Genomic DNA, 288,358 nt, shown 5'->3' with positions numbered 1-288,358 from the left:
TAGTGTTTTATGGCAACGATCATTGTAACAAAGAAGGTGTGACATAAAAAGATCTGGTTTTCATACAGAAGTCTGAAGAGATGTTGTCTTTTAGTATATTGGGATTTTTATGTGGTTAGTTTCCTCTCAGTTCTCATGGTGTGATTCAGCAGTGTTAGTGTGGGGCATGTTGAGCAAAGTATCTGCCTAATGATTCTTTCATTTATACTGGATTTGTAGCTTTAAATATCCTATCAGTATACTCAGTCTGTTGTCCATGAGCCAATGTCATATTTTTGTCTGTCTTTTGCATTACATCCTGCACCTAGCTCCATCTCATTCATTGTCCTGAAAGAATTTTTATGATATTTGCTTATGGTTTACTTCTTTTCTCCCTTTTTTTTTTTTTTTTTATTTCTCCTAATATAACTGTATCATTTATAATGAGGAGAAAAGGTAAAATGCTAATAAAACCTTTAGAAAAATTAACAACATCCTTATTCAAATCCTTTTTCTGCCTATCTCTTTGGATCAGTCTGCATACACACTGTCTAGATAGGATACCTAGACAGGATACCACTTAAAAATATTTATAGAAAATGTACATATAGAGTAAACTCACAAATAATTCAAAGCCAGTTTCGATATTTATCCGTTCAAAAGCTAAAGAAACCCAGAAATGTAACTTTCTCTATTCACTCCCATAGTGCCTTCAAAGTGCTCTAAGAATCTCCACACGCATTCACTATTTTGCCTTTGTGTTAAATTTGCTGCCAACTCAATTCCTTTTCCTCGTAGTTTGTAAACACATCTGTCCAGCAGAAAGAGGAAACAACCAGCAGTTCATTTCACATATTTCTAACAAATGTTCAGGAAAATGTGACTTATGTTCACTATTGATCTAGCCTGGACTTGGATGAAATTCCTTTTGGCAGTGAGGAGTATCCTGTCTTTTCACTGATGAGCTTTAAGGATTTAAGGACAAAATAACCAGAGACCTGACTGCCAGATAGGAGGTATATGCTTTCCTATTACTTTTCTATTACAAGTATGAGTAAATTATTGAAAAGATATCCTAACTAGTTATCAAATAATTCTAAGACATAGACCGATTAATTACTGGTATGAACCAGCACAACTCCACTAGTTTAAACGGCATTTTATATATGGGAATTTGGCTCTTTATGTTTCATTCCTAGTCCTCAGAACAGATATCTAAATGTATAACCAATACGTCTTCCTTCTGCAGAAAAATGCAAGTGCCATTCAGGGGGCATCATTGCCCAACTATAAGATTTAGAGTCAGATTTTGTTTTCAGCTGGGCTTCCAAAAGTAGAGTCATCTCAAATATAGCCCAGTTCTGGCATCAGAAATGTTAAGCAGCATGAACTCCTGACATTTTCCAGTGTTCTAATAGAAAAAAAAACCCTTTTTATGCATTTGCCCTCTGCCTGCTAATCCAAAAAATGAAGAATGAGAATTTCAAAGTAGACATCATTGATGTTTAATAAATTCAGGTAATTGTAAAAATATAGCACAGCAAAAATTTCTAATTTTATTATTTAACAATTTTTACTGGTTTATCTATTATTAAATTTATCTATTTTATTTATTATTTATCTATTTAATCTACCATTAAATGTATTCATCTATTATTAAATCTATCTAAACCATGACAACAGCCCAAATCTACAAATTATGTGCACGTTGGATATACATGACATGTCCCTGTATCATGCTTATGTTCAAATTATGCTAATTTGTATATCAGTGGGATTACTACACTAAGATATGTGACATATTTGCCAGAAAAAGAAACCACTATAGAGAAATATCAGATTCCTTGGCTGTTTGATGGTCTTTTTCCATTACTCTTCTCTTCTTTGTTACACCAAACAATGGTGGTGAGAAAGAGAAAAGGCAATAAGGTTTTGATGAAGTTACAGGACAATACTCAAAGGCATTAGCTTTGATTAGTTTTTAAAATGAGCTTTATTTTTAAGGACACAAATTCATCAATATACTCAGATACTCTACGTAAGATTAGAAATAAATTAGACTTCCCCAATACCATCCATACAGGTTTAATTACTTTCAAGACTCCTTTTGTTCGAAGCAGTGCATTAACTTCCAAATGAATTTTAGCCTGTTGTGAGTGAGCTGAGAGAGTGAGATTTAGACATGCTATGTGGGCCTAGCAAGACAAAGACAAAACCATACAGATCTGTGAAATAAAGCCAGATTTTTCTTTTCTGGAATGTTTAAAGTAAACTAAGAAAAAGGGACATACAATCCACTTGCCTTTGCAGAAAGCCTTTAATTAAGTCTAATAAAATATTGAAATGAATTTTGCCTATCAGTTTTCAGGACTCAGTACACTGAACAGGCAAACTACTCCTCCTCATTGAAGGCACACTTTAATTAAGTAAAAATATGCATTGAGCTTATTCCTTCATAAGGCCTGGAGAAGTGAATTGAGACAGAAAGGACAATATTTAGGAAGGCTTTCAGAGACAGGTTGCTTCTGCTGCACCTTCTTGGAGTAACATAAATCACAGCTGGCTGCTAATGAACTGGAGCCTACACAAGAATGCCCCTTCCTCACAGATGCCTTAAGCATCCTTGCTCTTTTCCCATCTTTCTTTAGCTTTCCTTCTTTTGCAACCTGAAGTGCTCCCTTTACAAGCCGTCCTTTCCAGCATCAGTACTCTGAACAATTTTATCCCAGGACTTTGGCAGAACTCACGCTTCCTAAAGACTACTTTAAGACTTGCTTATAACAGCAATGAAATATCACCCAGGATGATTTTATTTCTGTCTGTGGAACAGCAGTTTTACAATTTCCCTGTGAATGCACAATATTGCAACAAATCCAAAGGAAATAATGTTTTCTGAATGTTTTCCTCATGATCACAGTTTGATTCCTGGAATTGCCAGTTGCTGAAAACTGTCAGCCACAGTTTACATGAAATATCCTGTTTCAGTAAGCAGTGGTTAATCACCAAGAAACGATCCTCCCTCTTCCTTTAAACAAAAACACTGTAACTTTAATTTGGGGCATACAGGCTTTACTAAAAAACAGAACTAGTAAAAGATCAGGAAAGGTGTATAATGCTGCTTAGCAGTCTGAGTAGATCACTGCAAATGTATCATTCTTGTAATGGTTTATGTTATAATACATTATTTATTCCCCTCCAACCCTATGTAACCATTTAAAAAAGAAGAAAATATTGCAAACAATATTAAGAAGAAAATATTGCAAACAATATATTAATACAACAACGTACTTGTACCTCTCTTCTACTTAGTAGTGGAGTAGCATACTCTGACTTGAATAAGCATTGTGAGAGTTACTTTTCCTTCTGTCAAAGGAAGAGGAGCTTTCTCAGAAGTCTCCATAGTTTTGTACCATCTAGTTTGGTATCAGGCACCTCCCGCCCTCCCATCCAACCTGAGCACTGCTGCAGAGGAGTCCAACTGATCCTGGTGAATAGGGAAAGAGCCAGGAGGGTGAATGCAGTCACCAGCGGTGGCAGGGAGTGAGGGATGGGACAAGGGAGCTAAGGAGGCTGGAGGGACACTGTGGGAGGGACGCTGTGCCCCACAAAGGGGTGACTGGATGCTGGATTCTTTCATTTCCATCCCCAGGAATATCTTGGGACTGAAAGGGAAAGAGGGAGCTGTGATGAGTAGACATAAATAATGCTGACATTTTCTGCAAAAAGGAATTGTTTTAAATCATTACTTTACAATATTTTAAAAAATAAAATCTAGTTTAGAAGTCTCACCTCCTGGATTTTAAGGGTCCCCACCGGTTCAGGGTACCAAGGGTATCACATGCAGTGCAGGGAGGCCCTGAGCACATGGGGCAGCCCATGGGGCAGTCCATGGAGCAGAATGGCACACGCCAGCTCCAGAGTCCCCACCACCAATACCGTTTTCATGGCAAGGCTGCCCAGAGCCAGCAGTTAAGCAGCTTCCAAGAAAGCTGTTACAATCCGGTACATTTTCTTGAAACGTATCCCTGTCAATGAATTGATGTTTTCTGACAAATCTTGTTTCACTGGAAATTTTTTGCTGATTTTATTTCCCAACTGACAGTATTTGCTTACAGCGGATTTGTAGGTTTTTGATCTTCAGCTTCTTAGCTACCATATCATGGGTAAATGAATGAGCTACAGGGAAAATAAAGCCTTCTGTCCCCTATGCAGATCTTCTCTTACACATTTGGAAAAATCTCTAGTTTTGTCTTCGGGGTGCCTCAATGCATATTCATCTTCCTAAAATGCAAAAGCATCTAAAGTTTGTAGTTCTGCATTGAACTGCATTGGCAGGTTACCAGGAGACTTGGGATTCTATCCAAGCAAACATTTCTGGCTTTAAATGACAGATGTAGGAGCATAGCTCAGACTCCATGTAATTCTGAATACTACCTACAGACACAGCCCAAAAATTGTGAGTCTCACTGTCACGTGCAGAGGCTCCGTGAAGAACCGGTAACAGAAATCAAGGTTTATTTGCCTGTAACCAGAGTCATATTTGCCCAATATTTGGTGAAATCTTAATGGAACATAAAATGTGGAAATAAAACCTGGTTACTTTATTTTAGTATAAAATATTTTGTACTATAGAAAAAACACACTACTGTCAAAAGACATGAAGGCTTCAATTTATCCCATTAGACTTTAGGCTTTTAATTGAGATACATTTCTATGGAGTTTATCAATCCTAAGCACTGTCAGTGGAGGAAGAGGAGAAATTCAGCCCATGTCAGATTTGAATGATAAAAAGTTTTGGATGAGTATTTGGATAACTTAGCCATTTTCGTTCTAAAAGACTAATAAATTAAAATGATGGACACTTCAAACTGACGGGGATAGAGCTGTTTTGTATCCGTGACCCTTTAAAAGAACCTGCACTTTTATGTAAAACATTTATGCAATTCACTTGCCTGGATCCCTGCTGAAGGCCATTTTTTTCTCTGAAACACTTTGTGCCCTGAGCTCACTGCATGGATGGGGCAGCAGTACCCTTCCTCCTCACCAGGAGGGCATTGGGTACTCCTCAACCCTCACGACTGCACAGCTTCTCTTTTTCTGGTGAAGGCAGCCAGTCTTGCTGGGGTGCCTGGCAGAATAACCAGGTCTGGCTTGCTTCTCCCTCTTCTTCTTCCTGCTTTGGGTGTCTGAAATACACAGGCAGCAATAGCCAGGCAGAAAAAAAGCAGAGGCAGGAAAGATACTTAAAGTACCCCAAACAATGACAAAGTTGCTTCTTGAAGCACAAAACAACAATTTATTATTCAAAATGAAAATATTTATTGCAAAAAATAAATTTATTGCAAAAAAAGCAATCCTCCATGGATATATGATCACAAAATCTTTGTTTACAGTTTTTAACAGAAAGAAAGGGGATGTTTGTTCTTTTCCAAACTACCACCAGCCCCTGCCTTCATTTCTCCAATGTCAGGTCACGGCTACTCCCACATATGCAGCTGCTATGTAACAGCCCAGGACCACATTTTTCCAAATTCCCTAGCACAGTATTTCACTTGACCTGGCATAATGTTGTCCTTGAGAAAGATGATAGCAAGTTCACATCTTTTTCCAAAGTCGAGCTTATGCTTTGCATACTGATTTCTAAAATTCACTTCCAAAGTTTATCCTTTGCTTCTATTTCTGACTTTTGTCAATACTACATCTATGAACACAACTAAGTGCAGTTCCCAATATTTGCTTTCTGAGCTTTGCAGACTTTGATGGTGTTTGATCAACTGGCTCTGGGACAAGAAAGTTCATATCATTTATAGTGGTTATCTTATCTGGGCTTACACAAGTTTATATAGACGTTATCCGTACCACCTTTGTCCTCGCCTGAATGATATGTTGTGTTCACCACCTCCATTGAGCAATTTTCTATTGGACTGAATAATCACCTTTTAGAAAAGTATACTGAGTTGTATTTACTACCTTTTAGCTACTGGTTATTTTCTAATTGTTCTACATATGCAGAAGATTTAGGTATTTCAGACTGCTTAATTTATATAGGTTGGTAAGGAGATTCCTGTTAAAAAGGTATGCAATAACAAATGGTGGTGTCTACATATGAGGATGAATGATTGCAATCACTTTCACAGGTTTCATCCTGCAAGAACCATGGATTTTTAAAATTTAAGTTGCTCTCTCTTCTCTCTATTCCTATAATTTCTAGATATATAGTATACTGTATATGAGAAATATACTGTCTACTCAAGTACAGATACGGCAAGTGAAATTAGGTTAACAACCCCAAGTTTCAGAAAGACCTTAGAAAGCTGGTCTTTTCCAGCTTGCTGACAGTCTCAAGATGCCATGGTAATCGAGTCCCTTTGTGGAAGGATTTGTTCTGAAACTACGCAGTTTGTCTGCTTAGTATTCCCAAGATGTTTTCACAGGCCTCCTTGGAGAGCCATATATTTTCTAGATTGGTAGGAATGAGTATAAAATATGGTCTTTCCCAGTTTTATCTCTCTTTTTACTATACCATTTGGATTGACTTCAAATGTTAAGGAATTAATAAGTCTGTTTATTTTTTAATGTGGGAAGGTTGTGCTTTTCTCTAATGGATGAAGAATAAAGTAGATTTCCCTTCTCCAAGTCATTTATGTCCTTGTTAATTTAAAAAAACCAATGAAGGTTCAGTTCATTTAACAAACTTGCTCCAGTACGTGCATGAAAGGATCATTTGTATTTTACAATTGAATTAAACCATTGCCTCTTACTGAATATAGAAATAATAAGCAGAATCAAGTTTTGCACAATACCTAAAACTATTTGAAAAACTAGTTTTTACAAGTCTTATGCCCCAAAGTTGGTATGAGATTTGAGTCTGTGAGAATATTTCATACTAGTAATTTTTTAATGCATCTACACCTACAAATTTGGTTATCATTGGAAGTAAGAAATAGAGGAAGAAAAGGAATGTGAAGGAAGTGGCACCTTAAAATTAAATTCCAAGTTCAAAAAAACCACAACTCCAAAGAAAGTTTACATTCAGAAGAAAACTATGAAGTTTCATGCCCTTTGTTATGAATTTCTCTCAAAAACAGACAAGTTCTGTAAGAGCTTTTAGGACATACGAGGACTTTTTCAGGTCCTTGAAGGTTATCTGCCCCCCTCCTCCCCAAACACCCCTCCAACATAGAGCTACATGAATCAGTCTGTAGTCCTGGCCTCATTACACCATAGACTTTCACAGCTACAGCTGCAGTCCTCTATCCTTGAAACTAGTTGTTTATTCATTGCTGTGATTTGGCACAATTTTTATTTAGGCAGAAATCTGCTCTATTACTTTCTCAAATATTTTTGCCTAACAGTAGAAAGAAAATCAGGATTATATTTTTAGTCATCCAGACGATGGCAGTATTTTCACAATTTAGTTATGCAGTAGGAGAATATTATTGAAAAAAAGTATTTCCTGATTAATTACATGTTATAAAAAGCTCAGGGGCTTTGTCTTTCTTTTTCTGTAATCTTCAATTATTCTTGTATTATCCCTTTCTTTCCTTGTACTACTTTACTTAACAAAAAGAGCTTTACTTAAAATCTTAGTGATATTCCCCAAGTTACTCTGAAGTGCTTACTGCTGTGTCTTTCTGCCAGTGTCACCTCACTGATGTCACTTTGCAAAACAAATATTTCAGAGCAAATAATGCCTCACCAGGCACAGATGCGCGGGAAAAGGGAAGGTGACAGAAGACTGTCCTGCTGGCCTCCAGCCATCACCCTGCCCTTGGAAAAGCTTGGCAAGTGCAGGAGAAAGGATGTCTGTGCCATGGGGAGTCCTGCTCTGCAGCACCAAAGGCAATGGGCCAGATGCAAAACCTGAGCAACAAGCTACTTGAAATAGCCTCTTTCCCCTGCTAAGAGCTTTGGCTGCCTGTGCCCAGGGCCAGCCCTGCTACTGCATGGCCATGGGACCAGCCATGGGAGGAAGAGCTGTGAGAGCCTCAGCTGGTCCCTACTCGCCTCACTCAGGAGCTCCATTTAAGGAGAGGGCTCAAGCCCTTGCTCTTGCCACATGTGTCACAGACCTATGCCCCGCATGGCCTGTGCCCCACCAGCCTTGACCTGCCCCATCACGGGACCTGGCTGGGACCCCTGGTCTCTGTCACTGTCCCTGCCCTGCTCTCCCAGTTCAGCATGGGCGGACGGTGCCCCCTTAGTGCCCTGCCAGCCTGGTTGTCACCCGCAGCCCCCAGCTCACTTCCCCTGGCGAGGCAGCCCCCTCCTGCCACCCCTGACATCTGCTGTCATGAAAAGCAAAGTTGTTTTAATAAAAATTACTGCCCTGAGGGTGAATCCCTCTCTCGACAGGATTAAGAAGCTCAGGCTGGGCTGACATCTGAGTCCAAGTGAGCTCTGGAAAGCAGGCACTCCACCCCATCTCCCCACGGGCTCGGCCCAGGGCACCTCCCCAGAGCCCACACAGCTGTGGAAAAGCAGGTGAGGTCAGGTTCTGCCCTTTATCAACCACTGCAGGAGGCAGAGCAGCTCTCAGAGAAGAACAGGGACCCAGCTCCCTCTTACTGTCACCGCCAGATAGGTGCCCTGGTTGCAAAGCACAGTGAGCCTTGAACTCCATTCTCGCCTCTGAGTGAGGATCACCTAGGAGGATGGACAGTGGCTCTCCTGTCCTCCACCCCTTACCAAATCTATCCCTCTGCTAGATGCCGAAGGAACTCACCAGAAAGGTGGAAAGAGCTACTTGCCACATGTTGAGAAGGGAAATAAATGCACATTTCTTTGAACAACTTTTGCAGGTATTGGGGAAAAGAGGGGAAAGGAGGAGATGAAAGTCTGAAACCTCGTTAGTAACTGGGCTACATGCTCGCTTGATATCAGGGCAAATTCCGTTAAAGCTAATGGAGCCATAAAATGTGTGGCCTATTCAGCTGCTGTGACAACACTAGGTATGTTCCTCTTTTTGAAATCAACACCCTTTACATGATCTGGAAACACCTGGATATTCTCATGTGTGTGAGGGAACAGGCCCTGTGCATGAAGTTCAAAACTAAATCCAGCTGTATATGGTGATCATTGTCTCTTGTCATGCTACTCCATTACTAGATTATAAATTTTAATTGAAATAATAGAAGAAAAATCCACAGAATGCAATGAATATGTATACTTTCATAATATAGTTTTACCATTGTATGATGGCAACTCATCCTCTCCAGTAGGAGAGAAGTTTTCTTTGCAGCATAGTGATGCCCTATTACAAGTTTCCTTTCCCTGGTAGTATTAGTCATTGCCAGAGGCAGAATATTTGACTAATAAATAATGGCACAGCATTTCCCCTATCCCTATGCCTCAGCTATGGCTCTCCTATGGACTAGAGCAGCTCAAGTCACTTTTCCCATCCACCTGCTACTGGTCACACGTCTCTACCTTGTTTAATGTGTTCACGGATCCAGTCCTGTGTACCAGCCCATTCCCCACCAGTTACATCAGAGCTAAACCTGCTTTTATTCCAGTACCATGACTGCAGGCTTGAAATTACTTCAATATCCTTATTAACTTGTTACTGGGGTTTGTTTTTTTTTTTTTTTTTTTCAATCCCGTACTCTTCCTTCACTGCTACCTTCTTTTTAGTGGGATGGAGATGAGTTTTGCTGGCAGCAGGCAGTGTCACACACTGCTGGAGCTTAGGACAGCCATTACAGATGCCCTATACACTCCTCTTCCCTTCAGAGAATTTCAGCTTTTTTTCTTTTAACACATACTTTCAGTCAAAGAGAAATATCTCTTTGTTCAGCTATAAAACCACTCTGGTTAGAGATTAATACCCAAATATGAAATTAATTTTCAGGTGAGGATATAATATTTATGGCTGATTTGTCACGTAAGCAATGACATATTACAAACTAATGACAGAGTTGGTCACTGAATCACAGTCCGGGCACTTTCGGAGGAATCCTAGCTACACCATGACAGGAGTGGGGAACTGCAGGTCACATTTCTCAAAAAAAAAAAAAAAAAAAAAGGGGGGTGTGTGTAGGAACCAAAAGGAAAAAACAGGAGGCAAGCAGAAGCCCTGGCTACAGGTACTTCCCAGTGGCAGCCTGACTCATCCTTTTCCCCTTTGCTTTTTTACAAGGCATGAGCCTGGGGAAAGCCCTGCCGGTGGCATCATGCCCATGGCAAGGAACAGGGCAGCCGGGCTCATGGGGCTGTCGCGTGTGGGCAGCCGGGCTGGTGGTGGTGGCGGCGGTGGCGGCGGTGGCAGCTACAGCGGAGGGCATGGAGCACCCTGGGATGGGTCTCCCTGTGCTTTGAGGCTGCTGGCGGCTGCACCAGACCAGGGGGTCCGGACATGTGGAAGCAGTAGAAACCCAGCCCTGCCAAAACCGACTGGAGTTTTTCCCTTAAGGGGGTGGATATTAAAAAAAAAAGTAAGGAATTATCTTCTTTTCCACCATCCACTTCTTTCTTTTCATTTTTCAGATTAAAAAATCCCAATGTTAAGATAACCTTTCTATATTCACAGCCATCTCTAGCACATTCTGTTTTAAAATGATGCTTAAAAACATGCATACTATACACAGACATTTATGTGACTGACGTACAAATGACCTTTGGTACCATGACTGTTGTTCAGCCGAGAATTCAGTCTGTTTTATTTTCTAGACAGGATCGTTGCCATCTAGGCAGGTAAAAGTGAGACAGAAGGGCATGACGATTTGGGGATCTGCATTTGACCTCTACCAGGATATAATCAGAGGAGCATTTTAAAGATCAGAAGAATAAGAGGAGATACTCCAAGAAAAGAAGCAAGGGCTCAGCAGCTGAGATATATGACATAGACCCAAGTTTAATGAATGTTTACAGCTGACCTTACACAATGAAGTACATGGAATTTTAATCACTTACACACCCAAACAGCCGATTGTAGGTTTTTCCATATGTGGTATTTACAATGCTCATAACTATGTTGCTGAGTAACGTTAGGTTTCTATGCCAGAATCAACAGCAGACTTCTTTTTCATCTGCTGCCAACTAAATGCTTAGCAACTGATAGTACAGTTCATCATCGATAAATAATGATGTGATGTATATAAGAATTTGTTAACTATCAGTCAGTATTTTTTTCATTTACGCATTGTGGACATGTTCTTTATCCCCTGGGTGATCTCTAGTTAATATTGCTGTTTCTTCTTTCATCTATTTCCAAAATAAAGAATACTACAAACAAGCTTACAGTACTTCTACAAGATATATGGCCATGAAAATTAATGTTGCAAGATCATCTTCTTGTCTTGTTCCTGAATTTACAGTTCTAAGTTATTTCAAATCATAAAAACGTCATTGTGGTTATATGTACTTGTCCAGAAGAATAGAAACTTCTGAGATTTGCCAGTTTTCAAGTATTCAACAAAACAGATGTCCTTATTACAAATAACTTCAATAGAAATCATCAGCAAAGAAATGAGTGGGAATAGAAAGAGAAATACATGCAGTGGTCTTTCCAGTTTTGAAATCTATCAGGGAGTATTGTGGAGAAGTGTACAATAGCATCACCAATCAGTTTATTGAGATTCTGATTCTTATCCCTACCCATGTTACTCATTTTCTTTAACTACAGTGACATTCTAGCATAAATACCTGTCAGACAAATGCTGAAGTTTGTGTATGAAACTCGCACCATGGCTGTGAGCCTTAGACACATATTATATTTTGGAAATACAAATAAGACTTGTAATAAGATCAGAACAACCAAGTTTTTCATTGTTTGGCTTCATATTTTCACAGCTGTATGTGACCCTTTTTCAAAATCAAAATGGGAACTAGCTCCTTGCTGAGTGTGGAGTTTCTCCATGCAGAGTCTGTAGTTCTTACCAAATATATAACAAAAAGTCTGAGATTGCAAGCACAAGCATATCACTTAGTTTTATACTATTTTCTGGTGCATGTTGCAGAGGGAAAAAGGTGGAGGTCCATTTGAACCCAGTAACTGGAACGGCTTCACAGAACAAGCAACACTGACAGCACAGACCTCTTGTATGCCATCTGCTGCTTCTGCATGCCGGTGTGCCAACACGAATGCTTCGTGCCATTGATGTGTGGCTGCCGAGCAGAAGGCATTGTGCCTGAAACATGGCCGTGACACCTCGTGGAGCTCTTCTGGTGGTAGGTTGTCTACAGTCGGTGGTGTAGTGACGGCTAACCCTTGTCATGAAATTCATCATGCTGCTTTTGTTAGGTACTGTGAGAAAAGTTGCTTTTCCTTAAGTATAAAGATATGTTTTTCAGCTACAAGGATATACTGGCACAAATGCGTGTCAGTTAGATGGTTTCTCTGAATGTCTGAATTTTTAGAAATTAAGAATTCATTCAATATTCTTTCATTTATTACACAATTGTCCAGATGAGCCAACAAAACAACCCCAACAATTACTCTCTATGAAATCAAAAGTAGCCAAATTCTCCTCTAAGGCCAACCGTGGAAGAAAAATTAAGTTGTTCTGATGGTAGTAAATGATTACACCTTTTACTGACATTTGCTAATCAAATGGTCCTCTCTCTTTCTTCCTTTCCTACTAGAAATTCATTCCTTTAAAAACAGCAGGAAAAAGGAAGAATGGGCCAAAATCATATCTGTAATTTAAACTAATTTCTACATCAAAACAGATGGCAAAAGAGACTATGGAAGAGCTGACTCATCAGCTGAGCTGTATTTAAAAGAGGAAAGCCAGAGCAGGGATCATCAGATTATCTCTCAAGAAAGTCTGCATCTGTCTGGAAGAATATTTGCAATATGATAAAACCTGCCTTCCAAAAACAAAAAAATGGACATTTGTTTTCCTGATGGAGATCATCCATTGCAATCTGTCAGTTTTCCATATATATTAGGGAATCCAATCTCTTTAATCCAAAGAGAGACATTCCAAAATTAAGAAATAGGTGAAATGAAAAATAAGGCCCTGATCTCCCTCCTACAACTACAGCTGTAGAAGCTGCCTGTTTCAAGAACTCAGTTAGAAGAACGTCCCATCATTTTCATGGAGAGCTTTGCCAGCCTCAGGACTTCAGTGATGAATCAATTGTTACTACATTTGGTAATAATATTTATGTTTAATATCTAATTTTACTATAGGTGTAAATGATCGCCAGAGCATATTTTGTTACAAAACACATTTAAATTATAGCAAGCTTGAGTTAGTCCTGCAGACTTGTTTTGGATGATTCAGTATAAATTGTGGCTTTTTTATGGCAACTCTTTTCTTTACAGTAATTCTTTAACTGGTATTCTCAGTTATGCTTTATATTTCAGGTGGTTTTTTTTTCTTTTTTTTTGGCTATACACATGGAAACATGCAGAGCTATGCAACAGGCTAGCTGCCAGGAGAATTTATGCCAAGTTATTACAGAGTGGTTGTAACACTGGGCTCTAGGCTTGGTTCTCCATTGGGCTCCATGTTCTAGAGTCATCACTGTCATGAAAGATGTAAGGTAGTTATTTTTTCCTAGCATAAATGAGTATGAACACTCCTGGACAGTGAAGAATTAGCCTGTGTTTTGGTAATACTCTGTTATCTATTTATTGTTTGAATACTTGGGAAATATTACATAACAGCCCCACACCAGCAAGTCTCCAATGATCTACCTGGTTGCAAGGTAAGTTTTTCATCTTTGATGAAAAGGAAAAGTTATGCTTCCCCAATCTGAAACTTCTACAGTTAAACAACTGGTCCGGTAGATGTGGATACAGCAGTGGATATTGTCTACCTAGAGTTCAGGAAGGCCTTTAACACTGGTCTCCCATAAGATCCTCATAGAGAAGATGTGGATGTATGGGTTGGATAAGCAGACAGTGAAGTGGACTGAAAACTGTCTGAATGGCTGGGCCCAGAGGATGGTGATCATTGGAACAAGGTTAGTTGGATGCCAGTAACTATTGGTGTATCCCAGAGTGTCGGTACTGGGTCCAGTCCCATTTAACATCTTCATTAATGGTCTGGATGATGGGACAGAGCACACCTTCAGCAAGTGTGCTGATGACCGAGAACTGGGAGAAGTGGCTTATATGCCAGAGGGGTTGTGCTGCCATCCAGAGGGACCTCGATAGGCTGGAGAAATAGGCTGGCAGGAACCTTACGAAGTTCAACAAGGAGAAGTGCAAAGTTCTTTATCTGGGGAGGAACAACCACTGTCACCAGTACATGCTGGGGAGCACCCAGCTGGAAAGCAGCTTGACAAAAAAGGACATGGAGGTCCTGGTTGACACAAAGTTCAGCATGAGCCAGACATGTTCACTTGCAGCAAAGAAAGGCTAATGGTATCCTGGGCTGCATTAGGCAAAGTATTGCCAGCAGCTTGAGGGAGGTGATCCTTCCCCTACACTCAGTACTAGTGAGGCCACACCTGGAGTGCTGGTTCCAGTTCTGGGCTCCCCAGTACAAGAGAGAGATGGCCATACTGGAGAGAGTCCAGTAAAGGACCATTAAGATGAGAGAGCTAGGACTTCAGCCTAGAGAAGAGAAGGCTCAGGGGGATCTTGTCAATGTGTGGAAATACCTGAAGGGAGGGTACAAAGATGACAGAGCCAGGCTCTTTTCAGTGGTGCCCAGTGACAGAACCAGAGGCAATGGGCACAAACTGAGATACAGAAGGTTCCCTCTGAACGTCAGGAAACACTTTTTTACTGTGAGAGTGGCCGAGCACTGGCACAGGTTGCCCAGAGAGGTTGTGGAGTCTCCATTCTTGGAGATATTCAAAAGCTGTCTGGACATGGTTCTGGGCAACTGGCTCTAGGCGACCCTGCTTGACCAGATGACCTCCAGAGGTCCCTTCCAACCTCAGCCGTTCTGTGATTCAAATCTCCTTTCCTTTTCTAGAATCTTTTATAGACGGGCATTCAAAATGCTGATGTGGTAAAAAAAAGTTTAAAAACTCAAAAGAAACTGCTCCCATATTGCACTAGTCTATCTACTACTACTACTTCTTGTATCAAGTTTTTTGTTATGCTTATAGTAGGGAACTGTATAATGTGTATTTCTAATTATATGCAATACAAATGCCTATTATAGTTTTTAAATGACTCCATAAATAAAATCAAGCTGGTTTGTATCATTTTTATTCTCTTTCACACATGTGCAAGGTCTGTGTACCATATTTGACCATCATAGAGCAGAGAACAATATAGACTGATTGGAAAAAAATATCCACCCATGCTACACTGATTCTGTGCCTCCAGCTGTAATTTACAGGCCTCACACAACTACCCTGTGTTTTGCATAATCCTTTATGGAGCACTACACTGAAAACCTTGGGTGAAAGATTCTGGATTATTTGGACCTTCTCTTGCATATTTAATTTCTGAGGCCATGTGGAGGTACAAAAAAATTCATATCACATCTTCAAACATAAGGCACTATTTAATTGTAGTAGTAGTAGTAGCAGCATTCCTCTTTTAGCCTTTTGTCCCACACTGCAGCCTAGTCTGATTAATCAGTACAACTAGATAGTAACCAAAACACATTTTACTTTTTCTCCCAAGCATCGCACAATCCTTCTACCTCTCTTTAGCCCTGTCCCCAGCGTGCCCATTCTGGATGACAGCCTGGCAGATGCTCTTCACCAGTCCCATGCCCTCTACACTCAACCTTCTTCTTTCTTCTGACTACTTCTGAAATTAAGCTTCTAATTTCAGTCCTCTTATTTAAACCCCTTAGTCCCAGCCCATTCAGCCTCTACTGAGCAGTCCATGTTTAGTGGCTCTCCAGAGAGCCTACACTGTTTCTCAGTAATCAATTAAACACAAAGTGCTACCTGGACCTATGGATCTGATCACACCACTCCTGACTGGAGACTTGTTTGTCGGTGTAGGTACTAGGTACATAGGTAGTACCTATGTACTTCCAGGCATATGCCTGATCTTACTGAGGGTGGTGCAAGTCTGCATTGAGCCGTGCGACAAAGCACACCTTGTTCAGTGAAGGTCTCATTCCCTGCACTGATGCTCTGGGATGACAGGCAGAAGGAAGCAGTTCTTTCAACTCAGTAGGTATTTTTAACTGTGCAAATAAAATCTTGTCATTCTTTGCAGCTGAGTATTTTCTTATAGTCCGCTTATTTATCGGTTGAGCTGCCTAATTTACCTTTTTTGCTAATTCCACCTTTCACTGCCTCTCTTCAGTTGTCCAGTTTCATTGCTCTATAAATTAAAATAAAAATTAGATGGAAATTAGTATTTACTAATGTAGCATTTAACACAAGACTATGCCTACTAGTCTTCTAAAATACAAACATAAATGGGAGTGGCTTTGTTATCTAGATAAATGTCTATTCCCCTTTGAATCCTGCTAAATTTATTACCTCAGTTCTGTCTTGAGAACAGCTGATCCTTCTTTGAGAATGGACTTTGGGACTTTTAAGGTCTTCTGCTTTCTATTCTGTATTCTTTGGCAGTGGATCACTTGGGTTTGTTTATGCACCTGGTTAATTTGTTTTTTTTCATTTTAAATATGCTACCTTTGACTTGGAAAATCGTCCCATTTCTATTGAATAGGAGGAGATTAATCAGAAGTAGCTAGTCAGCCTTCTCCACAACATTGCCTTTTCAATATATGTGCCTTTTCAATATGTAAGTATCATCTCCTTATTTGCTCTTTATACCAGTCTATCCTCTGAACATATATGTAATCTCTACATCTCCTGTTGCACTCATTAGCTGTCAAAACGTTCTGTATTGTAAGTCATATTTTACAATACAAGTTAGGAAGGAAAGATGAATGTAACTGTGTAAGCCACTACATGTAAGAAAGAGTATATGTAGAGGAGCAGGTTAGAAAGCTTTCCCACCTTTTAAAGTCATGTGAGATCAAAAACTCAGTCTGTACATGCGGCAAATGGCTAGAGGAAATTACAAGCCTCCTACTAACACAGGTCTATCAGTGTTTGTCTGAGCCTGTAGCCAACCTATGCAACAGATTCAAAAGGTATTTCACAGAATCATAGAATAGTTTGGGTTGGAAGGACCTTTAAAGCTCATCTAGTCCAACCCCCCTCCAGTGAGAAGGGACATCTTCAACCAGATCAGGTTGCTCAGAGCCCCGTCCAGTCTGACTTTGAATGTTTCCAGGGATGGGGCATCTACTACCTCTCTGGGCAACCTATTCTTGTGTTTCACCACCTTCATCGTAAAAAAAGTCTTCCTTATATCTAGTCTGAATCTACCCTCTTTTCGTTTAAAACCATTACCCCTTGTCCTATCGCTACGGGGCCTACTTACGTTTCACATTAACACCCTGTTGTATCTCAGAGATGGGCATAGCCCTGGTATGAAATGGATGCCATGGTAAGCTGGCATGAATGGGAATGCCCATGGAGTTCCAACTTGTTTTAATTTAGGCTCTGTTCTTCTTCAGAGCATATGTAATTTTATGCATTGAATGTGGGTTTTTTTACTCCCTGGAATAATATTTTGTAAAAAACTGAGTCCTGGAACATATTTGCCTGTTCCTAGCTTTAGGATTTTAAGCATGCACTCACTGTTCCATTATTTAATTCACCTGATGTACTGCTGAGAAAATAATGGGCTCTTCTGAAACAGCATAAAAAGTATTCTCTTGTATTTTACTTTTTCTCTTGAGTCAGTGCTTGGAAGGCAGCATTTGTATGGTCTCAGGACATGACAATACTGAGTCACTTATATACAGTCCAGCTAGTCCAGCCAGGACTGCTTGAGGTAATTCTCACGCTAACGGCAGAGTAAACCTGAATTTACAGAAACAAAATATTTTTTGCTAAAAGTTGCTTAGATGATACAAAATTAAATGAGTTACCCCTCCATCTGGACCACTTCATTTCATTTGCCAGCAAACAGAGCAGGATGACTTTGGGAGCTGTCTGTAGAGAGAAAACCATTTTAGGCAGTTATTAGTACCTGTTCTTAGGAAGTCATTAGGCCTTGTAAATTGGCTTCCTCATGCTGGAAGTCTCATTCTAAGAATCAAATCTAGTCAATCATCTGCCAGATATCAGAAACTACAACTGCAAACTCACTTTTCTTGTTCAAACTAAACAACAACATCAAATACCAAATAGTCACAAATAGCTATTTTCAAGCACTCTACAGATCAATGCAGTTAATTGCCAAAGGATATATTTTTTTGCATTGAATCTATTAGTGCACAATTCATGAACACAGAAATGGCTAAGCATTAAATAAAATATTACTGTATGAATTAGTTATCCAGCCTTCAGCCAATGCAAGTATTCAGCCTTTTAAAATCATCCTCGGCTATTTTATTGTATCACTAGAAAAATAACTTCTTTAGAATTAGAAGCACATAATTTTCTTTTGGTTTTCTTTATGTCGTTCTTTGTCAGACTACATATAAATAGGAAGTTTTAAGTTAGGTCTGTGTAGTGCTTACATAAAGTCTAAAGCTGGATTATACTAAGAACTTTATTTTTTCCTTTAAGTCTCATCTCTTGTAAGTTTGACTGTTCCCAGTTCCATCTGTAGCAAAATCCCAGCAGTTGTCATTGTGCTGTATTTAGGGAAAGATGGGGAAATAATGAAAGAGATGCCTTGCCATTGAATGCTATTAATATACTCCACCAGAAATTTCACTGGTGAGCTGGAAAACAGCCAACAAAATTGACAAGTAGACAAGCCTTTCTGTTGCTTTTCAAAGGGGCTTTTACAATCTGAAAATATGAATCTCCTCACCTCTGTAGTGAGTAAAACTCTTCTGTACTTAATATTATGTAAGGCAATATAAGGAAATGATGAGGATATGGTGCTTTAAGAAGCGTGGCTTGTCAACATAATGCGAATGACAGAAGATTGGAAATAAGGGTAAGATTAATTGTAAGGAACAAGTATCAGTAGAAAAACAAAAACTCCTCAAAAACATAAACGGCATCAGCATTGCTTTAACAGAATTCAGATGCTGAACAAAACATTGTGATATTTCAGAAAAATCATTGATTTAGTTACAGTGCTGGGTAACATTTATCTATAATGCTCACTTGCAAATATATTGTGCTTGGCCAAGAAAGTGAAAGCTAGAACAAATAAATGGCATTTTCTCTAACAACATCTGTTTGACAGCAGTAATTTATAATCACTGAGGCTGGAATGCAACTATTTCACTTTCCTCAAACCATTCAGTATTATCCCAAAGAAAAGCTACTACACAAGTTCTGTTTGTATTTTAAATCCACCTTTCTTAATTTTGCTTGATACAATAACTTCAGTTGTTTTGGCTTGTCAAACCCTGATGCAGTGAAATGCTTCCTTAAACCACTTGATGGCAACAAAGCAATTCAGATACTAAAGGAGTTTCAAAGACTTTTATGTGTATCAAGGTCTACCTGTTCAAACAATTTAAAAAATCTAAACTAACATACAAGTACTTTAAAAAGCCTGAATCACAGGCTTTGTTTTGTAGTTGTGTCATTAGATTTCTTTGCCTATTATTTCAACTCAGAAACAAAGACTGATAAAAAAAAAAGAATATCAAAAACGCTACTTCAAAGCCACCTCCTACAAGGCTGTGTTAGACACACAAAATGATACACCTCCCAAGCAGTGAGCTTTCTATTTAAATGGGAGAAATGCACTAGAAGCTCAGTTTGCTCCAGCAACAGCAGCCGCAACAGGAGGAGGGCGGGAATCGCTCAGTAGCTGGCAGGGCACTGCAAGTAGAATCACAGATTAACACATCCACCTTTGGTCCACTCTGAACATGACACTCCGGGTACTAAATCAGCCGCTGTTTCCCGGATTAGCTAGGACCGCCAAGGGAAGAGGCTGTGGCATGGGGATCTAATAGTAGCACTTAGCCTGGAGAAATGGAGAGGAACCTACCGATGAGAGAGTCTATCCATCTAATTTATTACCCCTCTGGGCATGAGAAACCAAATAGAAAAGTGCAGTATTCCCTGAAAAAAAAATAATCTTCCACTTGTCTCCCATTTCAAATCTATACCCAAACTGCATTAGAGCAATCTGCAAATTGGTGAAGTGACACATACATCATGAGGGAAGAAATACATCTGGTCTTGAGCCTGATATAGATACAATCCATATCAAATGCAGATTTAGCTGTGTTTATAGATGAATTTATTATGTGACTAATGACAACCAAGGTCAGCTAAAAATAGTAAGACTCAAGTGGAAGATAGGTGTCTTGCTCAATTTGGAATATGTTTCTTTTTCACAAGAAGTATTTATCCTTTTAAACTGCAGTTCTGTTACCTTACTCTGCAGGGCTGCAGGCATCATATACTCAATAACTCCTGGTAACTACATCTATGCAGACATACTTATATACCCTTTCTCCATAGTGCAGCAGTGCTCACCACATTTCTAATGTGTTTAGAAACAGCATGGTAGTTTTTATCCCATTTTTTAATCTGCTACAATCTGATACAAAAGGACTCAAAATATCCCAACATTAATACACTGGAAATCTCACTGGGGTGGAATATTCGCTTGGTTGACCAGTGGCTTTTGGTGCATATTAAAAAATCTGAGGAGGCCCTGAAGGTATAGGTCCTGTACAGCCTGCACTGTCTTCGTCCATACAGTGAACTCTTAAATATTATAACTACCCTATATTATATGAAGGGCTATGTCAGCCTGCAGACATCCCCTCCACCAGGAACGATGGGAAGCCTTTTAACAGCCCCTCACCTCCCCCTCTGCAGCTGGAATCAGCTTAAACTTGTCCTTGGGCTGAAACCTAGATAGGGTTTTTATATATGCTTTGGCAAAGAGAGCCCATGGTTTCTGTCCCAGTGTGTGCTGTCCATTTCACAGCCTGAATGATTCACTCTGAAACTCAGTTTCACTGCCTTTTACCAACCTCACTGACCTTCCTCAGTGTTGCTGCTGTCCTTTGCAGCCCTTTCTCCCCATTGTGTAAATCAACCTTGAAGCCAGAGCCTCTGCAATTTTTATATTCCTATAAAAGCCTCTTGAGATAACTCTTAGTATTATATAGATTAGTTTTAGTATTTCATTAACTAATCTAGAGGCACTAATTCAATCATCACAGCCAAAACAGGCTAAAAATAATAGAGATTCAGAAGTCATTACTGCCAATGTAATGAGATATCTGCAAATTATAGGCGCTGAATTAGAAATTATCTAGCTAACTACTGCATCCTTTTGTAAATATGAGTCTGAAGAACAAAAAACTATTGATGTATAAGCATGTGAGACAAAGATAATCTATTTCATTTCAGTAATTAAGCCACTGAGGTTGTCATTCACCACCACTGTCAAAAAAATAGTAATTTCCTGGGATCAGATGGCAGAAGAGCTGGAGTGCCAATGTTGGTATAACTAACTCCTGCGTTACCTCTGATGCTCCTGTAGGCAACTGGAATCAACTATCCAAGCGCTTACTCAAGGGCCAATTCAACTCCTTGTTATTAAATGTGTTCTGTCTTTTAAAGAGTGGCAGCTGTTAGTACCTGCCTGTCAGGTAGACATCAAGTGTGCTAACATTTTGAGTGACAGCACTTCTATAGTTGATATTTATGCTGCGACTTTGGTATACACCAAACTATCTAAGAGGGACTTGAGCATTTAGAAAGGCTCCAGTCTGTGAACTTAGATAAGTGCACGTTAAAAGGAAGAGCACTATAGAACAAAACACGATACAGCAAACAGTTCTTCCTTAGGGACCAGCTGGGAAAAAAGAAACTGCACGTGACTGGCAGTGGCTGTGCTGAATGATGCACTTCTGTTGCTCAGACATAGTGCTGATGAGGGCAGCATAAGGAATAGAATAAAATAGTATAGAGCATGTTTACCATTACAAATAACAATTTTCCCCCAAAAACTGAAAGTAGAAATAATTAAGGCAGAAGGGACTGAAACCTTGTTATCCTTCCCTGTCTAAGCTACAAAGTGATTTCCTTCCATTTTTCTTGCATGGATCTGCCACTCCTAGATACCCAACGTCTAAGATGTAACAACAATTTCATAAACCCACTGCTTTTGCCTCCACATTGTGACTGTCTGAGAACTGAAGTTTCCCATGTCCCAGTGAGTGCTCCAATGGGCAAAAGCCTGACATCACACAAAAGGCTGCTACCACTCATGTCTGACAGAGCCTAGCAAATTCACCTTAGCCATCAGACTGATTTTTACATTACCAAGAGCTTTAGAGTGCCATGGTCAGCTTAGCACCTAGCAGCTTTATGGGACTTGAACCGGTTTGGCAGGAATTTCCAGGAATATTGGAGATTCCGATTGGACACAAGAGGAAAATTTTTCACAATGAGAATAGTTAACCATTGGAATAATCTCCCCAGGGAAGTGGTTGACTCCACTACACTGGACACTTTTAAGACTCAGCTGGACAGGGTGCTGGGCCGTCTCATCTAGACTGTGCTCTTGCCTAGAAAGGTTGGACCAGATGATCCTTGAGGTCTCTTCCAACGTGGTATTCTATGATTCTAGGATTATTCCTTGAGGATACAAATTTTGACATTTTTACGATATATGGTCTTTCAAGTGTGCATGTTAGTACGTGAGGAATTTTTCTTCTCCACTCAGCACAGAGCATCTCTCTCCCTCAACAAAGTTTAAACGTATACTTCCTACCTTGAGTTTGATGGAAGTTAAGAGCTTAGATGCAGTCAGCTAGTAGAGCTGAGCTGACACATGATAGCTCTGTAAACCAATTTAAGTTGATCATGTGTTTGAGCCTGGAGGATTGTCCTACATAAAGGCAATGTTATTTTTCTGTTGTTATTTTGCTGACGTGAGGTGTATTATTGGATGATGTGAGGCCCAGTACACTGAAAATGCTGAGTCTCAATGGTTACCTCATGTGATGGGTAGAGAGATAGATAAGGAAAATGTGCAAGGTAGAAGAATCAAATACATTTCTGTTAAATCAGTTAGGCCAGTTTAGATATATTTGAATCTATCTCCACTTTGCTTCTTGCTGATATCATTCTAACTGTGCATATTTTCAAACCTCTCTGACCATAGAAGAGACTGCATTTTACAGATGTCTCCACATTTCAAGTAATTTGTTAAACAATTAGGATTTTCTCATGGTGACTTTTTTTTTTTTTAATTTACAAAACCGGCTCACATAATTTGTCTTATATTTTATCACCAAAAAAAAAAAAAAAAGAAATAAAAAAAATTGTTTTACATGTTGCTAGTTCCCAAATTAGCAAGGAACTTCAGCCCATTTCAGTAAAGTAGATAGAGCATTCTAGGCATATACCATAGCGGTCATGCTGCTATGGGTATGCACTGCACACTGGGTTTTGGATGTCTTTATTTTGGCTGTTACTGTCTTTCATCTAAGATGCCACCCACTAAGTCATGGTTCAACTTTCTTGGAGTTGCTGTGTTGATAGCAAATATAGCACTCAGACACAGTGAACAAATCTTGTATTTGTTACTGTTGTTCTTTCATTTCATTTAGATGCATTCATATTAGTGAAGAAGATGATGGTACCAAACTGAAATACCAGGTATGTAATTGCACTCTATGCTCAAAGCATTCTTAAGGCAAATATATTATTAGCAGATCAATAGTTTCCATTTTCTTTCCAAATGTAACGCCCTACCTAAATGAGTGTTTCTGTCCCTCATTTTTTTGTGTCGCAGAAATAAGAATGCGTTTTGCTCTTTCTGCAGCTCTATATTCGAACTGGATTTATTAAAATTTTAAATCCCTAATTCCCAATGTCCCTCTCTCAGAAATTCATCAAATTCTTCTCACATGGCTGTAAAACAGCGGATATTAGAACCGAAGCTAATACAAATGTGGCAGGATTGCGCAGTTAGGAGCAACCAGAGACTGCTTTGACTCCAGCAGATTAATTACAGAGAAAAGTGCATCGGATAGGATATTTATCTAGTTTCAGACATCAGCATCCTCAGACTGTAGGTAAAATAGGATCATAAGGAAATATCTCCAAAATAACCTCAGCAAAAAGATAATGTAATTTACTCTCATGACACTCATTTATATTCAGTAATAAGGCTTGTTGCTATGAATACTGCTAGGCCAAAGTTTGTAGGGCTCCGTGTTTTTCCTGCACAGTCCTCACTCTGTTTTCACAATGTAGTCGGTTGGTTACACTGACCAAAAGGTATTGCAAAGAAATGCAAAACAGAGGCAGAGGGAAAGTCAAGCCTGATCAGCAGATTTAAAAACACATCTGCAGTCACGTTATCATCCTGGTTATCAGCAGAGGTGAAGAGGCAAAAACAGAGTGAAATTGGCTGCAAATTTTAAAAGGAAAGAAATCCTGTTAGTGAATCAAGACTTGTTTGAGCTGTGCTCTGAAGAAGGCAATTGCAATTTGTGGTTTGATATGGATTTGCAACTGCAGAAATAATCTTTCAAAGTAAATTGGAAACTGAGAGTGGTACAGAGTCACCAAAGGGCTGCAAAAGCAGTTGGCACAGAGGCTGAAGGGTATCAGGGCAACCTATTCAAAGCTCCTGACAGTCTTTGTGAGTCCTATTAAAAGTTAGTATACCTGCATGTACTTTTAAAGTATGACATTAATGTTTTGTCATACAAGCTTATTGTTTAATTGAAAAAAACAGATGTATTTTCAAGATCTGTCTTCACACAGAGATAGAAGGTGAAAGTCACATAAAGGTAAACATGGATAACTGGTTAGAGCTGGCCTGACACACCGGCTAAGCAACGTATCGTAACATATGGCAAACTCACAGAAAGTATGTCTGTGCTCCAATAAACCTTTCCTAGTGTAAATCCTTCATTGGGTAGGGATAATTCTTAATCTGATAAAAGCGCCTAAACCTTTGAAGGTCAAAAATTGCTGATGGAGATGTTGGGATCACACAGAGAAGCCAGTTGCTGTGATGTGCATATGTCAGCACGTTTTTCAATTCTGCCTTACCTAATTGGAATGACACTTTATGTCTTTATGAACATAAAAATAGCCATGTTCCTGTCTTCCTTGGGCTCCACTTGGTGTTTATGCAGGGGGAACTGGGAAGGGAAGGAGGAGGCACAGTTTTAAAATTGAACGGTACTGAAGGTCCTAGAGTAAACAAAAGCAAGTTGGATGAAATCTCACAAACAGGACAAGCTTTTTTTTTCTGTGTGAGGGAGTTCTGAAGTCCCAGTCATAGCTGTTTCTTCTTGTATCTGGAAGAAAAGTCATGTACCTGCTGTTGAAGTCTGGGAGGTCTTTTCTGTTCACATTTTCATTCTATTTTCTGACTAGAAAAGCAGGTTGTAACTACTCTCAGGTTTTGAACCATGTGAGTTAAGGCTATAATGCTTTTACTAATGTAAAGCTAACACGCAGTACAATGCCATGATGTACCATATCCCAGCATCATGAATTTCCTCTCTTGTGCAGGCCAGGTTATGCTTAGACTGCAGCTACCTGGACAATGTGAACAAGAAGGGCAGGAGAGAAGCTGCAGAACAGCCACAATGTCGGTAGTATTATTGACGTAGAAGTGTAACTTTGGGGCAGTTCTTGAGAAATCACTCCTTGTTTTGTCCATATCCTTGGACCTTCTTCCAGGAACTTTTCCCGCAGATGCTTGCGGAAGGAACGGAGCTCCCTGCACTGTGTTGTTCCCCCAGTGGCTCTCCATCCTGTAGGGTCGCTTACATCGGAAGCCACTGGTAGGATCTTAATCACACCGTCTCACACTCCTTTTCTTATAGTTTTCAACGTATTGGAAAGTCAAAGCAATCCTAATTTTTTTTAAGGTTTGAAGGAAATAATACATAAATTCTCCTAACTTTTGCATTCTCCTTTTAACAAGGATTGCTAAAAAGTGGCACAAATTCAGCAGCGCTTCATGCTCAGCAGTCTCACACATTTTAATTGAGGGAAAAGGACTGCCACTAAGCAAAATGAGACTGTTTGTTTGTAAATACATGGCCCAAGCACAGGGCAGGATTCATTACGAGAAGAGGTACAATAGCAGCCAAAAACACCCTGGTGGAAGTCTGTAAAGAACCTAGTAAAAAGCACCTTGGCTGCATCTGTGGAGACAAACAGGAGGCTAAGGAGCCATTTATCCTTCCCTTTAATAAAAAACTTTGTCAGGGCACAATTAACCTTGGTTGGAAGGTGTGACTAACTAACTGTTCAGAGACTCAAAAAAATTTTGCAGAAATAAAATAGAAACTGATTCTCACGATCTCTGGAAACAGGAACTTTGCCTGTATTTTTTCCAGAAGGCTTTTCAGCTCTGACAAAACTATGATTACAAACTTTGAACCTAAAGCTTGAAAAGACAAAACCTACAAAAAAACCCCAAGATCTCATCCCAGGTTTGTAATAGAGCAGTAAAACTGTCCTGGTGTGCTCCAAAGCGATCTGTTTATATCTGCTGACCAGGGATTTACTTTTGCTTCCTAACCTCATACAGTTGCACCTCCCAAAGGCATGTTAGACATCTGACCTGAGGCTTTTGTTTCAGTGACTAAATACTTACAACGTTTCCAGTGCTAAGTAATTTCAAAGTCCTGCCAGGGATCTATCTTGGAACATATTTCTTCTGTAGTTATATGCTTTCATCCGGAAGTATTATGCATTCATTGGTATCTGATATCATCCAGAGATACCTGCTGCCAATTTCAGACCTCATGAGCTGTTATTTGCATGCTTGCATACGCCAGAAACTATGCCCTAATGGCCTTCATGGTGTCTCTGGCTCTCCTCCCTTTCTGGGGTAGAACTTGCTTTGGAGAGGGTTTGAGCTGGGATTTTTGCTGTTTCTTTGGGTTGATGTGTTGATTGGCGTTGGTGTTGCATTTTCATTTTTTAATTGGTTCCTGTTAGAGTGAGAAGGGTTTTTTTTCAAAAAAAGAATGTTTTGACAATGTTGTTTGTGGATAGTCCAGATACACTGACCCATTTGAAAATCAACTCAGAAGTTAGAAATGCCTCACTTCTGACACACACACTGCTCTGTCCGTGATTTTCTCATCTGTGTGCTGCACTGGGTGTCCTGTGCTGTCACATGGCAATAGAAATGTCTGAGGTGTTTGCAGAAGGAATTTCAGTCCTTAACATATTCATTTCATTACTAATCATTACCCCTGAAATCCAGCTAAGATTGGAGGAAGAGCATGGGGAAGAAAGAGCACACTGAGTAAGGGTGAGTGAAGTCCAGGTGAATCCAAGCGAAGCTCCAAGAGCCTCACATTACGCTCCCCCAGGCTCAGGGGCACCCCCGCAGCCTGCCAGAGCCACCATGGGGCTGTTCGGGAAGGCTCCCCTGGCAGCTCTGCCCTGCAGCTCTTTGCTGGAGCACAGCTCTATCCTTCTGACCTCTGCTCAGTAATTCCCATCAGCTGCCAGTGTTGCTAGCAGCATTGATGTATTCTTCACGGCGTTGTTTCAACTATGTTTTTTTATGCAACTCCCTTAGATGTCTTTTAGATCTTGCAGAAAAAGAGGAGCTTTCTATTTTGAAAGAGCTCTGTCTCTTCTCTGTTATTGGAACTGGTCACATTACTCACTATGACCAGTTAACTGACAGATTTAACACTCTTTTCTGTTCACAAATTGTTCCTGATCCTGCTTTATACCGATACATTCTTTACTTGGGAGGGTTAGACCAATCACATTCGTCATTCTCTCTGATCCCCGGATTATTCATAAATTGATCATAGCGACTATTCAAGTGCTTAATCAAAGCTGGATTTAATCAAAGCACTTCTGCTTTGTGGTTAGTCACTTAAAAAGTCACTTGATGTTGCCTTATCACTGGAGGTATGACTGCAAGTATTTCATCTGGCAATGCTGGAAAGTGGCTTCCCTTTTCTGGATGGATCTCACGTACCAGAATTGAAAGAAAGCGTAATGCTTCTGGCATGGGCAGAGCTTCTGCACCTGCAGCAGTAGGTACTGTTGCAAAACTTGTCGTTAAAAAACAACTTCTGCTTCAACAAAAGATGAATGACAGAATAATTCCTTGATGTTAGTAGTCATGAGTAAAAGCCTGAAATTTGTTTTCTTAAAATATTTATACACACCACATTTTCAGTTGTTGGAGCATATATAAACAATGAATAATGAGAGGGCAGATATGGGCTAATCAGATTCTTGTTCAGTGAACAGTCTCCCAAGCCATTTTTTCATTATTTGATCAGTTCTGCTAAGCATGGTCTATGCGACTCCTCATATATTGAAATCCCTGCCAGACTGAAGACTGAATACACGGGAACTAAAAGGAGGTCAGCAGCCTATTACTTAATGAACATGGATGACAACATACATGAGGATGTGCCATCAGGCTTGAAGACCCATCGCATCTCACATGCTGATCGTTGAAACTTTCTTCAGCCTCCTTCAGCACAGTACCTGCCTCTCACGCACTGCCCTGCCACCCATCCCAGGCACACGGGGCCTGGCAGAACCCCACGTGTGGGGGCACATAGACATTTCTGTCTGTGTTCTCTGTGTGGCTGGCTGTGTATATATGCATATATGTGATGTATACGTGTGCTCTCTGTCTGTGTGCCTACTGGGAATGTGTGCTCAGCCCCGCTACCGGTTGGACATGGGGCATGGAGCTGTGGCAGCTTCACCTCTGCCAGCTTGCCAGATTCAGCAACTCCCTAACATGCAACATGAGAAGCACACGGCAAGCAGTGCAATGTGCCTAAGAAACCGTTAATACTTTCCTATTAGTCATTCAAGAACAGGTCTTGAGACAAAATCCCATTTATTCAAATGACCTATCACATTAGGTAACATGCTGTGTAGTACAAGTGATGTACAGAGAAACTGATATCTCCTGCGTGTTCTCTTACAGCTACAATTGAAGCACTGAGGGAAGCAGGTATCTAGCATATCTTCATTTAAATGTGTTACAGTTAGCACCTCATTCTTCTTGTTCCTCTACTGAAGTACCTTAGGTGATCATTTCCAGTGAAGTCAGAAAAAGAAGAGTGGGAAAAGACTTTTTAAGGGAAGAGAATGACACCTTATTTCAAATACAGGGGTAGTTATTCGAGTCTTCTTCTGCCATTTAAAAATCAACATTTGCAATTCTCAGACTTCAGCTACTGAAAATATACTGAATATTTCAGAAAGCTTTCACTTGTATTCCCACTCACAACAACACTTCAGGTTTTGTAATCAGGTTGGCCTCCATATTCTTGAAGGAGTACCTAAATTACTGGCGATGGAGAGCCTGGCAAGGGAGAGAGACAAGTATTTCTGCCGGGCATTCAGATGTGAAGACCAGAGCCGCCTCCTGCAGATGATTGTTCCTCTCCACTGATCATACATGAAGCACAAAGCAATATTGCTACTGACCTTAATGTTTCAAGGACATATCTAACTTGAGATGGGATATGCCACATTTTGTTTGTGTAGATTATGCAGAAGAGTTTGCATTCATCTGATGCACAGGTGTACAGTTACATTTTCTCTGTTACCAGTGCATAAGCTAGTATCACAGATGGAGCATCCTAACGGCAGGACAAAGTGGACGTTGGTGGGACTTAAAGAAAGTAAGTGAACACAGGTCTGTCTTTCAGACTTGAGAAACAGTGCGAAATGTCATGTTGCTCTAAGTCACGGTCCCATGTAGTCATCTTGTCCTGATAGCAATACTCAGACGACATCCAGGTATTTTATAGTCACACCCACCAGTTTTGGAGCACACCCGCTACAGGAAAATATTTTTTCCCTGTAGTCTTTTCCTGTTCTCTTATAAATATGTGTCCACAGTTAACAGCCATACACTGTGAGCTAAATAGCACCCTGTGCTTTAAGGACTCAGTAATCTTAAAAAATGAATTTGCACTGGCCAGTGTTTACGTACCTTGCCAAATACCATAGAGACATTTGCAAAGCTGCACTACACCTGTGCTGAAATAAAAAAAAAACCCAAACAAACAAGCAGGCAAGCAAGCAAGCAACCAAAAAATGCCCAAAAACTTAAAAAATATTTTTAGAATTTGCACATCTGAAATGCTAGATGATGGCTTTGTGATCCAGGTGACCTTTTACATTTAATTAATTGCATAAAATGGTCCAAAACTGAGATAGAAACAATTCAGGATACCTGCAAATTAACACTGGAAGGCAACGCCCCCCCCCCCCCCCCAAATCCTAACAAAAATGGGACTTTTTCATGCAGATGACTTCACACAAAAATTACTGTCTTCAGAAGCTAAAATCCCCTCAGCATACTTTTTGCCCCTGAAATGTAGAACAAGCAGAACTGTGGAGCACCCAAGCAATGAGAGAGGAGTAACATAAGAAGAAAAGCCTTTTATTTATTCATTGTACCAAGAGTTTTCTTTCCAAACTTCCCTCCAGTTAAAGCAGTTATGAGTCACGTGCAGATGGTTCAGCAGTGATACTTTTACAGCTGCATCCATCTCACACAAAGGTGTCTCCACCTGTTTTTCCTATCCAGCCACCACCAGCAACAAGGACTGCATGTGTGAGAGGGAATCCCACATGGATGCCCAAGACAGAAATAGAGAGAGAAAAACAGACTAGTTTTTCTGGACCAATTTGTGACAGTTCAGTGCTATAGCCGGAAAAACGACTGTCGCTTCCCTCCTGCCATGACTTTGAATCACTAATGAATTTCTAAGGCACAGGTTTTACAATGCCTTGTGCATACCACCAGTACATTTGTTTAATTGATACTGTTTCAGTTTCCCATCGCCTTGGGCAAACGCGGTACTCAGATCAGCCAGGAGCACGAAGCCTCTGCTGTCATTCAGGCGGTCTTGCTCTGATGGACAGTTCCCAAGTGGAAGTCAATAAAGTAATAATGTTAGAAACATAATTCACATCCCTTTCAATCTGGTTCAGCTGGAAGTACAGAGCCTGTTCTAGTGGGCTCTGCAGACATCTAATGTGCTGGTTTGCCCCAGCAGCTATCTGGCTTGGACACGTGCAGTCCTTTAGATGCATGAGAACAGCAGGTAGGAGCTACTTAGACAATAGGTGTAGAAAATGAAAACAGTAGAAAAGACTTTCGCAGAAGAACACACACTTTTTGTATTATTTAAAACACTCCTGAGAAATGGCCACAGGTGTATGTCGATACAAAAAGAGAAAAGCTCTTCCTTATTTTAAATTTATTGCATAACATCTAAATATTTCCACTAGTAGTTGTCTCCTGGTTGACAAAATGATTCTAATTATTTGCATGCAAAAATATAAAATTTTTATATATGGCATTTCATTTACCACCTGCTAGATAGAGCTGCTTGGACCATCCGGGTTGGCACAGAGCTCCAGGCTCCAGTCACACCGAACCTCATGGGATACTTGAAGTAAGAAACTATTGACCAGAATAAAACAGGACAAAATCAAACCTATGAAATGGTCATTCAGTTTAATCAGAGAGACTAAATTTACTCATACAGGTTTTTTGCTAAGTTCATCTATATACTTTCTCTTTCCCTAAATATAGATTGGAGACAAGTTATCCATCACTCCCATTGATTCGCTTCTCCTGAAAGGGCTGCTGTAGCATCTCAGCTTCCTCCCTAAGCACCTTTCCCCAGGATAATATATAAGAGCTGTTGGGTGGTTTATTCCCCTTTTCTTGTGATGCTCTTGCTTTTCGCTTCTTGTATCTTCAGTCACACCTTGCAGAGCAGCCAGGGCTTGCTGCTCGGTGAGGGGCAGTTTTCCATGGCAAGCATAGCTCACTTCATAGTTCATTGGGAACAGGGTACTCACTGGTAGAGTCAAGTGCCTTTCTCAAAAACTGAAAGCACATTAACAGCATGAAGAAAGAACTTTAAAAACATAATTCAAAGTGTCAAACTGGATACACATCAATTATTTAAGTCAATTAAAATAATGGGAATCAAACACTAACAACGGAAAAGAAAGGATGACTTAAAATGCTTCCAAAGTGATTTCCTTCCTCCTATTTTTGTCCCATTGAACTATATTTATCTGTAATACAGGAGGTTCATTCTTTCCTTTGGTTATTTAAGAAGGACAAACAGACTTCCACCTTGATAACATATCAACTCAAACAGAGCAATACATCATCTTTTATGGAAGGTCAAATAGAATACTTGAAAATTTACCAAACCAATACTGAGGATCAAAATTCTGCTTTCAGGCAATAGAACAGAAAGCCCTTTCATAATATAAAGAGTTATACACCGTATTGCACCCTTAATTTTTGAGTGAATTTTTCATTGGCCTCATCGAGAACAGTCCCTGGCCTACAAGTGGACTGAACATCTATGCAAAAAGGCTGAATGATAGGAGGTCTAAACTGTGTGAATAAACCCAGCCTCATGTGCTAGACTTTTCTATGGCAAGAATGCATCTAATCTGTCTAGCCGTCATGCAACATCACGTATGTACTAAATACTGTGACTACATCCATTTAAATTTAGTACGTTTGGAAATAGATATGTAGTTAGCTAGACCATCAGCCCAGTTGTCATCATGAATAGGATGTTATGAATCATTTTCCCATTTGGCTTTAAGAAATACAATCCCTTTTACACAGACACTGTGTGAGGGTCAAATATATTTCAGAGAACAGTTTGAAAAACAGAGAAGGATGGACCAACTTTCTTTCTGTTTCAGACAGAATGGTATATTAATTTTGCTTTCATATTTTTTTTTTCTTTTTAAAAAGCCCAAGTAAAACCCCTCATTTGTTTTCAAAAACCATAAAAAGATTTTGGTTTGGAAGCTGAAATGTGCCTCCAAGCACTGAGGAAGTACAGAGTGAGCCTTTGTAATATAAATGATCTCTTAAGAATCTCAGTTCTGTGCCAGAGCTCAAAATAGTTATTACCCAAAGCAGGAACATTTTCTTCCCCAAACAGGAGCACTGAAAGAAAGAAAAGGACTCATACCCAACCTATGCATGTTATCATACGCTGGTTGAGTTGATAAGGTGAAAAGCCTATGTCTATAATTTTTTACTTCTACTACACTGATATCCAAAGGACTTGAGAAGACAAATATAGCAACTGAAGATGGAAAGAGGAGAACTCTCAGCACACCGCTCCTTTATATGCTTTGAGTATGGAATCTCAAAAGGACTGTTTCTTATTGAAAAGGAGCTGCTGCAGTTATCGTGTGATGTAGATTTCCCAGAAAATACAAGAGGTGAGAACAAACAGAACAATGAGAATAACACGAGTCGTAATTTCTCTCCTCAATGTGCTATCACATTAACAATTGAACTTTTCTAGAGAAGACAGGGAATAAAACCTTGAAACACTGAAAGCCTGAACTAGTGTTTTTAACTAATGGCATATAATGCATTTTAAATGTTGTTACCACATCAAGATCTGTGCTGTTTGTTATGTAAGTCTGTGAGATTTGCTATGGAGCAGTGCATAATACTGTATTAGTGAAAGGGAGGAATGAGAATCTGGTGTTTATTATCCATATTCTCTTTGCTGAAATCTGGTATTCAGGCAACTGGTGTTCTTTCCACCTTTGCCTAAGACATTTATGTGTTCCCTATATTGATCTTTCAGACTGCAAACCCACTTTAACAAAGATTTAAGTACTAACCTCATGGAAATCTTCAAAGATTCCAACATTCTGCTCAAGGAGAATACCCACTTATAGACACACGATCAAATTTGCTTCAGAAGACAAAATACTGATTTTGCGTAAGTGCAAAATATGTATTTATTTTCTACCATTAAAAGGTAAAGATATGCTGGGTGGGAAGAGCTGGGAAACAGAGGCCTTCAAAATAATATTATACTACACTAAAGTACACTACGTTGAAAAACATAACAAAAATGGGAAGAGTTGGTACCCGGAACAGAAAAAAACAGTCCAATATGTATTTTCATAGCATACCCAGTGAGATGAGATGAGTACATTTAATAGCAAAGCTGTAATCGCTCTCTTCAGTTGCAATGAAAACGTTCTGATGGTCAACTCCTATTACCCTGTTTTGGGTTTCCGATCATTAGCAGAAAATGGGCCAGGTAGTATCACATGGTGATCCTGCGAGCCAGCTGTCACTGAAGAATAGCCTGATTCCGTAGTCACCTAGCTTTTCTAAAAGAGAGAAATTAAAAAGAGAAATAGTAGATTCCTGTGGTCATTCTTCAGTGAGGTAAAAGGAAGTAACAACCTTTGGAAGACAATCCCCTCATCCTCTCCTCCATAAAGGAGACTACCTTTTGAGCTATTTCAATATTGAGTCTGTAAAAAAATGGCTGTAGGTGATTCTAGTATCTTAAGTGAAAATTATAACTCACTGGGAACATTGCTCTCTCTTCCCTGTATCTGTAGCCAACTCTCCTAACCCTAGAGGGCATTTGGCACCCTAATGCCGGCTAAGTCTTGACTGGAGATACCCTAGGGGCAGAGGATGCCCTGACGAGGGATGCTGATGAGGGATTAAATCCCCCTCCGTAGCCAGGCTGGGGTGCTGTGCCCCGCAGGCAGGGCTCAGAGCAGCCCAGCCAGCTCTGTGTGAGCACAGCCGAGCGGCACAGCCATGGCACAGGTGTTGCACTTGAGCCATTTGCAAGCTGTGCTAATGCAAGAGCTACAGATGGGCTACCCTTGCAGCAGATCAGCATCTGTGGCCCATTCCAGAAAATACATTAGGAATGTGTGTAAACTATAGTGCAAAAGTGGGCTGCAATGAGAGAGCTCCCCGGTACTGACAGCAGTGTCACCGTGACTCATGGAGCTGACAGCAGCTACAGCCCCAAGTGATAGCCACAATTCTACATGGATGTCACAACCCAAAAAATCCTGTCAAGCCATTGTTATAATCCTATTTAGTAGCATCTGGGCTAGGTGATTTACATGTTCAGCCTTATTCATCGTGTGTCTTTTAAGTTTGGTAAAAGTAAAAGCAACCAAAAGCAGAGTTATACTGGTAAACATTATCTGGAGCTAGGACAGAAGTCAGGATTCGAATCTGGCATTTGACAAGAAATATTTCTACAGGCAGCTCCTTACATTCTAACTTCATACATTTTAAAGTCTGCAAGCCTTGCTTACATACAGGAGGTAAACCATGTTTTCCAGTGCATCCAGGAAGGTAACCAACCCAGGCTGCAGCAAAGCAAGGAATTGCTACTGTTCCCCTTGGTACAGCGAGAGGAGCAGCATAGTAGTGAGAAGCTGAAAAATAGCAGAGGAATATCTTTAAAAAGCACTGAAGCCTTTCGAAGCCTGAAAGTGTTGACTAATTAGAAAGTCATGCCTTTCCAAAGCAAGGGTAATATCCCTTTCTGTGGTCTTGTCATCTGAAGTCGTTGGTTTTCATATGGTAAGGAAACTAAACTTTTAAAAACAAAATCTGTCTGCTGGCAAAATGTCATGTCAGTCAGAAACGTAGCCCTCCTGCTTCGGGCAAATATAAGACATTCAAGTCTCTACAGAAACACCCATCAATAGCTGCAAGCCTAATGCTGCTATGCACAGTGAGCAGTCTTGCATGGAAACAGTACTGACTGCCCATGTGTATCCAGGTGGATAAATCTGAAGGAACATTAGCCGGATCAAGGAGGTAGGTATTTTTCTGCTTTCATCCCAGTGGATACATAGTCCCCATGTTTTGCTCTGAGAGCAGATGCAAAATTGTGAGGAACTGCCATTTCCAGCCACAAGCTTTGAACAGCCCTTTTCCAAACATACCTGACATTTTTCGTAAATGACCAACCATAAAGCATGGTTATAAACCCCTGCGTTGTCCAGTGCCATTTTCGTATGATTCCCTTGCGTCCCTCCTGAGCAGTAGGGTCCCCAATGGCTGGCAATGGAAGGAGCTGACCCAGGCAGCTCTCTCAGAAGTCAGAAAGTTATACATATTCATCACGCTCAGGGTAAGGGTCTGGCATCTGTCAGCCCCAGATTTAAGCAGATGAAGTTCAGAAGCTACAGAAGAGGATAACCAATCTCCACTCCTCACATTTTCTCTCGAGAATCGGTCCTCCTTGGGTTTCTTTCCCTTTTTCTCTTCTGTGCACTCTTCAGTTCATTCCTCTTTTTTATTTCATTGTTCCATTAGGAATCGTTTTGTTTTTTCACTTTATGTATATCTTTCTAACTCAGACTCACCAATATGTGTATATATGTGTGTTTGTGTGCATGCACACAAGTGGGGCAGCAAGAGGGGACAGGGGGTTAGTCAGGGACTTCCAGCCTCACTCTTAAAAATTTTCCTTTGCTCACATTATGGCAGCCAAGAGGCTCTCTGATAGCCATGTCCCTCATACAAAATTAAACAGACATGCTAATGACATTTTTAAGTAACAGCAATTGACATTTTTCCCACTTCGGAATCTGACAGACAAGTCTGGACTTCATTAACCTTTTGCAGTTTAATAGTGGGTTTGTGATTTAGGAGAGCTGATAAAAAGGCAAGAACCTCCTTCTTTCCACGTAAATTCTGCATGCCAAAATAAGTTGAACAATAAATCCAGACAGACAGATTTGTATGATCAGGTATAGGTGAAGAGATGTTCTCATTAAGCTTCATTAAAGTGACCCAAAAAAAGCAGGTTAGGTCATTTATAACAGAGTACCAAAATATTTCTGTAAGGTGACCTTTGAAGAACATGAACTATGAAGAGTAAAAGTTTTGAGAAAAAATGGAATCCCTCTGTGAATTAATACATCCTAAAGCAAAAATTCAGTTTGATCAAAACAGATTTCTTCTATAAAAGTAATCTCCAAATACATTATTTACGTGAGACTTGATGACTTGCTTTCTGGGGGAAGATGTGGCAAGGTGCAGAGCATTTCCTAGGGCAGACTGGCTTTGAGTGCCCACTGGCGTCGCAGAATATGTCATTCAAGAGCAGAGCCGGGCAGGCTCTGCGGCACCTTGGGATTTGCTCTCAGCCTTATGCAGCAAGCAGGGCTGTCAAGCACCATGGCATTTGTTGGCTCACCAAAGAAGGCTGACAGGCCCTGCAACCTTCTGTCACTTCCTAGTGTATCAAGGACCGTAATTACTTTTTGCCTTTGTTTTTGTGCACAGCTGTCTTTCTGGCTAGGACATTTCGTAGGCTGAGATGAATGGGAGAGCTACCTTTGTGATTCAGAGGAATGTGTATCTCCTGTTCATGGCCTATTGACCACGCAACACACATGTACTGAGCTGCTTCCCTGCTCGAGGAGACTCCTGATGCCTAAATAATTCCCTTTTTGGCACCCAAGGCTTGGATAGAGCTCAGACATCTCATAACAATGTCCATTTCACAGAAAATCTGAAAAATTCCTAGTTTGCACACAGGCCTTCTATAAAAAAAGAATAAGTACCCATGTCTTCTGTGTGTGAATGTTGGTTCTATGATCATGTATAAAGCAACATGCACGAGTAGTTTGGGAACACACAAACCCAACAGTGGGTTTAACTCTACTGCCCCTTTGTTTAATGCACTCCATTTGTTTAGATTGTCAGAGCTCTGAACTGTCCATTAAAAAGACAGAAACATATTGACACATAGCATTTATCTATTGCTTTCTTGTCACATCTTTAGGTCTTGGGCAGTTTTCACAGTTCTCTTAAGTTTAGTTACATTGTTGATCTTATTTAAGTTATTAAATTCTTTAGGCTGTGAAACTTAGTACCTTCATTTTTAATATGCGGAAAAAAAAAAAAAAAAGAGAAATGACTGATCAGAGCCCTTGCTCTACTCTCCCCTAACTCCAAATCAAGCCTTGTGAATTAAACAAGAAAGTGCTGTCTAGTCCATTTCTTCTTGTAAGGTATTTATCATACCCGTTCAAGCCAAACACAAAACCAACTAAAAACTGGCAATGGAAGAACTCTACCTGCAGTTTCCATTTGTATAATATTAGTGTTTTTCTTTCCATCAGCTATGAAAACAGGTTTGAAAGTAGATGCTGTAATACAATCAGACAAGGATTGTGCAACCAGAACTCAGCAGGGAAAAAAACATGCAAAAAAAAGGGTTTTGTTAAATAAAGCTGCATTAATTGTTAGGGTTTGCATTGTCAAAGGGCTCTAAGGGAGGTACTTACAATGGGAGTGTGGAACTTGGCTTACTGCTTTGAAATTCCCTGACTAAATGAGTAACACACTCAGCTCTATGCAAGGGGAAGGTCTGTACCGGTTGGCTTGCAGTGCTTTTTGCACTGCAGTAATATTTCTCATTTCCTTCTGAATTCATCAGTGTTGTGCTGGGTAAATCTGGTGGTCTTGTCTGAAATCCAATACTCTATAATTTATATAAGCTTGCTAGCTATACAGCTGCTCATAGTACAGCAGGTGCCCATTTTGCTCTGTGTAATTCTTTTCTTCTCACCTGATTTGGTTCACATATACCATTCATTACAGGCTAATAAACCTGTTTTGATTTACTTGATGCTTTCAGCTGAACTCTTTCCTACCCTGAAGAGATGGCCCTCTGAAAGAGAAGTTTACTACCCACCATTTGAGGGGTTTATTTAAAACCAATGTGGAAATCATCCCCAGGGGCACGCCCCATCTGCAGATCAGTTACTGGCAGCGCCTCAGATGTAGCTCCTACCAGAGATTCCAGTCTTTTTTGGGAGTGGGACATAAAGTTCTGGTTCTTAGACACTTCCCAACGATGTGCAAATTATTTCTACTATCACTTAAGTCACATTTTGTAATGAGAAACCCAACGTGCCTTTTGTCTGGACCAGGTTGCACATTAAAAAAAAAAATCTTGTTTCTCTACCTTATTAGCAAGTTGTTGATGGATGGTCGCTGTCTCCCACATACGTATAGCTATAGCTCCTAATAGGAAGTATCCTCACACTTCTCTCTCTCCATGACTTCTTCAGCTCCTCACTTTATAGTTATTGATTACTTTCAAATAACTCCCTTCTTTGCTTTGTGCTGTCACAGCTGTAGCTTTCCCTGCTTCAGTATAGGAACTGCTTAACCTAAACCTACTCATGCCATTCCTGTTTTGCTTTTGTTCCATTCAGACAGTTCTTTAATTTTCTTACCATTTTTTATCAATTATTTTTTACATACAGATATAGATGAAGAGAAGGCATAGAGGCTCACAGGAAAAAGTATCCAGAGAAAACCTGAGGAAGGTAGAAGTAGTCTCTCCTTAAAGGAAAAGGCAGAAGTTGCACAGCCTTTGGGAGACTGTGATCATTGGCATTGAGAATTGGCTTTTCCCTTTTCTTTGGAAACATATTAATGACTTCTTCATCCCCTAGGCAGATGCCCATTTTACCCCCATAATCTGTGAACTGTGTACTGGGTGGACACTTCCAGCAGCATGACTAATGTTGGATGCACAAGTGAAACATTTCTTGTTTTCCATTAGATTGTTAACAGTCTTAGAATTAGGCTATTCAACTGTAAGGAATTACAGAAAAAAAAATCTGAGACCTGTACAGACTTGTTTAGGGACTGTTGTGGTTTAACCCCAGTTGGCAGCTAAGCAACACACAGCCGCTTCCTCACCCTCCCCACCCCTCTCCAGGTGGGATGGGGGAGAGAATTGGAAAAAAAAAATTAAAACCCATGGGTTCAGATAAAGACAGCTTAACAGGACAGCAGAGGAAGAGAAAATAATAATAATAATTAATAATAATAATAAAAGAATATACAAAACAAGTGATGCACAATGCAATTGCTCACCACCCACTGACCAATGCCCAGTCTGTCCTTGAGCAGTGATCGCTGCCCCCCAGCCAGCTCCCCCCAGTTTATATACTGAGCTTGATGTCATACGGTATGGCATAGCCCTTTGGCCAGTTTGGGTCAGCTGTCCTGGCTGTGTCCCCTCCCAGCTTCTTGTGCACCTGGTAGAGCATGGGAAACTGAAAAAGTCCTTGACCAGTGTAAGTGCTACTTAGCAACAACTAAAACATCAGTGTGTTATCAACATTATTGTCATCCTAAATCCAAACCACAGCACTATACTAGCTACTAGGAAGAAAATTAACTCTATTCCAGCTGAAACCAGGATAGAGATCTTACATTGACTGCACTTCTAGCACCCTAGCACAAGAAGCATTAATTCATCCCTAAAGGTTGGTCCATTTCTTTCCTGAATGTGTGACTTGCAGCCTGACTAACAAGGAGTTGCCATATTTTATGCTACAACTAGAAAATTATGCTGCACCCTTTAAAGAATACAAATGCTTAATGTGCTTGCCATGCTAGGCATGAAGAGGGCAAAAAGCTTTGCATATGTTTGTATTCTAAGGGGGAACAGAGAAATCTCAAGTCTTAATATACACAAAATGTATTTCTTCTTTCAGAACAACGTCCTTGGACATAGCATCCAGTTTTAAGATGTGCCTCTGGAAAAGACAAGGAAAGCAGCCCAACTCTTTTATATCTATACTTACTTTCTCTGGAGTATTTCATGCAATTCTAGCTAATCTTCTGTTCTATCAATATGAAATACTGAAAGTATATTATTTTCCACATATGTCAGCCAACTGAAATTTCTTTTATCAGCTAAGGTTCCTACAAATTACTTTAAATGATAAAATGGCTGTGATCTTCTAAGTGGTCTGTTAGTGACTTTCATACAGCATGAACCTATTCAGCAACTTGTTCATGAGTGTGATATGTTTCACTATTTGCAACGCCAATGCATTTGATATGTGAGGCAGTCAGGTAGACAGCTGTCTGCATTTCTTTGGCGGTTTTCTTGGAGATGAACTTAGAACATACTCCACTGGTTTCGAATCTAAGAATCTTTAATGCAGTGCACACTTAATCACTTTTATCACTAGAAAATTCAAAGAGCTCTCACATTTAGAGCATCACAATCACAAGATGATATAAGATATGCCACTAAACTGAAAGTTTGTACAAAGTAATCTTCTCTGTCTTCTTTACCACTACCTTAGGTACCTTTTCTTCTTCCACACATCATTTTTTTCTTTCTTGCACAAACTCTGAAGAGAAATCTCAGAAAAAAATGCAGGCAAAATATCCTAAGAGCTAAAGCAGCCTTGTAAGTGCATTTATACAGCAGTGGGTCCAAACCAAAACCTGTGGTCTACCATTCCCCTTCTAGAATTCCAGACACATCATTCCCACTGCTTTCCCTCAGATACAGTCATTTAAATCTGTGCAAAGTGGAGGTGAAACACTACCACATGGTTTTGATTGCATGTAATATTCTTTCACACCCATTTTGTTTAATTACATATCAGTTTGCAAAATTTCATTTCTCCATCTCATATTTGTTAGTCTTTTTTCCCAGACAAAGACCTGATCATAGCGATCCATGTGCTTGCTGCCTTCAGATAAACAACTGTGATATGTTATACCTGACTTTGCTCATGATGGATACCCACAGAAGCTGGACAACACTGAAGGAGGGGTTGCACTGATGGGAGCCCAGTTTAAGCTTTCTACGATGTCATATTGTGTATCAATGAGGTCTGGTGCATAGAATGGCTATGGCATAAAAAAGAGTTTTTCCTATGGCCATTATGGTTGGTTCTCCCATCTCCAGAAAGGTATAATAGCAACAGCAGACTTCAGAGAAAAGCAGAAAGAATGGTCACAGGTACAGTACATTTTCCATGTGAGGAATGACTAAATAAATAAATTTCTTCAGTCTAGAGGATATGATAGAGGTCTGTAAAATGGCAGGGAAGAGGACTCCATTGTTCAGTGTCTGCTCCAGCACAAGAGCCAGCAGCCCTCAAGTGGTGCTAGGAGGAGGGAGGTCCTTAATGAACAGAGGGAGACTGTCCTTCATCCAAAGGAACATGGGTAAGCTGTGGATCTCCTTGTTCCTAGAAACAGGTTTATGGGCAACTTCTTGGTAGAAGATTTCATTGAGGGCTCTGAATATACAAAACCCACATCTTCCATTAGGAAGTCTTCGAGCTGCTGAGACCTGGAGTCTTGGAGAGTACTTGGAGAAATGTATACTGTCCTGTTTTCTCCAGGCACCCACTTTAGTCCACTGTCAAAAGGGGTGCTGGACTTCATGACCCACAGAAACATCTAATACTTTGGCGATTTTGTCCCTTGCTAATCCGCTTATGATCGAGTGTACCTAGAACAGGTTCACAGAGGGAGAAAGATGTACATACTTTACAAACCTCAGGTAAAAAAGCTGGGAGAAGGTGAAAACGTTTGCTTCCACATCTAACTCTCTTACTTTTTTAGTCCTGCTAAGGCAAATCTCTTTGATGTTATTAGGCCAGGCTCTGTATTTGGGTGCCTTTGCTACAATGAAAGAGAAGATATTGTAACCTGAATTGATCTGTCCTGTTGCATCACAAAAAGATACTAACCACAGCACTGGAAAATATCACCCTGAGCTAATGGAAGCTACATTTTTGCCTCTTAATACAGTCTGCCCTTTCAGGAGGGAGAAACCGGACAATGCCAAGACAATGTATTCCACAAGTAAAAAGCTCTTTTGAAAATTTTCCCTGCTCTACCTGCAGTTTGGAAAGGGTTAAAAACAGAATATTAATTGTAGAAATAACAAAAAAATCATCAGTGCGTACATTTATGAATGTACTAATTATATTTTCAGCTTAGACAATCTGTATTTTATACACTATCATTTTGTTTCTAAGAAAAGAATACTCTCATATTTTCTAGCTAGGTTTTGGAAGGTTGCTCTAGAGCTTTTGTGACAGCCATGTATGAAGCTTCTGAAGGCTTTTATATTTCTGGGTTTTTTAAAATGTTTTCCTGCTCTTTTGGATTGTTGGCTGGATAACAACATAGATAATGGGGGAGGGGTGTTTTAAGGATCCACTAGGTGTTAACAATGCCACACCTTAAAAATACACGTAGTTGCAGCTATAGCCTTTTTCTGGAATAGCGTAATTGGTATTTCCCTTCACAAAAGCATCGTGAGAATTCAGAATTTTTTCTTTGTGCAGCACATGAAAGGTGAAGAATGCTAAGCAAGTGTGTTTTATTAGTATTCCTATTCATTTTGTAACATACAGCAGGAGTTTATCTTGGCACATCCTTGTTAAAAATGATAGGTAATGTCATTAACGCTCTGGTACTGCATGAATAAGCTACTGTGTAGATCACCCCGTAGAAATAAAATGCTGTAGCAATTGATCTAGTTGAATGGACCAGTAAAGGCTAATTTGCTTTGAATGTTTTATAATTCATTTCAAACCTTGTAACTGGTCGTAATGTAATTTCAACATGGAGACAACTGCCAATGAAGGCATCTTATTATAGTGTTCCTGTTTATAAATAGAACTAAGTCCTAGTTGATTTTGCCCTTTAGACTCTGCTTCCTTTCCCCCATCCCCCTTTTGCTGCAGGCAAGTGCCTGGAATCGCTATAAATCAGATTATCAAAAAGCCTTCTTCTGAGAATGGTAAAGCTGTTTTGAAGTTGAAATGCACTGAAGCAAGAACAAGCAATATTGTTGTTATTTCTGGTATTGTTAGGGAAATCTCAGCTACTGTCTGCTGTAATGAAAAGAAACACTGCTATTGGGAATACCTTTTCAAACTTCAGCTTTATGTAAAATGCAAACATTACTATATTTAAGGATAAATTCACCCTTAAGCTAAGCCACTAAACTAAGTGGAATTATAGCAGGAATAAACATGGCCCATTAGGCCAAATTCTCTTTTGGTTTACACAAATAGAAATTGGAACAATTCCAGTGACTGCAAAAAAATAGTACATTATTAAAGGTGTAAAAGAAAGGCGGAGTGTGGCCCTCTACAGGTATAAGATTTTTAATTACAGGTTTTATGACATGACATTATGACAACATAATCTCATGGTAGCAAAACATTCAAGCCTTAATAAAAAAATAGAAAATCTGCAATATTCAGTAGAATCATATACTTTCCACACATGGAGAAAAGTTTTCACAGTTTAGCAAGGTGAAATTCTTGTTGGGAAAATCTTTGAAAACTCAGAAAAACAGAGCTGAATCAAAACTAGAATAAGGAAATCAACATAAGAAAAGATTTTGTTGCAGAGATGACATTTCAATCATTAATTACTAGCTTGTTTGTTTCCTTTTCACTCAATATTTCAGTGGAAAACAGGGATTACCTATTCAAGTAGCTTTGTATCAACTGGTAGTTCTTTGATATCAAAGAGAACTAAGATACTGTGGATATGGGCATGATACCTATATTTTTTAAAGTATAAAAAAGTGCAATTTGATAAAACTTACTACTTTTCTTACTGCTTTTATCCGTGATAAGGTTATCATGTCAATTATAAAGATGAGAGGCACAATATGCAGTGCATTGCTCTCTTCACATTATATAGCAATTAAGGGAAGTCATATCTCAGAGATTATTGACTATGTTGTTCACTGTTGCAGACCAGAGTTCTCTCCTACACCTCTGCTTTCACTCCACTACCAATAAAATCTCAAAAAACCTGTTTATAACTCAAGGACAGTAGCCCATCCTCCTGGGACTGACAGCTGTGTTTGCCACAACCAGATGTTCTGTTCCCGAAGTTCCTTGTGCTCCATCAGATCCAGTGTCTGTGCACTCCTGTCTAGGTAGCAGCTGTCTCCTGTCCAGGCAAGTTGTCCCAGGACCCCTTATCTGCTTCTGTTTTTTATCTCTTGCTGGCCTTAGCCACAAATTCAAAATCAGCTGCAACCTCTGTGACAACAACTCAGAAAAGAGTGCTTTTTTGGTTTGTTTGTTTAATTTTTAGAAGTTGTCGTGGTTTGACCCCAGCCAGCAACCAAGCACCGCACAGCCTCTTGCTCACTCCCCCCCAGTGGGATGAGGGAGAGAATCGGAAGAGTAAAAGTAAGAAAACTCACTGGTTGAGATAAACACTGTTTAATAGGTAAAGCAAAAGCCGTGTGCACAAGCAAAGCAAAACAAGGAATTCATTCACTGCTTCCCATGGGCAGGCAGGTGTTCAGCTATCCTCAGGAAAGCAGGGCTCCATCACGTGTAACGGTTACTTGGGAAGACAAACACCATCACTCCGAAAGTCCCCCACTTCCTTCTTCTTCCCCCAGCTTTATATACTGAACGTGACGTCATATGGTATGGCATAGCCCTTTGGCCAGTCTGGGTCAGCTGTCCTGGCTGTGCTCCCTCCCAGCTTCTTGTGCACCTGGCAGAGCATGGGAAGCTGAAAAGCCCTTGACTGTGTAAACTCTACTGGACAAGAACCAAAACATCAGTGTGTTATCAACATTATTCTCATACTAAATCCAAACCACAGCACTATACCAGCTACTAAGAAGAAAATTAACTCTATCCCATCTGAAACCAGGACAGAAGTATTATCTCTTCAAATAGCTCTGTCAGTCAGTCTGGAATGAAAAATTAAACTGTAACCTAAAAATCCCTGAAAATAGATGACCAGTGATAGTTCACTGGTTACTTTAACCTGCCCAGAATACAGGCCAGTATCTTTGGGACTTGAAGTACAGAACATCCTGTTCTTTAGCTTGGTGGTTTCTGCATCCTGTTTCACCCCCTCCCATTTGTCTAAAATGATGGGTAGTCTTCAGTGGGGACCACAAAAAAAATCAGTAAAATCTGCCGTCTCTTCTTACAGCATTTTGCAATAACATCCCTTTGTTAGAGGACTATTCAAAAGCTATAACAAATTGCAAAGAACATTGGCATGTTGAGGCACAATAACCTTTTAATAAATGTATATTTTTCTAACATTCAATTAAAATGTCATATACTTTTGTGCACTTCTTCTTCCACTACTGGTGATGTTCACCACAGAGCTATATTAAGCTTCCCTTTGTTTAATCAACTTATTCATCTTCATCAACTATTTTAGGTATTCAAGAACCTGAAAGTGTTCAAGATATCATTATAATAATATAACACATTAGAGTTCTATAGTATTTTCTTGCCAAAATCTGAAAGGTACTTTGTAAACAGTAATGAGTTTCTGAGCCTACCAAAATCCAATGGTCTGGATGAGTTTACTCCTATTTAATACACAGATTTAAAAGGTTAAAGTCTTGTCCTAAAGTCAAATATTCACTTTCAGTGCCAGCAGTCAACACCAGCTTTCCTGATTTACAACCATCTGGAGTGTTTTAAGAATTTTCCAATGTAACATTGCAACTTATTGTTGTGCATCCAGTTGAGATTAATTATGGGAGAATCTCTGCATATTCAGAAGCTTGAAGCTCCATAAAAAAGATCCATAAGGGATCTTTTTACACCTACAGAACAATTTATACCAGGTCAGGATCTGACTCTAGTTCCATATGCAAACTGATGTGAACTTTCCAAATTTCAGACTGAGTTGGACTAAGTTTTCCAGTCCTCTAGGACTGAAGTTGGCAGAAACATCAGCAAAATAATAGATTTTTTTTTTTTTTTCAGAGTGGTAGCAGCTTTGGTCCTTTGGCAACTGAACTCTGTGTACAGAGTTTATGACAGGACAGCAATGAACAGGAGATTGTACTCATTATGGCATACCTAGGGAGTCAATCCGCAAAAGAATAAAAGACTACAATATTTGTAAATTCTCCATGAGGTAACCCTAATTTGGAGGGTACTGTGAAGACATCCTGGAATACGGGGAAGAATATTTTCTTTAGGAAAATAACGTGAGTTTTTAGCTAATATTAGGACATCAAATTTGTTTAAGAATGTGATCATGGCCACATCAAAGCCAAAGAAAGACATGACTCTTATTGAAGGACTAACCTGTAAATGAAGCTCAGTTATATTTTCATGCTAATGCAGACCTGCTGGTGTCATATAGTCCAAAAATGGTAGCTCTCACATATTGTTTGTCTGAACAGGTAGTCACCTGGGTGTATGACAACGACAGGTTCCCTGTGTGTGCACCACAGAGTTACTCTGTGTTGGCACTGCAGCCCCTTGCCTGGCACTTCCAGATGCCCAACAGGGCACTGCCCACTGCAGTACAGGGTGCATTTGCTGCTGGAAGCAATGGTTCAGTTCAGTAAGGGGGATGAATCCCTGTGTAGGTAAAGCATAGTGTTTCATGTCGCCAAAATCACGCAGTATGAATCAGCTTACCTTCACCGAAGGTAACCCAACCAGCCATTCCTTGGTAAGGTCCTGTAACCCAAAGATGGCAGCAAAATGGAAACAGAGGGTAGAGCTGTGAATGAGTAATCTTTGCAGAAATATAACAGAGTGTGTCAAAAAAATGTTTTTAGTTTTGCGGTATTCTGTAACTGGAGATAGGCTAAGTTGACTACCATTAGTCTGAATTCTACAAGATTTTCACACCTTCCAAAAAACTGCTGAAATGTTATTTTCTGTCCAACTCTTCCACTCCATCCTGCAACTTAGACTAACCAAACAACTATGTGACCATTTAGAAATGTTCTTGTCATAATATTAATTTACAAACACAACCACATGCACACACACACATATTTATTCAGAAAGGTTTGACAGTGTACCATGTGCTGAATCACAGGAATATAATCAACTCTGCCTTATGCGTTACATATACAGCAGATAAACTTCAGTTATCGGTACTGTGTAAAGGTGGTCTTAATTGTGTGTATAAAGTTATTTTTCTTACTAACAAAGCAATAAGAAATATCAAACAACAAAATATGCACATGCAGTCAGGGGCTGGTAAGTAGCAAAATCATGTCCAGAATTCCAAAACCGGAGTCTCTGAAGTCTCATCTGGAAAATTGTATGGAATTTAACTGGTCTGACTTAGAAAGATATAAGGTCTTTGTTCACTTTGCCAGCACTTGAGTCTATAGTTTTAGGGAGTTCAAACCTGTTAACATGCTAACTTACATTCCAGCATTATACTTTCACATAAAGTTATCATATCAACATAAATATGTTTTTATTTCAATACAGCTTGAATATAAAATATTTTCTCCTTTCCAAATTATCCTGTAGAGCTGTTCTGAACTATTCAAATGACCTTTTTAAGTGGATTATTTATTCATTCAGTTCCTTGTCTTATTTGTTCACATTTAATTTCGGTATTAATAATGCAGTTCACTGCACAATTTCATTTTAATGGAGATTTTTTTCATATGTCATATTTAATACTTAGTTTTAGCCTTAGGAGACAGCTCCCATTTTCCTTTATGGCATACGTAAAGGTCTGGTTTTGTTCAATATTGTCTAGACTTGCCTTTCTAATATCATTCTTAAAATAGATATTCATGTAAAATATGCAGTTTCTGGATGTTAAGAGAGGCTGGTTTATTTTCTACAAGTTGAAAGGTAACCCAAGATGGCAGCTGTAGGGATCACAGCCTGGTTTGAATCCTGTTCTCATGAATTTCAGTGAAGCTGCAGAACACACCCTAAAGAACTAGAATCTGAGTATCTGACATTGTTGCTGTGTTCCCAAAACCTAATTTTTCTGTAGTGTGACTGGAATCTGATCAGGTGAAATCAAGCAGAATCTGCTCAAAAGAACTTAACTACAAGGTGGTTATGGGATACTCACCAAAACCAACCCCCAAACCTCTGTGAACTGGCTAGTATGGATTCTCACCCACGTCTCACTATTAAACCAATAGCAATGATGAAATGTATCCTGAATATCAGGATTCCCTGAAGCCCTTTCAGAGAACAGAATAGAATAGAACAGAACAGAATGGAATAGTTCAGTTGGAAGGGACCTACAACAATGATTTTGTCCAACTGCCTGGCCGCTTCAGGGCAAAAGTTAAAGCATGTTATTAAGGGCGTTTTTCAAATACGTCTTAAACACTGACAGGCTTGGGGAATCGATCACCTCTCTAGGAAGCCTGTTCCAGTGTTTGACCACCCTCTCTGTAAAGAAACCCTTCCTAATGTCAAGTCTTGAACCTACCCTGACACAGCTTTGAAATATTAAACCATTCAGTGGCCTGAGACCTCCTAACTGCTTCCTGAAGACCCCATTTACCTCCTGGTTGCACCAAGGATCACAGACATGCACAGGAGCTCTGGCACCCCAGTAGCTATCCTAAGCACTGAACCTAAGCTGCTCACCAGCTGGCTTCTATTTGCAGGCTTTGCTTTTTGAATAGTGAAAAACAAATTGTTGAAAACAATGTTTTGATTTTACTGTAGGGGAAATTCTGGTCTAATTTAGCACCACATGATGAATGCTAACCCAGCCCAAAAATCAGCTTTGCAGCAAAACCAGAATAGACTTAGGTTCAAATGACTACTTCTAACCTTTCAGGGCTGCTGAAGCAAAATGGTTCCTCAGTGAGTGGATGTGAGATTGCTCCTATCATTTTATAGCACCGAAATTATCGTATTTATCATATCTGTCATCTATGGCATTGAACTTTATGGTACTGGATTTGAACATAAAGCAACTGCTCTTGTACAAGGATTCAGGATTCTGATGATAAGAAACTTTCAAGTCATATTTTTCCAGACTGGCTGTCATAGGACAACAGCCTTTGAATTGCTTTGCAAAATACAACTGCAACACACAATAACAAAACTGTTGCCAGAACTGGTGGGTTAACTTTGTGGCTTTTGAGATTAACCTGGTTTCAACAATTCTTCATACCTCATGTCTTTGTACATATATAAGCCAGTTGAATTTAACTTAAAAATAAAATATAATCTTTATATTTGTAGAGTGTGACTTGAACTCCATATGACTCAGACAAACACACAACATCATAAAATAATGCATAGGGAGACTTCTGGAAGAATTTCAGCCACTGGTCATATTTCTAGCAGTTCTAAAATTTCCAGCTTTATTTATCTGAGAATGAAAGAAAAATAATGAATGATTCTCATAGGAACAGTATTTGCTGAAAATTATTTCTGTCAGATCACATGGAAATAAATGGACTAGTTCATTCAGAAATCAGATATTTATACTGAAATAACACTGAATATATGACAATGCTGCTTCATAAATGTTGGAGCTAGAACTCATGAAATTGGATGAATACTATTATCAGTATTGATTTTTCAGTTCAGTCAGGAAAAAATCCCACAGAATTGTTTAAAAATAAATCATTAAAAAAGTTTCTTAACAACAAATTAGTAAGATGTGTTTGTTACTTTGAACCCTCACTATAATACACCTAATTGCATAATGTATCTAGTTATGTAAAATTTAATCTCTCCAATCCCAGTAGTATTTCTAGCAAGTTAAAATTGAAGGTAATTGTCACAATAGGTGATGTTGGATCTAATCTGAAAATTGTAGTTTCCAGCAGAAGTATTTAATATGTCATGGATGGCAGACAAGACATAATTAACTCTTTCATAGTTTCCTCTGATCATTGTTTCCAAATGTGACAGTCCAGGGATACAAACACATTTGAGCCAGCAAATGATTAATCCACCCTCAGGAGCAATGTCTGTTGAAGTGTTGGAGACTCCTTTAAAAAGACTTTAGACACTGTTAAACTGTTCTTTTTGCAATTATACGCTAATCAGTCATGACCCTTATATAAGAACATATACAAGCACAGACAGCCACGGAAATTGAAATGAAATGAATTTTAGAGGATAAGAATATGCAGTGGTTTATTCAATATGCAAAGCTGTGCTCCCCTGACCCAGTCCATGAAGCTCTGAGTTTTCCTAACAGGTTGGGTTAACTCAAAAGTTCAGGCTTGGTGACCTGAGGGGCACATTGTCACAAATTGAAAACAAGTCCAAAACAGTAGGTTTAGATACGTGTATAAATAAAAACGGGCATAATTGCTTTAGAGGGTCCCAGGCGAAGGATCAAAAAATCTGTATTGCTAACAAGAGACCAGGAAAATACTCACGCTACGGTCATTTGAATTGGGTTATCTTGGTCAGTGTCAAAGAGAGAATAACAAAGTCCTGGTACCATTGATCTCTTATAAATTACAAATCTCATGTCCTGCCACATTACCAAAGCATTTCTGGCTAAGCTACCAATGTTGGTGAAGAGAAATTCAGATTTACTTTGGAAAAATATATGTAGCAGGCTGTGTCTGTCTTTGCCAGTACCATTTTTGCATGTTTATCTCTCAGTTGTTTTATTCCTGTGTGTCAGGGACACTGAGTGTCTCTTCATCCTCCTTTCCCCCATGAAAATCTACACTTGAAATCGTCTCAGTATCCAAGCCATTAAGAGGAGTAAATATATCATTAGGAGCAAGGGATAGGCAGATGCAGAGGCAGTGGAGGATGCTGTAATCTGCTCATGGGCATGCCACAGTCAGAATTTATTCTAAGACAATGTATCAGATCATTTGATAAATACTGTTACAACTGAGCTATAAAACCTGAGGGGTTTATGCATCTAAACCACTTTATTTTTCTTAGTGTTTGCTTTTATAACTAGCTGTTCTCGCTGCCTTGTAACCATTTACTATGTTTTTTAAGCTCTCCAAGTCTTTGCCTTCAGTACTGCTTCAGTTGTTATTTAGAAATGTGGGCTGTAGAAAAAAATAAAATACGCTGGTCTTGTGCCAGAGGGCATGAAAGGAAATACTCAACTAATAAATTTCCATAAATGATTGTGTGTGTTAGCATGCTCTTGTCTTGCATCTAAGATGTCAAACCTTTAAAATCGCAGTGTCTGAGAAGTTAAAATTACAGAGATAACCCAAAGAAAACTTTACATTTAGTTTTCAGTGCTCTTAACAGCCTTCTAGAAACTATGATTAGTGGGGTAAGCATTGACCCAGGGGTAATTATTTCTCCTGTCTGTCTCATTTATCCAAAAGGCAACAGAAAGACAGAAGAGAGGTTTTTTTGGCTGTCAGATGTTCATGATTTTTTCTATTGTACACTGAGATCACAGCTAAAATGAAGAAAATCAGAGGAATACTCAGAAATTTACTACAACAGAAACTGCCCGAGAAGTTGGTAAATAATTCCTGTGCTCATACCTCCTGCCTTCTCCTCAACTGCTGCGAGCTCGATGCCATAAACATCCAGCAAGCCTCTCATTAATGCTCACGACTGGCTAGGATTTCTCATGAGCTCAACTGAAATACAGCTCATGGAGAAAGCGGCCAGCCTTCAGCTCTCACTGTGGTTTGTAATAAAGTGACTCCTTTAGGCTTTGACTTCAAAAGACTATCAGGAAGTTTTGCTACTAGTGACCTGCCATTAAACAAAAATTAGACAAGTATCTCTTTCTTTTGGCCAGATCGTTCAGATCCTTTGATTCTTACTTTTCGTCCTCATGTATATGCATATGCACATGCACTTGTACACATGCATGTAGGCATGCACCCAACTCTGCTAATGCTTGGAATTTGTTAGATTCTTTTCCCTTTATAGTTAGACATTAAATATTGTATCTTATTAACTTCTCACAGAAGATACTCAACCTTTCAGAAGGCAGGACTGTATGTATATGATAATAATGGCAAGCCCAGCTTTATTTAACTGGTAGGCATTTTAAAAATAAAATTTATATGTTGGTTTCTGCTGCTTTTTTTACTTCCTTGCTTTTCCCTCACTTTAGATCATTAAAATTAAGTAAATTATTTTAATTCTATATAGTCATTTTAACTTTCCTGCTGGCAGCTCCATAATACTTGGTTGCAACTATTGCAGAAAAGTCATTTTTCTTCATATCCACATTATATTGTAGGAATACCTTTTTGTTTCAGTATGTTAGCACCTGTATATACATAAGATAAATACACATTCACAAAATATATACACACACATGTATTTATGTATATAAATATAAAACATTTAAACACACATATATATGAACGTTTGTATGTCTGTATGTATTTCTATGTTTTCATTTATAAAATCTCAGTGTTGAGACTGTTTTCAACAGATAGTGTCCACTGGCCAAAGGAATGAGCTATTTTTCCAATGGATTAGCAAGCTTAAAAGAGTCCTCTGTCTGTAAGTGGTAGATCCATTTCAAGCTTTAGCATATTCTACTGTGTCTATAACATGAGTTGCAGTGCGAGACAGACTGAGATGAGAAAGTGAGGTAATTCACGTGCCATTTTGCAACATCATACGATATTTTCCTTTTTTGGCTTGTTTTTAAGGACAGGCAGGCATTCCCTGTCAATCTCATGCAAATAACTCCAATGCATACATAGATGAGCAATAATCTTGCTATTTTTGTCACTTGAGTAATGCCATCAATGTAACTGAGAACTGAAGTGGAGATGACACATTGCTAGAAACAAATCCCTATGGCCAAAGGCTCCAGTGGAAGTTCCGTGTTTGATGTCCTCATTAGCAAAAATATTAAGCAACTCCATTAATTTAACGTGCAATGACAAAGACACCCCCCTGTGCTAAGATCAGAGTGAATCTATAGAGGGATTCAAGAAACCATGGTGGAGCTGTAACACAGTTTCTTTAAATAACGTTTGGAACATGTTTAGAAACTGCTGTGCTGCATGCACGTAAATCTTCCCTGTACAGTTACCAGGTCAAGAGCTCTGCCTACACATTCCAGACAAAAAAGGTTTAGCAAATATTCTCTGTTTATTACTGCAAGCATTTGTAGGACTGCCATCACAGTATTAGCTGAACATATCTAGCATAAAAAACTGGTGCTGATCTTCCAAATGTTGGGTGAAAAGCAACACCTATTTTTTCATTCTGCTTGTTTTTATAATAAATACTTTTCCAGTGGCAGAGTCCCTCTTTTGGCAGGTCCGTGATTCAGACCTCCCTCCTAAATCTGAAGAACAGAGGGCATTTCATTCAGTACAGGGCTTGACATAGACACAAACTTGATTTCAGGTGCTTAAGTATTATCAAGCATGTACCTAGAAAAACATTTAGTCAATTACTTAGGTGCCTGAGGTGCCAGCCAGGCCTAAATATAAGAAAATGTGGTGATGGAACCAGTAACTCATGTGCTCAAGAGAGGACCCTTGAACACCATTGGCAGGGTGGTCTGGACAGAAGTGCTCCTAGAGTCTGGGGAGGCTGGAAGGGAAGCATGGGAGGACAGCAGCATCACAAAAGCAGTCCGGGAAAGGAAGGAGAGCGAGCCTCCAAGGCCCTCCTCCATGGATTTATTCTTTTTATCCAGTGACTATCAACGATGAAACAGGGACATGACATATCAACATGAGCAGGCCAGGGAAGGAGAAATCCTGTGTGCTGATTTGTGTAGCACAGCATCCAACGCCATGGTTGTTGCAAATTGCAGCCTTGCAGCCTCTCTCTCCCACATAGCCTCTCTGGAAATTAGCAGTTTAGCGGTATGAAACCCATTCCCAGGCTGGGGCCATAGTTCAATCAGAACAGCAGAGCCGGATGGCACGAGACCTATGTCTCTTTGGTGAATGCCTACTGCCTTCCTGAGGAAGGATGTAAGCACGTAGTTAAGTACTTTCCAGAAATTTGTGTATGATTAGATTTCAGATACTGAATAATTTATTCCTTGTCTTTGCATGTAAACATTCTTAAAAGCTTTTTGATTGGTTATTTGGGATATATTTAATAAATGGGCCAGACTGACAAATCTGGAAAATAACTGAAGAACAGATAGATACGGATCTTAACGAAGTAAGCTGCTCCAACTGTGGTTTGAACAAGCACAAACTGTGCTCCCATGGTCTTAAGAGAGAAGCAAAAAGCATCCATTGTGAAGAAGCATTTCCTTGGGGAATGGGCACTGTTTTTTCTTCCAGGCTTTGGCCTTTTTCTAATTATCACTAATTGTGCTAGTGATCCAATTTAGTGCCTTCTCTGCTAACAGCTGGACTTCATTCTTTCTTGTGAAGCCTGAAGCTTCATAGATGAAATCACAATATTGCTAAGCTGGCTATTTGCAGCATGTTCTCCAGTAACAAAGATAATTTGAAATCTACCATAGATCTTGGGAAGGGCTGGATTCTGCAGCTCCTATGAAAGTGTAGACTATGCCACTTGGTACAGACTTAAAAATGAACTATGAGAGTCCAAAACTGCATGACATTTCTGTAAAGGTACAGCAGACTGTCTGGCACTTGTCATTTTCCTTTCCTTCACCTAGGCCTTTGACACTTCTGCTGCTTAGTTAGTCTAAAATGATGCAACATAAGGCATCAGCCAAGAATAGCTTCAGAAAAACAGCCATTTTTGGAAGCTATTTTAAGATTGCTTTGCAAACCCAAACACTTCAAAGGGAGCATAAACTGTGGTTGTCCTGTATATCACTGGGAAATAAAAAACATACACCAATGCCTCCCTAAAAAGAAATATTTTTACGATGCTCCAATATTTTAGTTCCTATCTGCATCATTTTGGCTTCTACTTATTTTGTAGACTATTTTGACAATTCTTTTGAAAACATGTTAAAGCAAAAGTTTTCTTTAGAAAAATTGTTGTTTTTCCTGTTTTCACAGAAAACAATCTATTTGGATACTATGATCATGCCTCAAGCTTCTACTTTAGCTTTAGAACATGATCCCTAGTGAATCCCTGTGTGACAGAGCTCTCAGGTTGCCTCTCCAAAACCAAAAGAAAGGCCTTGTGTTTTTCAGGTGATGAATTTCCAGCAAGTCAGGTTTGCCTGTTATTTTTGAGGAAAGGCCAGGGCAAAGAAATGAATCTTTGAACCCAATGAAAGAAAATAAATCCTGATCTCTCCAAGAAATATTTCTTTGTTTTGGCAAATGAAGGAGAATGAGTGTTGCCAGTCACTCAGGAACTGTGACCTGCTTCTCCTGTGATGCTACAGTTCACTTTTCCAACCTTGTTTTCTTGGACAAATGTACATTTTCTTCCCCATTTGTGGGATATTTTCTCCCTCATAGACAGACATAAGTGACACTTCCAGAAGCTTCTGATATCAGAGACTATGAATGTCCTCTGCCTTCATAGGAGCATGTAAAAGGAAAATCCTGTTTTCTTCTCCCGTGAATTGATACTAGGTCATGATAATATTTTCTTTCAATGTGGCAAAATCCATGGTGACCACCTCTATATCTGCTAGGAGATGATCTGGCATATGTTCACTTGCTGTTGTCACTTCCCTCTCCAACATACCATCCATTTGGTTACCAGGTAACACGCATTGCTAGGCATTTGCTGTAGGCATCGATGCTTGTCATGTTTTTTAAACTGGGTTTTTAAAAATAACCAAGGTTAAAATAGGATTGTGTTATGGCTGGGAATCTTCAGATTCATTCTAGTGACTTGTCAGGATATCAGCAGTATAAAATCCATCTGTTGACAAAAATATTACTGTTTAATAAGCATCGGGCCAAATCCCTGTGGATGCAGCTGATTTTGGTGTTGATAGCTAAAACAATTTGATATAGTGCCATATGACAACATAAGGCATTATTCTCCTCTTCACTTGAAAAGAATAATGGGCCAAATTGAAGTCTGGTTTCAGCAAGTGAAAATCTGAAGTTATTGGAATGGATTTTGTGTATTTTGTGGATGCATTATGTCCATTAGCAAAAAATATCAATTGCCTCCCACAGAAGAAGTAGCATGCTTTAAGTTCTCTCCCAGAAAGTGATCCATGGTGATGTGAACGCTAGAGTCAACTGGAAATTTTCATTGACAATTTTAGGGAAAATCTTCTTTTCTGAACATCATCTTTCACAATTTTTTGTGGAAAATTATGACTTTCACACAAAACCAGAAAATCAACAAAGCAATGAAAAAAACATGAGATCTCATATGCCTGTTTTGTTGGAAAGTCGGGCAACCCAGCTCCCATGATGCACTGTGAAAGTTAATTCACTTGAGTAGTTCAGCAAGATAGGAGGTTGGAGACGTTTTATGGGAAGTGGAGTCCATCTAGCCAGACTTTTTGCTATGGCTGAGAGTATAGGTATGAATGGTGTATTCGAACCACAACTTCCACATGGCTTTTCAAAATTAGGCATTTTGTGTCCATATCAAAAGACATTGAAAGGCCAAAAAAATATTTGATATTGCCTCCAAAAAAAATGCTGTTAGATATATTTGAGTTCATAGTTTTTTTAAGGTTATCATGCAGAAAATTTGCCATGTCTTCTAATCTATGTATCATTTTTGGTATATATTTTCAAATCCTACTGATTTTGAAGGGAAACAACAATAAATAGGTGTTTTGGCTGAGCTTTAGGAGGGCCATAGATGAGCTGATTCCTGGTAATGCAAGAGAACATTGCTAAGCTCTGCTCACTAATCAAGAAACTGGGAATTAATATTATTATATGACTTATCAGTCAACGCAGAATTGCACCTCCTAAAGCCTCTAGTGTTTTCACCTTAACTTTTGAGAGCTGGCATTAAATAAAACACACTCAGAAGCATAATGCTTCATAAAACACTTCTGTGTCTTACATACATGTCATAGATTGTACCTTCAGTTTGCTATTTAAACACATTAGTTTTCAATCTTTTTTCATTTCTCTTCTGGGATTTTATTGTATATCATGACGAATTAGCCATCTTCCAGATACGTTAATCACTAGCGCTTCTATGGTTTCTTCTTCCACTGCCAGTTGGAGGCATTTTTATATAACCAAGATATGAGTTTTTCTCTTCCAAAGTAATATTTGCATATCCCAGCTGATAATTTGGAGTGTCAGTTTACTCACTCACTGTTAATAAGTATAATTGCAATGACTTCAGCACAAACCAGATAAAGTCCAGAAAAATATGAACTGCGATGAGCAGTTGATGATGTTTTTCTACCACCATGGTATCTGGTGGTGATGAAATTATTCGGTGAGAGTTCATTTTCATATGTGGTCCCTGGCCATGCCTTCAAAATTCTTCAGTACATTAAAGCATGTGTGTGTTAAAATAAGAAAACTATTTGTGGAAGTGACAATCATGAAAAGAAGAAGCAGGTGTAAAGAAATTATTCTTTAAACTCATGGTCTGCTTGAGTAACAATAGGATGGAGCTATTTGTTACTAATCACAGTGTGTATGTGTATATGTCGTGGGTAGGTGGGGAAACACTAAAGGAAACAGTTAAAATGCAGGCAGGTATTCATCTTGCGACAAATTTCTCCAAAGCTGGGAATGCCCTTTCATTGCTTGTGTGTAACCGGTACTGAGAAATTTTTCTGAATGGGAGGTGTGATGACATTTTCATTCTGTGGTTTCATTAATGGCCTCTCTCCAGTTGCATGTGGAAAACGGAGTGGTTATTCCAGTTCACAAGCCACTAAAAGGAATGTCAGAATTTGCTGGGTCTTAATTACTGTGCTGCTTCCCTCCAGATTGCTCTTGTTATTGGTTCATTTAGATTGTAGTATCTCCCATGGCACTTCTTGTACTTTGCTATCACCAAGCACCAGAGATGATGTATCAAAGGAAGGTGCCAGGAAGCTGCATTCATCTCCAGACAAATATTTCTGTGCAAACATTTGCATTTCCAGTTTGCAAGAGGAAATCAAGTATTTTGAAGAGCTCCAAGATCTTCCTTAGCAAAGTGCCCTACAGATGGTACTAATAAATAGCAATACTTATTGTTGGTGAAGTATTCAAATGAGATGAAGATGAAGAGTGACAAGACTGCAAACAAAAATATGACATTAGTTAACCACTCTCCTAGATATGGAGCATCCCTAGAAATTGCCAGTATCGCCAAAGTATTATTTATGATATCGTCAGACAAGTTTGGTGCTTGGCACTTCTACAAACATATAAGGGACAGTTACTTTTCCAAACTGCTTCATATATATAAACAAGGGAATCATATGTGTAGCTTATTTCTCCCACTGAATTTAAGGCTTATTTATCTATAACAGATTTCAATTAATAGGACATTTGGAGTCTCCGTGAAGTATTGGCAGTTGAAAAAGAAAGTTTCTACTTAGAAAAACTTTAAATTCAGTGACTGTAAGGAGATAATTTAGTGTCTTTCATGTACAAAGATTTATTATTTCCTTTGGTTTGTAATATATTTTTTCCCAAAGGATTACAAATTTCATAAAGCACAGTTGCATTTACTGGTGGTGCTCTGCCCTAAGGGAAGTAAATTGCTTCTGAAGGTTACGAGTAAAGCCTCAAAACAGTATTTATTTATTAAATGAATGAACAGTTATCAAAAGGTATGTACGTAATGGTCATCTTAGGTGTACCAAATTTGCACACCTGAATTGTGAAACCAGATATATATAAAAAGCATTGTGACTGAATTCAGCATTCAGACGTTACCATGTGCCAGTTCTAGAGTCTCTGCTTTCAGCCAGAAGTATGTGTTAGAAACACATTAAATAACACAGAAAGGTCCAATATGATTACCATGGGAGTCATGCCAAAGTTACATTTGTACCAGATGTAAAACCTGGGGGGGAGAGATCCCTTCTGGTTGGTTTGAAGGATTGTGAGAACATTATTAGAGGGTTGTTATGGATGGGATTGTGGGTTGCCAGCTTGCCAAAATGTTCCCAAGACATAAGCACAGCCAGTAGATAGATGGTGATGGCCAGATGGGGAGAAAGGCAGGGTGTCTATGCAAAGTCCTCAAATCCCAAGCTGAATTTAAGTCTGACTTTTCTTGACAAGAGTGACAAGGGAGGAAAGGTGGTGACAATACAGCCTGTCAGCCATCAGATATATCCCCCAAGGGACACAACAGGGCAGCTGGCACTTTGCTGGCATCCTCACGAAGGGAACTGGACCCTGAATATTTGGCTTCTTAATGACCCAGTCAAGAAGATTTGCCACAAGAATAAACTTTGTGTAAAGGAGTACTTAAATAAGGCTTGCAAGATCAGGGCCCTGATCACAGTCTGAATTTATGGATGCATTTTACAAATGTAGGTTCAGAAAAACTCTTACAGTTTGAGAAGTACTGAATAGTAATGTATTTATTTGTTTTTCTTGATATAATAGTTAATTGACAAAACACTCTGATGGCTCTCATGCTTAGAGCTATCAGTGGTTAGGTTTCTGCAAAGCTTTAAAAGACAATAAAAGAGCCCACAGATCAGAATTTCTCTAGATATTTTAAAGTAAACATCCGTCCAATTTCAAATCTAGTGTACTTTCTTCAATAAAAAATGGATATAGATCACCAAGAAAATTGTCCCTTTGCATCTACATCTTCCCAGAAGGCTTTGATCACTGCGTGATATCATGAGCCATTAATGTCACTGTGGCATGAGTTAAGGACAATGTTTATCTTGAGCTCAGTTGCTATTACCAGCAAGTTTTGCAATTTCAACAGTGATTCCTAGTACAGTGTCACAAGGGTATGTTTGATGTCTTGACTTAATGGGTAGCTTCAATCGATGTTATGCCATGTTTCACTAAACAGTAAGTCATTCACTTGATGTACTGAATTTTATTACAGGGACAACAGTCCAATAATGTCTCTTAGAACCTGAAAACATGGTTTCCCTGGGCATTACTTCTTTCCTTTGGAAAAGAGCAAATATTCACTGCAACTAGGAAAAAGTATAACTTATGAATCATTTGAAGTTCATCTTCCTGTTTTCAAAGGAAAAAGGGGAAATGTCCATGGCAAAATATCTCCTTTATTGCAGCCTCCCTCCTAGGAATATACACGATATAACATGCTGGGTTGTTTTTTTTTTGATCCACAGAACCTTATTTGGAAGCATGCACCAATAATTCCTCCTAATTTATGACGTGATGGGAGTAACACAATAAACACATCTTGCATTTTGATCTCCTTATGTCTTATACTGGGACAGCATTATAAGCGCTATAAAGTGAACCCAAAAGGGACTTGTCCCACACTTATGAGAAAATGAGCTGTGAGTGTAGATGTACACCACATCAGCCTCTGCAAATTCAGCTGACTGCCTGCAATCTGATTTCAGTTTTAAAATGAGAGAGAAAGAAAATGTGTGTAACTGTTCCCATGAAGCTGCAGTAAAATGGTTAAAACCACACAGCAAAGTCTAAGCTTTAGGCTCTCAACAATACAAATACAACAAGAACAGCATCAAGAAGGGCACGTGTGCAAAGGTTCTGCCTTAGGTAAAGCAGCAATACATTCCCCCACACCAATTCAAGCCAAAAAAGCGACAAAAGAAACTCCCCATCACCACATAAATGCCCAACTCCTGTTAATATATGTGAATGGGATGAGGAGACGCTTCTTCTGAGCATCAGTGAGAAAAAAGGGAATTTTGGTGATGCTTGGAGGATTTTTTTGTTTGTTTCACAGAGAGGCTAATTTCCTGCTAAACTCCAAGAAGTGGATATGAAGGATGATGGTAGAAATGATTCATTACTAACCTTGAACTCTTAGATTGTTTGACTAATGAAGTTGACATCTTTATCAGTACCTGCCATTTCACAGACTGCACCTATATTTGCATGTAGATTACACATGTAAGGGCACAGTATTGATAGTGGAATTAATCAAATTATTCTGCTTTCAGACTAGAAAGATTTGTTCCACAAATTAAACTCTCTGTAATTAAGCCTTTTTTCCATGTCGTGATATTGTCCATCCATTCTTCAGCTAATTGAGTGCAATAGTAGGGACCAAGATGCAGGTCTTGAAAGAGGTCCAGACGTCATAAATGGTGCTAACATATCTCTTCCCTGAACACAAAAGGAATTTTAAAGCACCTATAACAGTTTAGGGGACACTTTTACAAAACACTTAGAAGGATCACAGGCCTGATTCAGTTCCTTCCTGTGATACCCAAACATTTAATGTATCATAAACCATATCATACATCATAAATACATATTCATATATCTCAACTGTTTCATAGATGATAAAAAAAAAATCCAGAAAACGGGTTTCAGGTGGGCACTTTCTTCTAATCTACTATTCACAAATGTTTAATATTTGTGTAGATGCCCAGCTAAATATATCAAGCTCATTTCCGAGTTATACCCAAGGAGTGCACTACACGACTCTAGTAAAAGCACGCATGAGCATGCCAGCATGAATTTTAGCAGCTGAAACCTCCATGCTTCCAGTCTCTATTAAGTTCGAGTTGCAATGGCAGACATACATTTATGTAGCTCATCCAAAGCTTCAAGGCACCATGCAGACACGTTCTCTGTCCTTCAACGGCATGTCTAATGCCTATCACAGTGCGCTAAGAGCCAGCACGACAGCCTTCCCTCGCCGAAAGCTGTCCCTGTGCTGTGTCTACCTCTAGCACACACAGAGTGGCTTTGAGCTGGTAGTGCAGCATGATGCAACTCTGGCATGATGCAACTCTGGCATGATGCAGCTCTGGCATGATGCAGCTCTGGCATGATGCAACTCAGAGCACAGCCAATAGCTCAGGCTCCAACTAACAAATTTTTGCACTGATTTAATGTCACATTGAACCAACATACTGGTACAGTTCATTAGACTGATAATGTAATAAGGGAGCTCAAAAGAGCCATAATGTATGTAATCTAGGAGGAGAGCCAGATTGTGCAGAATTGCTTATCTAAATATAGAAAAGCATAACCCTTTTTTGTAGGTTGAAGTCCAGCAATGAGACTGGGCCAACTCAAGAAGCCTACAAAACTGAGCATACCAAAAACATATTTACTACTGCAGTATAAGGAGGCTTTTTCTGTAGGAAGGCAGATGCATATGTGTAACCATTAATCTTTAAAGAACTTGAGAAAATACATACATCCTTAATAACTGGATACTTCTAATGAACGTCTGCCAATATAACATATTCAAAACGTCTTCTTGATTTAATACATGGCTATTGGGACACTCTCAAAAGCTTAGAGAACCATTAATCATGATGGTGAACTTTAAGTACATTTAATTAAGGTATTCATTGTTTCCAGTTTATATGCTCTGTCCTGCTTGTGTAGTTCTCACTTATAGGCACATTTCTTTCTAAAAACAAAACAGATTAGCCAAGAAATAATTCAAGAAAATGACATATTTTCATCACATTTAAAACATTTAATTTGCAAAACTTGTGTTAAAAGTAAGGCAGGCAAGGAATGCTTCTTATTTAGGAGTTCATTCATGGTCTGATCAATGCTTTGTTATCTCCAATCTGACTAGAACCGGTGGCAGCCTCAGTTACCGTGTGACAGTATCTGTGGTGCATAAGCAGTAATGTATTATGCCGAAGACATTCTTGTTCACTGAAAATCAATTTAAATAAATACACCATCACTTAAACTATGATTCGGTAAGATTTTACCTTTGAGTCTCACGCTTATCTTGAAGCAGGGACATAGTGTAGCCTAGATTATAGCTGTGTCGTATATAAAACGCCAGAGCTATGCCTCGTACTGAAAGCTGTCCATCCATGCTAATGCACCTCAGCACTGTGGCTACAGTGATCCTAAGACTTTTGCTGCTCTAGGTAGATATACTCCTAGTGGAAATGAGATGGTCTGTGCAGTAAGAGAAAGAAAACCAGTGCAGCCCCATCTCAGGGGAATGCAGGTGCTGTGAGTGGTGGAGGGATGTGAAGGTTTCCTCGTGCTGGACCCAGTCCTTACAACAGCCCAGTCCCAGATGTCTCATAGCTCTCAATGCCAAATCCCTGCACACCAGCCAAATTAGATATGTAACTGCTCTTCTAGAAACTATGGAAGGCATTTCTGCTTTGTACCAGAAAGAAAATGAGTGGCATTCAGCATATTTTTACTTAGAGATAATGTAGTGAACAGCAATTCTTGGAACACCAGAACCAATGAAGCCAAATTTCCTAAAGATCTGCATCTGATAGTTAGTACTGAATCTAAATTTTAATGTTCATGAGAAGTCTTTTCTGTAACTTGGATATTTATAAGGGCTTCTCTGGGGTGAATTCACTGGTGCCTAATAGCTCACACTGCAGCTTTTTCCATAGTTACAGATTTTTTTTTCCACTACCTGATGAAAACCACAAGATTTTCTTGTAAAATTGGAACCAGCTGCTGCCTTAGGGCTTTTCACTCACTAAAGGATTATTCTGCTAAAAGGAGCTAAATAGAATAATGCACATCTGCATTACTCTGAGTGAACCTGCTTAAAATATTCAGATGATGAGAACCATTAGGCATTTGCAATAGTAATAACTGAAAGAGATAAAGTATTTTCTGGGAAGCTTTCTCCTTATAAAGAGGTTCAAATGTTGCTCCTACTCATACTAAATAACAAGGAAATTAGAGAAGAAAAGGACTGTGTACTTACTGAGGCATCCAACCCGAAGTCCAGTACTGTAGATTTTGACTTCAGCTAAGCCACCTCTGTTTTCAACAAGTGTGGACTTTAAAATTACCTCTAGAAATACATCTTATTGCTCTACTCCTTGGTCTGCTTGGGTTTATTCTTTAGTTCAGAGAAAGTCAGTCTCTTATGTGGGAGAAGAAAGAGATTAATATATTTTCCTACCTCAGAACTGACGAAAACTGTCAATTCATCTTCAATTTATAGAATGGATGGTTACATCTTTAAATGACGGCAGGAATTCCTTTGAATAATGGTCAAGTTCTCTAAATAGGTGGTTCTTTGAGAGACAGAAATGTCCATTTGAGAATTTGTGCTGGGGGCTCACCCCAAATACCCTAACTTGATTGCACAAGTTCATGACCTAATGGTTTCTTGCTTGGAGGGTCACAGCCATTCATCAGTCTGAAGATGATGTATATCCAGTTTGCAGTACCCATAGCAAAACCTATTTATTGTCAGAATCTCATGTTTGCCTGCAAAATTAAACATTTGAGTCCAAGAATGTGTTCTAATAGCTTAGCCACACTTTATGAAACACATCTGACATTAACATCTGTCTTTGAGAATAAAAGAGAGTGTATTCACTGTAACAGCCAGAAAAGCAGAGAAAAAAAGCTATATCCCCCCATGACTTGTTTCTGTCCCTTCTGTGGGTGGATGAAGCTAGCAGTGACTTGTCATAAGTTTCCTCCTTCTCCACAGTCACGGTCTCCTTCTGCCTCAAGTGGACACACAGGCTTTTAGCCTTCCCTGTCGTGATGAGCTGAATGACTGGCATAGTTTTCTCATTCAGGTCTTCAATCTAGACCAATAAAAATGTACCATTTTCTCTATCACAGGGTCTCTCTACCTTATAATTTGCTTTGGCAGCAATGGTGTGACATGTTTGGTATGCTTGTGAATCTGGTCCTCACACTCATAACCAGTGCACACAATAGCTGGAGGCAAAACGAGCTATATCCAACATGAACTGCATGCTCACTACTAATACAACACAGCATACCTAATTTAACTTTTAAAGCAAGTTCATGTGACCTCTTAGCAACAGACTTGCTAGAAACATTCAAGGAATGCTTTGAACTTGTGGTACGACTTATTTGCACGGATGCTTTCTCAGTTAAAATCACAGTGATAGTGGAGGTGGGTTCCCAATGGTGTGAATGCAGAGCAAAGGCAAGAGGATTTCTGCTTCACAGCTACATGCAGTATGCCTTGTGCATTTTTACTAGCATGTGTGACATCTAAATACTGTGATTTATTATTAAAGGGTCAAAAATATGGTACTGCAGATTACTGTATTTGCATTTGCAGCAGTTATTTTTACATAAATATTATACTGGAAGAAAACATGCATTTGCCAAAATATATGGAAAAGGCCATAAGGATGCAGATATTCACGTGTCATCCATGGATTAAAGCAGTCCCGTGATGTATGTCAACTACAGCTGACTGAGCACACTTCAATATGACAGGGAGTTTTTGACGGAAAATGGGTGGCAGAAAATTGAAGGATGGAAAAACAGGGTAATGACAACAGTTAGCAGAGCAGTCTATTGAATGAGCAACAACAGAACATTGAAATGGTGGACAGAAAAACAGCAGAAAGCAGGGTGTTACAGAGGAGGGATCATGTTGCCATCCTGAGTCTTTAGCAAGTTTGAGAATTGCCTGGTAAGGGAGCAAAATTACATCATGAGACCCAATGCACTGCCATGATCCCAGAACACTGTGCAAATAGCAAATATGAATAATGAGCATTTAAAGCAAGAACTGGGCACCAGGCAAACAATTCATAAGCTGCGATATTTGTCTAAGTCATTTGCAAGTAAATTCAATAAATAAGCAAATTAATAATAATCACATAAGTCTATTTGTGCATAAGTCACTCACAAAGTATGGGGTCTGATTTCCTGCTACTCACATCTTGAGCAGGCATTTCTATCCATGTAAAATGAATGCAATATTTTTCAAATCTGATTTTGTAGGCTTTCCCACCTTCTTCAAAGTCACTTTGCAGCTATACAAGCAAGTATTCAGATGGCAGTGAGCAAGAGGGTCTACTGAACCCTTCTCCCTGCTCAGCTCTGCATATGACAGCTCAGCCTGGCTTCCTAAGGAAAAATCTGTGCTTTTGCCTTTCAGGTCCATTTTCTCTCCACTGTCTCCTTCCCATTGCTTCTAAATCCATTAGCCCATTTCAAAACATCTTATCAACTTTCATGAAAAACAGTGACAGGAGAGGAAAGGAACCCACATTAGTGTCTCTGCTGAGGCTGCAATACACCTTTACTGTTATTTGCTTAATTTAGTGGAAACACTGGCCTTTCAGCACATAGAGTTCAGAATCACCCTCAGCATATGTCATTAGCAGCTAGGGAATGGGACACAATGGATGGAGGATACTGAGTGTACCTGTGCAAGATAAGGAGTATTTCAGGAGTGTGAAGCGGCAGAGCTTGTGGGAATAAATTTCAAGTACAATTGAAGGTAGTTAGAGATAAAGGTCACTAAAACATAAAACAAGAGCCACCTCAAAAACAACCTGTTTAACCTACAGTAAGAATATGAAGTTCTGTGACTCTGCTTCCAGTCCTAATCAGCTTCCACATTTAAGTCACCATGTTAGTTCACACTCCTCAAAACAGTGTGTTTCACTGTGGTATCTATGCAGTATTTTTTGCATTCTTCACTGATTTGCAAAGGACTTACATAAGAAATTTATGAATAAAAGTTTTAGTTTTTGTTGTTTGTTTGTTTTTTTGGTTTTTTGTTTTTTTTTAAATGGGAACAATGAGAAATGTGTTCTAGCCAATTTAGGAAAATGTGAATATGTAAAGTTACACCTCCAAGGTGGGGTTCTTAAACATAATGCCATTTATCCTACGCTACAGGAATTTAAAAACCAGCCACAGTAAGTATAAAAATGTCTAATGAAATGTTTCAGAAGAGATTATGGCATGTAACCTGGCAATTGAGATTTGATATACTTCAGGGAAGCCTGAGGACTTGACATGTAATTTTAAAAAAGTTAGATTTCCTTGACTTAAATAGCACCCCATGGTATTAATCAAACCCCACAGAGCCAGCATCTTCAGGTATGCAGAATCTAAAGCAGAGCAGCAACACATACTTGCACAATAAGAATCTCTAAAACTGTGCATAACTCAGGAAAATATTTCAGAAAGTCACTCCCTTACTGGTTGCTATTTCTGAAGCTAGTTATGAACATAGGGTTGCTTGAAAAGTTCCAGCAAAGCCAGTGTGTTAGCATCAAGATACTCATTTAAACTTACTTTGGTTTGGTGAACTTTTATCACCCCAGAGCCTAGTTCCAAACCAACTCTTCTTCCTGGCAAGTTGCCTTAGAACCAGGAACCTTGTTGTTCTTCAAGGGCCACTTCATCCAAAGATCATCTAACCTGCTCAGCAGCCTGGCTTGCCACGTCTCAAGAAATCTGCTTGGTAGGTCTCTGGAGTCCCCCATGCTAGGACTGACCCCCATATATTTGTCTACATTCACATGTCTCTGAGGCAGGACCCTGGAAACCTAGGAACTGTCCACCTAATCAGGGCTTTCCTCCAGTTTTGCAACAGTGAGGTGGAAGCCAGGGAGAGACCTCACTCTCCAGGCTTTCAAGCTCATACATCTTGGGCCTGAAGCCTGAAAAACCTCACATGGGCTCATTGTGCTGGTGTCCAGGTGGGGCTCACCCTCTACCACCGAATTTGTCTGCAGCTTGTCAGGGAAGGTGGCATTTTTATTAGTTGAGCTGCTGCCACTCTGGTTGGAAAACTCAAGAGTTCTCATGAACAGGAAACTCTGCTTTTCAGACAGCTTTAAGAAAAAATCTGGTTCTTTCCCAAAAAGAGTTTACAAATTGAAACCATTACCTGGTAACAACTTCATTACTGTCTGTCTTCAAGGAGGTTCCACTTGGGCTAAGTGCCCCATTTACACATCACGGCAGTACTCTCTTCCAGACATTACAAAGGATAAAAAGGCTGTAGGGAACTGTTGGGGGTGAAGGCTAAAGAAAAAAGCAATTAGGTTAACTTATTACTCTATCAGATTCATATACAATCCCATAGGAAAAAAAAAAAAGTCTGCATAAACCCTGAAAAATAGCTGAAAGTAATTTGTGGAGTTTTTTAGCTTGCTGGTTGTTTTGTGCCGCAGGACTGAGATTTAATCCATGGGGAACAAGTTGAAAATGAAAATAATGATGGAAATGAGAACTCCAAGGCCTACCACTTCACTTGCAAATACAGTAAGTTTTAAAAAAATTATCCACATTTAATTTATCATATTTATCAGCAGTACAAGTTTATCAGATGTGTCGACAACAGCTTCAGTCTAGTCTCTGGGAAGCTCACTCCCCGGTTCCTGTCACAACGTCAGAGCAGGACTACACTGTCTGTGCACAGCTCAGTGCCCGGGTACTTGCAGAACTGCCCTGCTCAGGGAAAGCCTCAAACTGTGTTTTGGGAAAATTAATCTCCCTGTAGTTCCCCCAAGAGCCTGTAAAGAGTGCGAGATATGGAGGAAACTCCTCCCAGATGCCGGGCCCTATCTCTCCGCTCGGAGTCTCTATCCTCTTCTACCCGGCTGCAGGGGAGGAGCATGGGGATTGCCCTTATAATTAGAAGCTTCATACCTCTCACAACTAATCACAGTCTGATCCTCCTCTCTCTGCAATTGGCTTCTTCTCATTGCAAAATCCTCTGCTCCTGGATGTTTCATTCTCCCTTGCTAATAAAGCGGTATTTAGCCAGTAATTCTGAGTGGCTGCTGAACATCACTCCTTCCAGTCCTTGCTGTTTTCCTTCAGCTTCAACCTGTGCAGAAAATGCCTTCTGCTTATGCCTAAACTATTGTGACAGATTACTTTTAATTAATCTATCATTAAATCATATTTGACATAGAGCAGAAATAATCCAAAGCGAAAAGCCTAAAAATTCTGATTCCCATTTCACCAGACTGGGGAAAGGCAGACAAATTGCTGCCTGCTACATAAACCCTGGGCAGGTACCACAAATGTTCAAAGGAGCTCGGAAATGATGTCTTCCATGACAGCCCTCCTGGGAACTGGGAACAGAGAGCCCTGTTTGTGTGGCTCTGCCTCCACTGGGACGGGGAAGAAGCCAGTGCTCTCAGCCCTACCTGCCTGCTAAGCGCTACACACTGCAGCAGCGAGTGACTGTAATAGAGGCAGTGGATGTTTCCGAAGACATGAAAACCATCTTCTCAGAGATGATATTAAAGGAAACACAGTTTTGCACTGCAGAACTTGCAGAGTTCAAAGCTAGAAGGCAGTATGCGATCACGTAGACAAGCCTCAAGCTAAGTATACCTTTGGCTATAAGCATCCCACACTTCCCCTATATAACATAATCAGGAAACGCCAGGTCTTTAGAATGACAGAATTGGGTTTTATTCAACTGCTCTTTTGTCATAAACTTGGACCAAGCTACTGCAATTTGCAGAGAGCAATAGCAGAGCAAGTTTAAACCTCGGGTATACCCTACCTGGGATTCATGATCAAAGCTGAATCATTTCTCAGGTTGTGACCTAGCATAGGGCCAAAATAAGGGATCTCAGTTTAAAGGTCTGTGAATAACACCGGATAACATTTTACTTGATAGAGAGGATTAACATTCAGCTTATGTTTAAAAAAAAAAACAACAAACAACCAAAAAACTATGAAGATCACATTACAAAACATGATTTTACTTTTTTATCAAAATAAAAGCTAGAGTAACCCATTACAGAAGGTTAAAAAAAGACTTGAGTTTGTGGAAATCATCACCATCTTATGTTACACAAAGGAGAGTCCTATATCCAAATATTGCAGGCTGGAGCTCCAGGAGCCACTCAGCAGGCATTCTGTCTGCTTGACAAAAAAGCCAGCCAGTAAATCTTATCTGTAAGACTTCTACATATGAGGAGATGCTCAAATTTGGAACAAATCAGTTTGGACAACCCTGATTCAACTGTAATCATATTGATATGCCTTTGTTTAGTTCAAGATTGTTTTCTGTTTGTGTTATGTTGTGTCTACAATCGATTTTCGCCCTGGCAGCAATTCCTATTTTCTTGTGCAGCTTTATCAGAATAAAAAAACAAAAATAAGTTTACCCAGAGAAGAACGGAACAATAAATCAATTTTCACAAACAGCCAAAAAAACCCCGCTCAAAACCTATCCAAATTGTGGCTAATTTGATAATGGCATCTTGCCTGTGATCCGTCCTTCCTGGCTATGCTCTTGCTCAGCTCCATTGCTGGTTTTGTGGTACCCGGCCCTGTAAGTTTCCACTTACTGCACTAGAGAGGAAAAAGCTGCCCTTATCGCCCCTGTATGCAGCAGCATACCATTCCTAGAGGTGCCTACAAGAAGGCCTTTATACAATAGTGAGACTGCTGTCCCATTGCATCCTATGCAAGAGCTGAAGCCCCTTCCAGGAGCCCCTCAAGAACCCAAGGCTTGGAGAAAGTGTGTTGGAGTCTGATCTGTGGCAAGAGGAATAAAAACCGTATTCTTCTGAGTTGCAGAAATCTGCTAAAGGGAAACCAAAACCTGAAAAAGAGGAAGAAAACCCATGCCAAACCACTCATTAGGAAGCATGGAAAGCTATTCCATGATTCAGGAAGTCCCTAATGCAGACCAGACTTGGTCTGAACTGTGGTGGGCTATGCTATTGCCAGATGCTATTTCCAATGTGATTTATTTTAAGCGAATATTAGACTTGGCCAAGAAACTGCCTTTGTTTGACTTGGTTTTATCTGGTGGTCTTGGGTGATAGAAAGGGCACTGGGATGGGTTTGCTCTTCTCCTAGAACAGAGCCACCTTCGTTTTGCCATTTATTGGACTCATCACTGGGAAATTAGGAGACATTTCCAGACCACCTGACATTACATTTTGGCTTTGCAGTAACTAAGATGATTACACTCAGGAAAATGATCAACTATTTATTTAGACAGACAGGCCAACTTTGGTGTTGATGACAGCAGTCTTCCTGTTGCTAGTGCTTATTGTAATAACTGCTCCTACAAGTGAGGAATAGCCATAAAGCCAGCCCGTAAGAGGATCATTCCTTTCTCCACAGGGGAGTGTCTTTAGTGTTGCTGGGGAAGGGACTGACAGTCCTGGGTTGACCTGAAATGGGGTCCTGGGCCATGGGCAGGGGTTTGGGGAGCTCCCAGGGGAGGCTGGGCAGGGCCAGCAGCTCTGGTAGTGCCTTCAGGGCCCTGACAAACACATACCCCCTCTTCTTTCTTCAAAAGGAAGCAAATGTGTGGGTCACATGAATTCATTAGTGTGGTCAACATGGTCAGCAGTGGAGAAGGCAATTATTTCTTGCACCTGTTAGATTGTGATTTTGAATGGTCCTTCTGCTGCCTCTCAAGATTTAACTATACCTTTCCAAACGTCTGCCCATCTTCCTCCATCCACATCTTCCTCTGTCCGCCCTCTCCGCTCACTCCAGGGAGGCATTTGAGAAGCACTGCCTCACAGCAACCTAGCAGGCTCGTCTATGCAAACCAGGCATGAAGTGAGAAGGAAGAGGTCCAGCATGTTTGCCAGCCTAGTCTTTGATGAAAGATGCTCTGAAGAACATCGCTGTAATGAGGGAGAAAAATCCTGCAACAGAAAGCTTGTTAGGAAAGAGATTTTCCTTTCATTCAAGCTGTGTCTTTCTTCCCCTTATCTGACCAACTGAAAAAAAACCTCCTCTGAAGTAAATCTTTCCCATATGGTCTGCAAGACACTGGTCATCAGCATGGCCATACATTTTGCACTTTTTTTCTGGTAACCACAGAGAGGAACCACAAAGGCTTCCCTTCATTATCCAAACACACTGGTGTAAGAGCAGAAGATGAGTGTTTGTGAACAGAAAAGCCCCGAGCCTAGAAAAGGAGTGATGCAAGAACAGTTAGCATTTTTTTTATAAAGGAAAATTGAATAATGTAGATCCAGTGAAGTAAACACATATCTAGGTATGGTAATATACTTTTATGTGCAAAAATTCTTTCCCAGAATAAAGTTATTTTTACAGTGGACTCACTAGCTCAATAAAGACATTTTTATTCCAGAATAATTCCTCCTTTTTGAAAGCAGATAAATTGCTTATTCTGGAGCAGTGTCTACACAGCATGCATACCAGCATAGCCGGAGAACTGTGGGAACTCGTCTATCGACTGCTCTGTCAGTTTTCCCAATAAGCAAGTCCTATTAGTGTCTGGGTGTGTGTGTACGAAAGAGAAATATGAAAGTCTCCCCTTATCAAAAATACTGAAAAATCAAATATTAACATCTCACAAAAACATAGTCTGCTTCTATAAACCACTTACAGCCTTCAAAAACACTCACTGCATCATGAAAAGCGGTAGAGGAGAACTGGAGCTCCTGTGAACCTATTAGTTCCTGAGCATCTGAATGCATAAACTCTGGTTTCCTACAGCTCTGTCTCATGGGCTTTACTGACTGCAATGGCTAAGAAGACACAAGCTCCAGCTGAACTTTTCTCACTGGTGTGACATATACATGCAGATTTTGAGGTATGTAACAAATGAACTCCTAACGCCACCTTTGCCATGCTCTGGGCACAAAGGGATACATAGCAAGCCTCTTCACCCAACTGCCTTCTTTTTCTTAAACTTGTAGGAATTTAATTGTCTTTGAGAGTTTTACCCACCTCTCACATTCAGCTGAAACTGATCAGCAGGTTCAAAAATCAGGAATGAGACACACAGACACATGCACACACAAGGGCTGGAACGTATGGAATACATAGATACCTACATTTCAATTGGAGAGCAGTTGGGGAGAGGAATGGGTAGCTACGAAGTTTCATTTATCATATATAAGATATGAAGAGAATTTCCCTGATTGACCATAAGAGGAGACTAGGCTGAGTAGCACAGGCATGGAAGTCTATGTCACAGATGTCCAGATGTCAAAGTGCATTCTGCTGGAGGTTTCAACATGAATCATTATTTCCATAGAAAACTAACCTTGAAATCAGCACTGCTTAGGACTTCCATTACTGTGGTACCCATTCAGAAAACGTCAGAAGGTAGGCCAGGAGAAGATCATAGAATCATAGAATAATAGTTTGGATTGGAAGGGACCTTTAAAGGTCATCTCGTCCAACCCCCTCTTTTTTTCAAAATCACACATCTATATGTTCCCAAACTGATGGGCAGGGAAGCAAATAAAACCAGGGAGAAATTAGCACAGTAAATGAGCATTCAAAGTTTAACCTAACTTTTAGTTGGTTGTAATTGAAATCATGATGGTAATACTGCCCAATCTGTTTCTTGGATGGCTTTCAAAAGAATTAGGAGGTCTTTGAATTAAAAAAAAAAAAAGGAAGCTGATAAACGTTGTGTTGGAAAGCCTTCATCCCAGCAGCGAAATGTGCAACACTGAAGGCAGAGTCTCAGAGCTATAGGCTGAGATGAAGCCTGAGCAACACAATGCAGAGGGCAAAGCTACAGAGGAACTGTTATGAAACCTGAGAGGAGAGCTTGAAAAGAACAGCTTTCCAGTCCAATACCTAAAATATCGAGGGGCATCACTGAATGGGGAAGAGAGTCTTCCTCCCATTATCGGGAATGATAAAGGACTTTCCATTAAAAAGCAATAAAGAAGAACTATTAAACCCTGTGGGAGGGAGGAAGAGGCAGCAGGAGTAGCAGAAGTCTTGATCTCAGCCTGCTTCCTCATCAAGACCTGATGAAAAAAGCGTGTGAGTCCCCACCCCGCGAGGGGTCCTGACTCCCTGGGCACCTCTGCCATGGGGTTCGGCCCTTGGCGGGCCCCCAGCACACCAACAGCAAGGCTGGGCCAGGGCTGCCAGGTTGTCACCCGTGTGTCCTGTGTCGTGTGCCCGTGCCCTGCCCAGGCTGGGGAAGGGGAAGGGAAAAGAGGGGAGGCATGGTGGTGTGGGTGTACCACTGACCCGGGGAGGGTGGGGGCGTGGGCGTGAGGGGGTAGTATATGGAAGTGTGTCTGTGTGTGCGTGTGTGTGTGCACATTCCCCGTCTGGGAAGAAGATCTGTGGGGAGGGAGGTGTGTGGGGAGGTGTGAGGGGGTGTGCTCATTCCCCGTATGGGAGAGTTAATGTGGGTGCATCCTTGTCGGAGAGGGGGATCCCCTGCCTGGCGGGGGATCAGTGTGGGTGGTGTGTGTGTGTGCGTGCATGTGTGTGTAGGGGGTGTGTGTGCATCCCCTCCCTGGGGGGGGTTAGTGTGGGCTGTGTGTGTGCATGCGTGTGTGTGCGCGCATCCCCTGCCTGCGGTGTTGATACACTGTCTGCGCGCGCCTGCCTACAATGTGTGTGCGTGTGTGTGTGTCCCTCCCCTGCCTGGTGTTCCTGCGGGGGGGTGTGTGTGTGTGTGTGTGCGCGCACCCCCTGCCTGGGGGTAGCGCGGGGGCTGTGCGGGTGCGCGCACCCCCTCCCCGGGCGGGGCGGCCAGGAGCGGGCGCGGGTGTGCGCGCAGCCGGGCGGGGGGCGCGGGGGGGGGGGCGGGGGTCGCCCCCGGTGCCCCGGCCGGCAGCGGCCGTGCCCCCCCGCCCCGCCGCCGCCGCCGCCGCCGCGCACAGCCGCAGACACGGGCGGCCGCGCCGGCAGCCGGCGGCTCGCATGCAGCCGGGGATTACAGCGGGGCGAGGGCAGCGCGGGCTCGGCTTTTATCCCCCCCCCCGCGTATTCCCCCCCCGCCCGCCACCCCAGCCGCTCGCCGCGCTGCCTGTTCGGCGGCTTCTCATCTCCGCGGGTAGGAGGGAGATGCCTTTGCCGCGGTTTTTCCACCCCCGGTCCTCTCCGTGCCGGGGGGGGCGGTGATGTGGAGCCGGGAATGTAGAGCAAAACCCTCCCCGGGAGGGAGCGACCAAAACAAATCTCTCTCCGTGGCTTTGGCGGCCGCGCAGTGGCCGGGGAAGCCCGAGCAGCCCCTGCCAGCGCCGGGGAATCCCTCCTCCAGCCCCCGGCAGCGCCCCGGGCGCCCGCGGAGCAAGGTAAGCGCACGGGCATCTCGCCTCCGCCGAGGGCTGCCTTTTGGGTTCATTTGTATTTTTTTTTTTTAATTTGGAGACCGAGTCATCCACGCCTCTCGCACTGGGACTTGCAAGGGAGGCGAAAACTGCCGGCTGGCCCCCGGTGGGCTCCGGGGCGCCCGGGCCGGGCGGGAGCGCGGCTCTCCGGCGGGGAGCCCCGGGGTGCCCCGGCCGCGCTCCGCCGCGGAGCGGCGGCCCCGGGGCGGGGAGCGCCCCTCGGGAGCGGGGCCGTGCTCGGCGGGGCTGGACGGACACAGGGTTTTCTCCCCGGCTGCCTGGCTCAGTTTGAGGGAGAATAACGCATGCTGGAGCGCTTGGGAAACCGTGGCTTGTATTTTTGTTCCTTCAGAGCTGCTAAAGGGAGGGGGGAAATGACATTTCGTAGTATTCTACCTCCTGCCGTGGGTGAGCTTTAAAGATAAAGGCTCGTCATTTGTTTCCGATGCTCTAATAGCGCTTGTGGGAACCTGATGATACAAAACCTCAGCGTTCTCGGTAGACAGCTGTCATTTGAATTACCCCGTGTACCCAGGGACTGAAAAATCCCTTCTATCAAAGAAGAAAAACTGTGGCATTGTGCTAGTCTTAAATATACTGGCATATATGCTTTCTGTAGATACGTAGTATGCTGTCACTCCCCTAGCTTTAAAAACCTAAGTGTCTTTATAAATGGGCATGTTCACTGCATGGTTTCTACAAACCATTCAGTATGTTTCTTATATGAGAATTTCGCTGGCTGGGTGTAGGTAGACCTTTGTTGATACCCTGTGTATGTACTGTCCATATTTATAGTAGGTCTTGGACTTCATTCAACTCAAGTTACATAATGATTAAGATATAAATAAGCGGTATATTTGCAGTTTCTTGGACATTTTAATTCATCGCAGATGAGACCATCTCTAGCATAACTGCTGAAATTGTCACTTTTTAAATGTTTGTGTAAAAAGGGAAGTGTCAATGGCATCAGGTGGAGGCAAATTCCTTAGCAAATACACAGTCATCGAGACCTTGCTATTAAAAGGGCTCCTAAGTGAAGGATTTCAGTGACCCCGTCCTATCGCTCTGAAGAGCTGCCAGTGTTGGTTTATAAGAGAAAGACCAGCAGTGAGGCTGGACAGGCTCGGGAGTGGGAAAAGCCTGTCTGGTGAGGTTTTGCTTTAAAAACACTACAAGTTCAAGTTTGCTCAGCTGGCAAGTCGTATCCAAGTTACTGCAGAGCTAGCACGGAGCCTTAGGGGCTGGGCAAGCTCTGAGAAATTAAACATCCTACCCAGCCTGGGGCGTGATCCTCCTCCCAGGGAGTTTTACTAGAAACTTTCAGGGTAGCAGGGTCAGTCCGTGAGTGCTGCTGGTGTGGTTTTGCTCTGTGATCACCTGAGATGTACTAGCAGAGCTCTGGAAATCTTTGCCAGAGATGAGGTGCAGTACACAAAAAAAGTTTGTTGCTGGTTCTTAACGCTGCTGTCTTTTCCATTCAAACAACAACTGATAAAGTGTCTCCTCCCTCAGCCGTATTGAAACTTGCAGCTGCCTTGTTGTGGTTTTTTTTTTTAAGTGATGCTTCCACAGGCAGCTCTCACAATTTGAATTGCTCTCGCCTGCTTCTTTCTCAGCTGGACGCTGTCACTGGGGCTCAGCAGGTTGGCCTCATTCAGACATATGCAGAGAGTAAAAATGAAAACATCTTCAGCTTGAGATGAGGGAGAAGTGCTGTTTGGAGCAGCACGCTTCAGTCTGAGCATTTCCATTGGCTTCAGCATTTTGAAATGTCCCGTTGCCGTAACGATGCCGTATCATATGTATTTATTTATTCATGCTCAGCCTTTTTTTCTAAGTGCAAGTTAATTGGCAAATTCTGGCTTGCCATTCAAGGCAAGGCAACGAGTCGAGATTCACAATAGCTTTCTTTTGCCAACATTTGGGATTTTGCCAAACAGCTTGCTACTGTGACTTTTAGAAGAAAATCTTGATCTTATGTGACTTCCTTGAGCTTCATGTCACTACATGTGCAGGTAAAATATTTTTCATGGCGCTACTATATTTAAAGCTACCTGCTGGAGGACATTTCAGTCAGTGTTTTACTCTGTACGTTGTTCTTATATAAACAGCACGTTGAGGAGGGGCGGTCTGGTCTCGAGTCTGCATGGTTTAGAGGAAAGGAGTCCTAGTGAATGAGAGGTGAGGTGTTTGGTGAAGGGGGCAGTGACTGGGAGCTCTGCAGTGCTGTGGGATCCCGCTGCAGACCCCTCTGAAGGCATTTGCTCTTCTAGAGTACAGACCTGCTGCTCCTGACAGGCAGAGCCCAGGAGGGAAAGCTGGGAGCCAGAAAGCGAAGCGCTTGAAGTTGCGACCCACTTCAGCTTCATCAGAGTAGACATACATACATTCTAAAAATGATTTTTTTTTATGTTTTAAGGGGTCATTTCTATTAACTCATCATATTATGGCATAATACCTTCTGACCCAGCATCAGTACGCTCATAGCCCTTGGAGTTAAGTAACGATCACCTCTGAAAGGACTTCCCTGTTTTCTATAGTATTGCTATTGGAGATTTTTTCATTTTTAGAAATAAGTTTTTTTACCTAATAGATGTCTGAATATTATAAACTTGGATGCACAATGAAAACAGGCTGTTGTTTACTTTGTTGGGTTATGCTGTTTCTACTCTTATCAGGATGTGAGCATCCTAACAGAAAATATTTTTGATTTCTCACAAGGAACTGGTGTCTTTCTCTTATGGTTGTTCCTGAGGTAGTGGCACTGGGTATTTAATTTCTTGGATTTTATAGTAAATCTTTGGGACATGTTGTTTTGATTCACATTGTAGCAGGCAGAAATGAGTGTCTACTTCCTAACAATAATTTTAACTGGAAATCAAAATAAAGTTTCCAAATTTTAATTGCAGAGAACTCTAAGATGTACAACAGTGTTCTATGGGATACTATGAAAATAAATTGCTTGGGACATTATAGACTAGATATTTTTCCTATTGTAAATGTAGATTTTTGTGCAATCTCATAGTTTCCCATGTTGATTTATCTATAATTGTCTGCCTATATGGAAAGGATTTGGAAAGAATTTCATTATTTTGAATTTTTTCTCGAGTGTTATGCCATTTTAGATACGATATTGCATGCTATAATAAATAGATTGCTTAGTGATGCTCAAATTCAATCTAAGTAAAATACATACATATTAAATCTTATGATTAAATATAAAAAGTGGTTAGAGAAGCTGAACAATTCAATTTTATTATTGAACTGAACTTGGAAGTTTCTTATCTTGGGTAGCTGTAGGTATAAAGACAGTCCCAGTATTGCTTCCCAGATCACTAAATACCATAAAAGCCTTAGACATAATATGCGTCAGTCAAGATATTTAAAATCTATTAAGCTTAAAACTGCCCGTATTCTCCATTAAAGCTGGAAGGACTGCAAAGGCTATTCTGCTTTTTGTCCTTCCTGGTGCTCATTACAGAACATGCAGAAACCAGTGCAAGTTGCACATTGGCATCCTCCTCAAGTTTCACTTGTTTGCTCTGCAATACATCACTTTCTTCCAAGGCTGGAGGGCTGGAGTAAACTGAGGAGTTTTTAAACTGAGGAGTTACTTTTTTCACCAGCACGGAAGGTATGATGATGTTAATTGCATAATCAGTAAATAATGAACATTATTTTGAATGTACATGTTCATGGAGATCGCATGAACAATATGGAAACAGTAATGGAAAAGTCTTAGGCTGCTAAAATCTGTGGGGTTTTTAATTTATTTGTTTCTAATGCAGGAAATCTATATTTAGCCATAATGGCAGATCAACTGTGACTTAGGTGTCTGGCTTCTATACGGCCGTATTCCTCCTCCGGATGACTATAAAGACTAGTCAGTAGCATCACTGCTGGCAGCAGCAAGAGAGTCAGAACCAACAATCTATTAGCTAATAAATAATATATGTCACGCTGGCATAATGCAGCTCTGAGTATTTAGGAGTAGGCTGTGATAAGCAGGAATTGTAGTCTTTACAAGGAACAATGGCAATTTACCAATTTACCTCTCATAATATCATGACAGGGGGACTGCGGTACACTGTGAAATTGTGCGAGGGCAGATACAGTCCGAGCCTAGATGGAGGGGCTGAGCAGCTCTGTTATCTCTTCACTGGCACACGATACAGGAGAAGCCTCTGTGCTGGTCAGTGCTTCTCCCTGGGCAGTCATGCTTGCTATTGCAGGGTATTCTTCATGCTGCCATCATATTCGGGTATTAGCTTGTTAGGAAATAAACATCAGCTCTTCAGGTAAAACCGTGTAACGAGGAAATGAATGGAAGTCTGTGCTGATAATTAACTGAACAAAGCTCTCAAACGTAATCTTTGATGACACTGGAGATGAGCTTCTCCCCCTGATTGCCTAACAAGTTAAGAAATAGAAATCAATTATGGCAGTACAGTCCAAATACAGAATAAATTTGCCTCAGAGCATTAATAAGACATCTCAAGGCAGTTCATAAAATAGTTTCTCACAGTACCTCATCAATAGTTAACTTTTAGAAAATTAGTTGTGTTTTAAATATATAGAGATAAAAATTACAACCAAACTCAACAACTCAAAATGAGGCCATAATGCTGCTTTCTATAGAGCTTTCAGTTGTGTCTTTTGCTCTCTTAAAGTGTGAGGTTTTGGTTTCCCTACAAGGTTCATGACCTCATCTCAGCTGATTGTACTCTCAGATGACTGAATAATCCTGCTATAATTTATGGACATACGTTTAGTGTAAATTTGAATATATCAGAAGGATCCTGGGACAGTTTGAGCAGAAAGCGCTGGCAGGCTGCAGCAGCTAGAAGAAATCTGCTAATGTATTTAAGCAAACTCAAAACAGTAAACTGGCCTAATTAGCCTTGAAATCGCAAGTTATGGATGACACTATTGTATGTGCTCATCCAGTGGTTGCTGAGATTAATAGCACACAAAGTTGATCTACCTTGACAGTAGTGCCATCTAGAAGGTCTTGCCTTCTAGAGTATTTCCATCTCATGCTTTCTTCATTCTCGTTATTGCTGATACAGAGCAAACTTCTTAACTGGGTAGACCTTGTTCTTGCATTTATATTCAGGACTAGCCTGGCTACGAATAGTTAGTTGCTTTAGTCCCTGTTTAGGCATTTCATTAAAGTAGTGCTAGCAGTGCTGGTATCTTCTGCTCCCCTTGAACTAAAGAAGGTATGAGAATGGCTGCTCTGAAAACGAGGACATATTTATAGATCACCTAGTAGAAGCAAAAATGTTTGGCTTTTGTTCAGTAGCCTTGTGGTAAGGGTACTCGCCCATAAGTAGGAAATCAAGCTTTTAGGCCTTCCTTAGATTAACATGAGGAAAACAAATATTTTACTTCTTGTAATCCAAGATTCCCCCCAGCCAAAGGATTGCTCATACCCTTTAGCTACAGACTCATGCCTGTTGCCTTTTGAGCGCAGGCTGCCCCATTCCTGCTCAGTAGGAACAGGGAGGGTGGTGTCTATCCCTGCAGCCATCCTGGGGATTACTAGTAGCAGCAGTAGCCTACAGAATATAAACCACAGATTTGAGTCCCCAGGGATGAACATGGGCCCTGGGTGAATGTTTAATAACCAGGCAATTACATCAGTGGGTTGCTACCACCACCACCACGAGGTGTATTTTGAAAAGAGTGGATCTTGTTCAGTTCTTCTGAAGGACTGTGTTTTACATGCCTCTTATAAGAGGACATTTCCAGGCTTAGAATATCATGTGAGTGAGTTGTGTCCCTTTTGATCCTGACTATGCACTCGGCCTGGATGGGAGTTCAGAATGGCTTCTTTCTAACCGTGAAGTATCGTGTTGATCCTGCCTTAGAGGTTCCCATACCTTTCTTTGAACTTGAGTCTTGCATGTTTAATATTAGAAACCCTGAACTAATGGCTCTGATGAAGCACATTTTCCAAGAGGATGCTGTGGCTTTTAAAAATACATCTTGGCTTGATAGAGGTAAATAAATTAATTTATAGTGGCAGTGTTATAAAAATTTTCCTTTTAGCCTGTCTTGATTTCAGAATTGCAGCAACAGTAGCATGGGGTTGTGCATGCTAGTGAGTCCTCACTTTTTTCTATTGTCAGGCCAATTTGAGAGTCAAAAATATCAATACTCCTGGTATCAGCTGCTTTGAGGCTTGACATTCTGCTTTCTAAAACTTACGCTGTCTCCACTTGTAGTAGGACTAAAAGTCAGTATGAAAATGCAGTGTAGCTTCTTCTCTACAGTGTTAAACTGGAGTTCCCAAGAACAGCACTCCATTACCCAGTTCCCAAACCAGCTGTACCTTTGTGCAGGATGTGGAACCAAAACATGTTAGACAAGGTTGGGAATCAAAGTTTTCTGCTTTCTGGATGACTGCTTCTCTCAGATGGGCAAAATAAGATGACAGGTTGTCATAGGCCCCATGTGACAATTTACAGTAGTAGGTTGGGGTTTTTTTTGAGGCATTCCATAGTTTAAGACATCAAAATACTGAAGGTCTGGATTCTCCAGAATCAAACCTAGGCTGAAATTTGCCTTAATTTTTAATGATAAAAAGCTTTTTGTGAAGACTTGCTGATGCTATGACCTTGGGGGCATTTCCAACTCTGTACAAAGGCGCTTGTCAGAATTGAGTCACCCAAAAATCAAGGCCTTGATTCATTCCTTCCAGCTTCAGTACTTCTGTGAAGCACCAGAGATAGGAACATAGGCTGTACTCCTGCTGGGTAGAGTCACTGGGTTGAGACAAGCATCTCTTGAGTAAATCTGCCCATCTCAAACTGAAATCTTTGGCCACATCTCTTCCTATCTGTTGTCTAGGTAGGTCAAGGCCTACCATTTTCCTTGACTGAATCAGCGAACAGTCCAGTTAGAAAGGGTTCACAATGAAATTTTTGACAGAGACAGAAATTGAACCCAAATGTTTTCATTTTGTATTGGGTCTGACTGAGATGGAGTTAGTTTTCCCCATAGCAGCTCTCATAGCGCTGTGCCTTGTATTGGTAGCTAGAAAGACGTTGATAACACACCAGTGGTTTTGCTACTGCTGAGCAGTGCTCCCACAGCATCAAGGCTGTCTCTCCAACATTTCCCCCCTCACCAGCAGGCTGGGGTTGGGCAAGATCTTGGGAGGGGACATAGCCAGGACAGCTGACCCAAAGTGACCAAAGGGATATTCTATACCATATGACATCTGCTCAGCAATAAAAGCTAAGAGGAAGGAGGAGGAAGAGGGGGGCGTTCGTTATTTATGATGTTCGTCTTCTGGAGCAACCACTACGGTTACTGAAGCCATGCTTCCCGTGAAGTGGCTGGACATCGCCTGCTGATGCGAAGTAGAGAATAAAATATTTGTTTTCCTTTTGCTTCTGCACATGGTCTTTGCTTTTGCTTTTATTAAACTGCCTTTATCTTGACCCACGAGGGTTTTTTTCCATCTCATTGTCTCCCCGACCCTGTCCTGCTGAGAAGGGGAGTGATGGGCGGCTTGATGGGCACCTGGCATCCAGCCAAGGTCAACTCACCACACCTTTCTAAAGAAGTCACTTAAGAATATGACCATGCTTTCCTTAATTGTAGATCTAGGATGGTGGGGTTGCATGTTTATCCTCTATTAGAAAATTCAAACATTGTACTAGGATTCTGGATACAGTGCCACAGCCAGAGTTTTGGATGCAGTTTCATTCAAAGAGGGATAAAATCTGACCCTTCTCAATGTGCCTTGTTGCTTCAGACATCATTCTTTATGTATATAGTATAGTATTATATATTGTGTAATATTTCCCTGCCTAGAAACCTAGAATCATTATTCAGTACTACACTGTGCAAGTTTTTGTTCAGGAGAACAAAAAGACATCTGTGAAGTTCTTCAGCACTTTCAGCTAGTTGGCAGCAATGTTGTTAGTAGGGAGCAGTGGAAGATTGAAGGGTTATAGAAGATAACATTTAGAAAGCCCTAAAACTAATTGTTTTAGGACAACTGGTTCCAATAGTGCCTCCTCAAACAACAAATGATGTGTTGACAATCATCTCCTCCATCATCTTAATGCACTGCAATGCAATTAGGAAAAAAAAATCAAGTAGTGGATGAATAATTTTCAATTTAAAGCTCTAATTTATTAATATTAATGTATTTACTATTATTACTGTATCCTGTATATGTAATAACTGTACATTCTCAAAAAACTGTACCAAAGCACCAGTCAAAACTGCGGATTCAGAGTGCTAGCCGGGATATAAATATGTAGTCTGATTTAACCCTGAAATGAGGATCTTACGTAATCACATTTCTGTAATATCTGGTTGTTTGAAATTAAAGAAAATGATCTGCCATTTGGCCTTGTACTTCTCTGTGACAGCTCACCCCCTCTGAAATTTCCAGGGAAGGCTAAATATGCAGTGAAAGGCAGTATCTTTGGCGAAAGCAATAATTCAGTCCTTAGCAACCAATTGTAAACATAAATAGTAAAGTGCAGAGACCACAGACAATTACATCCTGAACACGAGATGCTTCAACCTGGGCTGCAATGGAAATGCAACTGTTTTTGTATACCGAGCAGGAACGCATCAGGATTGTTTTGTAAGGGTCATATAGCCACGCTTGTCACAAGCACCACCAGCAGAACATTGCGAATAAAGACTGGTGGTGATCTTGACTGAGCGCTGGCATGGACTGCAAAGCCACATTTGTTGCTCTCTTGAGACCTCAGTGCAGTCTGAGGGGATGCTCCAAATCCAGCTCTCAGCTCCAGAGTTGCGGTGAGGTCCGACTCGAAAAGGACACTTGAGTCCTAAATTCTGTATGAGCCTTGAGGTAAAATTACACTGAAAGCTGTCAAGAGCATTCAGCCTTCTGGTGTGAAGTTGTCCACATCACCTGTGGTGGAGTCTAGGGACCACCCACAAGGCTTTACCTTGAGTAAGAGCTCCAGTAAGTAATTGCAAGGGCTACTGGGGTAGTTAGAAAACTCAGATAGGCCAAAACTGCCAAGCTGGTGCGACTGCAAGATTTTACAAACGTTTTATCAGTTATACTCTCCGTCTTTTTCTGTCTTCTGTCTCCTTACCTATTTCTGTCTGGCTTTTCTTATCCAAGGCTCTTAGGGAATATATAAAGCCTCTGAGTCTGCTGCTCCTCGGTGAAGTTCAGCTCATCCATCTAAAAGACACTTCTGTGCTCAAGATGGTGAGAACAAGGAGTTAGCAGACAGACTGATTTAGTCAATTTGAAAAGTTCGTCTATAAAAGGCCCCATCTTTTTCGAGTGTTCCCTGCAGATCTCTGAGACTTCGTGCAGCCAACGTTTAATTTTTCACATACTAGAAAGAAATCATCTGAGGTCTGTTATGAAATAGAAATAATCATTGGTTTAGACCAGTTAGCCAGAGTAGCGCCCCAAGAACTGGTTTTGCTGGATTTATTCTCAAAGTAAAATCTTACTTTCCATAGACCAACCCATCCATAGCTGTAAGCAGAGCTCTCAAGGCTACAGCTGCAATTTGGTCTTAGCTCATGGAAGGACGCAGGTCTCTTACAGTCCCTGCCACCCACTAGTGATGGCTCTGATCATGGTCATGGTCTGGCATAAGCCAGCCATTGCTCGCAGGGAAGCTCTGTCACAGGGGAGACAGGCGCAGGCTCCATCTTTGCCCCTTCAGGCCACGTGGCTTCAAGTGGTTTCAGCCACTTGGCTCTGAGGACTTGAGCCCAAGTGCCGACACAGTTATCACAGGTAGTTTGGACAATTAAAGCTCAGCTAATTCTCTCCTGTGCATTCATGTATGTGTTCCTGCATATGGATATGAATCTGTGACATACACACGATGCTCAGGATTACTTTGACATGTTTCCTGACACTTCCTGCCTTGAGCTTGCCAATCCTTAACTGTATGAGGTGTGACTTCTGTAAAGGTGGGAAATGGAAATAACGAGCACCTCATTTGAGCGGGATGTTTTTCTTCAGAGTTTTAGCTATCATCTCAGCCATTTTTTTAAAAACTCAAATTAAGGGAAAATGCTATTAATGAAGATCCCACAGCTCACCATTAAGAAACTGCAGGTCTTCATATTTTGAAACAAAGAACAGACATTTGATTGCTGGGATGTGGTAGCAGAGATTACAGCAAAGCAGAAGTTGGAAAAAGCAGAGTCATACAATCAAATAAGCTGGCATATAAAGCTCTAAAAATTTGTTTACTCAGTAGAAAGGCATTAGTTTGTCACAACTAACTTGCTCTGTCTTTTCTTGAATAACTTGCTGTATCCCAGGTTATAGGCTCTAAGACTTAGACACTGAGGTGGGCACAGGCTTTCTAAGGCTTTTTGTGAATCACAGGGACCCTGTTCCAGTGACTGATCACCCTCTCAGGCAAGGACATTTTCCTGATGTCCAACGTGAACTTCTCCTGACATTACACTTACAAAATGCTAAAGCTAGTTTTTCCAGAAAGTGTTACATATCTGCATTATATACAGGCTGCAGATCTGATTTTTGTCACACTTTAATAAGTAATTTTTAATAGCCAAACTAGTCAATGCAACAGTTACGTCTCCAGATTTTTGTGGATTTCAGTGTGCGTTTTTGCCTGGGAAAAAAAACCCAACATTGATCTTAGATTTTCCAGACATAAAAAAAAAAAAATGCATTGAAAGGGATCACCCAAATGATTTTGTTTAATAATTTCGAAATGTCTCATTTTGATCCAGAGGTTTCTTAACCTTTAAAAGAATAATTAAACATCAGGACATTGAGAACCAGAAATCTAGATTTTGTTTAAAAAATGCTGAAGACAGACTTTCAACAAATTCTGAAAACATCTTCCGTTTGTTTCCAAAGCAAGGAAATGAATTAATACAATCTTTCCTTGTAGACAACTTGACAAGTTTTGACAAAAGGACATCTTCTGACAAAAAAGGGAACAAGTTTGTCTCTTAAAAGTCAGAACAAAGCAAATTTGCTCCCCTTTCCTGGGGGCCTTATGATACAGCCTTTTGTTATGTACCAAGTACATTTTTCCTCACAGTGCTTTAAATGCACAGGGAGGACATGCTCCAACACTGAAGCGTGCTTATATGGTGTGGCACCTCTACCTTCTTTGGCACAATTTGTATGGCAAAGATTGGGAGGGAAGTTTATGGCATGCAAAGGTAGTTTGGATGTGAATCTGTTTGGAACGAGGTCTTGCACATGCAGGGTACAGCTGGCTTGGTCCATGGAAGGGGCCAGCACTGCTTGAGCCAGCTGGCACAGTGGCCTCTGTGTGTGCAGTTAAACTCACCTAGGCTCCAAAGCAGATGGCTATGGACAAACCACTTATTAGGAGCAGCCCTTGAAGCATGCTGACTATCCAGCCATCCCTGCAAATTATTTGGGAGAGTCCTAATTGCGCCGTGCCAGGCGATGCTCTGGCAACGTGACAGCACAGGCAACTGAGTTCCTCTGCCTGAAGGTTTAATCTGCTCACGTAGGCATGCCCATCAAATGTGATAAAAATGCTAAGGACTCTGAAAACAGCAGCTATCTCAGTTTGAGCAGCCAAAATTATTGGATACTTCAGACATCTATGACCTTCATTTCTCCATTATAAAGCAATGGTAATAAGGGCCTCCTAGTGATGTCGAGAAGGAAAACTCTGGGATACCCTGGAAGCACTCAGGTAGGATAGTGAGAGCTCCCTGAGGAAAATTCATCACTTGGTGTGTAGTGTTGGGTTTGCAGTAGGCCATGCTAAATAACGTCAGAGGCCAAATACTGAATGAGAAAGATTAAAAGAAATGGTAAATAATTACCTCTTCATTTAATGCAGAAGGGATTGGTGTGGGGGGAATCACACCATTGAAAGCTGTGTGCATATGGTGGGGGAGAAGACACTTAAACTTCGTTCTGGCTTTCCCTACCTTTTTAAGTAGTCGTCTTTGCAGTTTTAACTTTTATTTAGTGCAAAGAATTGGCTTTGGTTTGGAAGAGTTTTTTTCAATATTATAGGTATTTTCCTATGAAGTCATTTTATTATTGCAAGGAAAGAAAATCACTTTTATCTGGAGTTGTTCTTATTATATATCTGCGGTTAGAATTTGTGTCGTTCTCTACTGATCGCTAAGCAGTGCTGGTGAGCAGCAGGGCTGGCTTTGCCTGCCTGCCGAGCGGTAGTTGCATTCCTCACTAGCCCATGGTGGAAAAAGTGCATGGTGAAGTTAGACACAGACAGAAGGTTAAGACAATAAACTAAACTGAAAAATATTTTAAGCCTTCTCAGGACAAAAACTGCAGTGTCTGAAGAGTTAGTTGCAGTAGCTAAGATCCAGAAAGGTTATTTAATGATTTGTAAAGGTAACCTCACTTGAATAATTTTGTTATAATGAAAGATCTGGTGATTTTGTGTGAAATGTATAATGTGGATTATAAAGTTAAAAATGTTATGTAGTTAAAGTAGAGGCTATTGATTACGTTTTTGGTAAAGGCACATTTAAATACAGGCTCTGTAGTCCAGGCTTGGGGAAAAGCTGCACAGGAAGAAATTTTTAAAAATTATCAGCAGAAAGCAAAAGAAGGTGTGAAGAAATGCACTTAGTAAGCAAACTAAAAGATTTTTTTTTTTTTAAGTTATGTAGTCCACTGCTTGTATATATTTCAATGAAAGGAGCTCTGGAAAAAGGCAAAAACAGCCCTCACACTTCAAGATTCTTCATTTGGGAAAATGCTTTTTATTTTTGATCTTTTCAGAGTGCTACATGTTGTGAATGCTGGTTCATCCTTTGGTGCATACGTACATAGATAGCACCTTGGATCCCGTCTTCTAAACACTAAACTTAATGGCGTTTCGCTGCTGACTTCAGTATGACCACAGTTAACCAGGATTTTTAAAGCTTTTTAAAAAAACCATGTTTCCTCAAGTAGGAAGATGCAACCAATAATTATACTGACAAATCAGAAAATGTTTTACCAGCTTTAGACCAGTCTTGGTGACACTATAATTTTGCATTGTTTAACAAATCTGTGTGGTAACTACACTGCATAAAAGCTAAAACAATGCATAGTCTTGCATATCTTTAGTTTTGTAATCAGAAAAGCAAATGAGGGTATGGTTAACCTAAGATTAATCAGATCAACCGCTTGATTTCTACTATGTTTTACTCGGTATTGCTAATATTGGGGAACACATATTAATAATAAAAAAAGAAGAAATCTCTGAGATTCAATGGTGAATAAACTAGTGAACCTCTCTAGAAATTGCCTGAAGACTTGACTGATTTAATGGAAAATGACAGAACCTCTCTATGAATTTCCTAAATTCTCGTGTTGTGTTATGTAAGGCATCCTTTAAAGGAGAAACATTATTGTGCATTAAAGTCTAACAGGATTTTTTCAAAAAAGGTTGTAAATATTTCCTCTGTGGAGAAATACCCTCTCTTAATTGCTTAGTGTTTATGTGGTTGTCTCTCTGTCAGAAGACTGATAAATGCATCACAGACCACTGGGAGATGCTTAAGTGAGGATATGTTGCTTCTCAGAAGTCCCCCCATCATCCCCTTGCATCTAAGGCAATGAGGTGAAGGGAAAAAAAAGAAAAAAACAGCCTAAGGTGAAGGAGAAAAAAAGCAAAACACAACCCAAACACAACAGAAAGCGATATATATTATGTAAACCTACTGATGTTAGGGCTTTGATTTTGATATGACATTTATCTCTGCAAGTGAAGTTATCAGTTTATCTTTTTCATGAATGAAGGTAAATGTTACAGGCTTAAACCCTTACATAAATAGGCACAGAGGTGCTCTGGGTTGCACTGGGAGATCAGGAGGGAGCTTCACAGCACAGTGCTGGGGGCAGGATGGGAAGAGGCAGAATATTTTAGACCTTGTGTTTTTGAAGTAAGTTCAGCTTGACAGTGAAACTGCTAACATGGTGGTGTTTTGGGCTGTTCCCAGTATGAGGGTTAGCAAGACAGTAAGCTATGCACTCAACCAAAAAAAAAAATCTGTAAGTGTAAATATTACTCTGATGGGTAATTTTCCTTTTCCCTGATGTTTTTGGACATGGAAGTCTGTTAATACCTGTATAATACATGGCTGAGCCTTACTATTACTTTATCTGTTGGTGAAGGAACTTTTAAAGTTTAGATATAATGAGGTCTAGTAATTTTAATTTTACACTGGCAACGTAGTCAACCCTGTCATAAGCATGTCAGATGACATGCTGAAATAAGTCTTTGTTTTTCGTGGTACTTTTAGTAAAGGATTATTCTAGATCCTCATTGCTCTGGTGAGGATCTGTTCTTTGTGACCTTCTAATTCCCTTTCAAATTTTCACCTTTTTTCATGGTGAGTTTGTACCCATTTGTTCTTGTGCCATCATGGTCCTTTAGTACAAGTGGTTCTTCTCCCTCCTTGGTGTTTACCTCTGATGTATTTATAGGTAACAATCCCTCCCATCACAACTTTCATGTTTATTCTGCAAAGAGGATCAAATTCTTGTCCACATGAAATGTTTTTTTTAAAGCTGGAGTTATTTATTTCACTTAAAAAAAAAAAAGACCAGACTGTTGAACTGTTGATATGCAGAGAACGGGAGGAGGAGATGTCAACTTGGGGAAATTACTAAGGAGGACTTTCCTACGTCGGAAGAGAAGCTTGTCTAAGCATTCTTAATATGCTTCCCTTTGGACCATGATACCATTGGTAGGTTATTATTTAAGCACTGTGTCAGATAATTGACCATAGTAGAGGTGGTGGGTGGGTTTCCTTCCTGTTTGATACTGATATTCCAAATTTGGTGACAAACAGCTGCGCTTCAGAGTTCACTGAAGCACTAGGCGCAGTGAGTGAGGATGCGCTTGTGGGTTATTAAAACTGAGATTGCTGATTGCTGTCATGCAGTCATGTTCCTGCAGCAAGTTAACAGGTGAACAAGTGGGACAGAGAAGAGCCTTTCTGTGGAGCCAGGGAATGGTATGCACAGTCCTTGCCTATATAAGATGTATTACTGTTCAGGTGGCTGCAGAAGAGTTAGGATTCCTTTGACCTATTTGTAAAGAAATCAGCAGTGTCCGGTTCTAGAAAATTTGACTTGTCAGAATGGCAATTGAATTGTTTGGTGAGTAACGTTTGGGCACGAAAGAATACAGTAAATCAAGATTTGGGTTGGGAGGGGGAGGGAAGCAGTTTGGTTTCACAGGAGATTTTGATATGCTCTAATTGTTTTATTCAGTTTCAGAACATATCTCCCAAATTTGAATTATTCAATAAAAGGGAATCTAGCCCCCATTTCACTTTTTCCTTATGGATCTCTCTACAATCTTTCCATTAGCTTACTTCACATATTAATTGGCAAGTAATCGGATTAAGCTAACATGGCTGCATCAGAAACTTGTTTTAAAAAAATCCCAAACAACAAAAAAACAAGTTCTCTTTACAAACTGTCACAGTTGATTTTCATGAAGGCACAAATTCCACTGAATTTTTTCCTTTGGTTAAACATAGTACTCTTAGCTGTTCCAGTTGTTCCAGTGTTCTGTATACTACCACAAAAGAGTCTCACTGTAGAGGGAGCAAATTACCATCATTAAATTTTCATCTGCATATGAAAGCGTGGAAGGAGAGAGATAGAGAGTGATTGGGGAATATATTGTATGTTGCAATATTCTAATTTTTTGTCTTTTTTAGCTTCAGAAATGGAGCTGTCTATCTGAAGAGGAGTCTGCCCAAATACTTGTAGTCTCCAAGCTCAGTCTGCTAAAGACCCTGGTATTACAACTGCATCCTTTTCAGAATGGCTGAGAAGGCTCCACCAGGGATCAACAAAAAGTCTTCAAGGTCTACCCTTTCTCTGCCTCCAGAACCAGTGGAGATCATTAGGAGCAAAGCCTGCTCACGGAGAGTGAAGATAAACGTCGGTGGGCTCAACCATGAAGTGCTGTGGAGGACTTTGGACAGACTTCCAAGGACACGATTAGGAAAGCTCAGAGACTGCAATACTCATGAATCTCTGCTGGAAGTATGTGATGACTATAATCTAAATGAAAATGAGTATTTTTTTGATCGACACCCAGGGGCTTTCACTTCCATTTTGAATTTCTACAGGACAGGGAAACTACATATGATGGAAGAAATGTGTGCTCTTTCTTTTGGCCAGGAGCTTGATTACTGGGGGATTGATGAGATATATTTAGAATCTTGCTGCCAGGCAAGATACCATCAAAAGAAAGAGCAGATGAATGAGGAGCTGAGGAGAGAGGCAGAGACAATGCGAGAGAGAGAAGGGGAAGAGTTTGATAATACCTGCTGCTCAGAAAAAAGGAAGAAGCTCTGGGACTTGCTGGAGAAACCCAACTCATCTGTGGCAGCAAAGGTAGGATAAACGGTATGCTTAATGCAAAGACAGTAGAAAATGGTTTCATGACCCATGTATCTGACATGCGTGTGTGATGCAACAACTTTGACTAAAATATTTAGAGAAAAGACGAATCTAAAAATCTACACATCATGAAGTGAATACACCCAAATCTGTCCTAAAACCCTCTAAAATAAGCAGAAGGAATCCTGTTGCCTTCAGTTGATTTTAGGCAGCTCCTACACTTTACTTTTGTTGTATATAATCGGAAACATCTGTGTGATTGTTAATGGACATTAAACTCTTCGATGAAAATACAGGCAGAGAACACTGCCTACTTTTTTATTAGAAAAGCATTGGATTATGAATAACATACATTCCAGTATTGCTACTTGTCCTATAACAGGCATGGCATGTTTTTACATCAGTCAAGGATTGCAGTATGTTTTCTCTTATACTACATTTTTGTGATCAAGAATTAGAGTGTTCTGTATAAAATTATTAAACTATTAAAGCATATATATACACACATACATATATATATTTGTATGTATGCATGTGTACGTATATAAACAAGTATATATTACATACATACATCTACAAACATCCATATATATGTGTAAATTTTATATATATTCAGGCAGAAATGAGGAAACATTGAGATGAAGCCTTGTTCCAGTATCGTTGTCTTCGAACAGGCAAACTGGCAAAAGTCTCACTGATATAGTGGAAAAGTTTACCCTTGTTAGGGAAGCGGGACTGCACACACAGATGTTGGTATTGCTATTTAAAAGAAAGATTTTCTTGCTTCTTGAGGAACTTCATTATTCTATTTGTGATTTATTTTTCTATTTAATGTGAGGAAAATTGTGGAAGCTTGTCTCCGGTTTTAACCACTCAGAGCGAAATGTTCAGTGTTTAGATGTTCATGTTAAGCTTAACTGTGGCTTTATTTTCTTCTGTTGTTGATTTGTTACTGGATTCAATGCCATTGGACTAAGGTAAGTATTAAAATATGATGGTGGAATGGACAAAAACCAGAATCCTGGCAAAGATTTTTCTTGGAATAGCAACTTCTTATCGTTGAGGGGCAATACGCAATTTTTTTTATTTTAGTTTTTCATTGTGGGCTGCCTAATTGTTTAAGCAAGGACTTAGTTTTATAAAAGAATTATTTATCATGCCAGGATATAAGGTTCATAACTGGAAAAAAAAGCTTATAGAAGAAAAAAGAAGGTATTCAGAATATTTTAGAAAATGATATGAATACATTTTCTGCTTCTGAGATACATATTCTGGGCCATATGTTCCTCTCCAGGAGAAGGAGCAGAGGGGAAGCAGATGGGCTTAAGTTGTGCCAAAAAGGGTTCAGGGAGGCCATGTTACACACTGCGATCCCCTGGTACAAGCTAGCATCCATCAGCCCCCCCAGCACTTTTGTGACACAGCTGCTACACAGCCTTCAGGAGTCAGGGACCAGCTTCTCAGTCCTGCAGGGCTTGAAACATCGCTGATGTGGTCTGTAACAGACCTCTCCTCCTCCCGGACGCAGGCGCTGGGACACGCTGTGCGTGAGCTGGGAGATCGCCCAGCTGTATTGCTTGGTGGATAAATGCAGAAATATAGGACAGTTAAACTTGCATGAGTGCTTGCCATTGACCAAACTCTTCCCATGACTTAACAGTTCCCCGTCATGGATTTGCTTGAAAGGAGTTAGGCCAACTCTGAGCTTTTAAGAAAATCCCCCTTTGGCCACTCAGCCACATTTCTTCTCAGGTTTTGCAAATGGAAGTGGCCATTTCTTTCATTATTTTTTACCTTTTTATTTCCCTTTTCCATCATCTCCTGGTTTGACTGAATGTTACAGTTCTATGCTTTCTTGCTACAGGGAGTTTCACATTGCACTTGTACACATGTTGCAATGGTTTTCATTATTTCAGTTGCCTTCTGTCTAAATTAATGCCATTTGATGTAATTTCTGTGATTCTAGCAGCTGGAAGTCACCATATTACATGCATTTGGTTTCTCTTTCTAGCAACCCTCAGTCTGTAAATATATATATGAACCAAAATTATAGTCAGATACACCCATGGCATCTCAAAGACGGCTGTAGAAACTTGGCTGAATGACATAAAGGAGAGCAAAAACTGCCCAGCACATTCAGACTTGGGGAACATAAGCAAACAATCAGAGTTGCATGTAAAACAAGATATGCTGGAATCAGTTGGAGGTACTTCCGAACAGTCTGGAGCCATCACAGACTGTGTTAGGCTCTGTGGCAAGGTTTTATCTGAATGTTTGGATAACATCACTTTCAGATTTCTTGTCTTGTGTTCTGTTATGTGGTAAGTTGCTAGTTTGTCCTGAAATAAGAGGCAGAACCATCTTCTTTCATCTGTAGGAGTGGAAAGGATGGTGGGATTTCGAGAGTGGAAAGTTGGAAACCAAATGAGAAAATATTATTGTGAAGCCTCAAATTCAAATATTTCCTCCCTTTCAAACTTCTATAGGAAGAGGTGAAACCATTTCAATGTGCATAGCTATCCTATAGATGCCTGTTCAGCCATTCAGATCCTGTGCAGCACCCAACCAGTTGACAGGAACAGCTTGCTTTTTAATTGCTTTCACGTAAAAGATTAGGCATGCGAGATAAAACACTCGGGTGTGGCTTCGGTACGTGACTATGTCTTGTCACTTCTTGATTCGGCTAAGATCCCTTCTAGATCTGATCCAAAGCTTACTGAATTAAGGGGGAGTCCCACTTTGGATTAGGCATCTCAGGACAAATCCTGCTCCTTTTGAAGTCAACGATGGTGTGCCATTGACTTCACTTACAGCAAGGTGAGACACAACAAGGTGACGGTGTATGAACAGCAAATATTTTACAGGTTCTGTGACAATAAATAGGAGAGAGCAAGTATGTGCAGCAAGAAATTAAAACTATGGTTAGCTAGTAAGAAAGCAATATTATAGGTCAAGTACTGTTGCATGATACAGACACACTTTGCTATGTGAGTTTTTTTAGTTTTAGTAAATGCAGGTGTGTACCTCATCTCAGTCACCAATGAGTATCTTCTAGTTCTTGCTTAGTCCTCACCTCAGCAAAGCTCTCTGTGAATTCAGTAGAGGTTTTGACTTAGGAATATAGGATTTGCCTCCATTTCCCCATGTTCTCATTCACAAGCTTTGTAAGTAGCATTAAGACAAAGACTTCCAGAAGTTCAGCCATTTCACACATGCCCAGTAATATGAAATTGAGAATCAGTGCTGGGAATTAGGAAGAATGGGAATTTTGTGTGTTCTGCATCCCAGAAGTCACATCACCAAGTCACGGAGTTTTGTGAGAGTCTGGCATTATTTGATTCCAGAGTAAGATCTGAGTTTTTAGACCAGGCATTTAATTATACTTATTGTGTAACCAGTATTTTGTGAAAGCTCCATTTGAAAAAAAAGTTATTTTACCAATGCATAGTGAAGCAAAACCAAAACAAAAACAGCTTCAAACTTTGTGGCAAAGAGGTCTGAAGCAGAAGACTTCTCCAGACTGGGGTCACGGTACGTCCATTTTTCTCATGAGAAGTCTTGTCTTTCACCTTGGAGTTTTTGGCTGGAAAGTAAAAAAAAAGTCATAATTTGATCTTCTAATTATGGTTTCTGGACGTATAACAGCTTCCTTAGAGCAGCAGCAGCTCTGACCAACAGTAGTATGAAAGTATACCATCAGTAGTATGAAAGTCCTCAACAGATACCAGAATGAGCTTTGATTTCAGTCGATGTGAATTGACTGCAGCTGGATATCATAGGTGCTTACAGTTCAGCACCTTACTGAACTGGGATATTAAGGATGAACCTGGCTGAGCTGATGCCTTTTTATCTGTGTCTATGTTATCTTTTTCTGTGCAGTGCACTTAAAATCAGAGGAGCCTTACTTTGGAATGACTGTGGATCAAACGAACCCATAAATTTAACGTTTCTTTCAAAGTGTTAATGCAGGAGCTCTTCCTTTCATTCTTGTTTATAGAAGCCAACTGCCTGGTTCTTTTCTCACACTTGTTTTATATTGATGAAACTCATTTGGACTAAATCCTAAATAAATATGGAATGTTTCTAGTGCAGATGATCCACTATAAATATAGAGTGAATGAGGTCAGAAATAAGTGGAATATCTAGGAGAAATGGAGAGCCTATGTCTGCCTAAAGATACTGACTCAATCACTTTTCATCTACCAGAGTATTTTAAGTACCTTACAGTAATGTTATCAATAAATATCACTCAGATTTTCCATTTGGTATTTTATATCACAGGTTGGCCCTTTGGATACAAATAGAGAGTAATTGCTTGGAATTGATTCTACAGGTCTTTCTTGTGCAAGTCATTCTTTCTCACATGAATATTTCCTTAAAGCTCAGTGTGACTATTAACCAGTCAAGTATAGAAGGTAGTATAAATAAGTTAAGTCATTAAAAAATTACTAGTCAGTCACACTCTGTCCTTGATTTTTTGCATAACCGCTGTTGATGTACATACACAGAAGGATACAATATTGGCCTTTATGGCTCTGCAGCATGGGGATTATCTTCTTTAAAGTTATGTGAAACCTGATGGGGTTGAAAGTGTTCTCTGTTAATTCTGTTTGTCTCACTGCATGGCTAATTTATCCTTATTTTATTTTGTTGATTTCTTTTTTCTTGGGGTTTGTTTTCTGTTTTGGTTTTTTTTGTTTGTTTTTTTTTTTCTTTGCATTACTGACTGTAACATGAGTATTCCTTCTTTGTGAAAAGCACACTAATTTATCAGCTAACTAGTGGATTGTGGATTACAGAAGGTTTAATTATCCCAAGCCTGACTGGAAATCGTGAGGAGTTTGTGTGCTGCATTCAGTAACTAATCCCCTAGATGAAAAAATTCCTTTGTGGGAAAAAAAAAGGCAGCATGGAAGAGGAGATTCAGGCCACTGATATTTATTTAGCTACCAGGTGCATTATGGCTGGGCTTGCTACAATGACTTGCCAAGAGAGGCCACACCTATTATATGTTAGGGGCCTGATTCTTATTTTCTGTAAGTCTGTTTTATATATAATTCACACTGACTGTCATGCCTATTTAGACTTTGTAGAGGAGCTTAAGAGTGGTCTTTGGGTAAATGCAAATTAGCAGAGTCATTATGCATCACTTCAGAGCTGAGTGTCATATAAGAAATTTCAGTATTCCTTTGCAAGTCCTTATAAATTATCTCCTAGATTGTCACACAGTGTTGATTCAGGGGCGAAGCCTAATTAATGGTACACTACTGGTTCTTTTTGGGTTGAAGGTCACATCGTACCTGCTCAGAGGACTTTAGGAAAACTTTTAGCTGCTTGGTTGTATTGCAAAGAAGAGCTATCACACATAAGAAAAGTGTCAACAGCTGAATGTTTGCACTAAGAATATTAAAGTGTTCAAGTGAAAGAAATACTTTTTCTTATGTTTACATTCTTTGTTATGTTATATGAACAAAATACTTGCCTTGCTTATGTCCTCTTCTCAGTTTAGATTTACATGTTTTATTTTATCCTGAGTTTGTTAACGTTTCTCCCTACAAAAGCTTATATTCTATGTGCTTTCCCATCTAACTGTAGACCAAGGATGAAGATGACAGAGAATTAAGACTGTCTCTTTTTTAAAGTGTGAGGAATAGCTTTTGTACTATTTTAATTCCCAGAAGTTTTTGTATTGTGTATAGATACCTCAGAGCATGATAACATTCATTGAAGATAAATGGTGGTTTTTAGCTAATGTGTGGGTTGAACTTCTGTTTGATCTCTGATTTCAACTTATTTTGGGGGGGAATCCTGTTACGAACCTTTATCTGAATGTACTACCAAGAATGTTATAGTTTGCATTGTGACTTTCAATACTTTAAAGACAAATGGCGGCTGAAACTAAGTTATGATAAAGCACAGGGGATGGTCACTAGTAATAAATATGTATCTTCATCTCACTGTTGTTTCTGGCCAGGACACTTATTACCACTCTTTGCTTTTAAGGTGATGTTATTTTTTGTGCCAAACGATAAAGTCAGTCAATGTGACTGTAAGACAAAGAGATTATATTTGATCCTAGTCATTCATATTTAATAACTAAAGTGTTTTAATGTCTTGAAAGATAAGTGAATGTATTGTTTTTTCAATAGATATTATATCAAGGAACACAATAGACTGGCAGTAGTTAATTGATTTTGTTTTAAGAGCTTGTGTATGCTCACTGCTGAGTTGGTCATTAAAAGATTATTTACCTTCTTTATATTCTTACATGAAGTATCATGTAACCCATGATTCAGCGTTTTTGGTCAGCCTAAGTATCATGGGAATAGAGCTACTGTCTGATCTGTCTTGCTCCAGAGGTGTTTAATACCTCAGTTACATACAGATTCCCTCCAGCCCTGAGATCTTATCTGTGGTGTGCTCAAAGGTCTTTGTGTAAACTTATTAAAAGAACTTACTAAAAACTACTATTGGAATAAAGTGAGTAAAATGTCCTTTCAACTGACCTGTTTATTATTGACACTTAATTCTCAGTAAATCAGATGCTTAAATTTTGGAAGCAGTGCCAGGGGCAAAGATGCAGTGAGTCATATTCAGACAGTCTATTGCTGGCTTCAAGCACTGGCACCAGAGAATATCCCCGTTCATTGGATGAACAGAGGGAAGGGATCTTTCCTTCCTGGAGCTGTGAGAAGAGGCTTCACTGACTCTGGTTTTATGGATACATGAAGGAAAATGAAAGAGGATTCAGAATGAGTCTTGTTAAAGGGGGAAAAAAAGGCAAGAATAATTATTTTAAAAATTGGGGAAATTCATTCTCCATATTTGGAAATAAGATCAAATTGCTAACGTTTTGCAAAACGAAGTTTTAAAGTAACTACTAGAGTGTGCCTGCACTTGGGACACCATTCACGCAATCACACAGTAGCTCTTGCACAGAGAAACATGGTAGGATTTAGAATATATGAGATGACAGTGAATTACTAGCAGGTACAATCTGCATCAGAACAGCTATCCATCCTTTGCCATAATGGCTAGAGAGCATTATTCCAACTTACCCCAGCCCCATGTGTCCTTCTTAAGTTAGGAGAGCAATTTAACTCTACGATGACTGCTTTTTTTTGCCACTGCTCATATCCTTTTTTTTATAGCAGTTACCATAAATTGAGTATAGACCAGCATCAATTGCATATACCTTTTAAAATATGTACTGCAGTATTTCTGGTTAGGATGGTAATGTTTCGTGCATTACGGCATGCCCCTCAGTAACATCAGAGGCATCTCACAAGCTGGATTTTCAGCTGTGACATGTCACTTAAGCTGTGTCATGCCTGAGTGGACAGACCGGGGTGTTGTGCCTTTCCCTTCACCCAGAGGCAGATCATATGTCCTAAAAATGTTGCATTTCCGTTCAGTGTTTTCAGAAGCAGCTGCCAGTGCATTGTCTTCTCTCACATAAGATATTTGGAATCAATCAGATGTCAGGGAGCTGCACTAATAAATTAAATGATGTGAAGGTGATGTTATTTGAAGGATTATCCAGACCAAATCTGTTGGAAGCAAAGGGCTGCGCTTACTGTCTGGATGAACAGGCTCCATCTTGCTTCCGTAAAGCTGAGAACATAACAAATCTATGTGATAACCTGCAAACTGGCCTTTCTCTTTGAGTCGCTGATTTTGTTGCAAAATGTAGAAGAGCAAAAAACTGCTCCCAGGCGAACAGGAAGCCAAAGAGATTTCTGCGTGTTACTTATTTCAGAAAAAAACCACGATATTTATCATGACATATAGCAGACTCATAAGTTTTCTATTTGATGGAGATATGTGAATATTTGACGCATAGCACTGAACCCCAGGTCCTTTGAGGGAATATTGAAAACACGCATGTGACACTGGCACAGCTGTTTCAAAGTGATTTTGAGATCAAAAAAGTATCCCAGTAGAGTCTTTTTATGACGTCACCACAGTCTGCTCTTTACATTCCGTGGTAACTCTCTCTTTAGGGAGGCTGTGCAATAAGGCCAGGTTTTCAGGTGGGATAAGTAAGTGTATTTCCATTTAAGTGTATATGATTTGCGCCTGTTGGGACCCAGACAACAGCCCTACATTTGCAGTTGTTTTGTTAAGCACGCAGTGTCCTTTCCATGTGAATGTTACGGCGTTGTAAGCGAGTGAATACCTGTACTCCACATACCGTACCTGAGACAGACCTGCTAGTGGTTTTGAGCAACAGTGGAAAGAGGCAAGTTGTCTTTGAAAAGCACACTTAGACACTGTAACCATTAAGTCTACATATTAACAAACTAGCCCTTATTTCCAGAAAGTGTGTTCAGTGGTGGTGGAGCTTTTAGACATGCATATCCTATGTGTAAGTATGTATAATACTGTCACATGAGCCTTTTTTTTAACTCATAATATTGCACAATGAGAAAATGTGTGAGATGGTGAAGGCAACCAAAGCAGTGGTTTTCTCTTGGTACTTAAGCACCTACAAACTGCCTGAATCATATTTGCTGAATTTTCAAGTCATCTTGTAGCTACTTGTTATAAATATTCATACAGGATTTCTTCTGAAATGTAAGGAAAGGCAGGAGCCAGAACACGGGATGCAAACCTGAAGTCTGAGGAAATTTTTGTCTGAAGGACAAGGTGAACTCCTGAGGTTGGGTGAGTCTTACCTGGTCTCTAAGGCTCAGGTTCATTCCTCACTGAGAACCTTTTATGACTGCTGTGTTCCCCTAAGCTCCTGCCTAAAAACTGGCACTTCACTGGGCTACTAAAAAAACCTTCTAGGATTATCTAAGCTTTTCTGTTCTAGCCTCTAAAAGGCAAGTTAAATAAATGTCCAACAGGAGCAAAGTTCTTCACAAAACAGCTCTTAAAGGAAGATCTTTTTCTTTCACCAAGTGCGTAATGAGCTTCACTGCAGAAGGCACTTCTGTTATCTGGAGTTCAGTGTCTTCACTTGTCTTTCATTGAGTCCCTCCTGATGCAACCGCAAGGGTTAGACATGGCTTTAAATAGCTGAGGTATGGCACACGCCAGCGCTATCCCAAGGACAGCCAAGTTGCAGTGACAGTTTCGGGTGTCACTGGCCTCTTGCAGAATGCCCCATTGGAAGAGGTGGCTGCCAGCATGCTTTGGGACAGTCCAGCTTTCCTTGATTTAATGTATTGTCAGAGATGGTATTTTTGGTGAACTCCTGAGATGATCCCATTTTTTGTACTTCTTCAGTCAGTCAGGTTTCTGTGACAGACAACAATGGCTTCAAATTTTGTTTACAAACTCACGTTCACATAGGTTTTTTCCCAAGCACTGTTATCCCCTTTTGGATTGCTTACTGAAGGCTCCTCGGGTGACCTGTCTGTTCTACTTTACTGAAACATCTACCATTGTGTTTGGATTGGGGGGAAGGTTTTTCTGGAGCAGAGTGGGTATTGTTAAATTAAAGTAGTTAAGGTAGTTCTTTTGCAGACTGCAAGAGATCATCTAAAAGTATTACAGGCTTGTTCTGAGAAGAACTGTGAACTCCTTTCCATTTCTATTATTTTCACAAAGCCTTTATATTTTCGTATATTATCTTCTAATAATTTTGATACAAATTCTTTTGTGAAGTTAAATGCCACTTGAAAAAACTGTTCCAAAAGTATCTTGGTCTGTGGTCTATGTATGTATGCAAATACATTTTGCGAGATTACAGCACAGAACTTGGCTAATTCCCCTGAATTCTGTTGAAACACTGGCATTAACTTCAAAGCGCCTTAGGCCATTCCTACCAGCATTCAGCACAAAAAGGCAAAACATGTAATATGAAGAGAGTAGATGGGTATACGGCCAGTCCTGTTTGACTGAACCCTACAGCCTTTTTTAGAATTCAAGCAGGAGGGGTGAATGACTTAGACATTATTTAGAGCGCAGGCTGTAAGTTTGAGCTGTATCTCATCAGAAGTCTGTTCTGTACTTAGCAGCTCTTCAGGCCAGCATGGTACAGCTTAGTCTCTTTACTGGCAATACATAAGGTAATTGCAGGAATGGCAAGCACTTGCAATACCGTGGCAGGAATTATAACTAGGCACTTCAGCATCTCCAACTCAGATGGCTGGAAACCCACTTAAAGCTCTCGGGATGGGTAGGCCATGCTCATGAATCCAAAATGAGGACCAAAAGCCTGGAGTCATTTTGAGATGCTTCTACTGTTTTCCTCTGTGTCCTGGCAGAACACTTAATAACCCATCACAGTGAGCACGGGTGACTTCTCATGCCTTTCCTTTGGCCCATGACCTGCATTTTTTTTTCATCTTATGATTCAAGATTTTCTCTGTCGTTTTACACTGTTACCTAACTGCAGGTCTGTGCAGTGCAATTTGCTGTGTTTGATGGTGTTTAGCTGAGGTCAGGAGAGTGGCACCAGGACCATGAGAGAGCTGGTTCCTCAGGAGCAAGCCATGAGGTTGAAGGTCCTGTGGATCACCCCGACAAGCAACTTGTGTGTTAGGAAGAAAGAGAATGCTTCTCCAGACAGGATTAGAAATCTAGATTGGTGTTCTGTTCCTTTAATAAATGGTACATGAAGGCTTGAATTTGAAGACAGAAGTATGGCGTAGTTTCATGCTAGAGTGAAGTTCATTATAAAAGACATTATAATCTGAGAAAAGTTCCAGTTATATTTGACAAGAAACAGAATAAGAAATCATAGAATCATAGAATCATTTAGGTTGGAAAAGACCTTTAAGATCATCAAGTCCAAATCCCTATGCTTCTGCTGTTTATTCTGTCAAAGGTCAATAAATTATATGGGAAACAAGGCTGAACAGAGCTGACCAATTATTTTAGAAGGTATACAAGCTAAATCCTGTGAACTGAATGCTAAGTAATAGAGTTTCTCTGGGTCTTTCAAATGCTTTTTAAGTTGACTTAAAAGTGGATTTTTCAAAATGGTAAAATAAAGAGAAAAAGCCTTTGTAAGTTGATTTGTAAGGCCACTGGAGTGGCCTGTTAGGAAATTGCAGAGAGTGCAGTGTAAATGCTTGCCCATTCTCTTCATGTGTCAGTTAATAGGTGTAGTGGCTAGGGTGGATTAGATGCAGTTATTGGTGAAAAAGTCCCCTCTGTCCCCTTAGATTAATATTAGGACATCCTGGTGAGCACTCAGAAATGAAACATTTTCACCCGAAATATTGTCGCTCTGCCAGCTCTGGTAGTGGATGTGAGGCCTGGGCCCATTTTAGCCTTATGCACTGAGTTTCCTGCTTCTCCTTGTGACTGTATTTTCATAAGAGGAACTGGGTGCACCATGAAAAATGAACTGAGGAGTCTCACCCAGAGAGGAAAGTGAAGATGTGAAGTTCTGAAAAACCAGTAGATGAGAAAGAAAGAAAAAGAAAGAAAGAAAGACAAGATACTTTTAATAGAAAACAACTTTTTCAGCTAAAAAAATATTCGTAGCAAATTTCAACCAGCCCAGAGTCTGCTCCAATGGTCAAATCATTCACATTTGTTATGGTTCTGTTTGGCCATTTTTAAGTGGGAAATTTCAGCCCAGTATCACAGACATAAAGATAGGAGCAATTTCTTAATTGCTAGTTGCATTTAGTTTCTTATGGTAAATATTGTATTTTATAAGTACTTTTGCTAGCCAACATTTGACCCTCGGGTCAATCCTTATACATGCTTCAGTGAACCTGATACTAGTTTATCGTAATCTGAATTTTAGCTTGATGTTTTCTGCTGCTCAATGGTGAGGTTGGTGTGCACAGATTTAATTCTAAACTATGTATGGAAAATTAACCCAAAATGCAGTAGCTGCTGCAATAACAGTGAAATGGTGAATAATTCCTCGTAGCTTTTCAGTAGCTTCTTCAGTCTGTTGAATTCAGGAAGAATCAATGCAGTTTGTTACATACTTCTGTGTTTCATTTTGGATAAAATAAGTATGTTGAAGAGAGAGATTTTTAACTAGAGTAGCTAACCGGAGATGAGAGATCTTGGACTGAAGGATAATCTACTTGATGAGTGTATTGCAGAGAGAACAGATGAGGGTTAGATGTGCTCTTTAGGAAGCATTCTTAGTACTTGTTAACACCAGCAGTGATGGAATGGCAGGACAAGTCTTATTGCAATATTGTGTCACTGATGTTAGTAATGCCTGTATGGAAAATAAGCTCTTCAGAAATACTTCTCTTTTCTTTCCTGAAAGCAAATGAATTTCCTTTGAAGAGAGCTGACTCCCAGGTGTTGTTCCCTCTCAGACTGATTTCTGTCATTATTTGAAAATAAATTTTTTGGTTTAGGGGGGTATGAAATTGAAAGCATAAGCCTAATCTTGGAAATATCCATTATTGCACTGAATCCCTGATAACGTGTCTAGTACGTTTCAGCAGAACTGCATTCACGGTAACATAACTTCAGCATTTATAACTCCAGCATCATCTGTTTCCTCCCTAATTTGATTTAAAAATGAAAACCAACCCTTACCTAAGCCCGTGTTCCTGAGAAGGAGGCTGTGTGTGACAGAGAAATGGTTAACAGAGCACAGTTGCTAGCAGGGTTTTATTGCTGCCAATCTTTCATTGAGGCATCCTCCCCCAGGGTTTCTCTGGAAAGGCACGGTGCAGCTGCAAAGGGCACTGTGCAGGCACAGATGTCTTCTGCTTGTGAAGTCAAGCTGAAAGTTGGCATGCAAGCTGCAGGAGAGCCCGTGTCAGTCACTGCGAACAGGAGGCACAACTGCAAATCTGTTTGATGCCTTTGCCCCCTCCCTCTTTAAAAGGGAAGATGGAAAGAAAACCTTCAAAAGCTCTGAACCTTTCCCCATATTCCAGTTATGTGAAAAGAAGTGTTATCCCTGTGGAACTAGGCTGAACTCAAGAGTGGTCCTGTCAGGAGGAGCAGTGCTTCAAAGGCATGCACTAACTGGAGGATCCCTGTGGCAGTTCAGTTTGCCTACAGGAGTACAAGTGGTAATTGTTCCAACTGGGTGACGATGGGTGGAAGAAGCAGTTCTCGCCCATGCTTCCTCCACTGCTCTGTCGTAGGCAAATAGCACTTACGGCATAGAAGTGACACTGAACCTGCACAGAGGTACATGAGAAAAACTCAAAAGAAGAATGAAGGTTTTTAACTGGATTTTCCCTTTTCATTCCCCATACCTGTATAAATACAGTTTTCTTTTCCCTATTATACATGCACAAAAGAGTCAATTAGAAAGGAGTCAAGCAAAATCCCACAGTGCCATCTTTCTGTTTTCCTAAGGTCTATGTAGAAGAATCTCACAATATTTCTACTATTTTGCCTAAATGTTTATTTTTTAATATTACCATAACTGTTGTTTTAAAACTTCTCTAAAGTGAAACTTCCCCTCCAGAGGATGTACACCTAAGTCTCCTGAGGTGTTTATAGCAGAAACGCAAACACCTATTGACTCTGGTGTGCACTGCCGTAACATTGATCCAGTGTGTAAGAAAAAAAGAAGATACATTTTTCAGTGGATGACAAACCCTGGTAAATTTATACAATGATGTCAAATACTTTGGCATTCATTGTTTGGTGAGTTGTCACAGATAAGGTAGATTTCCTAGGCTTAAGGGTGCTATTTTGAAACACAGTTGCTGTTAAAGGAGATTTACAGTACTCTAAAAAAATGGGAGTGAGATAATAGATCAAAATTAAGAGGTAAAACATGGAGCCAGCTTGTGTCTGAACAGCAAAAGCAGTCTTTTCTTCCCCTTCCACGCAAAATCTGTAGTCGCAGTTGTGCCAGTGAATGCTGTTTCTTTTGCACAGTAGTATATACCTCCAGTATAGTCCTTTGACCGTAGGAAACCCTCCAGGCTAACAGGCTTGGTGATGTTGCGAGCTCAGCCTCTGCGCAGCAGCTGGCATTGCATGGTGCCTTGCCACAGAAGGGCACTGGGCAGGTCAAGGGCTGTGCACCAGGGCTTGCTTCTGGGGCAGCTGAGCTGGAGCCCGTTTTGGAGACAAACTGCCCTGGGGACAGTGCAGGGTGTCGGTGCTTTGGGTGGCTTGTCATGTGTCAAAGGAAGGAAGCCTTTATCGGCAGCAAGATGCATGTTGTTTGGAATAACACATGCAATTTACATCACTGTGTTTGCATCCTGCATAAGTAACCTAATATTTGAGCTGTAGAGCTGACATTATTTCATATGGTAAGAGTTCAAGAAAAGTTGAATAGGCAGTCTAAGTCACCAGATAATTTCCCTAAGGCTAGAAGAGATCAGCGGAAAAGAAGACCAAGGACAAGGCGGGGAGTAAGAGAAAAATAGTCACCGAGTTATCTGAATGTGTCCTACTGCATATTAGGGTTTTGGCACCTAAAAGCTATGGCAATGTTACTCAATTCTTCTTAAAAACCGATAACTTGATCTCTTATGTAATTTTTTGTTTCTATCGTCAGACCTTTTGGTCAAAAAGAGAAGGTAGCGGCCATATGATTTATGTCATATGAAGGTTCTCCAGTTTGCCATGTCTTAATTCATAGCACCGAACTTCAGCATAGCGACAGCCATCTATTGAAAGCGGAGGTCTGACGACTGACCTGCTTGTGAGTAGAGATTATTCCTTCTGTGAAAGCAAAGCAGTGTTTTCTCCAACTGTGTAGGACAGAATTTTAAACTAAGCAGGGGACAGCTGTTCCCTCATGTTTGCTGACAGCTCATGACTATGTGTTAGGCATGTGCATATAAAAGTTACCATGCAAAGTGTGGTGCTTTGCAGCTGTGCTAGGTCACATAAGCATGTCACCACACCAGCCCAAAATCAAGGTACCCCAGAGAGGGATATATGTTGTGCTTGAGAAAATTTTAATATGATATTGTCAGCTTTTTTGTTGTGTAAATCACTCCTAATAAAGATCTAGTGTCACAAGCTCACCTCTGGGGTGAAAACACATCTTTTAAAGAAAGCATGAACATTTTATAGTATTTGGGGAGTAAAGTTAATGAGCCTTGCTTACCAATTAAATGCAGACAAGTAGATATATGTTCTCATCTGTCCCTAATGTCGTTGTTTTAGTACTGAGTGCCTTGTAATATTGAGTGATTTGAGATTTACAGTCGTTTGACAGAGCAGAGAAGCCCTGTTGTACAAATGTGGACCTGAGGTATGCTGCAGCTACTTTAAGGTCACACAGAAAGTCCATGACAAAGCAGGAAGCTGGATCCAAATCTTTCATGTCCTACATGGCCCCCTACATCTGGACCATCTTTTCTGTCTGTGGAAATCTGATCTTACATATTTTAGACTTAAGGCAGGCAGAGTTTATCCTCCCTTACCGTTACTGATTAAATAATGTTCTCATTTAATAATGCTGACAGAGGTTTTCAAGCTTACAAGCCTAAGGGACTCAGATGTCTTGTTTCTATTCCTTTTAATGGCAAATAAGCTATTTTAGCCAATATATTGTGGGCGTGTCTGTGTAACGGTGTACATGTTGGTTGATCCCAGAGTCTTTTGATATGTTTAGTTCAGTGCTATTGTTTAAAAGAAAATTTATAGATTACACTATACTTACAGAATTTAGCTGCTACTTATCATAGTAACCATTTGCCTTTGATCAGATTTCTACAGTGTATCTTGAAAAGTGAATTAATTTTTAATTTAAAGTCAACAAAAAAGACTTTGTGGGTGGGAAAACAAAAAGAAATGCTAAAAGCAGAGATAAAAGAATAAGAAAGTCTTCAGATGCATCCAGATTTTGCCTTAGATATTTATCAATAGTCATTGATTCTTAATTCCATCCTGGTCTTTTAGCTTGAAAATTCCTTTTGTTTGGTAAGTAGATGTGAAGCATGTCCTCTGAGATGCTGCAGCCTGCCTACTCTTCCAGCATACTTTGGACAAGCTGAATTTATAATTGGTGCAATCAGCTTCCTCCGGATTCGGAAATGAGTTGCAGGGCAAAAATTCCTAAGCTAATTCCAGCTGGTTTACCCCAGGACTGGCAGCTGGATTGCTGCATCACCCTTTGGTGCTACCCTCATAGTAATTCACCTTGGTAAGAGGCAAGGCTTATTAATTTGAATGCAGGGCCACGCTGGCAGCCTCAGTGTTGCTGTGTATTGTGGATGGACCAGCATGCTTGGTGATACTTGATTTCAGCATGAAATTCCATCATATCAGATCTACGTCTTCCAAATATTTTGTTTAACATGTTGTGAAAGAGAAGGAACAAAGTTTACTGCATCTGGACAAGGAAGGGCTAAGACTATTGTATATTGAGTCAAGACAACAATTTTGACATTCAGAACAGTAAATAATTTAAAATAATTTATCCTGCAACTGCTGTCTGGATGGGACATTTGTTTCCTTTCTGCTGTGACTCATGGTCACAATTAATCTTCATTACAGTAGTGCTGCAGCAGCCAGTAGAGGATCACTGTGTGCACCACACTGATCTCAGAGAGCTCGTAGGCTGAGTAAGTGGTGGGCAGGGGGAAAAACACGTGGGTGCAGCAAATGGAGTTGAGCAGGAACGTGGTTACAATAGCTAGTGCTGTTAGAGAACGCCAGCTGGGCTTCTGGAGGTTCAATAGCGCCTGACGTTTTCTTAGACAATACGTATAAATCTTCTGTGAATGGAGTTAACTTTCCTTAGTTTTCTCTTCACTTCATTCCAATTTCTCACTCCTGCGTGGCTCAGAAAAAGGCTGAGCTGGGCATTCTGAAAAACAGAATTGATGTAGTAGGTAGGCTTGGATAAAGTCTTCACCTAACATTGCATTTAGTCATTTCTCTGTATCAGAAACAAGTGAACTGAAGACATTATAGAAATGTTTTTCAGTCAAAAAATGAAGAAGCCGGTGAAGAAGCTCACAAAATCAGAGTGATCATCCACTAGAGAGAAAGTGGGAAAAAAGCTCTCTCCTTAATTAAAAATAGGACAAAGATCAATAAAAAAACAGTGCTAAGTCCTAATTAAGCCAGGTATGTAAAAACAGACAGACCAATATATATTAAGGTGCTATGTAAATCATATAACTCTAAAAAAATAAGGCAAATGGAGTGAAATGCCTAGTTTTATTTGAGGATATTAGCCCAATAAGTGTTTCAGAGCCTTGATGGAAGGAAACCGATCAACCTGTAATACCAAGCTACAAAGTATGTATGAATGGCAGAGTAAGTCTCACCATTGGAGGAAAGCTCCTATACATTAGGAATGAAGAGTTCACACTATCAGGAGGAACCCAGAATCCCAGATATAAACAGAAAGAATGAAATCCTACAGCTGTCCTACCCGCTGTTTCATCTGGGTGAGGACAGGGATTATGAAAAGCTGAAGGAAACCAAAGAGGCTGCAAAGGCAAAAACCCCATGATAAGGTGTGATATAAAGAGGAGATGTTTACACACCATAAATGTATGTTTCAAAATATAACCACAGAAAAGCTATTAAAAATGAGCATATTGTTTGGAAATTTGTCATCATTTAAAAATAAAAAATAAAAAGGATCCAGTATGGAAATACTTAATTTCAAAATATAACATTGCACAAAGCTGAGGAAATTTGCTGGAATCAACCTTAAAGGAGCAAATATGGTGGTGTGTGTGGGGGAAACAAAACTGGTGCAATTATATTAGCACTTATTAAAAAAAATTAATCCTACAACCTGGCATGGTAAAACAGCTAATCGAAGAGTTTTATTGCAAATAAATAAGCCTTCAGAAAGTGGAACTCATGTCCAAACAAGGAAAACAGAGAGCATAAGACAAGGAAAGATCCCTCAAATGCTGCTATAGGCAGCGAGACGGGTTTAACCTTCAGTTCTGGAAGTCCCCAGCCAGGGGTTGCTGAGGTTGGGAGTACGTATCGAGGAAGATCTCCCTCTGAGCTCTTCCCTTTTATACTCTTTCCCTGGCACTTGCTGCTTTCAGATGTGTGATAAAGAGCTAGGTGAGCCGTTACTCTGCCCTGGCATGGACATTTTTGTTTATGTTCTTATGGGAAAGTTCATCCTCCTTTTTCATGTACCGCCGCCGCAGTGTGCTAGGAGTTTTCTGAGCCAGAGGGCATTGCTGAGTGCATTTTGGATATTTCAAGGTCAAATGGCCCCTGAGCTGAGTTTTGTGTTTGTTTGCTTGTTTCTGGCTAACAGTGCTATTTTGGTTGCTTGAGTTTATTTAATCAATCTGTGTCCTTGTGCTGTTCATACCCAAACAGTTGATCAAACAAGGTGCGACTGTAGGGGCTTTTTGTCACCTGAAGGGGAAGCAGTTACCCTGCGCAGCTCGGAGGAGAAGTTAATTAGCAGAAATGTAGTTATAAAAAGACACCCAAGGGAAATGCCAAGAAAAATGCACCATCCCCCCCAAATCACAGCAACTCGCCTTGTTACAAGGCCAGTGACAAAGCACAGCTGGGGCCCATTTCCAGCAATGCGGAAGACAATGCTGTGCTGCTCCCTGACAGCTGGTTAGCATCTCTGCAGCATTGTTGGATCTACACAAGTTACCGTTCTTTTTCGTTGATAAAGCCAGGGTTTGATCTTTTGAGTCTGTTGTGTTTTCTTTTTTTTTTTTTTTAGTGGCTTGAAAGCATTTAGCTGCTAGGCTTTCTCAGGGTCATAAAATGTTTGCATTGAGAAATAAAGGAGAATTTTTTTTCTTTTGAATGCTAGTGTGAATCATTGACAAATAGCAAAGAAATGAGCCCTCATTAATCATAACAGTCCTTGTGGAAAGCAAATACTGAGCAGGCACATGTTCGGGACTGTCTTGTGTCAGGTCTGCTTTCGGGCAAGGCTGATGTGGAAGCCTTCCTTCTTGTACTGTGCAGTAGCACTTGTTCTGTCCTATGGATGCTGATTTCATTAGGGGTTAGCTAAAAACCAAGATTCATTTGGAAGGCAATTACCCCTTTGCTTCCATCCCTGCAGTTTCTCAGACAGATGTGTGACTGGATAAAAGTTAACAGCCATAGAGAACGAGCTCAAGACTAGAGAGAATATTACAGTCCAGTAATTTCCTTCCTCACTCCGCATACCAAGAGGTAAACCCCACATTTTTCAAAATGGTTTCATCAATAAAATTTGTAATTTTTTGTACTGGATTTAGAATAGAATAAATCCTGTAAGTAGAAATATGGCCATGCTTGGAATACCATCAGTGGATCTCATATTTTTTTTTTATCTGGACTCTTACATTTCAAATTTTCTTTCTTGCCACTGATTTCATAAAAATTCCATTCTAGGAGTCTAGAGATACTGAAATATGGCAGTTGTTAGAGGACTTCATTATATACTCAGCTACTGAAGCAAAGGCAGTATGTGATTAGGAAATCTGCTAAAGAAAAATAATCTCTCAGTTGTTTGTCCTTTAGAATCAAATGTCTTTGGAGCAAATTTTAGTCCCTGTGTAGAGATTTTTAGAAGGGTTAGTAAGGGAATATTTATTACCCAGTAAACTTGAGTATTTTAGTGCAATGAAATGAAACAGAAGTCAAGGTATCAATCTAAAACATAAAAGAATAGGGTTTTTTCTATATCTTACAGCATTTAAGAAATGTCACTTGACATAATATGTGGTGGTTTGGTTTCTCTAACAATAGGAAATAAGTTGATCTGTATGAGGGAAAATGACACGGTGTCTGGCTCTTTAAAAGGTCTAACAACTTGTGCAAATAAAAGGGGAATCAAAAGAACATTTCAAGTGTCAGCAGATTGTGTGATAGGGAATAATCCCATTCACCAATATGTTACCATCTCACAATGCCTAAAGACATTGTATAAAGCCAGAAAAACCCTCAGTGAGATCTTATATATGATTTCAGGAGACAAAAGAACTATAGAAGGCATGAGAGGTTTCCTACAGCGAGCCCAGAAGCAGAGCGGTAGCACGGTCTCAGTTCTGCGGTGGTGCTGCTGGGGTGGGTAACCTGACCAACACCCTGAGCAGCATCTCACCAGTGGCCCCCAGAGCCCCAGCCCAGGAGAGAAGCCACAGCCCTGCCCTGACACAAGCCGCGTGTTCCTGTTGGGTCCAGCTCTGAAATCACAAGTTCTGTCTTTTTATACATATGTATGTATGATTGTGCTTGTATGTATGTAAATGTATATGGTCAGATATAATCCTTGTCAGCAGTTTCCAGCATTTATCTTATGGAGAGGAAGAGAAAACATAAGCAGTTCCTTCAGAAATGTTTTTGACATAAATCCCAGGGCGTCCCACTTTGTAATATTTTTCCTTAAGTGCTTGGTAGCTGAACTCCTCTTACTCCACCTTTTTCAGTTGCTGCTGAAATAGCAGTCTGTGGAAGGAGTATTTCTTCCAAGGTTTGTTTTTTGACTTATAAAAAATTGTGAAGAATGGAAGAGGAAGATGTGGACCATCTAAACTCACTCTGAACTGTTTGCATTAATTGAATTTTACTTAGGTGTCTAAATCATTTAAGTACTGAGATTTGATTTTGAGGAGTTACATGTATTTTTGGAAATGTTGGCTTGGTTGGATTACTCGGCAACATTGCTAAATACGAAACCTGCAGCAGCCTTAAGATTGAGTTCGGCCCTCCTTTATGTCGGCAAGAGTCCTGTTACTTGGAGCTGCACGGGCTCTCCAGACCCGGTCCCACTTCAGGAGAGCTAAGGATTCATCCTTCTGCCTCCAGCACCCAAATCGAGGTGCCTGAGTCAGGAGTCTGGTTGTCTCCAGCTCCATCCATAGCCAGGGAAAACAGGAGTTCAGCAGGGCTGAGTCAGCCTTAGATAACATGCCCTTCTCCACTGACTGCAGAAGGAGCTCAAGGCTCAAGTAGGTGCCCTGGTTCGGCAGTATGGACCTCGGGCAGAGCACCTGCATGGCATGGATAAGGATTTGCCGAGCTGTCTTCCAGTACTGCATCATCAAATGCGGCTCTCAAAAGCTTAACAGCAGCATGCCTGACTTCGTCAGAGGTAGGAGAAAGGGAAGACAAAGCAGGTTTTGGTGTCCTGCTCCACATTCACTGTATTAGTTCAAAAGACCTCTCAATTTTCTTATCCTATGAGGCAGCAAGGTCACTTGTCTGCATAGCTTCATCTGTCGTCTTCTGTTTGGATGGAAGCTGCAGCTTTTCCAAAATACTGATAGAAAAGTGGATTTGGATACTGATAGGAAAGTGGATACCTGGATTTGGCACAAAGCTTTGAGGATTCTTTGCAAACAGCATCTTCAATTTGTGCTGAAATAAATGGGAGTTAAATTTGTCTCAGTGGATATCCATCATCTAATGGGCTACAATGTCTTACTTAAGTGCACAGCAGCAAACTAAGTGTGTTCCACAGAAACTTAGCCAGGTATTGGAAGACAGCAAAAGAAATATTTATGCTTTGTTGTTTTGTTTTGTTTTTAATTTTAAACTGTCCTTAGGTTCTGAAGAAAAAGTTTGCAGGTAGTCACACAAAGGCATGCTCCTTCCTGGGAGCTGCTCCATTGCATTATACCAACAAAGCAATAAATTTGTGACATGCATACAACAGACCACTTCTTAGAAACTGTTGTAGTCGGTCTCCTTGAAACCATGACAGTTAATATTAAAATTCATAATCACATTGTCTGCAGAATAAATAGGGAATACCTTGTTCTTTTCATTACATTATGTTACTTGTGGATTATATTTTGTACATATTATTTGGTCTGAAATTAAGCATGTACCTAACTGCAAATCATCTCTTAAAATTCAGCATTTGAGTACAATGATTAGTTTGGTGAAACAGAGATGAGATACAGCACTTTTTTGTCTTGTGATCCGCCTTCTGTAAAATAAACAGTAAGCCACCTTTTTTTTGAAATCCTTGAAATCTCACTCAGGTCAGACTCAATTCTTTTGATAGTTTCATATAGGTGTGATAGATTTTGTAATTCATCTGTCTTTAAGATAAAAATGTTTCATATTTCAGACAACTAAGTCAAAACATACTGAATTATTCTAAACAGGAGAATAGTGCTGTTAAATGGTCCTCTTTATAGGTACAGAAGCAGAAATAGAAAATAAGTCAAAAAGTTTTATCACACTATTGGGAAAATCAGAACAGATTCAAAGACATTGTGACAATGTGATAGTGTACATGTTATGCCTAAGGGAAAAAATGCCAAAATGCATCTTCATATATATGAATGGTCTCTGGTAAGACTGGTCATATAGTCTGGTCATTTTTGCAGTGCTTCATTTGTATCAGGAGTGTAATATCCAAGCTTTATGTTGTGTGATCAACCTGGGAAATGAATCTGCCCTACCCAGAAGTAGCTAGTAGGGTATTTTTAAGGATCAAAGCATGGATTGGCAATGGAAATGAAGAAAATACTATTTTCTTCTCATCAGTTACTACTCAAAAGTTACATGGCACATATACCATGTAAGCAGCGCACCTGCACAATGTTGTTGCTGATTATGGCTGTTCTCAAAGCTCCTTGTCACAGTTGATGCAGTACTGTAAATACTTTGAGAGTACAGCCAGGTCCTCTGTCCCCTCAGGTGGTTGACTTTGATTCAGTGACACAGAATCTGAAATTAAACTGCTATATTTAATTGATTTTTTGGGTCAGTTTTGTTTTGTCTGAGTATCTCACTAGCAGGTGCTGCATTGTTAAGAAGAGAGCAGAAGCTTTTGGCATTGGCCATCTGAGAGTTTGCTGACAGGAATAATAAGGTAGCTCAGAGCCTGCTGAAATGCTGGTGGGATAGTCAGCAAATCACTTTTGACTGCTTCGAGCTGGAGCCAAGTGTTTCATATTTACATCATATTCATCTGTGGAGAATTAATCTGGTACTCCAGAAGGGTGGAAACTGCTTAAGAATCTGTTACACTGGGTCCCAAACTGCCAATACTGTGGATGTCACGCTTCCAGGAATAAAAGCATATGTGCTCATTTTTAATTCAGAGTCTCTAAATATGTCTTCTGCTGTGAGAATAATTTGCTAGTCTGCATAAACTTTTCTATTACTGTTTCTGTTGAGCAACATAGGGACAGACAGTGTTCTATATTTTTCTCAAGTGAATCATATTGCTATAACTTTATTTTATTAGCTATGAGATAGTTCAGATCAGATGCATTCTCAGGACATGCTGTATGTTGAACTGGCAGTATAAGGCACATGGAAGAAATGGTTCTACTCCAACTAGAAAACCTTGGTCTGCTTCTCATGTTGACATTTAACCTATGGAAAAAAATACTGTGTGAAGGGAAGTGGCAGAATGGTGGACAAAGATCAAAGGACATCTGACAGAAGGAAAGAATGGCAATTGGTTTGACAGGAGAAGAATCCCAGAAATTTTATCTTTTTTTTTTTAATTCTGGACAAAACTTACAAAGCACTGCATTTTGCAAGTTGTCTTATTCATGGCTGTTCTGACTAGATAAGGACTGGCCACTGAACTCAAGTGCATTGTTCTGACCTTGCACCAACTCCGCAGTAAAAGATGGGTCCAAGGCACTGAATCACTGAATCAGAGAAATACTCTTCATTGTGGACTAACTTTCCCATTGTGGCTGAAAACAGTTAAGCTAGACTTTAACTTGGAGAGAAATGGAGCCGATTCACGTCCAAACTGTTAAATGGGAGGAAATGAGAACTATTTGCCAAGGTTTTGTGCAATAAATACTAATTAGCCCTGCAAGGCTTGCCTTGTTAATTTTACTGAAAAGCCATTGTCATGAGCATGTATACACATATTTACCCATGCACAGACATGAACACATGTAACTGTAGATGTGTGCAGAAATGATGCACAATTGTTGTCTTGCCTACTTAGTTAATAATTTCATGGAAAAACAAAGGAACCACCATATCTGGTCTACTCTCGCTTTATATTGACTGAAAGATAATGTAGAAATAACATGGAATAAGGAGAAACTAGGGCTTTACTAATCCAAAATTGGCCTCATCATGGAGTCCTGCTGTATTCTTTTAGATGAATGGTTTCTGTTTATATGCTCTCTGGGATAATAGTTGCTTTTTCTTTTGTAAAATGTGATCCAGACTCTCAGGAATTTCTGAAAACTTTCGTACATCCATTCAACACTCTCTTAGGAATTTAGCACAGAAGTGTTAGCAAATGAAAAGAGGAGGAAGTTTTCGATAGGCTCATGAGTTACCCTTAAGGCTATTCAAGGGATATCTTCATCATCATGGATTTATGTCATGATCCAAACTAGCATGCTCATGATAGATCTGGAACATAAGGTATCAGGTTTACAGATAGACAGACATGTGATGTAAGTGAGAAAGTACTTTAATTTTTCAGGTTGATGGGGAATAGGCATCTGAAGGAAACTGCAATATTTTCCATTACATTTTAATATTGCCTTGCACCTGTTTTTATAACATGAGCTCACTGTAAGAGCTCAATTCTGGAAAGACACGGTGCAGCTGAGTACAGTGAGGTACGATCTGAACAAAGTGACTCTGAGGCTGGGTTTGGATTAGGTATTTACATCCTGCCTCTGAATTTACAGCCTATTGTAGGAAGCAGAGATAGTACACAATATGCTGCAATATGCAAAGCTGCCATGGAAAGACAGGTCTGAGGGCTAGAACTGAAAATTGTCATTGCCTGACAAATCCACATAACTCATTTACTGAGAACTGGTGTCATTTACGGAGAGCTGCTGTTGCCTCCCCCCCACCCCATACAGTTTGCTGATGGTACACTGCAAAGGCTCTGGGCTCTGAGCTTGCTTTAAAAAAAGTTGTCAGCACAGTGAAGTAGAAGTTGTCAACAGATGTTCAGGAACATCAGAAAATCTATCAAGAGTTGTTACACCTGGCAGTGTTTTGTTATCTATTAAGTAGCTGGCCATCTGAAAGCATGACTAGCAGGAGCTAAATCAGCTCCCACTCAGAGCTGCAGCGTGCAATGTAAACTGGAGTGCTGGGGCTTACCACCATGGCATGTTTCTTAGCCCATCAGTGACGTCTGATAAGCACGGTCACACGTCTGTGTCAGCTAATACTATTACAAGACTCCAGAGTGGTTAAACAGCAGGCTGGCAGATATGTTAAATACCCATATGGTACGCTTGGTTACTTGTCCTTCCTCTCCCCTCCACTTTTGCGTTCCAGCACCTATGCTTTAAGTTCATTAAAAAATGAGTCAAATGCTAAGACCTGAATTTCTGAGGCTGTTGCATTTATTCAGAATAGTCCTCATCCTTTCCCTATGTATGCAGAGATTATAGGTTTAAACTCCCACACCGTTCCCGGGATAATGATATAAACTCAAAGCATAAATGTGGACTATCTAATTTTAGTCAGGTGGCAGTAAATTTTCCTACATAAATGCAGCATGTCATCTTTCTTTGAGGAGAAAACAAAACAACTAAATATACTGCTCACATTAACCTCTCTGCTAATGCAAAACATCAACTGCTACTTAAAGAAGTTTTCATTTCCTTTAGCTTCAGTTTCTCTTCACAAATATGAATTGGTGGTTACAGATTATACATCCAGAGCAAAGGTATGTCCAAGCAAAAGGGCTGAAAAAATTTGTTTCTTGTATTTTTCCCCTGTCCCATTCAATTCCAATCACATATTCTGAAATAATACTTGGCAATGGTAGGGCATTGACTTTGCTACTGCATTAATACATATATTTATTCCTATTAATTTTTCTTCACCTGAGAAGGGGCAGCAACAGAGGATGGGGATGCAACAACAGCTCTCAGCAAATCCTGTTGTAATCGCCTTTCCAATTAAAAAAGAAGTGGCTGTCTAAAGCAAGACAAACACATTTGTATTTGTCACAACAAATTTTATCCCAGGTATAAGTATGCAAAACTATCAAGAATTATGTTTGAGAAATATGTGTACCTGTGTTGCCTGGGCTCAGTTTCTGTACATTATTATGTTGTATTGCTTCGGAGTAATTTTACAGATGTGGGAGTTTAAAGAAGAACTATATAACTAAAAGTGATAGCCTGCCATCTGCATCCATACCTTACACCACTGACATCAGTGAACTGCTCACAGAATAAAATGAGAAAGACATAAAATCTGGTGCTTTATGTATATCAGAACAAAAAAAACATTTAAAACAGATTGTGTAATTATCTTTGAAAAGGGATCCTTTCTTAGTCCAACTGAAGGATTATGATGTATTTTACAGAGGTTTTGGGGTACAGTGAATATCTGACAGATAAGGTGATTTCCTTGCTGAATTAAGCTGAGCAGAGGACTGAGAAGACATGAACACTATAAGTGGCTGTAATCTGCTTTGATGGGTTTAGAAAGTCAACAGACCAAAATAATACAAGAGGTCATTAAACAGCAGTGTGCAAGGTTTGATGTCATCAAGATGTCTGATGCCATGTGCTGGATGTCCCGAAGTATTCACTGAACCTAGGTCATGAAACCCAAGGAAGGATATTGACAGCAGATTAAAGCCTGTAAGATGTATGTGGAGAGGCTTAGACACACTATGAGATTATGTTTGTCAGTTGAAAGAGCAATGTCAAAGCCCAAACAGGCATAATTAAAGATTTTGAAGCAATATAGTAATTTCACAGACTCTCAAAATGTAATATTGAATACTGTGTTGGCTTCTTTATCCTACAGAATACTTTTAAGACAGTTTCAGAATACCTTCAAACTCTGTACTTGAAATTGAGATGGAAACTTTCTTGGAGAAGAAAGTTTCTGCAGATTTTTATCCTATCAATGGTTTCAAACGTGTAACATAAACACAAACAGAATATCACAAAGAACATCAAAGTTTGGTGATGATTGTCAAATGAATGATTATGGTTTCTCCTGTGGATAAGTGTCTCAAGAGAAGTGGAGGATGATTTGGTTCTGAATGTGTCAACTATGATCTAAGATTTCTAGGAAGATGTCTTTAACGTGCATTTTGCCACAGGCCCTGTGTAGGAAAGGCATAGCCTTTGCTGCTTCACTGTTTTCAGTCACAGAACAAACAGCAAACACTAGACAAGTGGTGTTCAGAAGGAGACCTCTCATGAACCAGCACCTCCCTATGGCATAGAGCAAATGACTCTCCATTTGAGGGACTTGGGAAAGTTGCCAGCTCAACGGAAGTTTCACATTTATACTCCAGGGCTATATATTACATATTTATAAAGCAGGACATGTTAAGATCACAAGAAAGTGCAGTTCTTCATACAAAGAGGACACACAGCTTTTTTCCTCTATTACAGAAGAGTGTGTATGAGGAAAAGACAAAGGAAAGTTAAGAAGTGATGGCCCAGGACTAAAACCAGTTCTGCCACAGATAGTCTGACCATGTCAAGGTCAGATCTAGATAGACCATTACAGAATGTCCTATTAACTGTACTAGGTTTTATTTTTGTGAAATTTGGCAGCCTTTCATTAACTGGAAATTAAAATATTATTTTTATTCCTATAAAAGCATGTTTTCTGTACAAGTTACTCAGCAGTTATCAAGAGCTCAGAGACTTGTGTGACAAAAGCCATGTGAGTAGATAATAAACCACACCATGTTACAAGGAGAAGGAGCAGGTGACTGAGTTTCTTTCTGTTCCTGTCATTTTGTCTGCTTGCTTGAGGTTAGTTATATGACCACATTTTGTCCGTTGTAGAGACTTTTTTTATTTGTCTATGTGTGTATTGAAGAATTCCACATACAAGCAGGCATAAGAGAAAGAAAAGTATATAAAAAAAGAAGCAAAAATAGGTACGGTGAAGCTAATTACAAACTTGGGCAGAACAGAATAAAGAAACTTTATAGGAGGAAGGCAGGAAGGGTAGCAAGACTAATACAGTTTTCAAGTAAATTTTAAACTACTAGGTGAATCTTAAATTGCGTATTTCCTTCTCAAGCTCACAACGCAATCTGAGGTTTTCCCCTCTTTGCCTGTGTGTCCATACAGCATGGCAGCCCTGATAGAAGTTAATGGAAATCTTCTCTGAGTAAGGACTTCAAGGTATTTTTTGATACATTGCAATAGAGTACTCTTGCCTCTCTGTTCTCCTCTTCTTTTTACAAGCTTTAATGAAACTATAAATTCATAGAGACCTCCTTGCAACAGAGACAAAACCTGTGATACTAACATAAATCTCAGGTCCATTCCTTTTATTTATAGAAAGATGATGTCTGAGGACCTAGACCTACTGCTCTGCAGTATGGCTGGAGGCTGACACTAGAGTTGCTGACCTAAGGAGAGTCATCCCAGAGTGGAAAGAAACCTACCCTTTCTTTCCATCACTGCCGTGGGGTAAGACATTTGACAGCACCATCATTCCTGGTGACCTCTGGTTGTGTATGACACTTTGGAGGCTGGTGGCAGGCACTGTGATTTTAGAAATGTTCTCCAAGCTTTTCTCAGTTGCTCAGGGAAGTGTCTTAGGAAACAGGCTGGCCTGTGATCAAGGAAACATGTTTCTTCCAGACTCATCCAGAGCCGCCTTTTACTTCCTTGGCTCTTGATCAGAGTTACCATGGCTTTGTGGGCATGAGGATATACAAAAGGCAGAAAAGTGTGATGAATTTAGGATCTCTATGTAATCTATTGAATTTGGTCACCTGTGGGGTACATTTTGATAGGACTGTGCAGGTGTTAACTGCTCCAAGAAAATATTTACCTGCATATTTGCATCTCTGAGAAATACACTGCAAATGAAATACCGTTCCTTTCTGTGACCCTAACTGTATGATCCAAATCCACCACCAGGAAACAGGGGTTTGAGTACCTAAATTTTGCTCTCGATATTCATATATTTCAGGTGTAAATTCTGCCTGCAAAGAGATGCCTGTCTTCTCTAAATTAAGCAGTATTTCAGGCTTCTAGAGGACTCGCTCAGAAGCACCACAGATTTTATGCGCGTTAGTTTTTGTTTACCTGCTGTAAATGACAGATTAGCATTTAAATGCTTTTGTCACAGTTATATCTGTTTTGGATGTCAAACCAAACAAGCCATTATGTCTCCCTCAAAATAACACTCGCTATTCTTTGCAATGATTTCCTGCCATTTTCCCCACTCTACAGGAATGGCTGAGCAGGGAACATTTCACAGTACGTATTGAAATCTAAAGTTCTTCTGAAATCTATCATTCATGGCAAATTAAGTCTAGCACGCACTCAGAAAGCAGTTACATTCACTGAGGAGTCATGGAGGCATACTCTGAGTAGCAGAGATTTGTCAGTATAGTTTTTCCCTATTTTTCCTCTATTTTCCTAGTTTCCTTTTTATCCTGTCTCCTGATGTCTCCTGATGCTTCATTTTTTCCCCTCTTTCTTCACGTTGTATTGTCCTCCACCAGTCCAGTTTCTTATCTTCCCTCCAGCACTGCAAGTCCTCCTCTCTTTGCCTTCCTCCAAGAGTTTCCATACCCTTTTGTTTTTTTCTCCCAACCCTATGCTCAGTTGGATTTATTCTTTTCATAACTTCTTTGTCATTTATATCTTGTACCCTGTCTCTGTCTAATTTTTCTTCCTGTCTCTACAGCATCTCTATCACATCAGTAGATACAGTCAGAGATTATCCAGTCTTCTGATTTCTAGACTTTCCCCTGGTGCAGGGGAAGGATTGGGTTGGCTGTTTGAGGGTGACAGGAGTCCTGAGAAGGATCCATGTGACCTGTCCCCATCATGAAGGTACATGAACAGTCTGACCTTGATGGCTATCTTTATATGCAGGAAACAATCTCACAAATTTGAAGGAGTACCTTGTACTTAGCAAAAGTAATTCTTGATAATTTTTACTTGTACGTGAAGGAAGTTACTGTCTCATCATGAAACCATTCCTCTGGCAATATCATACAATTTTAAAACAACTGCATGACATTTTTAATCAGTTCGCAGCACTTTAGATGTAACCTCTGGCAGGAGTTTGAAAAATACTTGCTTAAAAAGAGCATGTGGTGGAGGTGTGCATTTAAAATTGGGAAGAGCAGCACTGCGAGGAAATCTGCTGCACCTCCTCACAAGAACCCGTGTAAGACCTATGTGTGGTTCCGGTCCCTGTGAGTGTGTTTGGCCCTCTGACATGATGTGGGTTTGAAGGAACCATAAAAACATCTAAGTGACATCAAAGTTGAAACTTCCCCAACTGTAGCTTGATTTGGCACCAAGGAAGGGAGTGCTGTACATTTCTCATGATGTTTAATGGTCTTCAGAAAGAGCTTTCAGAGTCAGAAAAAGACTTTATAAATGCCCAGTATTAGATTAGTATTAGATACAAATATCAGATTTTTATTAGGCAGGTTAGAGATTCAAATACCATCCCAAGCCCGTTTTTAAATGCAGTTGTCCTCATTCGTTAGTATGTGCTATTCAGTTGCTCAGCGCAAAGCGTACAGCAGGCGGTCACTGTGTCATGTCTCATCATTACATCCCTGGGGTAGAGGCTGTGCCCTGTGCAGTGGGTTCAGCCTTGCCACTCTGGCCACCCCTGCCCAGAACCGGGTGCCTGTTGGTCCCCCGCGAGCGAGCGAGTGGTTGCTGCAGCGCACCCAAACAAGCCGACGCCAGCGCGCGGGCAGGAAGGAGGATGCCATGTAAAAGAGTAATGACAACGCCAACCCAGTTGTGGCACAACGCATTAGACACTCTGCCTTGACAGCCTAAAAGCGCTTCTGATGACTGTGACTTCCCGCTGATGGAGCGGCGGGCACGCACATCCCCCTCCTGTGGAATTTCCTCACTCCTCTGTCCCTTGTCTCACTGAGAGTAAAAGTGTATTCTCATTGAAATCTGTCATATTTTTCAGAGCAAAATGTTTCAAATCCTGCTGGTGGTGATGGACAGTCAACAAATCCAGCTGATCTATGACTCCCACCTGTATTGGGTTTGCGTGGCAAGGTTTTGGTAAGCAGGGAGGGCTATAGGGGTGGCTTCTGTGAAAAGCTGCCAGAAGCTTCCCCTATGTCTGATAGAGCCAATGCCGTCTGGCTCCAAGACGGACCCGCCGCTGGCCAAGGCCGAGCTGATCAGTGATGGTGATAACGCCTCTGTGACAACATATTTAAGAAGGGGGAAAAGTTTTCTGTGCAATGGTAATTGCAGCCAGAGAGAGTGAGAATATGTGAGACGAACAACTATTTAAGAATATTGCAGCTACTCCAAGCAGCTAAGAAACAAAGCCATTCATATTGAGAATGAACTAGATCGCTTTACAAAACATGTTCTTCAAAAGAGTAAGTAAAACATCGTTGCTAACTTTCCTGGTTATCCTTTGTAGGACAAAGTAGAAATTTTACAGATGACAGAGGTATCAGCTGTGATTTTATTCCCAGGTGCCAAGTGCTGATGATAACAGGAGCACTGCAAGTACCTGAGTTCGAGAACCTGAGATAAAATGCTGGAAAGGTTCAGAATGTCATTACGTTTGATACAGGGCCAGACGGTGTAGCCCTGTTCCCACACACCAGCTCTTCCTCACACAAGTGATTTTACTGAAGTCACTGCACTATTTATATGAGTACGTGCTTACCAGCGTCAGCGGTAGAGCAATCTGACCCTTTGTGCTTTCCAGGGCTTCCCAACCACCTCTGGGACAAAGGGAGATATGGAGATTTCCTGCGCCGAGGCCTGATGAGCTTTTCCCTGGGCTGTTAATTGCCTGCTCTGCCCCTGGTTTCCAGGCACATCGCATCTCCGAAAGGGTTTGATTTGTTTCCGTTAGTGAAGCCTGTTGATTTCCACTTCAGTTTCATCATAGGGTACCCAGCTGTCTCAGTGGTTTGCAAAAAGGGGGTTTGCCCTGTTTCAAAACACTCTGTTTAAGTCTCATATTATAACCAAAAATAAGTAAAAACGTGCTCTGAACCTGACAGCCTTTGAGCTGTGACCTATGTGCAAATTTTCAGGAAGGTTTCTTCTTAACTTGCCTTTTGGCTTTGCAGAAACAGTGATGGGTTCTTGCTCTTAAGCAGATGCATTACTGTCTGCTTCATATGTAAATAAATTCTTGATATGACAGGTCACAATCTGAAGTAATTAGACTTGAAAAATTGTAAATTAGAAGTTTTGGGGGAAAAAAAAATACTTGCTGAGAAGAAATCTTAGCCAAAATAAGAAAAAAATAGCATCATTGCTTGAGTGTTGCCAGCTCTTGCCCAACCTCACAGTCCTTGTATTTGTGTGATGCCTAAAGCACTTCAGAGTCTTCAAAGGTTGTAATACAGTGAGAGGTGCAGTCTGTCAGGTATACATACTTTATTAGAGATTAGAAAAATCCTGGCAAAATATTCAATACCTTTCCTCTTGACAGGGAGGCAGTATGAAAAAAAATTATATCCATAAAACTGTGCATATGTATTTAATGTATAAATCCATATGTCATACATTTTTAAATATTTATAAATTTAAAATGCATAAATATTTAATACAGAAATACCTTTATGTCTTTATTGAGAAAACAACACATCCAACACACACACAGGTAGAAATGCTCGTCAGTCCTGCTTTGGGACTGATGACACAGACCAAGAACACTTATTTTAGGGGCAAAAATGGAGGTTTGCTACCTAGGGTGCCCAGAACGCTGACACTTCAGCAAGCACCTGGCCCAGGGAGCCCATAAACTTACCAACAGCTCCCCTGTTCGTCCTGGGGAGTCTTTGGGTGCCTCCCTGGGGCACTTGGCATGGACAGGGATGCTGCACCAGTACTGCCCCTGGGAGTTTTCCTTAATTAGGCAGTTTCCTTGATAAGATGACTTTCATTATGTTATAAACCTGATGATATAATTAAATGCCCACTGACTGCAGCATTGGCACAGATAAACCTGAATGCACTTGGCCGGCTGTGTGTGCCTTCTCCTCCGCCTGCCTTTCGGGAGGTACCCAACTCACCGTGACAGGGGTGGCCTGGACCCCGAACCCCAGCACTGTCAGTCACCCTACTGGGGCAAGAATGATGGATTTCAGGCATTGCAATACCTAGCTGAAGACACTTCAGTGCAGGCTGAGGCCATCCAGCCCCCTTCTGATAGCAGGTTTTCTGTACGCATGGACTTCAGAGACTTCCTAGATGGGGGTGGAGCTCCATCTTCACCACTAGCAAAGTGACACTGATGTTAGAGCCAAATTCAGTTTCTAAATTTTAAATATAATCCACATGAAAAGAGATTTCAGACTTTACAGCCAGCCTAGTAAATAATGCAGTAAAAGTGAAAGATGTGTTTTAGGACAGTAATTGCATAATGCACATAAAAAATTTGCGATTTTCAGCATTTCTAAGTGCCACATACTTCTCTAGTCATAACTAAAATGTCTCTTCAGTAACTATCAACGCAGTTCTCTTGCTAAACTAAAGCTCTGTCAAGTCTTCAGAAATCTTCTGTGTCTCCCTTAGCCTTCTTCCAACCTGCCTTGCAAATGTGCTCATTTTCTCTTTATATGCCACAGATGACTGCAATCCAACTTGGAGGGATATTTTCTATTAGGGAAAAATAATCAAATATACATTTTATAAGGGCTGCAACCCAAGTATATTTTTTAAACTTAATTAAACCAAATATATAATGTACTTATAATTCATTTCCTAACTTCTGCTCAAAGTATATGTGACTTCTTTAAGATAAGTGTGTAAAACTGGCCTTTTTGCAGATTCATGAGAACCATTTAGAAGCTGAGTCAAAACAGGCAATATAAAATAATGGGCTGTACTAGTGTATTGTTTCAAAATTTATTTGTAATAAAAGTTTGAATTGCAACATGCAGCTATTCATCATTTTGTCATTATTTGAAGTTCATGATATCAGAGTCCAGAGGCACTGGGACATTAGGACATCATTAGATTATTTTCACTCCATTTAGCCATATCTTAAGGCAGGCATGGAAGCAATTAGTGTTGCAAAAGAAGCAAGCTGTCACTAGCCAGTATTTTAACCAGCTGGGGAGCGGGCGGTTGTGTGGGGACTGATTCCAGCCAGCCCAGATTGAGGAATGAGGGGCATTTCTTCCTCCCCTGCAGCTCCAGGTGAGGAAGTGAGAGCAGTGAGGTGCGAAGGGCCAGCAGCTCCGTCTGCAGGTCAGGAGCTGGGCCACTGCAAAAGTATTCTTTTTCCTCTTCATGGCGCAAGGGAGCTGTGTGGGATCACGCCACATCCACAAGGTGTTTGGCAGTTCATGGAGGCTGAATATGTTGACCTTCCTCCAGACATCTCTGAGCGTCTCGTCAAAGCCTCGGTATTAAAAAGATTGAAACACTCTCTCCTCCAGGCTTATACAGATAGAGCTAAAAAATGCGGACCTGACCCAGTCTCCACAGAAGGCATCTCATGAAGTGTAGCATCTTCTTATGTCACCTCTTCAGATACTTGAAAAACTGCAAAGCCATATTTTTGGACAGTCTCTTTACTACCATGAGAGATATATGCAACATACACAACAGGAGAGTCTCAAAGTACCCAAGGATTCAATAGAGGGGAAAAAGCATAATGGGGAAGAACATCATTGATAAAACTTCTATATTACAATTATTTACACTCACCATAATTCTTTACATCTAACCATATTAAAGCATTAATTAATGAAACTTTACAGTGACTTAAATGCTATAGTACCATCAGAGCTAGCCGAAATATTTGAAAGAAAAAAGGGGAAATGCAAAATGTCAGAGCTCTTCCAGACTTTGTTTTTCAGTAAAATTTTTCAGTAAAATCTTCCAGACTTTGTTCTTCAGTAAAAATGTATTTTAAATGGTTGTTCATCTTTTAAATACAGCTCTCAGATTAAATGGGAAAGAGGAATTCTGTAAATTCTGTAAAAAAGAAAAATTATTAAAGTGCCACTGAAAATTTACAAAAGCTGCAAAAAAGTTTGAAAATTGCATAGTATGGCAGAAGATTATGAAAACAGAAAAATAGGCTAACCTGTTTTCTGCAGTTTTAAGAAAAGCAATATCAGTTTCCAAAGCTGCTTAATATTCAAGGGAAAATAACAAAATCCTTTCGGTATCACGTTTATATTTCTGTGGTTTCACTGCCATTTTTTCTGAGTGCAAAACTCCCATCTACTATCTGAAAATCGATGGCTGGTTTTGGATGGCCCTTTAATATCAAGTTCAGCTGCTCTGTATTTTTAACTGGAAAGAAAACTCAATATTTATGACCTTTTCAATTCCTTTTAAAAAAATAAACTCCTACTACAGACCCAGGAGAAGAGAGTTGTCAGGGAAAAAAAGAAAAAACAAGTAGTATAGAAGTGTGTAAAGGGGAAGGAAAAAAAAGAGAGAAAAATAGTGTCCTTTTCTTCCCACTTAACACATTTCATGCTCTTCTTTTTAAAAGGCGGGATCCTATGATATTTGAAAAATTGAAGGAGATCTGCTCGCTGCCACCTTCCCCAGCAGTGCAGTGTATGCATCACATCTATAAGGCAAACATTGGTGCTGGCTTGATTCTGCATTTGATACCAGGTTTGTCTGAGGGTCTTCTCTTTGAATGCAAGCCCAAGCTTACAGAAGGAGTTGCGAGGTGTATTGGCACCATATGAGAGGCGAGACACGGGCCCATATTTTCAGTTAGCCCTACAGGCTAACTGGCACGTATGGCCCAGCCATGGCATGTCCACCACATATTTACCAGTGCCTTGAAGCACTGCAGCATAGCTGACATCAGACAAGTGGATTCCTTCCCAGACAGCCCCCATATTGTGGATTTCCCAGCACAAGGGAAATAGAAGTGCTACCTGCCTCCCTGTAGCCATGTGTTGACCTCGCTGCAGGGCTGAAGCAGAGGCTTGTGTTGGTGAGCACCATTCTCTGTCTCCCAGTCAGACCCGCACATTGAGAAACGTTGCATGCACACCGCAAAATCTGACCCAAAGTTTCCTCAAGCCTTACAGCAATGTTTCCTTTGACTCTGGTGGAATTTGAATCAAGTCTATGGTCTCCTATGAGCTTATTGAGCATTGTATTTTATCGTCTCTAATAACCAACAAGTAATATGACGGAATTTGCAATGAAACTCTATTCTTGGTAACTACTGTATTTCTCCAAATATACATGAATGACAGTCCTTCAAGTATTTATAAAGAGCTTAGTTTTCTTCTAAAAACCTTTCCAGGTTTTTCTTGCAATACATCATGGCAGGCAAAAATATTTCAAGTCAGTCACTTTACCTTGTCTTAGTGTAAACAGCCGCATCAGATGCTGTAAAAGACAGACATGGTCCCTGGACCAAAATTACAACAGATGAGTAAATAAAGTCCTGATTTCCACGTAGATTGTTTTAAAATACAAAGCTGTAGACCTAGCTTTTCAGCTAAACAGAGAGACAATAGCAAAGCTAGTTACTATGATTACATTGTAGTCATAACTGCTGCAAATGCAAATGACCAGTTAGATGTATAATCGGCTATTTGATAATTCAGCTATTATTACTGTATATGAAATTGCAGCCATTATATAAAATTACATATATGTATCTTGTAGTTGAGCTTTTAACCCTGCACGTGCTCTCAGCTAATATTTCTGCATGTGAAACATTTCTCACAAAGTTTTTGACTTAAAAACATTTAACTTTACACCTAAATGATTGGCATTGTTTGCTGAGGTGATGCTTTTGAAAAATATACATTATATTGCATAGTACCAAGCTGGAATGGTGGATTGTTCTCTCTTGCCTAATTTGCAGCTCTTGCCTAATTTGCAGCCTGGATTTTCTCTGGGCACTGAACTGCCTCTCACAACAAAAGTGTTTTGGAAAGTATAGCCAACTAACTGTAATCCACATGCAAATCCAGGGAGCTCTTGTGTATTGCACCTTCAAGGAATGAACCAAAGAATCTGTAGACTCGTCAGGGGAGTTTGGGGAAATCCGGAAGTTGTGCTCCATAGAGTTGCCACGTCTCCACAGTTGGCTGCAGACCCTATGATGCTCAAATGTGAAAAGTTCAGAAATAAGTGATAGTTAGAATCTCTGTTATAATTTTTAAGTGATTTTCTAGCTGCCATATTTGTGGGAAGAAACTTGAACGCATGGCCCAAATGCACAGAAGTCAGAAGGCTAATCCATTTTCTTTAAACAATGTTATTTTCTTTTTAAACCCATCTTACATTTTCTGTCAGCGTTGAGGTTGACTTGCAAGTTGATATAATTAAGTGGGAAAAAAAAAGTGTCTGTTCTAAACCCAGATCTGAGCAGGAAAATACAATACTGATAATACCAGACGTTTAAGTTCTGGCATGTGTCTTGCATCCCATATTCTGAGCGGGGCTTATCTGCTCCTTTTGGTAGGTTTCCTTTTCTACCAAAATAGGCTTGACCCTGGAATTATAAACATTAATGTCTGTACAATTCTTACCCCAGCAGTTTCCAGGCTTCATTTGAGTAACCCTCAGCAAATGTAAAGTCTTTGGGGAGAAGAGGTGGAACTCTGTACAGCTTCCCAAACAGGGCCTGAGGGACATCAGTTAAAGTTTCTTGGGGGAATAATGGGAAGCGCACACAGAAGGAAATGAAACGAATGTGATTTAAGATCAGCTTAATTTCTTTGAGTTATTCTCCTCTGGTTAGTCATTTTAGAAGAAGTTTGAGAGGTTTGTCTGGAACTTGGTTTCCTCTCCAATATTAGGTCCACGTTTCCCTTTCTCCAGGTTGAAGCTGCCTGTGGTGGGTGGGGATAATTGCTTACCTTCTTATTTCCCATGACCATGTGACGACAATACAGGATTAGCCTGAAGGTCCTTAGCTCACTGTTTTATTGTAAACCTTTCAGCCCAGGTTCCAGTGGCAGCGTACTGGCTCGTGTTTTGTGATGCACAAGACTGACACAAGCTTGAGAAACTTGGTCCTCGGAGAAAGGCAAGTCTTCCTGCTCTTGGCTCCTGCTGAGCTGCCAACTCCTCTGGACTGGAGAGTTACTGTCTCTTACAGCTGTTGGGCCGAGGGGGCACCTCCTGGGCATTCAGGGGGCCCTCAGAGCTCTCACAGCCTTCTGAGTTTCTCAGCTCTACTTTACGTACTATGTTAGATGGTTTCAGACACTTGGCTTGGCTTATACATTTTGCATCCATATATGCTATATCAGGACTAGGCATCAAATGCTAGCCTTGTGAGATATTTTTACCAATTGATATTGTAAGCTGACTTTTCTTGAGAAGCATTCCCCTCCTCCCATCATTCAAGCCTGACATATGCTACCTCTACTGATTTTACCTCCATTTTCTTCTTTGAAACAGGAGCATTCAGACACGCCATACTGGGATATGCATTTTCTTCTTTCCTTTTTGCTAAAGGGATCTTACTAGGAATTTACAAACATGGAGAGCGATTTGCATTTACATCGAGGCTGTTTTTTTACCCAGCATCCGTGTGATAAGGCAGCCTCACATGGCCTGGGAATCTAGCTTAGAGTACTGCTGAGGAATCCTTAACGCTCCTATAGTGGCGGAAAGCACTGAGAATTAGACCCATTTTTTTCAGATTGTGATCTTGTTGAACTGAACTTTTTCTGAGCATTGTTTCTCCTTTCAGTGGTTTCCAAGCTTGGAAAAACTGTTTCTGATATAAACCACTTAAAGCTTATTATTGTTCTGAAAAGCACTTGCAGTCTTTCATGAATAAATTTGTATAATATTAGTTCAGAATGATTTGCATGACAAAAAAATACTTTTACGCAGTAAATTGTTTGTAGAAAAGCCACAGTGAAAAGAGCTGATTGGTGCCATTAAATTAAATAGCAGTAACCCACTCTTCCTTCCCTGTTTTTTGCCAATAACAAGCTCCAGTTTATTGGAATATTTATTAATTAAAATGTAAATATTCCTGACTGCTCCTATTAAGAATATTTTGGATACAAGATACAGCAAGCCTGCAACATAATGGAAGCAAACTGCTAACATAATGGAAAACAAATTCATGAATGCAGTATGAATGCAAATATTTTTCTTTTAAAGCTGTTACTGTTAGGTCAAAAATATAGTTGAAACAGCTGCTGCCTCACAGATATGCAATATGAATATATAGGAGTCTTTTCAAAGGTAATGTTATTATATCATACTTTTTGGCTATGCTTGTTTGAGTGCAACACATCTGCAACTGAAAGGTAACTGGGGGGCACTGTGATCTACAATGCTGAAGTACTGTAATGATCAGAAAAAACATATTTGTAAACTGACTCACTGCTTAAGAGAACAAAAAAAGATAGATTACCTTATGGACCTTAGATTTGCATAGCACTAAAACGTGTTAAATGCAAACCCAGGCTAAATTTAAATTAACCAGTTCAGGAACTGCAGGGAGTGAAGATTCAGCAAGTCATTGCCCAAATTCTCAGTACCCAAGTTTTATCCGTCTTCTTGAATGGGTTTTGCCCATTTTGTGCCAGTGCCAGCACCAGGGGCAATGGGCACAAACTGAAACACAGGAGGTTCCCTCTGAACATCAGGAAACACTTTTTCCCTGTGAGGGTGACTGAGCACTGGCACAGGTTGCCCAGAGAGGTTGCGGGGTCTGCCTCCTTGAAGACATTCAAAAGCCGTCTGGACATGGTCCTGGGCAACTGGCTCTAGGTGGCCCTGCTTGAGCAGGGGGGTTGGACCAGATGACCTCCAGATGTCCCTTCCAACCTCAACCATTCTGTGATTCTGTGTTTCTGTGCTTCTCAGCCTGGGACAATTTTGGTGCTGCTCCAGCTACTCTGCAAAAGCCAATTCAGGTTTGTCCCCATTAGTTAACAGGGACTGCAGAGTATCCATAACAGGAATTTCCAGATATCTCCATGCATCTTCTTAGATCTTGGTCTGTACAATCAGGACTAAAAGGAACTATGTGTTTGCTCGCTCTGTCACGTAGCAGGAGAAAAGAGGGTGGTGGGGTCTTTGGCTCCTTTCCTTCTTCTTTTCTGATAGCTCATGAGATTATTCTGTGATTCTATGATTGGAAAGGGTTTTCCCACAAAACAGGGTCACCAGATCCTAGACCCCACTGAGCTTAGTAAAACCCATTGAAGTCACTGGCTCCAGGAGACTTTGGATCCAACTCACAGAGCAGGAAAGGCAAATCTATCTGTGGGGTCGAGACAGCATTTTCAACACAGAGGGTGGAGGAAGGAGCAAAGGGGAGAAGGGATGGAATTATCATCTGCATTTACGGTTGCTTTTCCCTTTTCATGAACAATCTCTCTCATTTGATTCTTCCTGTCCTTCTCTTGTAGGTGTCCTCTTGCAGTTCCCCACCTTCCAGCCAGCCAGTTAAGTCCCCAGGGACCAGGCTTTCCCACACACAGCCCACATCTTGAGTGACTCTTCCTTTTCTCATTTTCAGTGTAGGCTTCTTCCAGTTATCATCATTCACGTTTACTGAGTGGGGTTTTATTTTATTTTTCTCCCTCCTTGATGCTGTGAGTAGTCTCACAGTCAGAGACAAGCTGGAATGGCTGCCAATAGTATAAGAAACTCCTCCAGAGATAATGAGACACCAGAAATACGAAAGGCCTGTAATGAAACTTCCCAAACACCAGCCAGATGGGAGTTTTGAATTATCTGACCTAGAGGACAGTGGGAGATAGTGATTAATAATACCTTTCTTTATTAATAGGGAGATACATATGCTCTGAAGCAAGTGAGGAGACTTTAACCCATCTTTCTTACTTTGATCCCTATATAGTAGGGAGAATTTATGGGTCAGTTTGGTTTGGCTCTGCACTGTTGCAATGCACCAATGATTTTTACCCCCTTGTTCTTTTCATCCAGATGGGCTGTTGTTCAGGACATGGAGATGATCATGCATGACAGAAGTAGGGCTGCACGTGGGAACCTGTTGCAATATAAAGTCCACTGGTACTACTTTTGTTGCTCTAGCCAGCTGTGTTGCTGCCAGTCGCTTTGCATCAAAACATGCTGTGTTCAAAGCTGAGAGGAGTTTTCCTGTGGTCTTTCCCTGCACAGAGACTAGCACTATAGTTAGGGATGAACTGCTTTGCATTTTCTGATGTGTGTCTCCATGCTTGAGTATGCAGACAGTTAGAATAAGTAACAGATCCAGCAACTTAGGATGATGTGTGAATTATATGATATTATTTCAGGAGTTTGCACTTAAAACCATTCCTTTGACTGTTAAATATATTCACTTTTCAGTTAATTTTGTCAGGTTCCAGGCACTGTGCTTCACTGTACTTCAGGACCAGCCTCCCTTCGTCATTTTTTGAAACGTGTAGCAATTGATATTTGGAGCTTAGTTCCATTCTTGGAGCAAAACTAAAAATAAAACCTCAGAATCATTTGTTGTTTTTCTTTCAGGCACATCTTGTGTAATCTGTCTTTCTTGTTGGTTCTCAAAGGGTGGATTTTGTTTTGCCTAAGATTCTCTGAATGCAAACCAGCAGAATCTTATAACAAGTATCGTTTTCTGTTATTACTCAAATTAGTGCTCACAAAGTAGAAAACCTCACTTTAGAGTAAATGGCATATTTCAAGCATGATAAGTCCTTTATTTCCATTTTCAGTCCAGCTATTTAAATCACTTTTTGTCTGACTGGTGATAAATATGTCTGGCTTGATTCTGTAGAAAAGCAGAGGTGTTCTGAAATGGTGCCGTTTGGGAAGCGTAGAAGTCAGCCACGCTGCACAGGAATCTCAGTGTAAACCATTTTAACATCCCACCCTTTCAGGTTTTTTCTACAACACCTACGCATTTTGCACAGATGGAGGGATGTGACAGATCATGGAATTAAGAAACCAAAAGCTTTTTTGTTAAATTTTTAATCCACTCCTCCCACACTTCCATAGTTCCTTGATTTACAGTTTAATTCAAAATGAATGAACTACCAGTCTTTACTAGCAAGCATCTGTTCATAGCATGTGTTAACTTCCAGCCACATGTCTGACCCTCTAATATTTCTTTTATTATTCCTTCAACAGGCGGGCCTATGGCAAGCAGTATGTATCACCAGACCATCACATCTTCTGGGCATTACTGTATAAGCAGGCTTTGGCCAATGATGCTCACATTTCTTTAAGTCACTAATAGCACCATCTTTACTTGAAATAATTACTGTTTCCTGATAAGCAAGAAGGAATGCTTACTGGGAGAATGTCTTTGCTCATTTTGTGAAATCCCTAGAATAATAAAGATCACCATACTAAATAGGATAAAACAGATAAACGTAGAATTAAAAGACAATATGGTCAGCTGTTTATGAGTGATAATTATGAGCCACATGGAGTTCTCACAGTCTGCATACCTCACGTCTCCTCTCTACCTATATCTGTCTTGCCCTACACAAGAAGGGGATGCAGAAGCATCTCTAGCTACTTCTCTCACACTAAACCAAGTTAACTTCAGTCACTTCTCACCAAAAGTAACATACTGACTACATCATAGAAAATTTCCATCATAGATGAAGTAGGGGAGCAAGGGTGATTCATGGGAAAAATAAGTAACTACTTATGTAGTGCTTTTAACAAAAAAAGAGAAAAGTGTGATTTCCTGGCCAGTTGTCACCTCCACTTAAGGACTTGCAGAAAACTCTCTTGGGCTTTTAGTTCTGCCTGCTGTTTTTCTCCTCTGCCCCAGCTGTGGAGATTCCCCACCAGCAGGAGCTGGGGCAGGAAGGGCTTGACCAAGCGGCTTTACTGGTCTCTCAAATTCCTTCCAACACTTTGGAAAACATGCGTCAGTAGCTGAGTTATTGTATTGCCCAGAAGGACCTTTGTGATTGATTTCTGGACATTGAATTCTGACAAGTGTAATGGTTATTAATGCACTTTTCTGTGTTGATGCATTCTTTTTGCAAAACAAACCAGAAGTATCTGCTTGTTTGGATTTTCTTTTCTAGTTTATATTTCTCAACGGTAGGGACACAAAGCACATACTTGAGATACTGAGATAGGTACTTCTCTTTTGGGGATGCTCCTTATTTGCTGGAATACAAAAGGCAAATTAACACTTACTGAGTCTCTCTCTGTCTCATACACCTGTAATTTCCTGAGTTCTTTGCAACTTGTTTCTGAGCCCAGTTGCAGTTGTGTAAGTTGAGAGTAACAGCTTTGAAGTGAAAATGTTCCTACTTGTCATTTACACAGATATACTTGAGATTATAAACTAGTAAAGAAGTATTTCTGTTTTGCAGGGCTTAAACCTAAAAGCAAGATGATTCTTCCTCAGAGAAGTAAGTGCCTGTAAAGAAATCCTCAGAGAATTTTAAAGCATACACTGTTCTGATCTGTGAGCCTAAAGGGTTCACTGCTGCCCAAAAAGTAAGGACTTCAGTCATACAAGATCATGGATCAACTGAATGAGTCATACAAAACTTTATTTCTCTCTTTTTTCTGCTGGAAATTTTCCTGGTGGTCCCTGTTGCTTAACTTTAGGTAACACTTCAGCTAGTTTCTTGGGAGGGCTGGACTAGACTTTCCCTTCCTTCACGGTGACATGAACCTTGATCCTTCACAACATATTTTGGTCCTTTCTCTCAGGGGACCTAAGCTAAAATATGATGTGGCACAGGAATTTAACAAGCACGAGGTGGATGCTGACAGGCAGTGCAGGATGTATCTGCGGCACCAAGAGAATAAGGATTTAGACGTACCAGCTTGGAAGAGCCGTACTAATGTATGTCTAATCCAAGCAGGCTGCTCCTTTATTAGTAATTCTCTGAATTTCTACAGGACACCTGATATCTCCTTGTCCAACTCATTGTAGTGAATGTGACGGCACAGTTAAGAGGTATTAGATAAATTGCCAGCAAGTAAAGTAGCTTGGTTGCATTTAATCTGTACAGAAATTAGAAACCTATTTTGAGAACAGTTTCCGTACTGCAGCGTGGAATATTAGCAAGACAAATTGAGTGAAGTGCCACTTTATCATCCAGGTAGGTGTAATCCCCTAGTTTTGCTTCTGCCATAGCAGAGGGCTACCCGGCTTTGTGTACCTGCTATACGTTAAGGCTGAGGAGCGGCAGAAGGATTTTGTGCACCTGGCTTATCTTATGACAGCGGTAATGCTGTCTCAGGGGTCAGCCGGGCTTTTCAGTTAAGAAATAGCAGCTAGCATCTAAACTTTGATCCTTTTCAATTTATTTGAGCATTGTAGAACCCTCTCCACACTAGGTATTCGATGTTAAATAGTGCAAGGCAGAGGGAATGAAACTCCTCTGCATGATGCTTTGCTCCAGGACTGTGCCCTCAGGGCTCCCTGTGCTGCAGGAGAGGTCCAGGTACAGTATGGCCCTTCTGGGGAAGGGACTCCGCAAACTCTCAGGGTCTGCATGGCCCACTGAAGCTAAAGTAGCTTAGCTCCCATTTTTGCTTGCTGTGGCCATGTAACCATGCACATTTATGTAAATATATTCCTTGTATTTTGGCATTTGCTACTCTTCCCATCTTTGGTCCTTCTGTTCTCTGTTGTCCTTCTCTGCTCCATTTTCTGTTGTGTGCCATTTTCTGGCTCACCTTCATGACCTCTTCATAGTAAGAGTCAAATATTGTGTGTTTCTGATTTCCACTTGGTGTGGTTCCTGCTGTGAATTCACCTTTCCTTCAAGTCAGGAAAATCAGATTACATGATCTCCCACATATTAAGTGAGTTTTCATCTCTTCTTCTTCCCTTTGGAGTTGCCAAGGCTAATGTTGTTCCATTTCAGGAAGTTTTATCTGGCTCTTACTCTAAATGTTTCCTTTCTTAGCTACATGCTATGATTTCTAGTGTCACTCCAAGAAAATTCATCTCCAGAGTCATATATTTATAAAGTACTACAGGGTTCCCCACTCAGCCGGCTTTTAGCCAGCTACATGTTTAACTCCTCTGGTCTCTCCTCGTGAGTCAGCACTTTCCACCGCTTCTCTTCAAATGTCCCTCCATTGCACTGAGTATTTGTGACAGTGAGCGAAGCTCGGTGCCACCTTGCTGGGGCAGCCATGTTATGGGGTTACATAAAGGGAACACCACGGGGAGCACCAGGCCACCTCCCTTTCTCCTATTGCGATTCCTCTGTACCCCCAACACAGTTTTGCTGCAATTTTGCATTGCAAAATCATGTCTGAGCTATCGTCTATGGTGTTTGCAGATCCCTTAGCATTCCTGCCTTCCTGGCTTTCTCTCCTGCTGGGTTTTAGGGGCTTTCTAAACAGAGAAGACCTGCCAGCATAGCTAAGGAGAATGCAGAGTCCACCATAAGGAGGTTCATGGGAGGCTGCAGCATCCTGCTGGTGTACCACACACGCTGATGGCAGAGCTGCTGCATAACCCCCTCACCCAGCCCAGTGCACAGCACAGCTTCATCCAGTTACTCCAGCATAACTTCCCTTGGGAAGTGATTTTCTGCAATAAAAGTGACTTGACCTGAGTAAAGAAATAATTTTTATTCCAGAGTGGAATGGCTGCACAAGGGACATATCCTGGTAGTTTTATCAATGTAATTATTCTGTACAGCTGTATAGGCAACCTTTCACATGTAGACAAGCCTTAAAGTATATTCCTACTCATGTATGGCTCTGCACTTTCCCAGAGTAAATCATAATTCACCATCAGTCTGTTCATGTTTCTAATCTTTTAAAGACCCCTTTGTGTTACTTTATTATCAACACTTGGATACTCAACTCCTCTCTGTTTTGCATTATGTGCAGATTTCATTACTGTAAGTATTTCCTTCCTCTAATGGAGATACTTAGCAATAACCATGCCTTGCTCTGATTCCTGCGATCCTCAGTAGACACATTCCCACTACTTGATACGTTGTCATTCATCATCACCTTTTCAGCCAGTTTTCAATCCTCCTGATAATGTTTATATCCAGGGTAATTTGTATTAATTAGGAAAGTAAGACTTGTTTTGAAAGACTCTGAAATGCATCACTAACATTTAAATAGCATCTGCCATGCTCCCTTCATTCATTACTTTTATTAATCTACCTGACAAAGTAATAAAGTCTGCACAAGACTTTTTCTTCATAATTGCATACTGCATCTTTCTTAAGGTTTCATCATCCTCTAAATAAAGACTTTCTTCCTTGTAAAATTACTTCTATTAGTGTACAATCAGTTGATCTAGTCTTAAGTAGCATAAGGAGTCATTTCTCAGGTAACGCTTGCTTCAACCAGTGTAATCCAGTATAATCCCAGCTGACAGTCACTGTGCCTTAAAGGAGTCTGCTGTAGCATTCAGCCTCAGATGCAGGTGCTTTTCCTGTGTAAGATGAGAAGGAGTGTCTTAAACTGGCACCCCTGCCGAACCAGACTGCCTTTACCATTACCTTTCTTATGGTCTCTCAATTGCTGGTCACCATTAGGGTGAATAAAATGCTGGGAGGATGCCTGTGAAATTGTCTCAGGGGCAGCCTTCTGTTCTGTCAAGCATCCACTGATCCCTGATCTTCAGTAAGGAAAAGCTAGAAATGCTCTTTCTATCTTAGCACAGTTAAACTGAAAACCTAGGAAAGGTGGGTTTTAATTCCATTTTCCTGAAGAAGGTTTTTTCATTCATGCAAAACATTGATATTAACTTGTTTGTGCTTCTTAACTAGCCTGGGAATGGAAGTTATTTAATTTTCAAAAGAACAAGGCAGAATGAAGCAGAAATCTTGGGATTCTGGTATCTATCTCCTCCTGGATGAAGGAGTAAGTGAAAGAATTTGTTGCCTCATATTCAGTGGTCCACTGTAAAGGGTAATTTTTTCTAAAATAGGGATGAAATGCCCTTTGGAAGTATCATCACTAACCATAGAGAAGCCTAGACAACTAGGTTCCCACTCTTCAGAGGACTAATATTAAGTGAAATGGATTAACATAATTTTTCCCCAGCTCTGTCTGCTTCAGCTGCTTGTGGCCTCATAGACCTGGAACCCATTAGCAAGGAAAAATATGGGCAAACTCAAGACATAGGGTTTGTTTCTAGATAAACTAGCCTGATTTGGTGGTGCCACTAGTCACAGCATGGTTAAAAGTATTCTGAGACGATGATGTCCACAAACAGTGCATTGCAAACTAGATCTGAAATATAGGTTATGGGTATTTTCTTGTACAGGTGGTGAATATGAAGTTGCAGCATTAGGTAGGAGACAGTCCACGAAAGCATTCACATTTTTAAAAAAGTGACAGCTAGAATTACCAATTTCGGCCTTTTACGGCCTGGCACATAACCCTTCCCTCATTTTTTGACTGTTCTTTCTGAGTGATCTGCCCTCAGATCTACCCTCAGTAGTCAGGGAGTCCTTGGCATGAAGTGGATATTAATTGGTACTAAACTACTATAGGAGCCTATAGGATTACTTTTCATAGTTCCATAAAAATCAAACTGAGCATGATTACTGGCACTACCAGAAGACATAATAGTCATTTGCTGTCTTGAATAGATTTTCTATTGGTGTGCAGAAAATTAGGAATGCAAGTCATTTAAGCAGTTGTTAATGGAATTTGTGTATCTAATTAATTCTTCAGGGTGTGCTCTATGGAAAATTGATTTAATTGTGTCATGGATTGCCATGTTGGTCAGGTGTTTGAGTGACACTGTGGGTAATGCTGTTTTTTTAATATATCAGTCTGCCATCATCAGAATGGCAGACTGTACAGAAATTTGCAGGAGCAATTAATTACCTTTGCAGACGAGGTTGCTTGGAAGGAGGTTTTTTTATAGCTATAGCCACTATATAACAGAGCACCTAAAATCGAGAAGTCTGGCTCCAGGCCTCTGCTTTCTCCATAATACCCTCCAGGAGTGAGGACAGTGTGTTTGTCTGGAGGGACAGAAAGAAGCAATTCATTGTATTGTAGTTGATGTTGTAGCTTGCTTCATTTTTACACTCAGTGCTTGAAATAAGCTGCTGAACCTACTCTGTTAATGCAAACAGAGAAGCAGGGGCTGAAGAGGTTAGTTTTGTTATTCAGCTTGTCTCCCAGCTCTCATGTCACTTACCAAAATACCTATAGCTTTCTGAAGTATGAAATTATTGATAAGAAAAGTCTTACAACAAGTGTCATTACCACTCTGTAGGATAAGATGTAGTTTCCATCCATTCCGGCTTGGTGTCCTACAGGATGTCTTACTGCCCTCCTGCTGGTAATGACCACTCTCTTTAGTTCAGGGGGGACTTGGCCTACAGCCAGTTATGTCCGTGGGTGCCTTTTAGTTGACCTCCGTGAAGGCTGAACTGGGTCCCAGCTGCCAAAGCATCCTAGAGAGCATCTCCTGATATCCATTTCCAGGTTGCTGGTAATGAAAGCATGCTCCGTGATAGTCTTGTTATTCCAAAAGGCTAGTGCTGATTTTGTACGCAGATGTCTATTCCCATATTAGTCTAAGTGAGGCCGGATCTCAGGAGGTCAAGAAGCAGCTCAGGCCTCTTTTATAAAAAAGTGTGTTCCTGATAGCCCTGGCTGTATGAGCATTGCCTGTGTCTGTCAGCTTCAAACTGCTGTGAATGAGCAGTTCTGAGAGAGGCTGTCAGATCTGAATTGATGCTTTTATCCTGATATAAGCTTAATATTGATAGTGTATATTTCCTTTATTTCAAGTTGGCCATGTAATTGCTCCAAGCTTAGTCTTCTCAGTACTCTGAGAAAGAGACATGGTTTCTACTGACTTTAGTTATGTGAGGGGCAGAGTGGTAACAAAGATCAGCTTTTTATTGTCCGAAAAGAGTAGCAACATGTAGGTTTTTTGTGGTTTTGTGCTTCAAGTTAAAATTTCAGAATCAAATGTTCCATCACCTCTGATTTTGCACCTAAAAATATTGGATATGTCTCCCCAGCTACCTTACAGTGCTTGGAAATCCCATCAAAAGGGATTCAGTGTGAGACATACTGTGCAATGGCACTGACAAAGAAATAAAGGGTTTTCCCATTTTAGCAATTCCTAGAAAATCACCAAATCTAATACCACCTGAGTGTAGACAATGTGGAGTAGGAAGTTATTCACTGAGACGGATTCCCCTCACCCTTTCCAAAGGTTACAAGGGGCTTCCCAAAATCTGGTAACAAGCAATATCTGTATTAGAGTACAAAAAAGCCACAGCTACAGTATGCCAAAGCAAAACAGCATGAGGGATCATGTTTTTCTCCAATGTGCTGTTTTGCAAGGGTATTTATTTTGCCCACCAGATTATCCCATGACGAAGGATTTTCAATATGTAATAGTGGATGCAACCCTACTTCTTACAGCCATTGCCACTCCTGTTATCGCTGCCGATCACAGCCAGTGGTTCTGGCAGGCTGAAACATGAATGACATCAGCACAGTGTAGTCAACCTGTGCTTCTGACATTGTTGTCATAAGGATGCTCCCAACCTAGCTAGCAATGGGAAACGTAATTATTGCTGAATTGTGTAAGGCACAGAGATAGGTACCAGGCACAAGAACGCACTGAATAATGAAAATCAGCCTGCTCATCTTTGCTGGGAAGGCTTTCTGATGGTGCTAGTGACTTACTCAGATAAGCAAAAGCACTTTTTTTTTTTTCCCCCATGAATCATGTTAATCTCATTACATAATTAAAAACACTCAAGAAATGCATTCATTTTCCCTTTCTCCAATGGAAAAATTTGTGTCAGTACTTTCAAGTGTGAGAATGTTCATTAAAGAATTACTCTGTATGTGCAGGTCCTGGTTTAATTATGCCTAACAGAACTCCAGCTCTGATACTGAAATAGATAAATACTTCACAAAGAGAAGATGAAGCAGTGCAAGCTACTGAATCATCTGGAGCGCAAAAGATCACATCTCTGAGAATGAAAGGACAGGTTTTTGGTGTGACACTGGCAAAAATTGTCATTAACTGAATTTTTTTGACCTCTTCTTCCCAGAACATCTTCCTCATGGAAGTACAGACATCTTGGCTATTCTATAGGGTTTTTTTTCAGTCTATTTCCATTAAACGTACACAAGAAAGCAGTGAAAAATCAGAGAGATTGAGTGCAATGTTTGAAGCTAGTTTGATCCCCTTAAATGGGCTGACAGTTTTGCTGTGGGAAGGAAGTGACTTCAAAGTAATCAAAGAATCTGAAAACTAATTTGAAATCTCTTTAATTTTCCTTTTCTTCCTTTTCCTGCTTTTTTTTTTTTTTTGTTAATGAAACTCCTGTTCCAATCTAATATCAAGTTTTCAATGCTCGGATTAGAAACCAATGAGAGGAAGCAGGTGTGCGCAGGCTTTTTTCCTAGCTGTAAGATAAAAGCCAGTGGCCACCTTGCCGTGTTGGTGCATGCATGCGTCAGCAAGGGCATCACATGCTGGAGCTGTTTCACAAATGACTTAGACACAGAAATAGCAGGCAGGTCACTGAAGGACTTCACCAGTGACAGATCACTTAATCAGACTTTACGAGTCGGCTGCTGGACCAATCCCTCCCCTGCCGCCCCAGCAGCGCCTGCCTCCACAGGCGCAGTTTTAGGGCTGGCTTATCCAAGGATTGAGTAACTTGGCCAACACATAACAAAGATTACCAGTGTAGAGGAGAACCCTTGTAGATTATGAGGCTTTGGAGTTTCCACAGCTGTGATGTGTGTGCCTTTCCATCATGCCTGTCTCCTCTTTAGTTTTGGGGTTGTTGGGTTTTTTTCCTATGCAATCCAGAAATAGTTCAAGATATTCGTCAGAAATGTCTATGCAGAAAGAGACATTTGTCTTGTTTACTTCATTGGAGAAGCTCATTACAATAGGAAATGTCACGGGAAAATAGACCAAATGCTTGAATAATCCACAGGGTTAACCATAGTTTGACTGTGACCTACTGTATTTATCCTACCAGAGGATTAAGAAGTCTTGTTCTTGTAAAATACGGGTGAGAATCAGACAGACTGAGTCTGTTTGCTGAGATTTTGCACTTAGAAAAGTAACATGGCAATGTACAGTTGTGCCATAGCTGATTGTTGGTGTGACATTTTATTCAGTTTAGTGGCCATATAGATGACTGTAGCAGTGTGAAAGTATCCACATGCATTTGAAGAGGTTCTGCATACAGTAACACCAAGAAAATTGGCAGTGCTCTTATCTCAGTCAGGCCAATAAAATGCAATGAATACAGGAGAAGGAACAATTGGATTCACATGGATTCACAAGTTTGTTTGCAGTGAATTATTATTTTATGTAATAACGTGTTATTATCTGCATTACTTTTCACATATATAATTTATATTTTTGCATAGTAAATGCATTTCATTCTTGGATGAGTTCCCACTTTTGTGATGTCTGCTATCCTAGATAACACTGGGGGCTGGGGAATCCAGAGCTATTAGTCTTAGTCTTTACAGCTGCCCACTAAAGAGACAGGCTTCGTGTCAGAGGCTCAGTAGGTTCATATCTAGGGCTATCGCAAACTCAAATCTACTGTGTGTCAGAGCACAGAGGGACAAATAATACCCAGTGATGAATGGGCCACTTCCAGATCTCCTGCTGCATGAGGAGTGGTTCCACAGCTAGACCTTTTCACCATGTCTCTTTAAAATGTTCAAGCTTGGTTTTCTGGTTGGTAAATCAGAAATAACTCTGCTGCCGTACAGTTTGAAGAGACAATCAGACAAATCAAGTGTAATTTCTCAAGTTCTGAACCAGAATGAAATGCATAAAGAAAACAGTTTCTTTCTGAATGAAACGTAAGAACAAGCAAATGAATGAAAGCAGCAATATTGCATTGCTTTTTTATTATCTCAAAGCAGCGTAATATTGGTGATATATCATTATCAAAATGCATTCAATTACACATTGCTATAATTGGATATATTTTATAATTTATGTATCATTTATCATTATACATAATTTGATTATTTTTTGATAGAACAGAAAGTCCACATAAAATAATTGGGCTTGGATGGATTTGGAATGAAACAGTTTAACCTTATCCACATATTTTTATCCATTTAAGGATAAAAAATAGGAATGATGCACAACAGCCAACATTTTATTTGCCTTGACATAAACCTGCAAATTCATCAGCGAATGATGAATTTTTGGAAAGAAAGACTGTGCATTTTTGGACCCATCCAAGTAAATGTCCTTGTATTCCCTGTGAATAAATAATGTTGCAATTTACTTAGCTAATGATGATGACTAGGGCATATAAAATACTAGAAAACTCACTTCCAAGATTCGTTCAGAAAAACCCTAAAAAAAAGCAAACATCTTTTGTTTTCTTCAGTAGCATTAACAATCTCTTTATTTGCTTTTTACCAGAAATCCTTCTTCATCAAAGGATGCTCATGGAATTTAAAAAAAAAAAACAAACAACAAAAAAACCCCAATGTACACATATTTATGTTGGTGTTTAAAAGGTGATTTGTCCAAGCCTTGATCTTGCATAGATACATTTAGTCATTCAATTAGGGAGAAGTGATGTCTCATGACAGATGCCTGACTACAGCTTAGCCCCTGCTACGAGTCCCTGTGATGTTCAGGGGTGTTTGTCTTTGAATATTGCAGCTATACTAGTAAAAACCCTAGCAGATATGGAATTTAGTCCCCAAAAGTACGCTTTCACCTGTGTAAATTGATTCTGTATTATACTATGCAACTAATTGTATGACATGGAAGCACTTTTAAAGTGGATGAAGGAGTTATACAGGCTGAACAGCTAACTTCAGCTAAGAAATACTTGGGCCACATACTTTGCAAGCTACCCCTCACACAGCCCAAAAATATTAATCTGGGCAGTTTCTTGGGGATCTTGAGTCTTCAACTTGGCAGCCAATCTTAAATGCCAACTTTTTCCAAAATACCAAAGCAAAGCATATCACAGTAGAAATAGTATACTAAATTTTCATTAATGAGGGCATCTGTTAACCATTTTTTGTCCCTCATTAAGCTGTCTTGATTTGAAACAGCCATAAAAGAAGTCTGAAGGATGCCAAATAATATAAATATTATGTCAGCTAGGACGAAGGGCTCAGTTAGGGCTTCCCCATGAGCTCTGTTCATGAGGCAGCGCGTTGGGTCACTACCCCAGATGCAGCAGTTACAGTTTGTTTCCGACTTGCTCCCCATTCAGTGGGTGGCCTGGCTTAGGGACATGCTCAGGACCGGCTTTATACTGAGGGTGATGATACCTGGCACCCATGTGTGATGAGACTGGAAGCAGCTATAGGCCCTCCTCCTGTGGGTGCCTGCCTGCAGGGGATGAGGGTAGTGGGAAGACACGTGCCAGATCTGCCCTCCTTGGTGTGGAGCCTAACCATTACCTCATTCACGAGGTAGCAACAACCCCTGAGTTAATATTAGAAACAGTTTTCTGTGAAATGCCACTGAAGTGTAAAATACAATGCCTCTTGTCTGCCAGTGCAGCTTTGCTTATTTCTCATCATGAGGGTTCTGGGCAAATGGATTTACTGATGAACATTCATTGAACTTTAAGTCTTAAGCCAATACTGGAGAGCATCATCAGATAATGAAATTCATCTATCGGCTCTTCTCATTGTGAACGCAATTCTACATTATGTCCATCCAGCCAAAGACCAGCAAGCTATCACGTGGTCTCTTTATCCAGGTAAAGTCATTCACATGTCTAAGAGCTAACCCTAGCAATGAACTGCTTCAGATTAGCCCCAGCTAAAGAGTTATTTTGCAAAACTGTCTATCAATTACTTCAAATAATGAAAACAGTTGAAAAATAGCAATCTGTTCAGGAAGGAAAAAATAAGTTATTTTTCTGAAGTATATTTTTTTGTGTACATAGCACTCTAGTGCTGTCTGTAAACACAGGGCTACAAATTTTATTCATTACAGCTCATTTCAGTTTCTTCTTTTAATTATTATTTGACAATTTCTTTATTAAGGGACATGGGCTTAGAATTTCACAGTTAGTTAAACACCACTTAACCCCCTGACACAATCTGCATGTATCCCATTAAGTGAAATTTTTGCTAATACTATCCCAGTTAAGCAGTTGTCATTACCATTCACTATCATTAAGCTAAACAGGTTCTCTGGGACGTATCCTAATAAGGCACCATCCTGATTACGCACATCCTGATTAAGAGAAGTATGCACTATTACACTTATTTGTCTGTCCTGGGAGGAAAGGACCTTACATTTAAGAATGTGTCTGACCTTACTTAATGTTAAATGCAAGGCATTCTTGGATCTGGTGAAACTTTGCTGTGTGTTCATTATGTGAAGTTGTTGCTGGAATTATCTTTCCCTAAAAACCATGTACTTTGCTTCATTTTGAGTTTGGCCCCCAGTTGAATGAGTAGAATTCTCCTTCTGGATGGAAACCATATTCTTAATGAGACTTCAAGATTTTACCCACACCCTTAACCAATTAATTATGATCTAAATATTGTTACTTGGTTGTAACTCGTTACAGGGCTTAATTTTCTCATTGTTAATAGACTAGTCAATAGGAATGATGCTGTTCAATGGAAGTTGTATAATGCCTCTATTAGATCTCTCCAGGCCAGAATTAGTGTCAGTATTTATGTTTAATAGTGTTTGTAGTATGTAGCAAAGCAATAACTTCTTAATTGCACCTTCCAAATTAAACTATGAAATGAAAAGCAGCGCAGTTATCTTTTCAAGTTGGGTATCTGCTCTTTTGCTAATCTGAGATGATAAAATGGATCCCTTTGTAATCTAAGGAAACACCTGAAATAGGCATATGTATGCGGTGCGCTCTTTTATCTCAGTGCAGATTTTATTTGGCAAGAAGCCGATTACGAGCCCTCCACCCTGAACACCTCACAGCGTACGGGTGCACACAAATGGATGCATGTAACTGGCATCCTGATAAAAAGTGCAAAGGTCCTTAGAAATAACTGGAGTCAATGCCATTTGCTTCACTGCCTGCAGGCAAGTAGATGACACAACTTACCCCTCTCATGGCATGTTGTTGTTGTTTAACCCCAGTCGGCAACTGAGCACACACAGCCGCTCACTCACACTCCCTGCCCCCAGTGGGACGGGGGAGACAATCGGAAAAAAAAAGTAAAACCCATGGGTTGAGATAAAGACAACTTAATAGGACAGCAAAGGAAGAGGAAACAATATAATAATAATAATGATAAAAGAATATACAAAACGTGATGCACAATGTAGTCGCTCACCACCCGCTGACCGATGCCCAGCCCGTCCCCAAGCAGCGATTGCTGCCCCCCGAGGCCACCTCCCCCCAGTTTATATACTGAGCATGACGCCATATGGTATGGCATAGCCCTTTGGCCAGTCTGGGTCAGCTGTCCTGGCTGTGTCCCCTCCCAGCTTCTTGTGCACCTGGTAGAGCATGGGAAGCTGAAAAGTCCTTGACTGGTGTAAGCACTACTGAGGAATAACTAAAACATCAATGTGTTATTAACACTATTGTCATACTAAATCCAAACCACAGCACTATACCAGCTACTAGGAAGAAAGTTAAGTCTATCCCAGATGACACCAGGACACAGGTTCTTCTGAAGCGCTATCCTTTGAATGCTTCTGTGGTACAAACCCCGAACAGCTTCCCTGGCCCCATAAAGCAACTGAATGCTGTGCTTCAAGTCATTTTTACAAGGCTTTATCACTGTGTGCACAGCTTGGCTGCAAATTGCTTATTTCAAGCAAGTCATGAAATAAAAAGCAGCTGTACTGAGAGTGCTGAATGCCAGAGCTGACTTTGCCTCTGTGCCTTAGGGCCATGTGTGCTTGAGAGTGCGAGAAACAGTGTGTTTCCCAAACTTAAACACAAACCTCTTTTGGCACGCACATGCATGGTCACCTGAGTTAGCAGAGGTTCACCCCCCACCAGGGTGGGGGAGTGAAGCCATCTGCAGCTACTGTTTCAGATATCTGTTCTTGGTCCTCTGCTCTGGAATTACTGACACCTGAACTTCTGCCAGCAATTAAAGGTAGTTAGCGGTTCCCTGGTCAGTGGGAATACTTGAAGCTGGTAATTGCTGCAGGTTTGCAGTCCTGCTGCAGGAACAGAGCTATTGGCTGAAGAGATGCTGAATGTGTAGCTAGAGGCTTGACGGCATGTGGTCTGATGGCTGGTTGCTGCTGAAAGGGGCAATCCCATTCCTCTGATCCTCTTCCCCTCCTCTTCCTATTCCTGCTCCCTGCTATACGATCCTGCTTTTTCTATTATAACCCTCATCAGACCTTATGGAGAGCCAATTCAGCTACCCAGCCTGGAAGAAAACTATTAATTTTCTTTTGCCTGTTATTCTAGTTTCCTCCAAAAATAATGAGTGAAATCAGATTACAGTGAGGTCAAGTGAGCACCAGGCCTTGTCAAGAGAAACAGCTGAAGCTTGCAATCAGGAGCAGAAGAGGTGGGAAAAGAGTGCACTGGGACCCCACTTTTGTGATAGCAAGCTGTTAGATCAGCTTATCTGGCACATCTCTGTCTGGGGAACTGCAGAAATACAGATTGACAGTGTCTATCTCCTTCCCTTGGGAAGGGCTATCATATTCAGAAATGGAGCTGGAGAGTATTTAACTATACCCTGCTGCAAGGATAGGATTACTTTAATACTTTGAAAGAATTACCAGTTGTTTTGGAAAAGAGTGAGAGCAATATTTCATCTTTTGTCCCAGGTGAGCCATTGACTCCTGCTTTGCAGAAACTTTTGAGAATTCAGTATTGCTTACAAAAATCACTGGGTCATCTTTGGTTACTCTCCCGCCAAATGGCATGCTGCCTGGTCATTAGTTTGTGGTGGCTATTTTTTCTCAGCTTCTAATGAGAAGAGTCATTTAATTGGTGAATTTTGTCCTAATCGACACATGCCAACTGAAAAGGGTCTGTTCCTGTACATTAGTCAGCTGGATATATACTAATTAAACTCCCATCATGATATGGCTTACTGAGTATTTCATATGAAACTGGTTACTGCGCTTTCTAATTTGTGCATGGTTCGGTGAGAAATATTTCACTCTGCAACTTACTGTCTATAGTTTTCCTTCTGAGAATCTGGCTTTCTCTGTGGGAAGCAAGAACCCATACATGCCAAACAGGTAAAAAGTGAAAGTGGTTCAGGTTGCCTATTCCAGGCAGGCTGGAAACACGGCAAGAGCTTTCAGTTATCCAGTAGTGTGGTTGCATAAACCTGTGTGAGTTCCCCTGGGGGGGCTGGGTGAAGAGGAGACATGGAGAACTTGAGGTGGAGATGCCCATGCATTGGCTTGAAGACAGGGCCTCCCCGTGTCCCTGTTTCATGGGATCACGCACTGAGGAATGAGTTAGAGGAGCACCATCAACTCTGGTGCCTCTGAATGTTGAGCCTCCATGCAATGGGCAGGTATCCTGGCAGGAGTGTAGACCCCTTCACCCCCAGCCTGGTCGCCCTGGGCCAGCTGCAGTTGCTGGGCTGCTCAGTTCTGCTTGCATGCTGATGCTGTGCTGCCAGGGTAGGAGTTGCAGATGTTGCAAGTTCAGAGTGGGACCAAATGAGTGTTGCTAACTGATGCAACTTGACCGGTGTGTTAAAAATCCTCTGAGGGTGTTACAGCCTCCTTTCCTGTAGCACCAGTTCTTCATTTCAGCCATTTCATCCCACCCTCAGGCTGCAGTAGCATCCCAGATTTTCAAGTGCTCTGCATCCTAATGCTGTGTGGCAAGCTGATACATTTCCATTGCTGAACCTAATAAAAACAGTGGTTGTCATGGTTTACTAGCAAAACTTTAGTGCTAACTCAGAATCATGGCAAAGTGCCCAAATAGCCTACGCTTTGCATTCTGTACAGTCTCAGAGTAGTTATCGGTAATTGCATCTCCACCCCCTCCCTATTACATATACTCCATGTACCATCCAATTCTTCACATTTATTATTCAGGGCACTTTTTGTTGGAGATTATTGCAGCTAGCTTACCAAGAAAAAGGACAGTCAATGGCTTTAAAATACAGTGTTTTCTCTTGTTTATGTTATCTTTCTGCAACCCTGCTTTGTAATGCTGTTTCCTGAAATTCATTGCTACTTCCCCATTACGTAAGGGCTTCCAAAAGGTTAGCTGATGTCACAGGGTCATATTTATAGCCTGATCTTATTCCCAAATATGTCTTGGACAGGTAACGTGCAACTTCGTATGTACCTGAGCTCTGGTTATGTGACAAGAAAACACAGCAATAAAATGCAATTCTGTTTATATAACAAATCAGATTATTTTGCCTTGCAGACAAGCACTATATGGGAAAGTATATATGACCTCTGTGTAAAAATGAACGTCTGCTTCCATCAGCTTAGAATATTTATGACATGAGACTAGCAGAAGCAGTTGGGGAGCAGGATCTCGTGGTTCACAGTGGTTGTTCTGAAATCCAAAGCAAAAATGATAGACCGATGTTTACCTCTGAGTCAAGATATTCCTCTCTGCATCAAAATGTTTCTTTTCATTCTCCTAGAGTTCACATCTGCAATTGCTTAGGGGTAGGGCTTTTGTTTAATTCTCATTCAACCTCTGATTGAGAGGATCATAATACATAGTGAACACGTCTGCTTAGGAGCAACTTAGTGAAAGAAGAGGAAAGTATGTTGCTTTTGGGAAGTTTTCCAAAATTTACATTTCACTTCTAGGGAAGTCAGAATACTAAAGCTGTGAATGTGAAGGGGAATTGTGGATTGAGGCATTTACCATCCTGTACTAACATTTCCCATTAATCCCCCGCTGTTAAAGATTCCTTAACATTGCAATCCATAGCACCTTTGTGCCTGCTGAAGTCAATGAAGACAGCTCTGAGCCACAGAAGCCAGCGGTATAAAACCAGCAACCGCATGGCGATTTGGCAGTGGTATAAAAACTGCAAATGTACAGTAATTTGGCAGAAGACGCAAATGTTGCTGACATATAAATTTGACTGGATACTCTCATCTCCAGTTTGAAATGTACATGTTAGAGTGCATCCAGTCAACTGGGTGTCTGCATCTCCACAGAACAATTTCCTGCAAAGCCTGTGAAATGGAAATTTTCACGTTGCTGTTTTGGATTTTGATAACTGAAATCTGTCTAGATCCTTTTTAAGATACTTGCGTTCTTCTCAAGACCTGGCTCCTGACTTCTGTGACTATGGCAGCTATGCAGTATGTGAGCTGGTACCAAGCTGAATCCCTCCTCTTGCCAACAAACACCAGTGTGAACCTCCACGAAAAATGGGCCAAAAATCCACCTTTTAAATCTTCCTTTATTTTAATTTTCCATGATATGAGCAAAACTAAGGCAAATATGGGGAGAATAAGTGACTGGCAAGATTTAAACAATATGTTTCTGGATTCTTTTTCCTTTCATTGCATTTGCTATTAGCTTTATAACCATGTCTTTACTGTGATGACATTTTATATTAAAGGAAGCTTTTGGATTATAAATTAGATTTAGCTAGTAAAAGCCATGTCATGTCTTTTATTGCATTTTTCATTTGTTGTTATTATTTTATGAGAATTCAGGCTGTGTACAAGCTTCCAGCAACTGTAGATCTTCCCCTCACACTTACACATCCAGTGCTGTTAGGAGAGCGAGTAGGAATAGAAATGAATTATCATCTGTGTGGAAGCTACAGGAAAGTTCAGCATGTCTCAGATCTTATGATTAAATTAAAAACCCTGGAGGAGTCAGTCTGGGGCTGCTTTTTGGTAATTCCAAAGCAAAATTGGGGTCATGGGAAGCAGGATTACCCCTGCTTTTTGCAAATTAGCTAATACGCTTTCTGTTAGAAGCAACCACTGGACTGAATAAAAACATAACATTTGCAGCCATCTCTGCGGTGGTTGTTTACCTCTCAGACAGACACAGCCCCAAACCTAAACCTCTGTTGGGAGCAATCCCCTAATCAGAGAGCACTCAGAATCTAACTTCATCATCAGTTCTTCCTGCAGCCCTTCTGTTTCAGACAGGCAGGTACATAATAACATATAGTGACACTCAATACCGAGCTCCTTCATTCATACTTCCAATTTTCTTGGAACAGAAAAGCCCCTACCTAAGAAGACAGCAAAATAGTTGTGAAGACCACTTCTGTAACAGTCCCTCAAAGAGGTTTCCTTTTCTTCCACTTCCTGTAGACACAACAGTTATTTTTAATGGATACGTCCCGGTATCTTTCTCTTTTTAATTTGCTAGAATGGCTTGAGGCCAAATTATTTATTTTTGTGAGTTATTTCTGATCAACAGACATCAAATGGAAAACAAGACAATATTGCATGCATTGTCAAAGCTTGTTAGATCATGTCTATGTTGCCAGTATACTAAGGCAGTGTTCCTTGGGACATTTTGTTGGCTGGAAGACATCATTTCCTACTGAGAGTTTCCATCCTCAGAGTTTTTTGTGCCTGAAAATGTACAAAATGGTAGCAAAAGAGCAAACACCAAGTGTCATTGTCACCTTTCCAAGGTCTATCTTTGTCTTTTCTAGACTTGGTTCTTTCTGTACATAATTAAAAGTAAATAGCTCTGAAGCTCAAAGTGCAGGATATCAGAGTAAAAGATAGGAGACATGAGTTTACAGCACTGTAGTGGAGATTCTTTGTCTTTTTCAAGCAATTATAAATGGCAGATGTCATCTTGGCATGAAATATGAGGCTTCCCGGCTGCCAAGGAGAACCTGTTTGTTAATGCTGCAATCATTCAAGCTGACAGTTTTGCTTAATAATACTTAAAGTAACCCTTTGGAGAGTAAGTATGTAATGTAGGTGTCAACATCTATTTTCCAAAGCACTGATTTTGCTGGCAGCCTGGGGAGCTCTGGTGTTCTAAGGGTTAAATAACTGTTTATTAGTTTTTATTTTCCTTGAGATAACCCTTTCATAAATTAATTATTGGGTTTAGGTTTTTTGGAGTCAAAAATTTCAAAGGCCACATCAGTTTCTTATGGGCTTGTACAAGTGCACCAGCCTACCACTGCCCATAATAGAACAGTCATAGTATTGTTTATGTTCCAGTAAGGAGAGCACTTTTGCAAGGCTATTTTTAGGACTTAATGAAGTGAACACTGATGCAGGAAACCTGAATAAAGCTTTATGTATGTATGTAGGTGCTATTTACATATATACAAGCTATTTCTGTACATGCATTAGAAACCTTCAGTTTAGTCTGCTCAGTCGGTATATTCTGTCTCCATTGTACTTGTAATTTTGTGCAGTCAAAAACAGGAGGTCAAACAAAAGGCATTATGTAGGCTTCAGAACTTCCATATGCATTGATTTGGCATGAACAGAATTTAGCTTTTTTTCTTTCTGTTTTTCCAGTTTAGGCAAAAGTGTTACTGTTTATTATTAAGCAGATATTAGAAGTAAGAAAAGCTTAGTACCTGAAACCTGCCTTTTCTTTGCAAAGGGATTGTCCGTGATAGAATTCTGCTTTTTCAGTCTCTGAACACTGACATTCACATAGCATCAATCAGATGCCATAGATGCTCATATTTTTTTTCAACATAAAAATTTTAAGCAGTCTTTACTATTAAACCTCAGATTACAGAAACTAAAAGAAATTATTAATAATTCTCATTCATTTTCATAAAGTTGTGCTGGTTTGAACTTCATGCAATTTATAAAAACCTTGTCATTTTTATTCTTACATTGCCATTAAAACTCCAGTCTTATGTACTGAGTTAGCACTGGATTGTTACCTTTCTTCTAAAGCCACCAACAGCAGAAGAAAATCTGACGACTGTTGGTATGGTTGAAATGCCATATAATTTAGAATCATGCCAGGGAAATGATTGCACAGCTCACCCCCATTTTAATGGAACTGCATTCTCACTTAAATGTCTACTTGTTTGTTCTGTTGTGTATCAAATATTATTCACAATCTTTAGTCATGAGCTCTTAAGAATACTCTTCCACATTGTTATTCCCAAAGCCATCAGTATTTGTTTCCTGTTAACATTTCTTTTTTTTTTTTTTCCTAGGGAATACATTTCTGAAGACTCATGTAGCAGGAAGTATTTTTACTGATTATATTGAGAAAACTTATATAAAAAATTGCAGGATTAGATCCTGACATCCAAACCTGCAAGCACATGAGCACACTTCATTCTAATCCTGAGAGCAGACTCATTAAATATTTTTCTCCTGTGGAAGTGGTTGAAAGACAAATAACTTTTAGTCTGTATTTGGCCAAGTTAGCTCTATTTACTCTTTTAAATTTTCCTTTATAAAGTGATCCCTACAGTTGTTTGAATTGTTTTGTAATTGAAATCCACAATAATTATGTGAAGGCCTTCAGGGGAGACTATATGCCTTCCTTAATCTGAAGTGGGTTTTGCCTTATAGTTGTGGTTAGATTTATTCGCTAATTTAACTGGAATCTATTCTCTAATTTAACTAGAGTGACAAAGTGGTGCAGAAAACGTGTTCAGAGATGGAAACCAGTGTAACAAATTACAGAAAAACCTCTTTTGATTCATTGAGATCTGGTTCCCAAATCAATGGAATCCAAATAAAAGATGTCCAAGGACTTCTGGGGCCTTCTGGTCAGATCAATATACATGCTTTAATGTCAGTGCCATGACTGGATGCAATTCCTCTTTTTTAATAAAATGAAGCTGTTTGTGGACATCCCATACCCAGCTGAAGTATTTCTTCCCAAATAAGAGACGGATGAGATTATCTGGCCCCTAAATAGAAGCAATAAATGTTAACTTGGCCCTTGGCCATTTTGATTCACTGAGAAATTTTCTTCCAATATATTATTTATTTGAAATCTTATCTTTAATGTAGAAGTGTTGTGTCTAAACTGTAAAGTATATGCTGATATATACTCAAGACTGAGATTAAATAAGAGGAATTTAAGAAGGACACATTTCCTTAGGGTGGGTTGTGGGATGGATGATAGAGCTCTGCAAGTTAAGCATAAGACAATAAAAGTTCTTACATAACAATTCAGACTACCAAACCCATAGTTTGGAGACAGGCGAATTATGGACGTTTGCCATGCCACTAGCTCTCTTGCTGAAACAACTGGTCAGAGACTGGTTGGAGTCCCAGCCACCCCGTCTTCACAGGACTCTCCTGAAGTGGAGCAGTCCTGTACTGACTTGTGTTACCAGTTGTGTTACGGACTGTGTCCCGTGACAAAATCTAGCTCTCGGGTAGCTGATACGTGGCTGTTTCTAGATGTAATTTAAAAAAAAAAATGCAAATTCAAAAAACATAAAGCTAGAGAATGATAGGTAAGAGGAGCTAAAAAGAAGAATAGTAAAATAGATATTAAGTACTGGAGATACTCAAACCCCAGCTGGACATGGTCAAGCACAAGCTTCTTTATCTGACCTTGCTTTGGGCAGGAAGGTGTTGGATGAGATGATCTCAGGAGGTCCCTGGCAACCTCAGTGGTTCTATGATTCTGTGGAAAGACATAAAATACCTGTTTGACCCGAATTTAGGAAATATTTCTAAGGCAAACTTAAAAGGCTCTAATCTTTATACAGAAGCCCCTCTGCAATATACCAGCATTTTTTAAACTGATAAGAACATAATCATTGTAAGAAAAAACTGAGGAGGCTTTAAATGAGATTCGGGTAGGAATTAGTCAAGAAGACCTGGATTTGTCTTTTTCGCACAGCGTATTCAATCCTTTCTGGTTTAAGGTATCACTTTTTAGTATACACAAGGATATATTTGAATTTCCCTTATTTTGTGAGAAAACTAGGCCATCTTTATTTTCCAGTGAGTCTCAGTTAACACTCCGATATCTAGTAGTATGATCTCTGGGCATGTCACTGTAGTCTGATTTTTGTTTACTTTGTGCTGCTGTTGCTGGCATTGACTGTAAAATAAACAGAGTGGAAAATTGAATGGTACAAAACCAAACCTGGAATTCAAATTCCAGTTGAACGTAACTGATTCTGTCACTACACAAACATTTGTTTAGTGAAAAAATACGTAGAAAACAAAAGCTCTCAATCACTCACACCTGTCATCAGTTGGCAAAAATAAACAATAACTTTCCTCAGCCTTCCCTTCATGCTGAGGTTTGGTGTTCAGCTATTTCAAACGATGAAGCTTTTCAAATGTTGCAGCTGCTGTTTTCATACATCTTGATTTGCTAATCAGCTCGTTCATTCCCGGTGGTCATGCATCGAAAGCAGCACTATCAATGTCCTATCAGTTCTATCAATGTCTTCCACTCTTTTCATTCCTATTCAGATTTCTGGTTTTTCATCTTTGCCTTCTTGGCATTTGCTCTGAAACACCTTTTGACAGTTTTTCTATGGATAACATTAATCCAGTCCATTTATTTCCTAGACTGGGCATAATCACAGCAAGCTCAAAGCCTTTACCATAGAATCATAGGATCACAGAATGGTTTGGGTTGGAAGGGACCTTAAAGATCCACCCCCCCTGCCATGAGCAGAGACACCTTCCACTAGACCAAGTTGCTCAAAGCTCCATCTAACCCGGCCTTGAACACTTCCAGGGAGGGAGCATCCACAACTTCTCTGGGCAACCTGTTCCAGAGCCTCACCACCCTCATAGTGAAGAACTTCTTCCTTATATCTCATCTAAATCTACTCTCTTTCAGTTTAAAGCCATTACCCCTTGTCCTATCACTACATGCCCTTCTAAAAAGTCCCTCTCCAGCTTTCTTGTAGGCCCCCTTCAGGTACTGGAAGGCTGCTATAAGGTCTCCCTGAAGCCTTCTCTTCTCCAGGCTGAACAACCCCAACTCTCTCAGCCTGTTCTCACAGGAGAGGTGCTCCAGCCCTCTGATCATCTTTGTGGCCCTCCTCTGGACTCGCTCCAACAGGTCCATGTCCTTCTGATGTTGGCGGCCCCGGAGCTGAATGCAGTACTCCAGGTGGGGCCTCATGAGAGCAGAGCAGAGAGGGAGAATCACCTCCCTTGACCTGCTGGCTATGCTGCTTCAGATGCAGCCCAGGATACGGTTGGCTTTCTGGGCTGCAAGCACCCATTGCTGGGTCATGTTGAGTTTCTCATCAACCAATACCCCCAAGTCCTTCTCCTCAGAGCTGTTCTCTATCCATTCTCCACTCAGCCTGCATTTGTGCTTGGGATTGCCCCAACCCATGTGCAGGATGTTGCACTTGGCCGTGTTGAACTTCATGAAGGTCGCGCAAGCCCACCTCTCCAGCCTGTCAAGGTTCCTCTGGATGGCATCCCTACCCTCCAGGATGTTGACTGCACCACACAGCTTGGTGTCGTTGGCAAACTTGCTGAGGGTGCACTCAATCCCACTGTCCATGTCACCAACAAAGATGTTAAACAGTGCCGGTCCCAATACTGACCCCTGAGGAATGCCACTCGTCACTGATCACCACTTGGACATCGAGCCGTTGACCACAACTCTTTGAGTGTGACCATCCAGCCAATTCCTTATCCACCGAGTGGTCCATCCATTGAATCCATGTCTCTCCAATCTAGAGGCAAGGATGTCATGTGAGACACAGTGTCAAATGTTTTGCACAAGTCCAGATAGATGACGGCATTTTCTCTTCCCTTATCCACCAACACTGTAACCCCATTGTAGAAGGCCAGCAAATTTGTCAGGCACGATTTGCTCTTAGTGAAGCCATGTTGGCTGTCACCGATCACCTCCTTATTTTCCATGTGCCTTAGCATAGTTTCCAGGAGAATCTGCTCCATGGTCTTGCTGGGAATAGAGGTGAAACTGATTGGCCTGTAGTTCCCCAGGTCTTCCTTTTTTCCCTGCTGTGCAGCCAGTTCTGGCTGGGTCCCACTGGCTAGCTGGGGTCTCAGGCAGAGAAGCAGTGTCCATAGGTGGCCAAACTGTAATTGTGCCCAGATGTGCTGCAATTTAGGACCAAAATTAATCTATTGCAGCTTTCCGTCAGGTGACCATCTCCCTCTTCAATACCAAATTAGCCCACAGTAATGATATACTTAAACACAAACTTTTAAGAAGAAAAATGAGTGACAAAAAAACCCTTCATTTAAGCACAATTATGCATAATGTGTTCATAAACCATAACAAAAGAAGTACGGAAGGTAGTCCACTGCTAATGGCCACTAGGGATGGTATTACCAGTGTTTGCAGAAACTTTGTTTCATATAGCCTGACGGTATCGGGTGTATTAGTGCCAGAACAGCTCTTTTCCTGTTCTCTCAGTTTTCACAAAAACGAGTCTGAAGTGATGATTTTATCTGTCCTGTAAAAATGTCACTTTAGCATTTATAGTTTTCACTCATCCAAGGTGCTGTGTCAGAGACGATGGACAGACATGAAAAGAAAACAAAGACATCTGAAGGAAAGCTCTCTGTGGTAAATAGATGTGAACTAGAATGGAGAGGAGATAAACCACATTTCAGCCCGGTAAGCATTGCTGGTTGGCAGACCAAGCCACCTTTCTTCCAGATCATCTTTTTTACAAAATGAGGGATGGGGTAGAAGAAACAGTAGTAACACCAGAAGGCCTGATATTATCTGTAGAAAAAGATTAGATGAGACAAGTGGACCTGGCTCAGCCACATGAGGAGGAAGATCAGGATAAGCCCCATACTGGGGCTGTGATCAGAGAGCTTCTGCTGGAGAGAGAGGCAGTGCTGGAGGCTCCTGACCACGTCCCCACCACCAGCAAGCAGCTTGGCATCTACAGGAGTCCACTGCAGTGCTAAAGGTGCATGGTGTCCTCTGACATCCAAGGCAACTGAAGGATGATTTAATTTACTGTGTCCTACCAGGCAGCCTTCAGCAGAGCTTCACCAAGCGAAAAAGCCTCAGTTGTTCCCAAAACCCAAGGTAGTAGGAGTCCTGGAGCTTTTAGTGTTGTAAGAAATGTCAGCTAAGATTATTTGTGAGCAGTTCAGTTTGTTTTGTCTATATCAATATGAAAGATGTCCCCAAAAGCCTGTGTCCTGTTGTCAATGGTAAAAAGCTTTCAGAGAATTACACCGTTTTTCTTCTCAACTCCATTTTTGGTGTAGCATTTTGGTTGTATGCTTGAAAAATAAAAACTTTTTAAGAACAGGCAGAATTTCTAAGGAGATGTAATGTCTTGCATCAGACCAGATGATGGTAGCTGGAAAAAATGGACATGCTGGAGAACACATACGTCCTTCACTGCTATAGCACTGCTATTACTACTGCATTTTCAAAGAAAAAACCTAAAATTAGGAAAAAAAAGGTAATTACTTTTTCCTAAATTTCCCCCAAACGGCTCATAGAAATAAATAGCCCAGCAACAAAATTCGAACTCAGGCATCATGTTAGACAATAAAATTTTCTTTTCTCTAATGAATAGTTAAGAGACTATGAAAAGGAAAAATATAAAGAACACTTTTGCTGCCATAAGCCAGGCTTGCCTGCAAGACAGCAAGAACTTGTCAGTGCATTTGGGGAGTGGTTTGGAACTCACTTGCTGCTTCCACATACTCTGTATCCTGTTTTGGGAAGAGTATGTGACTGGCTTCAAGGTTAACTACCGTCCCACTCATGGCTGTCTTTCTTGAATGCCATTTGTACTGTACAGCGTAGGGCTGGGGATGTTATGTTTATTAATGTGGTCAGTACAGTCAGTGAGCTGATAAGAGAAAGGTGATCCAAATGATATGGGTTAATATGCCTGACTAGGTAGAAGAGAGCGCAATTTATGATAAGCACTGGTCCTTTTTTCTCCTGGATTATGATGAATGAGGTTGGTGTAGAGATAGCACAATGAAGTTACTTAACAGGTGTTTATCTTTGAATCATGGAGTAATAAAGTAGAAGAGACATGAAGCGAGCACTTAGCAAATCCTCTGGGCACAGAATCAAATACACCTGCTTTGCTTCTGACAAACTTCTGATCTTTCCTTAGACACCTTCAGTGATGGCGTCTTCACAGCCCTCCCAGGCAATCTGTTCCGATTTTCCTACGTGCTCCTTGCTGAAATTGAAGGCTGTTACATCTTGTCGTCTCCACAGTAGATGTAGCGAGCTGATTGCAGCAGTCCTTTTTCACTAATCTGACGTAAATTGCATCCTGTTGTCCCTCAGGCTTCTCTGAGACTGAGCAACTAATACATATTTCCTCACAGGTCATGTTTTTTAGACACCTGACCATTTACATTGCTCCCTCCTGGCACCCAAAACTGGACACAGTAAAAGCACTAAGCGAGGGTGTGGGAAATGGCAGCCTCCACAGAACTGAGTGTAATGGAAAGGTTTTGAAGAGTTCAGTGCAAAGATGCAGGATGAAGGTACCCCTTTGAAAGCAGGCTGAATGTGTTAGGTGTGATTGGCTCTACGTGCATCAGCATTTGAAGCATATATGTGAAAGGATTAGTAGTGGATGGGGAAGGGCTACGAGACTTCAAGCAGGTTGTTTCATGTGTTGGAGAAGGGAGAGTGAGAGAATGGCTGTTAAGAGCGTATTAATCATACTTGAAGTGTTAAGAAAACCATTTCTTTGCAGTAGAGCTTGTGATGTCGATGAGAAAAGGAGACTTGTGAGGTCAAAAAGGCAAAAAAATACATGCAATGCTGAGATATGAGATGATGAAGACATAAAGTATAGATTTATATGTATGGATGAAGAAGTATCAATGAATGTAGAGCTGAAGTAAGGAGTAGCTTAGAAAAATTTGATCAAATACTTCTTGTCTGGGTTGACTAAAGGCAGTCACATTCCTTATTTGTCTTTTTCTGCATCCTTCTCTCTGTCAGTCCCATTATCTTCACTCTCACCACAAAGAAATTCTGAACAAATTTGCCAAGGAAATAGGAGTCCGTGGAAGTTTATGAAAATGGGTGGCTAGATAAAGAGGCCCACGAGACTGGCCCCAGAGGAGTATCCCTCGATGCCAGTTTTGGTTGTTTTGTAGCAGCAGGCTAGGAGGTGGTGGAGTGGGAGGTGGTAGAACCATAGCTGCTGCGGATGGGATTTGCCTTTAATCTATGTGTTTGGGTAGATCCGTCTCTAGGATGGACTGTCCCATGCTCTGGGAATGCCTGTCTCCCCATTGCTTATAAAGGGTGCATGGATGACTAGTTCAGGTCAGACCCCTATCTTTCAGCAGATGCTAGGTGAGACAAAGTCCAGTGTGGACTCCCACAAGAGACATGACAGGGGAACAAGGGCAGAGGGAGCAGATGGTGGTAAGGTGGCCAAGTGTCCTTGTGGTGGGAAAAGGGGGCAAAAAGGCTGGAATTGGAGGAAAACAGAGAATAAAAGCAGCCAGGGAAAGTGAAGAGAGCACGGCGGACAGCTGAAGGAAAAACATTTAGTTCTGGTGAACTGGAAAGGAGTTGCAGGTTGAAAAAGGCCCCATTCACAGAGAAGAAACCCTCAGAAACTCACATTATTTCTCCCCAGGTCTTCTCACTGGTGACCAATTTCCCAGAATGACTTCTGCAGTCCAAACTTTCTACCTGCTGAGGCTTGTTTACAAACAACATGGTACAGTATTTACAGTGCTTCTGAATTACATTTAACTGATGTTTCTTCCATACCACTGCATGTTAGTAGTACTGGTGCCAAGTTCTGTAAAAGACTTGCTAGCTAGCACAATTGAGCTGCCACCCACACTGGAAAGCTTCCAAACATTTCAGTAAACATGGGAAGGTGTTGGCAGTCCTCTTTTAAAAGAAGCCTCAAAATGATCTCCTGCTTCTCTAAGGAGACAGTATACCCAATATGTACACAAGTATATATTACATATGAGGGGAGTCTGAACAGGGTGACCCAACTCTGACTGTTGGACTCAGTATTGCATTTCTGATTTTAGAAAAAGAATCTTGTCATTCTTTAATGAAACCCTTGGGAGCTCTGAACAGAAGGGCTTCATACTAGGACTGGGAAGATCATTTTGGAAGAGGTAAGAGTTAGACTGGATGCAAGCCAGTTCTTGAGCTATATTCTGTATTTAAAAGGGCCTGCTTCCCATTTTCTGACTACTTATTAATGTTTTGCCTGTGTCCGAATGACACTTTGTTGGACCTTTGTTGGACCTAACACAAGCTCCAGGTCACGAGAGCAGAAGCAGTAGTGTCTGAGCCAAAGGATCTAGAGCAATCCATTTCACACAGACCTTGCGACAGAGAGTGTTCTGGGGATGAAGGTCTCAGGAAGGTTTGAAGCCCTGTTAGACACTATTAGAGCTCTAAAGGAGAAAAAGAAATCCACAGCACCAGATGAAGATTCGGTATTTGGAGCCTTGTCATGAATAAGAGTTTCAAATGTGACAAATTAAATTTCTTTATCTATTTACATTTATAGACCTTCAGCCTCAGTAGGCCAAAACCACCTGATAGATGTGTTGGAAGGTGAAATTTGAAGAAGCTCCAGTGGAGACAGGGAGTGCTGGATGCTGTCCCAGGATTTCTGATGAACACTGGAGTCCGGGTCCTGCTCTAACATCTGCTTTGCCCGCGTTAGTTACTTTCATGTCAATGGACTCACTCCTATAAGTAATAAGATCAGAATCTGGCCCTGAGTATCTTACTCCTGCACTTTTAATCCTCCATCTTCAATAATTTTTAAATCAATCACATCAAAAGAAATGAAAGAGACTTCCTAAACGGAAGCAATTTTTTTACTGCGCTAAAGACGAGTCAGAACCGACAGGAAATGATTAAATAATGTTAAGTCATTACAGGACCCTGGTGGAATAATTCTGGCATTAAGCTTGGGAAGACTTAGAATATATATTCTTGGAAAACAGCAGGATCTTTGCATTTTAAAGAAGAAAATGGCCACATTTATAAAATTCAGTTCATGTTTTGGAGAAGAATACTGTTCTCGATAAGTAGTCAGCCTGGGATTGTTAGCATAATGTGTTATTACATGTAACATAATCTAATGTTTTTCTAAGAGAGGATGACAAATCTCTCCGAGTACTAGGCTAATAACTCATAAGCATAAAGAATTACAAAATGCAGTATGCACAAATAATCAGTCTACTCCTAAAATGTCTAAATAGCTCCTCGCAGAAGAACCTGATCTCTTATTGTGACAGTCGATTTGGAATAGGCAATAGAAGTTGTTTACCAAAAAAAAAAAATCCCCAAACCATAAACCCACCTCAGATTCAGATTGTGCTTATTTAATGAGTTCCCCATCTGGATTCCTCTTGATTTGTAGAAGTTGAGCTTATTTCAGAATTTGCAGCTTAGTGTGGGAGGTTAGCTGAAATCCTCTGTAAAAGCCCTTTAATTTTACTTGAAGTACATGAGGAACATTCCTCTGCCTGACAGCATCAGTCACACACAAGGCAGCAAAAGGCACGCGGAGGAAGCTGCCCTGCCGCATTGCTCATCAGGGCAAATGAGTGCTGTTCAGCCGAGTTGGAAGAATCATGGCTATTTCAGCTTCCTAAAGATCATATGGTCTATCAAAACATTACAACAAAGAGGCTAAATATAGGTATGAAAGGGTTTGTAACCCTCAGTGGAAATTAATTATCAATGCCTGTTTCAAATTGGATGAGTGCAGGGATCCAGATTCCAGCGTCTCTGGTGACAATACAGAACAGCGTAGGAAGGTTGAACCATGAAGGCTGGTTGAAAGGAAACCTTCCCTTACACATCCCTCAGCATTTTGGTGACAGGTTGTCATGACAGTACCGGAGCCACAGAGTGCGGGAGGGTTTCTTCTGAAATATATCATTGGATGCCATTGGAGATCTAACAGTGGTAGTAGCCCCAGAAAAAAATGTAATAGAAACCAGACCATCCTAATGTATGTTTTTAATTCCTACCCCTCACTTTTCTGCATTGTTATATTTAGAACAGTTTCAAACTTGACCTGCCATTTCCTCCAAGGAGGCATTGAACAAGCTGTCTGAAGAGAGTTGTTTGTCACTATGAAATAAGCCTGTCTGAGACTGGAGTATGACATTTGCTTGTAGAAACCAGAGAGCAGTGCAGTAGTGATCACTTGGTTTCTGTTACAATCAGGCAGTGCAGTTGCTTTTTAAAGTCTTGACAGGTCACTGAAATTTAACCTTATAAAACATCTCATTAAGAGATTCTGTGTGAGTTTTCAATATTTCAGGACCGGTCTGCATTTGGCTTTCATGCCTAGTTGTCGTAGTTTAACCCCAGTTGGCAACTAAGAACCACACAGCCGCTTGCTTACCCTCCCCCGCCGTGATGGGATGGGGGAGAGAATCAGGAAAAAAAAGTAAAACCCATGGGTTGAGATAAAGACAGATTACTAGGACAGAAGAAGAAGAGAAGATAATAATAATAATAATAGTAATGATAAAAGAATATACAAAACAAGTGATGCACAATGCAATTGCTCACCATCCACTGACGGATGCCCAGCACGTCCCTGAGCAGCGATCGCTGCCCCCCGGCCAACTCCCCCCAGTTTATATACCGAGCATGACATCATATGGTATGGCATAGCCCTTTGGCCAGTCTGGGTCAGCTGTCCTGGCTGTGCCCCCTCCCAGCTTCTTGTGCACCGGGCAGAGCATGGGAAGCTAAAAAGTCCTTGACTGGTGTAAGCACTACTTAGCAACAACTAAAACATCAGTGTGTTATCAACATTATTCTCATACTAAATCCAAAATGCAGCACTATAGCAGCTACTAGGAAGAAAATGAACTCTATCCCAGCCAAAACCAGGACAGTATATTGTATACCCCTTATTGTATACCATCTACATCATGCCCAGGTCCTACATTTTCCAATACATTCCAATTAATCACCACCACTTCCTGTCTTTTGATATGTACACACAGATATCATTCCCTTAGTTGTGGGCGATCCCTCTAAAATGTCCGTTCAGTTCATTCAGTCCATGACATTGGGCTCCATCTGTCAAAACAGTCTTTCAGGGCAGGAGAGATGGTGTGTGGTGTTGGACTGTTGCACGCTGAAGCCAGTTCTAGTTCCATCACCGTTGTGCTTTGCTTGGTTTCATCAAAGTTCTTTCTTCATTAATCTAGGAGATTCCTAGTGTAATATCATTGATATGGCATATAGCCACCATAGAAGTGATGATATACAGTATTATATAGCAATTAACATCATACAGTTCAGTTCATTGGCTATTTTCACCCAAAATCAAATCCCCTTGAGGTACACATCAGACTTCCCCATCCTTCTGCATCACCCACCAAGTGCACCCAGGTCCTTGAGCAAAAGCAATCCCACGAATGGGTTTACCTTTCCCTGAGGCAGGAATAACCCAGACTGTCTTCCCTAGCATATTTCTTATGTGCACTACAGGGACTTTATCACCTTCTACAGTATGTAAAAGTTTTCATTGGGCAGGGCCAGCTCGATTAGCGGATCCCCTAGTGTTGACTAACCAGGTGGCTTTTGCTAAATGTGTGTCCCAATGTCTGAATGTCCCAGCACCCATTGCTCTCAGTGTAGTCTTTAACAGTCCATTGTATCATTTGATTTTCCCGGAGGCTGGTGCATGATAGGGGATGTGAAACACCCTCTCAATGCCATGCTCTTTGGCCCAGGTGTCTACGAGGTTGTTTTGGAAATGAGTCCCATTGTCTGACTCAGTTCTTTCTGGGGTGCCATGTCACCCCAGCAAAAAAAGCAAGGAAAAGACTTGCTTTTCAAGGCCCAGGATAGTGTTCCGGGTAGTGGCACAGGGCATGGGATAGGTTTCCAGCCATCAGGTGGTTGCTTCCACCATTGTAAGCACATGGTGCTTGCCTTGGTGGGTTTGTGAGAGTGTGATATGATCAGTCTGCCAGGCCTCCCCATATTTGTATTTCAGCCATCGTCCTCCGTACCAAAGAGGCTTTAACCGCTTGGCTTGCTTGATTGCAGCACATGTTTCCAATTCATGGATTACCTGTGCAATAGTGTCCATGGTCAAATCCTCCCCTTGATCACGAGCCCATCAATATGTTGCATCTCTTCCTTGACAGCCTGAGGTACCCACTGAGCTAGAAATAATTCACCCTTATGTTGCCAGTCCAGATCCACCTGAGCCCCTTCAATCTTAGCAGCCCGATCCACATGCTGGTTATTTTGATGTTCTTCAGTGGCCCGACTCCTGGGTATGTGGGCATCAATGTGATGCACTTTTACAACCAAGTTCTTTACCTGGGCGGCAATATCTTGCCACAATGCGGCAGCCCAGATGGGTTTACCTCTGCACTGCGAGTTGCTCTGCTTCCATTGCTGCAACCGCTCCCACAGGGCATTTGCCACCATCCATGAGTCAATATAGAGACAGAGCACTGGCCACTTTTCTCATTCAGTAGTATCTAAAGCCAGCTGGATGGCTTTCACCTCTGCAAACTGACTCAATTCCCCTTCTCCTTCAGGAGTTTCTGCAGCTTGTCATATAGGACTCCACACAGCAGCTTTCCACCTCTGATGCTTTTCCCACAGTACAACAGGACCCATCAGTGAACAGGGCATATTGCTTCTCATTTTCTAGTAGTTTATTAAACAGTGGGGCCTCTTCAGCATGTGACACCTCCCCTCTAGTGATATTCCAAAATCTTTGCCTTCTGGCCAGTCCATGTCACTTCCAAGATTCCTGGGTGACGGGGGTTTCCTATTCGAGCCTGTTGTGTGATTAGTGCGACCCACTTACTCCACATAGCATCAGTTGCATGATGTGTACAGGGGATCGTCCCTTTGAATATACACCTCAGCACTGGCAGTTGGGGTGTCAGGAGGAGCTGTGCTTCAGTACCAACTGCTTCTGAAGCAGCTCAAACCCCTTCATATGCTGCCAATATCTCTGTTTCAGTTGGAGCATAGCAGGTGTCAGATCCTCTGTATCCCCGACTCCAAAACCCTAGGGGTCAACCTCGAGTGTCCCCTGGTGCTTTCTGCCAGAGGCTCCAGGTAAGGCCGTTCTCCCTGGCTGTGGTGTAGAGCATATTTTTTACATCTTGCCCTGCCTGGACTGGCCCAAGGGCTACTGCATGAACTATCTCCTGTTTAATTTGTTCAAAGGCTTGTCGTTGCTCAGGGCCCCATTTGAAATTGTTCTTCTTCTGGGACACTTGATATAGAGGGCTTACAATCAGACGGTAATTTGGAATGCGCATTCTCCAAAAACCCACAACACCTAAGAAGGCTTGTGTTTCCTTTTTGCTAGTTGGTGGGGACATAGCTGTTATTTTGTTGATCACATCCATTGGGATCTGATGACATCTATCTTGCCATTTTATTCCTAGAAGCTGTGCAGTGTCTGCTGTGCAGGTCCCTTGACCTTAGAAACTGGCTTTCAGCAGGATTTGGACTATTTTCTTCCCTTTCTCAAAAACCTCTTCTGCTGTGTTCCCCCACACAATGATGTCATCAATGTATTGCAGCTGTTCCAGAGCCTCACTCTGTTCCAGTGCAGTCTGGATCAGTCCATGGCAAATGGTGGGGCTCTGTTTCCACCCCTGGGGCAGTCGATTCCAGGTGTACTGGACGCCCCTCCATGTGAAAGCAAACTGTGGCTGGCACTCTTGCCAAAGGGACTGAGAAAAACGCATTAGCGATATCAGTTGTGGCATACCACTTGGCTGCCTTTGACTGCAGTTCATATGAAGTTCTAGCATGTCCAGCATGGCAGCGCTCAGTGGCGGCATGACTTCATTCAGGCCATGGTAGTCTACTGTTAGTCTCCACTATCCATTAGACTTTTGCACTGGCCATATGGACTGATAAAGGGTGCACAAGTCTTGCTGATCACTCCTTGGCTCTCCGGTCGATGAATCAGCTTATGGATGGGAATCAGGGAGTCTCTGTTGGTGCGATATTGCTGCTGGTGCACCATTGTGGTGATTGGCACCTGTTGTTCTTTGACCTTCAGCAACCCTACAACAGAAGGGCCCTCCAAGAGACTGGGCAGAGTAGACAGCTATTTAATTTCCTCCGTCTCCAAGGCAGCTATACCAAAATCCCACCAGTACCCTTTTGGGTCCTTGAAATACCCTCTCCTGAGGCAGTCTATGCCAAGCATGCAGGGAGCCTCTGGGCCAGTCACAATGGGGTGCTTCTGCCACTCATTCACAGTTAGACTCACTTCAGCCTCCAATACAGTTAGCTGTTGGGATCCCTGTGTCACTCCAGAAATACAGGTGGGCTCTGCCCCTTTATAACTTCATGGCATTAGGGTACACTGTGCACCAGTGTCCGCTAGAGCCTTATACTCCTGTGGATCTGATGTGCCAGGCCATCGAATCCACACAGTCCAGTAAACCCAGTTGTCCCTTTCCTCCACCTGGCTGGAGGCAGGGCCCCTCTAGTCCTAGCCATAGCATTCATTACTCACTGCTTGTAGATATGTGTCAGGATTCCCTTTATTAAGATCAGAAGTAAGATCAGTGCTTCTACTCTGTGTGGGGAAATGCCCACTGGAAACTGGAGCAGCAATTTTCCTGGAAGAACCCCCTTTTGTGATTGTTTTTCCTTGCAGCTCACGTACCCATGCCACTAGGGTCGAGGTGAATTTCCCATCCCACTTCCTCATGTCCTCTCCATGGTCACGTAGGTAAAACCACAGGGTAGCCCATTGTGTGTACCCACTGTATGCTCTCTCTTGAGCAGAGGAACACTTACTCCTAATAGCTGAGATATACTGGTTCGTACAGGTGAGGAGCAGGACATATCCTCTTTGAATTGTTGGAACTCCTGGGACACTTTCTCAGCTAGCGTGTCCGGCAGTTTCTCCACAGCCAAGATGCAGGCCCGTAGGGAGGAAGAGAGACTTTCTTCGCATTGCCAGAGTTGATCAGCCAGTTCATCCACTGTTTGTCCCTTTCCGTCTTTCCAGGTCATTATTGCTAATGACTTGGCATATGATGATGGTGCGCTCCGTACAGACTTCCACCACATGGGTTGTGTGCACTTGACTGGATCTTTGGGTAACTGCTTGTTGTCCAGGTCATCATAAATCACCTCCAGAACAGCTAATTCCCTCAGGTATTGGATACCTCTCTCCATGGTGGTCCATTTGCCTGGGTGACATATAACATCTTCCTTGGAGAGATACCTCTCCTTTATGCTTGACAGGAGTCTCCTCCAGAGGCTGAGGACTTGTGCCCCTTTTCCAACTGTTTTGTCAATGCCCCCTTCCCTAGAAAGGGATACCAGCTGCTTGGCTTCCCTACCCTCTAATTCCAGGCTACTGGCTCCATTATCCCAACATCAGAGCAGCCAGGTGACAATGTGCTCACCTGGATGACGGCTGAAATCCTTTTGCCTATCTCCCAGTTCACTCAGGGACAGAGATGAGGTGGTTACCATCTCATTTATGAGTTCTTGCTCTCCCTCTGAGGAAGAGGAGGAGCCTGCCCTGCCAAGTTCTTCCTTGGGGGGAAGCGGGGAATTCTTCCTTTTCCTCCTCCTGTTCTCGTGGTGGCCCTGCTTTAGAGCAGTCTGCCTCCTCGCTGGCAGGGCAGTATGCTTCTTCCTCCTGCTCTCTCTTAGGAGAAGCTTCTTCATCCCTTACTAAACAAGCTGACTTTCACTTCCAAAATGTCTTTTTGTGTATGGGGGTGACTGATACCGGCACGGGTTGGTTCTCTGGTTCAGCTGCAGTGCCTGTCGTTGTGGTTTGAGCAGCCGCAGTGCCTGTCACAGGGGTTGGAGTAGTTGCAGTGTTTTTAAATAGTTGTTTAACCCTAAGTAAGACCTGTTAATAAACAGTATATGTGGCAAGTAATGTGTTACATAACAACTCTGAGAACAAATACAACAACGAGAGCAAATAAAACAACATTGTGACCAGCAACTACTAAACTAATATAATGAATTCTTATAATAAATTTGTTTTAACGTACTCTGGTCATATCTGTTGTTATCTCAATGCTTGAAGCCCCACATTGGGTGCCAAAAAGGACTGTCGTGTTTTAACCCCAGTTGGCAACTAAGCACCACACAGCCACTCGCTCACCCTCCGTGCCCCGAGTGGGATGGGGGAGGGAATTGGGGAAAAAAAAATTAAAACCTGTGGGTTGAGATAAGGACAGCTTAATAGGACAGCAGCAGAAGAGAAAATAATAATGATGATAATAATAATAATAATAATGACGATGATAAAAGAATATACAAAACAAGTGATGCACAATGCAATTGCTCACCACCCGCTGACCGATGCCCAGCCTGTCCCCAAGCAGCAATTGCTGCCCCCCAGCCAACTCCCCCCAGTTTATATACTGAGCATGACGCCATATGGTATGGCATAGCCCTTTGGCCAGTCTGGGTCAGCTGTCCTGGCTGTGTCCCCTCCCAGCTTCTTGTGCACCTGGTAGAGCATGGGAAGCTGAAAAGTCCTTGACTGGTGTAAGCACTACTTAGCAACAACTAAAACATCAGTGTGTTATCAACATTATTGTCATCCTAAATCCAAACCACAGCACTATAGCAGCTACTAGGAAGAAAATGAACTCTATCCCAACCAAAATCAGGACACCAGTGTTGTTAAATCATGTTATCTAACATAGGCAAAGTTACTACTTATGTTTTATGTCACTAGTGGTACGATCATTCTGTTGGATCCATGTCTTTAATGTTGATCTTTGTGGACAGCATGAGATTAGTGCAGTATAGGTTGTTGCATTCAACCTGTGCTTATTATGTGGATAATCTCCAAAATTAGTGTACAGTTTTAGAATCAACTTAACTTTATAGGTATTCCTTTAACTCTCCTTTTCCTTCCTATATCCATTTTCTCTATTACTTTGATGGGTTGTACCCATTTTCATGTTTTTCTGTGAACTCATGCAAAGATGATAGTGCAAATATGATGTTTGAAACCCCTCTAAGCTTCCCCTGAGTTCCCCAGTGTGTTCAGTTTTCTTTCTTTCTTTCTATTAAAAAAAAGCTCCCTGAACAAAGGAAACCTTCATTCTGTGTAAGTACATTGTCTGTACTTGTCAGCAAACTCTGGTCCTGCACCAACGTATCCCAACTCAGAGAGTCTGGAATTCAGTTCAAAACTCCCAGAGTTCAGACTTCCCCAATCCTGTTCTTTTAAGTCCTTCTTCTTTTTGTTCATTTTTAAGTTCTTCAGTATGCACATGCCTGGAAACATGCCTGAATCACAGTCTTCTGACACGGAGTCCTGTATAGATGGCACATCTTTATCAGGGCTAGCCTCGACAGCATTGACATCATGCAATTGTCATTGGGGATAAGAGTTTGGGGATAAGAAACAGTGGTCTTCAGAGGTCATTTTATCTGTGGAATTGCACCAAATTGGAGGGGATTTGGGGAGGGGACATCTGTCCAGTGGAAATCAGATTCTTTTTCTCAACGATTACTTCACATTGGATGCTCTCCGGGTGAACCATTCAATGCTGAGGGAGGTCTGAGGTGGAAGCCTGACTTTCGCTGGCAGTCTCATTGACTATCTCATATGTGCCATTTTGCTGTTAACATTAGTGATAAAGAAGCACCCTAGGTGAAATCTGAGCTCCACAGACAAAGCCTGCAGGACAGCTTTTTGCAAAGCAAAATTGCGTGGGAGTTGAATGAGAAGCTTTTGTCTTGAAACACCTGGTACTTGGCCTTGGCACACACGCATGCAGCTGCAGCTGACCTCTGAACATCACCCTCTAAGTCCTAAGCAGCACCTGACACTGGGTTTGTATGCAAAACCCGGCAGCACCTCAGTGCACAAAGTACAGCAAGTTCTGCCTGTGCCGCCCCTCAACAGTGCCACTGCCAGCTGGAGTAGTCACAGAATTGGCAGCACTCTCCTGCCCTGATACAACAGTAGGTATGCCTCCAAATCCCATGGTTAAATATGGTGGTTGTTCAGAAATAACTCAGGTTATTGTCCCTATCTGATAACCTGGTACTTGTTTTGCAGAGCAGTAGCCAGTGCCATGCGGGGAAGCGATGCGAGCTCCTTCAGCACACTCTAGGATGGAAGAAATGGATTCTTGGCTGTGAAACCTTCCCCTGGCATTGTTAGAAATAAAAGCTTAGATTACTCTTAATGTAGCTTTTCTAGAGCTTGGGGGAAAAAGCCGTCTTGCTGGAAAACATCACATTAATCCTCTTTTCAGCTCCTAGCTTGTGCTATGGCCAGTAATCTTTCTCATTATTTACTCACAGCCAGACAGAAGTTGCCCATCCCCTATTTTTATTTGTAGCTGAATAACAAGGCCTTTCTCTCAGATGCCCACATTATTAACTAGTCTCTGACTGTTGTGAATTGGCCCTCAGCATGAAAAAGCCCTGCTTTCAAGTCTAAAAGACCATCTTTTCCCTGGGAAGAGAGGGAGAGGGAGTAGAAGAGCGTGTTTATTGCCATATAACTTGCAGTCATGCTTTTTCTGCATGTCCACAAGAGTGAACCTACAGCACAGGTATACTCACATAAGCCTATGGCTTTCCTGTATCAAGTCACTTCTTGTACTGCAACACTCTCCTGGGAAAAATGGGCTTATCAATGTGAAATGGGTGCCTGTCATACTCTGGTCCATATCAGCCCATCATTACTGGTTCTCTTCCCATCAGAGAATAAACTCCAGTCTTGGAGTCAAACTGTGGACTTCTGACTCAGGCAAAATTTCTTGTTGTTGCTATTATTTATTAATGATAATAAAATAATAATGCATCATTATTTATGTATTGGCTGATTTGTATTTAGAGCATGACTATGAATCTGCAAGTCTCTTAAATGCAGACTAAGAAAAGGTGCAGGCGCTGCTAAGTCTTATAACCTGAATTAAATGTATCTAGTCCCTTCCTAAAGAATACAGGGAGATGAGACAGCAAGCTCTTAAAAGTTTGCTCAACTGGAGAAAGTTTGAATAATTTCTTTTAATTTTATCCTTGTATAAAAAGCCCCCAAAGCATGTTACTTGGGAGTGTTAAAAATAATCCGATTAAAGTTTCCTTTTTTTAATACATGGTAGGTTATATAAAAAAAGTCAGGGAAAATGAAGACTAACAACTTGTTTTCTTTATAATACTAATTTGAGGAGAAAGATGCTTTGCCTCATAGCTCTGTCACTAACTTCATGCAAGGTTAGAGAGCAAGAAGTCTCATTAACAGTACCAGTTTCAGGGTCGCTTGGATCGTCTTAGTGTCATTCGTCTAGGATTTCTGTGTTTACATTGGGACGTTCCATATCTGCCATCCTCAGAGGATACAAATAATAGTATGTCATGTATTTGCTCTCCTGTGTTGAATGGTTTTCCTACATTTTTCATTTAGGAAAAAGTTTTAATATTTGATCCACACCTGCCTGCATTTGTTTTGTTTACTGCCACCAGTGACAGCCTGTTCTACATCCCTGGTTTCCCGTGAGCTCCACAACATTGTAGCCCAGTTTCTGAAACAACCTTTGTTTCTGGGTAAAAAATGGATCAGTCTTTATTTCTTGGTTAGTACTTAGTAAAAGGGCCTTGCAGTACTTCATCTGAGTCATTGCTTTTCATGGTGAGTCCTGGACCAAGTATATGTCAGTTCTCAGAAAGAGGACATCTACCTTTAGTCCCTGTATTTCCCTATTTGATTTTTTTCCCTGTCATCATGCACTATTATTATCTCACCTTTTATCATCTCTTCTTTCTGGACCTACAGAGTGGCTTATCTTAATGTCTTAATGTTTTTTTAAGAAAGCGTTAACTTTCAGTAAATAGCTTTGCCAGCATAAAACATTTGAGCAATATCAGTTGTATGATGCATGGCCCAAATGTCATATGAGCACTGCCTAGACCTCACTGACCTGAAAAGCGACAGGCCCATTGAGGACTGACACTGAACCTGAGTCTCTTGCCTTGTTGTTGTGGTTTGTTTGCTATTCTCTGGACAGCTTGGGTTTTCTGGTTACTTCTTTTTAACCAGTGGTAACCATATACCAGATGTCCTCTTTCTGCCATGACATTAAGCAGCTGCTGTGCTCTTCTTCTTCATAGCTGTGCAATAGATCTAATCAATGTCAAGCACACAATGATAGAGAGAGAACAGGCTTCTTAATCTTGATACTCTTTCTGGATTATTTAAAGAAAAAATATTTTTTTAATGAATAATATAGTCAAATAAAGGAAACTAACCCCATGCTCTGTATAACTCCAGTAGCAATAGTAGAATTATACTAGCCAACAATTTTGTCCAATGAGTTGCATATGTTTTCCTAAAGTCACCATTTAAATCTGCTACCAATAAGCAAAAAGTCAGAAAACTAGCTTCGGTGCTAGCTTTAGCATCACCGAGGCTCCTCTTTGTGAGAAGCCAGGTTATGCTTTCCACAATTTCTTCAGCCAAGAAGCTGAAGGGCAAGGCTGGAACCGAGTCCCACTGGCAAAATCCTGGGCATCATTGCTCATTTGTCTCATTTGAAGAAAGGAACCTCAAAGCGCTGCAGTGCCTCCCCCATGCGTCACCCCTTTGGGAGGGAAATAATTAAGCTGAGAAATTAGACCAAAATAAGATTCCCTTAAGCATAATTTAACACCAGGTTGTTGCCAGGAATGTGACAATGAAATGGCAAGCATAGGCTGATATATATTTTTAATTCTTCTTAGAATGTCTTCTAATCTTGTAAAGAAAATGGCTATTCACCCTTTGTTCCTGCTTTTTGATACTCTGGGGATTCTTCCATATTTTGTTTTTCTCACCCTTTCATTTGCAGTAGCAGCACTGGCTAATCAAGATGCAGTTGTCAGGATTGCTGTATCTCGGTATAGCTCTCATAGCTCTTGGTGAACTCCAGCTCACAAAAGCATCAATGCACATGCACAAGGCCAGTCTCTGTTACCATGTGGCCTTAGTGTGGGTTTATTAGCTTTAAGTATGGGCTTAAACTCTTCTGAAACCAACAAGACACAAACACATGTTGAAAATGCTTTGCTAAATTGGAGCAGCCTGCTGAACTGGGTCCTGTTTACAGACGGTTGGAACAGACTGTGCCTGGCTATTGAGCATCACAGAAGAGGATATGCACAGATGTAAATCCATCTGCAAAATTTGGAGGATGATTAAACATTGTCTCCCCATAATGAGCCAGCCTTGTACTTAATGATCATGGCGGTGAAAACAAACCTAACACACCATTTCATCTCTTAATTTTGCACAGCTCATTGGAATTGATTTTATGACCCTGTCACGTCTGACAAAAAAATGATGTCCAAAATGCAAATTTATGACTAAAAAAATGTGAGTATGACTAATACAAAGAAGCAATTGGTGAAAAAAAGCTTTTAGGGGTTATGGGTTCTACGATGGGATCCAAAGAGGAAAGATAGCATATGGCACCTGAAACGTATTTTATGTTATGGGTTGCTCAAAGGCACATATGTTTCCTCTTTGTGAGAGAAAGTTGGCTGGTGTCTCCACTGAACTTCAGGGTTTTTATCATTATTCCTAATTATGCTATTTATCTGATGACCTAATCAAACAGAAAAAGTAAATCATACCTCTGACTTTTAGCAAAGTCATAAAATGCCTGACTGTGTCCTTGAATTTAATATTTCCTAATTGCCAGTTGTTCCCCAAAATAATTACGTTGTAGATTTATTTTTATAGCCTGAAGTTCTGTTCTAGGACAATTTCACCTCTTGAATTCCTTGTAGATGTTTTAGCAGAATTTTTAAGAAGGATGGTTACTGTCGAATTATAAAAGATTTCATATGCTGTAGTGGACCATTTTATTCTCTGATGCAACCCTGAGAAGTCAAAGAAGTTATAGAACAGATTAACTTGATTTAGGATGTTTGAATACTAGCATACTGGAATATCTGGGATTACCTTGTTTCTTCAAATATTTGGAAAAAGAATGTGATAAATAACATTAACAGTATATACTAGGTAACTGCATTTCTCCAGATGGCAGTATCCATGTGCCCTGAAAGTAGCCTTGAGTGAGAGATTTTATAAGTCTCTGTCCTTTTCACAGATCACATATGTTAAATGTGATACTGATTTAAAGTTTTTATAAAGGTACTCGTTTATTATTCAATGTTTTGGGTGGATTTCAAAGCTCCTAACAGTGCTCTGATTTGTTTTGATAAGTTGTTTCATGATATCCAGGAACCATCTTATTTTTTCCTTACATGAGACTCTCTGATCTGTCTTCAGATAGCAAAATATTTTCTCTACTCAATTCAGAAGTAGCTGCCTCCTTTTCCTGGGCCTGGGGCTTGGATAATATTTAGTAACTCGTTAAATTATATGACCTAAATACTTTAATCAGTTATCTAGCTTAGATTTGTGTAGTGAAACCCCAACTCATAGAGTAGACAATCACAAGCATTGGCCAGAAGGGACTGAATACCCTACGGCAAAGCTGGAAGCTGGTCTCTGGTCTCCCTGCGCCAATGAAGGGCTGAGCCCCAGGAGTGAGAGGGCGGGCAGGTGGGGACGGCCACACTGGGTGGGTGGCTTTGATGACTACCAGCCACAGGTGCGGTACGTCCGGCCTGGCAGCCCTGCCAGCCCTTGCTGCTCAGCCTGCAGACACCCAGAATGGCAAAGCAAAAGGCAATTAGGGGACTTGCATGCCATCACCTTCCAACAGCGTATAGCATATTTTCAGACAATTTTCATGAAAAATTAACCTTTTCACTGATTTTAGCAGTACTTGCACCAGACCTAAAAATCTGTACACTTACTTCTGTTGCTTCAGAGAAGTCTCAGCTGGCAAATCTACCCCAGAAGGAGCCTGAGCAAGCTACCATCCCCAAACATGAATCTACCTCCATGCAGCAATTAAACAAACAGACCAGTATATGTTGCTCTCAATCGGAAGAGAGCAAGGCGATGCTTCCTCAGGGTATCTACTTGTACAGAAGGGAGCTGCATCTGTTTGTCTTGTAGCCCTTTGGGACACACCAGGACAATTTCTGGGAGAAATTACTGAGACTATTTTTGATCCCTGTGGCCTTGTCCGGTAACATTAGGTAATATTTAAAAAAAAAAACAAACAACAACCAAACCCCTGCAATGCAGGAAGGGAAATGATCACTTCTGAATTATTTAAAATGGTGCATTTGCTAGTGAGCTTCATGAGAAATGAGCAACTGTAGGAGGTGCCTGGAGCTTGACTAGAAAACCGTTAAGCCCAAGATAATACAAAACAACAGGGTATTCCTTTAAACCAATGGCAAGTACCATGCACTGCTGAAATAGCTCTTCCTCATAATATTTATACATATTACTTTAAATGACCTCTGCCAATTTTGTTTAGGTTTATAGTGACCTAGGCTACAGCTCTTCCATGTTTAATCACATGCAATAATAATAGTAGCTTTCAGAGAGTGGCAAAGTATTGAATAAACTGCTTAATTTCACTAATTTCTGTATTCTTACAGAATTCGTCTTCATCTTTCCTTCCATCTACCTAAGCAAGTGTGGCTTAGTGGTCGTTGAATATTTTTGTCTCATAATAAGCAATGTTTTTCTGGCTGATGCTGTACTTCCTGCTATATAGCTTACTAATTTTGATTTTTACAACAAATATTTTTTTTTCTTTTCAGTGGATAACCTTGGAAAGAGTTGGTTTTATCTAGCATAAAAAGAATACTAATCTGAGGCACAGAATCTAAAAAGAAACCTTACAGCCTTAGTATGCATAGTCAGGATCCAGGTCCCTAATTAGTAACACTTTACAAGCATATATAAATGTTAGCCCAAGAGGTGGGAAGAAGAGAACCGTGCTATGTGCAGGATTGCTATGTATAATTATATAATTCAAAAAAGCACAGGCCCCAATATAATAAAATGAATAAGAGTAAGAATAAAAATGTTCAGAGTTGACTTAGAATTTTTCAGCAGTGGAGCTCAAAGTGCAGTGTTTCTTGGTTCTAGCTAATTACTACTCTTGAAAGCTTTTAATTTGAAAGGGGAAACCAAAAGGATTAGGGATTCAAGTTAGAACAAAAGACCTCTGGTACATGTGTTTCTGCAAAGATCAGGGTGGAATGGCTCAGGCTCACTGAGACTGTAAGACCTGACCCACAGTTAGCCATTATTTCTGATTTTACTGACGGATGTTTTTATTCCATTGTTTGAGAACATGCTGACAGTCTTCATCTTGCAGCTGATATTAGCGATGCCCTTGAGTAGCTCTTGCATCTGGATTTGTTCTGAGTATTTTGACATCAGAAGTAAGTTGGAGTAACTGTTAATCTGCTATATCAGTCTGTGTGTACACAGCCATTCATTTCATTCTTACACAGAAGTACTTGCTACTCAGCCTTGTGGCCAGGTGATCCTAAGCATTTCATTTATTTTTCAGTGTATCTTTGCACATTAAGTTATAGGATGACAAGAAGAGCAGAATGTAGCAGGAGGTGATGATAGTCAATATTATCATAATCTCACAAGCAGGGGAGACACAGTAAAGCACTTGCATAAGATCTGGACCACTGCCCACCTGAAATGACTTTTAGCAAACCACTTCATTTTCTGGTCCCACATATTCTCAGTGAAACATGAGCAGTGATGCTGACACACTTTGTAAAATAGCTTAAAAGCCACCGGTGAAAAGTGTACTCTAAAATGTAGAATAGCATTTTCAGTATATGACACCGCAGAAGACATGGGGAGATTATGCCTGTCTTTCCTAGGATTCAAATTGCTTCAGACTTGAGGCGCTTTGCTTGCTTCTGCTAAAACCGGGTTTTAAAGTCAAATATCATATTAGGTGTCCCATTCAGTGCATATTCACATTCATAAAATATTTTCATTCACATCCTCATCCTTAAATTATACAAAATAAAACGGCATTCCTTCAACATTATTTCCAACCATCTACTTTCTGTTCCCTCTCCTCCCTTAAAAGCTCAGACTCGGTTCTGCATGAAATTCATTTTAGAGCCCTGGGTACTCAATTGGTCCTTTACACACACACCCCCCAAAGAGATGAGAGGAATGGCAGTAGCAATTGGGAGTGCATATTTCCTCAGTGTGGTCTCATCATCTCCTCCTGAGATTTATGGCTCAGGGCTCTTAAATATCAAAATGATGGCATGAGAAAGGAGAGGCCAGTGGGGTTGGGATCTGAGCAGACAAAGGCTCATTTAGGGATTGCATTGGGCTGGAGCCTGTTCCCAATGGGATATTGAAATTTGGGTTCCTCCTTGGTGAAAAATATACGATGTGGGATTCTAAGGTCCCTTCCTCATTTAATTTTAATTGAAATACATCTGGAGGCAGATGTTTAAATAAAAGACACCCTGAAAGCAGTGAAAGGGAGCTTGACCAACTCACTCCCCTGCTGATCATGCTCCCAGAATAAATAGGACTAGCCATAATGTCATCCTTTATTAAAGGCTAACATGAGCCCGATCATGTGCAGGGAGAGAAAGAGTGGGCATATGTCACCACACTTGCGTGCTTCAAATAAGTAGACAGTATCAAGAATGCGTCATTGTACCAGGATCATTCAAACCCATCTGATTTTATTACACACATAGACAGAGCATTAAGGTCAAATCTTCTGCATGGAAATAATCCAAGGGTTTGGGTAAGTATCATATTCTTTAGTCTCTGCAATCTGAAAGAACAAATAAAAAAGCAACTAAAGGGATTACAAATAAATCACACTGGCCTCTTCATTCTAAAACCCATTCGGCTGGGTATGTATTAGTATTCAAAGTTGCAGTAACAATTGCTATACTTATCTAGCAAACTATTTCAGTTGACAAAATCAATGAAAAAAGTTGATTAATTGCCAAAGCTGCTAAGTTTAACACAAGCCACATTTTACTTCCCCTTTTTTGAGTATATCCTATGGCTGAAAGGGGATTTTGTAAATCCTACACTGAGCTTAATCATGTGTTGTGTTCAAAGACAAAACAGAACCCCGAAATTACAGATTTGGGAAAAACATGTATCCTGTGTTCATTCATTAAATCTTATGCTATCTTATATTAGAAATAGACCACAACTAAATAAGGCTTGCTTTCATCATGAGTAAGGGTGCTTTCTTCACCCGTATTTGAAAAGTTTACATAAGGTGTTTATATGTCCAGGAAGATATGCCTGAATCTAAACCAAGTTCTGTCTAATAACACATGTTGACTGAGCTTTCAGGGGTCTGAACAGAAAAGCCTAAGGATGAAATCCCTCATGAAAACTCAAATAATCTTGGACAAATAATACACGTATGATATTTACACATGGAACTGTTTAGGCTTGTGGTATTTTGGGGGACAGATTTTTTATTTATTTTTTTGTCAAAGCCATTTTCATCATATTGTCTTTTATCTCCATTTCAGGGAGTTATTTCTGGCTCTCTCAGTCCCATGGATTCAGTGAGCCATGCATCTTACAGAGAGATACTAGAACTCCTGAGAAAGGGGGAGGGTTTTTTCTGTTCATATCATCCTCCTCTCAGTCTTCCCTGTTACTTGTATTCTAACCATTCTATTCATATTGGTCCTCCCCTCAGACTTCCCATCCCTCCAAAGCAGTATTAGGTATTTTCTCAGATTAAAATAACCTGAAAGTAGATGTCATTTTTTCACCTAGTGCTGTGACCATTCTTCACTGCTCAGTTACAAAACAAAATGGAAATTGTCAGTGAAAGGCAAAATTTGATGCAAGTACTGACTTTTTGAAGTAGTTATATCTTTCGGTTATATTTCTGAACACATTATATACTGTGTTACATACAAACACATAAATATGTTGAAGTGTATGCATACTTACACATATATCTTTTTATCTCTTTAAACAGGATGGTTAGAGATCACTTTTATGTATAAACCTACATACATACACACAGCTACACATGTATGTATGTTAAATCAATTTCAAGCTTCATAAAGCTGTGAGTAGTACAAGCTGAATGATTTCCCAGTACAGTGCCAGATGTGATCCAGTAACAATTTAACCAGTGTTAATATGTAGTTTTGGAATGCAATAAAATGCAGCAACAAAAGGGTTAATGCAATTGAATGTAATATAGGGAGACATAGGCCAGATTTTGATTTGTAACCCCCCGAAGACACAGGTTTAGCATCTTCAGCAATGCACAATTTTCTGCACCCCAGATGATACTAACACAGCCACTCCTCTCAAGAGCCTGCTGGCCACATCAGCAGCCCAGAGTAGCTGATAGAAAAGAGTCCAAATCCTCTTCTTCCTTTGGCACATCCTCAGATCGATGCTCTCCTAGTGTTTTCCCAGACAACCAGTTGTGTTGTTTTCTGAGTTCCTTCTCAGTGGTAAACAACCATAGGAAGAGGGGATTAGAGCAGGGAATTGAGGTTCTCATTGTTATTAGCACTTACCTCCACCAGGGAGATGTTATATGGAAACTTTACCCAATAATTTCTGTCCTATCTTCCCCAGCTGACAAGAATGTTCTAATTAAACACAACTGTTGTTATAGTAGCTGTAGTGAGTCTGTCAGCCTGAAATTAGCAGGTAGAAGGAAAACCATATTTCTGTTGTAAACTTCTGGAAAATCTAAGAAGACAATAAATAAATGGTAAGATAAGAGGATCAAAAGCAGGGTGATTAATGACTGGAATTTGGTGTGGTTATTCCTGGTGTCTGTCTTTTATTGATGGAGAACATCATGCACGATAAGTTAACTAAATTAATTGTCCTATTTCTTTATTGTCATGGAACCACAAAGGAAAGCAAAGCAAAACTAAAATAAAATATTTCTCAAACAAGATACAAGAATTATTTGTATTTAAAAGATATTAGCAAAAACAGTCCTGGAAGGAAATGACAGTACATCTCAAAACTAGAAATATTCTTGTTTCTTTTCAACCAGGAATAAAAAGAACAGGAGCAATTAATTTTGTCTGTAATAGCTCTTCTTAGTGCATAACTTCCTGAAAAATGATGCTGCTTTCCCTCATAGCCCTTTCTCTAGGTATAATCATCCTTCAAGTGTGTGTTGGACTTATTTATTTTCCTATTTCTTCCTATTGCTTCAGCTCTATATTAGACAGCTATGTTGGCATGATGGTAAGGCTTCAAACTTTCAGTTGAAGATCATTGCAAGTTTCATTTTTGTTTTATATAAATAGTTAAATTAAATAGGAGGGCTAGAAACAGAGATAAAACTCAGTCTCCAAGTACATTACTAATTCTGTAGGAGTTACACAAATCTCTTACTAAAGCCTACAAGAGATTTGTCTCAGAGAAGACTTTAAGACTCAATATTTATTTAATATGTTGTAGCTCATGTCTGGAGACACATAACAGAAAAAAATATCTTTGTTTCAAGAAAAGAACCCAAATAAACTACCTCATGAATGAAAAAAAAAAAAGCTAGAGCAAGGTGTTAGGAGCTAGAGAGTCCTGTTGGCTGCCATATTTGATTATATCTCAGATAAATACAGTATTCAAGACAGTCTGTGAAGGTCACAAGCAAATCACAGTTCATCCACTCCCAGTAGAATTAAAGAGATCAGAAAGAAGAATCTCAGAGAAAGGTAAGATTTGAGAAACTACCCCGTTTGGTTTCATCAGTCACAGGTATGCGAGGGGCAGTTTTGACCTGCCCTGCATCACCTTTCCCCAAGAGCCCCAAACATCTCTGCGGTCCACAGGAGCCAGGCAGGTGCTCCCCTGCACACAACCCCAGGGATCCTGGGTACCTTTCCCAGGGATTGGCAGGGTGAGCAGTACATGCCCTTGAGACGATGGAGGACCCAAGCGGGCACTGCTTGTTCCTCTTGCAGTTCTAGCCACGTGGCATGGTTCGTTAGCCTCATAGCAATTAGCGTCTCCTGTTTGATGACACTGTGGTTCTGCTCAGGTCAGTAAATGTGTCGGGAAAGATTTTGCTTTGGGGGGGGCCTGGTGTGAATTTCTGCCTCTTCCCCTACCGCGTGGCACTTCTCAGTATCCCACCCAAAGGTGGAGGGTGTGAATAACCCCACAAAGAGGAACGTCCCATCACGCAGAACTGTGGTTTGAACCTGTCAGAGCTGTAAGGTCTCATGTGTAGAGCCTGCTTGGGCTGGGTGTTATAAGTATCCTGCAGTGTGCTTTTGTGCTAACTGACAGCAGCCTTGATGACAGCAAAATGTAAATGCTCTCTGCAGCACACACTCAATATTTGTGTGAACTTGACCCTGGCCTTTTGTTCTGAGTTTCTTTCCCTCTATTCAAAACAATAAAATAAAAAAGAAAGAGCAAGTACTACACACCAGAAACCGATGGACATATAAGCAAGTTCAGTATGAAATATGCTGATAGAAATTTGGAGGTGTTGTATGTCACAGTGACATGCTGCTATAAAACCACTCAATGGTGCAGCAGCAACAGTTCACATCATTAACATTTACAGACTTACTAAGGAGAATCCTTATTCCTGTGCCACTCTGCGTCATAGATGTTATTAAAGATAGTGTTTGCTTGCTTCATTATTAAAGCAAACAAGAATTTTTACATTCACAGCCTGTTCCATAATCTTATATAGATGTACACAGGTTTGTACATCTTTATACGTGTATATAGATGTCCCATTGACATATCATATATAGCATATATAATACTTGCAAAATAGATGCAATATTTATGTTGTAGTACTATTATATGCATAATATTTATAGGCATGTTGTTTATGTATTTCTAATTCTTCCCAATTACAGGAAAGTAAAACATTGCAATGCTAAAAATGTGTATAAAATATAATCAGATTAGTTGCACAAACCAGTGACCAGATGTTATGTGTATATAGCTGTACTGTGGAGGTATTTCAAGGAACAATACTAGTAAATGCAGTTCAGCTGGTTAGAAAGGTGGACAAGTTTTCATTGTAGGAGCAACTGGCAGTCAGCGATTAGAAGAAAGGATTTTGCTCTCACGGCCTGGCACCTTCCTGCTGTCTGTAGCAGAAGGCCGTCCAAGAGCAGTGGTTTTGCTAGGTCCCGGGAGGCCGGCGGAGAAACAGCTGCAAGCCCACAGCTGGAGTCGTCAGCCAGCTGCTGCACTGAGTGAGAGCTGCGCTCCAGCTACAGACAGAGCTCATGATAATCTAGGAGAAACACCATCCTGCATCTCCCATCTTTAATCTCAGCAGCATCCAATTTGGCAGTAGATTTACTGACGCGAAGGAACATTTGCATCCCTTGCCCTTAGCACCACAGGGCACCCTGGGGCTCGCAGCCTGTCGAGGGTGCTGAGCACCCTCTTCCCCATCCACATCCGTACTGCAGCTCTTCCCAGGGTCTGCAGCAAATAGTCTAGAGGCTATCATCTGGGAAGATATCCTTAAGCCCATCCTGTCCTCTGGAACTAGCTGAAATTGTCCCCACAGTCGAGAGCCCAAGAATTACCATGGAAACTCTTGCAGCAAACTCTCGTGTCAAAGCAAATATTTCCATGTTAGTTAACAGAGATTTAAAAAGATGCTGATTGAAAGAGCAGCACACTTTGTTCCCTTTCTGAGGTCACTTAGCTAATCTGCCCACTAAATCTGCGTGCTGCACGTGTTGCTCTCTGCTGACCTTGAAAGTTCTTGAAAAAGATGGATCAGAGAGGAGTTTAGAAATGGCACAAAATATTCTCAGCAGTAGCCCCTGACTACATGGTAGCTATGAAGAACCAGGTGACCTTGGCAGTGTTTTTGCTCTTGAAGTTAATGAAAATGTGCCTAAGAACAGTTCCTGAGCAGGAAACTCATAACTACATGGTGCCATCTACAAGAGAGTCTGTTTGTCCTGTAATAGTAATGTGATCACCAGAAAAGGTGCCACGTTGAGATCCTAGCTCACTGGCCTGGTGCTGCATAGATCTCTGTTCTTCGGTTCTTGGTGCTTCCCTTGGCTTAGGATGCGAGCCTGGATGTTTCACTTCATGACTCAGTGTTGCTGCTTCCATCCGCTGTCTCTTGTCTGTATAAATCACAGGCTCTTCTACCTGCCCCTTGTTTTATTTGGCCGTATAGACAACCTGTGAACATAACCTTCAGCTTTGCCATATTCCCTTTTGTCCAATCCCTGTTTTCTTAACAATGCTCAGTTCTTTCCTCCAATGTGATATCTTCATTTTTACTGAATGGACATTGCCTCCTATTTTGGTGTAATCAGCAATTTTCATTAGTGCACTACTACATCTTCTGCCAAATTTATTAATGATAATTTTACAAGATGTCTTGTTTTTAATTTGTGGATCATCCTTCTCTCTCCTTTTTATTTTTTCCAGACATACTGCTTATAAACACTTTGGCAGTGTTAGTGTAACATATGTTTTCACATGAATAATTTAGTAGCTGTACTAAACCGCCATCACCCTGTATATATCAGTCTGAATATGCTGAACGTACTGGGTACTGATTAGTATGGAGAAACTTGGGTAGAAAACAGCACTGTGAGAATGAATTTAACACAGGAAATATTTCACATGCAAAATGTGTTCAGTTTTCACAAAAATATGAATAAGTATACTGCTTATTTTTGAATGACTCCTTGTAAACGATTGTTCTTGCACAACAGTATAGCAGAACATGATTTAAATTTACAAATAGTACAAATAGAAAATTTGTCAAAATATTCTTTCATATAGCTCAAAATTTACATGGACTTGGATCAAATTTGCCAAGTACTTTCAGCTGCAAACATGTTCAGGCTGTTGAGGAGGAGACATATCTTGACAGAGGGACAGATAATGTCCCTTCTGCTTTTTCAGAGGCAAGTGATTAATGTTGTCAAGGAAAACATGGGAGAGTTACATTCAGTTTGCTGCCGCCTGCATTGATTTGAACTATAATTCTCTCACCTCAACAGAGTGCCTTAACCATCAGGGTAAAAAAAAATCCCAATATGTGTTTCCTCGATATTTACAGCTTTGAAACACATTTTCATAAATACTAAAACATCAGCTGTCAAGATTGAGAGAATGGCATAGCACAGTGGCTGGCTCATTTTGCAGGAGATGCAAATTGAAAGCCCTTCAGGCAGAGCTGGGACTTGAGTTCGGGTCCCAGAAGTGTCCCCGCCACTGGCTGTTCTGGGGAAAGGAGGCAGCCGATATAGGTGCAGCCGGGCCTTCCTTCCCCTTTGTTCCTTGTACATCTGCCACAAGATGAAACCTTTTGTTGCAGACTGAAGAGATGTTCTGATGCAAAAACAGTTTGATAAGAAAATTGTTTTGTTTTACTTTGGCAGAACAAAATGAGGGGAAAAAAATATTGTTCAGTTTGTTCTAACTGGAAGAAAGAAAAAACAATTTTTTTTAATTAGCACTCTTAATCCTTGTGTAGATCATGGGTTTTAATGGGCCAGCTGAGCCTGTGTCTGTGCTGCTGCTGCTTAACATGGAGCAGAGAAGATCCCTTGCACCTTTACAGAGTGAATATCCCGAGAAGGAAAACCATAGAGCAACAGCTGCCCCCATCCAGGTGCTCCGTCCCCTTCATGAGAGGCAGAGAGAGGCCAAACCACTGGTAAAAGAGGTAAAGAGGAGACTGAGCACTGGGGCAAATAACTTGTGCTAGGATGGAGCTGATTTAAGCCGCTTCCTTCCTTCCAGCGCAGAGCAGCAGAGCGTAGCCCGGGCTGCAGGGAGGTTCACGGCCGGCCGGCCTGGTAGCACGGCCCCTGCGTGGGATGCTAGGCCTAAGCTCCCCGCCAGCCCCAGCACAATCCCCGGCTGGCAGCTTCCCCGGTGTGATCCCGCCTGTTGCGTAACAAGAACAACCTGCTCTCCCACATGGGTGTCTGTGCTTGTTGAAATGCGGGAAAACGGCCAGGCTCTGTTCACCTCTCCTTGGAAAGTCAGTAGCCAAAGCTGCTGCAAGTCAGCGGCTGCTGCAGCTGTGTTAACCACATGCCTTTAGGGATTGCTTTTTGAGAAAGAAGGGAGCTGAGGAAAACCTTCGGCTGCCGAAGTGCAACCATTCAGCTTGCAGAGCCACTTTCCTCGGCTCCAGGACCATACGAGTGTGTGATACGAGTTACTGCTTTTGACTTCGTTTGATTTCCCAAAGGCCAGTTTTATGGAAAGATCGCCAGGCAGGGTTTCAGCTCTTCATTTGACTGTCACTTTGCAGCATTTATTATGAGGCGCAGCTGATGAGAGGTTTACGTACGTGATCAATCTCTTCAACTTCAGTGGGACTACTTATCAAGCATGTATGCTTTAGTAAAAGTAAGTCTAGATCAACCTTGCCCCTAGAGACTATGTGAAGGAAAATATGCTAATTAAATGTATGCAGAAAGCCACATTTTGTACAAATGCTAAAGGCATTTTATTTATGATGAGGGCTACTGTTTTGATTGCCTTGCTAAAAAAAATGCCAACAGTCTAACATTGTTTGGCCTTGAAAAATTATCTTTTCTTCTTCCTTGCTGTCTGTCTGGAATACAAATGATGCCCACTTCTGTTTAAACTCTAAAAATACTGGTTCTCAGCAAAGAAATCAAAAGAGATAATTGTGCCTTTCATGAAAAACGAAACAAGCAAAACAAGAGAAAAACTCCACCACTGCACATACTCATCAAAAACAAATTGCCAGAGTGATGGAGGAGGGTATTTCCATCCCATTTGATGCTTTTAATTGCAGTTCTTATGAATGGTCTGAATCTCTCATACCTGAGTTGCAGCACAGAGCAAGTTATTTTTAGCAGCTATAGCCCAAAGCTACTGTTGCTACTCTACGGTGGCATATCCATAGATACACTTTCCATCATGTGGTTTCAGGCTCAGTAGGTAAATTAAATGCATTACCTGATACAGCATCTTTAGTAGCAATTAACAAATATTAGACAAATATTAACTGAAAGGAGCCAGGAGGAATATAAATGCAGCCAAAGAAATTGCCTCCTCTTGTTCAAAGCCTCTTGTAGATGCATAAAACCCAGAAAGAAGAGATTCTTTTTAAAGATGGTGTAGAGGAAAGGTCTTTGAGATTTACCTTTCTGCTAAATACACGTAAAAGGAATGCCATTATTATTTACTTATTTTTAAAGAAAAAGGAGTTTTTGCCATTTGCAAATGAAGGTTAAATTTTGTGTAGAAAAAATCTGTTTCTGCTTGCTTTGGGGATTTTTACAGTTTTCAGTACAAAGCAGTTGGTTGAAAAAATAGTCTCTGCTGTAACGAATTAGACAGCTTCTCTGTTACAAAGTGCATTTTCATTAGGGTGAACAATGAAGGCTGCTGGGTGGCTTGCGATGAGTAGCTTTACATCGAAGGACAAGCTGCACTTATCTGAAGGCAATTCATGGGTTTATAATGGACAGCAGGGCCTTTGTCTTTGCTAAGAGCCTTCCTGTGAATAGATCTATGATTCATAGCCAAATTATAGTTGCTTCCTACTACCATAGCCATTTTAATAGCAAGGTTCACAGAAGGCTCTCTTCAAATGCTAAGTGGCACTAGTGGGCTTGCACCCATTTTTTTGCACTTATTAGAGTCAGATTAAATAAATAAGAAGTCACATTTTTGATCCTTGTAAGGATTTCTTGTGAAATATTAAGTTCAAAGCACAAGTATAATGTTTAGAATCACTCACGTTTTTCTCTCAAAGAATGATAGATACACTAGAAAATCCATCTAATCAAGGATAAAAATCTCACAGATGTGCAGTTGCAGATAAGCAGTTAAAAACATTTTAAGGTTTCGGATGAATACATTATAAGTATTTTGAGATCCTTCAATGGAAATTACTGTATACTCTGTGCATGATAACATCATGATGGTGCTAACAGTTGATAATGCAGACCCCGGCCTCCATAACAGAGATAGCTTTGGGATGAATTAAAATAAATATGTATAAAGTGATATTCATAGCAGTAGTAAATGTTATATCATAGTAGCATGGAAGGCCACATGAGGATTGAGATTCTTTTGTGTTATGTGTCCACAGACAGAATAAATACAGTCTGTGCCTAAGGTTGCATGGTTTCTGTGTAATTAACCCACTGTTTTATCAGGTTAATTTGTGTAGTTTCTGGGGGCAACCTAATGTGTGACTAATAACTGGCTCCATAAGTTATTTGTCCAAGTTATGCTTTAATTAAAAGTGAGCTCTGTTTGCCTTGGAATATACAGAGGGCATGTATGATGCTGAAGCCTGACTGTTTGTTCAATAGATTGGCAGAAGCTTTAATCTTCCAGTGTACTCAGAGGTAAACGGGATTATTGCTATTATGTGCCATTAAATACATACATATTCTAGGAGTGGATGAGTTTAAAGTCCAGAGATTTAAGCCTTTTTTAACTCAACTCACACTGGAAGAAAGTGAGCCAGTTGAAATTTCTCAAACCTCCCATTTTTTTTTCACTGTGATCTACCCTGAAGAGCATAGATTTGAGACTCTCTATTCTTATCCTGGACTTGGACACAACGGGGGGTTTGTGAGATGAGAAGAATAGCATTTAATTCTGGTTTCAGTCAAATGAACACTGTGAGAAGTGGTTTGCTCCTTTCTAAACTGCTTGGCAGTGGCCAAGGGCATTCTTATAGCACAAGGACAAGATGAGAAAACCCAACACGCCGCTAGAGAGTTGCTGAATTGCTTCAGGTGGAGAATTCATTTCAGGTACTGATTCAGCCTGGCACTTGAGCACGTAGTTTTGCAGCAGCTTCAGACAAAAGTGCAATATGATGCTCCAGTCCAAACAGTCTCCTGCAGAATATGCATATGGTAATTTCCACCTTGCACTTGTCCCCTGCATTGGGATGGAGTGTCCTTCTGAACAGCTTCAGTGGATGGACAGAGAGAGCCAAAGAAGTCCACAGTGAAATGCAAACCTCCACACTGCCTGAAAGAAGCACAGCTGTCTTCTGCCAGTGCTAGTACAAGACCTGTGCTAGGTATGCCAGAGGGAAAACGCTTGAGTTCCTGTAGAAAAAGGAAAAAAAAAAACCTTAGTGGCTTCTGGGAGAGCACTATTGATTCTCCTTATGAATAAAAATGAACATGATTCAGAAATTATTTATTCGAACTACCCAAACTGAATAAAGCGTCCTGTTTTTAAATCTTTTTACCCAGTAGTGAATGAGTGGAAGTGAGTACATCCACTGTTGCAGCCATCTGTTGTCTAAGAAAGAGCTACGTAGCATGTGAAAGTGTGTGCCAGAGACTCCTTCCTGGTGTCTCTTTGGGATCAGAGGAACCACTCATGGGCACACCCTGAAACACAGGAGGTGCCCTCTGAACATAAGGAAACACTTTTTCACTGTGAGGGCGGCTGAGCAGTGGCACAGGTCATCCAAGGAGATGGTGGAGTCTCTGTCCTTGGAGATACTCAAAAGTCATCTCGACACAGTCCTGGGCAACCAGGGCTAGGTGACCCCGCTTGAGCAGGGGGGTTGGACCAGGTGACCTCCAGAGGTCCCTTCCAACTCTGTGACTCTGTTATTCAAATACCACCTAGCAGGAGCCGAGGCATCAGAATCTGGCCTTCAGTTGTTTTTATGTAGGGGAAAATCATCCCATCTCTTATAATATCCCATGAAAAGGTACTCGTAATGAAATACATGGAAACTGAAATAGGGTTGAAATAAGCAATTTTGTCAACAACATTTAGAATGTAACATTTTGCACTCTTAATACAATTTCCACAGCTCTCTGGAAATACCTGGTTTGACTGAAGTGATTATTCTTCAGAGATAATGGAATCTTTGATTTCAGGCACCATTTAAATTATACATCAGGACTTTTTTTTTAATCTGGTCAAAAAAAAAGCAATTGCATTTTTTCTTTTTAGGAACAATCTGGTACTTCTATCTTCAAAGCTGTTATTTACATATCAACAGCTTTTTTCAGTTTGTCTGTTCTTTGGCCAAGTGTGAGATTGCAATGAAAACCAGAGAAAGGGGTGGCAACTCAATGGAGTCAGATCAAAAGAGGCAGAAAAGGAGTAAACAGGACTATTAGGAGGAATAAACAATGATGGTGAAAAGAGCACAATTGAGTATTTTTGTGTTTTGTTTAATTTATTTTCACATTTCTTTGTTAATTGTAAAATCTTGTCAGAAGTTCGAAAATAATTTCTCCCCTCTAACCAACTTGGTTCTTTTCCATTTGGCAAATACACCATGGGGTTTATTTTTCCCTCCCCTGTGTTGAATGGTAATAAAATAAATATATCTGTTAATGTTTTTTGTCTAGGAACAACTTCTCCTGTACGCTGTTCTCATAAAAAGCTTTTGTTGCCCCATGATGGCATCATGGGTAATAACAGCTTGTCTAGTAAACTCCTAATGAAGTAAAAATTAAGTATGTGACGATTTACTAGCAGCCAGTCATGTACCAGAATGGAATTTGGCTCTGTCTTGGTATCATTTTAAAGAAGTTGAATGAGATTCAGACATTAATTAAGATAAAAGAAAAAAGAAAGAAAACACTAAAAAGTGGAAGACACTGATTTAAAGAAGAGGATGGAGGCACGCCTGATGTTTTAAATGGCATGGTATCAGACACCAGTGCACAGTGCTCTTACTTCCATGGCAAAACAAAGTGCACTTTTCCACACCTTGTGGCTAAACATCTTAAGACACTTAATGGATTTAGAAGCAAATCTCCCTTGGTAATGAAACCAAGTTAAGAAATTATAGCATTGAGACAGAAAGCTCTAGCTGATGAAGAAGAAAGGGAAAGAGGATGACAAATCAAAGCGGAAGACTTAAAAAAAGAGAACAGTGATGAATGGTAGCATCATTCTTGTATCACACTCTTGTCTTACACTTTGACTTTCCTCAGGTCCAGTCCTTGCATGTACTCACAAATTAGTTAGGGGTACTAGCCACTACTTACTGGCGACATAGTTTGCCTAATGCAGCGGTAGGCTGAGTAATAAGGATGCTACATTGTACTTACTCCAAGTGGGATATTAGACATGAAAAAGGACAGAGGGAAATTTGTTGTCTTCGGGAAAAATAATGTATTTTAAAGTTCTGTGCACATCTCACTGACTTATGGCTGGGGCAGATGTGAGCTATTCTCTACTTTTTCAGGCAAGCTTATAAAGGGATATTATAGTGGTGTCTCTGGACACAGAAGCTGGCTGTTATGATCTTGAGCTGTTTTCCTTCCCCCTTATGCTTTCTCATTCCTTACAGTCATGGAAGGATTAGCTATCATCCAGGTGACTCACTTGCTCTTCTGTGCCTCTCAAAGCTGTTTGCAAAAGAGGGTAAGCACTTCTACAGAAGACATGCAACATGCAAGTCTGTTCTGTGAAGCAGAGCAGAGTCTGAAAGAGAATATGAACTATGAGTACAAGGATTGTTTCAGCTATCAGTAAAGTACAGCTGTCTCTGAGGCTGGGTGCAGCTTTGAAATAATAGGCACCACCACAGTACAACGTGTCAGGATGAAAAGAGAATACATTGCTCCTCTGAAAAGAGAACTTCATATTGAGCTGAATGTAATTACTCAAGTGGACATCAGCCAGTCCACCTGGGCTCACTCACCATAGCAAACCCTAATTCCTAAATAGGAATTCAGGAGAAATGTCCTGTGGCACTATATAAACTCTCAGAACTGTTTATATAGTTTATATTTTCATCTTCACTTTCAAAATGACACTTGCTCTTATGTCTATCACCTAATGATCAAAGAGAAATTTCTGTATAACTTTGTCAGAACTGCAGCAACTTGAACTGAGTCACCAAGATAACAAATACTTTAATACTTTTACTTTCAACACTGGAAAACATAATGGATCACATACTCCAGTGGTGTACATTGACGAAAAAAATATCAGCTTGGTTAAAGTTGATTTTTACCAGCTGAGGATCCAGTCCAGCAGTCTGAAGCATATCAAATTGCTGAAAAAAAAAAACTGGTTCCTTCTTCTCACAGCTTGGACAGAGGAATCTCAGTCCCACAGGGACTGGGCTGGCTACTCACATTGGAGCGGGGGGACCAAAACATTCCTGCTCATCCTCTACGCTGGCAAGAAAGAAGTCGGCAGTAGACTTGAAGCCAGTTTAGAGCCATGTTGTGCCTGATAGTACTTTATTGAGAAGCTAATAAACGTCCCTGGGAAGGGTCTGGCAGGCAGCTCGCTTGTTGGACATATTCTTCCATAAAAACACCAGGTCTTCACTTCTGGACAAACAGTGGCACCCTGTGCTTTAACCATGGCTACTCTCTTTCAGTGCTAGAAGGACTTTCCAAATGGACAGGATCATCTCAGCTGCCAAAAGGAAGAGTGTTCTTGACGGACAGGTGATTGTGGAGATGCCTGACAGCACTGCCCTAGCTGAGGAATAACGTCAGGCCACAGCTCTGAAGTGGTCCTTCTGTCACATGAAGTTACAGTACTTGTATGCTGAAGTCCATTTGTCTGGGGCTTCATTTTCAGGGCCAATTATCATCATCCATTACCAATAAATTTAGATAGATGGCTAAGCCTCTAAAACCTGGGGGTTTAAAATCAAGCAGAAGAAATAGCTCTCTCTGCATATGGCCTTAAATGTGACTGCAGTTCAGCCTGCTACACAGCAAAGGAAGGCTGAAGAGTAGGTAAGTTTGTGAAATTTTCTTGTGATAGTCACAAAACTTAAAGTAGCTGCTTATTAGAGGATGTAGATCTCATCCACTACAATGATTTGTGAGGTAAAGCACAGGACATCAACTCTTGTAAAAAATCTGAGAGTCCTGAAAGTCAATTGAATGCCTTTTTGAGGAAGAAGAGGTTGTATTAGCCAGGGCAGCATTATCTCTAATGCACTCATTTCCTCCATAATTGAAATCATTGAAGTACAGATATTTGGACGTGTACTGGAGCATCAGATTGGATTTTTAGCCTTTTACCAGTTTTCCCTTTATGTTCTTAGGATCAATCTGCAGCAATTGGCTTAGAGTAAAATACCCTGCTGTGGCTCGTCCCCTGCACAGACCCTGTAAGCAGTGTTCCAGCAGTATTGTACTTTCATTGTATTTGCTATTACTGTCCTAAGACTGAATATCTAAATGGGAAAAAAATTAAAACAACAAACTGAGAGGAAGTTCTATCACATTTAGCAAGGCAGCCAATGCTAGGCGCTGATAACTTTGTGAAAAAGAAGGACTCTGACCTCTGACGAGGTTTAATCAAATTTCTAAGTTTTCTACATTTCATCAGCAGGTATTTAGAACTACACTTTGTATACGAATCATGTTAGGAATTCCTGGTACTGATATGTGTAAAAGCAGTTGTATGTCTTGTCACTGTATTAAAAATAGGTGTCTCAATTATTCAGAACTGGAGAATATTAGATGATGCCAATCTTTGTATAGGTATGTGATATTTGGGTGTACTTTTCTGGCATATTATAATGAAGTGAGACTACTACCTAGCCCAGAAAACTAAGGAAAATCAATGAACCTGAATCAAACTAATTCATTAAATTGGATGAGTTAATGCATTTCTTGTGGATGATGACAGTAAATCAGTTCCCATATAGCATGTTGTGTTTTCACTTCAGTAGTGTTTCTCACGCAGGAGGATGCACGTAGCAGCAAACTGAATTTGGATTGTGATGGCCAGAAAAGGATATCAGTCACAGCAGCCTCAGCCTGCCAAATTTCATTTACAATTTATAGAGTTCCTCCACCTTTAAACCTGTGTATCTGAAATACAATGGCTTTTGGTCTTCAGATTAGTTCTTCTTTATCCATCTTTGACCCACTTCTGACCTCACAGCAGTTATTCATCATATTTTACACTATTTATATTTGGATTAACTTGATTTACAGGAATGGAAAATGGAAAATATAAGAAAATAGCGTTTTGTGGAGGTGGCTTGACTCACATTGAGGTTAATCTCTGTAATTTTACTGAAGCTTGTCAGTATAGTCCCAAATATATTTTAGTAAAATGCACGCATTTACTTTTCTTTTAATACACAGAGCTTTCTATTTGAGAATAATAAAACCTTATCTCAATATATTTAGTCTAACCAGTATTATAGAACATAACCTTATGTTTTTGTATATGTATTAATGAGGATTTAACAATTCAGGCTGGTGATGCAACATTAAGTACTCTGCACTGCTTTCCATCTTAACCACAGCATCTCTGAGTGCTATTGATTCTTTGCGTTTTAAAGAAGGTTTCAACCTGTTTGGTTTCAAGGGCACAACAAAGTTCAAGTAGGAGACTGTTTAAGGAAAGCCAGATGAGAATGTGATTTCAACAAGTTCTTGTCGAAAATCATATGCAATGTTTAAACTAAATTTTTTTTTCATGTTCTCACCCAATAATTGCCTCATTATCTCTGCTGACTCTGAGTTATCCAGCATGATCTAGGCAACTATCTGAAGGCTTTCATATTATTATTATTTCAGTCTATCATCTGGATTCAAAATTGTGTTGCAAAGCATCAGATAAATATGAGATATCCAGTCGGGAACACCTTCTGCTGACAGTAAGGAAAATCTGTTGTTTGCAGGTTAATAGCATTGTTCTCATGTCAGGTTTTGTGCTTACCAGCTATTGGAACAGCAAAGTCATAAAACTTGTGTTGGTGCTCCTGTTTCCAGCTGCCTTCAGGATCAGTCAGTCATATCAACCAGGTGTTTTATAACTCACAGGGACATTTTCTTCAGTTTGTCCTGGCTGAGCTTATTCCCAGTCTAAACACCTGTGAGATCCTCTCTCTGTAATGAATGGAACAAAATCAAAGGCATCACATAACCCTGATTTGGGGAAAAACTTAGTCTCCAGATCCAAATTTTAAACCCTTGGTTCACCTCTGTCATTAGTATTCTGTGAGAGAAATATGGAATTCAGCCTACCCCACTTCAGGAAGCTAAAAACAAGGTCAAATCCAGATGTCTATGTTCTCTTGAAAGAGATGGGAGGCTCCAGAGGGCCACTGACCCCGTCCCACAACAGATATCTCAAAGATGTACCCTTCTTCTCTGACTATAAGCATTACCTTGAGGACTAGCTGGTACCATCTGCCTAACTTCAGACAGCTGACATTAGGTAGGATGAATCCCTCCCTTCATGATTAAGATGTCTCTCACATGGCTTGATAAAAGATGGGTAAATTAGATTTGATAAAGAGAGCTGCCTGGTGGCAGTTGGAACAATAATTTGTGAGTCCCAGTCCCACATGCGGATGACTAGACTGTGCTCCCTGTCATTGCATTAGAAAGCTTTTTTTTTTTCTAATGGATTTGCTTCCAGAAGAAATTCATGGTACACTGGAAAAACTGTTTTGCATTTCTTATCTATGAAAATTAGGTTACATGGGACTTTTCAGGATTTACCATATAGAGCTTATGCCTCTTAATGCACTCATCTCAATAAAATATATGGGAGTCAAAGATGGCTTATGTAAGATACAGGGTAATTAGTAATTTATATAACTCACCATCGTACAAAACAAATCAGTTTCTATATAGATGTCTAGACAGCACATTAGTGCTTTGCCCAGTCGGCCCAAGAATATGCAACTGGGAAAGGTAAAAGGATCCCTGCTTCCTAAACTGCTTGTTAGCACTTGTCACACTTCCCACTGTCATTTGTGTTTTGGCAGATAAACACCAAATATGCAGGTCTCAAATATTCCAATCTGTCTGTTAAACTGAGCTCATATGAGGGTATATTTCCATAAGTCACATTGAAATCAGTATCTGTCTGTGTAGAGTGTTGACCTCGGAGAGACTGTAGATCTCAGGACTGTGTAAAATTAAGGCCTGCTCTGTTTACAGTGTCATAATTTCAAATATATTGCCAACTAGTTCATAGTATACTTAGCGGATGACTGCTTGATGGGTAAGATAACATGTTCTTAGATTTAACATAGCATTTCATAATGTAAATGGACAGTCATACAGTTTGGGCCAAAAGCCTTTGTTCCAAACAATCAAATTCTTGCTTTAAGCAGCCATCCCATTACAGGCTGGTGTGCACAGGATTGACGCACTGTGGAATATCTTATGAAGTTTATCATGGGGAAAGGAAGGTACCAGCTGAAGAGTACGTGCACATGAGTATCCAAATCCAGCCTGGAGGGCTTTTCCGTGTGGCACAGCACATGAAGCCCTGGCTTCACCCAGGGCCATGATCAGATACCTACATTAATAGGGCTCTTTACTTGTACCTCTTAACATCATTTATTAGCATGAAAGCATTGGCTTTACATGGTTAGCATTACAAGAGCCTTGCCTGAAATCACTGGCACCACTGTGGATACTGTGGCATTAAACAAAGTAAAAATTTCCTCAGTTAGATCTAATTCTTGTTCACTAAAGCAACGTAACAATGGATTTTTTTTTCTTGTTGTTGTTGTTCAGTGTCCAGATCAAAACCAAACACCAAGCAGATCAATATGACAGATAGACATTTCAGATCTTCTCACCTGGACAGAGTTCTTGGTTCCATTCATTTCCAGCTGAAGGAAGCACATATTTCAACTTAAAATGAAGAATGTGCTTTCTTGTGCTTGCCATAAAAGCCTGTGGGAACGCAAGCTGGAGTCACAAGAGTCCTAGATGAAAAAGTACTGATTTTACCAAAGAGCCCATAACTATGGTCCTCACTTAGGATGAAGGAGACTACAGTTCTGTCCTGTACTCTCCCTCAAGCCCAAGTTAGGTCACTTCTGATTGTCCATCTAGTAAAGCAGCATTTTCCCTAATTTATTCTCCTCAAGAACATGTTTTCAGGATTAATAAATAGTTTCACTGCATAGTATTTTTTCAGTGGCAAAACAAAGAGAACAAAACCCAGGAAAAAGCCAGTAATCTGGGAAATGGTAAATATTAACAAAATATGATTGCAACTCAGGAAAGGTTTAGCTGCACATCTGGAATTTTTCTTTACAAATTCTATACATGCCTGTCATTTGCAGAACAGGGATCTATCTTCATGTGTCGTGTTGTGAATGATTAAAATTCATATGAAATAGTTTTTAAAATGCTTCTAAGTCTCAGAGGAAATAATGGTAGCTCTCTCTCAGTCTCTGTATGTAATGTCTGTATCATCTGGCTTTTGGGGGTTCAGAGGTCAGAAATGAACTATATGAGAATATCTTCATTCTACTGGTGATTTGAAACTTGAAACTGGATCCAAATTCTGTTGCTCAGTCCCATCTCTATTCTTTCTCTGCAGATAGTTGGGGGAAAAAAAAAGTTGGCTATTATTTATTGCACTGTTGCTACCCACACATCCTATTCCTATTTTGGAAGGCTTCCTAAATTCATTACACAGGCAAAACTCCCACTTAGGTTATTTGTTTACCTGTGCAGAGACCAAAAAACAGATCAGAAAACAGAACTGTCCATCGCTGTAAATATGTCAGTTATTGGCTGGCTGAAACTGTGTGCTTTTGCTCACTCATTGATCAGAGCCCAGACAGATCTGAAAATTCAGGGAGAAGTTACAAGTCAAAGCCCTCTTGCATATTTAGTGACCACATAAGAATAACCAGTACTGCCAAGGGCCATCAGTTCTCTAGATTGAATGGACCTTCAGGGGAAAAAGAAAATATTTATAGTGAGAGGAAAATGAATTAATCAGAACTTTAGCCTTCAGCTGTCAGCATTGGAATACAATGTCAATTGAAACAAGAGTTGCCTTTGACAAACCTCACCTACTCTCATCAGCCCTATTTGCAGTGCCTTATGCACAGATCTTTACAGGAACAGAGCAGTGCTCATCAGCACAGTCCATTAACTGTGAAAGTCGTTGCGTTGATTTCAGAATAAAATGCTGCAGCAGAAAAAGAGCAATAGTCTGGTGTCTTTGCTGTTGACTGTACAAGGCTTGGTATTGATTTACTTCCAGAGCAATATTCATCTCATAGTGTAAAAGAAGCTCATTTACTTGATAAGTCTAATAAGCTACCAGTGTGTTTAGGAAAAACACAATGTTCTCAGATATCACAGAAAATTAGCTAGACTGCAGTACCAAGGCTGTGATTGTGATTCTTGAGCTTATAATTTGATTTATGCTTTTAAGACTAGGGAAGTATGAGGCTCAGGAAATAGTTCTATTAATGCTCTGTGAGACACAGGGAGCCAGGCTGTCAGCAGTCTTCAACTGCTCTAAGTTATCTGAAATGGAAGAAGAGAACTTTTATGTTATACTGAGTTTATATTAGAAAGTTAAAAAAAAATAGTTTGCTTTTTAAATAGTGAAATTTCTGGAAGTGAGTAGTAAACTGCAGCTGCTGGACATCATCACAAATTTGGGGGTGAATATGTCAGTTCAGGTGCTCTGAACTAATGAATCCACCTGGGTGAGGCTTGCTTCCACATCTATTGGAGATCATACTTGGAGGCCAAAGATAGACGTCAAAATAGTTCTATGAACCACACATCCCCTGTTTAGTGCAGATGGCTGCCACTTTGTTCCCCTCTTCTATGCACCATGAACTATGTAAGATAATCAGGTCCTATATGAATTGTATTTATTACAAGATTTAGAATACTTTGTTCAAATTATTTTTATTTTATATTTTTAATGAAAAACAGTTTTGTAGCTTTTGTCAAACTAGTCCTGCTAAGTTCACGATCTTTGGAAGGGAATCCTCTTGCACTGTCATAAGGGAATGTTACTTTGTGTTGCCATTTACTCAAATGGAGTATTAAGTATGATTAAGAAGACTACTGTTTGTGTACCACTGCTTCTGTCACTGCGGAAGCTGAGGTGTGCAGTGCATGGGGCAGGGGACTGCTGGAGCAGATAGGATACTCTTATAGTTAAGATGACTCTGGTCCATTCTTAGCATTCTTTCCTTAGTTCTTGCTGCTTCCTATGCTTTAGTGAGCAAGTCACATAAACCAGACTTTGCACAGTGTTTAATCATGGGTTTCTCGGTACATTAGTGCCTAGCCTGAGAGCAGCACAGTTCTAATTTGGAGAAGTATGGGCAATGCCAGGCACAGCTGAACTTAGGAGAGCTGCTCCCAGAATATATTAACCACTGTACAAATACTGCCTGTGCTGAAAGGTCAGTCCTAGGGCATCTCAAAATGAGAGCTTAAAACTAGTAGGTACTCTTAACTTTAATCTCTATTTGCCTCAGTACCATATCTGTAAAATGGTGCTGATAAATATCCCCTCACCTTACAGGTCAAGAAAATATATAAATAAAAATTGCAAGTCACCTGATGGTTCTGTGTGTAGCACAGAACAGCCCAGGTGTATATCTGTTATATTCAGGAGAGAGCTTCTCTACTGAAGTGTAGACAATATATTGAGCAAGGAGAAAACTGAACACCAAGTGCTACTTAATGCATGCACTGAATGAGGTAGAAGGCATATGGAAAAAATCATATGTGCTCAAGTCATTAAAAACTATTCTAATGCTTGAGGGGCAACGGTAAATAAGGACAAATGTTGAATAGAAACCACTAATTCTTGTATTTCCTAAGCTCTCAGTGCTTGACATCTTTAAATTTATTAAATTCTTTCAATGAAGCAGGGAGTGAGAGTGTGCAGGCATGCCTGCTTTCCACATTTCATATTTCCTAATCTGCCCCTTATTCCTTGCTGACACATCACACTGAGATCCCACCAGATCTCCACTTTAAGGTAGTTATATTGCAGCTTGGATGAAGGTTACCAGTAATTAACCACAAACAGTACTTCTGCTCATTCACCAGACCATGTTCTCTCTGCCTGTGCCCAATTAACCGTAGCCTATCAGTCCAGAAAGAAGAGTGGAAGCTGTATTATAATCCTTTGGTCATTAAAAAATCCCATGACAGTTTTTGTAAGAGTAATTTTGTTCGTCCCCATGTCCTGGCCAAATCCCAATTTTGTTTAATTACTTGAATTATCTGAGAATTGGACAAATGTATTCATTGTACATTTTACTTAAAATGTCATGGAACACATTGAAGAACATATTCAGAAATATATTTGTGAATGATTCAGCTGGGTCTCTAAGCTGGGCATATAATGGCAAGAAGTTTTCAAAAGTATTGTAGAATTAGTCAAAAAGGTTATCTGATACTAATCAGCTGGCTTTTCTGCATCCCATCTATGAAATTCCCTCTGGAGTTTTATCTGAAAGATGTAATATTTTTCTTTCCTTCTTCTCTAACCAGTTTTGCAGTGTTGATCATGTTGTTCAAAATAGCTATGCTTGTCTACATTACTCCTGGAAAGATTTCAGTCCCAGGGAAAGTGATACTCACATGGGAGTCATCAAGTAAAATTTTCTTGCCTTTATCCTCCTTTATTCTATGAGCAATCTTAATAATTACACATTAATTCTTTTCTGTTTGTGTAATTCCCTGCATCTCACTAGCTTAACAAGCTTTAAAGACTTCCTGACTTTAAGCAATGCATTGATTAGAAATTGAGCTGTTGACCTTTCCAAATCCCATAGAAGGCTTTCCTTTTCTAAGTGTGATCTGTGGGTGAGCGTGGACAAACCCTTCATTTCTATACAGAGCATGAGAAGAGTTCCAGGTCAAGGATTGCAAAGAAGAACCCATTCGCAGTATGCAGTCAGAAGTTCTATTGATTTTACAAAACCCAGAAAATCTGCTACTTATTCTTAGCGCTTTCTATTGGCATTTTATCAGTTAACTGCTTGGAGATATATAAACATTTATACAATTATTTTATGACATAGCATTGCTAACATTGGGTAGTCAATGCACTGTGTTACTCTGTTTTTATATTTTTACAGGTACACTAGCAGACTCGTTTTATAAATGAGGAAAAAAATAAACAAAATATTGATCCGGGCAATTACTTCCTATACTCTCGTATCTTCTTTCAGCTAGCAATCACAAAATGAGTTCTTCATTTCATTTGCTTATGGTGATGGTAGGCATAAATTACGAGAATTGACCAGTCTAAAATGAGCTCTGTGGAAGTCACTGTTCTGTGTAATTGCAATGTTCCATGTAATGGTGTATTTACTAGCGGTGCTTGACTGAGACTTAGAGTAATAGTACTTTTCTTCACCAAATGTCTATATGGTAGCATAGTAACATTCAGAAGCATTTTTTCTTCTTTTGTAACAAAGATTGTCTTTATCCTAAACAGTAGCATTTTAAATGTGTTATCCTTATGTAAATGTGGTATCCAATATAGCATTTTTACCTCTATATTCTTTCCACTGTGTAGTTATTTTTTTCTTAAGGGCCTGAGGTTTAGGCAGCCTGCTATCATTTTCAATGATAGTGCAAAATCATTTTCAGTTTGATAAGGATTGTTATATGGAAACTAAAACATACTATGTCTTTCATGGAGTCTTTGTCATCGTTCTTTCTTCTTGTTGGAACCAAAAAGAAATGTAACTTAAATGCCATTCTCACTGAGTAGAGACTATACGTTATTAGGTGCTCTTTCATCAAACCAGGATTAGATTTTATTTCTTTCCACTTAAGAAAAAAAGCAATGGCACTTTATTTTGCATGGAAGTATGTACAATACAGCCATGAGTTTATGTAGAAAACTCCTACTGTCATCAATGTACATCCACAGGCTGTGTTGTTCAGAAGAGTTCCCCAGAATTGCTATGAACAGGGAGAAATGTCCTTCCTTAGGATTTGAGCATTAGAACTCAACAGAAGTTATATTTGACCAGAAATGGGGCTCAGACATGAAATTGCCACATGGATTCCTTGGGAAGTGAGGTGTGGCAGGTTATGGACAACATCCCCTCTGTGACTGTAAAGCAGCTGTTTCACAAGAGAGTGTGTAAACAGGGGTAGTGGATGTACCACCAACTGTCACGCGGTTTGTAAAGAGATTTATCATCTTTGTGAGCAGGATGTTTTTTTAAGGTTCCCCTTTCTGTCAGCATTTAAATGCTTCTGGATTTCCTCCAACCCAGTGTGCCTACCAACTTCATTAGTTGTTGTTTCTGGTCATTACTTAGTACAGCCTGTTCAGTGGGGAACTCTTCTGACCAGCTGGCATAGATTATTCAGCCAGAAACTTCAGCTGCCTTTGGAGACTAACCTGAAATTGAACAGTCACACAGTAAAAGTCTGTCTCTAAGGTGTGATTGTCTCATCTCTCCTTTTGCCTCTGTCCTTTCCCATATGTAGACATGACAGAAGTCCAGCCACCATTTTCCCCCATTGGCCTGTAGCCTGCTGTCCTGGTGACAGCTGCCCTAGTATTGACGTTCAGGAACTGATTTTTATATCACTTCGGGAGTGTAGTCACTGAGTCAGTGACATTAGTGGTTTAAGAAAGGACGTAGAGAATCAGGTCTACGGTTACTGAAATGAAACCTACCTTCTCAGGCCAAAACTGAGACTCTGGAAACTTTAATTCAGAGTGCTTCAAACTCAAATTGCATTTTACTGACATATTGCCAAGACACATTTGACCTGTGTGAGAGCCTCTTCCAAGAGCTAAATGAAAAATGCATTCTTGTAAATATCATTGAAATTGTTCTCAAGTTCTCTTCATGCTCTCAGCCATTAGCCCCTTCCAGAAAATGGTTTTCAGATTCTCTTTCCTTCCCTCCTACAGACATAACGGGTTTTCAGCCTCTGAAGATGTTATGAGCTGTCTTTATAAATCTCTTTAAAATAACTTGGCAAGTCATAACATGAAATTTCATACAGTTGAAGAAAAATACGCCAGACCATCTTATATTAAAAGAATATGGGACTAAATGTGAAATATGAAGGCTAAGTTGCACCTAAGGTTGTTTTCTTTACATATGGTATACCCAGGGTGAAGCGTCTAAAAATACCCTAATACTTGCTTCTTACCAACAGTAAATAAATATCTTGATTTACAGTCTCTAAAATGGAAGGTGCTCCAAGTCAAGCCATTAACGTTACATGCAAAACAAATCTTCAGTGCTGATCCAGAGTTGCCTTTATGCTACAGAGCAGACCTGTGGAAGGTTTCTTTGTATAAGACGTTTTTTGCCCGTAGACTGGCTAATTGTTCCTTACGCTGTACTCGTCATGTGAAGGGAAATGGAGAGCTATTCCCCTGAAAAGAGGTAAACAGGTAAGAGTTTGGAAAGGTGGGTATTCCTTCCAAACCAGGATTCAAAGATACTCCATGCTGGGATGTAATTAAATATACTTTAGGCAAGGTAGAAAATGGAATGTGACATATATTTCTTTATTCTGGTTTTATTAACATAACACTGAGTAATGAGACAAGACCTGAATATTCACCTTGCTAGACCTGGGATTGTGATGTGTGTGTCTATTTATATGTACACACATACACAGACACTCAAGAGCCCATTTCTGTATAAATTACTGCAGCTCAGAATAATTTAACCAAAACTCTTGTTTTTCCTGAGGAGGCTTACTGATCTTCACCAGATGATTACCTTACAGATGTTCAATTTGTAATTTACATATTCCATTTTTCATGTATCTGATAACTTCACTCACAGAAAGGTCTTGATCCTGATTTTGTTATGCAGGTGCAAGTGAGAAATTTGACACCCATGTCCCCTATGGACTAGTCGGAAGATGTGGAAGAAAGGATGAATATTTTTGAGAAAAAGAATCTTACTTTCTCATCACTGGAAGCTTATTTTCACTAAAAGCTGTTAGGAAAATTAATTAAAACCTTTTAGATTTAACTGGAAATGTGGTGGCCCCTCCTTATGATCACATGAGCTACAGGCTCAGCATCGTTATCTCTCTCCATGATAACTGACACTCAGTTTAGCTTGATTTGCAATAATTTAGCCAAAATTAGGCAGCTTCAAGAAGAAAGACTGAGGGAGACTCCTCATTGCCTATGCTACAGATACCATCTGATGGCTAGAGTCCTGTCTTCAGAGAAGAGAGATTACAATTCCAATTACTGCGCTGAATCAGTCAGACAAGATTTGAGCAGGAGGCTCCCATCTGCCTGGGAAATGACCTGCTCATTGTTGGAGAGCTTGAGTTACAGAGCATGATGGTACCATGCATGGTTTGCATAGCTGCATCTTCCTTGATGTTTGAAAGGCAATTGAATCTTGTTATGAAAGTAGTCCAGAATTTCTTTACTTTCCTTAATTTTATCATAAGTGCCGCAAAATTATTACATTTCTCAAATATTCTTCTCAATTTACCAAAGAAAACACATTGAAAAATGATTGTCTGCATCAACTCAACTGAAAATCTTCAATTGTGTTTATTTTTGTTCAGCTGTGTGTTTTTGACTCACACAGGCCTAGTTTCCATGGGTAACTAAGGATACTTGATGCCAAGAGCTCCTAAATACGAGATATCATTTTAGCCCTGAAGAAGTTGTGTAGGTTCCTGTTTTTCATTCTTTCGCGCCCTGCCGCTTTTTTCTCAAGCAGCGAAGCTTTCCAGCAGCGGCCATAACTCTGGTACTGTAGCCTTAGAAAATTATTTGTAGCTTTTACTCTTCCCTTCAGCTAGATTAGCTGCAGAAGAAAACATGCCACATGATACCTTCACAACTGTTTATTCAGCCTACCAGCTGACAGGGTGCTAACTGGAACTAACACTGCCAAAATGAGAGTTAATCCTCTGGAGAACTTCAAGGGAGACATACAGTGGTATAACTTGATTTTTTTTCTTGCAACACTTTGGTTGTGTTATGAATTATCCCTCTTAAATACAAGGGAGGGTTTAGGTAGAATCAGTGGAGTGGAGTTCCATGGTTGGTGGCACAGTAAGGAACTCTCTGTTACTTTAGATGAATGCTTACATTTGTAGTGTGGTTTCGGCTGGTTTGAAGTAAATCCCTATATTCATTTAGTATGTTCTGGTTTAGTTAGGAAAACCATTTTGGATTTTAAATTTCTTTTGGAGGAAGCTAAATTGGAAGATCGCCTCCAAGTGCTCATCAATGCATGCCAGCTCTGCGGGCAGAGTCCAAAACAATGACTGGCCTTGAACAGCTTTGAGCCCCAGCATGGTGGAGACTTTTGGTCTCAGGAACCAGACAAACTGCTTCAAAGTAAATTCCTTCAGCTACATCTGACACGGATGTAAGAACCTCAGCACCAAGCCTTTTGATCTACTGATCTGCTACTGTCATGCCAAATTATTTGCTAACGAGATACGAACACTGCGTTTATTTGGAGTTGCAGTATTGACTAGCTATAAATCCTCATTTTAAGCAAACTATTAGGTCACTAAGTACTAGCTGAATAAAGAGTTTTGATAAAAGGTGGATGAGCTCCCTCCTGTTCAAAAGCTCAACTGAGTTCCAGAAGAAATAGGATCTTCTATTGCAAACTTGTCCTGAGAAAAATGTTTTGTAACTTTGTTGCACTGTGCAGTGATGCCTATTACAAAGTTTCAAGTGTTTTCCTTATTATCCTTCTGATTGTGCTGTTTTCCCACAGCTGAACAATGTATTTCCCACCTCCTATATTTGAAGTTCATTAACTCTTCCTCTGCTGCAAAAGAACTATTTCCTCCACCATTTCCTCCACTATTTGCTAAGTGTAACAACATACTTGCTTAGTGCTCAGCCAGTGCTGTGCTGGATTTGTCTGATATACAGCCACACTGACTTGCTGTAATGATACCCTATCGTTTAATTCCCTATCAGTTGTCCATATGAATTTTTCCAGGGTTTATATCTGTATAGTTGCTCATGTCATCCACTGCCATTTTAGGATAGATATTAGCACAGCATTAACTCTTTTCCAGTCTTTGGCTATTTCTAAAGTTGCAGCAGTTAGGCTTTTATCTCTCAGACAACTCTACAAGGTCTCCTAGGTGCAAGTTTATCAGGGCTGCGGCCTGAAAAATATTTATTCCCTGTACGTGCTGTTTGATATCCTTCTTGGAAGTGTTAGAAAGTACTTTTACATCATGCTTTTACAATACTTCATTCTTGTGAAAACGGAACAAAATGTGTTAAACTTCTGTGTGCCACAGCATTATACACCATCTATGTAGAAATGGATCTATGCCAGTCCTAAATTTCTTCTATTCCTCTTTTTTATTTTTCATCAGTTATCTATAGATTTTTTTCCATGTAGTATTATAACCTCCTCTATCAACCTCCTGCTATTTGTGGTATACTGATTGGGTTTTTTTCCTGTCTGGCTTGTTTATTATTTTTACAAGTTCTGTTCCAACTGTTACCTTCATTTGACACTGAATTTGGGTATGCTTTCAGCCAAAATTGTCCTTTTCTAGACCTTAAGGTTTCCTTTAGGTTAAGTCTGGTCCCCAGTGCTCAACATCTAGAATAACAAAGTTCTTATTACAATCCAGTGCATCAGCAAACAATTTCATTGAAAGTATAAGGATTAATACTTTGCACATTGCATTGTGATATTCTGCTAAACACCATGTTCTCTGTACGCAATGAAAGTTAATTTCTGAAAAGTTGGAAGCAAGGAATGATACATTTCTTTTGCTTTCCTGTTGAATTCCTATATTTACCAATCAGCAGATAGAAAAAATGGATGTGTCATTTTTCTTTTTGTAGGTTTTTGTTTGTTGAAAAATCAGTTGAAAAGAGAAGTGTTTGAATAAACCACATCTCAGACTTTTACAAAAATGTCCTTTTTCAGATGGTCCCTCCCTGCTGTTCAAAAAGGTAGAAAAGAAACTGAAAGTCTATGAAAAACTCATCGAATCAAGAAACTAGTCTAATAATGAAAATCACTACCCTGAAGTGTATACTCTCGATATCACTTAAAGCTGCAAAACAGGTCTTAGTTGCATCAACAGGAGTATTGCTTGGCCTTGTCCCTCTCTACAGCTGATTCATCAGTCTAGAAGGCAACGAAAAACATCACCAATAAAACATGAACAAAGTTTGAAGTAGAGGGGACCATGTAATTGGGAAGGACAGTCTGAGTGGGACTGCTACACTGATAGGATGACTGACACCTGGCTGCATAGTGTCTCCTACCCTATCAGAAGACAATTCACCCAAGTTTTCCCTGAGCCGCTCCAGTATCTGTCCCAAGCTGTCTCCAGCATGTAGGAAATGAAGTAGTCAATGAAATTTGCCTTTGCATCAGCCTTCACAGTTTTGCTGCGAGCCCAATGAATTGAAGAACAGATGTGCAAGCTCATTAATATCTGTTAGCTGTAGCAGATGTCACACACTTCATATGGTGCAACATATTCCCTTGCAGTCTAGCATATGCAACAGAAAATATGCAGTGAACATCAGTATTTTAAGGAGCCAAGTATCATGCTTCATTTCTCGGTACCTCTGACATATGTGTCAGTGGTCTAAGGTATGAATTTAGCTAGTGTTTTTAAAGCTGGTTGTATGTTGACAAACAGAGTAGCGACTATATTCATTTGAATAATAAGAACATAATCATTAGAATTCACAGCTGCATAATAGACACAAACTCAAATCAGAGGCAGGGAAAGATAAAATATGTATTATAGTTGATAATCTTCAGATATCTTCTCAGTAATCATCTAATCACTCACAATACAACTGTCTTCCTAAATCAAAGTTAAATGAATACTGATGCAATTAATGTGAAGAGCCACCAAAGATTTTTATTAATCCAGAGCCAGATCCCTCACTTAATACCTGAGAAAACTTAAATGTAGTTCCAAAATAGCCTTGACTGTCCAGTTCAAGGGCTGTTCTTGACCAAATTTATTGCTCCCAGTTAAAGCAGTTAGCTCCAGTTATGCCAGACGCTGACATAGCTAGATATTCAGATTATTAACAATGTCAAGCTGACAAAACTAAGCCCAAAGAAAGTACTTAAGCTTTGAAAACAGACAACTGAATAGCATTAGGTCTAAATGGATAAGTATAATAAATACACATATTTTTTAATGTTCACCTGCCACTCACTGATTTTTGCATTTTTTTAGCCTAGCATGAAGAAAGTTATTGAAATGATAAATAAGATGAAATGGAGCAGGAAATGCAGACTTTAACACAATTCCTTCTAATTGAAGTAGGTTTTCCCTGAGGGAGGACATCGCCATTTAATCAGATTTTTCCTGACATTACATTTTACAAGACTGGGGTTTTATGGAGAATCATGTCATGAATAACAAATGTGCTGTTTTGTACTTGTGTTTCCATGAAATGTGAAATATCTTATACTAGAGCTTATATAATTCAGCCATTTTCAGCTACATTAATATCTTACCTAAAAACTATTTAAAGTGTAATATTTTATGCAGGATTTCTGTGATGAAGGAACCTTTTCCTTCCTGTGCTCTTCCTGCAAGGGATTATTACTTATGAGACCAGGCATGAGGGTTTAAAGGAGTCTGAGAGCTTTGTTTTGTATCAAGAGGCAAAAAAGTAGGTGAGTTGGAGTGAGGTTTTTTTAAAAGATTGGTCCTAATGTGTTTGTGTGCTACTGGTCCGCACACCGGTATGTTTTTCTGAAAGCTAATTGCAACACGGCCTCATTGAAGACCCCGTTGTACCTCATTTACGATGGGTCGTGCTCACCATGTTGCAGGGCTGTGGAGCAAGGCGGGTGGGAGCTGGAGGTGGTGGTGGCACGGGCTGGCTTCCTTGCCCACGGCCATGGTCCAGCCAGCCCTGCCTGTCCATAGAACACTTCAGCCACGTGCGCTTTACCCTCGGCCTCCTTCCAGCTTTCTGATCGTGTTGCTAAAATCCTGCAGTAATCACTCTCTGTGAAAACATTAGCATTAAAAAAAAAAAAAACAAAACTCATCCATTTTCTCCCAAAAAATTGCAAGTTCCAACTCTCCATAAGCAAGGGTAGGTTCAGCAGAGGAGAACTAAGTTGTTCAAGCTGTATTCCTCCTCCCTCACTACCTCACCAGCTCTCTGCCTAGGCAGCACGGTCTCCGGGTCAGGTAACAGGCTCTGCCCGAGCGAGTACCCCAGCTGCCCAGCTCTTCAGCTCAAATGGTCTGCTAAATCCAACTAGCTAAATGAGTGCCCTGCTCATTTGGTAGAGGACGCAATCACTTCGACAGGCCTTGTCTGCTTGCAGTGTCTCTTGGCAGTAGCTGTGTACCTCTCCTGCTACTGAGCCCTTGTTCCTCATCCTTCCCCCCAGGCCACCTTGATCCTTGCCCTGGCTCCTCCTGGGGACAGGACAGCCAGGTCTTGCCTCCTCCTGCCTTTCTGGACTCTGGACCAGTGCATCCCTCAGCGTCTTCAGCTGCCAGCTCTGGCTCATGTTGTGTTTGGTATCTGGCTCACGTTGTGTTTGGTACCTGTCTCCGGTTTCTGTGCCTGACGGCCCATGGGCTGGAAGAGACCCGCTGACAAGGTGCGCAACTCAAAGAGCAGGTCTCCCTCGTGGTGCCAGTGCTCTCAGCTCGCAGGGCAGACTTGCCTGGTGCTGCTGAAGATTGATTCAGAGGGCTTGCGTACTGCCATTTTACAAAGGATTTCTCTGGCTAATCTCTGGCATGTTCCTCTGATGCTCACAGCAGCATTTTGGTTCATTCTAGCAGAGTCAGTGGTCAAAACAGATTGAGGCAGTGTTGTCCCCTCTGTCTGTAACAAGCAGGATAGGATACAGGCTCATACACTGAAACAGAATGGGGGCAGCTACTACTTTATAAAATACTGACAAATAGCAGGCAGTATTATGCTGAGAAGGGATCGCTTCATTACTTTACTCTGATATGTTCCTATTAAATAGTTCTCAAATGATGCTCACTGTTCGTATTGGATTCTATTGTAGAAAGGCAAGGGAACTGAAATAAATAAACTCCAGTCAGAAGCTTGCTCTTTTTTCCCCCAAATACAAAATAGAGTGCTTCTGGCAGAAACAAATACCACAACACATGCTGTAGTGCTATTCTGCCGCCTCTAACCCTCAGCATCAGAGACGAGACCTGAAGGTTGCACTTTACCATTAAGGCAGTTCAGTATGCTATGGCAGTTCCTAATCTCACAGCACTCAGAGTTGCTCTTTTTGTCGTAAGGCTTTCACTGTTACAAACCAAACCAGATGGAAGCAGCACCCAAGGGGGGATGCACCCCACAGGCTTGCGGGGTTTTTATTCTTTGAGGGCATTGCTGAGCAGTGGCAGCACATACTGCCTATTGCAGCTCAGCCTGCCTCCCAATCCGCTCCTCCCAGTCCACATGTTTTTATAGACTGGATGCACTCCAAAATCTGAGGATTAAGTTCCTTTCCACACATGACAGGTTAACCAGAGGACACCAGCTTATATGAATCTTGATTTGTTTGATTTCCATATGTCTTAGGACTAAAGTCTTACTTTAGGTATTCGCTTAGGGAAGAAGTGAGGGAAATCCATGGCTGCAAAAATAATCCTGGAAAAAATAAGTCACTGTGCAGGGTGAGAGATTTATTTTAAAGAGTACAGAAGTTGTACAATTTCCCTCTTGTACGAATCTTTTTCTTTCTTTCTTGCGGCACCCGGATAGCTGAGTGCTGCCATCCTCTTCTGAAAACTGGTGGCAGGAGCAGCAGTGGCTGAGAAGCTGCTGCAACGTGGCCTTCAGGAGCTGGCCCTGCTCCCACGCTGCCTGGAAGCACCCGGCAAGGCGCAGCAGGGAGAAGGCATCCTACCTTATCAAATGCACTTACTCTGCCTTTGGGCACCGCATTTAGTTCTTCATGTATAATGCGGCAGCAGCAGGCGCTCAGAGCCTCACAAAACCCAGGCTTGTTTGCTGAACAGCTGCTGTGGTACGTTTCTTTCTGCCTTAAAGGTCTCTCATTTTAACCTCCTCTGACACCTTATTACTGGGAACTCTATCTGTAGGTCTCGTGGGCACAGTTTCACCCCAATTATACTAATGGTAAGGGGAAAAGAATAGAGATAGGGAGATGAACTGTGTTTTTAAACCACACGGATTATGTTACTGTAGACAAAGAAACAGTAACTGAATCTAATGAAGAGAGAAGGATATTCATTATAGATGAATCAGAAAAGAAAAGGCAGTGATGGAAGGTAAATATGATTTGGGAGTGCCTAAGTTTGCATGTCTTGACTGTCACCTACACTGTTTTTGTTGGCTTCTAAAAAATCAGGCAGACAGCTGGTGATGTATCTGAAAAGTGTGTTAAGTTTTATTTCTCTGTTTTATGAGAGAAATCAGTGGGCACAGACATAAAATTGATATACTGTGCAAATATGTAATTTACAGTGTTTATATAAATTATTGCAGGATATCACTTTGAACAAAGACATTATCTTAGCGGTAGCCAGAGAATTATTCATACCACAAAATTACTGAGTTTCAGAAAGAAGAAATCACGACCGATTGTTGTGAATCAGTGCTTTTCATATGGGATAATCCTGTGCTTTCCATCCCCCTGCTCTGATAAGCTTGTACAGATTTCAGGGGCTCCAGGTGTGGCCAGGCAGGTGCAGCCCCATTGTGCTGGGGCAGGCAGTGGCTCCACTGATGGTTGGCAGCTCCTGAAGGCTGGGCCAGCCCCGTCCAGTGCTACCACCGCTCCTCTGACCCTGAGAGCTGTACAAAGCCTGTAGGCTGCAGATCTAACATCAGCATGACGGAAGTCTACCAAAGTGAGGGGAGTTACACCACAAAACCTCCTAGCGGCCTTGGAAATATGGTAGCAGTCACATCATGAGCTGAAGGCCTTTCCCCCAGTGGCACACCGATCAAAGATGCTTTGACTATAGCTAAAATTCTAGGGTGTTGATTTTGGTTGCCAAGGGATTATATGCTGCCTTTCTAACAGATGCCAAGCCACAAAGCTCCACTGACCTACATGGACCTTTGCTGGACTTATATCCCTTAAGGAGTCCCTTCCCCAACAGGAACATTGGGTTTAATACCCAGCACCAAGGCAGCTTTCTCTGTAGCTTGCTCTGCAGAGCCTCTTTTTGAGTTGCTGAGAAAGTGAACTATCAGCAACAACTCTGAACTTTGCTTTAATACCTTATCATGTCAACAAAACTTCTGTACTTCCACAAAATATCTGGGTTTCATACCCCATAGTTGTCAGAGCATCTGTTACACTGCCGATTAGACTTTTGCATTACTGAGTTAAGAGGATCTCTGTTGCTTCTTAGGATGCAGTCATACAAGATGTAAGAGCTCATTTCTGCCAAAATTCAACAGATAAATTATTTTCCCAATAACCAGAGATGAAGTTAATTCCATGCTAGGATAGGATATAGCCCAGAACAGGCATTTGAACTTATGTTCCCCTGACCCAGTGATATTGTTGTTTGCCTAGTATAAATTTAATTCTTTGTATAAAGATTTTAAAACTCTGTGGTACAAGGACTTGACCCTTGGTTTCCAATGTCCCAGATGAATGCCCTGACTGTGCCGTTATAGAGTGTGTTTCTTGCAGTAGCATCTGTTGGAGCTATTCCATGTTTAAATAATTGAGTAGTTACTAGGGCACAGCAAGAGATACCAAGTCTGTCATCTAGTAGTCAGGAATCCCAACTGAGCTGCTAAAATAGATATCTCTGGCAGAAATTGGGAGCTGAAGGAAGTTCAGGTGGGTTATCTTCCATTTTAGAGGAGAACCCTTAGGCTCTTATGATACCTTGAGATTTGGACTTTCACTGGAAAGGTCTTAGTTTCAACCCAGATGGAATGGGAAAAATGTAAAATCAGAAACTTTTGAAGGACTGGAAAATTATTTTCCACCATGCTCTAGGAATAATCATAATCTAATTATAAGGAAAGAGAGAAGTCATATGTCAATGCTGCGTATGTTTTATTTGAAAGAAAGACTTGCTTGCCGCTTCATTGTTTCACAAAGTCTGCTGTTAATTATCAAAAAAAATCATGCATCACACACTCATCTGACCTGAACTGGAAGGTGGAATATCGCCAGTGGAAGGATCAGGCCAAAAGTTTGTGAATTGCTGCCACTTTTCTGTTTCAAGCTGGCCTGTTGGTGTACACAATCTAGACAACTGAAGCAAGAGATGAGATCTAGTCCTTAAAACACTGCCTTAGCTGTGGTAATGCTCCTGCAATCTGCTTCAGGTGGACACTTTGGCACTCAGCTCTCATTCTGGTCCCCTCCTAGAAGATGCACAACAGAATGAGGAGCAGGGATTGTCAGCGCAGTGGTGGAGTCTTCTTTAATAGAGCCAGTTCAATAACTGAATCAAAATATCATTCCTTTTCTTAATATAGTGCTGTCTGCTAATAATTTCCCCATTAAGTGGGAATGCAGAGTAATAGGCAATGTGCTGCTCTGCATATTAATAAGATTTCCAACTTTACAAGCTGTTTTCTAGTACTGTTTCAAAGTGTATCAGCAGAGTTTCCTCACAGTAGCTACCATTATACAAGGATGTTCCTCTCTTAAAAGTTGAGACACTCTTGAACTCACTGTGGTTGGTAACTGACAGGATTTAGTCCCAGGGCTAATCGTGATGGACAACATTAAAATTAGTGGCTATGCAAAATGAAGATAATAAGACTTCAGCTTGTCTACAGAGCAGCAATGATCACCAGCACCTGTGAAGAAGACACCTTCTTCAAACTGACATAGAGAAACAACTGGTCTGGCCAGGACTCACCCTGCTACACGTGTAAAGCGTAGTCATCTGAGGCTAAATCACTAGTGCAGTGACTGAAGTACAACAGCTGAGAGATGAAATGCTTGGAAATCACCAGACAAAGATGAATTCAGATGCAATGCAAAATCTGAAAGTACAATGTCAAACAAATCAAAGGTTTGGTACTAGGGGGGTTTAGCTTCTGCTTTTACCAAATAAATTCCTAGAAACAGAAATGAGGATAAAAGCTGTCTGGTATTGACTTCACATTTATTGGAACTTGCCCTCAACCTGACTTGTTTTTAAAATAATTATTTCTTTAGAAAATGTTAGATTTTAAAAGAAATAAAATGGATTTTCTTTTCCTGTTTTAAAATTCCACCTACAGGGAGCTTGCCATTGTCAGTGGAAAAAGAAGAAAACACAAATTTTAAGAAAGTTGAATTAAAATACAAGTTATTTGAGCAACCACAGTATTTATTACGCTGTTGTGAAAAAAGCAGTAAAAAAGTCTCTGCGTCGGTGTCCTCCACATGACCTCTAGCACATCAGTACAATCCGTTTGCAATTGCTCCTGCGGCCAAAAGCATCAGCAAGTGTGAGGAAGGTAGCCAGAGCCGAATCTCCCTGCTTGCTCCACAGAGGACATGTCAAGTGAGATGCTTACATGGCTCTGGGCACTAACAGGCACCAGCTGGGTGGTCAGTGCTGTGAGGGTGTACTTTGCAGCTTTTTGGAGCTCCAGCTGAAGTTACAAGTAAGTACGTTGCTACCAGCGCCCTGGGAGGGATGCTTCCTCTAGGCATAAAAGCTTCAGCCAGACAGGCTGGTGTTACTATAGGTCCCTCTTACCCACAGCTCCCTGGTTAGCCAGACTTTAAAACTGTCTATTACAATTGTCAGAAGCAGGAATAGTGGAAGTTGTATGTCTGGATCAATCATGTAAGCTAGATAGGATTTGACAACTTTGGGAAAGATTAAATTTAGATATATCAAGTTAAAACACAAAACCACAACAAAACCAAGTCATTTTCAAATATTTTGCTTCTTCAGGTCCTCTGAAAATTTCCTGTGGAGAGGGGTTATTCATCTGATCCCAGTTATTTTAGATATTTGCTGATCTTTTTTCAAAAAATTGCATGCCGTGCTATTTAAACAGCAACCTTTAAGCTGTTTAAAGGAGGAGAGTGCAAAGCACTGGATTAATCTGCTTACAGCCCATATGGCCAGATGTTCCAAGGACTGTGGAGGAGCACAGGTCACAGTTAACCCGCATTCAAATGGCTTTCTCAGCAAGAGGGCTTTATTCCACTTGATGAATCAAACTGGATGGCATTTTTATCTTTGAAATTGATTTCAATATTCTACTGTCAGAAGAAAAATCAAGATGTAGTATGCTGTTCATGGGCACATCCTTGAGATGGTGGGGAGTTGTCCAGTAAATTATTACACTACTAAAAGTCAGGAGGATCTAGGGAAGAATGCATATTGTAGTCAAAAGGTGAGGAGGAAAATAAATTTCTGATTCTCTGTGGGAGAATAGGTTATACAAAACTGAATTTTTTAATCTAATGAAAGGAGGCAGAAGGGTGATGACTGAGGAGGAGTGTTATTATAAATTAAAATGAGAGCCTTTACAGGCTGATAAATAGAGCATAATGAATAACATTTTTAAGCATCAGCTAATTTATGAATGCTGTTAAGCCTTCACCCCAGCCAATTCTTGTGACTTCCTTTTCTTCCTAACGGATTTGACCCATTGTGTATTGTTTTACAAAACCACCTTCTTGTCAAGTGGCATCTTTGCTTTTTGTATAATCTAATTTGTGTTATTCTTCACAGGCCCAGTCAAAATATTGACTACAGTCTCTGTTGTAGCATAGAACAAATGGGCTTGCTTTTTCTGTGGTCTTTTTTTTTTATGTTGGGGACAGAAACAGGCTATAAAACCTAGTTTGTTATTAATTTAAAGATGATATAACACTAATACTCCTGGTAGAGCCTTTTAAAAGGAGTAGAAAATCAATACAAAGTTATAATTTCTCAACCTACTGGACTTCATAGCATCCAGTATAAAATAGATCAACATTTGAGTTTGCTGTTGCAGGAATGTGGTGATTTCCAAGTCACCCGGGGAACAGAGATGACATCCTTGCTGCAGCCCTGGCTCTCCACACAAGTTAGGTTATACTGGCATTTTGTGTGCAAAATTGCTTTTGTGGCTCAGATTGTCTGCATTCAAAAAGAAGCATTTCAAGTGTGGGGTGAAACAGCTGTGTGCATTGCTCATCATCGCAAGGTCCATAATAAATGGCCCTAGTGTATTGTTACAAAGTTAGTGGGGTTTATGAGGACGGCTGATAATTACTGTGGTGGCTGATTGGGTTCAAAAGGTTGATCAGTAAGTTATCAGCCGTGGCCAAAGGGATGGAGTGGAGGTGAAAGGACAGCTAGCAAACATTTAATCAATGCGTTAGCAATCAATAAAGAGTTAATTCTCAGTTTCTTTTATGTAGCCAGTGTAGGCACCCTACTGCTCATTTTAAGCTGCTTGAGAAAGTTTCATTCAAAATTTTAGACTCTCTGAATTTCTTTTGAGGGTTTGATTGGGCATTTGCAAATTGCTGACAAAGTGGCAATGAGCACTGGTGAAGTGTTGTCTAAGGATAAAGATGCTTGGTGGGGAAATGAGGAAAAATCACAGCAAAGGCAACCTGTGATCACTACATAACAAGGCTATGTGAAAACAGACTAACAGCAAATTTTGGAAACCAGGATCAGGAAAGCCAAGACACTGGGAAGAATTTTAACCATTTAATGAAGGATGGGGGTTGTGATAATGAACCAAGAAAAAGAAATGTGTAAACTTTCAGATAATTTACTGGGAGAAATATAATTAGGATTAAATGTTTCCTCTGATTTTCTTCAATATACTGGGGAATGTAAAATAGCCATGCCATGCAAAATTTCCATAGGAAAAGAGTACTAATAGCCATGCAATTTTTACGTACTGTATCTACCACTGGAGCTAATTAGGAAATTTCAGACAGAACATTTTTCCACTGAAAAATATAGATTTAACAAAGAAAATAAAGGACTCCAAATTAACTCTTTTTAACCTTTCAGTAATGGAAAAAAATCTATCTCGATGTAGTTTTTTTTAAACTTTACACAATAAATTATAAAGTTAAGAAGTAGCAATGAAAACAAAATGGCTTAATTCTGTCTAAATCAAACATTTCAAATGATACTGCTGTATTTATCAGTGTGCAATTATAAAGTCACTATACGGTAGTCAAGGGTATAATTAGTACTTAGACCTGGCCATTGCTGAAATTAATAGATTTTTACAGTTGACTTTGTCAGCAAATACACTCTGGAAACAAGGAATTTAAGTTATACAAACCACCGTGTACTTGGGATGCACGCAGCATTTTCAAAATGGAAGACGTAATTAATCCCCTTGAAGTTACAATAAAATTGTACTGATTTCCAAAGGAAGCAGATGTGGATACTATACCATCACAGTCAGGGTGTCACAACATGTGTAAAATTGACTGAACTAGTTAAAAGATACTGTCATAGTGAGGCGACTTTTATTCTCCATGTTTCTGTCTTTTTCTTATTAAAATGCGTATTTCTGTCTATATGTTCTTTTTTCCCTTCTGAACAAAATGCAGTAAGTGTTCATGAATAGCTCTGTAATAGCAAATCAGAGGTCAAGCAAAATGAAAAATTTTGGGTTTTACATAGCTGCAATTCCAGATTTAACCTGGAATTAAATTATAGCCTATTATCTTCAAGCACAGGACAAAATGCATAAGAAATTCTAGGCTCTTTTGTAGCACTTTAACTTTACATTGTTACTAAAATACTCCTTCTCACTGGATGTTGATATAAATCTTCTCTTTCATCTGAGGTAATGTCCTGGTTTTGGCTGGAGTAGAGTTAACTTTCTTCCTAGTAGCTGGTATAGTGCTGTGTTTTGGATTTAGGAGGAGAATAATGCTGATAATACATGTTTTAGTTACTGCTAAGCAGTGGTTACCTTTCAAAGTCAAGGGCTTTTCTGCTTCTCACACCACTCCACCAGCGAGTAGGCTGGGGGTGCACCAGAAGTTGGGAGGGGACATGGCTGGGACAGCTGACCCCAGCTGACCAGAGGGATATCCCGTACCATATGATGTCATGCTCAGTATACAAACTAGGGGAAAAGCTGGCTGGGGGTCCGCTGCTCGGGAACTGGCTGGGCATTGGTCAGCGGGTGGTGAGCAATTGCATTGTGCATTACTTGTTTTGTATATGCTTTTATCATTATTATTATTTTCCCATTCTTTTCTGTCCTATTAAATTGTCTTTATCTCAACCCACAAGTGTTACCTTTTTTTTTTTTTTTCTATTCTCTCCCCCATTGCCCTTTGGGGGAGTGTGTGAACGGCTGTGTGGTGTTTAGCTGCCTGCCAGGTTAAACCACAACAGCCTTTTTGGCACCCAATGTGGGGCAAGACACAATGAGCGTATGAAACACCGAAGTAATCACTAGGCCGGCCCACTGTCCTAGGTACTTGCCCATACTATCCCACACACCCTGCCACTCATAACTATCCAGCCTCAGGGCAGGTCTCTCAGTGGTATTCTTAAATAGTTGTTTAACCTTAAACAAGACCTGAAACACATTCAGGAGACGTAGCAATAGGATCATGCTGGTTTGAACATCCCAAGGATATTCAAAATTCTCAAGAGCTATTGTAACTAGCCTGGAGGAGAAGGGGAAGGTGAAGGAGGAGAAGGGGAAGGTGAAGGAGCAGGGGAAAGTGTCCCCCTTGTCTCCCCCATAAATTGGCTTTCTGAGGAAAGAAGGTGAAGAGTGTAATTATTAATAGTTTCCAAGAGATGATTCCTGAAGCATGGAAATGACAGCAATGCTGAGTACCAATAGCAGATTAGTCTCACGACCAGTAATTTTATCATATCATTAGCCAGTGTTACACAGTGCAGCAAAATGACAGCCTTAATCCAGCCCCCAGAAGTGATAAAGAGCACAAGAGGGAACACGTACGGCAAGTAAGGTGTTGGCATAACACAACTCTGAGAACAAGCACCACAACTCTGAGAGCAAATAAATCAACATGGCGACCAGCGACTATTAACCTAATAATGAACCCTTATAACAAATTCGTTTTAATATGCTCTGGTCAGATCTGTCATTATTTCAACCCTTCGAGTCCCACATTACAACAGGATTTGAATCTCTCCAAATTTCTTCTCTAATGGTGTTCCTGTAAGTGCAGGGAGTGAGTACAGAGTGGTAAACTGTATTGTACTTAATGTGCACTTTTCATGATGTAAACAACATTTACTGGACCATTTCTAAGACTCTGCACCAAGTGAACTTGTCATTAAAAACTCGTTATCTACACAATTTACAGTATTTTGCACTCAGTGGAACAATATTTGCTATTTGTATTATGTGGCTAAGTGAGACATACATGACGACATTCATTACAACAGCTGACTCAAACAAATAATTGACCCCTGTTACAAAAAAGATTATCTTCCTCTTTTTGTTCTCTTATTCTCTTCATGACCCTTCAGTAATGAACCATAGTCTGAGATAAGAAAATAATGCAACATTGAACAAATCCTTTGGAACTAGTAAGAACAGTGGAAAACTGGATCAAATCTTGTCAATACCAGGATAAATGGCAACACTTCCTTTGGTTTTTAATGTTTCATTAAATGTTTGTTCTTATCACTGTCATTAAAACAGTCTTACTAAATCTGTCGAAATAATTATTGTATGACCACTGGATAATCAAGTATCAAGAAATGGTGATCATACTTAGGCAAATACTTTTCAGTTATAGGAGTTCTTAGAGGCTGAAAAGAAAGTTGTATCAACTCATCAGAAAAAGCATTTTTTCACTCAATAGCTTATCCTTTTTTCCACACTGTGTTGGTTGTTCCAGTAGAAGATACCATCTCTCCCCACAAGCCCTGGGCCATGTATCTTTAGACTGTCACAGCTACAGTGGCACCACTGCTCCGTCATGTAATACATTAATGATTTCATGCCTGTAATACCCCAGAATAAACTGTCCCAAGACAAGAAGTGATTTAGTGGTGTGGAACTGGGAGTGAGGGTGGTGGTGGTAGTCCTTTTTTGCTAGGAACCTAGAGCATTTACTGGATAGAAGACTATCTGGGCTTAACGGCTGGAGGCGCCACCCCTTCCTGATTTTTTTCTTCTCGGCAGGCAGCACTGCTTCCTTCCAAAGCTCATTCTCTGAAACTTCCATTTTGTCTGCCTAAAAGAAAATGTGAGAAAGTTACTGTTGCTAGAACCAAACTGGAGGGTTTTGACTTTGGATGAAATTGTGCAAAGCACAAGTGATCTTTGGACGAAGCAGATGTTAAGTTTGTGATTAAAGCCTAAAAACCCCTTACAATAGCTATGAGTGCTGAGGCACTCATGCAGTACGCTGCCACCCTGCCCAAAGACACCCTGTTTTTCCAGGCTTGCCTTTTGCTTTGCAGGGCAGTGATGTGTTAGCTCATTTGTTGGGGTAAGGACACTTGAGGCTCTGTAAGTATAAGGTGTCCTCTCTGCAGACATCACAGAGATATGGTGATCCAGCTAAAACTCATTCAGCCAGGATTCCCATGCATTTCAGTGAACACAGGGCTCATGCATTGGTACCAGAGGGCTTTCTTCTAAAAAGTTGTAGAAAACAAAGAATATCTGGTTTTTGAGCAGGTGTATTAACAAATGTATGAACTGAATGCCCAACTGCTTGTCATGTTTTAGAAGAGGCAAAATCCCTTTGCTGCTGAAACTGCTTCCACAAAATGTTTTCAGAGAACAATGCTTGAACAAGTTCCTACCTCCAGGATATAACAGTTTTTGCTGTATTTTAAATTGCATAGTCTGTGAAGGGGTAACTTTCAGAGCAAACATGTGGACTGAACTTCTCTTGTCCCGCCACAGGTCCTTATGAGACAAACTAAAGGAGACTACCTGTAATTTTCTGATTCTTTAGTGGGTATAAGACTGTCAGGACCCATTCTTAATCACCCGTATGACTTGAAACAGAGGAGACTGATCATTGTTTCTTACCAGCATTGGCTAATGGCATGCACAGAGCAGTTCAGATGGCTGTGGTATAAAGACATATTGAAAAATCAGTTACAAAAAGAAAACACACTGTAAGAATTGGTTTTTTTTCAGTGGAAAAAGTAAAACCAACCTGTTTGCTCAAAGCAAGTGATAAATGTGATAGAGATGGCATAGATCCATAACAACTTTCTAGTAAGTACTGATTACTCTTCTCTTGTTATTGCATAGACTGATATAACAGAACCCCGTTATTATCAGTTCAAAATGCACATTGCCGTCATCATTCCTATACCTCATTTTGCTGCTATTGCTACTAAGAATATTTGAAGTAAATTACATTAAAAATTTAATGATATTTAAAGTAAAACTTGAAATCAGCATTAGAAAAGTGAAGGATGACATGTTCAATGATGTGTTTGATCACAGAGCAGAGCATGTGCTCTTAATGCAATACGGAGTTCTTGTTTCACATGGTTGGGCTCCTTTTGATCACTTTAGATACCCATAGCTGCCGAGAAGACTTTGATAAGGATTCACATAAAACAGAGCAATGAATATGGTAAAGCCCAAACCATTCACAAAGCTGTAGTTGGAGGCTGACTTCAAGCTGAATGTTTGTACTTTGAGCTTCATTCCTGAATTAGGTAGTCAGCTGTTCCATTGTCCCAAACCTCCTACTTTCTCCACCTTGCCTTATTTCTCCAGAACACATTCTCTCAGGCGCTGTCTTCCCACACACCTTCTGCCCACAGACAAAGCTTCCCTGTTTCTGAAGGTCTGCTAGTCCTCATCTGTGAACAGACAGATTTTAATAAGTTGGAAATCTACTGGATTTATAGACTCTTCACTAGATCTTGACTTTATTCCACAGCTATATCTGTCAAGCCCCATCACAGAAGTACTTCAGAGACTGCTTTCTATTCTATTTATCAAGCACTTTAGCCCATCACTGACAAAAGAAGAGAAAAAACAGTTTGTTATTGAATCATAAAGAACACATATTCCTGGTGTAGCTCAGGCAAAATGCCACTGGCTATGTTATTAGAGTAGACAATTTAGACCAAACTGAGTTCCTATGTTTGCATTGAGGTTATGACTGATGGAGCACTATTATGTCCTGCAAACTTCACGTAATATTACTCAGAAGGATACAAAGCACTGTATTTCATGGGGAGGATAATGATTATGATAAAAAAAGGTTTTGCATGCTAATGTAGTTCCACCTAAAGTGTTATGTGTAACTTCTGGTAAATTTGTAGAAAAGGAGGAAGAAAAGCACTTTGTGCCACTTCTACTTTCTCTCTTTCTCCCTCTCTCTCAAAAAAAGACCATTTTAAAAGAAAGAGGAATTTGTTATTTACCTATGGTGAGGAGAAATAGAAATTTCTCAAAATTGGCTTATAGCTGAAAACTCAGTTCTAGATCAGGATTTTGGATAGTTCATATTTCTTCAGGTTTGATCATTTTCAAAGTCCAGCTCTGCATTTTGATTTTGATCACTCTAAAATAATGTTTCAACTGTTCATTTGACCCATCCCTATTCAGAAGTAAAAGTGCTTTTGAACTTTATTGCTTAGATTATCTTACTTACAGAGAACTAAAGAAACAGGTACATCTGTGCAGTGTACACACTTATAATCAGCTATAAGTCAAAGCCAGCAGTTTAAAGTTTAAATAAGGCAGTAGGTAAATATGGGAAAAGTAATTGTAACAAAAATAGTAGTTATTGATCTTGATTTTTTTATTTTTTTCCGCTCTTTCTACTAGTAAAATGCTGGTATAAGATAAATATATTTTCTATAATTTTACATGTAGTATATATAGAAAGCATAAAGAAAAATATTAATCAAACTATGCAACAGAATAATTTATGGGACCTGTAGTTAAGGTCACACTTCTGTGTGTACTGTAATCACCCACAGACCTTGGGAGTCTTGGAGAGCAGCCAGGATACCAGGATGCACTTTTATATATACATACAGTAATAAACATATTCTTGGCATTAATTGCCCATCCTTCCCCAGCAAATGAGGGACTATTGTCTAGATTTTATCCATACGTTCACCAGAGTAACATCTGCTCTCCCTGTGCTCCTCTATCCTCTGTCCTAATGCTTCATGCAGGAGGAACAAAAATACCACTAGTTGACCAAGCTGTAGGGCCTGTGCTTTGCACGCATCTCAGCTAGCATTCATGCTGCTAGCTGGGGAGTCATGCCTGTGCTCTCTTGTGACTACTATGAACAAATTCTGCTTCAGTAAGGAGTAAAAGCCTGCCAGCAGGAGTGCCATAAATTGTTTCTTATCAAGAAAGCATGCAGGCAAATCTTCTAATGCCTGCCATTATTACTACCATACTCTGTGAAGATGGGTCAGATTCTTGAAAAAAGGATACAGTGGAATGGAGAAATTGTCCTCTGTGTGTAAGAAAGGAGAAAGCAGCCATGCAGTTCAAGAACTGATGGCCATAAGTTTGTTTTTAGCAGGACTCTGGAACCAGTCAATGTTCACCATATGCTGAGGGTCTCTAAGGTGCGTCTGAGCAGCTTCTGGGTAGCAGTGCAGGGCACATGCCCCGGTGGTGGCTGCGTCCTTCCCTGGGACCGAAGGGTGAGAAGCCCTGTGCTGCCCTCAGTTAGGAACAGTGGACAGCAGGTTGGAGATGAGACTTGTTGGATTCATTTCTGTGTTACAGAAAGCAGCATCCAGGAGAGAATGTCACTTATGTAGAAGCAATCTGAGGTCAGGTTGTGGTCACCAACTCATTACTTCAGTAGTCCATGTCCTTTCATAAGACTGCTGTCTGACCACCCTGCCGCCAGATTATGTGGAAGGAGACCTAAACTTACCCAAAACTGATTAAATTCTCCAGCCTGGTTAAATTTAGGTCTGTCTTCTTAGCTCTAGACTTTCTCCCTGAGATTAAGAAGTAAAGGGGATTATTGTTTTCCACAGGCATGCTGTATGTTCTGCAAACATGTTCCTGTCACCTCTTTGGGAACAGCACATTATAGATGTAACAAAAACAGTCTGTTCTTTTTTTGGCTAGGCGATAGCCTATATGTAAGGGAGAGGTTTGGGCATCTTCTTTTTCCCAGTTTTCACCATGGCAGAAACAGCAGCTATATCTTCTCTAAATATGTCTTCTTTGGGAAGTGAGACAATTTCTTGGGAAGAGAAATTTTAAGCTAATGAGTGAAGCAATTCTGTATAAATTATTATTTAAAATGATTTCTCATTTTGAAGCCTGCTGATCAGTGCTGTTTAATCACTTAAACATGTATCGGGAAGATCCCTTTGTTATGCTTTGCCTGGTAAATGATGTTTATTCCTTATTGTACTAGAAAGCTAATGACTCAGAAATTTAAAATGATAGTGCTGTAGAGATTGCATTCGGTTTTCATTTTCATTAATATTGTATTGCAAGGAGAAACACGTAACTTCTACCTTTCCCCTAACATGTAACAACCCTTTCCCTTTATGTCATGCCACCATAAAAAATATTGCATAACTCCTTATTATAGCCGCATCAAATGTGGGTTGTGAGTCAAAGCAGCCAGGTTGTAAACCATGGAAAGATTTTACACTAAAGAATTTACATATATTAAATCCATGATTCATACTGCTCCCAGCAGAGGGTCCCATTCAGTACACCAGTGAGGAAAGACTAATACCTCACACTGTCACAGCCCCAGGAAATTGCTGTATTTAGATCCCTAAATTATAGAATGCTGCTATTAGCATGAACTTTATTATCATTAACATTATGATTAATACTAAAAGTTAAAACTGCTAAAGAATTTAACTTACTCGTCAAGAAGAGCTTTCCCAGTTCTAGCAACTGGATATATGAGCAAACTTGCCTACTTAACATCTGTGTCATGACATGGCATTTATAATATAATACTAGAACCTCCACACAAGTGAAGTCATTCCCCTCTCACCCTTACCCAAGGCACTTCTTAGGCCTAACTCATCAGGATGTGGAACAAGGGTTATTTTGTGCTGCAAACTCCTTTTCCGACTGCAAAATCTTTGAGCAGGTGCGATTATACTGCTACATGTTCATAGCCCCTAGCACCACAGGACCCGGTCCTCTCAGAGGCCCTGAGGTGTTTTCACAAAACAAAATGGCTCATCAGTCATGCCACATATCAGGGTCTATATATCTATTTCTTACTTCCTTTCTGTGTGTACCTGGTACGCTTTTCAAAATCAAACAGAAAATTTTTCAGTGTCATTTAGGAGTTATAAGAAAATGAGCTTTATCCTTGCGGGGTATGATTCTGAGCCAAAAATTAGTGATTTGACCTATTGTTATCTTGCCATTTGAAAAAAACGCTATTTGAAAGTCTGTAGGGTCTGGCAGTAACCCTGCCAGAGATTTGTCCACATCATTATTCAATTGCCAGGAGCATAACAAAAAAATGTCTTTTCATTTAAGCAAGATTTATCAGCTGGGGCTTGGTGACTGCCCCAGGCTCTAACAACTATGAGCAATTAATGTTTAATCATGAGCATTATGCAGTATGAAAACAGATTGTATTTTTAAAGTTAACTTTCTCCTGCTCTGAGGAGAGGGCAGTGTCCTGCAAAAGCATGTCCTGATGTGTTCCTGCAGTCCTGATGTTTGCATCCCACTGACAGAAAAACTTCTAGATGAGAAGTTTAAAGCCTTTATCCCTTAAATCCAGGCCCATGTAAGAAAAAGAGTGTCTTTAATCCAGAAACACCACCTCTGGACCTGCAGGATCTCTGGCATAAAAAAGCCACTGAGGCCAGTTTGCAGGCTGCACTGAGACAGAGCAACATTTCCTTGGGGTTCCCCAGTCCACCAAAATGATGATCCTTTTAGCACTGGATATCTGCAAGAAAGTATAGCCCCACTGCTCTCTTCTGTCTGGGATACAGGAAAAGCAACGGAGGTCCTGAGCAGCATGAAGCTGTTGGTGCTCTCAGCACAGAGCTCTTCTTGGTAATAAAAAAGTTCCTCCATTCTAGTGTTCAAGGTTAAAACTGCTTTGATCATCAGAAAGGACATGGTATGGTTCCAGAGGTACACGTTGGAAAATATTCAAACTTTGATTTCTGAAAAGCTTTTAAGATCTTCAAGATCTTAAAGCTTTCTATTAATATTAAATGCACAGATCTATAAAATTATAAGAAGTCTACACAGAAGGGCTGCAGAAGGGTGGAAAGCTACTAGCGGGTCCCGTGGGGTGGTCAGCAGAGTCTAAGGCACAGCCTGTGCCTGGCTGCATCCTGAAGGGCAGGCTCTCCAACAAGCAGACGTGGTGGGTCTGTCCATCCCAGGCTGATCCTGTGCAGCAGGGTTGGCACAGCCTCTTGTCCTAAGCTTAGTCTGAGAAGGATGGAGAGTCAATACACCAGAAAAAGCCACTGAGAGACATGCCATACGTACACTTGGCCACCTGCCTCTGAAAATTCATGTTCAACTCGTATCCAGAGGGCCCCCGACTCCGCTCTTCTCCATTCCCCTTAATCTTAATTTTCTTTATGCAGGAACATTATGTAGTTTTCACCAAAGTTTTGGTGTTCTCCTGAGACCATGGACACACAGGAGATTTTGTGAGAAAGTGAACTTTATCTCCTGGCCTCAGTTAAATGGCATGGAGCAATGGTACAAAAGGCTGGTATTCCACTAACATGACTGAAGTGATTATCCACTGGGACCATTATGTGTTAAACCATTTCAAGAATGAGGAGTTCCCAAATAAATAATATACAAAGGTGTTGATTCTCTCTGTTGTGATTTCAGTTATTAATAATAGCTTAGAGGTTCTTGTCAGGGCACCTCAAGGGTGGCAGGGCAGGGCCTGGCAGCTTGTCCTGTTCCACCCCAGCCAGGGGCAGGGCAGCGGGGGGCCACAGGGGCAGCCCCAGCCCCAGACATCAGGCACCTCCATGGGAATGGTGACAGGCCAAGGCCATGGCAGGGTTGTGGGGAGCTGGAGACCATCCCTGCTGCGGCATCACTGGGGCAGGGGCTGATGGCCCCAGCAGGCTGACGTGGGGTCCTGAGCCCTGGGCAGGGTGGAGGGAGCCCCAGGGAGCTGAAATGAGGTGCTGGGCTATGGGCAGGGTGGGGGTATTAGGGAGGCTGAGCAGGTATGGGCAGGGCTGGCGGTGCCTCATGGCCTTAGTTTTATTCAGCCTCTCTGATAAGGAAGAAGGTATGAAATTGGCAGAATCTGAAGGAAGCAGAGAAGTTTCACTTTGAAACTTAAAATGTGAGGAGCCAAAAGCAACGCATTTCTTTAGCAGTCCTAGAAGTCAAGAAGTCTGTGTCAAATTGCTCTTTCCACACCCATGAATACTGAGCAGTCACACCGCTGTGTATGTGCAAGGGAAAATACAGCGTTTGTATTCCCTTCTAGATTTGCCTAAAGCCTACCTCTGTATTGCTGCTTCAACAGGAGACAGTTTGGATTTTTTTGTGAATAAATTGTCTGTCGAGCCCACTAATGAAATTGTAAGCAGCAAGACTAGATATGTTGGTGCATACATAAAAAATTAATGATGCAAGCCTCAGCTGCCCTGGGCGCCATGATGGCATTTACACCTAGGGACAAGGAATGTAAGATAATGCTGTTAAAATGAGAGTTTCAGAAGCAGATTTCACTCTTTGGTAGGGTATAAAATGACTACAGATGCAGGGCAGTTATACTTTCGGACCACGTGTTTTGGCTGATATGAAACTAGACACCTCTGCTGTAAGCCAGTCTTGAGGGCAAGAGCTGGAGAGGAAAAGCTTTCATTTCCTATACAACTACACCTTAATGTATGGGCTTGTGCAGAACAAACGAGTGACAATAATTTTCAGTGAATTCCCAGCAGAAAGTTTCCCACAGGGCAACTCTGAAATGCATTTCGTAGGCAGGGACTGGGTTTGTCAAAATATTTGACAGGAAAGCATCTGAACATTTTCATTCAATTTTATTTTTATCATCTTGTTTTGACTCAAATTATACCTGTCCCTTTTGACTCATCATATCTGTCTCTTAAACAGCCCATAATATTAGTATCACCTAAGTGCTTTGCAAAGGAAATCATTGTCACCATAGTTTTACATACAAAGTATGGGGAAAGAGAAAAGTGAGACTTTCTGAGAGTTTAAAGTTTTGAAACAAAACCCTGGGATGTTTCACTTCAAAAGTCAGATCAAGCACTTTGATTCAGATTCTGGGCAGTAAGAAATGCCAGCATCTCAGCATGCCCCACAGGATGCAGCTCAACCCTCTCATAATATCTCTCTTCAAGAGAAGGCCGGAAAAAACATGATCCAGCCATTTCTTACATCCTTATAGTAGCTAACTGTCAGGGAACGGTTTGCAGTGAAAAACATCCCACGCTAAGGAAAGTCCTGAACCTGGGTCTTTTTCTCTCTAACAAATGGCAGAGCTGCCAAGCTTCCAGCCTGGGCTTATTTTATCAACATTTCCAATTTCCCTTTCAGTCAAAATAAGACTGTGGGACCATCTGAGCAGATAATTATGTAACTGTGAAAGTTCAGAGCATGCTGAACAAAACAAAATATGTTTTCCCTCATTTATGCAGACTAAACATATTGTCAAGGTTTTGAAGCAGTCAGTCCAAAATTTTCACAAAACACTGCAGTTTCCCGAGCAGCCTGTTAGTGGAAGAATTGCACCAAAATGCTATCCTCTCTCTAAATGCTCATCAGAGGGAAGACTTTGCTGACTACTTCCAGTGCCTAATTAATTGCAGACATCTGAAAAATCACTTTGCATATGCCAGTATTGCCAGCTGAAGCATTCTGAAATCACTGGTGAGCTTCCCATAATTATAACAATTTTAAAATAATTATGGACCTGAGGAATCTCTTTTGGATCCTTTCACTTGCATTCTTTTCACACAGAAGTTGAAATCTCCATTCAGTTGCCTAAATATAGATATCTAGTATCATTTGAGATGCCCTGGGGGGGTATCCAGGGCATCTGCATGAGTCTCGCAGATGTGACATTGGAGGAACAGAAGACCTGTGCCCTTCTAGAGCAGTAGCGGCAGGCCAGTCAGGGTCCTGTAGGGCATCCAAAATGATACGAGATGTCTGTGTTTAGGTCACTGAATCATGCTGTGACTGTCACATTTCCAAACTGTTCATTATAATTGTGAAGGTTAAAAGCCAGTGAAAGCTGACACTTGCATATATTTGACTGGCCTCAAAAGCTGCATCTTTACATTGAATATCTTGAGATATTTGGTAATCCCTGCTGCTCAAAGCAACAGTTTCAAGACTGTTAGGCCCAAAAGCTGAACTCTCTGGAAAGCTTTCTGTAACTATTCCTGTGGTATATCCATCACACACTTGCTTCTAAATCCTTGGTTTTAAATGAGAGGAGTCTTACAGACGTGTTTCTGAATCAGGAATTAATGTAAATGGGTTCCAAATCCAAACCTGCTAAGATCTTTTTCTGAACCTGCATTTTAAATGTTCATTTCTTGTACGTTTCATGCCCAAGACAAAATCCTCTCTTCTGAATTTCAGAGCTGCTGAGGTCTCTAAACTGCAAAGGAGATGAAAGTGCTTGTACCTCTGAAAATTGGTAGTTTTTATGGGGGACCGAGAATACGCTTTTATACTTTCAGGTTCTAAAATGCTATACTGTATGGATACTCCTGCCTTCAAAATGTCAGCCTTTCAGATGACTCTTGGCTTTTGCAGTTTCCATTGAATTCTGTTTCAACCTTTGTAAAAGACACAAGAAAATCCACAGTGGGTTTACAAACTGATTCAACTCCATCTTCCGTTAACCCTCTGGCATTCTGCTGAAATGAGTGTGCCGTGGGTGGAGATATTCTGGGGATTTCTCCATTATGTCTTGATGATCATTCATGTGGAAAAAAAATCAGTTCTTGCTTTGTAACTTTTGGTTATAGCTGAATTCCAGTCCCAGAACATTTTGTAGTAAGGGGAGCACAGGAGAGTGATGAGGGGGGTTCAAGATCTTTATTTTCCATTTCTAGTTGTTTGTTATGATAATTACATCTTAATCATGCTCATGCTTGAACCAAAACTGAAATGAATGTTTAGTCAATGACCAGTTCTGTGCTGTACTTTTTTTCCTTGATGACTTCTGCAATATTCTGAATGTTATGCCCTGCTACACGGCAGCATCCAGCTCATGTTTACTAGCCAAGAGGCCAGTAAACAGCCTTGAACTTCATTCACAGTTGGAGCATACTTCTCAGCTGAGTCTGTTACAGAGCTCCTGTTGGCTTCAGTGCATTCCGTTTATGGCATATATATCACACTAAAGATTTTCCTCCCAAATTCCAGCCACCCAGCCAGCCCATAAGATTAAAAAAATGGTAATTTTAAATCAAATTATATTATATTGACATAATTAGGCTCAGAGAAGAGGAAGACTTGTTAATTCTATTATTCTTTCTCAAGCAGCTAATATAAAGTGGCATAGTCTTATCCTCAATACAGCTGATAATCATTATTCTTAATGTAGCAAAATTGGCCTCATTTTAAACACTCATGGGCTTTGCCTTCGATAAAGAGGTAAGATAATAGTGATAGAAGTGATATTCCTTAAAGGATGTTTAGGAAATTCTATTAATGTGGGGATAATCTTTTCAAGGGTAAAATGTACCAAGTATTCAGCTTAAGGCCCTCAGTCACAAGACTCTAATGAACTAATATTAGCACTTCTCTAAGCGATATTCTCTTTTATCTCTGGAGAACCTAGAAAGAGAATATAGATTTTCCACTAAGCCAAACAAGTTAGAAACATAAATATCAATACAGTCATTGGAACTTTGTGAATATATATATATAAATTTAGTAGCTGTAGATTTTTCAATTTCATGTGTGAAAATATTAAAGTGAAAAAAGTCATCTTGAATGAAAGAGATGTTTTGTTCAGCTTAACAAGATGGACCTCATTGTATATTTTTTATTATTTTAAAGTGTAACTTCCAAATACCAAATTAAAGCATTTGCTTAGAAAATGTCAGAAAGAAAGGTTTTCAAGAAACAAAAACTGAATTTTTTACAAAACCAGTGCAACTCCGAGTATTTCAAGAGTTCTATTGCTGTAGCTCTTGGCAAATAAGAAAACTGGCAAAGGTATTTAGGCACAGAAGGGTGTAGATAAATGCTTTGTGATGTTTAAAAAAATGCGTGAACAAGTTATGTTTCCAACTCACAATTGTACTTGTAATAGATACCTTTGAAAATTAGAGATTCACCTGCTATTTTCTGCTTCTTTGTGCATCTACACCCAGGTCAATTAGTCTACCCCAACTCTAAGATGAAGAAACTTTAAAAAAAATAAAACAAATACTCCATCTGCCTGCCGTTTCTATGGATCTCTTTTCCAAGAGGATCTTACATATTTATTATGTTAAACATTGTGAATTATACCTCAGAACTAATGCCAAGCCATGATAATTCCCTTTAAATAACAAGTGACAAAAATGCTTAGGGTGAATCACTTATTTTTATCTAGAAATAGTCTTGCTAGCTAAAAAACATCAGGCAAAAATGTCTTTCTCTCCTAGCGTTCCCTCTCCAGAAGAATTTCACTTTAATATCACCACTAATACTAATTGCCTTTCACCTCTGTGCTTTTAAATGAATCATAATCTCTGGTAACAGAACAGATTGCCTGAATATGTTTGGTTCCCCAGCAGCTGGTCCTAGCAGGGATGCTTGGAGAATTTCTTGGGGAGACTCCAGGGGTGGGTGAGGGGGCCAGGAGTGAGCAGAGATGGAGCCAGCAGAACCCCCAGAGCAGGCTGTGCTGGGCAGAAACATGCCCAGATAACGTGGCTGCAGCTGCTCCCTGCTGTTCCTGTGGCTTGTTGGCCCTACCAGTCCTCTGCAAAAAAGCCAAAGAGCAGAACATGCCCAGATGAATGCCACTCTGAAATGATAAGTTCAGCTACCTGAGGAAAAGTTCTCGGCAGCTCAGTTTTGCTGACATTAATCAAAGCGAAGGACTGGCTACTACAGTAGAAAGCATGTATGTGCTAGAATTGCAAGGGGAGCAATATAAGACATTTTATCATCAGAAATAATTATTTACCAGCAACTCCGTAGTTTATTCTTTTGCCTCACATAACTGGCTTCCATGTTTTTCCAGCATCTTAGGTGAGGAATGAAAGTAATTAAAAGTGATGCTCATGCAGTATTTCTGCTGCTTTTGTTTCCCCTCAATTCTGCTGCTACTTTTTGGAAAGCCTTGGACTGAAAAGTTTGCTAAACCTGGTTAAAGTTAGCCAGAATGGATCTAAATCTGCCTCAATCTTATCTGCCACAACTAGACTCCGATCTTGTACATCCTGAAAATATAGTAAGCCTGCGGAAAAACTATTTTCTGCCTTGTATACTGTTGAACTTGAATTTAAAATGTGGGATCATCATAAGAGAGACTGTTCTTCCATTGAAGCCATCCTGTAAAGCTTTTAACTGTCATATTTTTATCACAATTTGGTGGAAGCAAGCACTTGGAATAAAGATTTTACAGGATCCCTGTCATTTGACTGATTTAACCTCTGAAGAATCACAAGTTCCTCCAAAGAAGTTGCTTCATGAATCAGTATAATTTTTTCTCTTTCCTCATTCATTCTTCAGTAACTTGTTTAAGGTGATAAATTCTTGTTGGGAAATATTCATCACTTTAGATTTCATCTGTCAAGCCTTCAGAGATGCAGTGTAATGCCATAGATCTTCCCAAATGGTGAGATACTGGTCTTTTCCTAAAAAATGTTAAGTACCTTTCTACACAGTCATATATAAGTGAATTAATGACCTGCAGTAAATCTTACGTGTATTCACTGTCATTTCTCTATTGCTAATAATAGAATCAGTTTCTAAGTCTGCACTGGCTAAAGCCAAAGATCACCTTACGTGCCCTCATAGCAAGGAGGGCCAAAGCACAAGATTATAATCTTCTGCTAAAAGCTCAGTCCCACAGATGAGCAGCTCCCAGCCCCTGGGCACACTGTTGGATGGCCGTGCAGAAGCTGGGGTTTTGGGAGGAATTCTACCAGTAGCTCGAGGGAGGGATAGTTGCCATCTCCTTAATTATCAACGTTGGTCTGCTTGTAAGTATCATGGAAAAGAGGTGAATTCTTTTGTCACACAGTTCTTTGCCTGTAATGCTAGACTAGCAATCTGCCTTGCCCTAGTAACAAAACACATTCAAGGTTAAGACAGAATTGCTCACTGTTCAGAGACATCCAGCCCTTTATTATAGCAAGTGGACTATGCATTATGAAAGGAACAAGGCATTTTTAATAGAACTGTCTAACCAGAGATGGCAAAAAACTACCTACTTATTCTTGGTAACTGATACTGAAAAACAGAAGACAGACGTAGGTGATTTCTGCAGCTGAGTATGGTTCAAGGGCACTTCTCTTCATTCCTCCCATTCCAGTTCTGCACAGTCAAATGCTTCTTGCATCAATTAAAAGAAAGGATAATGAATGCAGAAAGCAGAAAATCAGAGAAATACAGGCAAGCTGTTTAAAAATGCTTCTCTCAATCCCTTCCTTCACTCTTTTACTTTCCTCCCTGCCCTCCTCCTCCTCCATCCCAATAACTTTGCTTGCTATTTTCTTCCAAGAGTTTTACATCTTAACCTCTTCTCTGTGGGCTTTCTATAGGTTTTCAGACTATGTTTGTCACTGTATTGAAATACCTTACTATCTTGCATTAAGCACAGTATCTAACACCTGACAGGCAGTGTTTGTTCTCCTACCTATTCCCCAGAGATAGAAGTGAATACCTGAGAGTTTTGTTTTGAAAACTCATATACATTATCTAAGAGACATTGTTAATACCCATGTAAGAAGGCAAGGTGAAAGAAATGTGCTTTCTATTTCAGGCTAGAGGTGTCTGATACTCTTATTTAAATGTCTGAATGTGCCAGCTCTGTTCTCTGTAGAGATAAGCTTTAGCCATATTATTCCTTTCCACCTGAGGAGAAGAGTTGTCAGCTGTGGTCTACATCCTTGTGCTTAAGTCAACTTTTGAATACTCAGTTTCAGTATGGAGGTGCCTTGAAGATGAAGACTGTGACCTTCACTTGGTTCTGCGTTGTACAGGGAACAGTGTAAAGCACAGCAGCCAGGCTTGACACGTTTGCAGTGGCTGCGATGATGAGGAAAACGTGCCTCTGCACCCTGCTTTAGCTGTCATCATTGAGCTTGTCAGGGAGATATCAGGCATTTCCATAGTCAGGGCCTGTGGGGAACGAAGGCTTGAAAGCTGAAGGTGGACTGTAAATCATAAGCATGGCACTTAGGTCTGCTCAAAAACTTGCACTGATTTAACTAAACAGCTTGTTGGATTAAGCCTGAAGCACGTCAATGTTTTTCCTCACAGGTTTTCATTGTTTTAAGTTAAGTGATTTTAAAATACACTCTGAAATTTAACCAGTGAAAGTTTGTTTTCACAGGAGGCTGCATCTGCCATTCCACTAACGTAGTCATTGTTTTTAAAATTTGCTCTGCTTTTGCCTCAAGTCTTTGATTTCCACATTACATTTAGTATTTTCTTTCCTTGCCATATTCCTATGCTGCATCACCATCAGGCTGAATCTTGAGCATTCATTAGTTCCCAGAACGCTATTACCTAGCCAATGGCATACATCTTTCTTCCATCTAATGGACTGCAAAACAATTACATTGTTCTGTTTTTCTTTCTTTTTACTGTTTTTCAGTGAAGAAATAGGGATCAGATTGTAAAAGAGAAAACTAAATGAAAGTCTCATCCATCTCAGTTCAAGTTTTATGTTGGTCTAATTGCCATACTGAAAACCAAGTGCAGCATGCCAATGTTATGAAAAGGCTATAACTTCTCAACAAAATTCTCTTTCTTTTCTTTATCATGGGCAGTTTTGTCAAATATCCCAGATGGATCCATAAGGACTATGTGTCAGAGGAAGAAAGGAGCACTGAACTCTTTTCCCCACTATTTTCATCATCTTATTTTTTCCATCATGCCCTTTGGTCCCTTTTGTTTGAAATTAAGTATTTCTTGTGCTTATTACCCTAGGCATAAAGCTCTAACTTTATTCATAATTTCATAATTCATAAATCGTATGTCCTCTCATTTTCATGTTGTTTAATTGTATGTGAAGAGTTTTGATTAGTTCTATCAATCCTCTTTATAACGCTAAGTATGAAAATTAGGTAATAGAAAACCTTCACGTCCAGTGAATATAAGCCCTCTTCCTCAATCTGCCAGTTGAAATTTAAATATTTGAATCCAGTTACTATTCTGATCATATTATAGCTTGCCCAGTTAGAATATATTATGGCAACTTTTTAGTGGGTAACTAGTGCAGTACAGTGTTACTTTAGATGGCTCTGCTTTTCCATGTGAATGTGTTCTTTAACAAGCCAAAAGAGTATCTTGTTTACTCCTTTCCTCTTAGCTGCAGGGTGGGTTGGTGGATATTCATCTCAAGAAATTTTTTTAAGCTTATTTTAAGATAAGCTAGCCTTTTAGATGCAAGAAGATAGTATCTGGACTGTCATACTTAAATCCAGAGTTGGTGGGGTTTTTTCCATGCACAAAGCTGAGAAACAAAAGAAACAGAAATAGAAAGGGGAAGGGCTCTCAAGATGCTGCTAGAACTGAGTGTGACAATTCTCTTTGACCCTGCTAGGATGTGTTGGCCTCTCCATTTAGGTACGTGGGGACAAAGTACCTAACAAAGTACCTAGTATCTTCTTAACAGAAGGACTGAGGTGGAAATTTGAAGTACTGCAAGCCTCAAGGACTTTGCCCCTTCCCTCCATTTCCACCTGTGTTGCTGCTAGTCTCAGGAAGAGGTGAGGAGGAGAAGGGACACATAGTTAGTACCCCAGGAAGAAAAGCTGCAGACAAGCTGGTTTGCTTATTTTAAAATAGTATCTACTCATAATTTGCAATATAAGCTAATCAGAAAACTTAAGAAGATGTATAGCTGAGAGTGTGAATAAGGGCCCCTTGTGCTTATCAGCTTAAAAATATTTGACTGGTAAACAGTTTTATTAATTAGTCCTTTCAGCATATCTGTGATATAGGTAAAAGAGTCTCTATCTGTGCTCTTCAGAGTGGGAAACAGAGAGGTTATGTGGCTTGCTGAAAACCAGAGAGCTAATACTAGTGAGGGACAGAATAACACTTAAAGGCTTTGGTTGGTGGCAGCTACTCTATAAGATAAGCATAGTTTATGTCTCATGCTGAGCTCACACCACTAGAAAACATTTCTCTTTCCCTCTGTGATAACTGTTAACTTCACTCTGTAGGCTGGCAGGCATCTCTTCTGAGAAATTAGACGTGGTAATGATTTATATATAACTGCTTTCGCTGTTTGGAAGAGGCTGTCAGGCTGTTTCTCAGCATGCACCACAAGGGTACTCGGGCTCTTCACACAGTGGCACTTTGTCCACTCGAGTGCCTGGACTAGAGCATATGAGCTGAAAGAGGGGGGTTATCTTTATAAATAAAATCAATTATATCTTATTTTAGCATTTGAGAGTGAAGCAAGCTAGGACAAAAAACCTTCTTCAGTTTCCGTAGACTTTGGTTTGTCAATGTCTTCCATGTGACCCCAGACACGTCTCCCTGCTTCACCATCCTGCCTTTTAGCAGAAGTTGAAAAGTAGCAGTCTTAAAACTTTGCCCAGTCTTATGAGGGGTGTCTCTAAACAGAGAGCTTAGAACACAAGTGCCAGATTCCCCTTTGTGTGTACCTCTTGACTTTGGGGAGCCTTTGAGCTCTCGGTAAGCATTTCCTCTACTTCTAGGCAATAGGCTATAACACAGCAGTACTTTGGATCATTTTTATTTTATTAATTTTTATTAATACATTAAGGTTATATGAAGAACTGTTCAGTCCTGTACCTGTTGCAGTTTTAGGATTTTTTTTTTAAAGTCCTTTTATAAGCCATATTAAAGCATTTATTAAGGTGCTTTAACGTTAATGAGTAACTGTCTTTAGATAGAAAATCAGAAGCTTCTGAAAAATCTGAAAGGGATTTAAATGGTCATTGTAATGAATAACTAAATAGGAAGAAGTCAAGAATCTTGCAATATCTGAACTGTTTATCAAAATGTATTTATTTGCAAGGGGGCAAAATGAGCTTTTCCAGTATTTGAATGGTTACAAATTCTGGAGCAAATGCCTTTCCCTATGGGAAAAACATTGTCGCATTTACTTCAGCTCAGTTATTGCTGTCGGGATTAAGTTATTTGTAATGCAGAAAGTGCTCTTGCTAAAATAATTAGCTTTTCAGGGAACATAGCTTACACCTTTTTGGAGCCTATGTAATTAGAATTGAGGAAATAGGTTCATTGCTACTGCTGCTATTTCATTACTGAGTAATCATTTGTATCTAAACACAGCACTCTTCGGAGAATGACTGTCTGTGGTCAGATATGCTAATTTGTCCTCTCATTTACATTACAGTGTATTTAGCAGCATACTTTACTTTTTTAAGATGGGCAAATAAGTGCAGCTGAATTTTGAATTCCTTGTATTCCTTGTGTTGCTAAGAGGTTGGTTCCATTGAGAAAATCAGAGTTATGACAAGCTACCCCAAACCATTTCATCGGATTCTAAACAGGAGGCCCTTAAACAGAGAGATCACAACAAGGGACATGCATTTGCTGCTTTATAGGGTTGTATATCAGAGGAGATGCCTCTTGTTAGAATAAAGAAAAGCTGCCTGGCAGCTCCAGACCTCCGACTGCCACTCAGCTGTGAGATGCAAAAGCACTGTCCTGCCCTCAGGTGTGCATCCCAGCTACAGCCTGACTACGTATCAAGATGAGACCAGGGTGCTCGCAGCCTTCCCATCCCCTCCGTCACAGGACCCCGTGCCTTGGTTTCTACCAGAAGAAAAATTCCAGTAAGTGTCTCAGTCACGGCTGGCAGAGAGGCAGGACAGCAGGGCACATTGCGACACTCTCATCCAGGTCTTGCTGTTCTTAAGCTTTGGTCTGCTTAGTTTCTTTAGAGGCAGCTTAGTCTAGCGGTTCACACAGGGTCATTCTGCCCATGTGCAATCTCTCCAAGGAGAGTTTGAAGTGGAAGGGAAGGCAGTGAAAGAGTTTAGGTACCTCCGGGCAGTTCGTTAAGCAGTGTATTTTTTAAGTCATTTGGGACTTCAGTGACTAATATCTACCTAAATCCAGCTGCAGGTGGTTTTTTTTTGTCTCTGGCCACGTGCTCTAATTCACCACTAATACCCACTCTCATACAGTACAACTGGGTAAAACTCCTGAATTCATTTCACTTCAGAAAAATCCTAACATCCCACTGATTCAAGAGAGGCTTATGCACCTCCCTCACACCAGATGTGCTCAAGTGTATCACTGAATTGGTACCCCATTAGCAGTGAAGCACAATAGCAAAGATTAGCTTAGAAATAAAAGACAAATAACACTTCCAGAGATAGCTACAAACCTGAGGCTTATGGTCTTTGCTACAGCTTTGGAGGGTGTGAGTAGTTTAAAGAGGCTTCAAAAGGGGAATTTGCACTTTGTTTTGAACTTTTATTCATACACTGAGGTCTTTTACCTAAAGGATCTTCTCTTCTTTGCCTGTAATATTGAATGTCTACTGTGACTCCAACATTACACAAAATAGAATTTAGTCTTCCTGATCCTTAGAACCCTTCATCTTGTGTAAAATAGTCAGCTTCACTGAATAGAAAACTTTTAACTTTGTTGTGTACTGAAAAATATAACATGGACATAGGCGGTTACAATGAGTAAGAATCTTATTTCCAGTACAAAATGCATAATTTTGGAAAGGTTTGGGTTTTGCTGTTCTTTAGTATAGTGTCAAGACTTCAGATAGATACCTTCTTCATACAATTGCTGATTCTCTTTTGAGAAAGCCAGAGGCTAATCATGCTATTTTTAATAAGTGGCTCAGCTATCTGTCAGCTTTCACCAGAACTTCTTCTGCACCTGACTTAGGTTCGTTTATCCCACTGAAAGTTTCCCATTTCCCTAGTGCTCCTCTTACAGTGCTTTCTCACCTTGAAGAATACCTGCCTGCCATGGAGCAAAAGGGCAGTTGATAACAGGGGCCAATGAGAGGAGACAAAGAGTCAGTTAAAAATGCTTCTTTCAAAGAAACCAGCACAGAAGATGCTTTTCTATCATGGGTCTGAAAGGAAAATGGCAAGTATGTAATCTTTTCTAACAGATGAGGAAAAGGCAGAAAACTGCTGGGATTAGAAACAAGGTTTCACATATTTTTTAAAGCTAACGTGATACCATGATTTAGCTAAAGAAGCAAATCTGATTCCACAAAGTAGCTGAGAATCTGTTATACCTGCCAAGTAAATGAAAGCTGTGCTTTCTTACAATAGCACATTTCCCACCACGTTCACTAAATAATCCCCAGGAATCAAAAACTTACGTGCATAACCGGCCCAGAGCTTTGAATTGCACTTTGGAAGTGAAGAGAAAACTCACTAATGAACCAGCTCACGCAATCTTGCATTATTTGTGTTTTCTTTCTTTCAAGCAATTAGCTCTGTTCGTTCTCCACTCCACTGAATAGTAGTACCTGCCAATGGAAAACTGAGGAGGTGGATAATAAGGCTGTTAAGGAACCTTACTAGACAAGCAGATTAAAACTATTTCTTTTTAGATACATGAACAGCAAAAAGCTTCTAGATTAAAATGTTGGACACTGAGGATCTGATTCCTTGCTCAAGCAAGAGTAATTGAAGGAAGGGCAAGGAAGGGTTACTATTATAATCTGAGCAATAGAGAGCCTATTCTACTGCAAGAGACTAAAGGACTTGCCCAGCTTCAAAAAGGATTGCTTAGCCTTCCAAAACTATCTATAAGCAAATAACAGATGTAAATATCAGGGAGGAAGACAGCTACTTTAACCATATTGGCACAAGAACGAATTGCTATACACATGTTAACAATGAATTTAAACTGAAAACTAGAAGAACATTTCTATCAGAGCTGTAATGCTCAGGCATATCCTCCCAGCAGGAACAGTGGGAACAAAGAATATGACCTGGTGTCGGTGGAGCCTGATTGCCTCATGAAGCATAGTCCCATTTGTAGGTGTAGCAGGTGATCATGCTCTATGACTTCGGTGGTGTTTCAGTTCTGTAGTCAAGGTTCCTTCATTCCTATGAAAGCCCATTCAAATCAGTCAGCCACTTCTCAATGACTTAAATGCTATCTGGGTCAGACTCTGAAGTTTGTTCTCCTCCTTCCTTTGTTTCTGTTTCACTAGCTTCTATTTTAAGACAGAAATAACTGGAGTAGTGTGGCAGTCCCTCATAGAAACACATGCATGTACACTCCTTTATTCATTAACATAACTAGCTAGTCTTCACAATATTCTGCTGCCTACAGGAAAAGTTGTTTCCAAAACCATTTTCCTGAGGCATCAGGTCAAACAAGTCTACATAAATGCAGAGAGTCATCAGTAAGTGTACAACTTCTGCCTGTGCAAGAGGAGAATATGGTTTGGCTGGGATGGTCTTCCTCAGCACTGAGGAGGTCTCACCTTGCCCATTAGTAGGTTATGCACAACAGCATTAACTGAGTCCTTGAGACAACATGGGGTTGAGATTATGGAGAGCTGGGAAAGGGTCCTTCAGCTGTCCTGCAGTGGCTGGTTACATGACAGAGCAAAGTGAGCATTCATAAAGCACGTGGGAGGGTGGAGGAAAGGGGGGAGTGAGGAGAGCAAAGGCAAGAAGGAGGGAGGGAGCAACTCTTCCTTATGTGTCAGGTGGCGACGACAATAGAGCTGAGGGGAGCACCTGAATTCCAGCAGGGAAAGGCAACAGGACGCCAGAGGAGGGGAAAAAGAGCAATTGATTCCCAGTGCAGAGAGAAAGGGCTTGCCTGGCATGATGGGCAGAGCAGGGCAGAGCATCTTAGATGTATGGCTGAAGAAGGGAGGAAGCAATATAGGAAGCCAAATAGTTTGGCAGGAGCAGTTTAACAGTGTGCTGTGCCAGCTTACCAGTACTTTCAGGGTCTGGTTTCTACTTTGAACCAAGGATAAGCTGTGCTTGTGGATCCCTGACCTTCTCCTGCAGCAACCTCCCTCACTCGGCACTGGCCAGGAGGAAGAGGTACAGGTAGACGAAGGCCCCACACATCCCAGGAAGATCAACCCCATAAGGGAAGAACCCTCAACCTTACTGCTTTTAGAGCTAGCCACAAAACTATTTACTCTGCCATTTGAAAGCTCCCCATCATTTATTTTCATAAACAGGCCTACAGATTAAATGGTTGATTTCTGCTGCATCCTGTAAAGACATAATAAGAGCTTTTTCCTGTTAATGATTGGGAAGTACTTAAGCACTATTAGGATGGAAGACAAAAGATTAAATAGAAAGGACTTTCTCTGCTGCAGTTTTCACCCTTAAAGCAGCAGTGTTTAGCTTCATGAAATTGTTCTTACATGTCTAAGCACACCAGGAAGATGGTAGCAGCGCTTTTCTAGCTGCTCAAAACCCAGTTCCAGGTCCTGATCCCTGTCAATGGCCAAAAGCTATCTATCAGTTGTGTCAGCTCTGCCTTGAGATGAAGAATAACAGATGAGATCTAGGCAGAGACAGCAGAGGGAAGCTTGGAAAAAGAACAGCATATCTTCTCCAAGCCAAAACTTTTAAAATATATATACATACTGAGGAATTTTATGTTAGTTATTCCTCTTCTGCGAAAAGCAATGATTCACCAGAAATGTACAGGTTATCAATTAGTACAAATATTGGCCCATTTTCAGTTGGAAAAGCAATGTAACTTGCTGATTTACAGCTAATGTCTTAGATTTAAGCTTGGCCAGGCATGTATTTTAGCAACAGAGCTTGATTTTTGAAAAATTTATTAAACAAACCCCCAAGTACCTAAACAGAATGACTGGATTCAGAAGGAAGATTAAAAAAATGCAATTTATTGGCAAAGATCACATGACATTGTCTTTGCCATTAGGATGGAAAAAGAACAGACTGGATGCCTGCCAGTCCTAGAAGTGTGGAAAATTAGATGCCATTTTGCACACAAATCAATACAGTAAGTGGGAAATCTCAGGTCTCCCAAACTGTCTGCAAATCTAGCTGCTAATTGACTCAATTAATCTCTGATCCTGTTTCCACAAAATTATATGCTTAGAATAAGGAGAGACTGGCAGTGTTGTGGATGATTAGAGAATATTGCTTTAATGAGCCTTGCTCAGCCATGAGCAGTTAACTGACCATTAGTCTTCAGAAGGAAAGGGAGAGGCTCCGCACTTACAGCGAGGGGAAGAAAAAATTTTGGCAACAAAGAAGGCTTTTAAAGAACTGCTGAAAATGTGATCAGATGCACTGATGATTATTAGAACCATTATCCATCTGTGACATGTGCTAACATTCCTTCACTAAAATCTACCTTCATTCCTTATGCAGGCCATGAATTCTGCACAGATTTGCTTTCTGAAGGTATTAATGCTGCCCAACTCTTCTTTGAATAATTAGTACTCCAAATATGAGATCTGTCAATAGAGGATACTCTGAGCAACAGTTCAGTTGACAAAATATAAAAATAGATACAGCATAAAGAACTGTCACTCCACATACAAACTGTGAAACAAAGGTGAAGATGAGGGTGAGGACAGTACTTATTTGCTTGGAAATAAACTATATACTAAAAGTGGATTGGGATTGCCTCTGCTTTCTATATACACAGACAAACCCTGGCATCTTACTGTATTTACCTATGGAGGTACAGAGGACACAGAGGAAACTACTACAGGGAAGCAAAGGACAGTTAAGGGTAATTGTAATAGGATTTCTATATATAGTAAGGATGTGAAGCCACTTTTAGCACTTACTCATTCTTTCCTGGTACAGGATGACAAACCGCCTGATGTTTCTTCAAGAGCATTTTAGAAGAGAACCATTTTTAGGCTTTATTAGATTATTACTTTATTAAATGCCGTGCATTGGATACTAGGCCTTTAAACTAAACGTGGATCATGGATATGAGAATGAATTTTAAAAGTTCAAGAAACAGAGCCTAAAAGAATAGAGGTAGAGCTAGAGAGGTAAAACAATGCAGATTATTTTTTCTATTACCTGAACCTGGAAATTAAGTTATTTAGGTATTTACTCTCAACTGCTTAAAAGATATCCTTCCACAAAGCTTTTCCAGGTTATAGCCTGATCATTGGCTGTTAACAGTAATGAATACCTAGGGGCAGATTATGATTTTAGAAAATTTAGCATGGAGAGTTTCTGCTGTGCACCAGCTAGGGACTAGGTGATTTTTATTTATCATTTGTATAGCTCCAGGAATATGCATGGAGTTTTCCATGACAAAGGAAAAGGTCAACTGCTGATCTGAAGAGGCTAAAATTGTAATGAGGCGTAGCATCTTAAAGCCATGATAGAGCACAGGAGAACAGAGCACAGGAGGACAAGAGTTTCACTGGTGTCACTGCAGAGTATATATAACTTACTGACTGCTTTTTTACACAAACACGTACAAAAATGCATCAACTAACGTGCTTGTGAGCATTGGAGGGAACCATCAAAGGGAGTATTCAAAAGACATGAGGGGTGGGAATTTGTCATTGTATTATATTATAGAGGATGATGTTTCTGATTCTATAAGATGTTAAAAACATAGTTTATCAGTTTGTCAACTAACTCCTTGCTGCAGTTGTTCTTAGTGCAAGCCTGGAGGAAATGAAGTCTGATCCCAGCAAATGTACATGCTATTGAATGGTAAAGATATTCTGTGAAACTAAGCGTCTTATATTGACTATGTATGTCTATCCTTTCCACGGCAGTTTTTCAGGATTGTTAATATTACATTGCTAATTTGTGCTTTTGAATCGCAAACTATGTGACATAGGAAGATCCATTTGTTTTGCATGGGCTGCCAAAATAGAATATGCTTCTATCAGTTACGTGTAAATCACACAAAATCCCTCTTTGGTGTGTGTAGTAATATGCCGTTCCAGTTTCTGTCTCCTGCATTGTCATGTTTGTAGCCAGTCAAGCTTTAAGTTTGAGACCTTCACAGGACCATGGGGTTGCATTAAATGCCAGCTGCCACTGTTCAGAGGTCTTCTTGCAGAACAGCTAGCTGCCACTGCAGGGGTGCGAGCTGTGCATGTGCACTGTGGATACATAGAGAGGCCTGCTCATCAGGCACAGGCATAAGGATAAGTTCCCAATCGGGACTGCTCATTTTGGCTTGCAATCACAACTGACAACAGAATTTAAAAAAAAAAAAAAAAAATTGATTTGTTAACCCTCCAACCTAAATAAAATGTCAATACTTGTGGCTTCCTGCTCTTGCTCCTGATCTTATCAGCAGTCTCACCAAGTCACCCAGACACACACACACACACTCACAGATGCTGTCCCTTGCACCCTGTTCATTGACTGCCCAACATCACTTTCTCCCCCCTTCCCTTCCTCTTCTCCTAACTGCATTCTTTTATGACGGTTTGATTACAGACCTGTATTTTTCAGAGGTGTTGAGCCACATGGAGATCTCACTTAACCAAAGCTACGAATTATTTTACAAATTATTATGAGGGACCAAGTTTTGCTTCTGTTAATATCCACAGCCTCCGTGTTGCAGCCTCCAGCATGACTGAGAGCAGAACCTGTGTCTGTGTGTCTGTACGTAACAGCCTTACATAGCTGTATTCAAACTTCTAATGCTAGCAGAACGTTTTCTAAGCATGTCTCTCTTGGCAAATGTTAACAATGTGCTTCAAATAGTAGTCCAAATAGCTATCAAGCCTATGAGGAGGCTTTCTGATTAATTAGAGAATTTGTCGTTCAGCTGAGAGAGGAGAAAATCTCTTAGGATTCAAAGCTTAGACTTGGCTTTCTTGCAGACAACGCCTTGCAAAAAATACAATATCCTTTCTAATTATTTTACCACTCCCTTCCCATGGGGACTGACCTCTGCAGTGTATTGTCTTATGACATAGTTGTCTTTCATACCTGAGATGTACTATATGGCATGAGTACCTCCTGTTCTTGAAAGAAGCAACCAAGAGGGGAAGGGTGAGGGTGTTTTCATTGAAGGATAAAAGTGTTTCTTCTGGGGTATGTGAAACAGAGTCAGAACCAGACAGGATGAATGACAACTGTGACAAACCTATCTTCAGAAGTTCTGACTGATTGGATGGGATTTCTCTACCACACGCCCTAATAAAGTCTGGAAATAGATGTGAGCATAACAACGTAGATTTCAAAGTGAAGCACAGCATTATATTTTGTAAAAATAACTTTTTACTGCTATTGACTGCCAAATTATGTCACTAAGAATTTCCTTTAAACCATCAACCTAAACATATGTGTACAATGATGACAAATTAAATCTGCAACTGAAGGTAGAAGGGTTTTTCCTTTTGAAACTGAATTTATTGCTTTGGGAAGACATTGGATTGATGGATCTTGAAGTGCTCTATTTATTCACAGAACAATTGACAAGCTTCCCTTCATTGCAGCTTTCTTCATATTCTTAAAAAGAGCAGTCCCGCAAATCTACTTACAGCGATGATAAATATTTAAGACACAAGGTCAGAAATATACTGTAATCTGTCTGGTGACAATGTTCTATTCCAGTAACTTTATATCTTTCATATCAGATGATTAATGACCTTGGGGCTTTAGGTACGTGATGTAGAGTGACAGTCCTACAATGTACATATATTCAAAGGTTCAGAAAATGAAGTGTATGCTCCAGCCAATGTCAAGCAAGCTCATTTCTAAGTCCATATGCCATGGGGAAATATCATACTGCACCAATGACAGTTCAGAAATGTCAGTTATTTATTTTACTACCCAGAAGTTGCTAAAAGGAGCTGTTTAGTGAATACAATGGTAAGCAAGTAGCTTTTAGCCCTGCTTCAAACACAGGGTATTTTAATCAAGCCCTCAATTTTTCTAACAGGCCCTCCTTGTCTATATCTCAAAGAAAAATAGCATGTTGTTCTAAAAGACCCCATCTCTCTGCCCCAGCATATCTCTTCCTATTTTTTTCTCTTTTGAGCCTCATCTGTTCCTGGCTCGTACTCATCCCTGCCCTTCAGCAAACACACTCAATCCCTCTGCTTATCCCAGGCTGCGTTAATAGCTGTTATCTGCTGGCATTAATCACTGTTGCTGGACAGCAGGACTGAAAGGGAAAAGCTTTCTGTGACTGTGCAGAAGCCTAGGACCTGATTCCTTCCTTTCGTGCCTACCCACTGAGACAACCCCACTGTGCGAGCACTGTGAGCACGGTTCCCCAAGATCCCTGCCACGGGTCTGCATACTGGAAAAGTCTGCCTTCAGTTGATTTCCTCATGACTTTCTAAGTATCCTTTTGGATATGACCTCTAAATCTTTTTGAGGTTTTCTTATCAGGGATTTATTTCCACCATATCAATAAAACTTACAAAAAATGAACATGCAAAAGCTTATTTTGTTACGGTGAGACTTTGTTCTCTTGTTTAAACTTAGAAAAACTCAAAACAAGTGTTTGGGAAATATTTTTGGTAAAGAGACTTTTCATTGTCTGATATAATATATTCTCCTCACCAGTTTTCAGGTAACAACAGTGAGAGAAAGGTGTCTCTAAGAAAAAGAAAAATTTTGTTAGCAATCAGCCTAGCACAGCATGGAAAAAGCTATAAGAGAGTCTCAGGAAATTCCAAACAGTAGATATTTCCTGAATAGTCCTTTTTATTATAATTGTGTTTCATTCTTATTTTCACTCTGGCCATTCTCAGTTCCAGGAAACCCTTTCAATAGTTATTCATCTTATCTGCTAAATTGTTTCATTCCAAAGTGCATTTGAATTTATTATCTGTATTAGCACTTGACACACAAAAAAAGAAATGGTGGTCTTCAGATACAATTTATAGTTATGATAATTTTGCTATGGCTTTTTACTTTCTGTGCTAAAATCAATTCCTGCTGTATCTAGCAAGTCAGAAGGTGTGACTTTCAGTTCTTTGTGGTAACAAGATGTTCTTCTACATGGAACATAAAACTGGTCTTCAGAGCGGAATTTTTTCAGCACTAAAATGAACCCAAAAATTATAGTAACTGTTTTCCACATGTTATATTATTTATTTATGAGCCACTCTCTTCCTTGTATCTGTTTATTGGGGGAATTCTGAAAAGTAGTATAAGTTATTGTTGCATGTATAGAAATTGCTGGTTTTAATCTGGTTAGTTCAGAACTGATAGCATTGCAGATGTGGTAGCATGGGATTAGGTTTACTAAAGAACTAATCCTTCAAAGTTGCTGTATATCCTGAGGTTGATAGCCCCACATCTTCAGTGCAGTGCTTCAGAGTTCTACATGCAAACCACTACTGGTAGGGACAAATAAGGCTTTTCTGACTAATGGCTATAAAAAATGAGCCTAGAACTTAAATGTCAAGAAAAATTATTTCTAACCCATCCATTACTAGGGAAAGATTGTGCAATTCACATTAGCAGCATTGAAGCTGCAGCTCGAGCCAGTACAGAAGGTCTTTACTGATAAGATCAACCATCAGCAATCCGAGATCTCTGAGAACGCCGTGAAAGTCTGGAGCAAGAAGTACTTACCCTCAGTGGAGAAGAATTGGATTAAGGAACATTTGAACAAACTGGACATACACAAGTCAATGGGACCCGATGGGATGAGCCCACAAGTGCTGGGGGACCCAGCTGATGTCACCACGAGGCCACTCTCAATTATCTTTGAGAAGTTGTGGTGATCAGGAGAGGTTCCTGTGGACTGGAAGACAGCAAACATCACTCATATCTTCAAGAAGGGCAAGAAGGAAAAAATGCAGACTGGTCTGCCCCTCGACCTCAATTCCTGGGAAGGTCATGGAGCAAATCATCCTGGAAGCTATTTCCAACTATATTAAGGACATGAAGGTGACTGAGAGATGGATTTACAAAGGGGAAATCATGCTTAACTAACCTGATAGCTTTCTACAATGACATGACTGTCTTGGTGGATGTGAGATTAGTGGATGTTAATAAGGCTTTTGACACTGTCTGCCATAACATCCTCACTGACAAACTGATAAAATACAAGATAGGTAAGTGGGCAGTGAGGTGGACTGAAAACTGGCTGAACTGCCAGGCTCAAAGTGTTGTAATCAGCAGCACAAAGTCCAGCTGGAGATCAGTCACAAGTGGTGTACCCCAGGGGTCAATACTGGGGCCAATACTATTTGACATCTTCATTGATGACCTGGATGATGGGAAGGAGCACATCCTCAGCAGGGCTGTGGATGATAAAAAATTGGGAGGCGTGGTTTATACACCAGAGGGCTGTGCTGCCATTCAGAGACACCTTAGCAGGCTAGAGAAATGAGCCAACAGAAACCTCATGAAGTTCAACAAAAGAAAAATGCAAATACCTGCACCTGGGGAGGAGCAGCTCCAGGCACCAGTACATGCTAGGGGCCAGCTCTCTGGAAAGCAGCTTTGTCCTGGTGGACACCAAGCTGAACATGAGCCAGCAATGTACCTTTGCAGCAAAGAAGGCCAACAGCATCTGGACTGTGTTAGGACAAGTGTTGCCAGAAGTTCGAGGAAGGTGATTCTTCTGCTCTACTCAGCACTGGTGAGGCCAGTCATGTACCCAGAGACACAGACAGACTGGAGTGTGTCCTTCAAAGGGCCACAAAGATGACTGAGGGATTAAAGCATCTGCAATACAAGGAGAGGCTGAGGGCTGGGGCTGTTCAAGGGGAATCTTATCAACGTGTACGAATAGCTGATTGGTGGAGTGGATAAAGAAGGTGGAGCCAGAGTTCTCAGTGGTGGCCAGTGACAGGACAAGAGGCAATTAGCACTAGTTAAAAAACAGGACATTCCCTTTAAATATAAGAAAAAACTTTTTTACTCTGAGAGTGGTCAAACACTGGAACAGGTTACCCAGGGAGGTTGTGGAGTCTCTGTCCTTGGAGACAGACAAAACCTGACTGAACACAGCCTTGAGCAACCTGCTCTAGTTACCATGACCTGCTTTGGGGGATGAAGGTGGTGAACTAGATGATATCCAGAGTTCCTTTCCAACCTTAGTGATTCTCTGATTCTGTAAAATCCTAATTCTGACATAGGTTGGTGAATTTTGTTTTCAACTTCATTTTGGGAAGGACTTAATAGTAGAAGCCATTACACATATCTAGCCTGAGGATACCCCACTGAATGATATGAAATTCCCTTGCAATTACAAAAATTAACTGTACTCTTCCCATATAGATTATCTACAAGCTAAGAGAAGGTTAACATGCTGTGCTTATTATTTAATCTCTTTTTTTAATAGATCATATGCAAATTAGTGATTATATGAAGTATCATTAAATGTCACGAACATCAGAATTCAGATTCATTCCTCTTAAACTTCACACCCTTAATTTTGATGAACTCATTTAAAAGTGTTGTCACAATGGCATCCCCCTAAATTCAGTGTTGAGGGAAGATGGGCACTCTTCCTTTTGTGCCTGTGGTGGTACCTCCACACCCGAGCATGTACAAGTGCCCCAGAAGGTGATGTGCTGGACACACTGAGCCAGTCTTGTTTTCAAGGATTTGGGTATTACTTTGCTGTGCATTGAAACACATCACCATTGTGATAGATCTGTTAAACATTTGTGCTGATTCATCCACCTGAGGCAAAGTGGTAGTTAAACTGGGAAGGTAGAATTTGACCATTCCAACAGGTGACTCAGATTACCAGAGTCCACATAGTGATGCAGTACCCCTAGAAGTATACTAGTGTTTTGTCCAGGTACTTAAGGCTGAATTCTTAGTTTCCAATGGAAGGAGTCAGAAATTTACTGTTTGGAATTTGTTTAGAAATGCTTTTCTCTCTAAATTAAAATCTTACGTTTGTAATGGATATCTGAGACATTTGGTTTCTAAAAAATACTTTTTTTTTTACCTTTAAAACAGAAGAAAAGGCATGGAGAAAATATTTATTTCATTTTCATTTCACTCAAAATTTTCCTCAGTAAATGCTTACCCATCTGTTCCTGTGATCAATATTTGCCCCTGTACTCGGCATTGGTGAGGCCGCACCTCGAGTACTGTGTTCAGTTTTGGGCCCGTCACTACAAGAAGGACATCGAGGTGCTGGAGCGTGTCCAAAGAAGGGCAACAAAGCTGGTGAAGGGTCTGGAGCACAAGTCTTCTGAGGAGCGGCTGAGGGAGCTGGGGTTGTTTAGCCTGGAGAAGAGGAGGCTGAGGGGAGACCTTATTGCTCTCTACAACTACCTGAAAGGAGGTTGTAGCGAGGTGGGGGTCCATCTCTTCTCCCTAGTGATGAGTGATAGGACGAGAGGAAACAGCCTCAAGCTGCGCCAGGGGAGGTTTAGGTTAGATATTAGGAAAAACTTCTTCACCGAGAGGGTGGTCAGGCATTGGAACAGGCTGCCCAGGGAAGTGGTTGAGTCTCCATCCCTAGAGGTATTTAAAGAACAGATATATGTGGTGCTCGAGGACATGGTATACTGATGGACTTGGCATTGATAGGTTAATGGTTGGACTCGATGATCTTAAGGGTCTTTTCCAACCTTAACAATTCTATGATTCTATGATTCTGTAATGAACATTAAAGCACTGGTGAAGTACCTCCAGGCTTCATTCAATATTCTGTAGATACTCCTAATTTTCACATATCAATATTATGTGGATAACTGTTCTAATATACAAGTCAGTCTTGAGATCCTTTTATTTTGCTTTTTCTGAAGAAAAGATTTAGTGTAAGATTTAGGAATAATTTTATTCTTTTCCTCTTTCTCTTGATTCTATTAATGCTTGGCCTTGCTAAATGGGTATAGATCACACTACAATATTACATTAAAAACATTTCTGTATAACTGAATTTGGAGCTGAACTGACTGTATTAGAAGATCTCTATTCCATCTTCCTCACAAAGAGAACTGTTGAAATGAGATCAGGTTGCTGAAGCAAATCAGGAATTGATTTTTTTGGAAAAACACAACAGAACCCCGGGGCAGTGTGTGGTATTCCAGGTATTTCATCATATTGAATGAACACAGAATCACCCTGTATGCATTTATTATACAAGTATCCACCTGAAGTCCTCAGAGCTTGTGGATTTTTAACATGGAACTTACTCGTTTTCATTGTTATTTTTGAGCTTTTTCTTTCTTGCCATTCTCCCATAGGTGGGATTCTCACAGGAATCAGTGGGGGCTGAAAACATTGACATAATGGGAAGTGCAAGTCTTGGGCAAAGCAGTATGCAGTAAAAAAGAAAGAAACCCAACATGACTCAATGCAGAAAAGATGTGTAACAAAACTGTATTTTCCAGCAAAGTATTTCCAGCCCAGTTCAAATGATTCCTAACTATATGCTCTTAATTACTTTAAAAAGCACTAGCAATCCAAATTAAGCTCCAGAAATATGATGTTTGACTCAGGCTTTCAGAGCTGACATAAATTCATTAAATCTTCCAAACCAATCCGCTCTGTTACTTTTGGCACATCTGCATTTTTTTTTATAATAAAACATTGCGTAAAGGGCTTAGTAAATTGCATTTAGCACCATGCCAGCAATGTAGCCCACGATTCTAAATGTTTCTAAATTAAGCCTTTGTCTTTCGGATTTGAAGATGTTTAGCAGGGATCTCTCTCCATATAAGTGTACATACATACATACATATGCTTGTGTGTGTGTGTATGTTTATATATGTTTATATATGTGTGTATATGTATATTATATATATGAACACTGACAGATGCTGCATTTGAAATATAAGTGAAGATAAGCTGTACTTGTTCTTCACTTCAAAAACAATAAAAAATGAAATGGAGAAAAAAACCCCAACCTCATAACCAATTTTAGCTTTTGGAAATAATGTTAGAATCGTATTGGAAGGATACTTAGGAGGAGAGCAAAAAGAATTCATCCCACTGCATAGAACAGAAATGAGTTAGAAATTTATTTTCACCATCTGCTGCTCTCATGAAATCTAGGGATTTGTAAACGGCAGTTTTGTGTAAGAGTAAATCTGAGATTTGGTGACTTTGCTGCAGAGTCTGTAATCTTGAGACAATGTTCTACTGTTTTAGATGTATATTTTGTACATTTTAGATTACTCTAAGTATCTAAAAGACTGTGAGGGGTAAGTAGTCTGAGTGGATATCTTTGTCCTCATCTGTACAGTACATGAATGTATGAACAGCTGTGGAGATCTGGAATGAAATCTTTGTAAGACAGAGTTGAAATGGTAATTGCAGGTAGTCACAGCCAATACTCCAGTCTCTTGCTTGTGATTCAAATGCTCACTATCACTGCAAAAGATTATCACTTACGGTTGTAAGCAGATGTCTTTTAAAATTAAGCTCACGCTGGGGGAATGTATTTTACTCCGTTACGAGAGGCTACCACAAAATCTGCTATGCTAAAAGTGGCTCATTATAGGTAAAGTTCCTGCTTCTACACTGCATAGCCTCCTGCACGTGTCCTGGAGAGCTGCTGCCCGTTGTTCTGAACTGCATAGTTTTATCTGTTACAAAACACAAAGGCTTCTGGAAGTCCCTAACTTTATTTTTCTCATGTACCATCTCTATGGTAATGCTGGGAGCAACAGCAGCAGTTCCCAGTCATATTTCTGCTCAGAAGGAACCTGTTGGCTTCCTAGGCGTTATTTAAGCATCTTTCATGGCAGTGAAGTGTTATACAGTTTAAGAACTCCTGGACCAAGCAAAGTAATTTTACTTCTATTCATAAACTAAGAATAGTATTTTTACTGTTGTTTTATTCATAACCAAACAGCATATGTTTGCATCCAATAACCATTTTTAAAGTAGGATAATCAACCCTAAAAATGTGCTAAAGGGAAACTGATACAAGTAATGCATGAACTCAAACTTCTGATCTAACCAGGACCTCTGATGGTCTGGAGCTGATTTTATTCTTAGAGCCAGCAATCCCTGTTCCACAGCTATTTGGGAGCCCTTCCTGCTCCAAGTGAGTTAACTTCCACAGCTGTGGAGATTTAGAAGGAAGAAGGTTCTTCATGGAAGGGCCTGAGATGCAGCCTTCCCTAGACCTTGAAGTAGCACAGGCATATTTCATGGACTATAATGCAGCCCAGATCATTTGGGATTTGGTGACTGTTCCAGAGAGAAACTAGCAGAGGAAACCTGCTTACGTGGCCATTAATATTTAATAAACTTTATTCAAATGACATCTGTCAACCAGATGAGCTTCACGGGCATCTGTTTTTCCCTCAGTTGGCATTCAGTTTGCTTTATGTGTCTGAGATATGGATCAGATACCAATACTCTTGGGTCACTCTTCAACGCTATAAATAACCATGCGTGCAAGCAATTGCTTAAGCTTTCAGCAGTAACATACGTGACCCTGTAGATATTTGAACTCTTGTCTATCAGCATAATATCAACTGTTCTCATATGTTCCAACTCAGCATTCAGCAGATCAGCTGTAAAAGCCATTAATAAGGCGTTTGTATTGAAAGAATTCAGAAGTTCCTTTCCTGATTGCATTAAGGTCATTAAGGTTTCTGCTTTTGTAGATGCTGTAGTCAAGATAGATAATCACACACAAATACGTGGACAAGCAGATTATGTCTTCATACACATTTCTGAAGGGGAAGTTTATAAATTGGTAAATGGGAATTTTAATGAACTAACAAAATGTAGTGAAAAGATGCTCCAGTGAGAATAACTAATAGTATCAATCTTCCAGCTTGGCAAGCGAGTGGAGAGCAGAGGAAAAGGATGATTTTTTTTTTTCATTTCCAGTTTGTTAATAGGATTTTCTTCAAATGGGATACTTACAGTTCCTTTATGCCATGGAAGATTTATAAAATAAATACATTATTCATGTTTTCATGGTTTTGGCAGAACTTCTGCAAATAAGTGCCTTTCAGGAGGGAAGAGAAGGAAGAGCCAACGAATTGTTGGAAATATTATCTGATATTTGTTAGAGATGTGGAAGAAAGTGAATAGAATTAATACAAGCCACTCCAACCAATTGAACTACACCAACTCTGGACCCCTAGACCAGTTTACCCATCTCAAGCTTTGCCCTTATCTTTGAGGATTGTATTTACTTCACTGTGAGGAAATGAAAATTACTATTAATGTGATAACCCAATTCTCATTTAACCTAAGGGCACTTTTTACCTTTCTTACTGTTGAAAAAAGGTCTTACATATATAAATAGTATGTAAAACTAATGATCATTGAAAATAATAAATTGTATTTTTTAACCATGTAAACAGCACTTACTGCTACACAGTACCCAGAATTCATAAAGGCCCTCATTCCCTCTAAAGGCAGTCATATAAAAAACATATCAAGTAGATAATATGTGGTACTAAGCTTTGACCAGTAAAGATAGCATCCTCAGCTTGCTATCTTTCCATTTTATTTATTGTGTTCATTCAGTATAAAGTTTAATAGAAATCCAGACAAGAGTCTGCCAATTGTCTGTAAAGAGCCCACTTCAAAGTGAACTACATTCTTCCAGCAATGCAATGTAAATAGTAGTAAATAAGAAACTATAAAGAAAACAAGCTATCCAATGCCACAAAATTATGCCATGCAAACCAATACTTTGGAGAGGTAGCACAGCTGTGGTTAATGCTAACAGCTGGTCCAGTGTCGTATCATTTCTAAAACCATTTAAAAATTGATAGTAAGAAGATCAATGCAAGTCCTTAGACTGTGGCCAGCACACCCCTGAGTGCCTGTGTGGCAGAACATGAACCATAGCAATAACCTCATCTCTCATTCCTGCATAAGAAAGAGAGCCAGGAAGATGCTGTGATTTAAATGGGAACTGATCTCTGAAAGTTTATTGAATGCCAAACATAATTAATTGATCCTCCTAAGACCAATGTAAAATTGGCAGCTACTATACAGTATTTTTTATGTAGGCGTTTTATACAATAAGACATTTATAGCTAGGAGAAGTGAGGCCGTAGACATGATATTCCACAGCCTTTCCCAGGAGCTCTTTGCATTTGATTCTCTTGAAAATTAAACAGCTTGTATCTAGAAAGGCCACCTGGTTTTCAGTTTCAGGACCTAACTGTAAGTTTTGAGAACTCACATGTCATCAAAGCTTAAGGCAATAGTAATGCAGAACAACAAATTCCTTTCATAACTTATTCCCATGAAAATTCTGACATGTTTAATAAATAATATAAAATGTTGGCATTTTATATAAGGTATCTATGTCTATATATTTGGGGCTTCTTTTCTAACTTGCAATGTCTAAATACTATTTGAAGAAAAAATGAATGATAACTGTTTAAGCCAGGTATCTCACTGCAACAAATTTGTTCAGGCACTGAATTTAAAATTGTACTGCTGATACCATACTTCTACCAAGTCAATTTTTAAAGTGGGGTTTTTTTTTAAGATTTTAGTTTAAAACGATGAGGCTCTTACAGCTAGGATTACTGTGGTGATCAGATTTTGAAGCATATCTTGATGTATAAATTATTGATCAGAAAAGTATATATTATGCTGGTACTGTTACAGCCACACAAACGTATTCTTGTTTTAGCTGTTTGGTCAATTCCAGCATTGTCAGCCAGCAAAAGGCATATTAATTTATGTGACATTATCAGAGAAGTACTCCACATGCCTTGGTAGGTCTTATGTACCTCTAACTTCTATGCTTCAATGCATCTAAATAACTTGAAATTTACCACCTTGTGCAAAAAAACAGTAATTACTGTACAGAGCACAGAAAGAGAAAACTTAAGAAACAGCTAAAGGCTCATTCTTTCGAGCTGGTTTAAGACAGCAAATTGAGGTAGGCTTTTGATGCCTGACACCTGCTTTACATGGGCGTTTGGCTCATGAAGTTAGTGAGGATATTCCAACTGAGTTCTGTGGATCTGGATAAGGATTTTTGCACTGCAGAAAATATATTTGACCAGGTATAGTAAATTCATTCACAGCAAGCACAGCGTGCTGCAGTTTAATCTCTTGTCACCAATGGACCAAGGTTTACATTGCTTAAGTGCTAATACGCTAATCCCAACTTCTGGTACCAAGAGGTTAATGTGATGCCTCTGCTTTAGTAATTATCACTAAGACTGACTTACACATTAATGGAAAATTGATGAAACTCTTTAGCAATTGTAACACCCTGTGGAAAAAAATATACAATTCATTCCTAAACTAAATCTGATAAGCAAATAATTTAAGTCATTTGTCAAATTCAAAAGCAATTGGAAACTCCAAAATAAATATTGCTTTTCTTTCCAGCTACAGAGTTAGAAACTAAATGAATTTTAATAAAAGAACAATGCTTTGTATTGGAGAGGGGACTGCGGCTTTTTCTGTTTGCCAGGGTATTTCAGGGACATGTTTTTCTTTGATGTGAAGAAAAAAACCCTAATCCCTTTCATCCCAGCTTCCAGATTTGGTGTGCAGCTAGTGCCCCTACTAACATTGCTGATGTTTAATACTTTCAATGAATTTTTATTTGCACATTTTCATATTAGCAATGATGTCCATCATGTTAAAAGACTAACTGTAAGTGGAAGGATCAGACAATGAAAGCGCATCTGTTACTCACTTTCTCTACTGGCACCATTTTACTGGTTGGATCTCTAATTTCCACTGAGAGAGATTTGGAAACTGTATTCCTCTTTTATGATTTCTCATGCCTTTAGGGGAATTTCTTACCCAAATCATGCTGCTCTGAAACAAGCCTCCTGCTGATAAAAATCCATAGAAATTGCTTTTTATCTTGTTGAGTTACATATAGCATGCTTCCCCCAACAGATGCATTCAATATGCACAGTAACATCACACAGTTGCTATATGAGTGCTTTCTCTCATAAATCAGATTTGGTGTTAGATTGTAGCTATAATATGTACATTTGAAAATGTGTTTGTGATGATAGTGATGAAAATGTCTGTCCTGGCTCAGCTTGAGCACATAGTCAGGTCACTCAACAGTCCCTCCCATTTTAGAAGTGTCCATAGGGGCACCTATAGCAAAAGGGCCCTGTGCAGAGGTGGAGGTTATGGGCAAATCCAGTCTAAACATCCTTGTTCCTGCTTTTAGACTTAAATGCTTTTTCCATATTGGTCTCCTGGAGTTTATTATCAAGAATATTGGTCTCATCTCAGGGGGAGGTGAATACCTGCCTCCAGAAAGAGCCTGGAAGTGAACAAGGATTTGGAAATGGAGCAGGGAGCTGATCATTTGAGCATACATGTATCCACAAATGGTGATGTTCGGGCTGATGGAGGATGGTATATTTCCCTCAGTCACTGTGAGTTAATATAGTCCTGTATTTCTAAATAATCCCAGTCTCGTGTCAAACTAGATTCCTTTTGAAATATCTGTCAGAGGTAAATATAAATAGGAGCTCAAAGATGAGGAGTGATGCTGAAAAATTCAGTTCACAACTCAGGATCCCAAATTTTGAAAAGCACCTCAAATATTCCTATGCTTTGACTCCTTAATCTCCACATCACATGCACTTCTGCATCTTGTATGACAGCAAAAGCAGTATTGCCACTTATTTGCTTTCAAACTAATATTAACTTTTCTGTCATAATGTCAAACGTATTGTACTGAAGGCAATAAATCACCTCCCTCCCACTTCTTATCCTTTAAAGGAGCTTGGGACAATTATAGGAGCATGCACTTCCATGACTACTAAGATAAATCATTTTGCAAAAAAACCAAACCACAGCCATGGTGCCTTTGCCATGTTTCTATTAATAGCAGTGAAATACATCAATGTCAGTTAGCTCATAGGTATAGTAAAACAGGTATTTTCCCATAAAAATGTGTTTCTCATTAGATCATTTACGGAAAACTAATGGGGCATGAAGGACCCAGAATAAAGCAGAAGCAATTATAATCTGCAAGATCAGTAATAAATAATCCTTTTGAAAGAACATAACTGTATGTTCACATCTCAGAGAAAGCATGCATAACAGTACCTAGTAATGTTACATATATTCCTTATGCACAGTGGTTCCAGCTTATTCCAGGTGTAACTGACTGGTGCCTGAATGACACTGTCCTTTTTGAGTACTGCCATGATTTGCTGTAAACTACTAGAAGTCACATGGTTTTGTCATATATATTCCACAGTAAAAGATTTTTCAAAAATATTTCCTTTGTTTTGATTAGCACTTCTGACTGAATAATAACACAAATTTTTGTCTTTATGACTTTCACGTGCAGTGCTCTCCCTTATCATAAAGATCTTGCAAAATAAAGAATCACATTGCCCTTACAGCAAATTTTTGGGTTTTTGGTGGTCGTGGCTTTTTTAATGTGGCTTTCATGAAGCAGAAGTAGATGTAATCAGTGTGTAGATAGAAGCAGTTGTAAATACCCCACAGCCTCTATTCCAAGTCTTTATCATAAATTGTCAGATGCTGGCAGTTAAAAGAAAAAACTATATGTATTATGACATTGTCAGCTATGAAAGATGCTTCCTGAGGCATAGCCAAAGTATAATGTATTTGTTACATGTTCAAGGGTTCTTTGAAGATTAATTTTGTTGTCCATAACATTGCTGCAAATAGCTGCATTACAGCTGTTCATATGTGAAAAAATATTTTCAGGTTTATTACTTGTCTTAAGCTTGATTCAGCTGTAGAAACTCTGCTGTGTAGCTGCAGTCATGGAAACCTCTGGGGTTTCTGTGGCCTGGCCATCAGTTTGACAATCAGTCAGGAAGATTTGACAGAAAATTTGGTCCTTCTTTTGCAACAATTCAACACTGATTTCCCCTCCTACAGTCAGCTCCTCAATGTCCATACATTTTGGGGGAGCAACTGTGTCCTTACCTATGGCTCCACTTAACAGTAGGAGAAACAGCCACAATGTGTGGAAGTGTGAACACGCTGGGGAACTCTATAACACATCATTTGTCCCTGATGCAGTGCTCCCTCCAGCTGGAGAAGTTCTGTTTCCAACATAGACCTGGGTCTCAATGGCAAAAAAAAGCCCCAATGTACTGCTTTGGTTCATGTGGGCACAGCTATCATCTAAACTAGGCAACATTTTTCTCCTCTATGATAATATGCTTGTGAAATTTAATTAGTGTGAGGCACAACCATAAATCCTAATGGTTTCTGTAGGGATTTCTGCCAAGGGAGCACCTGACCAGGATGGAACAACCCACAAACAAAAAGCTCTGATGCAGTTCAGGGCTCAGTGCAGATCCAGTCTAGAGTTTTTTCTCTCTGATGAGCTAATCCAGTATCTCAAATATAAAGATATCCAGGAAAATAGCCAAAAACCTAGGTCCTGATATGAAATGTATGGACTACTGCCATAGGACAACAAGGGTAAAGCCAAGAAACAATAGAAACCTATCATGTTCTTAGAGAATTCCTAAAATTCAAGAAGTTATAATTTCTGAAATTATATATTTTATTTTTATATGTATTTAAAATAGTATAATTTGAATATAATTTTAAAACTGCTGATCTCTTCTGTAAAGATTTTAGACAAACTAAATATACATTACATGTTTTGCAAATGATGAAAATACAAATGTCTGGATAGAATTGCATCACATTGATATTTTCAGTTAGGTGTGAATGTTTCAAATCATCTACATTATTACTCCTGATAGCTATAGATACAGAAATAATATTATCTTACACATTCATGAAGCAGAGAAGATAATTCATCTATCACAACTTGGAATTTCCTGAGGCATTGTATAGAAATCGAATACTCCATACTGTTCTGTGAGCTGCTTCAGAGAGCCTTCCCATGTGATAAAGGAAGCTGTACTACATTTATTACATTTTTAGATTAATGTCCATAGAATCTCACCAATTCCTCTTTTGTCCTTTTAAAATCCTATAGGACATTTCCATAAAGATGATTTTTAAAGTTGCTTAGCAGCCAGAGCTCTCACTAAAGCTTCCAGGGGCTTAGGTTGGTCAGAAAATCAGCAGGCTATGTCAAGAGCATTAAGACAGCATTTTTGCATTCACATATATTCATTCCATGGGAAACAAATAGTTTTTTACTAAATATGTGTTGTGGCAACAGGAATATTTGTCCTTGTCAACAACTGTATGATAAAACAGAGACATCTACTGGGTAAAATATGAAATAGGAAAAATATCAGAACATCTTTTGTGGAACACTAGACTAAGGCTTGTCAGACTTCCTTCCTTTGCTTCTTCACTCCACTGCTGAGGTCCAAAACCTGCTCTTCTTTACATAGACAGCCTTCTTCCTTTGGTGAACAGCATGTTTCAAATAATGCTTACCAAGATATTCAGACTCCATTTGTGCACTCTGATTAAAGGCAACAGCAAATTTCCCTTTGATTTCCTGAGAACAAAACCAGGCCTTGTGGCACAGGTAGACCGTGAGTGTTGAAGCCTAATAGACATTTCTATGTGGCCAGACAAAACCAGTCTTTTCTGTAGAGCAGTGAATATGCAGCCCTGCTTCTGGCCAATCCACAGTTTAGGAGAAAACAGACATTCCTTGAACACCCCATTCAGCACCTGCCCAAGTTACTTGTGCTAAAAGCGGAGTCTAAAATACAGCCCTAAATTGGAAGGTTTGCGTAACTTCCAGGCATTTTCCTACCTAGTATGCTGTTAGTCGGAGCTCACAGCAGCATGAGCAGTACCTTTTAATAACATTTTAATAATAGATAATACATTTTGTGCATCAGATCTTTATTCAATTACAATTTGACCTTTCTAGATATGATGTGAGGACATTTATATTTTTGTTCAAAGAGCATTGGCACTCTGTGGATGTGTTACAGAATACATCGCACCTTAATAAAGGCTTGAAACTGGAGTATTACAGATGAACTTTCAAAAGTAATTCTGGAGGGACACCTGACATAAGGAAAAGCTTCTAACCCGAATTCTGGATCTGAACTCTGCTGCTCAGCATCCAACCTGGCCAAAGAACTGTTCTCAATTGAATGCCTACCTTTGCAAATTTTGGCTGTGTAGCCACAGCAGGAGGTAATACTTCTAGCAGCATAGCTTTCAAAGTCACTGGAGAAAACAAACATTCTTACCACATGAAAGACAAACTTGAAAAGGAGGGTAAGGAAGTCTACTGAAAATACGTAGCTCTGTTCCAGATCCATCCCATCAGTCTTGTCATGGTAGCTCTACCAGCAGTGTGTTCCCATGGGTTAAAAAAAGTCCGAAATAGGAGCACTCCAGTAAAGGTTGGCCTTCCTCTGCCATCAGCTTTCAAAGAATCTGACTCCATCTTTTCCTGAATGTTTGGAATTCCAGGAGCCGCTGAAGTTGAAAGATTAGAAGTTAATAATCACTGGACTCACTAGCAGTAATAGTGATAAGATCTGATTATATTACCTGCTTACATTATCTGATATGGTCAGGATGTGCAGGATGAATATTTATCACACCTTCAGAGGCTCTCTGAATCTGTGTCTAGTTTAGGCCTTTCTTAAAAAGTATCCTGTTTTGCACCAAGCTGTCTAATGCTCTGGAGTGCCATTTTAGCTATCAGTGGAAAAACCCATTCTTCCTGAACTACATCCTTTCTAACAGAAACAAGATTAAGGCAAAAATGTTATAAAAGATCCATCATCCAAATGATTTGTGTTAGGCTAACTCTCACCTAACTAATTTAATCAGCTCTCCAGCTGCTTTGGGTTGTGGTTGAGTTCCATGAGTTTATTCAGCAGGCTGCTTTCTGCTATGGTGTTACTCCAAACAGCCCTCACTCGAGTTCTCCATATGATTGCTGATGATGTTGTTACTTAAGCTGCTTAAATATTTTATGTAAGAATCACAATTTCCATGCTGCGACGACTACATTGATTTTGCTGTCCTGGATCATTTATTTAGAACTAGTCTAAATAGAGCTCCACTCCACCTCAGTCTGCAGTGTAGACATAGCCTATGAATGCTACCTTTTACTTTACATTTACAGAATACTTTGGCTTTACTAACTACTTCATTTCTTCTCCTTCGGTTTCTCAAGTTGCAGCTTTGCTTCTCACTAACATGTCTTCATGGTACTGAAACTGGTGGGAAATTTTTATAACACATCTACATCTAACCAAATCAATTTTCTTTATTGATTAGATTAAGTCTAGAATCTTATTTAAACTGCTGCACATTTTTCCATCCCCTAGAATTAACTTTCCCTAACACTGTATTTAACTTTTAGGGTTTTATTTAAGAAAAGAGATTCTAAAATTTAAAAGTTAAGAGCAATATGCAGTGAACCATGGACAGAAAAAATACTTTAAAATAGCAGTAGGAGATTGAAAAATTAAGCAGTTCCTTCTTTCCTAGGGCAGTTATGAATGGATTATCAAGTGATCATCATATTATTTGATGACTGTGCTATCAGTATGTTTTGGTAGGATTGTTGTGTAGTTAGAATAATTAAGCTTACTGTAAAAGAAATTAAAGCATATTAAATGTCTTCTTAATAAAACATACTGAAAAGAGAAAAGATGGATTATGGGGAATTGAATATTGTTTAATGATTTATAACAAGATAGGCATAAAATAAAAATATTATATATCAGGACTTGACTCTAAAGTTAAACAATGTTCTTTTTTTGATATATTTATAGTAAAATTTTTTAATTCAGGAAGCTGAAAACCCCACAGAGGATTAAGTCCTTTAGGTTGTGAATGGAAAACTTATAGATGGCAATTTCTCCCAATGAGATAGGATTAATTCCCTCTAAGAAATGCAAGAAACTAAAGGCCAATAAACAGGTCTATCTATTTTCTTCATCTTGATCTCTCTCTTTTTTTTCTTTCTTTTTTTTTTTTTTTTTCAAATTTATATTAAGTCCATAGTCCCCATGGTTATGGGCAGTCTTTGAAGCATGAAATGAGTGCAACTAATAAGTCAATGTCTGCTAGAATTTGATAGCATCCTAAAACACGTGATATGATATGAAAGGTTCCTACATTTCTGTTGAAGCTATAGTTAATATCTTAGACATCATAAATGTGAGTCTATGTAGCTATGAGAAAAAGTATCATATTGCATATATTTCCAGCAGAAGTCTAAAATGGTGATAGGGAAAAGGGAGAAAGAAAGCAAAGTCACCTTACAGTTAGTAAAAAAGAAGACAGTTAAGATACACAAGCCTTTAACTCCACATGACTGTATTGCAAAAGAGGCAACAACAGACTGGATTCATTTCCCTAACAATTTCTCTGATTCCACAAGTGTGGGAAATATTGGCATAAGCTTTATATAAACCTATAGATTGATGTAGACGTTTTATATAGAGCTGCAGTTCTGAAATATCTATAGAAATTGACATGAAGCCAAGACAGAAAAAATATTTTAAAAGTGTGAGTAAAGATTATGTCTGAATTTTGTGCCTGTCATAATTTCAAGTAAGGCTGAGTAGCAAATCTCTCTGATGATAGATGACAGCAGTCTTCAGGTGGGAGGTCATCCTTACTCACTGTATTATATTACTAAAAGACAGTCTCAGGCAATGGTAAAAAGATGATAGAATGAGAAAAGTTTAAACAATACTCTTAATATGGTTGTCAGCAAATTAGACTCAAGTGTACAGTCCTGGTTAATAACCTAAGGTCTCAGCTGTAAACAAATTCCGTTAAAACTAAATGGCAGATACAAATGGTGAGAACCAAGAAATTTAATTTCTAATTTCCAAAAATTTCTTTTTGAATTCAGTTAGATCCAGCTTTCTGTTTTAAGTTGAATGTTAATATCAAAATGAGTAGTGTCAGAATAAATCTGTACATCAGATGTGTTGGTTCTCCCCATTATATCCATTAAACGGCCTATACTAGAACTTATAAAGAATTGTTTTGTGATTTTTCATTCCCCTGCTTGTTTAGCTCTACCGTGATTTGCCAGGTGTTCTTAATAACTTATTAAATGGAGGTATTTTCCAGCCTACTTCAATGGTATTTTGTCTGAGAAAACAAATATTGTGGCAGCATTATCTTTATTTTGCCAGTATTGTATTTATAAGTTGTATACTTTCCATACCTTCAGGTACTTAAGGTGATAGGACAACAGGGCTCTGCAGTGGCCGTGGGTGCAGCACGACCGCGCTCCGCTGCAGCCGCCGTGCCGAGGACCCGCCTTCAGCACCGGGGCGGGGGACAGCTCCCGGGCCCGCCCCGCCCCGCTGGGTCCCAGCGCCCCCCCTCCCGGCCCCGCTTCCTGTGCCCCTGACCGCCAGCCCCGCTGCGGGCTGGAGGGAGCCTCCTCGTTTGGCCTCGGGGGCGGGGTTGTCTGGGTTTGTTTGGGTTTCTTGGGAGGGGGAAAGGAAATTCCTGGTAATGAAGCCAATGCTTTGTGCATGCAAGGAGCGCAGAACAGACCTTGCATATGATCTGCTATGCAAAAGAGTCGGAAACTGCGAGCTCTTCGTCACGACTTAGATGGAAATTTTGAAGATTCTAGTACATTCATCTAAGTAATAATAATAAGCTTTCACTACCCGAAAATTAGACAGCCAGTACAAAATACAATCTACACATAAGAAACATGCCAGCTGTGATCATCAAAAGGTTTAGAAAACTTCTGAATGAGAAGAGGCAGGGACTTTAATAAAGTCATCGCATTCATTTTTGATAAATTTAGCTGACTTTTCTTACACACATGGGAAAATTGTTTAATCTAAAAATAATATTTAGGGAGGTCAAAAAGCTCTGCAGACACAAAACTATTTTATAAATAAAGCCTTTAACATGACTCTTGAAGTTAATTTTTTGTGTTTATCTGTAATGAGCAGTTAAATCTCTCCCATTATTATACAGCAAAGAAAGCTTTAGCTAGAGATACTTTTTATTTTCACTGTAACTTACATTGCATTAAATGATTTAATTGATTAAACTAGTCACACTATAATTTCAAGCAGGTACTAGCTCCACTTCTGTCAATAATATGACAGACAATTTCATGTGCTTATCCAATTCCTAGTGAAAAAAATAAAGCAATTCCCATTCACTTACACTGACTCTGGATCTGCCCTTTCTTCTACATTAAGTCCTAGTGGGCAGTTTGCTATTTATCATGAAATAATTGATTTCTTGTCTCCAGCTGAGATAGCCTTTTGCTGTTCAACAACAAAAAAATATTAGAACTGACTTGATACGGATTTTAATCTGTTAACAAGCCCAAAGTAATGCTCATTAGCTTTGTGCTAAAGAAACAGTATTCCGGGTTGTCTCCACTGATGCTGAACCGAATAACTATGCCTCTTCCCAGACTATGATGACTGCCTTCATCTGTGACTACTTAAGGTGTCCCATCTTTGCCAGTCTAACAGATACGCCCAGTATTATCCTCAGCTTTTTCTCATAATTAATTACAGCAGATTTCTTCAGGGCTGTGCTGAAGGTCCAGCTAACAGTCACACTTGCAATCCATTGCCTATTACTTGTGCCTAGTGCAATTTCTCTGGTCTCCAAGATCTCTGTCACCACTTTTTGGTCACAATATTTAGTAAATACATCCTGCAAATTTTAGAAATGTTGTACTTCATTTCCTACTATGTAGTTAATGTGCCACTAGTGTTCTAACAGACTTCAGTGGGCCTTGTGTTCAGATTCATAGAGACTCAGTCCACATTCCCAGGGTTCTCATTTTCCCATATTATCCACTGGAAGATTGCCTTATACCAAGCCACCTCCATATTCAGCCATCATCAAGTGCTCAAACCCACATTTTACTAAATCCTGATGCTGAAATGCTAGGTGGTGCAAACCCCAAGCTCATCCTTCCCTAAAGCAATAATCAAGTCATTAAGTAAATGCAGTTTGTCCACCACAGAGTGCAGGAGGGATGTATTCTATTACTGTTATCCTAATAGCATAAATAAAAAACCAGTAATTTACCTGTAACAGAATGCAGGAGAGATGTATTTTATTAGTTAGTTTAAACCAGAAGTATACCAGGCTGCTCTCAAAGAACATAGGATCCTTTCCTAAGCAGATTTATCCCCTCTGAGAGTCTAGGTCTTCTAAGGCAAATATTAGTTTATGGAATGGGAAGGTCAGCACAAAGTTTACGTTGGATATTAGGAAAAACTTCTTCACCAAAAGGGTAGTCAGGCATTGGAACAGGCTGCCCAGAGAAGTGGTTGAGTCTCCATCCCTGGAGGTATTTAAAGAACGGATAGATGTGGTGCTCGAGGACATGGTATAGATGAACTTGGCAGTGATAGGTTGACGGTTGGACTCGATGATCTTAAGGGTCTTTTCCAACCTTAATGATTCTATGATTCTATGATTCTAAGTGGAAGAGGGATAGATATGGAAAGGCTTTGTGAAAAAAGTGGAGTGCACCCAGGGATCTCAAGCAGGAAGGATATCAGCCACACAGAAAGGCTTTATGACTGAACTTCTGAAGTGAAGGATGTGCCAAGACAGTAGTAATTTCTCAGGTCAGGTAAACCTACCAGAGCCAATTTCAAAATATTTTGCTTAGATATAGCTGTGCTCGAAGAAGTTTGAGTGACTTAGTGGTAAAATCTCAGCTTTAATTACCTGTTATTACCCTTCCTGCTAGACTTATCATCATCATGATCGTGCTGATGTTATCATCATTAGTCTCCCATGCATACTGGAATTGGTGTGCAGCAAACTACTACCTCCCTTGAGCCTCCTCAGACACAGACCTGAAGGACACCACATTACAGAAGCAAAGGCATTCCCTTTGACTACGTGCCCTCAGCTTCACTGCTACACATGTTGGCTCCCAGTCTGGGTGATCTTGATAGGACAGCACATACCCAGACATATGCCACTTAAGAAACGACTACTTCGGTAGAGTCACCAGTGAACTTCATGGAACCATGAATAAACATCTAGAAGTACCTGAATTCACTAGCTTCATGGGAACTTGGGTCTGTCAAGCTGAACTGAAGACAGAGCAGTGGCTGCTTATCTGCTGATGAACTAGTAGCCATTTCTCTTATCTAAAGATATGATAGGGAGTGTCTATGGAGCTAGTCATTAAACCTTTAGTGAAAACCCCCTAATAAGCATTTCTAGACTAAGCATTTCTACACTAAGCTTTTAAGGTCACAGTCGTCCCAGTGCAAAGAGACAAAAAGAAAGGACTGTGCATCACGTAGGCACCAGATAAGTACACCACTAAGAGCTTAACCTTCATATATGGAGGTTAATGTCAGGCTTAATGAATATCCCTGAAAGATCAATGAAAAACATTCAAATTGAGTCCTTAAAAATATTAATAATAATAATGATCTAGGAAAAAGTGGAAATGAAAGGTCAGAATTCTAAATAATGTCATCAAGGAAGGAGATCAAGACTAGCAGAGAGAAGCTGTTCAGTGATTACACATGCTGTCAGAGCCATTATCAGATGTGTTCCTGAAAGGGCAACTGCGATAGAGCTGTAAGCTGAACTAAATTTATGTTATTCTGTTAAATTATCCCCCTCTCCTCCATCCTATTTTTCAAAAATTAAACACTGTATTCTGTCTGGAGCTGTTAGACCTGCACCAGGAGTCTGCAATCAGCGGTTATTCTAGAGAGGTAAAAAGGGATGAAAGGTGTACTCTGAAAGGGTAGATGTGCATAAGCAGTGGCAATTCTCCACTTGTAATGATGGTTTGCAGGCCCTGTCAGGTAACTACAAAGGATGTCTGTTTTAAGACTTTATGACAGAATGATATAAACTTCTTTCTTCCTATATCATGAAATTCTGTCTTCACTCATGCAAGTACTGACTCAGCTCTAATAATGACAAAGCAGAGGCTGAGGTCAGAGTACCTGACCTGACTGAAGGCTGATGTCTTATTTATTTCTCAGTAATAGTTTTAGGATAATTTTAAATTGGTATCTAGGTCTAATTTTAGGAACTGGCAATGAATTTTTCCATGACTTAAGACAAGGAGTATTTGCAAACGTATACAATACATCTATTCTTACATAATTTTCAGTGTTGCAGAACTATTAAGATTGGCTAGAATTGGCATGCTTAAGGCTTGCCATAACTCCATTGCCTTCTAGTCTGGACCAAATCCAAACAGGGTTTGTCCCTATTTGACTCCTTTTTCATGTCTCCTGGCCAAGGACCTTATGTTAATAAAGAGCATTAGCCAGTAAGGACCATACCCTGTTATCAGTAGCAAAATGTCTTGCCCGTTTGTTGAACTTTCTCAGTGTGGCCTGTTGAAACCTCAGATTCAAAGTAACAGACCTCTAAGTCTGCCAGACTGTTCGTGATGTGAGCTGTGACACACAGGTACACATTTTGAGTGCAGAATTGCCAGCAGGCACGTGGGAGCTGAATACAGTCCTCTCTGCAGAGCAGCACAATGTAGAATCGTGGGCCAGAAGCAAGAGGTGATGCTTGTAACTGGGAAGTCCCAGGGACACCATGAAGAGAGACAATGGAGAGACCAGGGACAGAGATGCTGTCTCATGACCTTGTTCTGCAGTGTGTAGCAAAGAACAGCGGTGGCAGCTGCTGAAGGCAGTGCTATTATTAGCTGGTAAAATATCCTTGTACTTATCCAGTTTGTACAAATGTAAAAATGTGCTTCTCTTTGCATTGCTGAAGGAAAGTATAATGGCCCCTAAATATCTACAGACTGATATCCTGACTATTTTTGAAATTCCTCATGGGATAATGCCTATAGCTGGAAGGCAGCTCAATTTGTAGTGTTGTCTTTGCTGCTCCAATGAGCATCTCATTTGGATAGTCCCAGCTGGCAAGAACAGGACACAAACAGATTCAGGCAGATGTACAAGACAGTGCTCCTGCTGAGCAAAACTTTTTGTTCCATTCAGTTGCAAACTCAATAGCACAATCTGAAGACTGTTGACAGTAAAGGATGCTGCTGATTTAAACTGATTTCCATAAAATTCCCATCAAGCCTACAAATGTGTATTCCACTTTCATGGGCTTACTCCCTCAGAGAAATGAAAAATCCCATGATCTGACCTTCTGCTTCTGCCAGCGTGGCTGTGAGTTGGTGGATTGTCTGGGCACAAGCTGGGAGCTCTGTGCTACAGGCTGACGCTTTCATGAAAGATACAGCATGGCCTGCTGGCTACAGCACTTGGTAGCTCTCAGGTTTCTCTGAAGAACCTAGACCAGCTCCAGCTATCTATCTGCCCAAATCTAGATCTAGATACCTCTTTCCCAAGAGCAGATGCTTCTGAGAATATATAGCTAAGTGCCCAAGAAACTTGATACAGTTGTCCAGAAATTATCAGAAGTCCTTCAAAAGCTGAACAATGACTATTTTTTCTGAGTTTTATTCTAAAGCCAGAACTAAAGATACTGCCAGAGCACTTTATCTGCAGATAATATCATACATTTAAATGCAGGAAGAGAAGAATATATAACAGTGATAAATTTCAGTGCCTATGGAGGCTAGAGATTTGAAAAGTAATGAGACTATATTGCTGTCTGTTATTTAAATGGTCTAGATCCTACCCTAGATCCCACCCTGGAACAAAAACTAAGGAAACAACATTGCTAATACAGTTTTACCTGATTACAGATTGAAACCTATATTAATCAAATATAGTGCACTGGCTGTTACATATGGCTCGACTGAACTTTCCCTGAGCAGCTATACTTTAGTGAGAACCTAATGTATATACTTTCTCTGCTTTATATAACAAGAACACTGGCATGTCAGTTATGTCAGGAGCCTTTTCACAATATCAGTTGTTGCAGAACTGCAAGGAGCAATTTGAAGCCTGTTCCATTACACCTTTCTCTTCTGCCTCAGTTTGTGTGCTCATTCTATGCAGAAATCCTCACAGTGCTGGCAATAATGAGTAATGAGATGAATGCACAGGAAAAAAAAAGCCAGGTTTTGGTGGCAATTTAATACTGGGAAACCACTACATTTTCAGATTGCTACCACTTCTTGCTCCACAAAAATCAGAAACAACAGTGTCCGGAGCAGCCTGTTAAGAGACTGCATCGTTAACTCAAGGACTGTTTTACTATTCATCGCATGAGCAGCAGATTCAAATGTCTCATATCCAGCCCGTAAGAAAGGAATTTAAATTTGTCCATTCTTTTAGAAGCATTTTGCAATTTATAAGGAAATATTTTTAAAGTTTAATAAGAGTTGGATTTTTATGTGTTTTTGTAGAACCATAGCTAAATGACCTAAACTGCCAGAATTTCTCATTTAAACAGAATATTGTTTATATTCTGAAATGCAGATTAAATATAGTATGTCAAGAATTATAGAGCTAAACTGTGGTCATAGACTGATTACTTGGAGTACACAAAATTTTCCAGGCATTTCAGTCCAGAATACAGCTCCAGAAACATGCCCAGAACACAGGAAGTTTTGCTGGTCAAGATTCAGTCAACGGAGGTTTTATTTACTCTTCTGTAGCAGCATAGCTAGCCGAGCAGATTGCTACAGGCCTTTCTTATAAACTCAGCGCTTCTCTTAATATAAGCTACATCTGGTCTATGAGGATTTGCCAGCATAACACTATCTGCAAAGTGTTCTTTATGTAGACTTAGAAGAGGGAGTCCCTTTTTTTCTTCTTCTTCTTCTCATAGTTGCTATTGTTCATCCTAGCGATCCCCTGCCATTCTTTGCCTAATGAGTTGTAAAATCTAATCAGTTGCAATAATTAAAACATACTGTGTGGAATGATGCATAACTTTAATTACACAACAAAGTCCCAAACAAACAAAAGCTTGAGATTCTTACATTAGAAGAAACCAAAATACTTTCTTTTGCCATAAATTTTTTTCACCAAGAACAGACTCATGCTTATAGATGATATGTATAAAACACTAAAAATTCCAGGCCTGTAGATTTTATTCAAATAGCTGGCAGAGTTCAGGCTTGTGTGTTACCAGCATATGACTGAATGGCTGGAACAAACAGATGGATGGTTGTTGTCAATAAAACACCCCGGGTGGCAACTCTGAACAGGAAAGTTTTGCATTCAATACCTATAAAATGCACTGAGTTTTAGCATTGTCACACAGTGTAAGAAGGGGTGCTATACATTGACTCACCTCTTTTCTAGGATCTTTTGTATACTGGTGAACATTTAGGCATACAATAAATTCCCTATGACAGACTGAAATGCCAGTCTTTCCTAATTAAAACCAGTTTGATGACAATCGGGCAGATACGTTCTCATGATTTTATTTTTTAAGAACAATGCATGTCAAGTAATTGTGTTGTATTGTACGGCTTTTTCCTATGCTGTTATTTACATTGTGATGCCGGCCCCAACGACGAAGCAATCAGATTGACAGAAACTGTAAGCTCAACAATTCAGATCTGTGCCATGGTTATTTGTTCTTTGAATTCTGAAAGTATAATTATGTTACTGAGTATGTTGGAGAACTCAAGCACGCATTAGTTATTTTACAGTAATTTCAGTGAAGTGGAGAACCTAGTAAACTTTATTAAGCTTCAAACTTTTTCACAGTGAAATCCGATACAGGCAACTTTCACAGTCTGAAAGGTAGTTATTGCTCTCCAATAGTGTTGCCTTTTGTCTGCCTCTGTCCTAGCTACAGGACCTCACAAATTTCGTTATTCAGCCCTGCCTAGGTATGCAGTGTTATTGCCTTCATTCTTTACTAAGATTGAATTCTTTTGCTGTTGTTTTAAAGGGATATATATCCCTTCTAACTAGGATAGATTAACCAGAGTATGTTTTCTAGTGGGCTGTATGAAGGATGAAGACAGGTGGTCCACAACTTACTTGGCAGGGGAAATAAATAAGTCTTATTCCTCCAATAAATATGGCTAAAAAAAAAAAAAAAAAAAGGCAGAAGCAGTGCTGGTAGGGAGAGATACAAATCTGTTTGGAATACTTCAAAATATGAAAGATGCTACCTGTTCTGTACTATTATTAGCTGGAAAAGGCCAAAGATAGCACATAAGTACAAGATGATGCCAAATACAGACCCTCACACCATGAGCAATTTCAGTTTGTGCTTAGAGAGCTGAATTTGTGCTTAGTAACCCCTAGCTGAAACAGGCCTACTGCTATTTTTCTCAAAATTAGAGTGAGGTGGCCTTTCCATCTTTGGAGCTGTTATCACCACCGTGACCGATCTCTCCTCATATACTCATCACACCTGCATTCTGCTTAGCTGCATTTCACTCTTCTTGGGTATTACAGCAATTTTGTCAGACTTAGCGTGTCCTTGGAAGTACATCAAACGTCACCAAATGGATTTAACAGTACCATTTCTGAGAAATGAGAGCAGATGCTTTTATGAATTAGCTGAAACTGAGCTTTAAAACAGAAAACAATTTATTTTAGTATTTCTAATAGAAACCTGGATTTACTTCGGACTTCTAACAAAACAATATATTTTTTCCAAGTAAAGTATTATAATAATTTTTGCATCACTTTAACACTTTGCACGCTATTTCAAAGCTGCCCATATTCCTTTGAGTATAAATAACTAAACTTTGTAGTAAAACCATTAGGTTCTCAAATAGATTCATTCCTTTTCTCATAATATTTGTTCTGTTAATGAGAATGACCAGCTGTTCCAGGCAAAATGGAAGGCTGTGAGGTACAGAGGTGCCTGAACTTTATCAAAATGAACGACAAAATATTTCATAAAACCTATCTCCTGAGACAAAATTGAAACAACATTTCTAGGAAGCATTCATTTACTTACACATTTTAATCATGATATGAAACTGGGTTCACCTTCATCCTAGTGCTTACTTTTTAACATCTTGCTCTCAATGTAAATCAGGGCCAATACGTTCAATTCTTATAGCGCCTGAAATATGTCTAGACATGACAATTTGGCAGGACTAGTCTCCTAAACAATGCTTCTTGTTTATTCTTCTTAACTTTGACTTTTGGCTCATAAATTTACTCATGGCTGAGAAGGTGTGCACTACGTAGTACTAAATTGACAGCTTACACACGGTATTTCCCAGTCACTTCTCTGCACTGTGTAAAGTTTTACATAATTACACTGAAAGCAGAAAATTAATAATGTTCTGCACATTAGCAGGAACTTTATATCCTTCACTTGGTAACTTGCAATAATAAATATCACCTTCTGTTGTAATTTTAAAATGGTAAGACCAGTCATGGCTTGCTTTCCGAAATGAATTGGCTTACTGCAGGCATTAAAACCATCAGGTTTTGGCCATGTCTAAGATAACTCTAATGTTTTTTCTCTGTGCAAAAATCAAAATATTAAAACAAAATAATGAATGCAGCAGCCAAAGCAGCTTCCACCATTCTGAGTTTGACACATGCACATTTGAAAGGATTTAAGCAAGCCCTGACAAATACACTTGTATCAGTCTAACCAGAACATTGTTTATTTTGTTTTACAGATTTTGGCCATTGTGTCCATTCTGTTCATCGTACTGTCCACTATTGCTTTGTCTCTTAACACACTGCCAGAGCTTCAAGAAATAGATGAATTTGGGCAGCCAAATGACAACCCTCAGCTAGCACACGTTGAAGCTGTGTGTATTGCTTGGTTTACCATGGAGTACCTATTGCGTTTTCTGTCCTCACCGAATAAGTGGAAGTTCTTCAAAGGCCCGTTAAATGTCATTGACTTACTAGCTATCTTGCCGTACTATGTCACCATTTTCCTCACGGAGTCCAATAAAAGTGTCCTGCAGTTCCAAAACGTCAGACGTGTGGTTCAGATATTTCGTATTATGAGGATCCTAAGGATTCTTAAGCTCGCCAGACATTCAACAGGCCTTCAGTCTTTAGGTTTTACGCTCAGGCGGAGTTACAATGAATTGGGCTTGTTGATATTATTTTTAGCCATGGGAATAATGATATTTTCAAGTCTTGTATTCTTTGCTGAAAAGGATGAGGATGCTACAAAATTCACAAGTATCCCTGCATCATTCTGGTGGGCAACAATCACTATGACTACTGTAGGATACGGTGACATTTATCCTAAGACGTTATTAGGTAAAATAGTTGGAGGACTTTGCTGTATCGCTGGAGTGCTGGTCATAGCCCTGCCCATACCAATTATTGTGAACAATTTTTCAGAGTTTTATAAGGAGCAGAAAAGACAGGAGAAAGCAATTAAGAGGAGAGAAGCACTTGAGCGAGCTAAAAGAAATGGCAGTATTGTCTCCATGAACCTGAAAGATGCCTTTGCTCGCAGTATGGAAATGATAGATGTAGCAGTAGATTCAGGTAAGCCTGGAGAAGCAGCCAATCCAAAGGAGACACCTGATGACAACCACCTGTCCCCAAGCCGGTGGAAATGGGCCAGAAGGACAATGTCTGAAACAAGCTCAAACAAGTCTTATGAGAACAAATACCAAGAAGTTAGTCAACAAGACTCCCACGAGCAATTAAACAACGCCGCAGCATCCTCCAGCCCGCAGCACCTCAGTGCCCAAAAACTGGAGATGTTGTATAACGAAATTACTAAAACTCAGTCTCAGCCTAATCTTAATGCTGGTTACCAAGACCAGTCAGCAAAGCCACCTGTGTATGAAGAAGAAATAGAAATGGAAGAAGTTACAGGTCAGAGAGATCCGTTGCCAACTGGACCTATGGACATCATAGCAGACATGAGAAGCACATCCAGTATCGACAGTTTTGCCAGTTGTGCGACTGACTTCACGGAAACTGAGAGGTCTCCCCTTTCTCTGTTTCCTGGCTCTCACTTGCAAATGAGATTTCCAGCTGACACTGTTAACCTGGAAGACAACCAAAGAGTAAGGAGTTCTCAGTTTATACCGTTCACAAAAGACAGAATGTTTTCTCCAACCGATGTCACCTTTGACTATAATCCAATCGACAGAGCTGTTATCAGTGACGGCAGTGGATCCCAAACTGTTTTGCATGGTCATTTGCATTTAGACACTGCTATGGAAAGCCCCAAAAGTTCCTTGAAAGGTAGCAACCCATTAAAATCTAGATCCCTTAAGGTAAATTTTAAAGACAATAGAGGTGGTGCTCCACAAACTCCACCGAGCACTGCAAGGCCATTGCCAGTAATGGCAGGAGCAGACTTCACACAGGCCACCCCTCAGCACATCAGCACCATTCTCCTAGAAGAAAATTCACCCCAAGGTGAACGACCTTTACTTGGTGCTGACGCATCAGCACTTTGTCAGGGACCTGTTAAAAAATCGTCCCCTCTCTTTCCCAAACAAAAGATTTTCACTTTCCCTTCAAAAGAGAGGAGGAGCTTCACCGAAACAGACACTGGAGAAGAAGAAGAGTTTCTGGAGTTACATGGTATAAAACATGAAAAGCAACAGGATATCAAGACAAATTGCTGTGGGGATAAACACAGTGATGGCAACCATTTAACAGAGGAGCCACAGGTCAGCTCTTCACCCAAAAGCATGAGCCACAACTGTACCCAAGACATTTACCATGCTGTGGGTGAGGTAAAGAAAGACAGTAACCAAGAAGGTCACAAAATGGAAAACCATTTATTTGCCCCAGAAATTCATTCAAGTCCAGGAGAAACTGGTTACTGTCCCACACGCGAAACTAGCATGTGACTAGTTACAAAAGCAATAAAAATAACTTTTCTTAAAACACATTTAGTAATGCCTATGAACTAAGACATGGAAAGCCTCAAAAAAAAGTGCATAAAATGTTATTTTTGCATGGCATGAAGAGTTGTTTAGTTTAAATACTGTTTAATTTAAAAAAAAGACTGCTTTTTGTAACAAACTGAAAAAAAAAACGGGGAAAAAATGACTCAAGAACAGTGAATAAATAAAGAGAGCTCTGTTAGGAGCCAGTGTTCTGCAACATCTGACATTTTTGATCCTTTCACTTACGATTGTAGACAGATTTTGAACTCTTTTAACTTTTTTTGTTTTCTTGGTTACAATGAATTTTAGAATTTGCACATGAAAGGATGAAATGTCAATGCATGCATTCATAAAGATGTGAAACAAGGTGCTTTGAGCTTGCAAAATGCATATATTTGTAAATAGTTTGGGGCTGGGGGGAAAGCTACTGTTAACAAGGATTTATGGAAAAAGCAGTTCCTGGGACACAGGTACTTCCTTCACAGCGTGCTGTCTGGAGGTTTTGTACAGACTTATGTTGCAAAATTGCAACTTCTACTTAAAGCATCTCACGTATCTTGCTTTCTGTTAAAAAGCTCATAAGTATATCTGTTAATTAAGGACTACAGTATTTTAGTTTATCTGTGCTGTAAATCATGATTTTTTTTTATTTGCATAACTTTAGTTATTGCATTTGTCAGTTTAATTAATGATCCTGTGAGGAAAAGCAAAGATTTAATGACCAGAACTTGAAGCAATTGATATTTTTATAGAAAACTGCCAACATTTCATAACTAAGAAAAAAAGTTCAATTTTAAAATAAAAAACCCATAGAGTTATTTCTGTGGCAATAAATAGTGCCAAATGGCTATATAGACATATCCAAAAGTTCTCAATCTCTCAGAATATTTCTTTTAACTTGGTATTAAAAAAATATTACCCACATTCTTTTTTTTCCTTTGATTGAACCATATTTACTTCTACACGATCTTTGAGCTCTCTTTCCCTTTTCTTTACCTGCAGTGCCCATACTTCAATAATGGCAATGTTTTTGAAGCTGTTATGGCGTAAGGACACAAGAGACAAGCTTTGTAGGGGGAAGTGGTACCTTTTATTATCACAAATCATATAGCTGGAAAAAACAGGCTTCAAGTACATGTGACTTGCCCCAGGTCTTCCATGCCCCGAAGCTTGTCTGTGTTTTTCAGTTCAATCATTTGGACTGACAGAAAATATCACCTGACTCACCAACTTTGCCTCAACCCATACGCCCATGGCTGTTCCAAAAGCGGAGTATAGGCTTTCCCCTATACTTACATAAAGGGAAATGTCAATCCTGCCAAAGCATCTTTGGTTCCTGTGATATTCTCCAGCGTTGTAAAAGAAAGATGCTGAACCAAAGCCTTCATTACAAAGTACCCGTCTAACCACTGTCTGAAAACAGCTATTAATTTTTTATCCAGCACCAATAGCTTCCTATGATATAATATAAAAAAGCCTATAGATTGCTTTAATTACCTAAATCATAAAAAGTTTATTCAATTCGTTAATCCTAGTCATAAGCAAAAGTATGCCACTACACAGGCATGTCCTACAAAATGTTTTTTGGGGTTTTTTTTGTTGGTGTTTTTTTTTTTGTAGGAAAACAGAATACGGGTATTTTTTTGCTGTCCTCTGATTTTCTGCTGAAATTGGATACTCCCTTACAACAGTTTTGTAAGAGCAGCAGTCCAGCCTCACATCTAATAGCCAGAGGGTCCAGCAGTTCAAAGTCTGAGGAGGCGTTTAGAAATTCTAGCATCGGTTCCCTGCTGCTCCACGGGCTTGTTGCCGGAGATTGGGCCTCTCCCTTCCCCGTGCACAGAAGGGAGCGAATGCTTCTTCCAGGTCAGCACTGTAACAGCAAGCATTGCAAAGACACTGAGACAGCAAGAATGGAAGCCTTAAGAGCACTTTAGACCAACCAACATGTGGTTTGTAACAGCAGGCTTCTACTTCCCATAGTGGACCTAGGTTAGTTTTTACTTATGTGTCATTTTCTGTCACTTAAATGAGTAAAATTCAGGCACCTAACGCATTTAATGTAAAAGAGCAAGCATTTTTGTTGCAACATTGCCCTCTGCTTGAAATGGCTGGGCTGACACCACAGACCTCACTCAAGCCTGGCCCGTGGAAAAGAGACAAGTTTGAAAAGCCCCAAAATACGGATTCTGGTGGCTGAGCCAAACAATGAACACAGCACAATCCTTCAGTTTAAAAAAAAAAAAAAAAAAGTTTTCTATATTTCCATAAGTCTTCTGATTTCCGTAACAAGATAACATTGAGGTGTCTCTTCAGTCATTTGAAAAACTGGGAATATAATGTTATTTTTTCCAAAAAATGTCTGGTCATTAATTCTAAAAAAAAAAAGAATTTTTTTTGTCCTTAGTTGCAGTTCATTGCAACTTGTTGCTGCATTCAGTTTTACCTATTTATATGGCATTCTGCTTAACATTTTTCAATCATGTTGTGTCTCACTGTTCCAAAACTTAGCTCTTGAGTATTTTATAGTCATTAATCTTCTATATTTATTTTTATTTTTTTCTTCCTAGATATTTTCAGTGACTAAAACTAAATGCCAGTCAATTTTTATATGCCTAAAGTGTTGGTCTGTATTTTCTATGTGCAGTTTTATGAAATCACGTGGGCCTGTTCGATCTGCCTTTACATCCTAGTGAACTAATCAAGACCAAATTAAGTCCAAATGGGATCTGATCCCACGCTCTGGATCCACAGAAAAATCCCATTCAAGATAATGATGTTGTTCTGGCAAGACTGAGGTCTGTGTTGTGTTCCTACTGTGTGCTTTTTCTCCCAGGTGACCCTTATGCTTTGGAAAAGCCCCCTCAGACGTGTGCCACTTGGTAGAAAGGGAGGAGTCCAGCCATAGGGAACGTATTGCAGGAGCAGAGATTGGATTCCTTAAGCTCTTGTGAGCTAACCTTTATGCAAACCTGATTCTGCCCTATTAAAATCACTAATTCAAAGTGGTGAAATCAAAGCCTCAATCCTTGTGCAGATGAATTTCCCCTGAAACCCATGGGAATCTGATGGAAAAAGGGACTGACTGAAATGTAAATGAGGACGGCATGAGTCTCTCTCTCTCTCTCTCGATTAAAATCAACAGGAGCTTTAACTATATAAATCAGATGAGAAGACCAGGCCCTTATTGACTGCCATATTTTAAATGTTTTCAGAGAAGCACATTTATTTTGAAATTGTATAAGCAAAGGAAATGCAATTCTCTTTAATAACAGATGTTGTATTTTTTTGAAATCTTGGAAGCAAAAGGATCAAGCTTTAGAAGTGCTTTTGGTATAATTTCACTATATACTTTTGACTATGCTGAATATTATTTCCAGGAGCACAGGTTAAGACATTTGGTTTTTCCAGTCTTGACTGCATACACAAGATCCACTCCTGAATACCTAGCTCATGTATAATTCCTAATGAAAACATTTACTTGAGCAGTTGCAGGACTGGACCTATCTTTCGTTCCAGTACAGCACGTATAAGAAGTGCAGTCCAGGATCACTTCATTCATCATGAATTGCTGTGTAGCAAATTATGCAAAATTACCTGAGTATATTTTTCTGTTTTTCTAAAACTTTGAAGCCATTTCAGACTTATTAGCCATTCACCACAGTAAGGGGAGCATTGTTTTTGAGTTCTGGAGTCAGTCTCCAACAGTGGTGGAATTTCAAAACAACTTAAGGAATCTTAAGATGAAGTTACTCACCTGTGCACCTGAAAGGGGTCTGACTCTTTGTATCACTGGAAAATGAAGATTGTTCAGGGAGATAGCTTTGCAATCAATCTATTTTTTATATTTTATACTAACTGCAGAATTCTGAATCAAAGTTTTGAGTCCGTTTCAATGATGAAACAAAATGTACACATTTAAAAGATGTTCAGAGGGTAATCAGAACAATTTTTGAGTAAATAGTGACATTAATCCAAATCGAGGGTGGGGGGAATAATGTATCGCACAAACTGCAAAGGAAGTTCATACAGGAGAGCTGTTTACAGGGGAAGCATATAACATAAAGAATGTAACATGGAGTAGGAAGCTATTGCACTACAGAATTTATATAAAATACACTTTTTTTAAATAAAAAAACACAAAAGGCCTTTTAATGCTTCATTGTATAGAACATAGGAGCCTCTGTGCTAATGCAGCAATCAAATGCACTGTGTTCTCACTTCAAAATTGGTCTCAAAATTCAAACATTAGTGATGTTAGAGAGGTGATATCTGATCTAACACTAGAGCAACTGACTTGAAGAGCTTTTTAGCACAATATTACATAACCAAAAGTGGGTACAGAAAATTGTATTTTTGCCTATAACATACATAAATCAAAATGACAAATGGCTTCTTGAGTCTTTTCCTAACAGGTAACGCTGGGCAACATATTTTTATTCCTTGAAAAACAATTAGTTCTTTTAAAAGTAGGTCCCTTCCCCAACATGTAGACTGAGCTTCTGTTTCCTTAGGTCTATTTGAAACAAGGTTTACCTTCAAATTATTTTGTTAACTCCTTCAACCTCATCTCTAAACCACAGTCCAGTACAAAAGCCAGCTGTCTTTTTCAAGCCCTATTGCAAATACAGTCAGCCTGATAAAAACGTCCAGGGCCTACCTGACTGTTCTTATTCATTCATATAATTTTTGAATCATTTGGAAGTTTAACATTTTGATCATGCAAAAAATACTTTAAAAGCAAAAAAATGTAAGAAATATGGTTTTTTTTCAAAGTAGCCAGCACAGATCAAGCAAGAAATGCAAATACAGCAAAGGGGGAAGAAAGGCAGAAAACTGTAAGTAAACAAGGCATGTTTTAATATACTATATAAACAAGAGATATAATAAAACATACATAAAATAGTCCTTGTTCACACTTAATGAGGTAAAAATGCCAGTAGCAAAAGACTTAATTCCAGTCCTACCCCATCTTAATTTGTATCCTAGAACCAACAGGTCTCTACTGAGATTTTCAGTGATGTTATTACCCACTCGCCTGCTACATGAACACCTGATCTGTAGCTGTTTTTCATAAGACTTTCCTGAAAAAGAAGATAATGTGTGTTCTTATCTTTGTTGATCTTTGGATCTCTTCCCATTGCCCTCCAAACATCAACCTTCTCTTCTTCTTGGGAGCAGTTGGAAGACAATCCACCAAACAAGATGAAAAGGAAAGCATTTTGGTAGTCTGGTGCAAATGGCCAGATGGACTCTATTGCATTTGAACCAAGGAGAACTGAGTGCCATTTCTCTCTGTTACTGTTGCAGCTGTACCATCTCACAGCTTCACGTTTTCCAGTTGTAAAATGATTTGACTCTTCCAGTGTCCCCCTCAACCTGCAAGTTGTTTCAGTGCATTTGTTCAGTGATTTTGCAAGAGCTTTTGTAAAAGGCGTTGACTGCTAAATGCTATTAAGAGAGCCATCAGTATAAGCGTGAATATGTGTCTCTCGTCCAATGCATTTTTATTCCTTGGTGGTACTCGGTTTAACCTCCAGCTGAAATGCTTTTATTTCCTAAAACAGATCAGGTGTTCTGGGAGCCAAATCCTTCACAGCTACTCTGTCGGTTTCCTTAATGAAAGGTTAGGTGACTGGCAGGCAGAGACAAAATTGTTTGCATCCAGTGATGGTTACTTGTTCAGTAATCATACACCATGTGACATCTGCAGGTGGAGTAACATACCTGTCTTTGTATTTGTTCTCTTGCAGGTTTAAATAATATTTTTTGAAATGTTGTATTATGATATTTAAGAAGTATTACCCTTTAGTGCAATGGAGATTTCTTCCAAAACAGCAGTGATACCTTATAGTCCTATATTATTATTGATTGCTATTTAATTTTCTTTTATGACACCTAATACAGATCCAGATGGATCCCATTGTAGAACAAGGAAGTACCACACAAATATTATTGCTCTTTTTAATTAAAAGTAGCTAAAGAAAATGCTATTAGCTAACATTTAATTCAAAAAGATAAGATTATCCTAATTACACCTATGAACCACACAGAATGGTGACATGTCATTACCTTAGACATTGACTGTAGTCCTGTGGTGAATGTAAGCCTTGAATCTAAGAGTAGTCTGGGTAATTAATTTCATTAGTTTAATTTTTTACCTCAAATAAGTATTTGAGTACATATTTAACATCAGCAGAAGTAATGTACATTTCTAAATCTGGAAGTCTACAGCTATGTTTACAGTGGCATCTGGAAGCGGGGAGAGCTTTCTTAACGTGAATCTCTCAGCTATCCCTGCTTCTCGTGCTTTGGTTCACATCACAGAGCAATCTTGGACCATGCAAACTGGATTACTTTTAGATGAAGCTGAACCAGAAAACTTGTTCCATGAGGGCACCTCCTGTGCTGCAACTAGTACAACGCACTCAGGCCTTGGTACCAGACTAGAGCTAGTCCACAATAGTACCCGATACACATAGCGCAAATTGTCAGCACAAACTGTTTTCCTCAACAAATCTGCTTCTGTTGTGTTGTACTACTTGCTAATGTAGACATAGACTATCTCTACCGTGGTTATTACCTCCAGTCCATGCAGTCTTGGCTAAATCCCTTAGTCAAGCAAATTTTGCCATTGTCATCTGTGGTATTGCATAATAAGAGCAATATATAGCCAAAGATGAAATTGTCCCTAGTGTGTTCTCCAAGTTAACCCAGGTGGAATCATCTAAACAATAAATTCTTGATAACCCTTGGATAGTTTTGGTTTGCAGTTTGGACCACAGTCTTAAAGACTGCATATTGCTATAGTCAATTTACTCTAAAGTTGGTGTTAATTTGATAAAGACAGTAGAGACAGCCCTACATCGACTCTCACTCCAAAATCTTTACATCAGAGGAATGATTAAACTGACTGCAAGTAGCCCTATTTCACTTAACAGTAACTCGTAGTTTATACTGGTATGAATAAAAACAAATGGCTGTGCAAATGGCTAAGCATTGATGGAGGATCAGAAGCCCAGCTTGAGCATTTTGTGCTGACCTACCATGTCTAGGTATCTTTCCATTTGGATCATCAGTTGAAATTCATTTAAACTGGGGGGCTAGTAGGGTTTTGATCACGTGCTTAGTTGCTCTGATGTCTAGGACATATCTTCTAAAAGGTAATGCAAGAAACAAAAAGCCTACTCCTTATCTTACTTTTTGAACAATTGTAAGGTGAAGGACATATGTCTTATACCGATATTTTCGCTCTAAGTTTTGCTCAGGTAGCATCTCTCAGTGGAGGTTCAGAATATGAAACATTTATGCCTGTTCTTGAAGTCCTTAAGCAGAAAGCCAATGGGAATTCTGCCTGTATAAAACTGAAGGATGGAGCAATATATTATAGCTTTAGGCAAAAGGAACAGTTTCTAACACATATTACAAAATGAAAAATAGAAAAAAACCACTGTTGGGGACAATCATGGGTACATCTGCTAGGATGCAGAGTTCTGGATTTATACCTCTAAATTTTCAAAGAGTTATGCAGAGTTTTACCTATGTAACTCTTTCAAAAGTCAAAGGAGCCATGCTGATAAGCTGAAACATGGAGGGATTAGTGTACAAAAAACCTGAGAGTTGAATACCTAGCCTATTGCTTTAAGATCACTGTAAATATCAACTAAAAAAATGTATTAATTCATGTTTATAAGTTATTACTGTGTTAGTTTCATAGATATGGTAGCATGACTATTATTAGTTTTATTGAGTTTAATGAACTTTACTTTGTATTCCTCTGTGAATGCTCTGAATGCTGCAAACAAAAAAGCACAACAGAATTTTTTCAAGTTCTCTTGGCGCGATAGCAGTGTCTTCACTATTGTTCAATTTTACAAAATAGCAACATTTCATCATACAATGCTATATTAACAACATACCTTTCTTTAAAGAACTGTCACTAGGAGATAAAAGCATATGTGATAAGTCTTGTCTAATCTCATTCATCTGCCTTTACAAAATGCCCCAGACATTTTGTGGGAGACTATGCTGCTTTTGCTTCATGCGTTGTTTGTATTTGGGGGTGGGGCAGGGGAATAATAGGGCATTTTGCAATGGTAATTGCATCAAACATGCTTTTTTTCATTATTATTGTATTTGTTAGAAACATTTTGATTTAATTTCTTTTTGTAGATAAGACTGTTTGACAATAGCTTTATTTTTTCAACTAACCATCTGATTCCATTAGACTAATAACTTCTCACATTTAGTGGTATTTGTATCAATGTCTCCATATCAGCTGCATTTTAACCTCATAAAAAAGGAAATATGATTATTATTTTTGTCATACTAGATTTTGCTGATCAACTAAATATTTCTGCACCAATCTACATATTAATATGCATGTTGTAGTCTGTACAATTGTTCAACATCAAAATATCTGTTTAATTTATGTCAAATGTCTGTAAAATAAATGCATTGTTCTCCATTTCAGTCTGGTAGAATAAGCAGGATAGTAAATAAATGTGTAAATTAATCATCTGTGTCTCATTTCAGTTCTCTGCATGAAACCACTTTACATTGAACATTACATATATACCAAAACAATAATCCATAGTGTCTTTAGATTTCATTACTTGACAATATTATACAGGGATTTCTGGCAGACAATGTGTACAGAAATAAATCATTTGGCTATGCAAATAAAGTCAGAATCCATTATTTAAAAAAAAAAATTAAATACAGTGCTTCTAAGCCTTTTTTTTTCCACTCTGTTCAGCATTACTGCTAATTACTACTCGCACTGTCATAGATACAAGACCTCAAATGACTTTACAAGGGTGAGTAAACATTATTGCCTGCAGGATGGAAAGCAGAAGCATGGAAAGATTTAGCAGACTGTTTTTTGGACAGTCAAGCCTAGGTACCTCAGCCTAATATTCAGAGGTGGTGGATAAACCGATCTCTTGTTCAACTTACTAGTAAGCAACAACCTAGCTTGGACCGCAGCACCTTTTTGCCTAATGTGGACCAATTTTCTTTTAGTCCAAAAACTGAAAGAAAATATAAGTTGTACTGCGAATTACTTTTTTCCTTCAAGATGAGTCATGGAAATAACTAATTTTCTTTACAGGCAAAGTTTTGCTGCAAATGCAACTATAGTAGAGCATCTCTAGTGTTCAGAAAATAAGGAATATGATTTCTTTATCTTCAAAATAGAAAGCTATTTTTTAATTTCTACATCTGAACTGTATTACAATGAAATAAAAATACAGGACCAAGTTCTGCCCTTTGGTGAGCATGCTGATTATAGTTATGAGAGAGCTTAGAGGCATGCTTTAGCTTCACAACCATATTGTGCTATACATACCTCAAGACACAATTCATTGCACTGCAGAACTTTTCCCCTTTCAGCTTTTAATCTAAGGGTTCCTTCCCTGAGTGTGTAGTACTGCACATAAATCTAAATTTGTTCCATCTTCCTGTTCTCCCTCAAACACATTCCCAACCTCCTCTTTCCTTAAAAACAAGCCCCACACCTTTGTTATTGCTTCTTCCAGTCTCTTCTTCTTGGCATCGATTTGAATAATTGCATTTAAAAGAAACGATATTGAGTTTTATATATTATTCAATAACCAAGCAGTCTGCAGCCCACACATCTATCCGTGGTACCCAAAAGTATCTCCAAAACTGCAGTTCTAGGTGCACATTCCAGCTGTCCCATGGTTCTACACTGCAGCAAGACCTGGGTCTTGTGTAAGTCCTCTGACCCTCCAAATTTTGACTGCACAGAAAGGAAACTAAGCCGTGCAGGAGAAATAGAGTGGGAGCATTTTCCAATAATCACTGAGTCTGGACAATCAAGGGACCAGGATACACGACTGTAGTTCAGACACAGCTAAAAATCTCTTCAATCATGCCGTGAGCTTAGATCTTTCTGTTCTAGCTATTTCATCCTTTTCCATCTCCTCCTCTCCCTCTATTCTTTCTTGTGGAGCTCATTTCAAAAAAAAATATCTAGCACCCTAGCATCTCACCCCAACTCCATAGCAGCCTAAGAAAGAAATGGACTTGATCCTAGCAAGAAAATAAAAATACAGAAAATCTCCACTGTTTTGTTGGTGCAATCTGACCTGCAGATGAACACAAATGCAGCTAGAAAGCAGGCAAACAATTTTATGCAAAGCTGCAAATGTGATATGTGGTCGGGATTAAGTCCTAAAGAAAGAAATATTCTTGGCAGACCAGGAATAGAGCAGGTCACAGAGATCATACTGACAAAGTACTGAGATGCCAGTAGGTTAGCATAAAAGTACCCCTCTCTAATCCATTCAGAGGAAAATTTCAAGCATTTCTAATATAAATATTAGGAAAGAAAACAACCTAAATAGTCAGGATATCACTATGTTAAACCCTAATTTACTGTATAGGCTTAAATCATGTTTCTGCAGACTCTCTGAATGCAAATTTTCCTTAAGTGTAGAAAAAAATAAATCAAAAGTTGAGTAAAATTTGTTCAGACCTTTTTTTGGTCTCTAGAAACCCATGTCCATTCTTCTATCTTAAAGAAAGATAGAAGTCGGGGGGGGGGGGGGAATTAGACTGTATTGTATTATGTAGTGGGTTGGGTGTTTTTTAAAGGTTTCAGAATACCTCACAGACCACAGGCCTCAATTGCCTTCATAAGCAAATGGTGAAAGTGTCTACAAAATAATTCATTACTTATCTGTGGTGACAGCAAGCCAGTTTTCAGGCCCTGGTCTTCTGAAAAGAGTTTGCATACTTAACTCTCTAATCTGTGGCTTTCTCCAAATGAAATATCAACTTTTAATGGATATATTTAAGACCAGTTGTTAATAGAGCTGACTCATTCTTAGACTGTCAGCCAATAAAGTTTCCTCCAGGAAAATAACTCAAATTACCTTTCAAACAGCACTTTTAGTACTTAGAGGTTTTCATCCAAGCACTGAAATACCAGCAGATTTAATCTATGGGCACCACAGAATCCACAGCTGAAATTACTCTCATAAATAGGCATCGAATTTTCAAATTAGTTTCATGTAAGTAAGCAGCCACCTTTCAATATGTCAGCACTATTTTCACCTCCATCATACACTGAAATGATACCAGAACTGCAAAATGTAAAGTTACTTTCTCTTCATCAGTTTATGATGAAAACACTAATCAAAACCATAACTGCATCTTGCAAGAAACATAGAGGTTTTGACTCATATTTTTGTTCTGCACTAGAACAAAAAATGGGAATTTTGACATTGCCACTGATCAGGCATCAAAGGCTATCCTCAATTAATGTCCTTCCTTCAAGGGCTTACCTGTCTGTTGGCTGGGGTTGGAAGGGACTGAGCCTATCCTTTTGTCCTCATGCATTACCTAAGGGGACATGGCCCTCGCTTGGGTCCTGCAACTAGAAATCTGCAGCATGGTGCCTCAACCAGAGGGAAGCACAGCCTGACATCCAGCACAGGCCTGGCATATTTGGGCATTTTCCAATGCTTGCTTTTAAAACCAGACTGAATTCTAGTCAGTCTTCCCAAAGCCATAATCTATAGATAATCAACATTATACAAGAAGCCCTGATCAACCTGAAATCCAATCATAAGGACTCAATATTTATGAAAACTATAGCTGCCTGATCCGCGACAGAACTTTTTATATTTTGTCATGTGTTAATAAAATCCTACTACTGAACAAGGCACTATGAGCCAACGAAGACTGAGAACCTGCTTTAACAGAAGTTTTGAGTACCTAAATGATTCAAAGTTGAACTCTACATTTACAAAATTCTTTCTTTTCAGCTTTTTTGGAAAAAGTACTGCACAAACAAGAAGGCTACATACTCCCCGTGAAAATGTAAAATAATTGCATTATTGGCTCATGGTAACTAATTTATCAGAGGACTTTCACTGTTTAGACACCCAAAGTTACTGATGCTTGATAGAGTGAAAAATAGACACTATTAATCGAATGATGAGAAAAACAGTCTGCAGTTTTGTTAGTCAACAACATCAGAGGGCCCAGAGGGAATAAGAGTTTACTCAAAGCTGCTAACTTGGCTTAAAGCTACAAACTGACTTTGTCTTAATGAGGATTTTATCTGGTATTAGTTGCTACAGGTGAACTAAGATGTAGCTAAATGCATATCTTCTTCTCCCTAATGAAGACATGACCACAAGGAGAAAGGCTGGAGCAACAAAAATATTTGTTAATCACCAATGTGCCTTCAAATGCATTAATCTGTATCTTAAAAAGCATTTAATCATGTTGAACTACTATAATTATAAAACACATCTTATCTGCAGAAAGTAAAGACAAATCAAACATGAACAGCGCCAAAAGGAATAAATTTTTAAATTATAATAAATAAGCATGATTAGTTTTGTTATTTCTCACTCTTCATCCTCATGTTTTCTACAAATTATAATCCTTCCCACACTGGAAATCAGCACAGCAACAATTTATTGCTAGTCTCTACTAAATTACCATTTAGGTATTCCTACTGCAAAAAATTCAGGTTGAGTTATGTGACCACTCACTGTTATTTAAACTACTAATGAAACTATTGTTTTATTTCACAAAAGAAATCTGTTTTTATAATTTGCTCTCTTATGTTACAGTTTTCAAATGGCAATTTGCAGTTATTCTACATAATCTCTTCCCGTGTCAATTTGTTTCTACTAGATGGCAAGAGATGAGCTGTTGACTGTGAAGTATCAGTACAGTACCCATATCCATGCTATTAAAGTTAAAAAAGCTTCTTAAGAGATTATTACAACTTAGTGCATTCATTAAGGAAAATGGTTCAAAATGAACTTTACTCCGATTAGACCCTGGATAATCCACAGTGAAAAGAGCCATTATGAATGCCTCAACTGCAGGAAATATTTCTACCTTGTTAAACACTAAGGTATCCAACCACAAAACACAGATCCATAGAGAAGTAGAATTCATTAGCTCAGCCACTCAAGGAACTACTTGTATTCTACTACACCTTTTCAATTTTAATCTTTTAATGTTGTTGGTTTAATGATTTCCTTAAAACATACAAAGAAGCAGGCATAATTGTACCACCCTCAGAAAGGAACTGCCTTCAGTTCTCCAATCCCTCAATGAGATGCTACATGATAGAAACATATTTGTGATGCGTCTTCCAGCGGCAAGTCTGATGACCACTTGAGCAAGTGACTCCACATACATACACATACACGCACCCATACACGCACACAGCACATATGGAATCTGGCACTGTCTTAGCACAGTAGCCTGCAAACCAAAACTCTGCAATACCTCGCATATGTGCTATGATATAGCTGCAATCTAAAGAGATTTCTCAGTTCACTAATGCACAGCAGACAGGAAGACCTCACAGTTCTCACAGCTGTCATTTTTAGTTGAGCCAAAAGAAGCTGTATACCAGGACAGAAAAATGGAAGCGTAACACCTGCACATTACTACGATTGCTATGAGGCTTATGTACCTGGCGTAAATTAAAGCATATGTAGACTAGAATAACTTCATTCTGTCATGAAATGTTACATCTCCAAAATAAGAAGTTTCTTATGGCAGCAACAGTAGAACTACTGCTTTAATTATTCCCCACTCTTGCTT

The 288,358-nt window shown here is 40.0% G+C and overlaps 1 protein-coding gene across 1 annotated transcript; it reads left to right on the top strand.

The window, feature by feature from the left end:
- Positions 1-90,734: 90,734 nt before the first annotated feature.
- Positions 90,735-275,172, top strand: KCNB2 (potassium voltage-gated channel subfamily B member 2). The gene is made up of 2 exons (XM_009469009.2): positions 90,735-91,313; positions 272,552-275,172. Exons 1-2 carry the CDS (start codon positions 90,735-90,737, stop codon positions 274,712-274,714), a joined length of 2,742 nt encoding a protein of 913 aa, XP_009467284.2. The 3' UTR covers positions 274,715-275,172.
- Positions 275,173-288,358: the final 13,186 nt, after the last annotated feature.

This window comes from Nipponia nippon, unplaced genomic scaffold (assembly GCF_047370975.1).
Source record: "Nipponia nippon isolate SJK-2023a ecotype South Korea unplaced genomic scaffold, ASM4737097v1 scaffold_1, whole genome shotgun sequence".
NCBI classification, from domain to species: Eukaryota; Metazoa; Chordata; class Aves; order Pelecaniformes; family Threskiornithidae; genus Nipponia; species Nipponia nippon.
Note: the sequence above shows the minus strand (reverse complement) of the source record. Positions and strands in the feature narration are given on the sequence as shown.

Excerpts from the sequence above, each read along its gene's own strand:
- KCNB2 (XM_009469009.2), top strand. The coding sequence starts at position 90,735 with ATGGCTGAGAAGGCTCCACCAGGGATCAACAAAAAGTCTTCAAGGTCT. Across the intron at positions 91,314-272,551 it reads ACTCATCTGTGGCAGCAAAG|ATTTTGGCCATTGTGTCCAT; the intron begins GTAGGATAAACG and ends TTTGTTTTACAG.